The 225,415-nt window shown below is 45.0% G+C and overlaps 9 protein-coding genes and 1 long non-coding RNA gene across 47 annotated transcripts; 5 read left to right on the forward strand and 5 right to left on the reverse strand.

Moving 5' to 3' along the window:
• The first annotated feature begins 3,529 nt into the window (after positions 1-3,529).
• Nsd1 (nuclear receptor binding SET domain protein 1) lies at positions 3,530-115,861 on the forward strand. 15 transcript variants are annotated; one of them, XM_074058735.1, is made up of 24 exons: positions 3,530-3,661; positions 5,672-5,785; positions 6,526-6,615; positions 29,324-29,459; positions 38,580-38,752; positions 42,158-44,723; positions 64,551-64,675; positions 66,755-67,025; positions 68,153-68,262; positions 73,536-73,608; positions 75,471-75,583; positions 76,467-76,610; positions 80,604-80,727; positions 85,746-85,946; positions 86,770-86,949; positions 90,091-90,247; positions 92,677-92,882; positions 94,719-94,831; positions 98,285-98,554; positions 100,296-100,412; positions 102,403-102,544; positions 105,424-105,530; positions 107,742-107,946; positions 109,698-115,861. In XM_074058735.1, exons 2-24 carry the CDS (start codon positions 5,756-5,758, stop codon positions 111,317-111,319), a joined length of 7,275 nt encoding a protein of 2,424 aa, XP_073914836.1. In that variant the 5' UTR covers positions 3,530-3,661; positions 5,672-5,755; the 3' UTR covers positions 111,320-115,861. The 15 variants fall into 15 exon arrangements, with proteins under 15 accessions (XP_073914836.1, XP_073914830.1, XP_073914834.1 ...); XM_074058737.1 differs by lacking the exon at positions 3,530-3,661 and adding an exon at positions 4,019-4,143; XM_074058739.1 differs by lacking the exon at positions 3,530-3,661 and adding an exon at positions 4,326-4,344.
• Positions 115,862-117,293: 1,432 nt separating this feature from the next.
• On the reverse strand, positions 117,294-119,431 carry Rab24 (RAB24, member RAS oncogene family). Of its 3 annotated transcripts, none has more exons than XM_074058743.1 (8): positions 118,985-119,430; positions 118,840-118,908; positions 118,550-118,628; positions 118,374-118,441; positions 118,185-118,284; positions 117,922-117,972; positions 117,770-117,832; positions 117,294-117,673 (listed from the first exon to the last, which is right to left on the reverse strand). In XM_074058743.1, the coding sequence occupies exons 1-8, from the start codon at positions 119,099-119,101 to the stop codon at positions 117,420-117,422; spliced, it is 801 nt and encodes a 266-aa protein (XP_073914844.1). In that variant the 5' UTR covers positions 119,102-119,430; the 3' UTR covers positions 117,294-117,419. The 3 variants fall into 3 exon arrangements, with proteins under 3 accessions (XP_073914844.1, XP_020018365.1, XP_073914845.1); XM_020162776.2 differs by having other exon boundaries at positions 117,442-117,651; positions 118,985-119,429; XM_074058744.1 differs by having other exon boundaries at positions 117,604-117,651; positions 117,926-117,972; positions 118,985-119,431.
• An 80-nt stretch (positions 119,432-119,511) lies between these two features.
• Prelid1 (PRELI domain containing 1) lies at positions 119,512-122,827 on the forward strand. The gene is made up of 5 exons (XM_020162702.2): positions 119,512-119,763; positions 120,340-120,565; positions 121,752-121,865; positions 121,974-122,052; positions 122,274-122,827. The coding sequence occupies exons 1-5, from the start codon at positions 119,672-119,674 to the stop codon at positions 122,417-122,419; spliced, it is 657 nt and encodes a 218-aa protein (XP_020018291.1). The 5' UTR covers positions 119,512-119,671; the 3' UTR covers positions 122,420-122,827.
• Positions 122,828-123,057: 230 nt separating this feature from the next.
• On the reverse strand, positions 123,058-127,303 carry Mxd3 (MAX dimerization protein 3). Its single transcript, XM_020162701.2, has 6 exons — positions 127,135-127,303; positions 126,756-126,861; positions 126,036-126,065; positions 125,794-125,908; positions 123,572-123,752; positions 123,058-123,496 (listed from the first exon to the last, which is right to left on the reverse strand). Exons 1-6 carry the CDS (start codon positions 127,202-127,204, stop codon positions 123,381-123,383), a joined length of 618 nt encoding a protein of 205 aa, XP_020018290.1. The 5' UTR covers positions 127,205-127,303; the 3' UTR covers positions 123,058-123,380.
• A 6,567-nt stretch (positions 127,304-133,870) lies between these two features.
• LOC141418216 (uncharacterized) lies at positions 133,871-138,897 on the forward strand. Its single transcript, XR_012442894.1, has 3 exons — positions 133,871-134,116; positions 136,637-136,785; positions 138,637-138,897. It is a non-coding gene; the product is annotated as an uncharacterized lncRNA (long non-coding RNA).
• On the reverse strand, positions 134,780-160,674 carry Lman2 (lectin, mannose binding 2). 2 transcript variants are annotated; one of them, XM_074058748.1, is made up of 8 exons: positions 160,296-160,674; positions 160,014-160,132; positions 150,081-150,198; positions 148,982-149,061; positions 148,635-148,796; positions 148,408-148,522; positions 145,725-145,844; positions 134,780-135,316 (listed from the first exon to the last, which is right to left on the reverse strand). In XM_074058748.1, the coding sequence occupies exons 1-8, from the start codon at positions 160,489-160,491 to the stop codon at positions 135,267-135,269; spliced, it is 960 nt and encodes a 319-aa protein (XP_073914849.1). In that variant the 5' UTR covers positions 160,492-160,674; the 3' UTR covers positions 134,780-135,266. The 2 variants fall into 2 exon arrangements, with proteins under 2 accessions (XP_073914849.1, XP_020018363.1); XM_020162774.2 differs by lacking the exon at positions 134,780-135,316 and adding an exon at positions 140,192-144,162 and having other exon boundaries at positions 160,296-160,671.
• Positions 160,675-165,724: 5,050 nt separating this feature from the next.
• On the forward strand, positions 165,725-180,115 carry Rgs14 (regulator of G protein signaling 14). Of its 3 annotated transcripts, XM_074058746.1 has the most exons (16): positions 165,725-165,779; positions 165,883-166,106; positions 173,092-173,113; positions 173,305-173,483; positions 173,825-173,917; positions 174,007-174,150; positions 174,522-174,665; positions 174,816-174,927; positions 175,385-175,497; positions 175,941-176,150; positions 178,177-178,253; positions 178,486-178,612; positions 178,730-178,811; positions 178,902-178,948; positions 179,030-179,144; positions 179,415-180,115. In XM_074058746.1, exons 2-16 carry the CDS (start codon positions 166,062-166,064, stop codon positions 179,615-179,617), a joined length of 1,713 nt encoding a protein of 570 aa, XP_073914847.1. In that variant the 5' UTR covers positions 165,725-165,779; positions 165,883-166,061; the 3' UTR covers positions 179,618-180,115. The 3 variants fall into 3 exon arrangements, with proteins under 3 accessions (XP_073914847.1, XP_073914848.1, XP_073914846.1); XM_074058747.1 differs by having other exon boundaries at positions 178,730-178,948; XM_074058745.1 differs by lacking the exon at positions 165,725-165,779 and having other exon boundaries at positions 178,730-178,948.
• A 9,900-nt stretch (positions 180,116-190,015) lies between these two features.
• Slc34a1 (solute carrier family 34 member 1) lies at positions 190,016-206,643 on the forward strand. Of its 19 annotated transcripts, none has more exons than XM_074058750.1 (14): positions 190,016-190,084; positions 191,127-191,256; positions 191,379-191,528; positions 191,615-191,743; positions 191,817-191,960; positions 192,857-192,968; positions 193,092-193,287; positions 193,374-193,469; positions 199,391-199,460; positions 199,717-199,884; positions 201,978-202,094; positions 202,179-202,303; positions 203,209-203,759; positions 206,521-206,643. In XM_074058750.1, exons 2-13 carry the CDS (start codon positions 191,148-191,150, stop codon positions 203,710-203,712), a joined length of 1,920 nt encoding a protein of 639 aa, XP_073914851.1. In that variant the 5' UTR covers positions 190,016-190,084; positions 191,127-191,147; the 3' UTR covers positions 203,713-203,759; positions 206,521-206,643. The 19 variants fall into 19 exon arrangements, 14 of the variants coding, with proteins under 14 accessions (XP_073914851.1, XP_073914850.1, XP_073914852.1 ...); XM_074058749.1 differs by lacking the exon at positions 206,521-206,643 and adding an exon at positions 206,086-206,252; XM_074058751.1 differs by lacking the exon at positions 206,521-206,643 and having other exon boundaries at positions 201,917-202,094; positions 203,209-204,294.
• Pfn3 (profilin 3) lies at positions 206,341-207,964 on the reverse strand. The gene has a single exon (XM_020162812.2). The coding sequence runs from the start codon at positions 206,752-206,754 to the stop codon at positions 206,341-206,343; it is 414 nt and encodes a 137-aa protein (XP_020018401.1). The 5' UTR covers positions 206,755-207,964.
• A 130-nt stretch (positions 207,965-208,094) lies between these two features.
• Positions 208,095-215,753, reverse strand: F12 (coagulation factor XII). The gene is made up of 13 exons (XM_020162698.2): positions 215,629-215,753; positions 215,232-215,295; positions 211,563-211,662; positions 211,337-211,407; positions 210,917-211,027; positions 210,631-210,765; positions 210,413-210,517; positions 210,142-210,307; positions 209,623-210,048; positions 209,279-209,415; positions 209,036-209,185; positions 208,482-208,630; positions 208,095-208,398 (listed from the first exon to the last, which is right to left on the reverse strand). The coding sequence occupies exons 1-13, from the start codon at positions 215,683-215,685 to the stop codon at positions 208,231-208,233; spliced, it is 1,839 nt and encodes a 612-aa protein (XP_020018287.2). The 5' UTR covers positions 215,686-215,753; the 3' UTR covers positions 208,095-208,230.
• Between the last annotated feature and the right edge of the window lie 9,662 nt (positions 215,754-225,415).

Raw genomic sequence — 225,415 nt, forward strand, 5'->3', positions numbered from 1 at the left:
GTCCAGCCATGCTTAACTGTAGCATGTAAGGAGCACTTCTGCTCCTCCTTTCCTGGGTATTCCTTCAAAGCCTTCAGGACTCTATTTGCCAGTCCTTCCTTAAGGACTTCCCCTGGAGCCTGCTGCGGAGTGGGTGTGGGCTGGGGGAGCTCTGTGTTCTTTCAGCATTTTGTTCTCTTTTTACTTGTCTGTGCTTCCCACAAGTCTTCAAGAGGGAGCTCAACAAGTATATGTTGAGTTAATGAATGAAAAAGGAACAGTTCTAAGAAAAAAGAGATCACTGCACACCGGCCAAGTGTGGCTTATCAGGATAGGGATCATGTTCAGGAAGGATGGTTCACAGATGAGGAAACTGAGGCTAAAGCAATTTCACCTTGCCTGGCATTACACATTCCTGAGTACCTGTGTGCCAGGCATGATGCTGGACTTTTCATAGTTTGCAGGCTGTCCAGGTTAAGAGCAAGGGATGGAGCCAGCTACTTGGGAGGCTGAGATCAGGAGGATTGAGGATTGAGGCCAGCCTGGGTAAATAGTTCACAAGACCTCCATCTCCAAAATAACCAGAGCAAAATGGACTGAAAGTGTGGATCAAGTAATAGAATGCCTGCTTTGCAAGCACAAAGCCCTGGGTTCAAACCCCAGTCTCAATTGTGGGGGACGGGGAAGAGCAAGGTTTGGGAGGCTCCTTTCTCCTGGTGAGAGTCAAGGCTCTGAGACCTTCTTATATGAAGGCCTTGACCTCGTAGACCTTAATTCTTCACAGGCTAGTGAAACATTGAAAGAATGAATGTGTATCAAGTGCCTAGCACAATGTCCCATGCACATTACAGACTCAGCAAGCTTTTATTGATCCTTATCTCTGTCTGAAGTGGGAGGTACAGGCTCAGAAAAGGTCCCAGAGTTGAGATGACCAGCCAGAGAAGAGCTGAGTCTACACCTCAGGTCCCACCCTACAGGGACACAGCTCTATCCCTTCGTCCCCCACTGCTTTTCCATGGAGTCAGTGTCCTTGTGAGAATATGTGGCCCTGTGGATGATCTTAACTCAGCTGTAGCACATGTGAGATGTGAGATGTTCGGTGAGGGCCTGGTGAATGGACTCCAGTAGTTGAAGATTTTGTAATGAAGTTCCACTGTAAAAGGCAGGGAGGGCCCTCAGGTGTCACCCGGGACACTGGGGCTCATCCTGTCTCCCAGACCTGTCCGTAACCAGGTCATCTGCAGTTGACAATCCCCCTTTGGCCTCTATTCCTTTTCCAGAAGGTCAGGGAGAAAGGTTCTTGCAGGGCAAGGATGTGCAGAGAACAGCTGACCCTTCTTCACACCTTAGCACCTTTATTTAACTCTTTTCCCAGGCCAGGGCTTCCCTGGCACAAGCGCCTTGTCCTTTTGCTCCTTGGCACCCAGTATACTGCCTAGACTGCAGGAAATGGTTGCTGAAGGAAGCAATGAATTACATTCCAGCATTTGTCAAGTGCTCTGTCTGTAGCATAGTGTAAGTGTGGATTGCTAGTACTGTACTGTGCAGGATGCCCACAGCTATACTGTGCCATGGGCTGGAATGGAACTTGTTCAAAACTATACAGTGGCAGCTCCCAGGCCCTCAGAGTGACCAAGCACTGGGAGGAACCTTGATGAATTGGTGGTGATTGGCAGAGGGAGCAATTGTCAATCAGCAAAGATTGGGGGAAATTATTAGGCATGAAGAAAGAGACAACTTCTACACTGAATTGCCAGATGGGATTTAGCAGGAGGGCTGGTCTCTTGGGACAGGGCCCTGAGGTGTACACCCAGCTTTTCTCTGGCTGCTTCTAGCACAGAGAAAACTGCCGGTCAACTTTGCACCTGGGAAATTTCAGAGAATCCCAGTCTCCAACAGAAGGAGCCCTCCCTGAGGTCGCACCAATCTCATCAGTCGATTCCAGGGAGCATTTTCCCTCCAACTAGGCCTACTGGCAGTCTTGGCACTTATTCAGGGTGCGCTAAAGGCCTGTTTACTTGTGAGCCTCCATTATTGCATTGTGGGTCTAGGACAGCACCAACTGGCCCTGGCATCCAGAATTGCCTGCTTGCTGGGCATCCGTTACCAGGCGAAGGTCGGGAATGATGGGAGTTCAGCTAGCCTAGCACTTGATAGGGTGCAGGGAAACGCCAAAAGTGGCCTTTCTCCCTGGTGGGCTATCGTTAACAGTGGGCCCCCGGTAAGCACTCTACTGGGGCAATAACTATGCACATTTACTAAGCCCCAGGAGGAATGGTAGTCACGTGGCCCTCGAGGGCGGCGCCCTCGGCTTTGAAATGAACTCCAAATCTAATCAGAGAAGGCTTTCTGGAGGAGGCGGAAATTTTATGGCGGTCCATTGTGGCTTGTTCTGAACAGCGAGGATGCGCTTAGCGCTCTAGAGACCAAGTCGCTCCTGAGGTGAGCTTCTTGCTGGGGAGCAAGCCCAGGAGGCAACGAGGCCCGGCCTGGGGATTAGAGCCTGTGGGGTGGCGGGGAGGGGGGGGCGGCGGGGGGCGGAGAGGCTGAAGTCGAGGGATCAGGCCCGGCTTGGGTTCCCCGACCTGCCCTTCCGCTGTCTTTGAGAAACGCACGCGCCACAGCCACACTAGATCGGTGCTGCGGGGCCTCGGTGAGGACTGCAGGCCGCGAGGTCCCGGGTGCCGGGGTGCAGAGCGTCCCTGGCCGGGGTGATGCGCCTGCAGGCTTGGCCCGGCTAGCCAGGCGACCTGCCCTCGGGGTGCAGTTCCGCCGGGGTCCCGGTGCCCGGCCCGCAGGGGCGAGGCGCGCGCTCCCCGGGGAGCTGGGCTGCGGTGGCACGAGAGGGCCATCTGCCTGGGTGCGGGGAACTGCAGCGTCCACCGTACGAGGCGCGGCCCCTCCCGGCCCCGCACCTACCCTACACCCGCCAGCGCCCGCGGCCCGAGCCCCCGTGCCAGGCCCAGACCCACGCTAAGCGCGGGAGGCGGTGCAGGCAGGGATTAGTGGTCCCCTCCCCCAGCGCCCCCCCGCCCCGCCCGAGGCAGCGAGGACCCCTGGGCCCGAGGGTGCGAGGGAGCTTCGTCCCGCCGGTGTCCGGACTGGGGACTCTGGCCTCCTTCGGCGGGGGGCCGCACGGCGGCAGGCCGAGGTGCGGGCGTGCTGTCAGGCTGCAGCCCGGCCCAGGGTGCGGGGGGTGGGCTCAGCGCTGGGGTCGCACGGCCTCATCCCTCCGCCCAGGCCACGGCCGGGCGGGCAGTGCCCGGGCGGGTAACCCGACCCGGCTCCCCGGAGCCGCTCACCCCGCACGGCCGGGCAGGGGGAGGAAGGGGATGGGGGGAGGGGGAAGGGCAGGGGTGGTGGGTGAGGGGCCGTGGGGACCGCAGGGCCGAGTTCCCGGCCCGTCGGCGCTGCCCTGAGGCGGCTGCCCGCCGCGCCCTGCAAGGAGCCAGCCCCCTGCCTCTTGGGCGTCGAGCCTGCGGCAGGAGGGAGCCCTGGGGCTGCACGGGCTTGGCTCGGGGAGGCAGACCCGTGCTGCTGCCTCCATTTTGTTTCCTGTTCAGCTTGGTCTGTGGTGGTGGTGGTGGTGTGGGTTTGGGGTGCGGCCGGGCAGGGGGTTCACCTGCAGCCGCGCTTGTTCGGGGCCTGAGGCCTCGAAGACCCCCATTCCAGGCCCCCCCAGGTGAGCCCTGCAGTAGGAGGGGGGTGGCCTTGGCCTCGGGCCGAAAGGAGCGGGCTGAGGGCAGGTGCCCAGTGGATGGGGAGCCCGGGCTGTAACCTAAGATGGAGGCCGGGACTGACGCGGGCCCGAGCGGGGCCGGCGGCGCGGTCCGACAGGCCTCAGCCGGGCCAGGTGCCGCTGGGGTTGGGGGTTCAAGACGGGTAGGGTGCAGTGGCTGTGTACAGCCCGGGGCTGGCGTGGCGCCCCGAGGTAGGTGAGGGGATCGGAGTGCCACCCACGACGCCCGCACACCCCGACACTCCCCGGAGGCGCGCCAGGCCCCGGGGGAGCCTGCCTTAGGCCCCTCCCGGGCAGCCCAGTCGGCCCGTAGGCCTGGGCCGTGATCGGGCGCGCAGTGGGGGAGGGGGGGGCAGCAGCGGCAGCTTCGCTGATTGGGCAGCGCTTTTGGAGCGCCCGACTTCACCCGCCCTGAACCCCGAAGAGTGAGGCGTGGGAGCGCGAGCGCGCGCGCGCGCGTGCGGGAAGGGTGGGGGGCAGGGGCCGCCGGCGCGCGCACTCCGGGGCTCAAGCCGCACGCGGGCCAGCGCGGGGCGCTCGGTCGCACGCGCCGCCGCGGGGGCGCGCGCCGTGGGGGTGTGAGGAGGTGGAGGAGGCGGCGGCGGCGGAGGAATAGGCCGGGGCAGGTCGTGCTCGCTGCCTTCTCCCCTGAAGAGAGACGCGGGGGGGAGGGGGGTGCGGCGAGTGGCTCCTCTCTCTCCCCACCGCTCCGCTTGCGCCCCAGTGTAATGAGGGTCACCCCCTCCCCCCAGCTGGCCCGGGAGGGGGCGCGGGGCACGGTAACTAGTGCGCTTGGGGTGGGCTCCAGGAGGGAGGGGGAGGAGGTGGCCGGGCCGGGAAGATGGTGGTGGCCGTGAGGTGAGGGACTCGCGGGAGGGCCGGGTGCAACGCGGGGTTGGCGGCGGGCGGCGCCGTAGCTGCGGGCCCCCTCCCCCTCCTCCATCACTACCAGCCGGGCTCAGGCCTAGCTGGCCGGGCTGCCGCGAACTTCCTCCCAGCGCGGCCCGTGTGCCGCCGGCCTGGCCGCTCGTGCGCGCCTGGGCCTCCGCCTCCCTTAGGTAGCCGGCTGGTGGTGGTGGTGGCGGTGGTGTGTGTGGGGTGGAGGGTGTGTGCGGGGGCGGCCACCTTCCCTCCCCACCCCCCGCAAACTTGGCTTGCTAGCTGAAAATTGGTGAGTGCGATCAGCACTGCCGGGAGGAGCTGCGGGAAGGAGCGCGGCCGGGGCAGGCGGCGTCGGCGTCGGCAGCAGCCATGTTTGTCAAGCTGTAAGCAGCAGCTGCTGCTGTCCTGACTCGGCTGCACCGGCCACCCGAGTGGCTCTGGTTGCCGAGTCCCGGTCCCTGGGCATTGCCACCGCGGACCCCGCAGCCCCGCAGTCTGGAGGGCGAGTTCGGGGCAGCCCCAGCCTCGGCCACCTTGCTCGCGGCCTTTGCGCACGGTCGCTGCACGGCCCTGGCCCGGCCGGGCGCAGGGCGCAGCGCTATTGTGACCGCTGCGCCCGGGCGAGCCACCGAGGAGGAGGAGGGGGGCCTTTTTGTGCAACGTCCAAAAGCCCCCCCCCCAGCCCCGCACCCCCCTCTCATTCAGGGGATTTGGCCGCTGGACCCCGGACGAGGAAGAGGACTAGGATTTCTGCTAGATTTGAGAATTTTTTGACTGCCAAAGGGATTTTAATTTTGAGTTGAGCCCAAGTGTCTACCAGCCTGCAGTGCAGGAAAAAAGGGTCGGGGCTGTTTTCCATGTGGGAGGATTTTGCCCAGCTCCGGGAAGATGGAGTTTTCGGAGGCTCACTGAGCCATTTTTCCATCGTCAGCTGGGAGAACTTTTTCCGCCCTTGGAAGTGCAGCAGAAAAGCAAAGAGGCCACTAGGCCTTTGGGAAGTGGCTGCCATTTTGAAGAGAAGAGTCAGATGGTTTGTGAACTCAGATTAATTGCTGTGTTTTTGGATTCCAGGTTGATGCTGGCCCAGGATGGATCAGACCTGTGAACTATCTAGAAGAAATTGTCTGCTGCCCTTTTCCAATCCAGTGAATTTAGATGCCCCTGAAGACAAGGACAGCCCTTTCGGTAATGGTCAATCCAATTTTTCTGAGCCACTTAACGGGTGTACTATGCAGTTATCGACTGCCAGTGGAACATCCCAAAATGCTTATGGACAAGATTCTCCATCTTGTTACATTCCACTGCGGAGACTACAGGATTTGGCCTCCATGATCAATGTAGAGTATTTAAATGGGTCTGCTGATGGATCAGAATCCTTTCAAGACCCTGCAAAAAGTGATTCAAGAGCTCAGTCGCCAATTGTATGCACTTCCTTGAGTCCTGGTGGTCCAACTGCACTTGCTATGAAACAGGAGCCCTCTTGTAATAACTCCCCTGAACTCCAGTTAAAAGTAACAAAGACGATCAAGAATGGCTTTCTGCACTTTGAGAATTTTACTTGTGTGGACGATGCAGATGTAGATTCTGAAATGGACCCAGAACAGCCAGTCACAGAGGATGAGAGTATAGAGGAGATCTTTGAGGAAACTCAGACCAATGCCACCTGCGATTATGAGCCTAAATCACAGAATGGTGTAGAAGTGTCCATGGGAAGTGAACAAGACAGCACACCAGAGAGTAGACATGGTGCAGTCAAATCGCCATTCTTGCCATTAGCTCCTGAAACTGAAACACAGAAAAATAAGCAAAGAAATGAAGTGGACATCACCAATGACAAAGCAGCCCTTCTCCCAGACCCCCTTTCACTAGGAGATACAAACGTTACGGTAGAAGAGCAATTTAACTCAATGAATTTATCTTTTCAGGATGATCCAGACTCCAGTACCAGTACATTAGGAAACATGCTAGAGTTACCTGGAACTTCATCATCATCTACTTCACAGGAATTGCCATTTGTAAGCAGCTTTTGGTACAACTTAAAATACATACGTGAATGTGTATATACAGGCCGCTTACAGGGAAACTTAACACTAACTTTTTGTTGCTCATCAGTTCATAGCTGAAAGCTCATGATAAGTTTTTTGGGGTAAATTTTACTTCAATTTTTAGATTTAGCTCTGTTGTATGAGTTTGGTTCTTTTTACCTTTTCCCAAATAACTGCATTGAGTAAACTTTTAAGGACATTTGATTGAGTTCATATTTAATTTTTTAGGATGTGGGTGTACATTTGATTAGCTTTAAAAAAAAAAAAGCAATCTGACCTGCTGGTGTTATGAGTGCAGAACCAATTTGTTACTTGGAGGCTTGTTCGAATAAAGCATGGGTTTGTTTTTTTTTAGTAGTTGGGTGAATCTTGCTGCTGGTTGAAGTGCCTTTTGGGCACAGATTTAAAGAGGCTAAGATGAGAAAGTGTTCTTGAATCTCAGTCAAAATTCAAGTTAAGTTAATTTTTTTGAACTACTGAAGTTAAGCATCCTGTGCTCCTCCTGATAACTGCCACCATTGTGGTAGGCTCTTAATCCTTTACAGTTTTAAAATTTAAAGTGTGCATGTGTGAGTGTGTATATAAGTCAAAATGGAGAAAATCTCATTTGAGTCTCTTTTAGTACTCTGTAATACTGTTATCGAGTGATAAATGATAGTTGTTTTATTTTAAGAACTCATGCAGAATCTGACTTTCAGGTAGCTAAATGATATCAGTTTGCTTCTTTTAGCCTAGTTTCATCACTTCTGAAATCCAAAACTATTTGATTTCTGAAAAATTCCTTTCAGCTTTAAATACTTCATTCTAATTTTGTTTCTGTCCAAACACCACATTATCATGTGGTAATGTCATTGGTAATGTCAACAAAGAGGATTTTTTGGGGGGTGTGGGGTGTCAGCAGATGCCCAGAAATTGTGTGTGTTTGTGTGTGTGTGTGTGTGTGTGTGTGTGTGTATACATACATATATATATATATATATATCTCACACATATGATTTCTTTTTTTGGTGGGACTAGTGTTTGAATTCAGGGCTTTGTGCTTACAAAAGCAGGCACTTTACCACTTGAGCCACTTCTCCAGTCCACTATGTAGATTTTGTAAGAAAAATTTTTTACAGTATGTGATGATTGTTGTGGATTAAACATTTATTTTGCTATTCATTCTTGTTGATCTTTAAAGTAACGGGGAATGTGGGTGTGTCACTTGTTTCTTTTGATTCATATCTTAAATATGCTTTAATACTCTGGTTTCTTAGCTTGGCAGTTGCAGATTTTTAAAGAATTTTATTGTCCCAGACATCTAAGGATGGAAAGGTTGTTTTGAAAACCTGCTGGCAGTTCAGACAAATCTTTTTTTGGGGTTTGTGTTGAAATTTATCGTACATAGACAGTATTTGTTTTAATACATAAATTTAAATCTGAGGAAGGAGGTAGATGTTTCACTAGAGGCATACAAATAGAAATGTAAACCTGTCTGTTTCTCATCCTGTAGATGTGAACTGAGTATTGGTTGTGTTAAAAGCAATTGAAGACTGGGCGCTGGTGGCTCAGAACTGTAATCCTAGCTACTTGGAAGACTGAGAGGGGAGGATAGCAGTTCAAGGCCAGTCCAGGCAAATAGCTCTTGGGACCCTGTCTCCAAAATAATCAGAGCAAAATGGATTGGAGGTGTGGCTCATTTGGTAGAGTGCCTGATTTGTAAACATGAAGCCGTGAGTTCAAACCCCAGCCCCACTAAAAAAAAAAAAAAAATTGAAAATCTCGGAGCCTATAGATAGTATGTTGTGTGTCTAACATGGTAGTTAGCTAACTTGTATAAATGTAGAATTTTTCTTTTTTTTAGGAAGAAAATTGCTCAGAGTCTTTATGGGCTTGAAGAGGCAAGTTTCTAATTTATTCTTTTAGGTCTTTGATTCAAGTTTGTGGTTGAAATTTATTGCTTTCATTTTGCCCTTGATTTTTTTAAACTGAGAATTTATAAATTAATTCACTTTCAGAGTATGAGTTTAGCTAAACACTATAGCTTGGGAAATGTGTAATTAAAAAAATTCTGTATAGCCATATGGTGTTGATATATTCATATTGTTCACAATTTAAGCTCATTGGTGGAATAGGTATTAAGTACTATGGATCTTATGTTTAGGGCTAGAAATTTTGGAAAATGCTTTTTATTCTGTAATATGATAGATTAAGATTCTCTTGGAAGCAGGTAACAGTGTAGTTGTTAGGATTGTAATCTCCATCTAGAAGTAGAGAAAGATTTGCATAAATCAAGATCATATTTCCTGGGCTGGCAGAGTGGCTCAAGTAGTAGAGCGCCTGCTTTGTAAGTGTGAGCCCTGAGTTCAAACCATAGTACCACCAAAAAAAAATTGAGACAGGTTCTTGCTGGGTAATCAGGCTAGCCTTGAACTACTGCAGCCTCTTAAGTGCTGGGATTTCATTTGTGTCCTACTTTGCCTGAATTAAGGTCATATTTTCTGTTGCTTCGTATATTTGTTTTTATTTTTTCTTTCACTACTGGGGCTTGAAGTCAGAGCTTCATGCTTGCTAGATAAGCAGTCTGCCATTGGAACCACACCTTCAACGCTTTTTGCTTTAGTTATTTTTTAGAGAATATTTTTTGCACTCGTGTGTGTGTGTGATAGGGGCAGTGTCAGACCTTGATTCTCCTACTTATGCCTCTTATGTAGCTGCAATTACAGGTGTACACCACCATGCCTGGCTTATATCTACTTTTTTTTTTTTTTTTTCCAGCATTAGGGTTTCAACTCAAGGGTACGAACGAGCTTGCTACATAGGTATTCTATCACTTGAGCAAGCCACTCTGCTAGCCCTCTAAATCTAGCTTTAAGCACATGGTTTGCCTCCTGTCATGAGGAAGCAGCCTTTTCAATTTATCTTTTTGTGCTGTCCAATAATAATTCAATAATAATAATTATTATTTTAATGCTAGGGATGGTACCCAGGGACTGGTGCATGCTGGGCAAGCACTCTATTACTCATTTATACCCCAGCCCCATTTAGTCTTTTTCTTTTTTTGCGGTACCGGGGTTTGAACTCAGTGCTTAAATCTTGAGCCACTCCACCAGCCTTTTTTTGTGAAGGGTTTTTCTTGGGATGGGGTCTTGAATTATTTGCCCAAGTTGGCTTTGAACCATGATCCTCCTGATCTCTGCCTCCTAAGTAGTTAGGATTACAGGTGTGAGTCACCAGTGCCCAGCTAGTTATTTTCTTTATGTACAGTGATGTCATTAATTTGCAATCCTGATTTTGTGCTTTAATTTTAAGTTGGCTGACACCATCTAATTCCTTCCAGTGTACAAAGCCTTTGTGTTTGTACATCTTAGGTCTTTGATAAAATCTTCTTTTGGAGGTACTTTGAACTCAGGGCCTCATACTTGTTAGGCAGGCTCTCTACCACTTGAGCCACTCAGCCAGCCCTGTTTAATAAAATCCTTTTTTTTCTCTTTTTGATGGCACTGGGGTTTGAACTCAGGGCCTCACGTGCTAGGCAGGCACTCATACTGCTTGAGCCATTCCACCAGCCCTTCTTTGTGATGGGGTTTTTCAAGATAGGGTTTCCAGAAGAACTATTTGGCCAGGTTTGCTTCAAACCTCGGTCCTCCTGAGTAGCTAGGATTACAGGTGTGAGCCACCATTTCCCAGCTGTTTGATAAAATCTTGAAGGGAGATTGGAGCCCAGAGTGGGAATAACTTACTACTTAAGTGCTTTATTTTGTATTTGGTCTTTATAACCTGTAGTCAGAAGGGATGTAATAGAAGTCAAAGGTTAACTTTCATGGCACTGGAGAACATTGGAGACAGGACTGAAACTTTCAAAATCAGAATTAACTGATTACTGTTGCCTTTTTTTCATGCCTTCTGAAGGTCTTTGACATTTTTGCCTACACCCAAAGTAACTGCTAGATTTCTTCCTAGGCTGATTTGCAGCAGTTGTTTTCCTCTCTTCCTCACTTAAATTATTATTATTATTATTTTTTTTTTTTTTTGGAGTACTGGGGTTTGAACTTAAGGCCTCATGATTCCTAGGCAGGAACTCCGCCATTCTGCCAGCCCTTTTTTGTGTTGTTTTTTTTTTTCAAGATAGTGTGTCTTGAACTATTTGCCTGAGGCTGGCTTCAAACTTCAATCCTCCTGATCTCTGGTTCCTGAGTAGCTAGGATTACAAATGTGAGTATTTATACTATGGTGGTATTAGTGAATTTGGGGATCCTTAAAGTTCTTAGGGTATAGCCCTGCTGCAGAGTGGTCTTACATATTTATGATCCTCAAGTTCTGAGCTGTAGATGTTTAGGTTAAGCAGTTGAGTAGAGATGTTGAAACCTAGAACTGTTGAGTCAACAAGGATAAAGGTGATACTTTAATTGGCTTTGGGTGGGTTGGGTTTGTTGGACTTACACTGGTACTTTGGATGTGGAGAGCATAGCAATTTCATAGGACCTTTGTTGGGGGTCACTCGGGCAGGATGGGTGTAATGGGCCCTAGAAATCCAGACTGAGGCATTTGGCATTGATGTGATAGGAGCTGAGAGCCAGTGAGGGACTACAGCTGAGAAGTGAACATGTTGACTGGCATGATTAGAGGCAAGGTTAGAATGTAAGAGTTTCTTGTAATAGTAATTAAGAATTAGGCTTAAGCAGAGTCAGTTCTAGAAAGAAGGGATAAATCTAAAAGATTATTTTTAAGGGTGAAAACTAATAGCTGTTTTGGGGTTGCTTGGACTGGAGACAACGATTGGAGCCTGGATTTGAAGAATGAAACAGGAATGAAGACAGATGATGTTTAGGGCTTATAGTGCTGGTGCTGAGGCTTACACCTGTAATCTTAGCTTTTCAGGAGATTGAGGTCAGGAGGATCATGGTTCAAATCCAGCCCTCTGCCTGCAAATAAGTTTGCGAGACCCTATCTGGAAAATACTCAACACAGAAAAGGGTGGGTGAAGTGGCTCAACTGGTAGAGTGCCTGCCTAGCAAGCATGAGACCCTGAGTTCACACCCCGGTACCACCAAAAAAAAAAAAAAAAATTTTTTTTTCTTTTCCTCTGGGATGCTCTCCTTTACTGTCATCCAGAGATTCTCTACTCCAGTCTTTCTCTTTGAGTAGAAAATTCATTCTTTCTCCATATCTCTGGTTCTGCTCTCTGTTGATCTCTTTATTAGGGTACATTGTTTTATTAATTACCCGTTAAATTTTCTCTGGAATCTTCATTCCCTTTTTTTTTTGGTGGCACTGGGGTTTGAACTCAACGCTTGTTAGGCAGGTGCTCTACCATATGAGCCACTCCATCAGCCCTGGAACCTTCATTCTCAACCTTACTACTACCCCAGTTTTTCTTATCAGTGGCATCAGTTTTTTGCTTGAAACCATGATAGCATCTTGGTGTGTCTGTATTGGTAGAGATTAAACCCAGGACCTTGCACATGCTAGGCTGACAGTCTACCACTGAGCTATATACCCAGCAGCATCTTATTCTAAAGGAATCTTCCTCTATTTTGTTACCCTGAAAGTTAGGTTCTATTTTATGGGTGAATTGCTCAAAAGAGGGATCTGTTTTATTTTCTCTTGCTGAAATTTTTTTTTTTTTTTTGGTGCTGGGGCTTGAACCACTCCACTAGCCCTTTTTTGTGAAGGGTTTTTTTGAGATAGGGTCTTGAGCTATTTGCCTGGGCTAACTTTGAACCACAATCCTCCTGATCTCTGCCTCCTGAATAGCTAGGATTATAGGTGTGCGTGACCAGTGCCCCGCTCCAGAGTGGTTATTTATAATGGGAGCAGATACGTGCCAGTAAGGGAGTAGCAGACAGAAGAGGCAAGAAATTCTTTGATAGATGTCTAGGATGAGTGCAGTTGTTAGGTGATAAAAGTGTAAAGATAAGCCTATAGGTGGGTTGAGTTTTTATGCTTTTATTATTCTTTTGCTAAATTATGCAGTACCCCTCAGTCTTTCTTCATTCTCATTGTACTATTAGGTTGTTATTGCTGGTCTTTTTTTATTTTTATTTTTTTTAATTTACTTTATTCATATGTGCATACAATGATTGATTGCGGGTCTTTATTTAGTCTTTCTTTCCAGTCTACGCTATATAAAGTTACTTCTTTGCTTCAGAATGATAAATATTGGGTCTCTGTTTAAAACTGTACCTTTAATGCCTCACTCCCCTTTCCATTTTCCTAACAAAGACCAAATTCAGTGCTTTCCCCCACCCCTCCTTTTTTGGTTCTGAGGATCAACCCTGGGGCCTCATGTATGCTAGACAGGCATTCTACTCTGAGCTATATTCCCAGTCCCTCAGTTTCATTTTGTTGTTTTTGAGATAGAGTATAATCTTACAGCCCAGTCTGACCTTGAACTCCTGGTTTATTGATCGTCCTGCCCCTTCCTCCCTAGTGCTGGGATCACAGGTCTGCTTTACCACACCTTCAGTGTCTTTATTTTTTAATTTTTTGGCAGTACTTGGATTCCTCCTGCCTCAACCTCCTGAGTGCTAGGATTGCAGATGTGCACCATCACATCACAGGTTATACCTTTTGTTCACCCTTTTTTCATTCAGACTGAAGCGTTAGTGTTCTGGTGCTCCGTGTTCTCCCCTGGCTTGTGCCTTTGTTCTTTTGGTGAGATTCATCCTTATACCCTGACATTGTGTAGCATGGTACCTTCTTTGTAGTGGACATACATTCACTGAATGAATGAATGGTGCTATTCAGAGGTATAAGTTGGGAGGAGGGAGTTTTAGGTAGGAAAGTAATGAAGTAATGAGCAGACTCTTAATCCTTATCTTTTTTTTTTTTTTTTGACAGTACTGGAGTTTGAACTCAGGGCCTAACATTTGCTAGACAGGTACTCTTATCACTTCAGCCACTTAGGCAGCCCATTTTTTGTGTCGGGTATTTTCGACATAGATGGGGTCTGGGCAAAGTTATTTCACCGGGGTGGGACTGAGATCCTTCTGATCTCTGCCTCCTGAGTAGATAATTTATTACAGGCATGAGCCATTGGTGCTCTGACCATTTTTTGATGTATCACATTTCAAAACTTCCCAGTTTTTTTTTTTTTTTTTTTTAACTTCCATTTCCTCATACAATCAAATTTTTTCCCCCCTTAAATATATTCTATTTTTAGTTCTGGCAGTTTTTGCTTTGGGCATTTTGAAACTTTTTTTTTTTTTTTTTTTGATGGGACTAAGGTTTGAACTCAGGGCTTCTCACTTGAGAAGCAGGCACTCATTGCTTTAGCCACACCTCTAGTCCATTTTGCTCTGATTATTTTAGAGATTGGGGTGTCACCAACTTTGTTCGGACTGACCTTGAGCCATGATCCTCCTGATTGATCTTTGTCTCCCAAGTAGGTGTGATTTCAGGCGTGAGTCATTGGGTACCTGGTTTTCTTTCTTTTTTTTTTTTGCTTGTTTGTTTGCTTGGTGGTACTGGGGCTTGAATTTAGGGCCTACACCTTGAAGGTGTACCAGCCTTTTTTTTGTGATGGATTTTTCTTGAGATAGTATCTCACATACTATTTGCCTGGGCTGGCTTTGACCCTCGATCCTACTGATCTCTGCCCCCTGAGTAGGTAGGATTATAGGCACTTTCTCTCTCTTTTTTTGGTAGTTCTGGGGTTTGAATGGAGGACCTCACAATTGCAAGGCAGGTGCTCTCCCACTTGAGTTATTCTGCCAGCTCTTTTTTTGGTTGGGTCTTTTAAGACAGAGTCTCAAACCTTAGTCCTCCTAATCTCTGCCTCCCAAGTAGCTAGCATTGCAGGTATGAGTCATTGGCACATAGCTTCTTTTTTCTTTCCTTTCTCTTCCTTTTTTCACTATTGTAGTCCAGCCTGGCCTTGGCCCGATCATTCTGTGCTTGCTTTCTAAATGCTATTGTACTCTTGAGTCATCAGAATTTTTTTTTTTTTTTAAATATATTCTAGGTGATCTATGTTCTTTTCAATGGCTATATCTAAACCGTAATTTTAAAATTCTGGTTCCATGACCTCTGGGTCATGCTTGTAATCTTAGCTACCGGGAGGCAGAGCTCAGGAGGATCTTCATGGCCAGCCTTGGCAAAAAGTCCCCACCTCAGTAAAAAAGCTGGGCATGGTGGTGTCCCCTCTTTTTCACTTTACATAATGATTTTTTGTAGTTGTATAGCTGGTTTCAGCTACAAGGGAAGCATAAATAGGAGGGTCATGATTCAGGCTGACCTGGGTATATAAAAGCAAGGCACCAAGTTCGTTGAATGGCTCAAGTGCATTGAAGAGTATGAGGCTTTAAGTTCAATCCCCAGTACTGAGGATGGGGTGAGGGGCAATCCTATTTGAAAAATAATTAAAACGTCTTAACAGAGCTGGGGTTATGACTCAAGTGGTAGAGTGCCTACCTAGCAAGTGTGAGGCCCTGAGCTCAAACCCTAGTGTTGAAAAAAAGTTGCTTCCATTTTTATTATTTCTTAGTTTTTGGTGGCACTGGGGTTTGAACTCGGCCTCATGCCTGCTAGACAGGCAATCTACCATTTGAGCCACTTCACCAGCCCTTGTTTCCATTTTAGACAATTTGTTCAGAGAATGAAAAGTCATAAATGCCAACTTGTCTTTAACACATTGGCACAGATTTTGGTGCTTATTGCTGTCATTAGGTGAAACTAACTTTATTAAGGCCTCTAAAGTCCTTTTTATATCTCCAGTGACTTTATGTATAATACCATAATACTCTTAAAGATTGTTGGATGGTTAAAATTTATTTTGGAGGATGAGCAATTATATTTACAAATTAAGTTAAATTAAAAATAATTACTAGTTATGTGATATTCCCTCGTATACCAGGAAGAGTCTGAAGGTAGTTTCTCTTTGCAAATTATGAGGATATATTCCCCATGTTATCTCTAATTTCTCTTGATGCTGTAATTGGAGCTGTTGGGGGTTCCCTGGTGAAAGTAAGTGGTGTGGGTTATATCTGTATTCAGAGAAAATAACAGACTTTAATTCCATACTAATTGTCATTGGAATTTTATATCCAAAAGCTAACTATCTTTTTTTTTTCTTTTTTCTTCTTTTCCTTTTTTCCTTTCTTTTTTTTTCTCCTCTCCCTCCCTTCCCCCCTAATATTTTTATTATCTTGCAGTATTGGGGATTGAATCCAGGGCCTTGTGCTTGCTAGGCAGGTGTTGTACAACTTTAAGGTACACCTTCAATACTGTTTTTCGTGTAAGTTTATTTATCATCATCATCATCATCATTTTTGGTAGTACTGGGATTTGAACTCAGAGCTTTGTGCTTGCTAGGCATGCGTTCTACCTGGAGTGCTTCCAGCACTCTTTTCATTTTAGATAATGATTTTCTGTAATTGGATAGCTGGTTTCATTTTTTATTTAGCCAGATCTGTGTTTTTTAGAGTGATACCTTTTATCAATTTGAAGTTTATTGTACTTCTGTATATTTGATAAACTAACTTTACAGGCTCTTGTAAAATTTGAAGAAAATATCTACTGCAGTGTTACTGCACTATGCTGATGCAGTTTGTTTATTTATTTGGTGGGACTAGATGGGGGTCACATGAACTAACTCTTTGCCCAAGCTGACCTGGAACCTCAATCCTTTCGATCTCAGCCTCCTGAGTAGCTAGGATTATGGGAATGAGTCACCAGTACCTGGTTTATGCTAATGATTTTTGTGACGTCTTTAATATCCTTTTTGTGAATATAATTTCAAATTATCATTGTTTTTTTCCAGTTGTTCTGGGATCAAACCTAGGGCTTTGCCCATGCTTGACAGTCCCTTTGCCACTGAGAAATAAAGTTCTTCGAGATGTGAATAGAATGCTTCCTACTATTTGTTATCTATTCTGCCTAAGAAATTACTCCTATATTTAGCATTTTAACAAGAATACACTTTAGAACTGGGCACTGTTGGCTCATGCCTGGAATCTTGTAATCTTAGCTGCTTGGGAGGCTGAGTTCAGGAGGATCGTGATTGGAGGGCAGCCTGGATAAATAGTTTGAGAGACCCCCATCTTCAAACTAACATGAGCAAACTGGACTGGAGGTGTGACTCCAGTGGTAAAGTGATTGCTTTTCAAAAGCAAAGCCCAAACTCCAGTCCTACCAAAAAAAAAAAAAAGAAAAAGGGAATACACTTAAGTTTCTTGCACAGGTTAGGAATCAAGGAGTGGCTTAGCTGGGTGGTTCTGGCTCAGAATGTCTTACGAGATAATAGTCACGATGTGGACCTGGGTGTAGTCATCTGTATACTATGGGATTCCTGTGTAGAAGCCCTCAATTCTTTCGACTTGAATTTTTCTGTAGAGCTGTTTCTAGTGCATGGTAGCTGTTTCCCCCCAAAGAGAATGACCAACAGAGAGGGAGACACTCGCCTACTGTAGGAGGAAGCAGTACTTTTTATTTTTTTATCAAGCATATAGGGAGAGGAATATGCAGAGGTATAAATAGTATGATGTCAGGATCATTGGGTGGTCATCTAGGGAACTTGTTACCACATCCACCTAAGAAGTAATTAATAGTTTTTTGTTTTTTTTTCTGGCTGGTACTGGGGCTTTAACTCAGGGCTTCACAATTGCTAGGAGGTGCACTACCACTTGAGCCACTCCTCCAGCCATGTTTTATTTTGGGTATTTTTGAGATAGGGTCTTAAGAGCAGTTTGTCCAGCTGGGCTCTGATGGCTCGAACCTGCAGTCCTAGCCACCTAGGAGGCAAAGATGAAGAGTATTGAGGTTCAAAGCCAGCCTTGGCAAGTTATTCTGTGAGACCCTATCTCGAAAAAACCCATCACAAAATAGGACTGGTGAAGGGGCTCAAGGTGTAGGCCCTTTGTTTGCCCAGGCTGGCTAAAGATAAAAAGTATGTACTGTCCATTTCAAAAAGGTAGAAGCCAGTGATGGTTTTAGGATATAGATATATTCAATCTGATTTTAAATATTAAATAATGTATACATGTGTTCAGACATTATGTTATCCTAAAAGGAGCTAGAAGTGTGGCTCAAGTGGTAGAGTTAACAAGTATAGGGTGTTGAGTTGCAACCCCAGTAGAGGCAAAATTAAAAAAGGAGAAACAGGTGGTACTGGAGTTTGAACTCAGGGCTTCATGCTTGCTAGACAGGCTTGCTAGGCAGCCATTAACCAAATTTTCTGAGACAGGTATGTTGGTCTAGATGGCCTTGAACTCAACTGTGTGGTTTAGCTTGGTCTTGAACTGGAGATACTCCAGTCTCCCATGTTCTGGGATTACAGGCATGTACCACCACACCTGGCTTCTTTTTATCTTTCAGAGGTAGCAGGAATTCTGTACTCTGTGTTTGAAACCTACTGTGAATATTGATCTTGCAGAATCATACTAGATTTCCACTCTGAAAAATAACTCATGCTTGAGAGAGATTGAGAAGGGGGCTTTGTGAACGGACTCCTTGCCATTTTAGTTCTTTGATTTGACATTGTATGTGACATTTACATTATCTCTCTCTCTTTTTTTTTGAGTGGTACTGGGTTGTGAACTCAGGGCCTCACCATTGCTAGGCAGGCGCTCAACCACTTGAGCCACTTCACTAGCCCTTTTTTGTGTTGGATACATTTGAGATAGGGTCTCTTGAACTGTTTGCCCAGGGCTGACTTGGAACCACGATTCTCCTGATCTCTGCCTCCTGAGTAGCTAGAACTATAGGCGTGGGCCACTGATGCCCAGTTCCCTTTTCTTTTTTCAATTTCTTTTTTTGTGGTATTGGAGTTTGAACTTAGGGCCTCACCCTTACTAGGCAGGAGCTCTACCCCTTGAGCTACTCTACCAACCCTTTTTTGTGAAGTGTTTTTTCGAGATGGGGTCTCTTGAAATATTATGCCTGGGCTGGCTTTGAACCTCATCTTCCTCATCTCTGCTTCCTGAGTAGCTAGGATTACAGGCAGGTGCGGCTTAACATTTTATCTTTGACGATTAAACATTGGTTATTTGAACTGCAGGTGAATTTCAAAAGCACTCACTTTTTTTTTTTCCCCTACTGGGATTAGGGTTTAAACTCAGCTTCACGTTCGAAAGTTGTGCTCTACTTCTTGGGCCACACCTCTAGCCCATTTTACTCTTGCTCTTTTAGAAACGTGATTTCGTAAACTACTTGCCTGGATTGGCCTCAACTGTAATCCTTCAGATGTCAGCTTCCCAAGTTGGTAGATTGTAGGCTTGAAGGCTTGAGCTACCTTTATATTATTCTAGGGTCACATGGTCAGTGCAGGTGGCTCATGCGCCGGTACATCTGAAATTACTCAGGAGGCAGAAATCAGGAGGATCACAGTTGGAAGCCAGTCTGGGCAATTTTCTCACGAGACCCTACCTGGAAAATACTCAACACAAAAGGCCTTAAGTGGTAGAGTGGCTCCCTTGCAAGCTTGAGGCCCTGAGTTCAAACCCCAGTACTTCCAAAAAAAAAAAAAAAAAAAAGTTGTGTAATATAAGCTGGGTGCTTAGTAGTATTTTCTAGACCTGAAAGTTTCCTTTGCAGTTTTGAGTTGCGATTGGGAAGGGATCAATTCTTGTAGAAAAATTGTAATTACCATTAAAAATAGCTACCATTATGGATGCCCTAGTCTAGGTTATGAATAATCCTAAAGCAGATTTGCCATTTGTTGACTCAACACTAATTTCTACAAAATGGGACACAATATTATCCCACTTTTATAGGTGAAGACAAACTCAGCCAGGTGTGAAACACATCTATAATCTGAGCACTTGGGAGACTGAGGCAGGAGGATCTTGTTTGAGGCCAACCTAGGCTATATAACAAGATGTTTTGTGAGAACAAAACAAAGAAGACATGATCTCAGAAAGATGATATAACTTTCTAAAGTCTCATGGGTGGTTATGTGTGGAATAGGAATTAAACCAATGCATTTCTAGTATCAGGTGGAGATTAGAAAGTGTGTAGAGTTTCTCATTTAATTATAAACAAATGATAAAAAGAGATCAGAACTTTAAAGGATTAGTGATTTTCAAATGCACAGCATAGTTTGTCGTCTTGATACTCTGCTTTTCTCAAATCTTGTTATATTTTTAATGAGTTATTACATAATGTAAATCTTGGTCACTAGGTTTAAGCTGACCTAAAAGAACAGGAGGTGATCTTGAAGTATATTGTGTTTAATCATTTTTATTACGCTGTCTCACTGCATGTTGAAGGAGGTTCATTAATAAAAATAATCTAAGCCAAGTCCTTAGTAGTAGGGGCAATAGATGTATCTCTGATGCAAGAGAGCAAATCAGAAGGGCAAGTTGCTTGCTTGTGGTGAGGTTGAGAAGGGGTTTGTTTAACATGAAGCTAGAAGGAAGGATGGTGAATGTTATACATGGCATAATAAAGACATAGGGCACCTTGAGGCAAGAGGAGTGGAGTATATAGTGTAGGGGATATGTATGGTAAATTTCACTCTGATTAGATTTTATCATGTGGAAAAGAGATGTGGGAAATTAGGTATGGTGGAAAAATGAGGGAGTTGAATATTGCTTGGATAAGTGATACACAACACACTTGCTTCATCAGTTAATAATGTGGAATCAGAGTTTTATGATATGGCAATAACATTGGGATTGTGCTAAATTTAAGATGCTCTTTTTTGCTTTGGTTATTTTTGAGATAGAATCTTCCTTTATTCCTGGGCCCCTGGAGCATGATCCTCCTGTTTATGCTTCTCCACTTAGGTGAGATGATCAGCCATTGGTTGAAATAGCGTCTTCTGAAATTTTTTTGCTCAGCCTGGCTTTGAACCAAGATCCTGTCAATTCCACCTTATAAGTAGCTGTGCCAGTTCTTTAAAGGCTTTTTTTTTTTTTTTTGAAAGTACTGGGGTTTGAACTCAGGGCTTCTCACTTGGGCTTGACTTTGAACCACTATTCTCCTGATCTCTGCCTCCTATATAGCTAGGATTATAGGCATGAGTCACAGGTGCCCAGCAAATACTAGTTTTTTTGGTGGTACAGGGGTTTGAACTCAGGGCCCCACATTTGCTAGGGAGGCGCTTGAGCCACTCCACTTTCCCTTTTTCGTACTGGATATTTTCAAGACAGGTCTCTTGAACTATTTGCGCTGGTGAACTGTTTGCACTGGCTGGCCTCCAACCGAGATCTTCCTGATCTCTGCCTCCCAAGTAGCTAGGATTACAGATCTGAGCCACTGGCACTCGGCTCTGTAAAGGTTTTATATTTAACCACTGAGATCAAATTCCAGTACCTCCACCAAATTCCAGTACACACAGTTTTTTTTTTTTCTTCTTTACAGGCTTTTTGGTGGAACTGGGGTTTGAACTCATGGCCTTAGGCTTCTAGGCAGGCGCTCTACCAACTGAGCCACTCTGCCAGACCCAACAAATTGTTTTTAGCTTTGCTAAACATTTGTACTTTCAATTCGTTGTCTTTAGTTTTGTTGTTAGAGTAAAAAATGAAGATATGAAAAAGTCTGAAAAAAATGCAAGTATTTATTGCCTTTAATCTTTTTGTTTTTTCCTTTTGGATTGTTCTTAGGATGAAATCCCAGGAGAGTATTAAATTCAAAAGTACTGTAGCCAGGCGCTGGTGGTTTATACTATAATCCTGGCTCCTTTAGGGGTTGAGATTGGGAGACCTCATCTCCAAAAATATCCTGATCCTCCTGATCTCTGCTTCCTGAGTGCTTAGGATTACAAGTGTGAGGCACGCACATATGAATATTAATAAAGTGTGAGGCACTGATGCCCAACTAAACATTAACTTTTTTTCCCCCCATTTATGGGGTTTGAACTCAGGGTTCCTAGGTAGGCATGCTCCCACCTTGCATTTTGGGGTACCATTTGCTTTTTAATAGCCATATTTTCACAAAATTAAGGGCAGGGAAACACTCAGCAGAACAACAATGATTTGAATAATGGACCATAACATGGGACTGACTGAGAACTCTCCACGTCAACTGAGGTGCACAATGTGGACGCAAGAATTAAAATTTTTTATTCTTTTTTTGGTATTTTTTTGGTTTGAACTCAGGGTTTTGCAGTTGCAAAGCAAGCACTCTACTGCTTGTGTCACACTTTCTTAACAATTCTTTTTCTGGTATCAGGGTTTGAACTCAGGACCTCATGTTTGCTAGGCAAGCACTCTACTACTTGATTCACTCTGCCAGCCCACCAATATTTTTAAGAAATTATTTTGGCAGTAATGTGGATTGAACTCAAGGCCTCATCCTTGATAGGCAAAACTCTGCCTAAATGTTTTGTTTTTAAAAGTTTTTTTTCTTTAATTTTTGTCCATGCTTGGTCAAAACCTCATACAATAAATCAACTAATAAGGAGGGCTTACTGTGGTCAGATCATGTTTTTTATATATTCTGCTATAATTATCCTTTAAACTTGTAATGTGTAATTCATATACTTTTTTGAACTCAGGGCCTTAAGCTGGCTAGTCATGAGTCATGCCCTCAGCTGTGGTGGTATACAGGGTCTACCTGTGTAGCCCAAACTGCCGTTCTCCTGCCTTAGCCTCCCAAGTGCTGGGATTAGATCTGTGTACCACCATATCTGGTTTAAGTCATGTACATTTTTTAAATTAGTGATGAGGTAGGATTGATGTCTGCCATTTTGCTATGTCTTGTATATATCTTAGGTGTGTGTGGGCATATATTTGGGCCTGGTGTCCTTTATCACTTAGCTACATCCTCAGTTCTTGAATTTACTCTTTGTGCAGGTAGGGGGTTGTGGTATTGGAGTTTGAATGCAGAGCCTTGCACTTATTGCCAGGCAGGTGATCTACCACTTGAGCCACAGCCCTATCCCAGAATTTATTTATTTATTTTTGGTGGTACTGGGGTTTGAACTTCCAGCTTGCTAGGCAGGCACTTTACCACTTAAGCCACTCTGACAGCCCTTTTTTTGTGGTGGGTAGTTTGAGATAGAGTTTTACAGACTATTTTCCCTGGCTGGCATTGAACCATGCCTCCTGAATCTGCCTCCTGAGTAGCCAGAATTACAGGAGTGAGCCACTGGCTCACTTATTCTTAAATCGGTAATTTCAAATGTGGAAATTTGCAACTTTTGAATACATGGTACATTGATTGGTCTGAAGAGATGTGTTTTTGTTTTTACTGTTGTCTTACGAGAATTTAATTTTATGGGATTTCTTGATAATTTAAATAATAACTGAGTCCCTGAAGTTGCAGTAAATTGTGTGGTAATTGTGTGAGGCACTTGTACTTATCCCCACTCTCCATAGACTTCATCTCAAGCCATACATCACTGTGTATACTTAGAAAGTCATTTTAAAAGAGACTTGTGTTGCTGGTGGAGTGGCTGAAGCAGTAGAGCGCCTGCCTAGCAAATGCGAGGCCCTGAGTTCAAGCCCTAATACTGCCAAAAAAACCAACAACAACAAAAAAAATGACTGATGGACTATGTGTGACTGTTTTTAAATATTTACCTGTAATTTTTGGTTATTCTCAGAAGGAAATTATCTGAGTACTATTATTATGTGGTAATAATACAGTTGACTAATTAATATGGGAACCAACTTAGGTGTGTCTACTATTGATACACAGTACTTGGATCACTTGAACTTGTTTTATCTTAGAAGCACAACCTTAAGTCTGTTTTGGACCACTTGATAGAAATTTCATTAGTGTCTGTCATCCTAGCACTGACAAGCTGAGTCAGGAGGATGGAGAGTTTAAGGCCAGCCTTGGGTAACTTAACAACAACAACAAAAAGGTAGTGCTGGGGTGTAGCTCAGTTTTAAGAGTGCTGTAGAATGCTTGAGGCCCAGGGTTCAGTCAGCAGCACTGAACAACTGTTTTGTTGTCAGCAAACAACAAAACAACAAAGAAATTTTAATAGTAAGAAATTTTAATAGTGAAAATACTTCTAAGATTTCATCTGCAACTCCTTTTAACCATAGTTTCTGCCTGATTGTGGTCACAGAAATAGGATGTTCAGTGATAGCAGTGACAAGCTTTTACAGGAGAGTGCAGTATTAAATGATAATGTAATTGTTTGAAAAAGAAAAAGATTTCAATTCTGGTGTTTAGTTTGAATTTAAATACTTTAAAAATAAATTCTGGCCATACTTATTTATAATGCATGGTGTTTAGAATTAATCTGTGGATTTAAATTCTACCCTTTCCAATTGTGACTTACCTTTTTTTTTTTGGTGGGGCTGGGCTTCATGCTTGCAAAGCAGATACCGAGCCATTTGCCTGGACTGGCTTCAAACCTTGATCTTTTTGTGTTCAGTTCCTTTCCTTCACTCTCCCACCCCTCCTGTCTCCTCCAGCTGCTCTGGCACTGGAACCATACCTCTAGTCCGTTACGAAAATCATATGACTTCATCTCTGCTTAATACATCTTGTAGAGTTCCTTTTGTCTGGTGTCTTTGTGCTAGGTGTTTGTTGCTGTATTTTTCTTTTGGTGGTACTTGGGTTTGAACTTGGTCTCATGCTTTCTAGATAGGCACTCTACCACTTGGGTCACGCCTTGAGCCCCATAAATAACTTCTTTAAATATCTTTTTCTATTATTCTTTATCTTTGATTTATCCTTTGTATTAGAATACTAAGAGGAGAATTAATTGTTAGCTTTTTCTACGTGAGGTCGGCACTGGGGTTTGAACTCAGGCTTGTTAGGCAGGCATGAGACCACTTGAGCCATGTCTCCACCCTTAATTTCTCAATTTTATGGCTTAGTAAAATCAAGCTTATTTTCAGTTTATTTAATGTGATACAATTTCTCATGGAATCAGAAGATGGAATTGCTAGTTTGTCTGTTTGTGTGATTCTGGCTACTACCTTGACCTGATAGCACTCATGTTTTTTCTTCTCTATTGAATACATGTATTTTATGGCTGTATATCTGACACTATAATGTAATCCTTTTATAGTATTCATTTGAGAAGAAGACAGACAGTACCAGTACCATGCCCTAGATTGTGGGTAAATTTGTCATGAAGCATGCAGTAATTACAATAACTATGAGATTTTATTTTTATTGGATGATAAAGTAGTGGTGAAGAATTTGGACTCTGTGTCCCAGTAGGAGCACTTGGAACCAGTGAGACTGAACCTGATGGTAAAGAGCCCAGGGCCGTGAACATAGAGCACATGAGTAGGGGTCATTGCAGGGCCTCATTTGGAGCCCCTAAGCCTAAGCCACGAGAAGGATAATCGTGGGTCTCCACAGAGGGTGGACCTGAGTCTAGAAATTGTCCTGTTCTGGGGATAGTGACTGTGGCTTTTCAGGCAGGCTAGGGTCACCTCTGCTTTGAGGAGGGAAAAAAAAGGAATTTGTGCTCTGGAGTTGGCAATGTCTAAATTTGAATCTTGGCTCTGCTACTTAATAGATTCTTATGGTACCATTAGGTATATAATAAATACGTGTAATAATACAACTTAAAGAGTATGAGGAGGAACATTGTGCTTTACACATAACGAATCAAGTGAATATGCTGGAATAAATAAGGAAGTCCCATATTTAACAAAGACTGAGAAATTATTTATTTATTTATTTATTTTTATTTTTCTTTTATTATTCATATGTGCATACAAGGCTTGGTTCATTTCTCCCCCCTGCCCCCACCCCCTCCCTTACCACCCACTCCGCCCCCTCCTTCTCCCCCCACCTCAATACCCAGCAGAAACTATTTTGCCCTTATCTCTAATTTTGTTGTAGAGAGAGTATCAGCAATAATAGGAAGGAACAAGGGTTTTTGCTGGTTGAGATAAGGATAGCTATACAGGGAGTTGACTCACATTGATTTCCTGTGCGTGTGTGTTACCTTCTAGGTTAATTCTTTTTGATCTAACCTTTTCTCTAGTTCCTGGTCCCCTTTTCCTATTGGCCTCAGTTGCTTTAAGGTATCTGCTTTAGTTTCTCTGCATTAAGGGCAACAAATGCTAGCTAGTTTTTTAGGTGTCTTACCTATCCTCACCCCTCCCTTGTGTGCTCTCGCGTTTATCATGTGCTCATAGTCCAATCCCCTTGTTGTGTTTGCCCTTGATCTAATGTCCACATATGAGGGAGAACATACGATTTTTGGTCTTTTGAGCCAGGCTAACCTCACTCAGAATGATGTTCTCCAATTCCATCCATTTACCAGTGAATGATAACATTTCGTTCTTCTTCATGGCTGCATAAAATTCCATTGTGTATAGATACCACATTTTCTTAATCTATTCGTCAGTGGTGGGGCATCTTGGCTGTTTCCATAACTTGGCTATTGTGAATAGTGCCGCAATAAACATGGATGTGCAGGTGCCTCTGGAGTAACAGTCTTTTGGGTATATCCCCAAGAGTGGTATTGCTGGATCAAATGGTAGATCGATGTCCAGCTTTTTAAGTAGCCTCCAAATTTTTTTCCAGAGTGGCTGTACTAGTCTACATTCCCACCAACAGTGTAAGAGGGTTCCTTTTTCCCCGCATCCTCGCCAACACCTGTTGTTGGTGGTGTTGCTGATGATGGCTATTCTAACAGGGGTGAGGTGGAATCTTAGCGTGGTTTTAATTTGCATTTCCTTTATTGCTAGAGATGGTGAGCATTTTTTCATGTGTTTTCTGGCCATTTGAATTTCTTCTTTTGAGAAAGTTCTGTTTAGTTCACATGCCCATTTCTTTATTGGTTCATTAGTTTTGGGAGAATTTAGTTTTTTAAGTTCCCTGTATATTCTGGTTATCAGTCCTTTGTCTGATGTATAATTGGCAAATATTTTCTCCCACTCTGTGGGTGTTCTCTTCAGTTTAGAGACCATTTCTTTTGATGAACAGAAGCTTTTTAGTTTTATGAGGTCCCACTTATCTATGCTATCTCTTAGTTGCTGTGCTGCTGGGGTTTCATTGAGAAAGTTCTTACCTATACCTACTAACTCCAGAGTATTTCGTACTCTTTCTTGTATCAACTTAAGAGTTTGGGGTCTGATATTAAGATCCTTGATCCATTTTGAGTTAATCTTGGTATAGGGTGATATACATGGATCTAGTTTCAGTTTTTTGCAGACTGCTAACCAGTTTTCCCAGCAGTTTTTGTTGAAGAGGCTGCTATTTCTCCATCGTATATTTTTAGCTCCTTTGTCAAAGATAAGTTGCTCATAGTTGTGTGGCTTCATATCTGGATCCTCTATTCTGTTCCACTGGTCTTCATGTCTGTTTTTGTGCCAGTACCATGCTGTTTTTATTGTTATTGCTTTGTAATATAGTTTGAAGTCAGGTATTGTGATACCTCCTGCATTGTTCTTTTGACTGAGTATTGCCTTGGCTATTCGTGGCCTCTTGTGTTTCCATATAAATTTCACAGTAGATTTTTCAATCTCTTTAATGAATGTCATTGGAATTTTGATGGGAATTGCATTAAACATGTAGATTACTTTGGGGAGTATCGACATTTTTACTATGTTGATTCTACCAATCCATGAGCATGGGAGATCTCTCCACTTTCTATAGTCTTCCTCAATCTCTTTCTTCAGAAGTGTATAGTTTTCCTTGTAGAGGTCTTTCACATCTTTTGTTAGGTTTACACCTAGGTATTTGATTTTTTTTGAGGCTATTGTAAATGGAATTGTTTTCATACATTCTTTTTCAGTTTGCTCATTGTTAGTGTATAGAAATGCTAATGATTTTTCTATGTTGATTTTATATCCTGCTACCTTGCTATAGCTATTGATGATGTCTAGAAGCTTCTGAGTAGAGTTTTTTGGGTCTTTAAGGTATAGGATCATGTCGTCTGCAAATAGGGATATTTTGACAGTTTCTTTACCTATTTGTATTCCTTTTATTCCTTCTTCTTGCCTAATTGCTCTGGCTAGGAATTCCAGTACTATGTTGAATAGGAGTGAATCAAAGAATATCAGAAATTTTTAGGAACTTACTCAGATAGTAGTTTTCAATATAGGCACATAAAAGATGTGTTTTCCTATTCAGTCTTGGTTTTTAGGTTTCAGAGTCTGCAGTCACACCCTTTGTCTACTGATGTTAGCCAAAAATGGACCAAGGGTTTTTTTTTGGTTGTTTGTTTTTTGCTGTACTGGGGCTTGAACTCATCGTCTTCACCTTGAACCACTCCACCAGCCCTATTTTTGTGAATGGTTTTTCGAGATAGGGTCTCTTGGAACTATTTGCCCAGGCTGGCTTTGAACCAAAATCCTCCTGATCTCTGCCTCCTGAGTAGCTAGGATTGCAGGTATTTGAACTTAGGGATTTGAACTTGTTAAGTAGATGCTAAGCAGGTGGTCTGCCTCTTGAGTCACACTGCCAGTCTATTTTGCTATGTTTGTTTCGGAGATGGGGGTCTGTTGAACTATTTGCCCTCTCTGGCCTCAAATCCTCCCAATCTCAGCTTCCCAGGGATCAGTCCCATGCGCCTGCTCACCAAACTCTTTTAGGACATTGTATCCTTGGAGTGAATGGAGGAGGTTGCCCTCAGTCCAAAGTATCCTAAATATTTCTGGCCACCCAGAAATATCTAAGCATACTCCTTTGTAGTATACCAGATGGAAAGTGCAGATCTATTAAATGCAAAACTGCCTACCTTTTAAGGCAGATTTGTTCATTTTGTTGGGTGGTTAAGGCATGGACATGAGTGTAGAGCTGGGATGGATATATAACTGCATATAATCTATGCAGTTATAGCATAGATTAGTTAGGCATATTATTTTTGCAGAAAAGATGCAGTCAGGGTGTCTGCATTGGCTAATTCCAAAGAACTTCATTCATAGTGAATTATATTTGAATGGTGTCTCTTGCAGTTGTGTGGTGCAGTGTTGTGAATATCTTCTCTTGCATGTCCTGGGCAAAAACCAAAATCTGTTGCATTGACATAATGAGAGTCTAGTCTGAATGTAGCTTTTAGAAATTTTTCATTAGTTCCATTACTGTTAATTAAATAATAGATATATGTTTGTTTTAGAATGATGTGGAGTGTCACCTATATATCCTAATCTATTAACATTGTTAAAAATTAGTTTAGATCTGGGCATGGTGACTTATATTTGTAATCTCAGCGTTAGCAAGACTGAGGCAGGGGGATTGCAAGTTTATGGCTAGCATGACTATATATGGAGATTCTGTCTCAACTACCCCCACACCCCAATTGTTTTTTGTAAACTTTCTTACCTCCCCTTTGTTGTGATCTGAGGACTGGAGCAGAGATACTGTTTTCTTAGTATGATTTTTTTCTTTAAGGAGAAAACAAAGATTTATTAGGATACCATTTAAGGAGGAAATAATGGCGGGCACTTAGTATGATTTTAGTATTCCAGTGTTTCTTTCATTGAAGATATCTAAAATTTTTTTTTTTTTTTTTGGACAGGACTAGGGTTCGAACTCCAGTCTTCATGCTTGCTAGGCTGGCTCTCTACTACTTGAAATACTCTGCTAGCCCTTAAATTATTTTTTAAGGTGGTAGATAGATTAGTTATGTAAAATGAATATATATATATGTATATATATATATATATATATACATATATATATTGAGAATTACTATATAAAAGACTGTAATGAACAAGTAATGCTAAGTAGTTTTGTTCTTATTTTTTGATTGATGTCTGGCTGGGTGTTTTCATTTTAAATATTTTTGGCATTGCCTTTCAGAAGGCTAACAGGAAGATGATAAAATACTGTTTCAAAAGGTCTTTGATTCTTATTGATCCCCTATGTTTTTGTCTGTCTAAAGTGTCAACCCAAGAAAAAGTCTACACCACTGAAGTACGAAGTTGGAGATCTCATTTGGGCAAAATTCAAGAGGCGCCCATGGTGGCCTTGCAGGATTTGTTCTGATCCATTGGTTAATACCCACTCAAAAATGAAAGGTAATAACTTGCAGTTGATTACATATGATATAATATAGTATGAAATTAAAAACTTGCAGTTACTTCTAGTGCATCACAGTTTTTGTTACCTTTAGCAATAATCCATCTTATACATTGAACAATTTATAAATTAATTGTTAACATATTTTATCTTTTCAGATTTTATTTTCTGGTACTGGGGTTTGATCTCAGTGCCTCACACTTGCTAGGCAGGCCTTCTACCACTTGAACCACTCAGCCAGCTCCTTTTTGTGTTGAGATGGGGTCTTGCCTTTTTTTGGGGGTGGGGTAGGGAGGGGAATTGACATTTGAACTCAGGGCTTTATGCTTGCAAAGCAGGAGCTCTACCACTTAAGCCAAGGTTCTTGCTTTTGCCCAGGCTGGCCTCAACTGTGATTCTCCTAAATTTTTCTGCCTCCCGAGTAGCTAGGATTGCAGTACTGAGCCTGGTGGTTGGCTAGGTTTGGGGTTGGGTGTGAATTGGCGATTTGAACTCAGGTCTCACACTTGCTAGGCAGGCTCTCTACCACTTGAGCCATTCCACTAACCCTGTGTTGTGTTGGATATTTTCAAGATAGAATCTGGAGGAGTATTTAACCAGGGATGGCTTCAAACATTGATCCTCCTGACCTTCGCCTTCTGAGTAGCTAGGATTATAGGCATGAGCTTCTCTAAGTGGGCCTGGTGAAACTTGTTTATAATCCCAGCTCTTGGGAGACTGAGGCAAGTAGATTGTTACTTTGAAGAAAGGCAGGCTAGATTCTGTCTCAAAAAAAATAAAAACAGAAATTCTCAGTTTTTCTATCTAGACATTAGGAAAGTGTTAGATATTTAAGTTTACATTGTCCGGAATCAATTTGAATGAATTTATGTTTCTACTTCAGTTGTCAGGTTTTTGTCATGTTTGATAATTTAAAAGTCATAGCACCTATAAATAATGCTTATGTTATTTTAAATTTAAAATTTTTTACTTGGAGTATTTCTTTTAATTATTGTAGTTTATTTGTTGTATGTTAATGTGTTAATTATGTTATCTTTAAATTGGTGTAAGATGTAGGCTGAAAATTCATCTTTTTTTTTTTTTGGGTAGTACTGGGGGGTTGAACTCAGGGTGTTTTGATTGCTAGGCTGGACTGTACCGCTTGAGCCACATCCCCCAGCCATTTTTTTGCATTAGTTATTTTTCAAGAAGGTGGTTGTGTTTTTTCCAAGAATAGCTTCCTACCTACAACTTCCTCCATAGCTGAGTTTACAGGCTTAAGCCACCATGCCTGGCTTAGTGATTGAAGTGGTGTCTGGCTAATATTTTACCAAGGCTGGCCTGGATTCCTGTTTTTTTTCTTATGTCTGCTTTCCTAGTAGCTGGTTTGATAGTTGTCAGTCACCATGACCTGGCTGAAAATTGATCTTGAGCACTTTTTTCTGTTAACATAATTTGTAATTTTATTGTGATTTCAATATATGTATTTTTTATTTTACTTATTTTTTGGCACTCCTGGGGTTTGAACTCAGGGCTCATGCTTATGAATTAGGTACTCTACCACTTGAGCCATGCCTCCATCCCTCAATAAATATATAAGTGTTGAATAACTGTTATATTAACAACATTCAAAAAATACTCCCTCCTTTGCTGTGACCTGCCCTTCCTTTCAATGGGTAATCAATTTTTTATTAATGTATCTTTGCCCGTTTTCTTTTAAAAGAAATTTCTTCTGTTCCATGGTTTCTTAATGTAAATCCAGACAATGTATCTTTAGCCTCCCCCACATTATTTTTTATTTATTTATTGTGTCTTTTTTTTTTTTTTTCTTTTTTTTGGTGCTGGGATTAAACCCAGGGCCGCCTCGCTCATGCTAGGGAAGCGCTGTACCACCGAGCTACATCCCAGCCCTATATATTTTTTTTAAGACATGAAGTCTCTTATGTAGCCCAGGCTGGCCTCTGATCCTCTTGCCTCCACTTTTTGAGTGCTCAGATTGCAAGTTTATGACACTATGCCTGGCTCCTTTTTCATTTTAGCAAAAGTAGCATATTATGCTACTCAATTCCTGTAATCCTAGCTACTCAGGGGACAGAGATCAGGCCAGCCTGAAGGAATAGTTTTTGAGACACTATCTCAAATACCCAATACACATACAAAAAAAAGGCTGGCGGAGTGGCTTAAGTGGTAGAGTGACTGACTGGCAAGCCTGAGACCCTGAGTTCAAACCCAAGAACCGCCTCCCCCAACAAAGAAGTAGGTTTTCTCAATTCTTGAAGATGTTTTCCGTATTAGCTCATTTTAAGCTTTTTCATTTTTACAGCTGCATAGTTTGCAGCTTTTTGAATATGCTGGTCTTTAAATAACTATTCTCCTCTGATGAATGTCTTAAGTTGTTTTTACACCAAATCTTGTAAAAGATATATATGAGCCTGGTATTGTGAGATCTGGCTGTAATCCCAGCACTTGAGAGGCAGAGGCAGGAGAATTGCAAATTTGAGACCAGCCTGGGCTACTTAGCAAGATCTTATCTCAAAAAAACCAAAACAAATAAAAAACAAAGGCTATGTATGTATGAAAACAAACGCTGTTGTTTGTACTGTAGTACTGTGTGTATTTCATGTATACATGTGTTATCTGCAGGAAAGTTTCTCCAAAGTGAGAGTTCTGGATTTGATTTTATAGTTTGAAAAATTTTGGGAGTATGTGGGGATTGAACTCAAGGCCTCATGCATGCTAAGCATGCACTTCAACACCAAGCTAAATCTTAGCCCTTTCATTGTGAATATTAAATATTGAGGTCCCCAGAGACCTTTAAATAGGTCACTGTTTTAAAAAAACTGATTCAGGAGATGTAGATGTAGCTCAGCAACAGAACTCTTGCCTAGCATGTTGGAGGATCTAGGTTCCATCCCCCAAGTGAGAACAAACAAATAGAAAACTCATCCCTTATCCTTTATGGTCTGTTCAGACATTTAAATTTTACTAATAGAAAATTACTTCAGTCTTGCTCTTCTTCTGTCTGTCCTTATAGGACTTTGGTTTCTTACTCATTTTATTGTTCTTTGTGCTTACTAGTTGGGTCCATGCTGTTTATTTGTCAGATACTATATACTATATATATGGTATAGATATGCTTGCCCTCATGGGAAATTAAGAGCTCAATAAAAGAGACAAGGCCCCAGCTAATAATCAAATAGATAATTACTTGCCTGAAAAGTGTTTCCAATGAAAAATTTTGGTTTGTAATTAGTGATAGAGCCGGGCACCTAACCTTTGTCAAAGTGTTCAAGGACAATTTTGCTTGTTTGTTGTTTTGTTGTTTGTTTGACAGTTACTTTGTTTATTGTTTTGGTGGTGTTGGGCTTTGAACTTGGGGCTTTCCTTGCACATGTTGGGCAAGCATAGTAAAGTTATCTTTGATAACTTTTGATAGGATACATCATTAGCATTAACTTGGGAAAAGAGAAGGTGAATCTAGGAATTGTGGTTTGGTCCTGAGGAATTTGCAGCCCACAGAGTAATAGGAGGGTGTGAGCCTAGGACCAAATCATGCAAATCATGCAGTGGCTGTAGAGTTCTTGAAAATTTTGTATTCTAAGAAGAATCTGATACTTACCATTCCAAGGGCTAGGGATTGATAAGATCTACTCAGTGCTGGGTTTTTGTTTTTTTTTTTTTTTTTGGCAGCACGCTGGTTGGAATTCAGAGGTTCATGCTTGCTAGGTAGGTGTGCTACAATCTGAACCCAGCCCTTTTGCTCAGGTTATATTTTGAACATAGGGTCTTGCTTTTTCCCCTGGGCTGAACTCGACTGCAATCCTCCTATTTACACTTCCCACAGTAGCTGGGATGACAGGCACACTGTGTTTTTCAATAAAAACTCTTTTTGCCCAGTTGGCTTTGAACCTCGATCCTCATGATCTCTGCCTCCCAAGTAATTTGGATTATAGGCTTGAGCCACTGTATCTGGTGTGATCTGCACTTTTTAATTTTATTTATTTATATTTTTTTGCGGTACTGGGACTTGAACTCAGGGCCTTCGCTTTGAGCCACTCCACCAGCCCTATTTTTGTGAAGGGTTTTTCCAAGATAGGGTCTCGTGGAACTATTTGCCTGGGATGTCTTTGAATCTCAATTCTCCTGAACTCTGCCTCCTAAGTAGCAAAGATTACAGGCGTGATCCACTAGCTCGTGGTGCTGATCTGCACTTTTTAAAAATTCTCTCTCAAGCTAAGTGAGGTGGCTTACTTCTACATTCCCAGCACTCAGGAGATCTGAATTCAAGGCCAGTTGGGCTACATAGTAAGACCCTGAGTCAAAACAACAACAGAAAGGAAAAAAGAAAGCGTTCACTCTGGTTTCAAGGTGGAAGATGGATCAGATGGGGTTCTTAACAAATAAGAGGGGACAGTTAAGGAATCAGTTATTGCAGTAGTTATGGTAAAATTCACGTTGTGAGTAGCAAATAAAGATCTATTTTAGAAGACAATTGGATTAGGATAGATTGTATAATGAAGCATGAGGGAGAATGAAGTTCTAAGGTTTCTAAATCTCAATGTTGTATTTATTTTTTTATTTTGGTGTTCAAGTTTCTGTATGTCAGGGTTGACCCCATATATTTAGTTTTGTAAGGTTATTATTGCCATTTACTTGCCACACACTGCAAGGTCTATAACTCAGACATGCCACCTGCTTATTCCTGATAGTTGGAGTCATGGCAAGGCTTGGTTGAGATTGTCTCGGAACAAATAATGCACCAAGAAAAAGATGTAGCTTTGAGACAGACAGCATTTGAGATCTACATGGACGAGATTAGCATGGAAAGGAGTTGAAAAAACCCAGAGATGGAACTGGGAGAATGTGGTACCTTTTCAGAATACTAGAGTATTTTATTAAGAAGGAAGATGTGGTCAGTTTTATTTAAGTATTGACTAGAGATCAGATAAGATTTCCATTAGTTACAAGGTGTTGTAGTGACCATTAGTTCCCAGGATTTTATGGTTTGATTGTGGCAGAAACTGGATTAAACAGGTTTGAGGAAATGGAAACAGAGAAGGGAAGACGCTACAGCTTAGAGAATTATATGGGGCCCAGAGTATTTTTTTTTTTTGGTTGTCCTGGGATTTGAACTCAGGGTCTCAGGTTTGCTAGGCAGGCACTTTACCATTTGCGCCACTCCATCAGCCTCTGTTTAACTTTAAATCAAGTTACTTCATGATATTTTTCCTTTTTTTCTTTTTTTGAGACAGGGTGTTACTGTCCTTCAGGTTGGCCTTGAACTCCATATTATCCTGCCTCCATCTCCTGAGTGCTGGGATTACAGATGTACAGTGTGTGTCACTATGTCAGGCTCCATTTTTCTTTTTTTTTTTTTTTTTAATTACATAATTTGGTTGCATAGGGAGGATTCATTGTGACATTTACATATGTACTTACAGTGCATCTCAATTAGATTCATTCCCTTGCATCATTTTCCCTCATCCTCTCTCTCTCCTTCATTACGTTTCATTGCTCTATTTGCATTTTTCTTTGACCACCACCCGGCCCCCCTCCCCCATCTCCAGTTTTGCCACTGCCCCTGTGAAATGTTAGATGATTACTTTCAATGAGATCTTACCTATCACATTGAAAATATGGCCATAATAATTAATGTTTGATTCATTCCTAGCAGTATAATTTCTTTCCTCCAACTTTTTAAAGTTTCAAGCCTACAGAAAAGTTGCAGTTAGTAGAAAAAATAACTATAATTCACTTAGATTGAGCAGTTACTACTTTGTGTCAATTGTTAATTGATAACTGGCACAAAAAGTTCATAATGTGATTATCTTATATTCATTGTATATATTACATTAGTATATATGTTACATTGGTAATATCAGACATTACAAATGGTTTTAGAAAGCACAAATTTTTATAACATCTTTTTCTTCTGTTATGGTGGTGCTAACGATCAAATCCAGGATGTTGTACATTGTACATGCTAGGAGTGTTGACTGCCACTGTACTCCCAGTTTTACCCCCTTTTTTGTTTCCTTTCTTCTTTTACTCTTTCCCCTATCTGAGCCCCCTCCACCCTCGCCTTTTTTTTTTTATTGTGGTACTTGGGCTTGAACTCAGTGCCTCACGCTTGCTTGGCTTGTTAGGCAGGTACTCTGTCACTTGAGCCACTCTACCAGCTCCACAGAAGAAATTTAGATAGCCAAGTTGTTTGACAGTTTTCAACCAATCTGTGTTTTTATCATCCCAAACTCAAAAGGTGTTTCCATCATCTGGACCTTTTGAGGGTGCCATGGTATATATATATGGTTGTTTTTTGGTTTTGCCCACTGATGACTTAAGATTTGGCATTCTTGAACCATTAAATTCATTGTCATAATAGTTTTCCATCCTGTAAACATGTATGGTATGATGTGCTTTTGTAGTCTCAGCATGCCAGAGGCAAAGGCAGGATGACTGAATTTAAGGCCAGCTTGGGATGCATAGTGAGACCCTGTCCAAAAAGAAAAAAATAAAAAAAAAACAATGTCAACAACAAAAACTTTCCATCTCTTTTCCAGTTTTGAAAATTTTGTAGCATCTCAACATAGCTACTTAATTTTCATTTAGCTGTTTTCCTCTTTTCTCCCTCCCTTATGACCGTGTGTTTTTAAAATATTAAATATTTTGTGGGGGGACAGGTAGTGGAGTTTGAACTCAGGACTTTGCACTTACTAGGCAGCCTGTTTATCACTTGTGCCACTACAACAGTCCCCTTTTTGTGTGTGTGTGCTTGTGTTATTTTTGCGATAAGACTTTTGAGAAAGATTTGGATTTGCTGGGCTGGCTTTGAACTGCAATCCTCCTGATCTCTGCCTCCTGAGTAACTAGAATTACAGGTGTGAGCCACAGATGCCCAGCTGTAGGATTTTAAATCTTTTCCATGTAGCTTTAGTGTCAAGTGGGAAAAGAACTGAATTTAGATGTGTTTATTCAGTTTTCCTTTTACCTGGAAATGGTTTTACTTCAGACTTTCAACCTATCTTGGTTTTAGACTTTTCTATGCTTCTAGAGTACCTGATGTAAAGCAATTTTGGGGTAAGACAAGTTGGCTTCTCAGTTTTTCTTTCAACTCTTTTGTGTAAATTGTATCATTGTGTCTTTTAACTTTCCTTAGTTTTTAGTGTTTCTTTTCCTGTACTTTGTCCTTTGTTTTTGTTATTTTCTAAACTGCTTTTACTGTTTTTTTTTTTAAAGGTGGATTTCAGAAGTGAGTAAACTAAACCTGAAAATTCAGGTTGCATTCTTTTCCTTTAAAGATTTCTATGGAAGCATTGTTTCATCATAGTTTAAAAAAGATTTTTATTTTATATGGGGGAGTACACCCAGCTCCTTGATGAGCAAGTGCTCTTTATCTTGAGCCATGTCCCCCAAAAGATTCTTAACTTGGTTCATCAAATCGAAGAATTAATGCAGCCCTTTATAGGATTGAAGGGCATTAATGTTTGAGTTCACTTACTGTTTTAAAAGCCCCACCCTTGATATTTTTTTTTTTAAATAGCTGTCACTTGTCTTTCTTAACCATCTTTGCAGGAATCATTGACTTGAATCATTTCCATATAGGTACACGTGTATTTTGTAAGTTAAATCCCTCTTTATAGGTGGTTTCTCTTGAAACATTTAATTCACTTAGGTGTGAATTAAGAAGCTTTCCTTTCTCCTTCCTTTCCTTCCTTGTTTTTTTCTTTCTTTTTTAAACTAAAAGGTGGGCTGGAGGTGTGGCTCAAGTGGTAGAATTCCTGCCTAGCAAGCACCAGGCCCTATGTACAAACTTTAGAACCAAAAAAACTCCCTGAAACCAAAATTTAACCAGTTCTTAATTTCATTGTTAAGCTATATTATCTAGAAAAATAATCATTTTGGGTGGCCCAAGCAGTAGAGCACCTGTCTAACAAGCACAGAGCCCTAAGATCAAACCCCCATATTGCCAAAAAAAGAAAAACAACCTTTTGTACACTTTTTTGGTGGTACTGGGGTTTGAACTCACCCTCATACTTGCTAGGCATGTGCTCTACCATTTGAGCCATCCGCCAGCCCTAGTAGTACACTTTTGAAATTTAGCATATTTATAAGAGATGCTGCTGTTGAAATTTCCTTTACAGTTTCTCTGCTCTTCCAATGAGTTACTACACATGTAGAAGTTTTGGAAATAGTCACAAGTGTTTCTACTTGTTCATTAGTTTAGATTTTATTTATTCATGTATTTATTTTTGTGGTACTGGGACTTGAACTTGGTGCCTATACCTTGAGCCACTCCACCAGCCCTTTTTTGTGACGTGTTTTTTTTCCAGATAGGGTCTCTCAAACTGTTTGCCCGGGCTGGCTTCAAACCATGATCCTCCTGATCTCTGCCTCCTGAGTAGCTAGGATTACAGGTGTGAACCACTGCGCCCGACTAGTTTAGGTTTTAAATATCACTCCTTTCTTTTTGTTCGGGCATTCTGAAAGAAGACATTTCCTTTTTTTTTTTTTTTTTTGATAAAGGCTTGTTTGGATTCTTGAGTCTTGAAACAGGAAGTGGTTTGTAGTAAGGGAATTAGATACAAGTTGAAGTGATTCTTTTGAGACACGGTCTTCTCTTGTAGCACGGACTGACCTCTAACTCAGTCTCCTACCATAGCCTTCTCAGTGCTTGGATTATAGGCATGTACCACGGTGAATGGCTACCATGTTAGAGGTTTTTTTGTTATTTGTTCCTTTGGATAATTGTATTTGTGTTGCTGCAAGTTATTTTATGTCTGTCGGTAGTCTGACAATATGGCTATAGCACCTCATAAAGTAGATGATGAAAACAACTTTGTTGACTGCTGTCTTTGCTCTGTGACTAGCTAATCTACCTATAACTGGTTTTGAATATGTATATGTATTCACATCCCTAGACTAAACTGCTGATTTCTTTCAAAAACTCTATCTTGCCATGTAAATTGAATATTTAAACATTTCCTTATATACATGAGTTCAGATTGTCTAGTTCTGTGAGTACTTCATTGGGTTAACTGATTATAATCAGAGACTTTTTTGGTAACAGGGATGAGGTTGTTATCTAGGTGATGAGCAGTCATCTTTTTGACATAATGACACTGGTTTTTATCATTATCTAGTTGCCAATCGGAGGCCCTATCGTGAGTACTACGTGGAGGCTTTTGGAGACCCTTCTGAAAGAGCCTGGGTGGCTGGAAAAGCAATCGTCATGTTTGAAGGCAGGCATCAATTTGAAGAACTCCCTGTCCTTAGGAAAAGAGGGAAGCAGAAAGAAAAAGGATATAGGCATAAGGTAAAAATCAAAAGAGGGTCTCTTTAAAATTCCTACTTGTGGGGCATCAGGGAGGAGAAGTAGTGTTATAGTTTTGAAATATAAGTTATTTCTTTTGTTATTAGGGTATGTGGAGAAAGACCTGGGAAGCAGGGATTTTTGGTAGGAGTTATTTGGGGCTAACTTTCAAAAACTTAAAAACTCAGGCTTGTGGTTTTTTTTTTTTTGAGGTTTGGACTCACCATTTCGAGGCAAACCCTCTAGCACTGAAGCCATGCCTCTAGTACTTTTAGTTTGTTTTATAGATAGAGCTATGTTCTTTTATCTGGGCTAACACTAGAATATGATTACTCTGCCTCTGGAGTAGCTGGGGTTACAGTTGTGAGCTATCCCACAGGTAAGGCTACCTGTGCCTTACCGCTTAGAGAAATGGCAATATAATATGGCATGATTAATCTTTTTTTGTTATCTCTTATGCAAGAGGAATACTACCATTAAAATGAAATGTGCAGTACTCTACTTCTCACCATCTAAATTATAGTTCTTAAAAAAAATGAAAATTGCGAGACCTTTTTTATTGTTTTTATTTTATGATATAGAGTCTCCTAGGCTGACCTCAAACTCAGGATCTTCCTACCTAAACTGCCTGAGTGCTAGTATTACAGGACTGAGTCAAAACATGTGGCTGCAATAAAGTTTTTTTTGTTTTTTTTTTTTAACCAGTTTTATTTTCTATGTTTCGTCGTTGTTAAAGTTTGCAGAAATTCTTTTGATTGGTGTTTTGTGTTAAAGTAGAGTGAGAAAAATTTTCGCTTCTCTTTTCTCCCTTCTCTCCCTTCCCTTCTTTCTTTTCTTTTGATAGCATTTTGCTGCATTGTCCATCCTGACCTGGAGCTTGTGATCCTGCCTCAGGTCTTTTTTTTTTTTTTTTTTTGGTGGGTCTGGAGTTTGAACTCAGGGCTTTATGCTTTCAAAACAGGTAGTCTGCCACATGTGCCACACCTCCGGTCCATTTTGCTGTGGTTATTTTGGAAATGGAGTTTTGTGAACTGTTTGCCTAGGTTGGCCTCGAACTGTGACCCTGCTGATTTCAGCCTTTCAAGTAGATAGGCTTAAAGATGTGAATCACTGGCGCCTGGCCTGCCTCAACCTTTTAAGTGGGATTATAGTCATGTACTACCATATCTGGCTTTTACTCCTCTCCTCTTAAATTTTTTATGTTTTAACACTTATATCATAAAATTGAGTATCTTAACCATTTTAAGTGTACAGATAGATGTTATTAAACACAATTATAATGTGTAACTATCCGTGTTCTTTTGTTTTTATTTTATGGTGTTGGGCATTCAACCCAGGGCCTTGTGCACACTGAGAATGTTTTAAACTACCTAGCTATGTCCTCAACTCATGTAATTCTTTTCATGTGGTAAAACTGAAACTACCTATTAGTACGTCTTTATTTCTATTTTCCCCTTCTCCCTAACTCTTGGCAACCACCATTCTCTGTCCATGATTTTATATTCTTTTATAGTCAATTAGGTTTTTTTGTGTTTGTTGTTGTCAAGACTAGGATCTTGTTAATTTTTTCCTGGCTTACCTTGAGCTTCTGGGATCCAATGATTCTTCTTTGTCAGCCTCCTGAGTGGCTGGGCATATAGGTCTTCATCACCTTGCCCAGTTCTATAAGAGGAAATCATTCCTTCATACCTATTATACCTGTATATAACTTTTTAGATTACTTTAAAAAAAATCATAATTTAGAATAATTTAGAGTTAGTAGGTGAGTACCAGAGTTCTTTGAGACTTGGTGTTTTTACCTCTAAAACTAGTATAATGACATGTACCTTGTAAAACTTCTGAGAATTAGAAATGAGGTTCTAAAAACTAAATAATTAATGCATTCTATTCCACTGTTAGGATGAAGGAGTTTAATTGCACCTTTTTTTGTTGTTGCAATACTGGAGTTTGAACTCAGGGCCTGCATCTTGAGCCACTCCTCCAGCCCTTTTTTGTGTTAGGTTTTTTGAGATAGGCCTGGGCCGCCTTGAACCTCAGTCTTCCTGATTTCTGCCTCCCTGAGTAGCTAGGATTAGAGACGTGAGCTACGAGTGTCTGGCTTATCATTTCTAATATTATATTTTGATTATATTTTGTTTGGTCAGTGAGGGGGGTGCCAGAGGTTTTTTTTGTTTATTTGTTTGTTTTTTTGGTGGAGCTGAGGTTTGAACTCAGGACTTTGAGCTTAAAAAACAGGTGCTCTACCAATTGAGCCACACCTCCAGCACTAGTGTGAGTTTTTGTGTTAAGCTTTTAGCCGAGTTCACTAGGGCTTTCCTGTTTTGGAAAACTGATTTACTCTGGTTGCAGACATGAGCACTGGTGGTTGTGTGCTTGTATGTAAAAGAGACTAGATGGTAAGTTTTGTGCCATATAAGAGGAGGCTACCCTATCTCATGACCTGAAGTTTTATATGCTCTACAGAATATTCTCTTCACAAGTATTAAAGTATTTGTGAATAGTAGTTAATTAGTTAACTAACTAATTAATTAATACTGATCATAACAGAGCCAAGGAAGGATTTTGGAAGAGTAGGTGTATTTCATTTCAGAGCACCTCAAGTATCCTCATGCTATGAGGAATTTAGAAAATGATCACGTGCATTTTGTTACACCAAGTGTGAGTCGATTTTTGGTGATACTGGAGTTTGAACTCAGGGTCTTACGCTTGCTAGGCAAGTGCTCTATCACTTGCCACAACTTTACCCCCAGGTGTCTTTGTATCTCTGGGCTACATAATTACGGCTTGTTGATCACTTGGTTATGATAACTTGGTTATGATCCAGGTTGTATGTAACTTACAGAAAAGCCTTGCTTAGCTAGGTACCCAAGCTAGCTTCAAATTTTAGGTACCCTAGGGATAGATCTGTCCTGTTCATTCCTCCTGTTTTATTTTTCCTTATTTATCTTATTTAAACCTTTTGCTGGGCTGGTGGAGTGGCTCAAGTGGTAGAGCCTGCCTAGCAAGTGTGAGGCCCTGAGGTCAAATCCTCCCTCTCCCCCCGCCCCCCCCCCCATATATATAAATCCTATTTTAAGGTATAGAGGAGCAAGTAGAAAGGGTCTGAGTATTCCTTGATTTTAAATTGTAATGTTACTAATTTCAGTCTAAGTTATATCTAGTCTTTTTTACCTATAAATGCAGGGATGGCAGAGGGTTTATGAGACTAATCCTTCCAGTAATGATAGGTCATACTCCTGGTAGTTAGAGAATCCCTAATAGGTAAGCTCAGGTGCTGGCCAGTCCCATAAGGGCTTTGAATAAGTACAAGCTTTGGAAAAGTTCCTGATTCTAAAGGTGATACTCATTATTTCCCTCTTCCCTTGCATTGTTCTGATGAATGATATTCTCTTTCTCCTTTAAATTAAGGTTCCTCAGAAAATTTTGAGCAAATGGGAAGCCAGTGTTGGTCTTGCTGAACAGTATGATGTTCCTAAAGGGTCAAAGAACCGAAAGTGTGTCACCAGTTCAATTAAGTTGGACAGTGAAGAAGATATGCCATTTGAGGATTATACAAACGATCCTGAATCAGAGCATGAGTTGTTGCTTAATGGCTGCTTGAAGTCTCTGGCTTTTGATTCTGAACATTCTGCAGATGAGAAAGAAAAGCCTTGTGCTAAGTCTCGAGCCAGAAAGAACTCTGATACTCCAAAAAGGACTAGTTTGAAAAAGGGCCTCATGCAATTTGAAGCACATAATAAGGAAGAACGGAGAGGAAAGATTACAGAGAACCTTGCTCTAAACTTCATCTCTGGGGATGTATCTGATAAGCAGGCTTCTAATGAACTTTCCAGGATAGCAAACAGCCTCACCGGGTCTAGTAGTGCCCCAGGAAGTTTCCTTTTTTCTTCATGTGGAAAAACCTCTGCAAAGAAAGAATTTGAGACTTCAAATTGTGATTCTTTATTGGGGTTGTCTGAGGGTGCCTTGCTCTCTAAACGTTCTGGGGAGAAAAAGAAAGTCCAGACTGGTCTGGTTTGCAGTTCAAAAGTGCAGCTCTGCTATATTGGTGCTGGTGATGAGGAAAAGCGAAGTGATTCCATTAGTATCTGTACCACTTCAGATGATGGAAGCAGTGATCTGGATCCCTTAGAACACAGCTCAGAGTCTGATAATAGTGTCCTTGAAATTACAGATGCTTTTGATAGAACAGAGAATATGTTATCCATGCAGAAAAATGAAAAAATAAAGTATTCTAGGTATCCTACAAACACTAGGGTAAAAGAAAAACAGAAATCCCTCATTACTAATTCACATACAGACCACTTAGTGGATTGTACTAAGACAGCAGAGCCAGGAACTGAGTCATCTCAGGTTAATCTCTCTGATTTTAAAGTATCTACTCTTGTCCACAAACCCCAGTCAGAATTTAGAAATGATGGTCTCGCTCCAAAATTCAACACACCGTCAAGCATTTCCAGTGAGAACTCACTAGTGAAGGGTGGGGCTACAAATCAAGCTCTATTACATTTGAAAACCAAACAGCCTAAGTTCCGAAATATAAAGTGCAAACATAAAGAAAACCCAGTTGTGGTAGAATCCCCAGTTACAAATGAAGACCGTAGTTTGAAATGTTGCTCTTTAGATGCCAAAGGCTCTCCTTTGCCTAGCATTTCTAAAAGTGGGAAAGTAGATGGGCTAAAACTACTGAACAACATGCATGAGAAAACCAGGGACTCAAGTGACATAGAAACAGCAGTGGTGAAGCATGTTCTGTCAGAACTGAAGGAACTCTCTTACAGGTCCTTAAGTGAGGATGTCAGCGACTCTGGAACATCAAAGCCATCAAAACCGTTACTTTTTTCTTCTGCTTCCAGTCAGAATCACATACCTATTGAACCAGACTACAAATTTAGTACATTGCTAATGATGTTGAAAGATATGCATGATAGTAAGACCAAGGAGCAAAGGTTGATGACTGCTCAAAACCTGGTTTCTTACCGCAGTCCTGCTCGTGGGGACTGTTCTACCAGTAGTCCTGTAGTAGCATCTAAAGTTCTGGTTTCAGGAAATTCCATTCACAATTCAGAAAAGAATGGAGATGACACTCAGGACTTAGTCCGGCCTAACCCTAGTGAAAGTGACTCTGCATTATCTGGGGTGTCTGCCTCCCTACCTGGCTTAGCTCCTGACAGAAGAGACCTTTCTGCTTGTGGCAAAAGTCGATCAAACTGTGTTACTAGGCGCACCTGTGGCCGAACAAAGCCATCATCCAAATTGCAGGAAGCAATTTCAGCCGAGATGGCAAAGAACACAGCAAACCGGAAAGCCTTAAAGACAGAGCGCAAAAGAAAATTTCACCGGCTTCCAGCTGTGACTCTTGAGGCTACACTGCAGGGAGACAAAGAGAGTGGAGGTTCAGTGAATGGCCCATCAAAGGGTGGGGCAGAAACTTCTGGTAAGGAAGAACCTCTTCAATTAATGGGCCATTTAACAAGTGAACATGCTCATTTATCTGATGTACATTTTGATGACAAGGTTGAACAGTCTGACCCTGATAAAATTCCTGAAAAAGGACCCCCTTCTGAGACTACAAAAGGCCCAGAGCTGGTCTCTGAAACAAACAGTGAGAATGATGAACCCAATGGTGCAAATCAAGTGGTGCCTAAAAAGCGGTGGCAGCGATTAAACCAAAGGCGCACTAAACCTGGAAAGCGCACTAACAGATTGAGGGAGAAAGAAAACTCTGAGGGTGCCTTTGAGGTCTTGCTTCCTGGTAATCCTGTGCAGAAGGGGCGAGGTGATTACACAGACCATAGAACTCCTTCAACAAACATACTAGAGGACTCGCTGACAGAGCCAAATCATGCCAGCCACTTGGATTCAGTTGGGCCACGGTTAAATGTTTGTGATAAATCCAATACCAGCATGGAAGACAAGGAAAAAGAGCCAGGGATTCCCAGTTTGATGCCACAGGCTGAGCTCCCCGAACCAGGTAAGGACTTGTGACTGGTAAAAAGGGATTGGAGAAAGTGCCAGTAATGTTGCTTTCCTGAAATTTGTCTGTTTTAATGGAAACATGAAATATAAACTGGGAGAGAAGGATTATCATTGAATGAAAATAGGGCTTTATGTGGAAGAGTATGAAATTTGAAGATCAGATTTCCATATGTATTTTCAAACATTTTATCAGAAGCTGTTTTTCTTCCTCCTTTTGGTAAGACCCAACAGTACTTTTGCTCCTGTTCTCATTTCCTGTCTTTTAAAATCTACTGACATTTTGGGACTCAGTCTGTTACTGCAGGTAATTGGAGGTTCTGAGCCTAAAATTTAAATTCAGTTGTTAGTGTACAAGTTGCAGACTTTATTGGATAATAGGCTTCCTTTGATCACAATCTGAGGTAGATTGACTTGTTTATGTAGTAGATGCATGTGCTTTTGAAAAAAAAATGTGTTTTATAGCAAATAAATCCCATTCCATAGGTTACCTTTTTACTCAGTTGCTTGTTAGCTTTTTTCACAGAAGTTTTACAGTCTGATGTAGTCCTGTTTATTTTGCTTTTGTTACCTGTGTTTTGGGCAGCATAGCCAAGAAATTACTGTCCTTCCCAGTGTCTTGAAGTTTCCGAATAGCTTCAGGTCTTATTTTATGTCTTTCACCTAGTTTTTGTTAATTTTTGTATATGGTAAAGGGAAAAGAACCTTCACTCTTTGATGTGGCTATGCAGTTTTCCCAACATCATTTGTTCAAGAAATTGTTCTTTCCCTATTGTGTGGTTGGGGCACCCTTGTTGAGGTTCATTTGGCCATATGCATGATGGTTTATTTCAAGTCTCTCTTGTGTTCTGTTGGTCTTTATGTGTTTATGCTGTTTTCATCACCATCGTTTTGTTTTCATCACCATCGTTTTGTGATTTGTTTTGAAGTGAGGAAGTGTAAGAACTCCAACTTTTTTTCTAAACATTATTTTATATATTGAGGATTTCTTTGAGATTGCATATGAATTTTAGGGTTTGGTTTTGTTTGTTTTGAGGCACAGTCTTACTATGTGACCTTCCTGTATCTGCCTCCTGAATGCTTCAATTACAGGTATTGTTCACCATGCCGTAATTAAGATTTTCTTTTTCTGAGGGAACAACAACAAAAAAAGCTATAGGGATTTTGTGTGTGTGTGTGTGTGTGTGTGTGTGTGTTTTACTGGGGTTTGAACTCAGGCCTCATACTACCTAGGCAGGCACTCTACCACTTGAGCTGTTCTGCCAGTTCTGTTTTGTGTTGGGTATTTTTGACATGGTGAACTGTTTGCTGGGGACTGGCTGCCTCCTGATCTCTGCCTCCTGAGTAGCTAGAACTACAGGTGTGAGCCACCGGTGCCTGTCTGTCCTAGGTTTTTCTATCCTTCATGATTCATCTCATTCATGCTTGACAGAGTGTATATTTGTAAGAATTTATCCATTTCATTTGGATTATCCAGTTAGTTTGTATATAATTGTTCACAGTAATTTTGTATGATCCTTTTTATTTTTTTTTTCTTGTTTCTTTATTTTTTGGTGGGATAGGAGTTTGAACTCAGGGCTTCACACTTGCAAAGTAACAGCTCTACCATGTGCCACACTGCCCGTCCGTTTTCCTGTTTATTTTGGAGATGGGTCTCACTAACTTTACCTGGGCTGGCCTCAAATAATGATCCTCCTGATTTCAGCCTCCAGAGTACTTAGAATTGTAGGTGTAGGTGATCGGCTCCTGGCTCTTTATTTTCAGAACTCCAACTTGATTCATTGACTTTTCTCTTTTCTTTTCTTTCTTTCTTTTTTTGGATTGTGCTGGGAATATCCTAGGGCCTCAAACATTCTAGGCAAGCCATCTGTTACTGAGTTACACCCCCAGTGTTTCTCCCCCCCCACACTTTTTTTTTTTTTTTTTTTTTTTGGTATTGTTTTTCTATTCTGTTTTTTTCCTTGGGGGAGGGGTTGGTATTGGGGCTTGAACTCAGTGCCTTATTCCGGCTAGGCAGGTGCTCTATCACTTGAGCCATTCTGCCTGTCCCTTTTTTGTGTTGGATATTTTCATGGTAGGGTGTTGTGAACTATTTGCCCTGGCTGTCCTAGGACCTCAGTCTTCCTGATCTCTACCTCCCAAGTAGCTGGGATTACAGGTGTGAGCCACAAGCACCTGGCTCTTTGTTTAATTCTGTTCTATTCTTTGTTTCTTTTCTTTTGCTAACTTGGAATTTAGTTTTATCTATTTTTAATTCATTGAAGTGTAAATTAAGATTGTTGTCTTGAGGTCTTTTTTTTGTTGTTGAATCTAGGCAGTTACCGATTTAAACATTCCTCTTAGTAGTGTTTTTCCTCAATCCCACAAGTTTTGGTTGCTGTGTTTCATTTGTGTCAAAATGTTTTCTAATTTGCCTTGTGATTTCATCTTTGATCCATTGGTTGTTCAAGAATGATGTTTAAGGGGCTGGTGGAGTGGCTCTAGTGGTAGTGTTAGTGGCATGGTGGAGTCTGACCAGAAGACTTCCACATTCTTTGTGTTCCACTGGGAAGAATCTACGGCAGAACATGAGGGTATAAATGGAGTTTATTAAAAGCTAGGGAAGGGAAATACAAAAGGAAACATGGTGGGGCCCTGGTGGAATCTGGAGGCCAAGAGAGTGTTGTTCTCTTCTCCAGATGCTTTTAAAATTTATGCTTTCCTGCCATTCCTGTAATCCTAGCTACTCAGGAGGCCAAGATCAGAGGTATCGTGGTTTGAGGCCAGCCTGGCCAAACAGTTTGAGAGACCCTATCTCAAAAATACCTACTACAAAAAGGGCTGGTGGAGTGGCTGAAGGTGTAAGCCCTGAGTTCAGGCCCCACTACTACAAAACAAACAAACAAACAAAAACGATGCTGACCTATGGAAGTGAGGAACCAGGTAATTTCCATCCAATAATCAGTGAGTGGAGAGGGGCAAAAGTGGTGCCTGGTCCAGGTGAGGGTGGTCTCTGGGCCAGGCCTGGGCAATCTACAGACACAGCAATATTAAGTCATATATTCTTTTATGAGTTCTTAACTTTTCCTAATTCTAGCCTGCCTCAGGAGGGCTCCTGCCTAGCAAGTGTGAGGTCTTGAGTTCCAACCCCAGTACCACCAAAAAAAAAAAAAAAAAGTTGTTTAATTTCCACATACTTAAGATTTTTCCAGTTTTCATAGTGCGATTGGTTTCTAGTTTCTTTCCATTGTGGCTAGAAGATACTTGGTATGCTTTCATTGTTCATAAATTTCTGAAGGTTTGTCTTGTGATTTAATACGATTTATTTTGGAGAATGTTCTGTGTACACTTGAGCAGAATGTATATTTTGCTTCTTTTGAGTGGGATTTTCTCTATGTGTGTGTTAGGTCCAGTTGGTCTGTAGTGTTGTTCAGATGTGCTGTTTCTTGTGTGGTTGTTTTCTCCATTATTGTTAAGTGGGGTATGGAACTCTGTGTTGCCATCTGTTTTTCCAGTTCTGTCAATGTTTGCTTCATGTATTTGGGTGCTCTGATGCCGTATCTTTCTGGTATATTTATTCTTTTTTTGGTGGGAGTGGGGATCGAACTCAGGGCTTTGAGCTTGAAAAGCAGGTGTTCTGCTTCAACTATACCTTCAGTCTATTTTGCTCTGGTTATTTTGGAGATGGGGGTCTCTCTGTTTGTCCAGGCTGGGTTTGAATTGGAATCCTTCTAAATCTCAGCCTCCCAATTAGCTAGGATTATAGGCGTGAGCCCCAACACCTGGCTTTTCTCTTTCTTTTTTTTTTTTACTTTGGTGGGGGAGGTACTGGTATTTGAACTCAGGATGTCTTGCATTTGGTTTTACTATTTTACCCACACCTGCAGCTCTTTGTGCTTTAGTTATTTTTTGAATAGGGTCTTGTATTTGTGCCCTGGCCTGGTTCCACAATCTTCCTATTTACTCTACCCGTGTAGCTGTTATGACAGGTGTATGCCACCATGTTTAGATTTTATTAATTGAGATAGGGTCTGGATACCTTCTTCAGTCCAACAGCAATCATCCGGACTTCCAACAGCAGTCCTCTCTGCCTCCTGAGTAGCTAGGATTACAGATGTGTACTTTCATACCTGGAAAATGCAGTGTCATTCTTTGGTTTTTGTGCCAATTTTTTTTAATTGGACACTGTATCACTTGAGGCAGTCTACCAGCCCTTTTTTGTGATGGGTTTTTTCGAGATAAGGTCTCATGAACTGTTTGCCCAGGGTTGGCAGTTGTGATCCTCCTGATCTCTGCCTCCTCAGTTACATCCTCCTGAGTATTACGGGTGTATGCAGTTGGTGCAGTTGTTACTGAGGTTTGAACTTACGACCTTTTTTTTTTTCAGAAGATGTTCTAGTGTCTCTCTGATACTGCAGGTTCTTAGATGTTATAACAACAAGCTGCCCTGCTGTGTGCGCTCGGTGATCCCTATACATCAGCTTCCAAAATCAGGCAAGACATATGCTATCCCTGGGGCAGGTCTCTGAAAAATCTGAACACTGGGTTCATGCTCAGTTCTTTAATCTCAAGGGAGAACTCATGAGTCGTGTCTTTTCCTTTTGTGAGGCCTCCTGCATTGCAGGTACTCTGGTTCTATAACAACACATCTTCACTCTACCTTGTTTTCAGTAGCTCTAGGCATCCTAAATCCAGTAGTTGTGTTAGCACTTCATGTCAGGTTAGACAGAAAGTAGTCCATGAGGCAGTCTTCTGAATAGACAAAATGTTGCATACCAGCTGTGGCGTTCCTGCCACAGACTTCCTCCCAATCCTCCAAACCCCATCTCACAATGAGAAACACCATTGAATCTTAGCTATACTGCCTTGCAGGAGGGGTACAATCACTGATAACATGTTTCTGTTCTCGTCTTTGTGCAGTCTCTTATCTGGTTTCTGGAGTTCCCATAAAGGTGTTTTGATCCATATATTGTTGCTAATTCAACATCTCTGTAGGGGAATGAGGAATGGGACTTCCTGTTTTGCCATCTTGTTAATGTTCCTCTTATTTCATGTCTTTTTAAATGCTGAATGGTATTCTATTATATGAATGCACCATATTTTATCCAGTTGGATCAGTTGGTGGACTTTTTGGATTGCTTCTATTTTTTGATTTTTAAGAAAATGGCTATTACAGGCATTATGTATAGTTTTTTTTTTTTTAATGGATATATGTTTTCATTTCTCCACCTAGGAGTGGAATTGCTATGTCATTTGCTAATTCTGTGTTTAGCTCTCTGAAGAACTGCCAGCAAGTTGACAAACAACTGCTTTTATCATTTTACATCCCAATACGGTATATGAGGGTTTCAGGTTTTTTTTTCCTTAGAAAGGCTCCAGAAGAGCCCTCAGCAGTTTTATTAGAGGGTTTCAGTTTTAACATACGCTCACCAGCACGCATTTGATTATAGCCATCTTAGTGGGTGTGGATTAATACCAAGTTGTGATTTTTCTTTTCCTTTCTCTTATGGCTAGATGTTCAATATCTTTTCTTGGGAGAAATGTCTTCTAGATACTATGATTTTAATTAAATACTTTGTCGTAAAATTTAAGTTTTAAGCATTCTTTATATTCTAGTTATAAGTCCCTTAGATGTGTACAAATATTGTGACCTGTTTTTTTTTTTTGGTTGTACTGGGGTTTGAACAGTGAGCTTCATGCTTGCTAGATAGGTGCTCTACCTCTTGAGCCACTCCATCAACCCATCTTTACTTTCTTGATCACATCCTTTGAAGCACAAAAGTTTTTGCAGTACCAGGCTTTGAATTCTGAATTTCATCTTTGCTAGCAGACAGTCAGTCATTTGGAGCCTCCAAATCTTAATTTTGTTTTTTCTTTCTCCTGTTAAAATGGGTTCTTAAATATCTCCTCTGCCCTAACCTTACTTTGACCCTCTAGATCTCAACCTCCTTCCTGTGTACCTTGGGATGAAGGGTGCATGCCGCTATGTCCAGCTCTTTGTTGAGATGGGAACTCCCAAATTTTGCTGTTTAGGCTGGCCTCTAATCCTTATCCTTATCCTTATCCTCATCCTCATCCTCATCCTCATCCTCATCCTCATCCTCACCCTCACCCTCACCCTCACCCTCACCCTCACCCTCACCCTCACCCTCACCCTCACCCTCACCCTCACCCTCACCCTCACCCTCTTCCTTACCCTTACCTTTACCCTTACCCTTATCCTTATCCTTATCCCAGCTGCCCAAATAGCTCAGAGTACAGGATTGAGCCAGCAGTAGTGCCTGGCTCAAAAAATTTTAATTTTGATAAAATTTATTGTTTGTTTCCTTGCTTTGCTTGTGCTTTTGGTGTAATCTTGGAGCGGCTGGGTAACCTTTGGTCATAAAGTTTTACCCCCATATTTTCTTCCAAAGCCTTTGATTTTTTTTTTTTTTTTGAATATAGTATGGGTCAGGTGTTTTACTTTCATTATTTTGCATGTTGGTATTCATTTGTCTAAACATCATTTATTTTTAAAAAAGTCTTATTGAATAGTCTTAGTACTCATGTTGAAAATAAATTGGCTAGAAATAGGTAAGCAATTCTTTCTGGGCTCTCAATTCTTTTCTGTTGATAGGTAGAAAAGGGGCTTACTGTTTAATCGAAATGTTGGATGACTGCTCTGTTCTTCCCTCTCTAACCCATCTCTCCACCCTCAGTCTCCATCTGATAAGGAGAGGCTGCTAATATCACATAAGTCACAATATTTGTATATCACATCTAAGGGACTTATAACTAGAATATAAAGAATGCTTAAAACTTAAACCTTACAATAAACAACTTAATTAAAACCATAAAGTCTCTATAGACAGACTTTTCTCCCAAGAAAAGTTATTGATCATCACTAGCTATAAGAGAAAGGAAAATTTTGAAAATTGTGATGCACGAGTCTACTAAGTTTGTACTTTTTGATGATGATTTTGATTCTTCTGAGTCTTTTGTGTTTCATATACAATTTTAAGACTGTCTTGTCAACTTTTGCAGAACAGCCAGCTGGAATTTTGATAGGGACTATGTTGAATCTGTTGGTCAGTTCAGGTAGTTGTTGTTGCCATCCCAGTAATAGTAAGTGTTCTAACCCAACAACATGGGATGGCTTTCCATCTAAGTGTCTTTTATTTCTTTCAGCATTGGTTTGTAATTTTCTTTATACAGGTCTGAAAGTTTTTTAAATTGTATTTCAAATCTAATTCCGTTTGTTCTTTTATAAGAATATGGAAATAGAGATGATTTTTGTATCTGTAACTAGAGATGGTATTACCTTATTCTTTCTGATCTGGATTTCCGAATTCCCCCCCCCCCTTGCCTGGGTAATTAGTCCTGGCTAGAACCTCCAGTACAGTGTTGAATAGAGGTAGAAACAGCAGTTGTTCTTTTTTTTTTTTTTTTCTCCCGCCTCTCTGCTGGGTTTTTTTGTTTTTTTTTTTAATTCATATGTGCATATAATGCTTGGGTCATTTCTCCCCCCTGCCCCCTCCCCCTTCCTTACCACCCACTCTGCCCCCTCCCTCTCCCTCCCACCCCCTCGATACCCGGCAGAAACTATTTTGCCCTTATCTCTAATTTTGTTGAAGAGAGAGTATAAGCAATAATAGGAAGGAACAAGGGTTTTTGCTAGTTGAGATAAGGATAGCTATACAGGGAGTTGACTCACATTAATTTCCTGTGCATGTTTGTTACCTTCTAGGTTAATTCTTTTTGATCTAACCTTTTCTCTAGTTCCTGTTCCCCTTCTCCTATTGGCCTCAGTTGCTTTTAAGGTATCTGCTTTAGTTTCTTTGTGTTGAGGGCAACAAATGCTAGCTAATTTTTTAGGTGTCTTACCTATCCTCATATCTCCCTTGTGTGCATTCGCTTTTATCTTGTGATCAAAGTTCAATCCCCTTGTTGTGTTTGCCCTTGATCTAATGTCCGCATATGAGGGAGAACATACGATTTTTGGTCTTTTGGGCCAGGCTAACCTCACTCAGAATGATGTTCTCCAATTCCATCCATTTACCAGAGAATGATAACATTTCGTTCTTCTTCATGGCTGCATAAAATTCCATTGTGTATAGATACCACATTTTTTGATCCATTCGTCAGTAGTGGGGCATCTTGGCTGTTTCCATAACTTGGCTGTTGTGAATAGTGCTGCAGTAAACATGGGTGTGCAGGTGCCTCTGGAGTAACCTGTGTCACAGTCTTTTGGGTATATCCCCAAGAGAGGTATTACAGCAGTGGTTCTTAATTTTGCTCCCAATCTTAGGAGGCAAGCATTTAAACTTTTCCATTATGTTGTTAGTTCTAATCTTAGCAGATGATCTTTCATACTGACGACATACCCTCCTGTCTCTATGTGTTTACTTTTTGTCACTTTGACAAATAACTAACATAATCAATCTAAGGCAGGAAATATATTTGACTCAGTTTCAGAGACCTTACTCACATCATGGCAGACAGGGTGTGTGCTATAGTGATTTCCTCCTCTTTCCTCTTTGGTTCCATCTGGGTTCTCAGCCTATTGGGAATGTGCTGCCTACATTCAGGATGTGTCTTAGCCCTTTAGTTAATCCTCTCTAAAAACCCCCTCACAAACACACCCAGAAGTATGCTTTACTAATCTCCTTGGTGCTTCTAAATCCCACCAGGTCCATAGTCAGGATTAACTATCACACCCTATTTTGTCAAAATTGTCAGATGTAATGTTGGATCTATTGAGATCTATCAAAATGAAAAACTCCATTGGTTTATTTTTGCATTTTAAAGCAATCTTGTAGTCTTAGGGTAAATCCTACTTGGTCATGGTATATCTAATGTGCTTTTTTATGTTGCTACATTTCTTTCCTATTTTGGTGAGAACTTTTTTCATCTATACTCATAAAGGTCTATAGTTGTATTTTTCTGTGATATCTTTGTCTAGTTTTAGTATGATGATGTAATGACCTCATACAATGAGTTGTGACATACGAAGTTTTGGAGGTGGTGCTAGAGATTGAACCCAAGAGTTTCACACATGCCAAGTGAGCATTTTACCAATAGATTTTTTTTTTTTTTTTTAAACCTGCTTGGATCTTTTTTCTCCTTTGTCTCTGTCTGGCTAGCCTAATTCCATGCTTCATCTTAGCCTAGATTTTGATTTTTGGCTCTAGAAATGCTTATTTTAATCTTACAATAACAGATTTATCTTCTTGCCTATTCTCACATTCATCTTCAGATACTTAGGTTTTCCTTGATATCCCTTTCTCCTTTCACTACCTTTATAGATAATATCCTTTGGTAGCAAATAGGGTCACATGACTGTTGGAAATAAATCCTTTATGACTTTTCTTTTTCCTCCCTTTGGTACTGGGGTTTGAACTCAGGGCTTTGTGCTTGCTAGGCTGGTCCTTTACTGCTTGAACCAGGTCTTCAGACTCCCCCTCCTCCTTTTTAATGTTGTACTGCAAGCACATTGTGACATTTACAAAAGTTCTTACAGTATATCATAGTTGAATTCACCTGTCCATTACTGTCCTTAATTCCCTCTCTTCCCATTCCTGGAATAGTTTCAGCAGGTCTTATCTTTCCATTTTCATACATAAGTACCTAATATTTCCACTATATTTTCCTACATCCTTTCCTTATACCCTCCCCCTTCCCATTGGTTCCAACCCCTAGACAGGACCTCCTATTTTACCTTCTTGTTCTTCATTTATTTTTGAAAAAACTTTTTTGTTTAAGATAGCTGTACAGGAGTTTCATTGCTACTTTTCCATGTATGTATGTATTGTAACCTGAATTTGTTCCTCTTTCTCTGTTTTTTTTTGTTTTTGTTTTGTTTTGTTAAAAGATAGGGTTTTGCTACATAGCCCTAGCTAGGCTGGCCTCTGCTTCCTGGGTGTTGGGATTATGTGTCTACCATGCCCGGCTCCTTCATGGTTTTTTATTACTAATAAGCATACAAATATAGCATGGAAGCAGATTCTGTCATTTCTCAGAAGTATTTCACAATGTAATATTTCAGTCATTTACGTATAATTTTATTTTTATTTACTTAATTTAGAACTTTTGACTGTGCAGTACAAGTACTTTGTTCAGAAAACTCAAAAGATGTAAAACATTACTTAATAAAAACATTCCTTCCAACCATGTCACTCAGTTGTTCAGTCTTTTCAATATTCAGTGCATGAATGAGCAAAAGATCAATTTATATTTTTTAAATAAACGTAGCAGACATTACATTGCAGATTTTGTTTACCTTGATTAGTTTCACTGTCACATATCAGTACACAAAGAGTTTCTCATATTTTAAATTTGAGAGTATTTTTCTTATAGTGTGCCACAGTTTGTTAAACCTGTCTTCTATTAATAGACAACTATCAGTAAGTAAAACAAATACAAAAGACCAGGTACCTTGAGTACTGGGATTGTCTGTGTGTGCTATCACGCCTGTCTTACACTGCATGTTTTATAATACAGTCTTGTCAGTTGTATAGTGATGGGACAGGGTAAGATTGGATAGCTGAGATTTTTAATGAATAAGTACTGTTGAGTACGATAAAATTATATTGCTGTGTTAAAAAGATAAATAAGGGCACGGGGTTCATGCCTCAAGTGGTAAGAGTCCCTGCCTAGCAAGTGTAAGGCCCTGAGTTCAAACCCCAGCATGGGGAAAGGGGATATATGATGAAACACACAGATGAAATGTTGTGTAGTGTGGCAGACATTTGAAAACTTGGTCACATTTTTGCAGGGTAAGGTGTATGGCCCTGGAGTTTGAACTCAGGGCTTCACGCATGCTTGGCAGGCGCTTGTACTTCTTGAGCTACTGTGCTAGCCCTTGAAAAGTTGGAAACAGGGTGATGGTGTAGATGGAAGGGGATTGGCCATGTAATTGTTCAGTCCAAATTTATGAGCTGTTGGATTTTGTGGTACTGTTTGAATTTTTTTTGGTAGTACCAGAGTTTGAACTCAGGACTTTGTACTTATTAGGCAGATGTTCTACCACTTGAACTTTACCTCTAACCCAAAATTCTTTATAATAAAATGTAAGAGCAAAGAAAATGGTGTTTGAATAAATCCAAATAATTTTGACATTGGAAATAATAATGCCTTAAGGAATTAAGTATGTATATAGTTATAAATAAATACACAACTGTATATATAATTCGGGATCGAAGCAGATGGAATTTAGTTTGCATTGCTGTCTGACAGGATCACAATATTAACATTGGAGTTTGAATTAGGAATTTATGTTTAAATTTTTTTTCAAATCCCAGCACAGTCAATAAATTTAGAGTCATCTAAAACACAAAACAGGTAGGATAAATACAAAGCAAAAAGTTCCCCTGTAATTTTTTTTTTTTTTTTTTGGCAGAACTGTGGTTTGAACTCACGGCCTCACGCTTTGTAGGCATGAGCTCTATCACTTGAGCCACTCTACTAGCCCCTCTTGTAATTTTTGTTGGAGGATTTACCCTGCCCCCCACTTTTTGTTTTGTGTGTGTGTGTGTGTGTGTGTGTGTGTGCATGTAGTACTGGGTTTTTAAACTGGGCCTATACCTTAAGCCACTCCATCAGCCCTTTTTTGTGATGGGTTTTTTTGAGATAGGGTCTTACGAACTACTTGTCCAGACTGGCTTTGCCTCCTCACTAGCTAGGAGTACAGGTGTAAGTCAGCAGCACCCTGCCGAGATTGACCCTTTAGATCTTCCCACATTATGTAGTTGCATTCCTAATGTATAGTTTAGCGTAATTCTCTGTTCACTGTATTTCATGTAGTTTGGTTTGGTTTCTCCCTCATTCCTTCTTGTGCCCTTTTTTTTTTTTTTTTTGGTGTGGTACTGAGGTTTGAACTCTTGCTAGGTAAGCATTGGTAGGTAGGCGTTCCACCGCTTGAACCACACCACCAGCCCTCTTTTTGTGATGGTTGTTTTTCAAGATAGGGTCTTGTGAACTGTTTGCCCAGACTGGCTTTGAACCTCCTCATCTCTGCCTCTTGTGTAGCTAGTATTATAGGCATGAACCACTGGCACCCTGCTTCTTGTGCCCTTTGATCAGGAAATTCGTAATATGTGCTTCCAACTTTCTGACATTAGCAGCCATTGATAGTTAAAGATGTTTACATATGCTGTTCTTAAATTTATTTATTTATTTTGTGGTACAAGGGCTTGAACTCAGGGCCTCATGTTTCTTTTATAGGCCTTCTACCACTTGAGCAATGCTACCAGCCAGCTAAATGCTGTTTTGAGATAGATAATGCTGGAGAGTTCCAGTTTTAAATAGAGTGATTTAGATAGGCCTGACCATGGTGGAACTATTGGAACAAAGATTTGAGTGAGCCATGTGCCTATGAGAAATAGCTGCTTATGGTTTCTTATCTTTTGTACTTGCTTTATTTACTGGTAGTTGTTTTTCAACAATTATAGTGAAGATTCTTTGATACTGTTGTAAGGCCTTAGAATGAAAATTTCTTTCTCTAGCCGTCACCAGTGGCTCATGCTTGTAATCCTAGCTAGTTGGGGGGCTGGGATCTGGAGGATCATGGTTCTAGTCCAACCTGAGCAAAGAGTTTGAGAGGACCTCCCTTCCCCCCAATCTCCAAAATAATCAGAAAAAAATGGTCTGGGGTTGTGGCTCATGGCAGTTGAGGACCTGCTTTGAGAAGCCCTGAATTCAAACCCCAGTCCTACCTTAAAAACAATAAAAGTAGATAAAGAAAGAAAATTTCTTTCTCTAAAGGGGACTTAAGGTTGCTTTTGTTAGATTCCTTAAGGATTGAGGTTTCTTGTAAGGTCACTGGAAGGCCAATTTGTGACGACAGCTTCTGGAGAATTTTATTTCATCCTACTTCTCACTGCAGTTTGAAGATCCTAACTTCTGCCTCCTTTACTTTAACAGGATTACTTTAAAAAAGCCCTCGGAACAAAGTGTTTTAGTGTTCTTATTTCCTTTTGTGTGTGTGTGTGTGTGTGTGTGTGTGTGTGTGTGTGTGTGTGTGTGTGTGTGTGTGTGTACGTACATACATACACGCAGGTTTGAACTGGTTGCTTAGGCAGGCACTACCACTTGAGCCACTCTGCCAGCTCTCCCTTAGTTTTTGGCTTGTGCATAGTTCTTTACAGTCTCGTCAGTGATTTGATTCTTTTAAGATGGTTTCAAAAACACATTACACAGCATTTTTATTTGTTTTCAACAAGAGATTTGAGCTGATTAACTTAGATTGCCATTATTGAAAAGGATTCTTTGGGTTTTCCTGTTTTATTTTTTAAAAATTCATTTGCCTCTGAGGTTCCAGAACTAGGGAAGTAGAGGTATGAATTAAGGCTAATGGGTATGGGAAGACTGGTATGGTAATTACTACTGTGAAGTCCTATGCAGACATTGACCTTTTTTTTTTTTCCCCCTTTGGTATTGGAGCTTGAACCCAGGGCCTTTGTCTTGAGCCACTACACCAGCCCTCTTTTTGTGAAGAGTTTTTTGAGATAGAGTCTCACAAACTTTTTCCCCAGGCTGGTTTCAACCATGGTCCTCCTGATCAGCTAGGATTACAGGCATGAGCCACCAGCGCCCTGCTCAGAAATTGACCATTTTGATGAGTAGGAAAAAAACTAATTCAGCTTTGGTGCAAAGGGTTTTTCTTTTTTCTTTCTTTCTTTCTTTCTTCTTCTTCTTCTTTTTTTTTTTTCTTTTTTGGTTGGTATTGGAATTAGAGGTCAGGGCCTTGAGGCATGTCCCCAGTCTGTGTGTGTGTGTGTGTGTTAAGCAGCACAGGAGAGGTTGTTTTTCCCTTTTGGCAGTACTAGGGTTTAAACTAAGGGCCTCATGCTTGCTAGGCAGGTGCTCTACACCTCTTTTGTTTTGGGTGTTTTCAAGATGGGGTTTCTCGAACTGTTTGCCTGGACTGATTTCCAATAGTGACCTCCTGATCTCTGCCTCCTGAGTAGCCAGAATTACAGATGACTCCTCCAGCCCACAGCATGAACTTTGTTTTTTTTAAATTGTTTTTCAGAATAATTTACATACCGTAAATCTCACATATTTTATGGTAACAATTGAATGGTTTTTAGTAAATGTAGTGAGATTTATAATCACTCACACAAACCCGTTTTAGAACATTTCCTTCATCCCACTAACAGCCTTCTATGTACTCTATTTACATTTAATTCTTGTTTCTGTCCTTAGGCCCAGACAACCACTGATCTGTTCTCTGTTCCTATAGATTTGCTTTTCTGGTCATTTCATATTAATGGAATCAATAATGTGTGGTGGTGTGTTTGGCTCTTTCCATTTGGCATAATGTTTTTGTGATTTACCCATATATGGTAGCATGTGTCATTAATTTGTTTTGTTACTGAGTGGTGGTCAGTCGAGGGATATTATCACTGTTCACTCATTGGTTGATTAACATTTCAGTTTTTTTCAGCCTTTCAACTGTTTCATTATTTTAGCTGATGTTTTTACTGTGAGCACTAAAGCTGTTGCTAGACATGTCCAGTATGAACAATTTATGTCCATTCTTCTCAATACAGTGTTTATCTTCTTGAAACTTTGTAGTTTTTGAGTACATACAGAGTTCTGTTTCTGTGCTAGGAATTAGGGTTTATTTGCTTAAATCCTCAGTGATGAAGAACATTGTCTCCTGCTGGTGTTTTTTTTCTTTTGGTGGGACTGGAGTTTGAACTCAGGGCCTTGCACTTGCTAGGTAGACTCTCTACAGCTTGAGCCACACCTCCAATCCATTTTGCTCTTAATGTTTTGGAAATGGGGTCCTGAGATCTATTTGCCCTGGCTGGCCTCAAACCAAGATCCTCTGTATCTCACCTTGTCAAGTAGCCAGAATTACAGATACGAACCACTGCACCCAGATATATGTTCAATTTTCCAACATTGCAGAGGTACTCCCAAGGGAGTACCTGGCATTATTTACCTAGCAGGTTGATGTGAAGATCAGAGATTCTTGAATGTTAAAATTCTAAACATTGCCTGGACCATTGTAAACCCTCATTGTTTCTTATATCTTTGGTACTTAAATGTTGCTGGTATTTGAAAACTTGTATGGGATGGCTAGTGGGAATTTATTGAAGCACAATCTGCTTGCCTCAGCAAAATGTAATTGTCACTCACTGTGGTAGGTATAAATGGATACATTTATTTCAAGATGTGTTTTGAGTATCTTTTCTACCAAGACAGGTTTTTCAGATACTATTTGTGGTTTTAATTTCTTTAGTAATAATTTTTGGGAAACTGTCCACTTTGTGTAATTTACAGGTTTATTGCTTAACATAGATAATTCCAGTGGTTTTAAGGTTTTAACTAGCTCCATAATTATATTGGGAGCAATGTACACATAGCATTTTCATAACTCAATTTTTAGTATTTAAATAAAGTAAAAGGTATATTACTACTGTGAAATTACCCAAGTTAGGATTAGTGAAAAGACATTGTTTTCTACCCCTGGCCTTAATGAAAAGCATTATATGTGCTGCCTAAGGAACAAGAGCTTTTAGGAAGCATGTGGTGCCTATGAATGACCTTTTCCTTGTTAGCCTCAACTTTCAGTTTGCTTGCTTCACTCACACACTCACACACACACACACACACACACACACACACACGGACTACGTTTCTTAGGGAAATTGTAATAGAATTTTTTTTGGCGGTGGAGGGGTGGTGGGACTGGAGTTTGAACTCAAGTTTGCAAGTTTGAACACTTGCAAAACAGGCATTTTACTTTTTTTTTTTTTAAAAGCATGTACATTTATTGAACTGCTGCATCCACACTTCATCCCATTCCAGGCAGACAGGGAGTCTAAAAGCTTTAGCTTCATACATCTCAAGTTGAGGAAAACAAAGGGAGGGTCCATGAGGACTGACCATTCAAAATAAAGCAAAACCGAAAGTATCAAGGTGAAGATTAAAAACTTCCGAATCGCATAATTTACATAAAAGCAATGCTGTCATCTCTTGAGTGAACTCTGGTGAGGTCTGGGCCATCCTACCTACAGAAGTGGGTAGATTTTAGAAGGGAGGGGGATTCCTGTAGTAATACTTGGAATGATTAAAGTCCTCAGCCACATTGTACGACTCTGGGGATACTCATTCCAATCAACTGCTGTTACCTTTGCCATTCCACATTTCAAATTCTGAGTCAAAAGCAGCAAAAAACAGAAACAAAAAAACCCACAAAGCCATCATGCACAGAATTATTTAAAATACTCTATAAAAGTTATCTCTAGGTTATGTGCATAAGATGTATACAAAACACAAATGAGTTGTTTTTAGACTTAGGTCCTATACTATATGCAAATATTCCAATATTGGAAAATAATCCACTCTGGAAAACCTCTGGTCCCACATATTTTTTTTTTTAGTACTGATTATTTTTAATTTTAATGAATTTCATTTCCAAGTGTGAAATATTTTAGGGGTTATGTGAAGACTATAAAATGATCATGCTTAACATTTTTTTCTTTGGCAAGAAAAAAGGCTCAAATAAATATTTAGGAGGCTCAAGACTAAAAAAAAAAAAAAGAAAGAAAGAAATACACAGTAAGTTTTAGGTTTACTTGACAGAGAAATCAAGATTTTATGCAGTCGTTACTATGCTACCCACCTGCATGTTGTTTAAGAAGAGAAAATATGTCAATATACAAGAATAATGAAAAATTTTTTTTATCTTTTGTTGTTTTTAAAACAATTACTAAAATGTAATCCAGGACTTTTTCCCTAGCCTGGCTTCTCCCTTGCATCATGAAGTCTAAGATCATGGCACAGATACTAACTTTTAAAATATCTTGATCCATAGTTACTATGTGCTTTTTAGATTGGGTATGTACACTATATACTCCTTAGACACCCCCTCCCCGAGGCATGTAGCCTAAATCCAAAAGAAGAAAGCTGGATCACTGCTACTTTTTCACCTATACCATTTCTTGGCATTTCAAAAACAGTAAGAGCTGATCTGCTTTCTCCACTCAGTTCCCATACATAGAACACATGTAATTCCTGTGTTATTTTGGATAACAGATACTCAGGCCACTCTTTTTAGTAAAGAAGGAAAATGGTAACTGGGATGTACAACTCTTCACTCAAAGTTGTGCCACTGTATATAGCTATTTCATCTTCCTCTCTAATCCTACCTTTAGGAAAGTGTAAGGAAACAAAGATACAAAGGAAACCAAAATGGATACAATTATTTTTAAAACCAGCTCTAGTGAGTTTTATTAAAGAAAAAATTTGCCTTGTTACTTCTCCAGTCTGTTCTGGCATGCTTCTAATGTTATCAGAACACCTGGATCAATGATAGCCAGTGTGTATACTCTGTAGTATTTTCCACACGCTGTGCCCAATTCATTCTTATTTCCACTTTAATGATGAACACCAGTTTTGGCCATTGTACCATGGTATTCTATTTCAGATTTTCTCAAGGCTGGGGAGTTGTTGGTGAGGATGACCAATTTTGCTTTGCATTGTCTGATCATCTTTAGAGTCTGCTTGTACCCCTGCATGTACTTCCCGCTTTTCATAACAAGTTGGCGTCTAGAGTTGATCAACTCAAGGGATTTTTTTCGTCTTTACAGCCACCATCTTCCTGCCTTAGATGCAGGATGGCCCCCAACTAATAGCAGCTGGCATTCTGCTTCTTGAGTGACACCTCTAGTCTATTTTGTCTGGTTATTTTGGAGATGGGGGTCTCTTGATCCGTACAGCAATCCTCCCAATCTCAGACCTGTCAACTAGCTAGAATTACAGAGGGATGAGCTCCTGGTGCCAGGCCTATAATAGGTATTTGCTTCCACCAGTAATTCAAAGAAAAATGTTACGTAGTCTGCTTTTTGTATCTTTCGGTTCTGTACAACTATGGACGTAGCCAACCTTGTTTGTGAAATATAAATCACATCTGTACTAAGCATTTTCATACAGATCTTATTTTCTTGTTAATTTCCAAAACAATATAGTGACAGTTTTTTTTTTGAGGTACTTAAGTTTGAACTCAGGGTCTCATGCTTGCAAGGCAGGTACTCTGCCACTTGAGCCACTCCACCAGTCCTTTTTTGTGTTAGATATTTTCAAGATAGGGTCTCTAGGACTATTTGTCTGAGCTAGCTTTGAACCTCTGTTCTCCTGATCTCTCCTGAGTAGCTAGAATTAGAGGTGTAAGCCAATGGCACCTGGCCAGTAACAGTTACTTATATAACATTTACATTGTGTTAAGTATTGTAAGTAATCCGAAGATGATTTAAATTGTAGGGAAGGATATATGTAGGTTATATGGCAAAATATGGCAGTGTTTTATATTAGGGACTTGATCATCCATAGATTTTGATTATCTGTGTTTTGTATAATGCCATTCATTTTTCTTACGTGAAGTTAATTATATACATCAAATTCATTGCATATTAATGTTTTGAACTGAAACATATTAATCAGTTTCTACTGTGAAACCACTATAGTCATGTTTCTCAATTAATGAAATAATTGTAAATGTTTTTGAAATTTACGTGGTACTACTTATTGGGAAAATATTCTATATAAATATCTGTCTAATCTACATAATCCAGAGTGATGTGGTGTTTGTTTATTTATTTATTTTTGTTGGGACTGGGGTTTGAACTCAGGACTTTTTTTTTTTTCATTTTTCTTTTATTATTCATATGTGCATACAAGGCTTGGTTCATTTCTCCCCCCTGCCCCCACCCCCTCCCTTACCACCCACTCCGCCCCCTCCCTCTCCCCCCCCAATACCCAGCAGAGACTATTTTGCCCTTATTTCTAATTTTGTTGTAGAGAGAGTATAAGCAATAACAGGAAGGAACAAGGGTTTTTGCCGGTTGAGATAAGGATAGCTACACAGGGCATTGATTTACATTGATTTCCTGTGCGTGGGTGTTACCTTCTAGGTTAATTCTTTTTGATCTAACCTTTTCTCTAGTACCTGTTCCCCTTTTCCTATTGGCCTCAGTTGCTTTAAGATATCTCCTTTAGTTTCTCTGTGTTAAGGGCAGCAAATGCTAGCTAGTTTTTTAGGTGTCTTACCTATCCTCACCCCTTCTTTGTGTGCTCTCGCTTTTATCATGTGCTCATAGTCCAATCCCCTTGTTGTGTTTGCCCTTGATCTAATGTCCACATATGAGGCAGAACATACGATTTTTGGTCTTTTGGTGAACTCAGGACTTCTTGCTTGCAAAGCAGACATTTGTAAAGCTGGCACTCTATTGCTTGAGCTGAACCTCCAGTCCATTTTGTTCTGGTTATTTTGAAGCCGGGGTCTCTTGAACTGTTTGCCTAGGCTAGCCTCAAAATGCATCCTGATCCTCGAAGTTTCAGCTTCCCAATTACCAGGGATTACAGACGTGAGCCATCAACATCTGGCCAGAGTAATATAAACTGTGCTATATATATTAAAGTCTAAATCAGGTAAACTAGAGCAAATATATGATTCAGTTCTTCTGTATATTCTAGAATTCACTTGCCTGGCTTCCTGAGCATTTCTTCATAGTCAGTTGGATATGATTAGATATTTGCTCCAGTTTGCCTGATTTATACCCTATATTTTTAAGTATATCTTTCCTTGTACTGATGTCAGATACTGCAGGTTACTAGTGTCAGTTTAATGTTTTCCTTAAGATTGGATGGGATGTTTTTATAAGCTTAACAATAGTTCCTCCACCCCCACACACCAACTTTTACATATGGTAAACCATAGCAAGTCAATTTGAGTCTTTTATCACTTAAGCCACGAGTTTTTTCTGTATCAGTAGTTTTGGGTGTGGGGGATGGTTTCATGAAACAGTTAGGTTTCTCAAGGTTTTTTTACTTAATTCTGAACTTATTTCTCCTTCAGCTGTGCGGTCAGAGAAGAAACGCCTTAGGAAGCCAAGCAAGTGGCTTCTGGAGTATACAGAAGAATATGATCAGATATTTGCTCCTAAGAAAAAGCAAAAGAAGGTACAGGAACAGGTACACAAGGTATGTTCCAACATTTCAACAAATTTTCATTGGTCCTCTGAGGAAAGCACAATTTTAATATTTATCTTTATGAGACAATAATTTTCTTCAGTGGGATCTGACCTTTTCAGCTTTTTATTAGTAGCTACCTAGCATATTGTGTGTCTCCTGGGATGACTACCGTATGCTACAGTGCCCAGCTTTTTGTTGACATGAGGTCTCAATAACTTTTGCCCCTGCCACCATTGAACTTTGATCCTCCTGATCTTCACTTCCCATGTAAGTGGGATTACAAGTTTGAGCCATTGCACTCTTCCCCCCCCCCCGCCACACACCTTTGCTTTTGAATATTACTTAACTCAAGTAGTAGAATGCTGGCCCTAAGTTAAATTCCCAATACCCTCTACCTCCCAAAGTGTATTTAGTAACTAAGGAATATCATTATGATGCAACGTTGAGTAAGAAACTTAGAATATGGACTGGTAGAGTGCCTACCTAGCAACCATGAGGCCCTGAGTTCAGACCTCAGGACCGCAAAAAAAACAAAAAAAAAAACTTAGAATATAAGATATGTGTAATTTTATCCTTTTTTTTTTTTTTTGTGGTCCTGGTGTTTGAACTCAGAGCCTCATGGTTGCTAACTGCTGCTCTACCACTTGAACCACACTCCCATCCCTATCTTATTTTGAAAGCATTGCATCATCTTACTTACCCTGTCCTTAAATTCAGTTTCTATTAGTTGAATACTTTTAATTAGAAACATTTTCATTTGTTTGTTTACATTTCCTTTGATCAAATCCACGCCTTACACCTACATACCTATTCCTAGAGGCATTTTAATAATATATCCCTAAGTCACTGAATATGTGGTAGTGGCCCTGTAGTTTGACCTCAGAGCCTCATGCTTGCTAGGCAGGTACTCTACCATGTTAGTCACACCTCCAGCCCACAGTTTGCATGTCTTATAAGACAGTTTAATAATGACTTAGATTCTCTACTTTCTAGGTTTGTAGGATTGTTTTCGTCTAGATGTTACAAAGTGTGTTTTCTGTATCCCTCTTTGTTCGCTATTAAGTGAATGTTAGAACTATGAGCTTTATAGATGGTATGGTGTCTCAGTGTATGGAATTAGAAGGTATATAGCATTCACTTGTCCAGAGTTGTAAAATTTCTCTCTTACATGTTATATTTTATTCCCTTTGATCAAGGAACAGTATGTTTGTGATACTTGGTTCCAAATGAATGTTCTATTCCCATTAGCTATTTCTCTGATAATTTTTAAAAAAACAGTTAAATATCCTAGTTTATGTCTAATTCATTATGGACTACTAAATGAAGACTGCATTTTATCATTCTGTTTTTATCTAATGGTCTCTTTTATTAGTTGAACTGTGAAATACTCAGAGGGCAGAATAAGTGCTTATTTTCTTCACATTAATTGCCAATTTTAATATTAAGGAGGTGGTTAATAGTGTGAGTTTTTTTATTTTTGTTTTGTTTTGTTTTTCGGTGCTGGGGTTTCAACTCAGTGCCTACATCTTGAATCACTCCACCAGCCTTTTTTTTTGTGAAGGATTTTTTCCAAACAGGGTCTCACAAACTTTTTGCCTAGATTGGTTTCAAAGCATGATCCTCCTGATTTCTGCCTCCTAAGTAGCTAGGGTTATAAGCGTGAGCTACTGGCACCTGGCTCAAACGCATTTTTAAAAAAATTGTAGTAAATTATATAACATAAGGTATACCATATTAACTGTTTTAAATGTACAGTTCTGTGACATCAGGTATGCTCACATGATTCGTGCAACCATCACTGTCATCCATCTCTAGAAATGTTTATCTGGACAAACTGTAACTCAGTACCCAGTAACCAATTATTCCCTTTTAAACCCCTGGCAAACACTGTTCTGTTTTTTGTCTATGAAGTTTTTCCTCCTAGATACTTCATGTTAGTGGAATCATGCAGTACTCAGCATAATGGCCTCAAAGTTCATTTGTGTGGTAGCATGTGTCAGAGTCTCATTTCTTTTTTGAGTGGATTTTTTTTTTTTCAACTTAAAACAATTTTGGCCTTTGGATTCTATTTGTACATTTTATTATTAGGTAAGTTCCCGCTGTGAAGAGGAAAATCTTCTATCCCGATGTCGATCTAGTGCTCAAAACAAGCAGGTGGATGAGAATTCTTTGATATCAACCAAAGAAGAGCCTCCGGTTCTTGAAAGGGAGGCTCCATTTTTGGAGGGGCCTTTGGCTCATTCAGAACTTGGAGGTGGACATGCTGAGTTGCCACAGCTGACCTTGTCTGTGCCTGTGGCTCCAGAAGTCTCCCTGCGTCCTGCCCTTGAGTCTGAGGAATTGCTTGTTAAAACACCAGGTAAGGTGGGGATGGGGTCTCATTATGTAGGCAGATATGACTGGATCCAGCAGGATATTTTTATTATGTTTTGATGTAAAGCTAATATTTTGACTTTATAGGACAAACTTCCCATTTTTGTCTTAGGAAATCCCTAAAATGGTGGCTAATTTGATAAGAGTTTCTAACCATGAATTGATTTGTGTTACACTCTGAAAAAGGCATTTTTAATCTAGTCGTGGCATTTTTAATTTGGCCGTGCTATGGTTGCAGTCACCAGGACTCACACACTCTACCAAGTAGTATTACCACTGTGTTACATCTTAAACCCTAAAGGAGTTGCTTGTTTTGGTGAGACTGAGGTTTGAACTCTAGGATTCTAGCTTGTAAAGTGGTGCTCTGTTGATTCAGCCATGCCTTTAGTCCATTTTGCTGTGGTTATATTTTTGGAGCTGGAGTCTGGGAAACTATTTGTTGGGGCTGACCTCCAACTCAGATCTCCCTGGTCTCAGCCTCCCTAGTAACTAAGATTATAGCCCCAAAGGATTTTTAAAAGAAGAGGAAAGATACCCATATTTCATTTCATATCATGTACCAAATCCTATGTGTAGACTCTTAAATGAGTTTGTGGTACCGGGATTTGAATTTGGGCCTCCTGCTTGCTAGACAGGTATGTCAGTACTTGAACCACTCTCCTAGCCAATATTAGCCTCTTATATAATTAAGAATAGTTTTCTCAGTAATTAGATCTTTTTAATTGAATTATGTGTTTAGGGGCAGAACAAAAATTGTAGTCCTGCTCTGTTAATTTCTGTTATGCCTAGAAATTAAGCTCTACTTCACTTCTTTCTTTTGTCCTTACCATCAGTTAGTTGCTATAAATGCAGTTCAACCGTTTTTCATTTCTCTCTTATACTGTGATTTAAAATGAATGCACATAAGAACACCCTCACATTGGTTTGTGTCTTCATTGAGGCCTATTTATTTTTAAGTAATGTTTTAGAACAGATAAATTCCTATTGTATCCTCCCATCAGATGATAAGGAAGACACAGTATTGTGACCCTTTTTTATATTAAACAGATCTTAAAAAAATTACCTGCTGCGAGTCTCTAAAAATCATCTAATGAGAAGTTATGTGCATTTCAGGAAATTATGAAAGTAAGCGTCAAAGAAAACCAACTAAGAAACTTCTTGAATCTAATGATTTAGACCCAGGATTTATGCCTAAGAAGGGGGACATTGGCCTTTCTAGAAAGGTATGTTATTTTTGTCAAATCTAAAACAGTATTAAACCCAGGAAGTAATAGGGTTTAACAATAAATCTTTTAACATTAAAAGATTTAGGATTATTTAACAATAAATCTTAACATTGATGTGCGTGTACAGTAATCCTTGTTAGTTGAGGTTTTGCTTTCTGCAGTTTCAGGCAACTGATTAACTCTGTTTTAAAAATACTAAGTGGAAAATTCCCTAAATAAACAGTACATAGTTTAAATTGCATATATTTCTGAGTATGTGATTAAGATCTCATGCTGTCGGGGGAGGGGGTAAGGGGGGGTGGGGAGAAGAGGGGAGAAATGACCCAAACATTGTGTGCACATATGAATAAAATAAAAATTAAAAAAAAAAAAAGATCTCATGCCGTTTTGACATCCTGTCATCAGCTCTCCCCCCACCGCCCCCCAGGTCTTGTGGATGTGACCCTTCCCCTTGTCTAGCATACCGCACACATGTGTGTGGTACCTACCAGTGTCACTTAGGAGATGAACTCTCAAGGCCTTGCAGGGTTTGTATTTGGGTCATTCTTATTTTACTTAATAATGGCTCCAGTGCAAGAGTGGTGATAGCAATTTAGTGCTTCCTTTTAGTGAAAAGGTGAATGCTTTCAACTTGATAAGGAAAAGGAAAAACACTGTTTTTTGAAGTTCTGGAAAACTGCAGTAAGAACGAACCTTCTATTCATGAAGTTGTAAAGAAGGAAAAAAAAATTTTGCTACTGTTGGCTATTAAATCTCAAGCTGCAGAAACTATGGCCACCAAATGTGGTATTTAGTTAAAGTGGAAAGGGCATTAAATTTATTGATGGAACCAGATCTGGTTCCACCTGTAATCCCAACCACTTGGGAGATGGAGATGAAGATGATCACAGTTTCAAGTCCAGCCTGGGCAAAGAAGTTAGTGAGACCCCATCTCAGCAAACATTTGGAGTGGTGATACATACTTGTAATCCCAGCTGCATAGGAGGAATAGGTAGGATTGAGTTCCTGAGGCTGTCTATGAAAAAAATAGGACACCCTGTCTAAAAATTAGCTAATTGCAAAAAGGCCTTGGGGCATGTCTCAAATGAGATATAGTGCTTGCCTACCGGCAGGAAACCCTTAGTTCAAACCAAGTACTACCTCCATTTCCTGGTTATTCTTTGTAGGTGGAAGGTAGTAACTGAAAATGTGTTCCAATTGCTGGCAAAGCATTGTGCCACCAAGTACTCACCCTACATCCAGACTTTACCAAGGTATCCCCCTGAAACAGGTGACATAAAACCATTTATTGCTAGCAAAAGTATGGTTGTACAAATTTTAGAATAGGTTTGGACTGAAAAATCTAAAAATTTGCAGGGAGGTTGTGTCTGCCAATGAAGAAGCTGCTGCCGTGTTTCCGGCAGAGTTGAAGGTGATTAAGGAGAAAGGATGCCATGCAGAGCAAGTCTCCAGTGGTGATGACATCAGGTCTTTACGAACGTGGCCAGTAGAGCCTACATTCACAAAAGTAAAAAAGGAAGCACTAGGGCATAAAATGTGGAAGGTCAGATTAACTCTGATGAGTAAACAATAATAAAATCTTTGGAAAGAGAGAAAAACCACATTCATAACTTTTATCACAATATCATTTTTATATCATGCTATCAGTTATTATCTCTTACTGTATCTCATTTAATAAACCACGTCCATGTATATGTAGGAGAACATAGTGTGTGTAGAATCCGGTTCTAGCTGAAGGTCTTGTAGTGCATCCCTCTGGATGGGGAGGGAAGAACTGCATAATGAGATTACAGTGTCAGTAAGTATATGGGATCTGAAACCCTATATTAAAAGATGGCTTTGCCATCTTTATGGTCTTTTCAGGACCATGTGTATAAAAAAATGAAAAAGCTTTCAAGATTGAATATAGTGTGTGTTTGTGATAAATTTTTTTCTGGACTCAAAACCTCTTCTCTGGCTTCCATTTTCTGTCTCTTGTGTTATTAATCTTACTACTTTGTGAGGCAGAAGAGAGCTGTCTTTGTTATAATCTGTTAATTTAAAATATTTTGGGTTTGCAGTAGGTGGGAGTAGAAGGTTAAATTTCACCTTGGATAATGACTTGATAATGATTTTTAGAGAACTTCTTGTTCCCCTTATGTGTTAGAAGTAACTTTGGGTGAATGATAGAAATTCAATTGCAAGCTGTATGTGGTGGCACATGCTGACAATCCCAGCTACTGGGAGGTAGAGGTAGGATTGTGAGTTGAGACCAGCCGGGCAAAGTTAGCAAGTGGATGAGGGATTCTGAGGGTGAGGCTCAAGTGGTAGAGAGCTTGGCTAGCATGCTTGAAGACCCTATGTTCTGTCTCCAGTGCCTGCATCCACATGAGAAAAGAACAAAAGAAAGAAGCACACACATTTCTTATTAAGCCTTTTTTTTGGGGTGGGGACTGGGATGGTGGGAGGCAGTACTGGGGTTTGAACTCAGGGCCTTCACATTGAGCCACTCCACCAGCCCTATTTTTGTGAAGGGTTTTCCGAGATAGGGTCTCGCAGAACTACTTGCCTGGTCTGGCTATGAACCTCGATCCTCCTGATTTCTGCCTCCTGAGTTTCTGGAATTACAGGCATGAGCCACCAGTGTCCAACTTTTTTTTTTCTTTTTTTCATTTTTCCTTTTTAAAGGTGGTACTTGGGCTTGAACTTGGGGCCTTGTGCTTGCTCAGTAATTACTTTACCAGTGCTTTATGTATTTGAGGTATGCATTCTTTGTCAAATGTGTAAGGTATTCTTTCCCAGCTGGAGATTTTCGTATTTATTTCTTAGTAGTGTCTTTTTCATAAGAAGGAAAATGTAAATTTTGGCCATTTTTTTCAATTTATGATTAATACTTTTAATGTCTTGTTCAAAAAATCTTTCTCTATCCTATGGCCTCAGAGATACTGTTGTGCTGTCTTTTTTGGAGCATTGTGGTTTGTGCTGGATGTCATAAATAGATCTTTGTTACTTCTTGAATTTTTGAGATTGATTTTTTTTTTTTCTTTCTTTCTTTTTTTTTTTTTTGTGGCACTGGGGTTTGAACACGGGGCCTCCTATTTGCTAGGCAGGTACTCTTACTGCTTGAGCTACTCCGTCAGTCCTTGAGGTAGAATTTTGAAATTAATTTTCCTCTATATAAATGTCAGATTTGCCATTTTAAAAATTGTCTGATTTCCCCAACTCAGACCTATCTCTTTCTCTCTATCCCAGTCTCTCTCTGTCTCTTTCTATCCCTACCTGTCTGTGTCCATCTATATGTTTCTCTCTCCTGATCTACTCACTGTTGAATTTTGAGATGGGAGTGACCATTAAACTTGGCACTAGAGCAATTAAAAACCAGAATTAATGTTTTGGATAGCACCAGAGTTTGGAGAAATAGTAGCCTCTTGGCTGTTCTTGGAGTCGGTCTTGCCATCTGACCTAGTCAATTTCATCATTGAGGTTCTGGTTACTCTGAGGTACATTATGTTGCTGTAACATTGAAGTCTTGATTTATTTTCAATTTGGAACTAGATCATGTTTTACTAGTCTGGCCTTTTTGTCTGCAGATGGGTTAATTAATAGGTTAGAGAGTGAGAAATTGTCTATTGAGGTAGAATCTACCTGTTTAAATACCTGGTTTAATTTGTGTTTACAACAGACTAAATTTTTAAGTTAGTTATTAACATCTTACATCCTCTGAGGTCCTTGTAAAGTCCTGTGCTCCTTTTCTTTTTAAGCAAATCAGATTTATTTTTATTCACTTAATGTGGTATGTTTGTGTGCGTGCGTGCGCGCTTACTCCTATTTTCATAAAATTAATAAGGTTGGAAATGAGAATATTTCTCATTTTTTCTCTGATAGTATTTTTGGAGCATTCTAATTGTTTATTTCTGCAGCTTTTGGATTACTGTTGCACCGTGAACTGTAAATTGGTTATCTAGATAATGGTATTTACCCTTAGATTATGTAATTCTCTTTTGTGAATTTGTCAGGAGTCAAAATTCCAAAATTCACAGTTGCATTTTATCTTGTTTTAGTCTTAAACCTTTGAAATTTTATAGCAAGAATGGGAAGAACTATATTGATTTTTTTTTTTTTACACCCAATAGATTTTTGATTTTTAAAAAAGTTATTACGAATTTTTTTTTTTTTTTCAGTACTGGGGTTTGAACTCAGGGCCTCACGCTTGCCAGGCAGGCGCTCTACCATTCAACACACTCTGTCAACCCAATATTACCATTCTTGGAATGGAACTAATTTATATAAGCATCAGTAGTGGGTGAATAAAGTGTGTAAGTCCTTGCTTCCCCCTGCTTTTCATTTGGAGGCATCATTTGCCTTTGTAGCCCTGACTGGCTTGTCTGGGCCAGACTTGCTATTCCCAGCCTCTTTCTAGTATTGAGATTATAGGCATGAACCACCACACTTAGAGGCTTTAGAGTTTTTTAGGGGAGAGGAAAATGAGGAATATGATTCTAGGGACCAAACTTAGGCCCTGTGGATGCTAGGCAAGCACTTTGCCACTGAGCTGCACCTTCAGCCTAGTTTTGAGTTTCAGTGTTACTTCAGATCAGTCTGAAGCCACTTAAGTTATAAAGATAGCCCACATTTTAGAGTTGTTTGGTATTCAGTGTTCATGAAGTAAATAAGTTTGTGAAAACTAATGGCTATGGAGCGGGGCATGGCTCAAGTGGTAGAGCACTTGCCTAGCAAGCCCTAGACCCTGAGGTCAAACCCCAGTACTGCTACATAAAACAAAACATATTACAAGTAAAAAAAAAAACCTCATGGCTATAAATACAAGTTTAAAATGGTGAATTTTAAACACAGGGTAGAGTGAAATAGGACTGAGGTGGTGGTACCTAACCATTTTCTCTCCATCTGTCTCTTTCTCTCTTTTTGTATCCTAGAATGGCCTCAGTCCTCCTGCCTTAGCCCCCCAAGTGCTGGGATTGTAGTATGTACCACCATGCCCATCCTGAACAGAATTCTTTACCTGTTTTTTTGGTTGCTATTTTTTTATACTGTGTTTGAACCCAGGGTCTCTAGTGCTGTATCATGCCTCCTATATAGTGGAATCTCTGAGTAATCTTTTTCTTTTTTTAATCCTTTTGCCATGACATTTCTGTCCAACTCTGTACTTTCATCATTCTGTTCTATAAGTTGCCCAAATCAGCCAGAATTCAGAGCGTATGTCATAGACAATATAAATTTGGGTGTGCTTTTCCGTTTCTTGGTAAATGATGTTGCTTTCTACTTACCTCTAGTGCTATGAAGCTGGTCACTTGGGAAATGGCATTACTGGCTCATGTGCTGGATCTCATTTGAAAGAGTTTGGAGGTAAGTTTTTTGAGATTGAGAAAATGTTAACGAAGACATAAGTTTGAAGCACTTTGTTGGTTAGAAAAAAATGATTACATATGTAATCAAGACCAGCAAAGTTGAACATTTTGAAAATTGTTCACAATACAATTCCTGAAACTTTAGAAAATTTTAGCTATATTCAGGCTTTATGCTGTTAATAGATAAATGAAATTACAATTTTATTTGAGTAAGGAAATATTTGGAACAATAGAAAATCAGCTGCTTTAATTTTTCTACTAGTCTTAAGTTTCTATACTGCATAAATAATTTCTTAGCTTTCATTCTTTATAGTGAAAATGATAGTAGAATTTATTACAAATGAGTACACTTTCAATAGACTGAAAGTGGGTCATCTTGAGTGTGAATGATCTCAATTTTTATTTCTATAAGGTGGAAAATGTCAAATCTAAGTTGAGAGGAAAATCATAGATCATTTGACCCAGTCTTTCACAAATTCTCCTCATTTCTTTTATCATATCTAAATTGTCTCATTTTCTGTGACCTTTGTTCAGTTTGCATATGCTTGGAAAGGAAAGCATTCATTGGATCTGTTCCATTGTGGGTCTCTTGAGGTTTGGTAATCTTCTACTTGGTGACCTTTGTTCTGTCCCCACTAACTTTTGGAGGACTGTTACTAATAATCCATCTAACAGATTACAAAGAGTTGGGATATTATTTATAGTCTTCTGTTTTACAGAAGAAGCGTGAAGGAGTTGGCAGGATTAGTGAATTAAATCCAGATAAAATTCATTGCTATGCTACTATCTTGTCCTTTGTAGATTTTCTTTGTTTTTTCCTACCATTTTTATCATCTGAATGTCAGTGCCATTTATTTGTCATTCTTGAAATACTTCCCTAGATTTAGCATACAGATGTGATCTACCAGCAAATAGTATATGAGAAGATGATATTTCATATGGTCTTAGATATCCATTCTTATAACATGATTCATGATTATTGCATTTTCTAATAAGTCTAATAATATGTTAGCTTATTTTAATCACCTGAGCAGTTACAATCCCATCATTTGGTTAGTTTGCTTGATTGATTTTAAAATAAACTTCTTTAAAAATGTCAGACCTTTTACATTTCAGTTTTTTGTTAAACCTATAATAGGAACTTTATCCTTTCAAATTTCATCTGAGTATTGCAGTGTATAAGCCAGGAGTGAGGATGTAGCTCAGTGGTAAAGTGCTTGCCTAGCATGCATGAGGCTAGGTTCCACCTCTAGCAACACAACAAAGAAAAAGAAGAAAGAATTTAGAATTTGTGTGTGTGTGTATGTGTGTGTGGCACTGGGGTTTGAACTCAGGGCTTTGAGCTTGCAGTGAAGGTGTGCTGCTGCTTGAACCACACCCCCAGTCCATTTTGCTTTGTTTATTTTGGGGATGAGGTACTCGAATTATTTGCCCAGTCTGGTCTTGAACTGTGATCCTTCTGATCTTAGCCTCCTAATTAGCTAGGATTATAGCTATGAGCCACCAGTGCCCGATTTAACTGAGTTTTACTAGGTTTGTATGTGTGTGTGTGGTGTGGGGGGGTAGGTACTGTGGTTTGAACAGTCAGGGTCTACACCTTGAGCCACTCCACCAGCCCTTTTTATGCTGTTTTTTTGAGAATAGGGTCTTGTGAAGTATTTGTCCGGGCTGGCTTCAAACCTTGAGCCTCCTGATCTCTGCCTCCTGAGTAGTTAGGATTACAGGCATGAGCCACCCGGCCCTGGCTTAAGGTTACTTTTTACTTTAACCTACCATATTTCTGTGAGATGCTTTTATTTAAAGATCAGAGTTCTTGGGTAGTGTGTTAGCCATTAGGTAACACTTGTTTTCCTGTCATAGGCACTACGAAGATATTTGATAAGCCAAGGAAGCGAAAACGGCAAAGGCATGTTACAGCCAAAGTGCATTGCAAAAGGGTGAAAAATGAGGACTCCTCAAAAGAGACTCCAGAGGTATTACTCAGTTCCTAATCTTTTAACCTTTCAAAGAGAAGCTACTTTCCCCATTAGAGGCCATGTCCCTCTCCCTTGAGTTACTTAAGAATAGTACTCTATTGAAATGGGTGTGGGTATAAGGAACCCTCGGGTAGGAGAGCCTGATACTAGTAAAATAAGCTTAGTTTATTGCAACTATGATTATGTCCTATACTTTAGGGTTCAGATGAAATATATAATTATTTCCATACTAAGTAAACTTGATCTAAAACCAGAGAGCACAATATCAAATAACCATAGGATCTAAAATTTAGATAATGCCCTTTAATGGTTCAGATTGCTGCAATTAGTGGGAAAATTCATTTGCTTATTTCTCTCCCATCAGTTGCTTAATTTGGGGATAATATATAGAAACATACAGGTTTCAAGAAACAAAAACTGTGAAGTGTCAGTGCAGTCATTGATGCTAACTCTGGCTTTCCAACTCAAAAGAGAATTAGAAGCATCAGCATCACACATTATGATTCAGAATGTTTATTTCCTGAACGATTTGAATAGAATGCCCAAGCGGGGCATTATTTAGGAAACACGTCTTGGAAGGACAAATAAGTAATCAAATAAACTTAAGAATGTTTTCTCTCCCTTAGTGAAACCTTTAAATGGAACAGCTCAAAAAGTTCCAGTGGAACAGCCTCAGAGCAGTTAGTGGCAGGGCATGAGGCGCCCACTACCCGCCCAATCACAGCAGGGTTAGAACTAACATTGCATGCAGTCCGCCCGCGTGATTGGCTGAACATCTGTAAGTGCTTAATGACTAGACAAATAGCAGCCCAGAGGGCGGGGGTCAGATGGAGGAGACACCAATAATACAGATGTGGGACATTATTTTTTTCTCTGCAAGGGAGAACTCATGACTCACAGGACTGCTGCAAGCCCCAAGGATACTATTGAGGATGGTATGGAACACGACCCTGGGATGTCTGCGTCCAAAAAACTGCAGGGTGAACGAGGTGGAGGAGCTGCACTCAAGGAGAATGTTTGTCAGGTAGACGATGTTTGCCCCTTGTATTTTCATTGTATGTTTATTTTTTAAGAGAAGTTCCACCCCCATGACCTTATTGTGGTTCTGAAAAAATAAAAGTGCTGTGGTTGATTCCAGTGTAATCACTTTAAGGCTATAATTCTTCTCTCCCACAAAAAGAGAAAGAAAGAGCTTGATATTGGTGAACCATCTACCCTGTTGTGCCAGGTGTATTTGTCCTTGTAGCAGGTCTGAGTGAGAGATGTACATCTGTGATTACTTAATTGAACTAATTTTTGTGTCCTGTACTTCATAGTGTGGGAATTTTTGTATTTCTAAGAAATTTTTCAAGGATTACTTTAGTTAGCTTTGAAATTTTTTTCCTCTAAAGTGGTGACTTTAGAAGACCATTCACAGTGAGGTGCCAGTGGCTCATGCCTGTAATCCTAGTTACTGAGGAGGCAGAGATCAGGAGAATTGTGGTCCAAAGAGCCTGGGCAAATAGTTCTGGAGACTTTATTTTGGGCGGAAAAAAAAAGGGCTGGTGGAGAGGCTCAAGGTATAGGCCCAGTACTGCCAAAAAAAAAAAAAGACCTATTACATATATTTATTTTTCCATTTATTCAATAAATATTTGTGCAATGTTTACTATGTGTCAGGTATTATTCTTAGCAATTTGTAAATATTAAATCTTTCAGTTATCATCATAATCTCATAAGATAGATTTCTGTTTTTATCATTTTGAAGATGATGAAACTGAACTACAGAGAAATTAAAGTTCTTGTATATAGTCATACAGTAAAGCCTTAGTTCAAATCTTGCCTTTCTGGGTTTAGAGTCCTAACCATTGTGTTGTCTTTCAGCAACACAATGAAGTAGATTTAACTCTACTTTATTATTTATGAACCTTTAAGGGTTTGGAAGTAGCCAATTCAATGGATGTTTTCTGTGTGTTCTCTTTTGAACATTTTGATTTGCCTACGTAAATTTAAAAGCAGGCTCATAAAAACGTTGGCCTACTATATGTTATTGTGACCAGTATAATTTTATCCTAGCTTCTTTGTCTGTTCTTTTTTTTCTATTATGTAAAGAATGTTTGACCATATTAGGACAAGCTCCAATCACAGTGGGGGTTACCAAAGGCAGTTATTCTTATTGTATATTGAGCGAAACAAGTTAGAGTATAAACACACTTTACAAAGCTGATTAAAATAATAAATAAATAAATTAATAAAAATGAAGTCAGAGGTAGCCAAGCAAGCCTGTAATCCAAGCACTTGAGAGGCAGAGAGGCTAAAGGATCACAAATTTTAGGCCAGTTTGGACTACATATCTTAAAAACAACTGAGCTGAGTTGTTGCTAAAGTGGTAGAGCACCTGTCTGGCTGAACAAAGCCCTGAGTTCAAGCCCTTGTACTGTCAGAAACTAAAGTGGAAACAAACAAAGGCAAAGTGACCTGTGGTCCTGCGTCCTGGCTCGTCTGGCCTTAGTGTTTTGTAAATTATTATTATTATTATTATTATTATTATTATTATTATTATTATTATTTTGTGCAGTGTTGGTGTTTGAACTCACGGCCTTCACCTTGAGCCTCCCCACCAGCCATTATTTTTGTGATGGGTTTTTTTGAGATAGGGTCTCTCGAATGATTTTCCAAGGCTCACCTTGAACCACCATCCTCTTGAGTAGCTAGGATCATAGGCATGAGCCACTGGCACATGGCAAATTTTATAACTTATTAGGAGCATCCCTTTTCACTCTGAACTGTGCCAGTTTGAGAATAAGTTACACGGTCATCTCAACTAAAGAGTTAGTCTGGGCGGTCGGGGTAGGTGGCCCAAAGAATCTGTACACATTTGAATAAATGTAAAAACGATAAAATTAAAAAATAAAAATAGTCTAAAACATTTAAATAGTTTAAAAAATTTACTCTTTAATACTGTAATTGAAATTGTAAATAAAAGCTGATGTCATTGGTATTCTGAATATATAAAATATATATACAAAATATATGCTCAAAAACAGTAACATGGAATTTTTCAGTTGTAGTGTAGGAATAACAGATAATAGGAGAATCAATCATTTGAGAATAGCCCATGCTACAGGTTGGTTATGGCCCTAGCATCCCCTCTTAATCCTAAGCTGCCTTTCTGGCTTCTCTTCCCAAAGCCCTTGTACTTACTTTTTCGTTCAAGCTTTAATGTCTTTAACTGGCCAACATCTGTTCTATTTCCTTGATTTGGGGTTTGGGAAGGGACTGGGATTTGCAATGACAGCTTCGTGGTCACAATGCAGGCACTCTGCTGCTTGAGCCATGCCTCCAGCACCTGGCTTCTTTGATTTCTCAAAGGTAGTAGATCTTGCTTAGTTACCTTCCCACATTCATGCCTTACATATTAAGTATAATCACCCTTGCCATTCACAGGTCCACATTTTTGGGGGTCAACCAATTATGACTGGAAATATTTGTGAAAAAAACATTACAGTGTTCCTGACTTGTGCTATATAGTAAAGCCCGTGATGGCCTTCACTGAACATTACAACTATTTTTATAACATGTACATTGTATATTTTAAGTAATCTAGAGATGGTTTAAAATATGTGGGAAGATGAAGGGCTGGGGATATACCTCAGTGTTTGTGCACTTGCCATACAGGCATGAGGCCTTAGGTTTGTTCAGTTCCCAACTCTGGCAAAAAATTTTTAAAAACACCAAATTTAAGATACTTAGGAGAATGTGTGCAGATTATATGCAATTGTATCATTTTCTATGATGAACTTGAGCAACCACCCTTTTTTTTGTATCTGTGGGGGATCCTCTTTGATTGTATAAAGCTGTTTTAGAATGGTGAAAAGTAACAAATGTTGGAAATTTGCAGTTTTCATAATTCTTACAGTGTTTTCATAGTAACAGATAGAGATCCTTATTTCCTGTGCTCTTGCCTTATGTAACACCATGTCTTAGATGAGATCTTCTGAGAAATGTTCTCCCTCTTGTCTAGCATGCACAAGGCTATGGATTCAATCCCCAGGATGGGGTAGCAGGTTGAAATGTTGGTCTCTGAGCTGATTCTGAATGTAATTGAAGGGGCTGTTCAGACTTTGTCTCTTTTGGAACTATTAATAATGCATGTCCAGCTGTCTGATATCATAGCTCTCTTGCTTGAACCACTGCAGTAGCCTTTGAGTTTGTCTTTTTGTTCTTACTGTTTTTCTCTTGAATTCATTTTCTAATTAGCAGCTATAGGGTTTTTTTTTTAATGAATGAACATACGATTTTACCCCTTAATTGATGAAAATCAGTAGTTCACCATTGCAATTACAAAAAAATCTAAAAGTATATGCCCTTGCCTCTTTCTCACTTCATTTTCCTGCCTGTTAGCAACTTTTCTTCACTTTAGTCTAGTGACAGTGGCGTTTCTTGGGACTCTCTAACATGCCATGTTTTTTTGTTTGTTTGTTTTTTCTTATCTGTGGACTTTTGTACTTGGTGCCTTCATTCAGAATTCTCTACCTAATACTAATCAGTATCTGATGGCTTTTCCATTTTTCTCTTAAAGCATTTGCTTGTATGCTCCATCTCTTGAATATAAGAGCCAGGGACCTTGTGGTGCCTGGCACATGAGAGGTAGTTAATAATATTTCTTAAATGAAGGAAGAAATGTCATGATTTATTCAAAGCTACTTACTTTTAGGGGACGGTACTAGGGTTTGAACTCAGGGTTTCTCACTTGCTAGGTAGGCACTCTACCGCTTGAGTTCCAATCCATAAAGCTACTTCTTCTTTTTTTTTTTTTAAATTAGCATATTTTAGTAATACAAGGAGAGTTCATTGTGGTAATTCCACACATGCATAAAGTGTACCTTGAACACATTCACCCCTCCATTATATTTCCATTCTCCTTTCCTCTTGCCTCCTCCCCCAACAAAGCTACTTCTTAACCTTTGCCTTTATGAGTGCTGTTCATTTGGATTTTTCTTTTTCTATAGATGGATTTGTTTCTTTCCCTTAACAGAACTGTGAGAAACTGGGTGAGCTGCTGTTATGTGAGGCTCAGTGCTGTGGGGCTTTCCACCTGGAGTGCCTTGGCTTAACTGAGATGCCAAGAGGAAAATTTATCTGCAATGAATGTCGCACAGGTAAAGTAGATACACAGAAGTCTTCTGCTGAATAAATTTTGAGTTTTAACCTTTTCAGGGAAAAAAAATGTACTGGACACAGCTATTTTTTTTTTTGCAGCACTGTGTAGTTGGTACACGTACAGACCTAGATGCCATGAGGTTTTAGGCCTCAGAAAAGCATAGCATGTGAATAATAAATGAGTAGCTTAATACAGCAAGAAGATACTGTATTAGAGATACATTTAAAGTACAGTGTCAAGAAACAGGAAGTAATGCCACAAAGGAAGATACCTGAGTGTGGTTTTAAAATCTACTCGAAAGGCTGAGATTGGAAGGATCTTGTTTTGAGGCCAGCTGGGGCAAATAGTTGGAGAGACTCTTATCTCTGAAATAACCAGAGTAAAATGGATCAGAGGTGTGGCTCAAGAGGTAGAGTGCCTGCTTGCCTTGCAAGCACAAAACCCTGAATTCAAACCAGGCACAAGATCCGTTGTTGAAAGTATATGAAATATTTGGTTAGTAGGGAGTATATACCTAAATATATATATTTGGAGGTTAAGATATTTTAGTTCAGAGGCATAGTTAGTAATTGTGACTTGGAAGGTTTCTGGGTTGCTGGTGATACTTTACATTTTTTGATCTGTGTTGATGGTATGAGCTTGTTTTAGTTCATGACTGTTCATGAACTATATACTTAAGATGTGTGCGCTTGTCTCTGTGTATTTCTTATATCAATAAAAATGTTTACCAGTTACAGAAAAGCTTATTTGGGAGAGTTACTATATAAGGATTGGGTGAGAAATGGGAATGATCTGCTAATACAGGCCTGAAAAGCACTTTATAAGCTATGCTAAGAAAAGTGTTGTTGATCCAGCATGATACAGATGTTGCAGCATTTAACCAGTGAAGCCAGGTCTTATGCTCATGTGTAATTGAAGCTGTAAGTATGTTTGATTCTGTCCAATGCAAAAGTGTCTGGAGTGATGAGAGCCAGTCACACTATTTGAGGACACTCACTTACACGGAACTATTGCACCATGAGCAGTTAGTGTCTGCGATGCCACTTAAGTGGGGTATCATCAGCAGGGATTGGTGTGACAAAGGTATCAAGGAGGATTTGGAGTGAAAAGAGGCTTTTTTTTTTTTAGCACATGTCAGAGGCCACAACTCTGACACCAGGGTGAAGGGTGAATGTGTGTTATCCTACACTACATTTTGACGAAGCTTCACTTTAAGGCAGTACCTGAAGACAGGCCATTTGAGGTTCATTCATGCTAAAGCCCATCTTGAGTGTTGGGGTTAAAAACTAGTGTAGGAGAATGAATTTCCATAACAAGGAATATGCTAGAGCTCACTCACAGATAGGAGAGGACAGTTCAGAAGAGAAGAAAGATAACAGCAAAAGGGGAATGAACAGTTCATTTGGGAAGCTGAAGGAGGAGGAAGCTGAGCCTCACAGGAGGAACTTCTTTCTTTGCTTAGGGAGAATTTTGGAAAAGATAGCTGTTTCTAACTCAAAGCATAGAATACAGCTTTAGAGTACCCCACTGGGGAACAGACAATAATCTCATGTGTATAGATTAGGTAGCCATATGTCAGATTGAGGCACCAATCAGTTGGGGTAATGGATTTTTTTTTTTTTGTAGCCACGTTCACTAATGTGGGAACAAAAGCTGTAAGACAAGGTTGTTATTGGTTTACTTGGGCTTTTTTGATTGTTGTGCGAGATAGTACTATTCAGCCCTGTAAATGAAATGCAGAAAAAAATTTTTTGTAAGTCTGTGCATGTTTCCATTATCCTAATTTTAGCAAACTCTTCTTGTCTTTTGTGGCAAAATCCAAATTTTTTTGTCAATGTGTGGTTTATTTCTGGGTTATATTTATTCTATTGGCGTCAGTCTATTTTTATGCCAGTACAATGCTGTTTTTATTGTAACTTTGTTCTATAATTTGAAGTCTATTTAGTGTGGTGTCTCTAGCTTTGATCATTTTACTCAAATTGCTTTAGCTATTCATGATCTTTTGTGCTTTTATACAAACTTTAGATTCCTGAGAAGAATATCTTTTTTTCCCCCTTCTTCTTTTTTTGAAGACAGGTCCTGCTATGTAGTCTAGACCAGTCTGGAATTTTTAATCCTTGTCTGTTAGCCTCTTTAGTGCTATGAGTATAGGCTGGCCCTGCCATGCTAGATTGTCATTGATACTTTAATATAGAATTTATTGAATCTGTAGTTTGCTTTGTGGTAATACGGGTATTTTTGTAATTGCTATAAATAGAGTTTTTGTTTGTTTGTTTTCTCATGGTTTATTGGATTTTGATTTAAGGATATCATACTTGGTAGGCAAGTGTTCCACTGTTTGTATGTTATTTTCTTTTTTTTTTTTTTTTTGGCAGTACTGGGTGTTGAACTTGGGAACTTTTGTGCTACCACTTGAGCCACTCTTCCAGCCCTTCTTTGGTTATTTTACAGATAGGATATTGCTTTTTGCCCAGGCCATTATACACTAGAGTCCTCCCATTTTACACTTCCCACCATTGCTGGAGTGACAGGTGTGTACCACCACACCCACCTTTTTACCACTGAGATGGGGTCTCACTAACTTTTTGCTCAGGCTGACCTCCACCTTCAGTCCTTCCAATCTCAGAGTCCCATATAGCAAGTATAGGAGTGAGCCACAAGTGCTTGGCTTGTTTTCTCTTTCTCCTCCCCCGCTTCTTCCTTGGCTTTTTTTTTTTTTTCTTTTATTCATATGTGCATACAATGTTTGGCTCATTTCTCTCCCCTTCCCCCCGCACCCTCCCTTTCCCCTTTTCCTTGGCTTTTGTAATGGCTCATTTTCTTAATGGTATCTTTAGAAGAGAAGAAGTATTTAATTTTGATAAAGTCTACTTAATTTGTTCTTTTTATGGACAATTCTTTGGTCTTAAATCTTTTTTTGGGGTAGTACTAGAGTGTAAACTCAGGGCCTTATGCTTGCTAGGCGCTCTAACACTTGAACTACTTTACCAGCCCTGTTTTGTGTTGGATATTTTCGAGATAGGGTCTCTTGAACTATTTGCCTGGGCTGGCTTCAAATTGAGATCCTCCTGATCTCTGCCTCCCAAGCAGCTTAAGATTGCTATAAGTGTCCAACCAAGAAATCTTGTTTAACCCAGAAAAAAAGGCTAAATTTTTTTCTTCTATGATATCTTGTGAAAATTTTATAATTTATCATCTATTTTAAATTAATTTTTGTATATGGTATGAAGTACAGATAGGGTGTTTTCTCCTGGCAGTGGAAATTGAACCCCAGGGTCTTGCACATGTTCATCACGTGCACCATCGCTAAGCTGCATCACCAGCCCAAGGGTACCTGTTTCAGTTAAGATGGCAAAATAAGAAGAGGGAGTCTTTTCTTACTGCTTGTGGCCCACTCTGTCTTAATGCAGTAGGGTGAGCACCTCGTTTAGATTAATTTAATAATAACTGTCAGTTGTTAGTATGAGGCAGTGGTTTGCTTCATTATAAACATGTATTTTCAGTTTTTTCCCAAAATTATTTTAGCTGGGTAATCTCTGTAGTTGTAGATGAGATGGGTGACTTGAGTAAGATTCTAATTATAGCAAGTGCCATGGCATGTTTCATAGTTAAGGTGTGCCTATCCCTCAAGATTCGGCTATTTTTTTTTCCTTCCTTCACATTTTATTACAGAAATCCTCAGACACAAACAGTGGCAGAAAGAACAATGTAAAGAATCTGCATGTGTTCATTATTTAGTTTCAGCAGTTAGCAACTTTCTGCCTCCTTGATCCTCCCCCCCAACATGATTCTGTATTTGTTTTCGCTACTGGGATATGAATTCAGAGCTTTGTTCTTGCTAGGCAGGTGTTCTACTGCTTGATCCACACCTGAACACAATAACTCATATTTATCATATCCAGTTCATTTTCAGATTTTCCATTTCTCACAAAGGTGTTTTTTGTTTGTTTGTTTCATTTCGTTTTCTTGGACAGTACTGGCAATTGAACTCAAGTTGTTGCACTTCCTAGGAGGACACTTACCACTTGTCACTCTGCCATTACTTTTTGTATTGGTTATTTTTGAGATAGGGTTTCATTTTATACCCATTTCATTCTGGAGTGTGATCCTCCTATCTAGGCTTCCCCTCGAAGCCAGAATGACAGGCATGTACCACTGCACCCACCCATTGGTTAACAGGGGATCTCTCAGAATTTTTTCCAGGCTGGTCTTAAGCCACAGTCCTCTTGATCTCCACCTCTAAGTAGCAAGGTGTACAGGCTTAAGCTACCATGCCCTCCTTTACAGAAGTCTTTTTGTAGTGTTTTAAATCAAGATCCAAAGAAAGTCCTTCGATTGTACTTTTGTATATCTCTTAAGTTTCCTTTATTGACAGTAGTATTACCCTTCTTGCCCTATTTTTTTTTGGAGGGGGGGGCTTTTATTTTTTTTTTTTCCTGAAGCAATGGTCACTTGCCCCATTGTATTTTCTATACTCTGAAGTTTTTTTTTTTTTTGTTGCATCCTTGAGCTGGCCCTCTAACTTGTTCCTCTGTGTTCTTTACTTACTGGAAATGTATAGGTGGATCTAGAGGGTGGATTACATTTTGGGTTCTGTTATCTCTTTTTACAAGAATGCTTTGTATGACAAGCCCTGTGACACATGTCTGTAATCTTAATACCTGTGAGGGTGAGGCAGTAGGATTACAAGCTTGAGGCCAGCCTGGACTACATATTGAGTCCTGCCTCAGAAAACCAAGGGCTTAATGGCAGAGCTCTTGCCTAGCATGCACAAAGTTCAATACCTAGCACTGGGAAGAAAGAATCAAAAGCTTTGTCAACCATGTGTGCTACCTGTTACATCACAATAATTACCATGTGTTGTAGTGATACTGATTTGTTCATCTGATTCATATGTTGTCAGCCTGATGAATCTGTTAACATTCCTTTTACAAAGTTTTCTACTATTTGTTATTATTATTCGGGAAAATTCTTAATTACTATTAATTTGTTACCTTTTTTTTCCCCTCCTCTCAGGAATCCATACTTGTTTTGTATGTAAGCAGAGTGGGGAAGATGTGAAAAGGTGCCTTCTACCCTTGTGTGGAAAGTTTTACCATGAAGAGTGTGTCCAGAAGTACCCACCAACTGTCATGCAGAACAAGGGCTTCCGGTGCTCCCTCCATATCTGTATAACCTGCCATGCTGCTAATCCAGCCAGCGTTTCTGCATCCAAAGGTATGAGTTTCTTATGTTGACCAGTCTAATTGTAGGGCCTTAGTTTCATTGGTAGTGGTTAATTTCAGATACATTCTGGAACGTATCTTCCACTCCAGCTTGTCAGCTACGTAGAGTAGCAACAGTGTTTTTGGGAGAATAGGGTAATGGACTAGTTCCACAGTCACCACATTGTCACCACATTGTTCTGTGGATACCTGTCATTATATGGTAGTTTAAATATTTGGATTTCATGTGCAGTTTAGTTTGAAAAAGTCTTTACTTCTTTTATGTTAGTTTATTGTATGTAGGTAGTTTGGTAATGGTATGGGTTGGTGAGGTATATTAGGAAGTGTATTTCATTTGGAAGGGGTGGAAAGGTTCATTTACTTGAAAATTGCAAACTATAGAATAGAAGGCAAAAATTGATATCCCATTTCTCTCTTCCCTTCATATATTTATTTATTTATGGTTGTGTTGGGGATTGAACTCAGCCTTGTGTTTGCTAGCAAGTGAGCTACACTTGAATCACTTCACCAGCTTCATACCCGTCATTTAGTCTGAGGCACATTCCAGGTTTTCTAGGAGTAAGGATAGTGTTTAAATAAGGTTTTTCGTGGTAAGACAGATTTGTTTACAGTTACAGGATCTAACTCCTTTTGGAGACTTAGCACGTGGTTCCCTTTTTCGTTTTTATGATGGATTACATGTTTAAAGTCCCTTGTCTTCATTTCTGGCATTTTGTTCATGCTACTTGCAATAGACTTGAATAACTCACATTGTTCTTGTAAGTAATTTCTTTGTTTTTGTTTTGCTCCCCCCTGGTTTTCCTTCTCAAAAACAGGTCGTCTGATGCGCTGTGTCCGTTGCCCTGTGGCATACCATGCCAATGACTTTTGTCTGGCTGCTGGTTCAAAAATCCTTGCATCTAATAGTATCATCTGCCCTAATCACTTTACCCCTAGGCGGGGTTGCCGAAATCATGAGCATGTTAATGTCAGCTGGTGTTTCGTGTGCTCCGAAGGTAAGATACCTTGTTGAATGAGTGGTCTCTAAAGGGATTAATAGACTGTTTTCATTGGAACAAAAATAATTCAAATTGCCAGTGGTGGAAATACTAGGAAGTACTGTTGTAAATCCATGATAACATAGCAGAACTTTTAAAACTTGGTTTTACTGCTCAATAGGGGGAGGTTGTTTTATTGTTTGTTTGAATAATGGTTTGGTTTTTGTTACAATGATAAACAATAAAAGCACTAAAGAAGAAAATAAAAGAAAATTACCACAAATCGTATCCTCAGGTGAGAAAAGATACATAGCTCACAATTGAGTTGTATTGCTTAGACATTTATGGGTATCAGCAGACTGAAGGGTCGAGGTCTGAATAGAAACAATTCTAGCTAATGATATCATTACGTATTTCATTTGTTCTTTGAGATGGAAATCTTAATATGTTGCCCAGACTAGTCTCAAAGTTGTAGACTCAAGTGGTCCTCCTTCCATAGCCTCTCTTGTAGACAATATACTGGTGCTGTCACACCCACCATTAAAAATTTATGTAATTGTATCATTCTCCCCTCCCCCAACCCTTTTTTTTTTTTTTTGACAGTAGTAGTGTTTGAACTCAGGGCCTCATACTTGTTAAGCAGGCAACTTGATCATTTGACCCACTTTGCCAGTCCCAAATTAGGTTTTCCAACAATCAATTTTATAAGGGGGGGATGGTAAAAATGATTTAATTTACAGGTAAATATTTCCTTAATATAAAGGGTATCTGTCCTTAAAAGATTTTGTGCTATTGACTGGGTGCTACACCTACATATAATCCTGGGAAGCACAGATAAGGAAGCTTGAGACCAGCCATGGACAAAAAAAGTGAGACCTTATCTCAAGACATACCCAACACAAAAATGGCTGGTGGATTGGCTCAAGTAGCAGAGTACCTGCATAACAAAGTGTGAGACCCTGAGTTCAATCTCCCCAGTACTACCAAAAAAAAAAAATTTATGAAGGCTCACAATATAATCCTACTACAATCTTAAGATACTCAGGAGGTAGACATTGGGAGGATTGTGGTTTGAGACTAACTTGCGCAAACAAACAGCTCAAAGAGACCCCATCTTTTGGGGGGTATGTGTCAGATAGGGTCTTGTGAACTGTTTCCCCGGGCTACAACCACAGTCCTCCCAGTGTCTACCTCCTGAGTTATTACCTTATTTTAAGACAAGATTCAAATTCCATTTTGTATGTGGAATATTTCTAGTATATCATGAATGCAAATTGAAATAAAAGGAATACTTTTCAACTAAGACCTTGTTAAACTGTACTGTCAACCAAGTTGTTAATTCATGAGATAACCTGCAAAGATAGAGTTTGTATAATATGTATTCTGCATCTGGGTCCACTGAATTTATGTCACTATGTTACTGTATGTTCTATGCTGAAATTATTTGACTCATCTACAAAATGAATGAGATTGTGTGCTTGATCTAAATCTTACTCTGAATCTGAGCTTAAGTATTTTAAAACAGAAAGTGTTCTCCATTTGAAGTAGGGGTCAGGTTGTAGCACATAACCGTAGTTCACTTCCAAGACAAATAAAATTACCATTTTATTTGAAGAGCACGATCTAGATTATTTCAAGAAATGGTAACATTTACATGGGAAGAATTGTGTAAGGGAAGTATAGGAACTTCCAAATATAAGTTCCTAGTAAGTTTTTTGTAGTATTGGGGATTAAACTTAGATTTTTTAAAGAGGTAAAATAGGTATAGTGAGAACAAATAAACTTGGTGTAAACTCTAGCTGCTCCTTCAGAGGTCTCCCAAGTGCTGGGATTAGAGGCATGTATCACCATGCCCAGGTAGTACAAAGTCTTTAAGAAGTAAAAAATTCATCAAGGCCAGTGTAGTCTACATAGTAAATTCCAGGCCAGCCTGGGGTACAAATAGAAGAAGTAAAAATTCTTGTTACTGTTTTATATATAGTTAACCTGGTATCAGCAAATATAGTTTTCACAGGTACCTTGATATTATGCATTATAAAGAAATGTATATGTCTTTTTGTTCTATAATTGGTATCCTTTTTATCTTACATACTAAACTTTATGAATTTAATGATAGTTTCTCTAGCCCATAGGTGTCGCAGGGGTACTTTGGATGGAGAATTACATCCTTAGACAAGTACTTCATCATATGACCAACCCCCCTCCCCCTTTGGCAAAAAAGAAAAATGTATAACCTTCTGAAACTGCACAGTGCTGAAAAGTTAGTATTTTAATAAAGAGGGAAATATGGGCATGGTAGCTTACTCTGCAATCTAAGCTACTCAGATCAGATTCAAGGTCAGCACTGGCAAAAAGTTAGCAAGACCCCATCTTAAGTAATTCTGGTTTTGATGGTACACACCTTTTATCCCAGCTACATAGGAGGCTTTGATAAAAGGATCTCTGGGTGAGCCCTTCCCTAGGCAAAAATTCAGTACTGTACCTGAAAATAAAGTGTGCCTGCCAAGCATGCATTCAGCCCTGTGTTCAAACTCTAGTACTGCCAAGGGGTGGAAAAAAGAGGAAAGAGTTATTCATACGGAGACACCATGTATCATCACAGCTAGATGCTGTATTGGCGATCTAGTTCTTACTGTTCATCATAGCAACACCTCACCACTGGGAAATTGCAGCTCAGCAAGGAAAGACAATTTCCCCAAGTCATCCAACCTTACAGCTTGAGTCCCAGCCCTAGTCTGATAGCAGTTAGAGCTTGTTTGCGATAGGTTTTCTCTTTATTTAGTGTGTTGTCTTCTGGTAAAGGAAAGGAAAATGTTTTTGTGTGTAAACACATACATTACTTCTACAGATTTACTTTTCACCTCAGTGCCTTCATTTTGTCAGTAAGATCTCATGTTTATGTGAGGTTACAAACTTTGGTATGAGGGATGTTCAAATACTAGAAGGAAGTAACTCAGACTTGTTCTGGATGTGCTAGTAAACTGCTAAGCCCTTACCTGTGGGTTGAACAAAAGCTGTTTGCCTGGGTCCCTCCTGCCAGTCCTGTGTCTGAATGCCAGGTTTTTTGTTTGTTTGTTTTGGGCATTATTGGGGTTTGAACTCAGAGTCTCACACTTGCTAGGCAGGGGTTCTGAATGTTAGATTTTTTGATTCCTGCAGGAGGCAGCCTTCTGTGTTGTGATTCTTGTCCTGCTGCGTTCCATCGTGAATGCCTAAACATTGATATCCCTGAAGGAAATTGGTATTGCAATGACTGTAAGGCAGGCAAAAAGCCACACTACAGGGAGATTGTCTGGGTAAAGGTTGGACGATACAGGTGAGTAAGCATGAAAAAGAACAGCACTTCTTTTACTGTCCTCTTTTTCTGTGGATCTCTCAGATATAGTGCTTAACTTTTAAAAAGAAAAATGGTCTTTCTGGTTAGGCACAGTATCTCCACCCAATTAGTTTTTCCTTGTATCAAACAACTAACTATTAACTGCAGTCATGCAAATATGTGTACTCTGTAAAAAATTCATTGATGAAAACAAACCCATAATTTCACAAACAAGAAAGACACATTGCTAATATTTCAGCATATTTACTTGCAGACACACCCAGTATATAGCAGTGCCCCTTCCCACCAAATAATTGTCCTTATATTTATACCCAGTTTTACATCTTGCTTTTTCTTTTTAACATTATTTTTATGAAACATGGAATGTAGAGAAGAATACGATAGGAATAATTTTAAAGTATTAACAAAGGCACCATAGAGTGACTATATAGTTTATGTCAGTTTATTATTTATTTATAAATAACTAGTATAGAAGCTTGGTGTGGTAGTACATGCCTGTATTCCTAGCACTGGAGTAGCTGAAGTAGGAGGCTAGCCTGGTCTATATAGTGAGATCCTGTCTTAGCACAAATAAATAAGCAAACAATCAAAAAAGAACTAGTAGAGAAGAATTTGAAGATTACTAAAACAAATGATCTATACATGAGGACGTAAAAATGCAAATTACCTTGATTAGATAACCTACTGTTGTATGTATGTATTGAATTACTATACTGTGTGCCATAAATATATACATATCTTATATTTCAACAAAATTTATTGATAAAAATGAATAATATAGCCAGTATGAGGCCCTGAATTCAAATGCTAGTACTGAGGCAACCCACTTGGGACCTCTCCCTTCCTGTGGGAGCTTCCATTTTTTTTTCTTAATAAGCCTTCCTACCTCTATGCTCAAAAAACCAAAAATAATAATTAAAAAACAACAAAAGGAACTCCTAATTAAAACAGAGTGTGAGAGAGAGAGGATTACTGTGCATTTAATCCCTTATCTTTGCCCCAAAAGTAAATGCTATCTACTGAATTTTGAGTTTTCCATTCCTTTCTCTTGCTAAAGACTTAATGCTTTGTTTTTCATGTTGTAGACTGTTGTACAGTTGAATACTGTTGGTACAGTGTCCTGCAAGTTGCTTTTTTTCATTCATTTTTATGCCCTGAGATTCACTTTAGTTAGTGTAGTACTCTGTAGAATAAACTAGTTTGGTAGGATTTTCCAGCTTTAATAGCTAATACCAAATAATCTCCCTGAAGTGGTTATAGTTACTCTTGTTGTGCTTTTTGGTTCATTTGTTTTTTGTGGTACTGGGGATTGAATCCAGGGCATCTCAGGTGCTAGGCAAGCCAAACCCCTATCCCTTTTGTTTTCTATTTTGTTTTTGAGATAGGATCTCACTAACTTTGCCTGGGTTAAATGGTATCATTTTTTAGTAATCTTAATAATGATTGGAATTAACCTTCTTAAAAATAAACTTGTATTTCAGTGTCTTCTGTACCATGGCTACTATTGTAATTCCCTTGATGTTGAGCATTCATTTTTTTCCACTTTTCATTTTTACAGATAATTCTTAAATGAACATTGTAGTAATAAATGTTTGTTTTTATCTTTTTCTTTTAATAGATTCAAATAACTAAACTAAGGGCATTTGTATATGTTTATGAGTTTGGCAGTTATTTCAGGTTTCCAATATATACTATTTGTTTGTGCTCTAGTTAGGTTGTAAAAATGCTTCTGAGGGGAAGAAGATTGCCCCAGTGCTATACTTTATTGTTTAGACATACATTGCTAACTTTTTAAAATTTGTGTAGACTTTTATTTTATACACATAGGAGGATGTTTGATCATGGGATGTGCTTCTTCATAACCTACACATGGTCAGCAATTAAAATAGAATTTCTCTAATTTCTAAAATATAAAGTATTCAAGGTAGAAACTTTCCCCAAATCAGTATTTGGTCTGATTGTGCAAATACTGTGCAGGACCAATGAATAGGGAAGATGAAAGAATACCCAGAGCTGATAGACATAAAGAATATAGGGAATGTAATCTATATTAATGATGTTCCAAAGTTTTAAGTAAGATAAAATACTTTCTTACAAGTTCTACTGAACCTAATTAGGAATTATTCTCTAATAAATTCTTTTAAACATTTTCTTAAACAAGTAGCATCTGTGGGAGATATTGGCAGGCACAAGCTCTTACTCTTTATTCTTGAGAACTGCAGTCACTAAGCAGACTGAGCAATCATTTAGGAAATGATGAGTTGTTCATGAGCGTTTTCTTCTAACATACTCTTTTGCTTCCACCATGTTGCCACCTTCATTGCTATTTCTTCCTGCCTTGAGTAAGTTATTTTTCTAGTGCCTTGCAACATTCTAGAAGTTTCTTCCCCTGTTCATACCTTTTACAGGTGGTGGCCAGCTGAGATCTGCCATCCTCGAGCTGTTCCTTCCAACATTGATAAAATGAGACATGATGTTGGCGAGTTCCCTGTCCTCTTCTTTGGATCTAATGATTATCTGTGGACTCATCAGGCCCGAGTGTTCCCTTACATGGAAGGGGATGTGAGCAGCAAGGATAAAATGGGCAAAGGAGTGGATGGGACATATAAAAAAGGTAGCTTTGTCTTCAGAATGAGAGTGATGTCCATAGGGAATACATTTAACAATGATATTGTTTGAACCCCATGTTATTTTACTGGGTCCTTACTTAACTATTTATTATGTGCTTTCTGTGCAGATACATGGACTATTAGGGCTAATATTACAGGCGCTTAGGTCTTGTGTCTTGTAATCTCAGGTGGTCAGTGACCACATGACGAACATCTTGGCTTGCACAGAATCGGACATCACCAAGGCTAGGGGTAGAAAGTATAGAGTGTGGGGAAGGCCATGAGTCTGAGCCTGCTGGGATTTTGTCATTTCTCTGCATAGACCAGGGTCTTTCTAAGTGCCTCTACTTTGTAGGAACACAGATTTTTGTGGGAGACTCTGACATAGATAACAGCAGTCAAAATGCCATTCAGTGACCATTGTGACAGACACATATATGCTATACTGAGCAAGAGCAAGCATGGGTAGGCTGGGGAATGACGTTTGGAGGTCATGGATGGCTTACTTCTTAAGTGATACTTTGAAGAATAAATCATAATAATAATAGTAGTTACCACTTACTGCTCTCTATGCTTTGATTAGTGTTTGTTTTCTGCTTATGTTTATAAACATAAACGTTCTTAGGGCAACTTTTATCAGGTAGATACTAACCTGATCTTATAGATGAAGACTTGGGTACATAAAAATGACATTATTTGCCTAAGGTCCATCTGGTATAGAAGAAGGCTTCTGGATCCAGTGGTTGGAATCCAGAATCCAAATTCGGAATCCCTATAATGACTGAAGAAAGGAAGGTCCTTACATGTTGTATCTAGAAGACAGCACATAAGCAGATGTTGAATTTAGCTTGCTGAGTTAGCAGTCTCCAACTGTGATATGGTACAGTTTAATCACAGGGTTGAGGGAGCACTAGCCTGGTACATTACATGGTAAGAGCAGAGATTTAGAAACCTCATGTGCTACTGAGTGTTGTAACCATTAGAAAGTGAGAAGCTACAGCTGGTGAGGTCAGTGAGCTCTCTGTTCTTAGTAGTTTTGGGAAGAGTAGATGAGACTGTATCTATGACATAGATATGACAAAGGATACTAGGTAGACATTCTGGAGATAGACTGGGCAGAATATGCTGAATAATAGCGTGAGGGAAGGATGAATGTTCAGATTATTGAGCATAGTTCATGTAACACACACACTGCTCAGTGTGACAGGGAATAAGGAGTGGGTTAGAGGGGAGGTGTTCTTTAAAGGGCTGGTGGAATGGCTCAAGCACAAGGCCCAGAGTTCAAATCCCAGTTCTGCCCTCTCACCTCCACCTCCACCCCTAAAAAAGAATTTAGGAAGCATGAAGAAAGCTACAGAAAGGAAAGGCATGTGAATTGGAATTCTCAGAATTTTTAACCTGGGCAAAGAGTCTGCAGTGAGTAATTAAAGAATTAAAAAAACAGTCAGGTACTCTAGGGAATAGACGAGGAAAGGAGAACTTCTGCAAAAAACAAGCAGGTTGTGAAGGGTGTGGTGAAAATGTAGTGGTTCTGGAAGTAGAGTTTGAGGACTGAGTAAGGAGTGGAGTAGATAAAGACTATTTGTTAGCAAAGCAGGTATCTGAGCTTTTTCTTGTGATTTAGCTGTGTTTTTGTTTTTTTTCTCTGATAGATTGTGTTGTTTGAATACTTTTTGGATTGTATAATCCATTGAAAATAGGTGTCAAATGTGTTCTTGATTTTTCTTCAGTGTTTTTTTTTTGTCTAATACTTTAGATTTTCTTTAACCTTAAAAGTGGAAAAACGCAGAACTCCACCTAGAGATTTTTTTTTAACTGACTTGTGCTTTGTGTTTTCTCAGCTCTTCAGGAAGCTGCAGCAAGGTTTGAAGAATTAAAGGCCCAAAAGGAGCTAAGGCAGCTGCAGGAAGATCGTAAGAATGACAAGAAGCCACCCCCTTATAAACATATAAAGGTAAGACCATCTCTTGTAGAACCCTACTAGCTAGTTCTCTTCCCACTTAGCTCATGATGGGAATGGCAAGCACAAGCAAAGTTGCTTTGAACCAGAGGTCAGAGCATAAAAGAAGTAAAGTATCTGAGTACCATTTCTAGCACAGTGCACGCACTTAGAAAAGTGAACCAACCGTGCATTGAAACAGTAATTTTTGCCTTGGAATGTTACCTCAGGTAAGTGGTTAGATGCCATTCACTGCAAAAAGTAACCAAAGAACCATGATGAAAAATGGTAAATGACCCTGAGATAGAGAGCTTAAAACCATGTTAATTGTTTTTGGTAATGGCAAATGCTGAGCTAAAATAGGTGGCTGGTATGGGTCGGATTTCCAAGGTCAGAAAAATATGGTTTTTTGTGGGGAGGTGATTCATGGCTGGTGCTTGAGCTCGGGCTACATCTTGAGCCACTCCACCAGCCCTTTTTTGTGATAGGGTTTTTTTAGTATAGGGTCTCATGAACTATTTGCCAGGGCTGTCTTAACTGCCATCCTTCTGATCTCTGTCTTCCTGAGTAGCTAGGATTACAGGCATGAGCCACTGGCACCCAGCTCAGAAGAATTATTGTGGGGTGTATGTAACCTTCACTTTGCCTGGTAACATAGCCAGGCATCATCTATCTTGGTACAGAGGACCCTTTGTATTTTTCATTGTTTTCAATTAATTTATATGAATGATTAAAAGTAAAAATAAAACAATAGTGAAGAAGGCCTGCCTAGCAAGAGACCTTGAGTTCAAACTCCGTAAAGTGAGGAAATTTTATTAGAAATTTGGGTATTCACTAAAACCTGTACAAACTTCTTTAACAGTAAGTTAACTTCAGTGCTCAGACATACAATATTTTGAGAAACCACCACATAGTTCTCTGAAGTAGTTGTACCCATTTATAAACCACTGGCAGGCTATCAAAGTTTGAGTTGTTCCATCTTTTTACTAGCATTTGATTTGTTGGTGTTTGTTTATTATTTATTTATTATTCATTTATGGTGGTGGGGTTTGAACTTTCAGGGTCTTACGCTTGCTTCTCAGGTGCTCTTTCTCTTTGGCCACACCTGTAGCCCAAAGTGTAATTTTCTATGCCGATTTCATTCTTTAGTCTTATTATTTTATTGGTTTTCAGTAGAATTGGTGGGCAACAGTGTGGTAATGATGAAATAATAAAATTTTATAAACTACTGGAAAAATAATAAACTAAACTAAATTAAAAAATAAAATTTCATATGTCTTAAATTTATTAAAGGGTCTAACTTAGCTGGATGTGGTGGGGCATGCCTTTAATTCCATTTACTGCAGGAGGATTACCAGTTGGAGGCCAGTCTGGGCAAAGTTTAGCCAGACCCTATCCCACAAACAAAAGGGTTGGACAGTATCACTTAAGTGATAGTGAGCTTGCCTTGCAAGTGTGAGACCCTTGTTTAATCCCCATTACCACCAGAAGGACAAACACCAATTTATGAACCTACATGGTGGTTACAAGATGGAATGAGTTCTGTTCTCTTTAAATAATTAAGGTTCTTTTACTTTCTTTCAGTAAAATGGCTGAATTTTCTTTGGATGGCTTCTCAGAAGGAATAAATGTCACAAAACATAAGTCCTTACAAGTAAAATTGCTTAAAGGAAAATTCTCAAATGGAGTCTGAGTGGTGCTGGTGTTTATTCTGCATCTTGACATACACATGTGTATATTTTATTCTCACAATTCTTAAAATTGAAGTAATTACTACACAGTTCCTGAATAGTCTAATTTATTAAATCTTTGAAGACCCAATTTGACTGTTCCCACTGAAATATCTGTTTTCTTTAAAATTATTCATAGTATCTATAAAAGCTTATATGACCTTTCTCAAAAAAAAAAAAGAGGCCAGGCATTGGTGATGTACACGTCATCCCAGCTATTCTGGAGGCAGAGGAAGGAAGATCAAGGCAAACCCTGGCAAAGTTAGCTTGACACCCTGTGTGAAAATCAAACTAAAAGCAAAAGATATGCAGCTGTGGCTCAAGTGGTAAGAGGCGCTGAGTTGGATCCCCAGTATTGAAAATCAAAAAAAAAGCCCTCACATGAATGGCTTTGGTGTCACATCTGCTCTCTGACCTTCAGGTTTTACCACTACTACATAAATGTATGAGTGACATTGCTATCGTGTTTTAAAAAGATTTGGAACTAAGATAGTAGGTTTTAAAATACATCTTGACATACATGAATTCACATTACCCAAAGATGACAAACAGGTCCCTCTTAAGATTTTTTCATTTATTAGCTGAAGTGGTACCATTATGTGGCAATAGCAGAAAGCCGGTTTGCAATTCTCTTGGCTTACCAGCTTTGAAATTGGTCTTTGTTTTGTTTTGTTGGTGGGACTGGGGTTTGAACTGAAGGCTTTGCAGTTATAAAAGCAGGTCCTCTCTTGCTTGAGCCACTCCTCCAGTCCACTGTGCTGTCCTTATTTTGGAAATTGGGTGAGGGTGGTTTGGTGACGGGAGGAGTCCTCCTGAACTATTTGTCCGGGCTGGCCTCAAGCCACTATCTTCCCGATCTCAGCCTCCCAAGTAGCTAAGATTATAGACAAGAGCCAAGAATTTTTTTTTTTTTTTTTTTTTTTTTTTTTTTAGCATTGTGAGATTCACATTTTCTGTGCTAAGTGAGACTGTATTTATATCTGACTTCCTAAATCTTTTTCTTTGGTGCTAAAGCTCAAACTTAAGGGCCTCATGACTTACATTTGAGCTACGTCCCACTTCTTTGTTTTTTTGTGTGTGATGGTACTGGGATTTGATCTTGGGGCTTTGAGCTTCCTAGGCAGGTGCTCTACTACTTGAGCTATATCTCCAGCCCTTCTTATTCTGATTATTTTGGAGATAGGGTCTCGCTTTTGCCCTAGCTGTCCTATCAAGGTTCTCCTATTTTAGTCTTCCTGCCATAGCTGGGATGACAGGGCACTGGTGCCCAGCTTCTTTGTAAAGGGGGTGTGGGGGTGTGTGTGTGTGTGTGTGTGTGTGTGTGTGTGTGTGTGTGTGTGTGTGTGTGTGTGTGTGTGTGTGTTAGTTACACAGGCCAAACTGTCTACATTGTAATTGATTAAAATCATCTAACATGTGGCATAAACTTTACAGAAATTTGCCTGTTGGGCACCAGTGACTCACACCTGTAATCCTAGCTACATGGGAGGCAGAGATCAAGTGGGCCACAGTTCAAGACCAGCCCAGGCAAATAATTCAAAAGGCCCTATCGTGAAGATAAGCAACACGAAAAACAGGGTTCTGACAGAGTTGCTCAAATGGTAACGCACCTGCCTAGCAAACGTGAAGTCCAGAGTTCAAACTCCAGTACCACAAAAGAAAAACAAAAAGCCCATTAAAAGTCCTACATTGCCTTACAAATTGTCTGATTTATACTACTTGTGTGCTTCTTCTCCAGGTGAACCGTCCTATTGGGAGGGTACAGATTTTTACTGCAGACTTGTCAGAAATTCCCCGATGCAATTGTAAAGCTACTGATGAGAACCCCTGCGGAATAGACTCCGAGTGCATCAACCGTATGCTGCTCTATGAGTGCCACCCTACAGTGTGTCCTGCTGGAGGACGCTGTCAGAACCAGTGCTTCAGCAAGCGCCAGTATCCAGAGGTTGAAATTTTCCGCACTTTACAGAGAGGCTGGGGTCTACGGACAAAAACAGATATTAAAAAGGTGAAGAGAACTCTTCTTAATTACCAGGTTTTTCTTATTCTCTTCTATTTCACTTTTTAGATTGCTTGATGGATGTCAGAAAATTCATCATAGAGGACAGCAACACAGTTTAGGGATGAACCTTACTTACATTGTTTCTTGTCATCTCCTTCCAGGGTTTAGAGGCTTGAAGATGACAATGTCCTTACTCTCAAAAGTCCTTCTATTGATCAAGTTCACTATGGATAATGGAAAGGAAAATTTTTATAAATCCTGTGACATTATATGTTCTTTTTGAGAAAATACTAGAATCAGTTAAAGTAAGAAAGATACTGAACACATGAAACAAATGTTTATTCCCTTTTTTTCTGATAATACTGGGGAAATCAGGGCCTCACACTTCCTAGGCAAGCACTTTACCACTTCAGCCAGTCCACCAGCCCTCTTTTGTGTTGAATATTTTCAAGATAGGATCTGGATTTCTAGGCTGGCCTTGAACTGTAATCCTCTCAATCTCTGCCTCCCAGGTAGCTAGAATTGCAGGCATGAATCACCTGCACCCAGCTGTTTATTACCTTTTAATAAAATAGTTTAGTGACGAAAAACAGGATTTCTAGAACATGAAGGAAAATAATAGTGTTACACCTTTTCTAATGAAATTACAGTGACAGCTTCAACTTGAAATTTGGCAAGATCTTTAGGTTTCTCATAAACACAATATTGTAATTCTTACTGTAAAGTAAAACGTTTAACATTTTAATAAAATAAGCATTCTCTATTTATAATTTATGGAGAACTTTATTGAATTTTCTAAGAAAATATCATTATGAGCTGGACTATTTAGATAAAGATGGGTGTTTTTTGTTGTTGTTGTTGTTTGTTTGCATATGCTAGACATGTGCTATACCACTTGAGCCATACTTGCAGTCCTTTTGTAGTTTGTTGTTGAGATTTACCTAGATTGCCCTCAAACTCAGTATCCTCCTGCCTCTGCCTCTCAAGCATCTGGGCCTTCAGATGTGCCTCAGTTAGTTATTTATATCTGTTTGCCAGGCACAGGGTGGGAGATAGTAATCAAAAAGAGAGAGATGGTCCATGCTTAATAGTTTACAGTATTCTAGAGGGTGGACAGACACAGAAAAAAAAATAAGCACCCAGCGTTAAGCACATGGCTCTGGAGGCATGTGGCAAAGGACCTCAGATTAGCTTGTGTCTGAGGATATTTTCAGTAGGGTCTTAGAAAAGGAGTAGTTTTTGGCTAAGGCATGATTAGCATTAAAGCCTTGCAGATAAGAGACATTGTGTGTAAAAGCAAGTATGACTGTACTGTAGTGAGTAGAGTTTACATTCCAATGTAATGTGAATGGACAGCAGGCAGGCAAGTTCTAAGAAACATGAAATGGTTTCACAAGACTGGCTTTTATGTCCTTGGGCAGGTAAAGATATTGGTAATCTATCTCCCCATTATAAAGAAACTTGAGTTTACTTATCAGTCTTCCTTTCATTCTGGTGGAACTTTAGTGTTCAGGATATCCTTTTTTTTTTAAACTGATGATGGTGGTAGGAGTGTGGAGATAGTTTTCTTTATGCAATAGTTGAGGCCTCATAAAAATAATTACATGCACATAAAATGACATGGACACTATCTACTTTGGACAATGTGTTTTCATTAGGATTTTTTCTAATTAATTTTTAAAATAAAAAGTGTATATATGCACCACTGTGCTTTTGCTATTGAGTCAGGAGCTCTTTCTTGTTCTAGGGTGAATTTGTGAATGAGTATGTGGGTGAGCTGATAGACGAAGAGGAGTGCAGAGCTCGAATCCGTTATGCCCAAGAACATGATATCACTAATTTCTATATGCTCACTCTAGATAAAGTAAGTAATGCAATGTGTTCTCTCCATTCTTGTGAGATGGTGACATTTCTGTCGTCTCTGCCATGTTTGCAGGCATGACATCTAGATTTGACCCATGCCCAAAGCTGGGTCTTACTCCATATTCATGGATACTGGAATAGTGAGAATGCTTATTTCTGGTTGTATGTCCACGGCCAAAGGAAACAAAGCTGCTTTTGCCATTCTTTGTGAATGATACAATGTAGGCTGGGAATTTTATCTTTTACAGTGTTATTCTTGTAGGATTAAATTTTCAAGATAGAAAAGTAATCATTTTTTACCCTTTATTTTACTTACTGTGAAACTAGTTTTAATATTTAAAAATCGTGCATTGCGAAAGTCATGTAAATTGATTATAGTACTCAAAAACTTGTCATTTTCCCAAATATAGAAATTTTTTTCTGGTGGTACTGGGATTTGAACTCAGGGCTTCACGATTACTAGACAAGCTCTGTACTTGTCTAACTCCACCAGCTTGAACTCAGGGCCTTCACCTTGAGCCACTCCACCAGCCCTTTTTTTGTGAAGGGTTTTTCGAGATAGGGTATCATGAACTATTTGCCCTGGGTTGACTTTCAATCATGATTGTTGTGAGTAGCTAGGATTACAGGCATGAGCCAAATGTACCCAGCCTACCAGCCCGTTTTGTGTTAGGTACTTTCAAGATAGGGTACTGCAACCTATTTGCCCAGGCTGTCTACAAACCACAATCCTTCTGATTTCTGCATCCCCGCAATTAGATTTTGGTTTTTGGGGGTTTTTTTCTTGTTGTACGGAAGTTGGAACTCAAGTCCTCCCACTTGTTAGGCAGACACTGTACCAATTGAGGCACATCACAAGTGCCTAGACATTTTTTTGTGTGCTTACTTTCATTATTGCTTGGAGTTGCATTTTGGAATTAATTTCTAATTTCAGTATTCTTGTGTGTTTATTTTTCTGTGTCTGCAATTTCTCCTTGAACTTGAATATTAGGTTCCACTAATGTGTTTTGAGTTGTGGTATTTCTGTTATTCTACCTACTGGTCCTCCATACACACACACACACTCTCACCACACACTTTTCCCATATGCAGATTTAACCCAGGGCCTCACACTTACCAGGCACTCTACCACTGAACTATGTACCTAGCCTGTTTTTATTTTATTTTGAAAATGGATTCACTAAGTTTCCCAGGCTTGCCTGGAAATTGCCGTCCTCCTGCCTCAGCCTCTCTAGTAGTTGGGATTACAGGTGGACCCTATCCACTAGCTTTTGTTTTGGTGTTGGGGCAGCAGGGGTGGTGGTGGTACTGGGGCTTGACTCAGGGCCTCATCCTTGCTAGGCAAGCACTCTACCACTTGAGTTCTGCCTTTTGTTTTGTTTTGGGTATTTTTGAGATAGGGTCCTGCTTTTTTTTTTTTTTGCCCAGGCTGGCCTCAAACCTCAATCCTCCTGATCTCTGCTTCTTGAGTAGCTAGGATTACAGGTGGAAGCCCACCAGTACCCAGATCTTCATTGGCTTTTATAATAATCCTCTTCCTGGTATTTGGTTTTGTAAATATTTCTTTTTATATTAAAAGTTTATTAGGGAAGGAGTACACTTTCTCTATTTTTTTTTCCCTTATTTTTTGGGGGAAGAGCAGTACTGGGATTTGAACTCAGGACCTTGCCCTTGGTACACAGGTGCTCCACCACCTGAGCCATGCCCCCAGCTTAGGAATATTACTTTCAGTAGACTGAAAGCAGGTCTTCTCTAGAGTGAGAACAAGAACAACATGTAGACATTTCTTAAGTTACAGTCTTTATTCATTTGTTTGGTAATAGTTGGGTTTGAATTCAGGGCCTTTGTACCAGTGAAGCCACATACCCAGCCCTTTTTTGCTTTTATTTATGTTTCAGATGGGGTTTTACTTTTGCCTGTTCTGACCTTGGACCATTACCAATAACAGAGGTCTCAGCAAGTCTGACAAGCAGGTTTTCTTGTAATTCTAGGATCGAATCATTGATGCTGGTCCCAAAGGAAACTTTGCTCGGTTCATGAATCATTGCTGCCAGCCCAATTGTGAAACACAGAAGTGGTCTGTTAATGGAGATACTCGTGTTGGCCTTTTTGCCTTGAGTGACATTAAAGCAGGTAAGAGTCATTTAAGAATTTTGAAGCTAAGGTCTGAATCTTAGCTTTTATTTTTTAAAACTCTTACATGTCTTATACTTCAAAATGAAGTCAAATTCCTGAGGATACATAAAGCTTTACAGGTAGTACTTTAGGCATGGCTTTTTTTTTCCTGGTAAAATTCAACTGTTCTAATCATTTAGTTTTAATGTGTTACTCACATTGCTGTACAATCATCACCATCATCCATCCCCAGTACTTTTTTTTGGAGGGGGGAGATACTGGGGATTGAACCTCAGGGCCTATACCTTGAGCCACTCCACCAGCCCTGTTTTTGTGTTGGGGTATTTTGAGATAGGGATTCACAAAGTATTTGCCCAGGCTGGCTTTGAACTGCCGTTCTCCTGGTATCTGCCTCCTGAGTAGCTAGGATTACAGGGGTGAGCCACCCATGCCAGGCTGCCCAGTACTCTTTATCATCTTCTGAAACTTTTTCCTAATCTCACTCTCCTCATTACCACCTCACAACCCCTGGTAACCTCCATTTTACTTTCTGTCCCTGAATGACTTCATGTAAATTGAATCATAAAATACTTGTCCTTTTGTGTCTGGCTCATTTAAGGTTAGCATTGATGGTTTTAAGAGAATAAATTTCCAGGGCTTTAACTTTGATGTGAACCGGGCTGGTGGAGTGGCTCAAGCGGTAAGAGCACCTGCCTAGCAAGTGTGAGGCCCTGAGTTCAAACCCCAGTGCCACCAAAAAAAAAAAAAGGAAAACTTTGATGTGAACCATCTCAGAAATTTACCTGCCTTAGAAGATTCAAGCTCTCTCCAGATGATCATTGAGAAGCAAATTAAAAAAAAAAATAGTTCCAAGTACCACAACTGTAACAGAACTTTGCTGTTTTCTGTGGTTTTGTTTTTACTTTATTTAATGGAATGTGCTGGATGTTTCTGCAATTTTGTTCAAATGACTGCAGAACCTGGAAAAGCTATTGCTGCTATTGATGCATAACATACTGCTATTATTGGTCTTTTTATGTAAGTATATAATATATGCATGTGTATACATACATATGTGTGTGTGTGTGTGTATATATATATATATATGTAAAATTTGAATTTTTGGAAACATTAGCTGTGCTGTCAGCTTTGGAGAAACTATCCCAGTTTATATCATATTGAGTTGGCACTGTACAGAAATTAATAGCCTTTTCTACGAATGTTAAACTTAATTTTTTTTCATTTGTACAGGTTAACACACTGTATTAAATATGTACAGTCTTACCTACATGGGTTTGATTACAGAAACTAATAAATTAGTCTCTAATTAATGAGAAAAAAAATGACTACCAGCTCTCCCAATCTCCTTTTTTACCTTCTCTTCCACATTTGTCCTTTCTTACTATATAAACCAGAGGTTCCACCTCCAAATCTTGGGAGTTTTAGAGGTTGTGTGTCCCCCCAACCTCTTTTTTGTGTGTGTGTATATGTGTATTGTTGGGGATCAAATGTGGGGCCTTATGCATGCTGAGCAGGTGCTTTATCACTGAGATACACCTACAGCCCTCAAGGTTATATTCAAAATCAATCCCTTACCTTTGAGACACCAAAGAACTGGAGCTTGAGAGACTACATAGCTCTCTCCTGGTCTGTCTGGCACCAGTTCTCTGTGAGTTAGAATGCTTCAGTGAGATCACTGTAACCAGTACAAATACTGAGATAGACAACCTTAGGAGGAAGGATTTATTTTGGCTTGTGGTTTCAAAGGTTTTACTCCATGGTCTCTTGTGTAAAGTTTATAAATTGTTAAATGTACAGAAAGCACCTGCTTTTTCAAAATAAATTGTGCCAGGCACATGAGTAAAACAGGTGAAGATCATTCTACTGAACTAAGATGAGATTGGACTAGGTAATTTATAATTGACGATAGTATGGTCCAATTATTAAAGCAAAAATCCCATGAGCATTCAGGAAGAATTCTCAAGTTCTCCTTTGCTCAGTCAGGGTTGTTGACCTCCAGGAGCATTAATTAAAGAATTACAAAGCAATTTGTGTCAGGTTTGGTACCAAACACTGTAATCTCTGCACTTAAAGAGGTTAAGGTGGCATTCAGGAGGCTAAGGCCAAGGTGAACTGAGGGCCCCATGCTTGCTAAGCAGGCATGACACCATTGAATTATGGCCCTCGCCCCTGAATAAGGTTTTTTTGTGTGTACTTTTTTTTTTGAATTAAGCTAATATAATTTGAATCTAAATGATTGGCGGGGTAGAGGGGAGGTCTGTATAGTGGCTGGGCACCAGTGGCTCATGTCTATAATCCTAGCTACTTGGGAAGCTGATATCAGGAGGATCATGGTTTGAGGCCATCCCAGGCTAGTAGTTCCCAATACTCCATCTCCAAAATAACTAGAGCAAAATGGGCTGGAGGCGTGGCTCAAGTGGTAAAATACATGCTTTGCAAGTATGAAGCCCTGAGTTCAAATCTCATTCCCATAAAAAAAAAAATCTCACCAGGCACTGATGGCTCATGCTTCTAATCCTAGCTACTCAGGAGGCAGAGATCAGGAGGGTCATGGTTCAAAGCCAGTCTTAGCAAATAGTTCTGTGACCCAATTTTGAAAAAAACCCTTCACAAAGTAAAAGGGTTCGTGGAGTGGCTCAAGGTGTAGGCCCTGAGTTTAAACCCCAGTACTGCCCCCCACCCGCCAAAAAAAACCTCTATAGTAAAGATTATTTTAGATATAACTTGTTAAACCTTTACATTTTTCTGTTAATAAATTGTATTAACTTCCTAATAATGTTGTAGGATTAGAAATCTGTTGAATTGGAACTTAAAATTCTTTGTAATTAATAAAACTAAAACCATAGCTATTAATATTTTCATGGTCTCTTACGCAGGCACTGAACTTACCTTCAATTATAACCTAGAATGTCTTGGGAATGGAAAGACTGTTTGCAAGTGTGGAGCACCAAACTGCAGTGGCTTCTTGGGTGTGAGGCCAAAGGTACCACCTTCCAGATTTTTGCATTTGGAGTAATGGTGTGTTACTCCCTTCCTTACACTATTAATACTGAGTTTACATTTTAAGTAGGTACTTCTCTGAAGTAATAACATTGAATAGGTGTCAGTAGTGTTAGTGGCAACTTATTGAGCATTTCTGATGATCCTTTTGGTTACACAGATGATCTTTGGGTATTGCTGAAGTGTTTTGAGCACTCACTTCAGTTGATGATAACTTTTCTAGTCAAAAGAACTGTAAAATAGGGCAGGGCCTATGCCTGTAATCTCAGCTACCCAGGAGTCAAAGATATTAGGGACTTCGTTCCATGCCAGCCCACGCAAAATGTTAGACTATCCACATCTCAACAAATACACTGGGCTTGGTGGCCCACACCTGTGGTCTCAGCTACATGGGAGTCCATAGGTAGGTGGATTGTGGTACAGGCCAGTCTGGGCAAAAATGTGAAATCCTATCTAAAAACAAAAGCTATAGGACTGGAGGTGTGTCTTAACATGTTAGAAAGCCCTGAGTTCAAACCCCAGTCCCACAAAAAAAAAAAAAAAAAGTCAACCCTGAAACATGTTAATTGGTATAAGAATGAATAAGAAGAAAGTCATTTTGAGCAGCAGTATGTGAAAATGAAGAACAAAATTTTCTCACTGGGTTTTGTTTAGTTCGTTGCTTAAATGATCTTGTATGTTAAGATCTCAGCTGACTTAACTGTTAAGTTAAAATAGAAATCTGAGGCATTTCACGGATGAACCAGTGAGAGAGATAGATTCCAAACCACGAGTTTAAAAATGAGAGATAATTGGCCAGGTGCTGGTGGCTTACTCCTCTTTTCCTAGCCACTCACAAAGCAAGATCAGGAGGATCGTGGTTCAAAGCCAGCCCAGTCAAATAGTTTGAGAGACCCTATCAAAGAAAACCCATCACAAAAAATAGGGCTGGAGGAGTGTCTCCAGGTGTAGGCCCTGAGTTCAAGCCCAGTACTGAAAAACAAAACTAAAAAAAAGAATGAGACATCACTAGTGAAGGTCAGCCATGATAGTAAGGACCTTAATTAAGCCTTATTGATAGGTTGTTGTTATTTGTAGTCTGTAATGAACAATGTAATGAAAACATGGGCTTGGTGAGCACATACAGACTGGAGAGAAAACTTCTGGCTACACCAGAGTCTATCTTGGAAGTTGTAAACATTGACCTAATGTGACCTAAACATACTTAGCCTTCTTGAGGAATTAATTGTCTTTCTAACACAGTACTGCTCAGTGAAGGTTTGTAGAATCAATTAAGAAATGTACATAGAGTAGTTTTAAAGTAGACAAACATGCAATTAAAAGTTAGTGCTCACTTCAACACATATACTAAAATTGAAATGATAGAACAGTTGCATGGGTGCTTTCGTAAGGATGGATATGCAAATTCAGGAAAAATTCCTTTTTTTTAAGTTAATGATCTTTTAGCCAGGTACCAGTGGCTCATGCCTGTAATCCTGGTTACTCAGGAGGCAGAGATCAGAAGGATTGCAGTTCAAAGCCAGCCCAGGCAAATTGTTTCTGAGACCCTATCTCCCAACATAAAAATGGCTGGTGGAGTGGCTCAAGTGATATAGCGTGCCTGCCTAGCAAGCATGAGGCCCTGTTTAAACACCAGTACCACTAAAAAAAGAAAAAAAAGTTAATTAGCTTTTGCTGCTGCTGCTTCTGGGAAAAACATTTTAAAAAGTTAGGCAATTAGTGACCATTAACCCTAGCCTTATGTGTTAATAACAAAAAGCATATTTTTACTATTACTTCATTCAGGGGGAAAGAGGAGTTGATACAAAAGTGGTAATTAGCTAGGGTTTGTTGGCACACACCTATAATTCCAGTACTGGAAAGTTAGGCAGGAAGATCACAAGTTCTAAGATGAGGGAAGAGGGGGTCTCAAAGAAGTGTTACATACATGCAGTGGTGGGGCCTATGGCACAAGAATAGAGGCAACTAAAAGACTGATTAAAGCCCAAAACTGGAATAATTTGATGAAGAAAATAAAGTAGTACAATATTTAGTAAAGCAGGCAGGCCATCTGGGGGTTTATCTTTGCAACAGTCTATGAGAGTATACTGTTTTCCCAAAGGAAAAATTAAGACTCTGAGAGGATAATCTGGTCAAGATTATACAGTAACAATGGTGTTGACAGAATATTGACTGTTCAATATCTGACCTTTAGAATCAACCCATTGCCACAGAAGAAAAGTCAAAGAAATTCAAGAAGAAACAACAGGGGAAACGCAGGAGCCAGGGCGAAATCACAAAGGAACGAGAAGACGAGTGTTTCAGCTGTGGGGATGCTGGTCAGCTCGTCTCCTGCAAGAAACCAGGCTGCCCTAAAGTTTACCATGCAGACTGTCTCAATCTGACCAAGCGACCAGCAGGTTGGTTCCAGAGTCCATTCAGAGTGCTCCTTGTTTTCTGCCAGAATTCTCAGGGTCTGATGCCACTTGCTTCATTTTGGAGGTGTGGTTCGTGTTCCATTTCTGGAAATAAATGACAAAGGTTTAGAATCCTAGATTATAGAGAACAGAAACTTATTTGTGTCAAGTACTTTACTTCCATTTGCATTATTTCATCTTCCCACAGAAGGTTGGTTTTCTTCCCATGGTATATATAAGGAAACTGAAAATCAAGATTGGTGAGTTGAGTGGTCACAGATACACTGGATCAAAAGCCAGATTTTCTGACTCCAAGTTTACTAAATTGTGGAGCCTTTGGATTGTTCTAGTCAGTGATGCAGCCTTTTAGCCATGCCTTACCCTACTTACCTCTTGGGGTCTCCTTCCTTGCAAAGTATGCTTTTTTCTTTGAAGAAGATACAACTATATCAGTTTACCCAGAAAGCTGCTCAAATGTGTTACTCAGGAATTTGTGTTTGGAGAAGTAGATAACCTTTATGCAGGTGATTTAGGGGTTTGAGGATTTGAGACATTTGGACATACTGTTTTAAAGAGAATCAGTAGGGAGCCATTCCAGTGCGAGGTGATTATAACTCACAGTGGCCTGCTTCCAAGAAGTATAGAAATCAGAGAACTTTCCTGGATTGGCTTTCCTTTAGTATGTATTTGCCAGGGTGATGAAATAATAAACTGTAGGGCAAGGCCATACATTAACATGTCAGTGCCAGGAAGTGGAAGTGGGGATTGTTTGAGAATAAGTTATTTAAGACTTGTCATAGGCACAGGCTGTGATAGAACCGACTTACCTCGCCTGTGTGCCAACAGTGAGATCTCCTATAGTTTACTTGGGGATGGAAACACTGCCTATAGTTGAGACTCTCAGATCTCATGAAATGGGTGTTACTAGATACATACTCACCTTAGCTTTGTTTTTTTCCACTGACTTTGTCTGAGTAACACAGCTTATGTTTTTTTGCTAGTTTCAGAACATTAATAGAAGCAAATATGAGCGTGTTCTCTTTTTTTTTACAATAATATATCTTTTTCCTACTCCTGTTAATAACAAAACAGGAGTGCAAATAGCTGAGTGTTCCTCTTTGAGTATTCAAAAGCTCTAGAGCTGGGTATGTTGGGGCAAGCTGGTAGTGCCAGCACTTGGCCGGTTGAGGCAGGAGAATCACTACTTCAAGCCCACCCTGGGCTACATAGTGAGACACTGTAAAAACACAAAAACAAACCAGTAAATAAATAGTATCTGGGACATTTAATTAGTCAAACTATGAAAGTGGTATTGAAACACTTCATCTAGGACTGGCTGAATGGCTCAAGTGGTAGAGTGCCTTCCTAGTAAGTGAGGAGGCCCTGAGTTCAAACCCCAGTACCACCACACAAAAAAAAAAAACTTCATCTAAAAGAAGCTTTGCGTGTGTTTGGGGATTTTTTGGTTTGTTTTTACCTTTTTGAAAAGTCACAGAGATGTAGATTTACTTTCACTTGTGTTTAGATGATAGTTGCTCAACCTTGATACTTTGCTGTTATTTTATGTATTGTTCTGTGCAGAAGAAGCACCTGAAATTCTGGGAAAGGAGTGATGTCCTTAACACTCCGAAGAAGGTGATAGTTTGAAGGGACTTTGCAGCCAGCCACTCACTCCTATAGACCAGTCCCAGAGCCATGGCCCATTTCACATACATCTATTTTCCCTAAGTTTTTGTTCACTCTTGTGTTTTCAGGGAAGTGGGAGTGTCCTTGGCATCAGTGTGATGTCTGTGGGAAGGAAGCAGCCTCCTTCTGTGAGATGTGCCCAAGTTCCTTTTGTAAACAACACCGGGAAGGGATGCTCTTCATTTCCAAGCTTGATGGGCGGCTGTCTTGTACTGAGCATGACCCCTGTGGGCCCAACCCTCTGGAACCTGGGGAGATTCGTGAGTATGTACCTCCCCCAGTGCCACTGCCTGCAAGCCCCAATACTCACCTGGCAGAGCAGTCATCAGGAACAGCTGCTCAGGGGCCCAAGATGTCAGATAAGTCACCTGCTGATGCCAACCAGACGCTGCCACTTTCCAAAAAAGCTCTGTCAGGGACTTGTCAGAGGTCATTGCTACCAGAGAGACCTCTGGAGCGAACTGGCTCTAGCTCTCAGCTTTTAGATAGAGTCAGAGACCTTGCTGTGTCAGGGACCAAATCTCAAACTAGCCAGAGGCCACTGGACAGGCCACCTGCAGTGGAAGGACCAAGACCTCAGCTATCTGATAAAACCTCTCCAGTGACTAGCCCAAGCTCCTCACCCTCAGTCAGGTCCCCACCACTGGAAAGACCTCTGGGCACGACTGACCCAAGGCTGGATAAATCCATAGGTGCTGCCAGCTCAAGGCCTCCATCACTGGAGAAAACTCAAACCCCAACTGGCCTGAGACTTCCACCACCAGATAGACTGCTAGTCACCAGCAGTCCCAAACCTCAGACTTCTGACAGACTCCAAGACAAATCCCATGCTTCTTTGTCCCAGAGACTTCCACCTCCTGAGAAAGTACTATCAGCTGTGGTCCAGACCCTGGTAGCTAAGGAAAAAGCGCTGAGGCCTGTGGACCAGAATACTCAGTCAAAAAGCAGAGCTGCTTTGGTGATGGATCTCATAGACTTAACTCCTCGCCAGAAGGAGCGGACCACTTCTCCTCATGAGGTTATACCACAGTCTGATGAGAAGATGCCAGTCCTGGAATCCAGCTCATGGTCTGCTGGCAAAGGTCTGGGGCACCTGCCACGAGCTGTGGAGAAAGGCAGTGTGTCAGATCCTCTTCTCCAGCCACCTGGGAAAGCAGCAGCCCCTTCAGAGCACCCTTGGCAAGCTGTTAAATCACTCACCCATGCCAGACTTCTTTCTCAGCCTCCTGCCAAGGCTTTTTTATATGAGCCAGCAACTCCGGCCTCAGGAAGAGCTCTTGCAGGGGCTGAGCAGACGCCTGGGCCTCCCAGCCAAGCACCAGGCCTGGTGAAGCAGGTGAAGCAGATGGCCAGAGGCCAGCAACTATCTGGACTTACCGCCAAGAGTGGGCAGTCCTTCCGGTCTCTTGGCAAGGCCCCAGCCCACCTCCCCACTGAAGAGAAGAAGCTGGTAACCACAGAACAGAGTCCCTGGGGCCTGGGAAAAGCTTCAACGGGGGCAGGGCTCTGGCCCATAGTGGCTGGACAGACTCTGGCACAATCTTGCTGGTCTGCTGGGGGTACACAGACATTGGCACAGACTTGTTGGTCTCTTGGAAGAGGGCAAGACCCCAAACCAGAGCAAAATACAGTTCAAGCTCTTAACCAGGCTCCTTCCAGTCACAAGTGTGCAGAATCAGAGCAGAAATAATACTAGTAAATGTTACATGACCAGACAAGCCGCCCCCAGGGTACCATTTGGGGAAGGGAATCTTTCTTTCTTTTTCCCCTTTGAAAAACAGATCTACCCCAACACCTTTCCACTGTTACTCTTTCCTTATACTCTTAACACTCAGAATTCTTGTGACATTAGCCAGTGTGGGCTTGTGGTTGTATGGAAATCCAGTGGGTTCCAGTCAAGGAGACAGACAGACTTGAGTCTCTTTGCCCCAACTTTTACACATGGTCAATTTAAAATAAAAAGTCCACTCTGGAGTCAAGCATGGAATTCAATTCCGCTGGTCAAGTTGGAAAGTATAGGGGCTATCAAAGCTATTTCCTCAGCCCAGCCAAACCCCATTGAGGGCACCCAATGATGAACCCTTGGGATCAAATCAGTGGCAATTTCCTGAGCATTCATGTGTACTAACTAGGCCAGGGACTAGTCACTGATGGGAAATACAGTGATCCATAAGGCCTAATCCCTGTGAGCCTGACTTGCCTGCCTCTGGGTTCCCAGGCTGTTTTCAGGACCTCTGAACAGGAATCAACAGGAAGTACTGAGGGGCCCATTTTGAAATGTTTTTGTGGTACCAGAAGTGGTTGTATTGAGCAAGTGTCTCCTGGTTGGGACGTGCGTATGTGTATGTACCTGCAAAGCTCTCCTCTGTAAATGAAAGCATGCTGCCTCAAGGCCAAGGAGGGCTGTTGGCTGGGGCAGCCACTGCTGCTTCCGTGTGTGTTACACAGTCTGAAGAGTTGTCCTTGGAGCAGCTGGTTAAGAGGAGCTGGGCTCTGAGAATGTAACTTTCCAGCAGTGGACAAGAGCAATTGGCAAGCTTACCTTTCTTTTCTACCAGTTTTACTCCTTTTATGTGAACTTACCACACCCCCATTTCTTCAAAAACTCAGGTGCTTTCAGATTTCAGTCTCGGGCAGTGGACATAGGGAAATTCTGGCAAGCTAGACACACCAGCTTCAGGAAGAGTGCCAGACCCTGATAGAAAATTCTTTCTCCTGGTCTTTTAATGGAGTCTTCTTCACCTCCCTGGAAATTGCTGTGCCTACTAATTTAGCTCAAAGGCAAGCCAGAACCCTTCCCTAAGACTGGAGAAACGTGGTTGGAGCAATGTCCAGTCTAAGAGATGACTCCTCATAACTGCTGATTATCTGTTACTGCTGCCCTGAGCTGGGGCCCAAGGGCTGGGAAATCTGTTGGTGCTACCCTGCCCTACCATTTCCCCAGCTCACTGACTGCCAGCAGGAAGTGCTGTTTGGCTAGTTACCTCCCATGCACCCACCCACCCATCCACCTCTCCTTTGTCCCTAGACCAAATGTGTTTACCTCTCTGCTTTGCCAACTTAGCCAGCAGCTTTAGCCAACAGGCCATCTCTTGGCTCAAACATCTCCTGGCCTTTCTGTCTCAGTTACGGCTCCTACATCCTCAACAGGATTCTGTATTTTTGTCCCAGTTTCCTCCTCCTCAATTCCTATTGAGGTTACTCCCATCACTTCCAAGGGGGAGGAACAATAGTTGTTATAGAAGCATTTGCGCTTTATATAAAAATTGAAAATAGAATCTGCTTTTATTTCCCAAAGTCTGTCTGTGGATTTGAGACACTTGAACTCAGGCAGAGGACCGAGGCTGGTCAGGGCTGTCCCAAGTTCAGGGGCCCATCCCTGTAGTCATTAAGACTTTGGAATCTTCTGTGAATTCCACCTGCCTCGTTCTCCCTCTTCATCCTCTCTCCACATCATCGGAGAGGAACAGATTTTGTTCAAAAAAAGAAGAGCAAACACAAAGCATCTTATTTTCTTTGAAAAGAATTTTAAACCATGAGAAAGATATTTTTAAAGAAATCTACCCAGAACATTAAAGTTCACTATATTAAGTATTTATCATGTGTGAGAATAATAAGTATATAACTGCAGCTAGTAGCCCCCTTTCCTAATTTCTTAGGTTGTGTGAGTAGGTTTGCTTGGTGCCAGTCCTGTGCCCTTTGCGCTCCTGTCATCTGTAGTTGTGATCAGAAAAAGATATCTGCACTGCACTGTCAGAATCTCCTTTCACTATGTTGTGTGTTCAATTACCGTAGCTCTTTGTTTCATGAAATAAACTGTGAACTGGGGGGCGGGTGGGTTGCAGGCTATATAAAATTTTTAAGTGGAGAAGTTTGATCCTGAACTAGCTTCTCTGAAGTAAGCTTTGGTAGGTAATTGGCTTTGACAGCTGTCTGGGACAGGAGGGAGTGATGGATAGGGGGCTGTGATTGGCCACTTTGTGGTTTTTTATTCTTTACATTCTCTAAAATTCATGAAAGACTTCATTCCAGACCTGCCTGTGAAAACAACTTCTGAGATGTGTACTCTAGGGGATGGGGGGGGGAGGGGGCAGTTCTAATGGACAGCCAAGCCTCTGTCCAGGGCCACTTAAAGACCCTCAGGTTATTGGATGGAAACTAAAAATTTGAGGTATTGGACCCCCTGACAGCAGTATCTGATAGTTGAAATCATGGCAGCAATCACAGTCTGATTAGAAGCAGAGTCAGCATAACTGCTGGGATGCAACTCTGGCTCCTGTGTGACGGTGGAGAGAGGATGATCTTGAAGCCTAAACCCTCTGGGACTTTTAAAACCTATAATGACACCCTTTCTTCAAAGAGGTAAAGGAAATCTTTTATCTTAGAACTTATGATCACTGTGTGAGATGGTGTTTTAGTGTTTAGTACTTGGCTAAGTTCTTGGAAATGAGGCTCTCAAGAGAGTCTGCCCATGAGCCCAGCCCCAGGAAGCCTTTTCAAGTGGCAAGCTAAAGGTGAAAATGCGCCTAGGTAACTAGAAGACTCATACCTCTGCAGCCCTGATAAGTCAGAAAAAAGAATTATGAAAACTGTTCAAATTTGTATTTAAAGCTTCATTTGCTCCTCCTGCTGGAGCCAACCCATTTCTAATAGGAAAAAGCTGCACTGCTATAACAGCATCCCTATTTCTAGACACTTGCTTTCCTCTGATGTTACAGTTTAAGGTGACTTAACACTGTTAATCCTCTCCTGAACCAAATCCCCATCTTTAGTATTGATAAAAAGTTATTCTTTGCATCCTCCACCCCACACTGTGGTCAGAACATGAAGTGTACTAGCAGTCATTCCCAACTTGGCACAGTCTACTCACTGGAGATGGACTCCCAGTTTGTATTGTAATATTGTCTCATGAGAACCGAGAATCAGGAAGGTTTGGTTCTGGCCCCTTCCCCATAGAGAGCAATCAGGAGAGCACTAAACTTGATGGGCTTTACTCCTTGCTCCAGTAAAATGAGCTTTCTCGTAAGACTTTTTTCTTGGGATATTGCTATCCTCCTGGGGTTTGTCATCGCGTCAGAGGGCCTAGTGTCCTAACTTTACATCACAGCAGGGAAGGAGCTGCCTGCAGCCTTTTGAGACATTTCAGGTCATTTAGAGCTAGGTAGCTGCTGTGGGAGTTCAGCTGACCTTCCTAAGCCAGTGGAGCAGGGTCAAAGGTTGCTGTGGTATAAGTTGAAATGAATAGATAATTGCTGTGTACACACAAAAAAAATGTAATGATGGTGCTAATTTCTTGGTGTAAATAAGCACTGCCAAGGGTAGAGGGACTGGTAACTTGAGAAACCCGGGTTCCTGTTTGGGAGGAAGAGATTTTATGTGGAAAGGTTTGAGACTCTGAGAGGCAGCGAGAAGGTAGAGCCTCAGTGAAACCTGTACCCAGTCCTGGAGTGTCCTAGTGCAGTCCAGATGTGGGAGACACACCATATCCAAAGGTGGCCATTGAGTTTCTCAGGGCTGGGTTCACTTTTTCCATAGCCTCCGTGTCCACAGCGCCTGGAACAGGCTGGTGGTAGCTCTGTGTGTGGCGTCTACCTCCGTCACTCTCACAAGAGCACCTCTATTGCTTATAAACATTGAGGGTGATATTTAAGGAAGTGGGGAATACATTTTAATTCAAGTCCACCTCAGATGAAATGTTTCTTTACCAACATATAAGCAGAACAGTATGTAAACTCTGGTCTTCTCCCTGGAGCTGCCTTGGTGACTTTCAGAACATGCTACTGAGAGACTCCAGGGGTAGCACCTGGGAGGCAGCACGGCTTTGTGGACAGAAGCAAACACAGGGAGCAGAGTAGAAACCAGTAGAGCTGGTGCAGGCAGAGCAGATGGTTTCCGGTCTGAGGTGATGCTGCCTTGTGTGTGTGTGTGTGTGTGTGGTGAGTGTGGAAGGTGAGTGAATGCAGCGTGCAGGAGCTCGTGGAAGAGCAGCTTTCTAGGTCTTGGCAAAGAAGCTGACAAAATAGATCTATATATTTTTAGAAAAGTGGGGTTAGGGGGTTCAGCCAAGGTCCATCATTGTTTTCCCCACTGGCCCCACATACTGTCAGCTGGAAGTGAAACTTAAGTGAAAAAGAGGGGAGCCCTGTGCTAGGAGTCCCCATAAACATGTACTGTAATTCTTTTGTATATAGAAAAAAAAAATACTGTAAAGTAAAGTTTAACTTTACTCTTATGGCCCTTGCCCTGTGTTTTATTTTATTGTCTGTGGGGAGATGTAGCCTAACACAATAGAGGATTGGTCTGGAGTGAGAGTAGGAGCCAATCAAGATAGTTCCTTGAGGAGGGTGGGCGGTGAGTGGAGCTGAGCCCTTCCTCTGAGTACTTCATGGGAGTGGCCTGGGTTTCTTCCCAGGTGCCACAGGCTGCCTGAGCATCTTCTTTCCTTGCTGTTGGAAATGGCTGTTACCAGTTTCGGTCCCTTTCACAGGAAGCATCCATCTCTCAAGGAGAAGGGTATTTTGAGGAATTGGTTTTAAAAAGAGAAGTAAAACCGAAGATTTTTTTTTTTTTGGCGGGGGGGGGGGTTGGGGAGGGGGTTTGAGCTCAGGCAGGGACTCTTGCTCTACTTAAATCACTCTCCCAACCTGTTTTTGTTTCAGAAAAAATCTTAACATTTGCTTCAAGCTTCCCGAGTGCTGAGAGTGCTGCGGTTATGAGCCTGTGCTACTACACATGGCAGCAAAGTACTTTCTGAATGTGAGTGTGACCATTTTGGTCGTTCTGAACTCTTCAAAGGCCGGTGCTGGCCCTGAATTTCCTTGGCTCGGGCCAGTAGACTGCAGACAGAAAGCAGGGGGCTAAGGAGGAGCCAGAAAGGGCTGTAATATACTTCTGGTTGGACAGGAATTGCCAGCCTTGTTTACTGTAACACAGAAGTATTTGGACCTTCAAAGCCCTAGTTGTAAACTCTGTGCCCTTTCAGCAAAAAGCCTTCAGAGGAAGAGTGTGGGAATAGCATTTAGAACTGGAGTCACTTTTCACTTACATATTCATTATCCTGAACAAGTAGCAGTCACCTCATTTTATAGATGAGAAACTCAGGCTAAGGATTAAATCCATTTTCTAAATTAGAAGCTGAACTGGATCTGAATTGGGACCCATAAAACCCTTTTGTATTGGAAAACCCATGGCTTTCCTATCATTAAAGTACACAGCAGGCTGTCACTGGAAAGCTCAGGACCTGAGTCATAGGTCTAAGCCATGGGCCCAGACCTGACAGCAGATCAACCTGTCTTGGGTGGTAGTGGCTGACTCATCTCTGAACACAACTGAAGTGCTCCCCTTCCTCTTCTCAGCACCAAGAAGAATTACAAGCTTCGTACTGCCCCACCTCCATCTCCTCACCCTATCCTTGCCCCCCACAAAAGAGGAACTACCTGGAGATGTAGCTCAGGAGAGCAGTTGCCTGCTAGCATGCATAAGGTCACAGCACAGGAAAAGAAAAAAGAAGAAAAATAGCCACTTCTCAGTGTAACCCTGTGGAAAAGTTACTTGATTCCAAAAGAAACTAAGTTAGTCTTAATACAGAAAGAGGCCAGCCAGGTGGCCCCAGAAAGAACTAGGTGTCTTGACACCCAGTCCACACAGCAGGGAAAGGGGCTGAATGTGAGTCACAGTGCATTGATTTTATTTACAGATCAGAAGCCACTTAAATAATCTGTAGACACAAGTGCTGTCCAGGACAGAAGCCTAGGGTCCAAATCAGCCTTTAGCCCTCCTCATGCCCACAGTCAGCCCAATGCTGCCTCCATTCCATGGGCCAGCACAGGCATGTGCCACCTCTGCTGCCATGGGGACCTAGGGTAGCTCAGACATTTGACCACCCAAGCCCAGACAAGAGCTGGGTTCAGACCCTCTGGGAATTCCTTTAATTCCCCCAGGCCAGATGAGTGGTGCCTCAGTGATGACAACAGCTGTAGAAGTAAGGGTTTGCCTTCTGGCTCAGATCCACACCCTTGTCCTCTGTCAAAGAGAGAGGTGGCAGCTCAGGACCATTCTCGTGGTATCAGGTAAGTCACGAAGGGAGCGAAAGGCCATGAGCTTATAGGAAGTCTCCATAAAGGCTTGGGGAAGTACACACCTGTCATCACCTGGAAAGCCGCCACACTGACGTAATCCTCTGCAACTTTCTGGAAGAGCTCATCTGGCAAGAAAAGAATCAGGGTGTGATGCCAGCAGTCCTGGGCTCTCCCAGTGACCCAACCTCCTGTCAGGCCCCAGGACAGCACTCACCCACACTCTGGCCTGTCTTGCTGGATGTTTCAAAGAGCTGAGCTTTGATATCTACAAAGAGAAGTGACTAAGACTTCATACCTGAGAGTCAGGTCAATATAGACAAAGGCAGAGGCTAGCAGTTCAGGGAGACCCCACAAATTCAAGGAGTCCACAAAGCCCTCCTAGTGCACCTTGCCGTGGCAACCAAGTCAGCCCCTGTTGCCTGTAATCCACCCAATCAGCCAGCCATCCCACCCTCCCAGGGGCTGAGGAAGAGCTACTGTCTGCATAGTCCTGGACGTCATGGAAGTCCACACGTCGACGCCGCCGGTCTTCCTCCAGCAGATCACTCTTGGTACCACACAGGTAGATTTGACAGCCCTGGGGTGGGGGGAAGACAAGGCTGGGGGTACCTCCTTAAAACAACACAGCCACAGTTCCTGGTCTTTCAGTAGGGTAGGACCACCTACCTCCTCTAGGCTACGCAGCTCCTTCACCCAGAACTTGGCTCTCTCAAAGCTGCTGCTGTCAGTGAGGTCTTGGTAGTGGACATGCAGGAGACACAACCAAGGATCGGGGAACGTTCTCTGAGGCTGGTCTGACAGCCCTTGTTTGAAAAACACACCCGAGCCCCCTCTCCCCTTACCATAGCAGACGATGGCAGCCTTGGCTCCCCGATAGTAGATTCTGCTCATGGCCTCATAGCGCTCAGAGCCTGCTGTGTCCTGAAGGGCAGGGGGAGGCTCAACCCTGCCCTGAGTTACTGGGCTACTTCCCAAGACTACAACCTAGGTCCACGTCCTCCAGACTCCCATTTTCCAAGTGAGGAAACGGGTCTGGAGGAATGAAACGTTCTCTATGAAGCCACCTAGTAAGAGGTGGGACGTAAAGCCTCAGGAACGGGTTTTCCCAAGATCATATTCCCAAAGGACTCACCCAAATACCCAAAGTCACTGTCCGGTCTCCGACGGACATCACTTTGGCCACGAAGGCAGCCCCGATGGTCTGCAACCAGGAGGAAGAGATCAGGCCGTGGGTGCAGGCTGCCCCCTCCCACCGTGCCGGGCCCGGATGCACTTACGTTCTGGTAGGGCCCCACCAAGAAGCGGTCGTGCACGTATCGTTCCACCAAGCTGGTCTTGCCCACGTACTCCTTGCCCAGCATCACCACCTTGACGTCCACGCGCTGCCCGCTCATGCTCCTGGGGCCGCCTCACCCACGTCCGGGTCCGCTCGGCCCAGGCAGCGCCAAAGCCCCAGACCCTGACCTCGAGCGCCTCGCACCCCGGCCGCGCCCCCGTCGGCCCAGCTCCTCCGTCCGCGGCGCCTGATGTCTGGTGAGGGCCGAGGGCCCGGGAGCGCGCGGGCAGCGCCCTCCCGCGCCGCACGCCGCGGCGTAGCTCGGGTCTCGGCTCTCGCTCGTTCGCCCGGCGGGCTTACGCTCCGCTCCGGTCCGGACTCCCAATCCAACCTGGGGTTTCCCCCGCCCTACCCAAACCTGCTTCAGCCCGCAGCGCCGGGGCTCCCGCGGAAGAGAGCCAGAGGGCGAGGGGGCGGGACCGGAAGTGGGGTGTTCTCGCGGCCGCACCGGAAGTGGCGCGCGGCAGTACGATCCCTCATGGCGGCAGCAGCGGCTCGGGCGCGGCGCCGTAGTGACTGAGCTGCGAGGCTGGCGGGCGTGCGCCGAGCCACGGCCCGGCCTCCGCGTGCCCCCCGGGCTCCGCACCCCTGATGCTTCGTGGGTGCTGAGCCCGTCCAAGCCGGGACGATGGTGAAGTACTTCCTGGGCCAGAGCGTGCTCCGAAGTTCCTGGGACCAAGTGTTCACTGCCTTCTGGCAGCGCTACCCGAATCCCTATAGGTACGTGGCTGCGGGAAGACCAAACCCCTCCCCACCTTGCGATTGGGAGATCGATGTGTGGGCAGTCCCTGAGTAATGGGACCCGGAGAGACTCGACATCGAGTCCGACGTGGGGAATACCCGGAACTGGGGCCGTCTTTAGGGCACGAAGATCTCATCGGAAAAGTGGTCAGCCAGGCCTGCAAGGTTCTGGAAGGAGGCTGAGCCTGGGTGATGATTTGCTTGGGCCCTATTCTAACGTTCTGCCTTCTCGGGGTGGTGAGACAGGACGAGGGAGGGATTGGGGTCGGAGATCCGGGTGTTTGCCTGCTCGCCTGCCCGTGGCGCTCTCTAGTGGAGCAGCAAAATCATGAAGCCCAGCCGGGCTGGAAGTCCCAGGAATCCAGGTCAGGGAGTAAGCGGGAGATGGAATTTGCCCTGGGATAGGTTCAAGGTACTCTTAGACCTGAACCACAGCGCAGATCACTCTGCAAGATACTGCAGGAAGTATGCCCTGGAGGCCCCAAAGGGGAACCCCAATAGGCTATCTTTGTCAACCGCAGGCTTCTGAGGCTCACCCTTATTCCGCACCTACAGCAAACATGTCTTGACTGAAGACATAGTACACCGGGAGGTCACACCTGACCAGAAGCTTCTGTCCCGGAGACTCCTGACCAAGACTAACAGGATGCCCCGCTGGGCGGAGCGACTGTTTCCTGCCAATGTTGCCCACTCGGTGTACATCCTGGAGGACTCTATCGTGGACCCACAGAACCAGACCATGACCACCTTCACCTGGAACATCAACCATGCTCGGCTGATGGTGAGGAGTCCTTTGGTCACCCCAAAAGTAGACTGCTCCTCGGGTATATGGCTAGGAGCTGTGAGGGAGCTTCTGTGGGCTGAGGCAGGTCTGGGTTACTGAGGAGCCATGACTGTAGTGCAGGATCTCAGATGATCTTTGCAGCTGAGCAGCCTCTGAGAAGGGATACCCATTTTACAGTGGTTGGAAGAGCTAACCACAAAGCACTCTTGTCGTGTATGTCACACATGCAGGTGAGGAAGGGAGGCAGTGGCTTTCAGCTGGGTGTTCATCGAGCCACAGGTGCCTTGGATGTGCCTCAGGGTGAAGTTCTGGGCCCTTGCTGCACTTTAGTTCCAAGAATTCCACATTCCTAATCGGATGTCTGCCTGACATTTGCAGGAGAGGTGTTACACATGTCCTTGATCTCCTGCCTTTTAAAAAGCTTGGAAACTTGTGGTTTAAGAAATATTCCACAGTATCTTATGTGAATCCCCTGCAAGGTTTCTGACAGTTTCCTTTCAGTTTATCTTGAGTAACCTTGAGAGGTGGGTAATACTCATGGATGAGGTTCAGAGGTGAACATGTCTACAAGGTCACAGAGTGAGTAAGCACCTTCCTCTGCCTGGTGCTATCTGAAGTCATGTCAGATGGCTGTGTGAGGGCACTACCTCTGCTTGGTAAATTATGAAGACTGTGATCTGTTTGTGAGAAGTGTCTTAAGTGGCTGTCCACTTTCTCCTCTGAGAATGAGAGCTGTGATGATTAGCGGACATACATTTTTATTTGGACTCAGAAAGCTCAATGGCAGACGTGGGTGAAAGGTGCCTGTCGAGACACAAAAGCCTAAAACAGAAAGCCCAGAGCAGGGTTGCATCAAAGCCTTCTGTTGATCCCAGAAAACCACCTCCTAGTTTTAAGGGTCAGCAGAGGTGTCAGAGAGGGCAAAGTGGCTTTTCTATGGCCTTTCTTAAATGCCACTTGTGGGTACAGTAACAAAAAGGAATGGGTTTTCCTTTCATGGCTTCATCTTGTGAAAAGAGACAAGGGACTAGGCAGGTACATTCCAGCTACTCAGGAGGCTGAGGTGGGAGGATGAATTGCGCACAGAAGTTTGGTGCTGGGCTGGACAACATACAAAGAGACAAGTTGAGTCTTCGTGCAAGTTGGCAAAACAAAAGACACCCCTGTGATGCTCCCTGCACAGATGGTGGAGGAACGATGTGTTTACTGTGTGAACTCTGACAACAGCGGCTGGACCGAAATCCGAAGGGAAGCCTGGGTCTCCTCTAGCCTATTTGGTGTCTCCAGAGCCGTCCAGGTGAGCAGTGTTGTGGCTGTTGGGCCCAAGACTTTGGAGCTTAAGGCCTGGCCTGGAGTGGGCCAGTGGGCAGCTCCCATTCCTTCACCTTCTCAATCTTTCTGCCAGGAATTTGGTCTCGCTCGGTTCAAAAGCAATGTGACCAAGACCATGAAGGGTTTCGAATACATCTTGGCCAAGCTGCAAGGTGAAAGCTCTGGGCACTGGAATCTCATCGGAGAGGCTGGGTCTTCCGTAGCTCACCCTGACCTGTGTGGACCCTGGGACTCACTGGGGGAGGGGGGGTAGGAGACAGGGAGGGGCCTTACCAGAGGGGCGTGGCCAGCCCATGTAAAATGACTCATCCAGGAGGGATTAGGTGAATCTTCTAGGCCTCACCTGAAGGTAGTGTCCCGCCCTTTACTGCAGGTGAGACCCCTTCCAAAACACTTGCTGAGACAGCCAAGGAGGCCAAGGAGAAGGCGAAGGAGACAGCACTGGCAGCTACTGAGAAGGCAAAGGACCTTGCCAATAAGGCCGCCACCAAGCAGCAGCAGCAGCAGCAGTTCGTATAGCTGGCCTGGGCCCCACCTCCGCCACAGCCCACCAGCCAGCGTGGCTCAGCCCCCTCCACCCTTTCCCATTGTACTTTATTATTAAAGGTCAACTTCCAGCCCTCTCTGCTGTCTGGGTGGTGGGTTGGGGCAGGTGTCCTGTTCTGCCTCTGTGGTACCAGGTGTGGTGTCTATGCCTGAGCACGATCTGTTTGTTCCCCCATTGGGCAGCTGATGACAGGCACAGGAAGTGCAGTAACTTGCCCAAGGTCACAGGCAGTTTGCAGGTGAAGTGTAATAAACAACAGACTGTAAGCTCCAGGAGGGCAGGGCTCCTTGTGTTCCCTGTGGTGTGTCCCAAGTACCTGGAACACTATCTAGCACATGACAGACACTCAATAAATACTTGCTGAAATCAGTTGGCCCCCAGCTCTGGAGTCAGAAAGCTTTGATTTGGATCTTCACTCCACTGTTTCCTGGCTTTGCAACTCAGGCAAGTCATCACTCAGTCTCAGCACCACCACCTGAGAGGGGCAGGCAGAAGCCTCCAGGTTGTGTGTGAGTACTGCCTGGCAGGCTCAGTGTGTTGGTGGCAGCTGGTGACTGCTCGTCTCATTTCCTCTTTAAACAGTGAGACTGGGACTTCCTCCCTTGTCATCAGAAAGACCATGGACAGGGAAGTTATGAAGCAGGCTTTTAATGAAGAAAATACTGTACAGTATACATGGGGCAGGGGCCTCATCCAGGAAGGATATGAGGGTCCAACAGGCATCTTGTCCCTATGGGACAGTAGAGCCAAGTGCTACAGAGAACACCTGAGAGGGTGGGCCAGGCCCGAGCTGCACAGCAGGGCTCAGGGAGCACCTGTTCCCACAAAAGGGTCCATTTTAGTCCATTCCAACAGGTGGTTCAGCAGCTTTGGGAGGCCCGTGCTTGGCAGACTCAGCCCAGCATGAGCAGAGGGCACTGGAGGCAGCGAGCGTCAGAGCCAGGTGCCCACGCTGTGTGAGTAGCTGTGCTCCTGGCCGGCGCTGAAACCCCGCAGCAACTCAGCCTCACCCCCAAACACCAGGCTCTCCACGTCCACCTCCAGGTCCTCTGCGCAGGGCAGGATCCAGTCAGAAGCCCTGGCCACCCTCAGGGTCCCCAACCCCTCAGGTTCAAGGCACTCACCTTGGTCTGAGTCTGAACGCTCGGAGGAGAGGCCGGAGGAATCCAGGCTGTCTGCCCGCAGCCGCTCCCGCTCACCTGTGTCCTGTCCCCGGAGCCGCTCCAGCTGGTGCTGCAGGTTCTGCTGCCTGCTTCGCAGCTTCTCCTTGAGCCGCCGCGCCCGCTGCTCCTGTTCCTCCAGCTTCTGCAGACCCCAGAGGGCAAGGGAGGGGTCAGCTGCCAGAGACTGGCGCTTAGTACTGGGGGCTGGTAGAGTGGCTCAAGTGGTAGAGCCTAGCAAACTGAAGACCCTGAGTTCAATCCCCAGTACCACCAGAAAAAAACAAAAACAAAAACTCAGCACTGGTCCATGGTCACCACAAAGATCAGGGCTTCAGGGTTGGCCCCACCTGTCCTTCCACACCCATCGATGATCTGACTAGGGGGGTAAGCCATGGGGGGATCCCCAATCTCTGATGCCCTCAGGCCCTAGCCAGCTGATACAGCAGAGTGGAATATAAATGGGGATGGGGTGGAGCTAGGGAGGGCTGTGGCATCCTGACAAGACTATACCAAGCTCAAGGAAGCGGCTATCTCCAGGTTCCAGCCAATTGCTGCCACATGGCCACAGGCCCAGCACTGCTCATCTCCCCATTTCTTTAAGAGAAACTAGAAAGCCAGATTTTTCATGTCAAGTGGTCTTTGAAGTGATGCCAACTAATTTGTTAGTAAATTAGATACAGTAAATTAAATACAGATTAAACAGGCTGCCCTCCTGGTCAGGACCCTCCCAGAACCCTACTGTTTCAACACTAAGCTCCCCCACGCCCTACCAGAGCTCTGCCAGTCCTAAAGTTCAGATTCTTGGAAAGTCAGGGGCTCTGCATGCACAACCCTCAGGCAGAAGCCTACATTCAGTCATTCAAGAAGGGCAGAGGGCACTTGGACAGGTGAAGAAGGAAGAGGAGAAGCTACCTAGACAAAAGTGGGAGGGGGTGGGTACCAAGGGGGGCTTCCTGGGAAGCATGGAGAATCCAGCCTTTTCTGTTGTGAATGGGGAGAAATGAGCCCAAATCAGGGCGGTGGCAAGGCCTAGGTTGGGGAAGGCCTTGAGTTTCACTGGAAGGAATTGAGGCTGTGATCTGTCAAGGGTTTTCAGCTGAGATGGGCCCGGGGCCAATCTGTGCAGCAAAGATCTTTCTAGAACAAAGTGGAAGTCAGCCTAGTGGAGGCCAAACAAGAAATGGGAGACCAAGGAGGAGGCTCTGATGTGTATTAGATCAAGAGGGATGATGGGGCTTCAAGGAAGGAGTGATCCCCAAGTCCTACCAGCACCTGAGGGGCAATGCTTTGACCTGAGAATTGGGCCAGGCAGGCTCCATGTGAGAAATAAGGCCCATTTGCTGACCCAGCATATTTCAGACACAGTGAGGGTGACAACAGGCACCTATGGGACAGTGTGAATACTTCCCATGGTCGTGATTTATTTGCTGGGTGGCACATGGATCTGTCTCTGTGACAATGCCTACAACAGAGCCTGGCAGTACAGGTGGTGCTCAATAGATGTGTGTAGAGGAAAGAATTTAGGTCAGGGAGCCTGGTCCCGAATCTGCCTCTCATCAGCTGGGCGACCTGGCTCTTAGTCCAGATACGCCTCCCTCCTTCCTGTCCAAATGGCTGAGGAGGACAGAAAAGAATTCTTATTTCTAAAGTGGATTCAAATGCCCACAAACTGGGGCCTCCTGGGCCTCTCTGTCTGCACACCCTCTCCTGTCCACCAGGGGGCAGCAGCAAGGCCCAGGAGGTCCAGTGACTGGCTCTTTTGCTCTTCTTAGTCCTTTATACCTCTTGATCTCTGCAGCTGCCACTCAGAGCCCAGAGCCCAGAACAGCCCTTGAAGGATGGGGACTGGGAAGTGAGGGCACCCAGCCCTCTAAAATCCAAGCGACCCTTACATACAACTCCTTGCAAAATGTTTTTAACAGCCATCCCCTCCCCAATAGAGGAGGAAAGGGAAGTCCAAGCAGGCTAAGTGACTTGCCCAGGGTCTCACAGCTGGGAATCTAAGTGACACTGGCTATGAAAACAATGACTGTTTCCAAGGTGAACTAGCTAAAGCCTCAGTGCCCTGCTACTGTCTGCTTTTCTTCCTTTTAATGGATTTGGAAACTGAAAGCACACAGAACTGTCCCAAGACACACGGATGGGCTGGGCCAGCTGCGGGGGAGCAGGAGTGGCCCCCTTACCTGGATGTGCATCCTGGCACGGCGCAGAAGGCTCAGCGTGGTGTATCGGGCACAGTCAGCCCCCAGGGGCATCTGCTGCTTTAGCTGCTCCAGGCATCGCTTCAGCTGGGCCCTCCTGTGGGGGAAGGGGTCTGGAGGGCAGTGCCAATCCCACCTCACCAGCCAGAGGGTTGGCAGGGGAGGAAAGGCCAGAGAGAGGTAGTTCCTGGGTCTGGTGCTGTCAGGGCCAGGCTGGGACTCACCTGCGTTTTTCCAGCTCATTGTGCACGGACCTGCCAAGGTCAGGGAGGATGAGGTGAGGGGCTGTCTGAATTTGACCCACACCCTCAGTCCCAGAAGTCCCTCAGATGTCTTCCTCCATCAAGCCCCCTGGGGGATCTTGTGAGGGCCTTGGAAACTACAGCCACCAGGTAGGGGCAAGAAGAATCAGAGACACACACAAGCAGAACAAGCAGAGTCAAATGTGGAGAAAGCCAAATACTGCAAGACACCTGCCCAGGCGTTGTGGGGGTCCAAAGGAAGTTCCCCTGCCAGCCAGGGAAGACAGGCTTCTCGGAGAGATGGCAGTTGAGCTGAGCACAAAATATGTTTCCCACAGAGAGCTGTGGAGGGAAAGGCATTCAAACTGGAGGGAAGAGCATATGCAAAAGGTTCAGGCACAGAGAAAAGCAAGAAGCCCATGGAGGAGGGGGAAGGTTTAGTGGATAGAGAGTGGATGGAGGGACCCAGAACTGTCTTGTTCACACTTCCTGGCGCGGCAAAGGCGCTCAGGAAGTAGTCCTTTAATGAACAGAAAGGTGTATATTTAGGAAGTGAGATGGTGGAAGGGGTCTCAATGTCCCCAAGAGCAGGGTACCTGGCCCAGAAGATGCAAACGATAAGGAGGACGTGAGCAGAGGAGGGGCCGATGAAGTAGAGCGCCCATCCCCCTCGACACCCCCCCTGCCCCCGGCTCTCCTCACCGCCCGCTGTCCAGCGCGCCGGGAACATGCAGGGGTCGCTTCCTCCTCCTATGGATGGGGCCAGGACTGCGGTGTGGGCACAGGGACGCATAACCATGCTCTGCCTCTACCAGAGAACCCCCGCCCGCGTCAGGCTGGGGCCGGAGCCAGTGCCCAATGCCAGCGGGGACCCCTGGCATGGTCAGGAAGGGTTTTTGGCTCCAGGACTATTACCCGAACTCCTCCCTGCCCAACTGCCCGCGCACTCCGCTTGGGTTGAGGGCGGCGGCGCCCTGCAACTACTGCCCTGGAGCCATGCATCGTTCAAGTTGAGGGCCAAGTCCAGTCCAGGCCGGTGTCAGCGACGCCACCGCCCGGAGTCCGACCCAGGGTTATTCACCTCTCTCGCGGCGCTCCAGGAACTCGGCCGCCTGCAGTAGAACTTGGATGTTGCTGGCCAGCGGGTCCATGTCTGCGACAGCTGGTGGCGGGCGGGCCTGGGTTGCTGGCCTGCGGCTGCACCACTTTTGTTACAATGTAACTGACACGGTGCAACAAACACAGGGGTCTGGCCCCGCCCCCGTTGTGCCCCGCCCGCGGACCGCCCCGCCCTTGGCTCCGCCCCCTGGAAAACACGCCTGGGAACCGCAGCCCACCCTCCGCGAGCCCGCCCGCTCCCTGAATGGCCTCCGACTCCAGCGGGACTGCACGGGCGCCGGCTCCAGGCCCGGCCCGGGGGTGGCTCCCCCCCTTCGAGGAGGTCGTGTTTTGCCCGTTTCACTCAGCGACCCCGCCGGTTCCTTGGCGTCTTGGGGCCTCCGTTCCCAGCCTCATACAGGTGGGGAGCGCCCCGCACCAAGGACGGCGTTACAGTGGCCAGGCGGTCCTGGCGCTGCACGTGCGCGCCGCGGGGGCGGGGCAGCTGGATGCCGCTCACCCATTCGCTGTCGTCATCTTTGGGGCGGGGCCGAGGAGCCTCTGAGGTTGGATTGGCTGGCGCGCGACCCCGCCCTCTCCCGCTGCTGGTCCACCCGTTCGGGCGGGAAAAGAAGCAGGTTTCAAATTTGAAAACCCGGGCGATGGGGGCGGGGTTGAGCGGAGAAGCGGACCGCAATGCGCAGGCGCCGACGGAGGGGGCGCGTACTCTGCTCCAGTGCCCGGGGGTCGGTCCTTACGCTTGCCTGCATCTTCCCCCACTGCAGGCCCCGCTGTGCCTCCTGGTTCTCCCTCCTCCTTGTGCAGGGGAGTTGCTGTTACCTTGAAAACGTCATAGGATAACAGCTTCCCAAGCCAGGCCACACCTGGAAGCACACCATCTGGCTCTGCAGAGAGCCCCGGGTTCTGAAGTCACGGAGTTGGGCTCCCCTTCTGTCACTGCTGACTCAGCCGTGTGTGAGTTGGGGGTCCTGCGACAGCGTGGTGGAAGGGTCAGAGCCAGCGTCTATTCAGTGCCCGATATGAAGCAACGGTCTCTAAGGCCCTGTAACCGCTTCCTCCCAGACAGCCTGTGGTTGCCTCTCTCCGGAGTCCCTGAGCCCTCCTTGAACGTGACTTTCATAGCCAGAGAAGTAGCTGCCTTCCCTCCTGGCGCAGCCCCAGCAAGTGTAGCCACACCTATGGCTCAGGAAGGTGACAGCAACTGTAACAGGGTGGGGCATTCCTGCCAGAACTTGGGAGGAGAGCGCCGGAAGGAGAGGAAGGAGGGTGGGTTCCTTAGGAAGAGACTGCTCTGGATGAACATGCACCTGTCAGCCGGGCCACCGCTCCCAGGAGGGTCTAAGTCACTGCCAGAGGAGTCTTCAGCTCACCCCAGAGCTGCTGCCTGGGCCATCCACTACTGCCCACCTGTCCAGGCACTCAGAAAATCTTGTTGAGCAATTACTGCACACTAGGCACTGCGGGGGGGTGGCAGGACTGCGGCATACAAGGATGGACAAAAACAGGGAATGCAGGGATCCATTGCAGAGCTCACAGGCTTGAGGGGGAGAGAGCTGATTTAGAGCCAAAGTAGAGTTTCAGCTCTGGCAGGTCCTCCCAAGGAAGACACTGCTGAGGGCACATCCTAAGGAACATTTTGACTTAATTAGGAAGGTGAGAGGTTTTTCTGAAGATAGATGTTATCTATGTACAAGAGGGAGGAAGAGAGTTCCAGACGAAGGAACTGCAAAGGCCAGGTACACAGAGAGCAAAGATACTACAGCTCTAGCACCCTGAATGCCAATCTCGGCTGAAGCAGGGTGCAGCCTGGTTAGTATTTAGATGGAAGCGAGGGCAAAGACATCATGTACATGACACTGGAGCACTGTCTGGGCACAGAGCAGGTGGATGGGTTCCTCATACCCCCATCTGCCATCAGCTTTGTCTGAAGAAGCAGTCACAAGGCTTGTGAACCAGTTTCCAATTTTACTTCACTAAAGATAGCACCCACACAGTGCAGGCACAGACCTTCTAACCAAACATCTGGGACCCAGGTGGCCTCAGGGACAAGGAGGTTTTCCAAGGAAAGTCCCCAACCAAGAGAAGGAATCAGATGAGGAAGGTGAGGCAGGGGCTGCCCAGGGGGCTGTGACCACACCAGGGAGTCATGGGAATGATCTGCCCATGGGTCAGAGCCACTGGCTAGGGACAGACAGGAGCACCTCCCAGAGAAAGGGGCAGGTGTGGGGTGGGATTTAGAGCAACAGGACCGACAGCATTACCACCCTGAGCACTCGGAGGTCCTCTCTGAGAGGATGCTGGTGTGCGTGCCTTCTGGGCCCAGGCTGACAAGAGCTACAGTGCTGCCTGCTCAGCCTTAGAGCCCCTGTACCTCAGGGGCTCCCCAGTGCAACCCCTGCCCTAGGACTCCCCCAACCTTGGCCCCACTGCTGTTCACAGTAGCTGGTGGGCTGCAGGCACCTCAGTGAAGCTTGTTGGAGACTAGCATCCTCTGGAGACTTAGGGACACAGCCTGCATCTGTGCACCACTCTCCCTTGTTCCTCTCACACTCACCATCCTCTCCCAGTCTACAGACAGGATGCAGGAAGCGCTCCTACTGTCCCTCAGAAATTCCCACCTTCTCTCCTACTGATTAGAGTACTGGAGGGCCCAGCTGAGACCCTAGACCCCTGCCCAGCTTCTCCCTGGGCTCCCTGCCTTAGTCTCCCCCATGTCACTCATCCTCCCCCAGTCCCACAGAGTGGCATTTCTTTTTCATGGAGCTCCCCAAGTGATGCTCTCAGGACAAAGCTGAAACTGGGCTGTGCCCCTCCTCTGCCAGGTCAGGGGACAGGCTATGCCCTTGCCATTCCCTGCCTCTGCCAGCTGGTCTCAAATGTCTCTTCCTCTAGGAAGTCCCAGCTTCCACCTGGTGTACCTTTCAAAACACCAGTCATCCCGTGTCCCTCAGGGACAGCCTATCCAGCTGGACTATGACCCAGCGATAGAGGTAAGCTGTACCGAGAAAGGTTGTGGGCTGGGGAGGAAAGTGTCTTGGTGGGCCAGGGTCTCCATGTCCATAGTACGCTGATGGAATAGCAGTCAGCAGACTCCAGTTTAGAGGCCACCACCAGAATGTCACCCCTGGGTTTTCAGGCAGCCCAGCACAAAGCAGACTTTCCTAGTTCTCACATTCACAATTACAGCATTCTTCCTTCCTTCCCATTGTGGGGGTTTCACCTGCCTTCATTTCCCTTCAGCCTGAGGCCCTACCCTCAGCACCTTTTTTTTTTGGTGGGTGGGATTGGGGTTTGAACTCAGGGTTTCACACTTGCAAAGCAGGCACTCTACTACTTGAGCCACAGTCCATTCAGCTCTGGTTATTTTGGAGATGGGGTCTCATGAATTTTTCACCCAGGCTGGCCTCAATCTATGATCCTCCCAATCTCAGCCTCCCAAGTAGTTAGGATCACAGGTGTAAGCCACCAGTACCCAGCTATCATTAAACTTTGACTATTGGCTATGTATGATATACCTGGTTTTCTTTGTGTTTGTCTTGATTTCGGGTGTTTTGAGCTTCTGGGAAAAAGTTTTTTTGAGACAAGGTCCCACTATCTACCCCAGTCTCCCATTGAACTCACCATCCTCTACCTCTGCCTCCTGAGTGTTGGGATCACAGGTGCGTGCCACTACATCAGGCTCTCTGCAAAATTTTCAAGTTCTTATTTTTCCATCCCTACTCTCTTCCTTCTCTCCTATTCTGACCCTAATTTAATGTATGTGACCCCACTCAGTAATATCTCAAGAGTAATTGATGTCAATTTTTTCAGGGTTTTCAAGACTTAAAAAACTTTCTTTGCCAGTTTGGATAATTTCTATTTATCTGTCTTCAAAGCTCAATTATTCATTCTTCTGTAATGTCTAATTTGGCATTCAGACTGTCCATCATACTTTTTTGTGTGGTACTGTGGTTTGAACTCAGGACCTTTACCTTGAGCCACTCCTCCAACCCTATTTTGTGAAGGGTTTTTTTCAAGATAGGGTCTCATGAACTATTTCCCCAGGCTGGCTTCAAACTGCAATCCCCCTCCTGATCTCTGCCTCCTGAGTATCTAGGATTACAGGCGTGAGCTCCATCGTACTTTTTATTTCAGCTGTTGCACTGTTCATTTTCAAAAGTTTTCTATCCCTGCCCTGAAATTCTCCATTATATTATATATTGGTTTCCCATGGCTTCCGTTTAATAAAATAAATGTCTTAAAACAGCAGAAACTTATTCTCACAGAATTTCTGTTGTCATCTCCCTGGGCAGTCAGAACACACTCCCCAGTATCAGTGTGTGACAGTACACACTGCCATGGTTGTGATGTGGTTTGTCTCACAAGGGTTCCTATATGGAAAGTGTGGTCACCAAGTGTGGCACTGTGAGAGATGGTGAGACTTTTAAGAGGTGGGGCCCAGTGGGAGGAGTTTAGGTCATTGAGAGAGCTGCCCTTAGAAGGGATTAAGTTAGTTCTCATGGGACTCTGTTATGTTCCGTAAGAGTGAGTTGTTATAAAAAAGCAAACACAATCCCTGGATCTTGCTCTGGCTTCCTGTCTCACCACGTGATCTCCTACCTCATGTGCACTGCCGTGAAAGGTGTTTAAAAGCTGCTTTTGCTAAAGAGTGCTGACTCCTTACCTGGGCTCATGAATTAACTAAAAGCAAGGAGTAAAGCTTGGCATCCCTGCCTCCATTTGTACCTGGTGTACTTTGCTCTGAGCCATTCTCTTCTTCAGCCACCTTGGAATCAAAGGGCAAACTTATCCATAGCGTGTTTATATAAGGAAGGACAGAGGAAACTGTAATCAGGGAAAGAAACAGCAGAGACCTGCAGGATGGACACCCCAGGCAACAATGACTTGTTTATCCTGACCAGTGATGACCTTGTTAACATCTCCTGAACCCCTCCCAAAACAAGGACTGAGATAATAATCCACAGGACACGCCTGAAACCAGGACTGTTTAATACTTGTGCATAGGGGCTGGAGATGTGCATCCAAGTGGTAGAGTGACTGCCTAGCAAGCACAAAGTCCAGAGTTCTAAGACAGTACCACCAATCATAATAATAATTCTTACACCTTTATCTTCTTGCCCCCAACTCTTTGTCTACTTAAACCTAAACTCAGTGTCTGTGCCCTGAAGATGGGGTGAGTGCTTACTTTGCCTCTTCCCTCGGCAGGTCCTGGGCCTGTAGTAAATGTCCTTTCTCTGCCCTTCACCACGTCTCCTTATGTGACATATGTAACAAGTGGCCAGACCTGGCATATGGAAGTCGTGATGTCTGGACCTTGGTTCCAAAACTCCAGTTTCACTTCCATCATGACATGCCAGAACCAAGGGGGCTCTCCCTGGAGGGCAGTTCACTAGGGCTGCCTGATCTTGGACTTTCAGTCTTGGAACACAGAGTACCATGTGCACAGGAAGTAGACCAGTGCCACATGCCCAGACACAAGCAGTATCGCCAACCATGAAGGATAACCCGTCTCAGCAGTTGGTTTTGGGGCTCCATCATGTAGGCATGACTGATTGGTTGCCTATCTGGTTGACATCTCTCTCCAAGTCATCTGAGAGCACATGACAAAAGCACCACATAAATTACACTGTTTGTCTTTCTGGCATGGTCAGGCTTTACTTGAAATCATATTGTTACTTCCTGGCTAGCCCAAGGCACCAGGGACACAAACCGCCTCCCAAGAGCTGAGAGCACAGACAGCTCCTTCCTGGCAAGGTTAAAACATGGGACCCATCTTTGACCTAGACTGTCTTGCAGCAAAACGATGTTCAGCCTGGCACCAGTGGCTCACACCTGTAATCCTAGCTGCTCAGGAGACAGAGATCAGGAGGATCGCAGTTCAAAGCCAGCCTGGGCAAACAGTTTATGAGCTCCTATCTAAAACACCCAACACAAAAAAGGGCTGGTGGAGTGGCTCAAGAGGTAGAGCACCTGCTTAGAGAACCTGAGGCTCTGAGTTTAAACTAGTACAGCCAAAAATATATATATCATATCCCAGTGTGGGAGTAGAAATAGATTTAAAGAAACAATGTATCCATTCTATAAAGCCATCACGTTTTCATATTTTTGTACTAATTAATAATTTAATTAATTTTGATATACTGCTACTTGTACATCATGATAAACTTGTGTAGAATACTTGAACACAGAAATGAGCTGATGACTTTGTTTTTGGTGATATCTGGATTTGAATTCAGGGCATTGTGTTTGCTAGGCAGGTGCTCTACCACTTGAGCTTTGCCCTAGTGCTTTTTGGTTTATTTATTTATTTATTTATTTTGGATAGGGTCTCACATTTGGGCCAGCCTTGCCGGGCCTAGCTCCTCCACCTATGCCTCTCTGTAGCTGAGACCACAAGAATACATCACCACATCACCACACCCGGTTTGTTGGTTAAAATGGGAGGGGGGGTCACTAACTTTACACCCAGCCTGGCCTCAAACCACAGTCCTCCCAATCTCCACCTCTTGAGAATCTGGGGTTACAAGCATGAGCCACCACACCTGGATGTTTTTCACTTTTATTTTTTGTAGTGTGGATTTTGAACACAGGGCCTTGTGTATGCTAGGCAAGTGCTCTACTACTGAGCTACACCCCCAGCCAGGATGATGGTAATCTTTTTTTTTTTTGTTTTGTTTTTCTTTATTTGAGACATTACAAGTACTTTAAGTTTCACGGGTATCATGTTTTTAATAGTAGCAATCTCAAAATTGCTGTTTCTCAAATGGCAATGCTCTGGTCTACCACTAGGTGGCACCCACCGATTTCTGCCATAAGCTCCTGTCTGTACCCCACACAGACGGCAAATGAACGGTCCCTGGGCTTGTGCAATCTCACTGGCTCGCATCCAGCGTGGCCAGTCACTGTTGGAGGATGGGCAGAGCTGTGCGCCTCTGCTTGAGCAGGTAAGGGACGCTTTCCCCGGGCGGATCCAGTATCCATCCCCGTAACGGGTGCAGGTAGCCGGTGGGACCCACTGTCACCTACTGCGCCCCTGTACTCTCCACTCTAACTCTCGCTCACGGCAGGATTTCCTAAGTCGTTATGGCATCACAGTATGTGGGGCCCATAGGGAGGCGTTCCAGAAGAGTGTCTTCTGAAGCCTCTTTTTTTTTTTTTCGGTTCCGGGGTTTGAACTCAGGGCCTACACCTTGAGCCACTCCACCAGCGTTTATGCGTTAGGTATTTTCGAGATAGGGACTCGCAAACTATTAGCCTGGGCTGGCTTTGAACCGCTATTCTCCCAATCTCTGCCTCCTGAGTATTTAGGATTACAGGTGTGAGCCACCAGCACCAGCTTCCCTTGACCATTTTAATCCATTTATGTCCGTGTGCCCCTGGTTCCCAGAGGGGAGTGGTTATTATCTTAATGAGCTTGGGAGGGCTGGCAGAGTGGCTCAAGTGGCAGAGCACCTGCATAACAAGTATGAAGCCCTGAGTTCAAACCGCAGTACCACCAAAAGCTATTAATGAGCTTGGGAAACTGCTGCCCCGAACTGCAGAGAAACTTTCTCCTCCCACCCTTGCTTTTAAACTTTTTAAATTCCTGCAAACTAAGAGGCATAGAGTCGACTTCTCCAGGGCCCTTTAATATCAAGACACCAAAGAGTGGCTTCCATCAGTCCCCCAACTTCCAAGAGTGTTGGGTTAGGACCTTCGTTCTGAGCCATCAATGTCTGCTCTGTTCACACCTTTTCTTTTCTTTCTATGAAGCACTGGGGTTTGAACTCAGGGCTTCACATTTGCTAGGCAGGCGCCCTACCACTTGAGCCACTCTGCCAGCCCTCAGCTCGTTTCTTAATAATCATTTAAAGGAATGGAGGTGTGGCTCAACTGGCTGAGTGCTTAGCTAGCAAGCATGAGGCCCTGAGTTCAAAGCCCATACCACAAAAAAAAAAAAAAAAAAAAAGAAAAGAAAAAGTCATTCAAAGATGTCCGTGCTGGTGGGACAGGTCCTTTGAGTGTCTCCCATGCTCCCGGGGGTCGTTCTGTATACTCTGTTGTCCCGGCGTCATTTTCTCTTTGGCAGTGGCTGCAGTTCATACCAGGCATAATTTAATCTCGGCCCAAACTCAGGGTCTTCTCTTCTGCTTTCCTTTCAGCATCTATAGACAACAGGATGGTGCAGTTAGCCTTTTTCTTGTCACTTTGCACCTCCTATGCATCCAGTCAGGTAATTCCTTGGGTGTTAGCTCCATCATTTCTAAAATCCACACTAACCTTTGCCTCCAGTAGCACAGCTGCAGTCCCACACCATGGTGAACCCGTGGCCCTCCAGGAGTCAAAGTTTCATCATCCAATTGCTGATGACAGATAACTCACTTGCAAGCCTGCCTTTCATATTCAAACCAACCAATCCAGAACCCGTACCTCTAACTATCTACATTGGACCACTATATCCCTGCATTAATCATCCAGGGCCAGACACCAGCCTACTAGGGACCTCCCTACATCAAGAGCCTACTGAGACTATTCAATGCAGGCCTGCCTGCTCTGCCTCACCAGTTCCTTCCGGAGGAAACCACAGTAAAGGCTCTTGCCCATATTTCCCTTTCCTCCTCCTGCCCTCTGACCAACCCTGATGCAGCCTATGGGGTCCAGGGTTGCCGTGCCCTGCCTCCTCTTTTGTGTGTGTGTGCAGTGCTGGGGTTTGAACTCAAGGCCTACACCCTGAACCACTCCACCAGCCCTTTTTGGTGTTAGTGTTTTTTCTAGAGAGGGTCTCTCGAACTATTTTGCCCAGGCTGGCTTGGAACCTTGATCCTCCTGATCTCAGCCTCCCGAGTAGCTAGGATTACAGGTGTGAGCTAGCAGCCTGCCTCCTCTTTATAGTGAACTGTGAGCAGAAATGTTGCCCTCCATGGCTGTCATTTTTGTGTCTGTGTTTCTTAGCATACGTGATAAAAACAAATCCCAGGGACCCTTACAACAATCGGCACAGTGAGCATGGTTTGATGGCTGATGGCATGATACAGCCTTAAATTGCTCTTGGCTTATTGAGTTAAATCAGTTATGGGTCCAACAGTGCCCAGTAGCTGGGAAGGCCATACTGCTGTGCTGCTGCTCTGCTGCTCTGTGTGTGGATCCTCATCAGGCGTTGCTATGGATTCCCAGCTTAGAGTGCCGCTTGAAAATCTCAGTAGTGAGCTGGGCACCCGTGGCTCACGCCTATAATCCTAGCTGCTTGGGAGGCTGAGAACAGGAGGATTGGGGTTCAAAGCCAGCAGGGGCAAATAGTTCCTGAAAACCCATCACAAAAAAGGCTGGTGCAGTGGCTTAAGGTGTAGGGCCAGTACCACAAAAAAAAAAAAAAGTGAAACTATTTGGAAAAGACACTGCATCTGGACTGAACATGTATAGATGTTTTTCTTGTGATTATTCCTTCAGTGATACAGTATAACAACTATTTTCATTGCATTTATCAGGTATAAGTTACCTAAAGATGATGTACCAAAGTTTTATGTAAGGGGAGCATCTCATCCCGACTGTTCCCAAACCCTGAGAGGAGAGTGTCAAGAAGTTCCGAGTCACACACTGGGGAATTGAACTCCCAAGACGGACACACTGCATCCAGGTAATTACAATGTATTGAGCTAAAAATACAGATATGATCACACTGGGAGTTTGGCTCCCCCAGGGACCCCATGAAGAATTAAGTTCCCAATGTGGTGAAGTTTCTACTTTGATAGTCGTAACATTTATGGGGCAGAATTCTCTCCATCTGTCAGGGGAGAAGAACCCCTTCCTGCAATGACAGCTCCATGGCTGGCCATCTGCTGAGCAGTAGGAAGTTTGTCTTTGAGGATGTGAAGGTGTGAAGAGAAACCTGAACAATTCAACCGCAGACCGACTATTCCTTACCCAAATGCCAGGGACCACCAGTACCTGGCTCTCAGGTCTTTCCAAATTTTGGAATATTTTCATATGCATGAGGCCTCTCATGGACAGTAACCAAGTCTAAACACAGAATTCATTCATTTGAGGTTCGTGTATACCTTATACACATATCCTTAATAAAAATTTACACATTTTAACAATTGTGTTCATAAAGTTTCATGTGTGCATTTTCCACTGGTGGCATCAGGCTGCCATTCAATACATTCCACTTGTTTTTTTGGCAGCACTGGGGTTTGGACTCAGGGCCTCATGCTTGCTAGGCAGGGGCTCTACCACTTGAGCCACACCTCTAGTCCATTTTGCTCTGGTCACAAACCATTTGCCCTGGCTGCCCTCCAACCCTGATCCTTCTGATTTCAGCCTCCCAAGAAGCTAGGATGACAGGCTTGAGCCACTAGTGCCTGGTTCAGTTTTCCAACTTTATGAGGGTATGAAAGCAGTACATTCTGTAGAAATCACACTTGGGATTTCGAGTTTGGATCTTTTCAGGGCTCCTAGGCAGCAGCAGCAACAAGTCACCAGGGGCAACAATCCCTCCTCTAAGCTGTGATGGTTGGTAAGCTAGGTGTACTCAATGCATTTTTTTAATTTATTTTGGTGGTACTGGGGTAAACTCAGGACCTCATTCCTGCTGGGTAGCATCCACCAATTGAGCCACTCTACAGCCACTTTGTGTTTAGCATTTTCCTTCTTTTAAACTTTTTTATTCTTTTTTTGTTTTATCATTTTTACATTTACTTACATGTATATGCATTGCTTGGGCCACCTCCCCTCACCTTCCCCTTATGTTGAGTATTTCTTTTTTTTAATTATTCATTTATTCATATGTGCATACATTGTTTGGGTCATTTCTCCCCTCCCCCACCCTCCCCCACGCTCTCTCGCCTCCCCCCTCACTTCCAGGTTATGTTGAGTATTTTCGATAAGGTTTCTCAAACCATTTTCATGGACTGGCTTTGAATTGTGATCCTCTTGATCTCTGCCCAAGTAGCTAGGATTACAAGTGTGAGCCACCAGCACCAGCTTGCATTCTCAACATACAGTATTTCCAACCTACAGTGAATTAGGACATAACCTGTCCTAAGTTGGGGAACATCTGTATACCACAAAACACAAAAATGGAAGTCACGGGATACAAAATCCAGAGCAAAGACAGCAGGAAAAGGCAGGGCCTGGTAGTATATGCCTATAATCCCAGCTGTTCCAGAAGCAGAGTTAGGATGATTGCAGTCTGAAGCTGCTCCCTGCAAAAGCACAAAACCCTATCTGAAAAAATAAACTAAAAAGCAACGGGCCTGGGTATGGCTCAAGTGGTAGAGCATTTGCCCTGGGGAAAACAAACAAACAAAAACCCAGGAAAACATGTGACTGCATTTTTTATTTTTTTGTGGTGCTGGGGACCACCACTGAGCCTCACCCTCAGTCCCTGTAACTGCCTATTTTAAAAAATTAATAGAACTTTTGAACCAGAATCCAAAATAACCTCTGTGATTTCCCATTCTATCCTTCCGGGATGGTGTTGAGGCAGGACTGTCCCTGCCCGATGCCAGCAGGATCCTGATCCGAGTCCACAATTCCTGGAGTTTTCCACCAAGCAGTGCTGCCTGAGATCACCAGAGACCATGAGGATGTCAGGCCACAGACAGGCAACCCAAAGTCACCAGGTTTATTGTCACCACCTGCTGACCACACAAGTCATTGCACGCTTTCCCCCTTCCCTGCTTAGCACTTGCTCTCTCCACAAAATCCTGCTCCCTCCTAAATTCCAGGCAGGCACTCTACCGCTTGAGCTGCATTTTTTTCGGGGGGTGGGGGTGGGGTGACAGTACTGGGATTTGAACTCAGGGCCTTGTGCTTGAAATGCAGGCCTCTACCTCACCTCTGGCTCCTCCCTCCTGACTTGTGAACAATTATCCTCTACTAACTCCGTGATTAAAGGTTTGAAACAATAGCTTCTCTCTCTGGTTGAGATTTTCCACGTGTTAGGATCAGCTGTGAGTAAACCAATCCTCAAAGCTATATATCCGCATACACGCCATGGCTGATTTCTCCCCCAGGTCAACACCTGTGCGCAGCAGGCCAGCATGCCCAGGGCCTTGGTGCGCTCCCACCCAGGAACGTGCTTCCTGCCCTGTATTACTGGCTACTACAGCGGCCTCCTTTGCCTCTTTCATACTTCCCAAACTCCCATGGCATCCCTGTATTAAAACCCCTATAAAGGAGATACCTGGAGTGGTATGTGTTTTCCAATTGATCCTACATCAGTCTTTCTCTGCCAGACCCCACCCTCCATGGAGACAGGAAATGCACCTCAGTATCCCCCGCCTAATGGCTGCCTCGCTCATACAAGGAGATTAATAAAGATGTGTTGGATTAATTAGCCTTTGGTCCACAATGGAATGAAAACTGAAGTGTGATAAAATCATGGGAAAGATAAAAGTGCACGTAAACATCACTATTGACAGAAACCAGAAAATGCTGATCATGACTGTTGAAGTTGTCTGTGCTAAGTGTACACACACACACACACACACACACTTTTGTGATACTGGGGTTTGAACTCAGAGCCTCACACTTGCTAGGCAAGCACTCTACCACTTAAGCCACTCCACCAGCCCTGGGACTGGGGCTTGAACTCAGGGCTTCGAGCTTGCAAAGCACGTACTCTTTAACATTTGAGCCACACCTCCAGTCCATTTTGCTCCTGTTATTTTGGAAATAGGGTCTCATGAACTATTTCCCCAGTCTGGCCTCAAACCTCAATCATCCCAAGTAGCCAGGATAACAGACTTGAGCCACTGGTGCCTGCCTATGCAGTTTTTGGTTGAGATGGGGTCTCATGGCCTTGAACCATGATCCTCCAAAGTAGCTAAGATTACAGGCAGGAGCCACTGTGCCCAGCTAAGATTTTTGTCCTTTTTGTTCCCTGTTGTATCCCAGTGATTACAACTGTGAGGCACAGACATGCACAACAGTGTGTGTTTCATATGAGCTGACCCACGTGTCAGAAAAATAACATATGCAGGGGGACAGAGGCAGGGCTGTTTTTAGCTGCAAATAACAGAAAACATGACTCACAGTAGTTTGAACAAATAGGAATTTATTTTTTTTTTTCACAAAAAAACCCCAGTGGTCAGCAGTCTAGGGCTGAGGTGCTGGCTGCCTGTCATTGAGGACTCGCCCTCTGTCAGCTCCATGTGCTCAGTTCCACCCTTGTAGTCACAGGTGGCTTTTGCCACATTCCAGGCAGAGAAATGGGTGGGCAAATGGCCACACTAGCTTTCACTGGGAAACCAAAGCGATCTGAGGCCCTCCCTGCAGACATCCTCTAGCATCCTGCTAGCCATGGGTGCACATGGCCACGGAGCAGAGGGAAGCTGGGAGCCCAGGTGAACGTCCACCTCCAGCCACCAAGGAGGAGGAGAGGTAAGGACATTACTAGGAGTGGTGCTCCAGGGGCCAGGTGAGCAGGTGATAGGGAAGGACATAAATGCTGCTGGGGCAACTGGTTGAACACAGTGGGGAAAGAGAGTCCCTAATGTGCACGCTATATAAAAATTAGTTCCAAGTGAAGTGCCCAATGTCAAAAGCAAAATGTAAACACTTTTAAGAACAATCTTTAGGAAAGACTAGTAAATGACATTCAAATGTAGAATGTGAATCAAATGAGATCACTAGAAAAAAAGCAGTCGGACATGGTAGTGCACACCTGTAATCCCAGCTACTTGTAGGTGGAAGCAGGAAGATGAGGAGTTTGAGACCAGCTCAAGTGGTAGAGCACTCGCCTAGCATGTGTGAGGCTCTGGATTCAATCTCTAGTACTTCAAAAAAGAAAAACAAACCCAAAAATAGCAAGCACACTGGAAGGAATTTCTTTCTACATACAAATAGAGGATTTTTTTTTTTTTTCGAAGTACTGTTGTTTCAGCTTAGGGCCTACACTTTGAGCCACTACACCAGCCCCCCTCTTTTTTTTTTTTTGTGAAGGTTTTTTTGTTTTCAAGATAGGGTCTGGTGAACCATTTGCCCAGGCTGGCTTTGATCCTTCTGATCTGGATTACAGGTGTGCCAGGCAGAGTCAGAGGATTAACATACAAAAAGTATACATCAGTAAGAAAAAGAGGGTCAAAACTGAAGGACCACAAAGGAAGGACAGATGATCAACAAACAAAGATCCTGTGCCTCACTGGTGGAGAAATGTGAGCTAAAGTTTTATGTCCACAAATTGTCAAAAGTTGAACTGTGTCAACATCAAGTGCTAAGGGAGTGGGCAGAGGGGATCCCACCACAGTGGGAAGAGAAAGGACAGCTCACTTTGGAAAGCAATGTGACTCCACCTAGTAAAACTGAAAATGCACACAAGTTACAACCCAGCAATTCTTGTACTTTTTCTTTTTTGGCAGTACAGGGGCTTGAACTCAGGGCTTTGCACTTGCTGGGCAGGTGTCTATGCTTGAGCCACACCTCCAGCCCAATTCTCTTACATCTGTGCATGAAAATACACTCCATGAAGCAGCATTGTGTCTAAGAGCAAAACCTGGAAACCACCTACACGTCCAGGGAAAGCAGAATGGAGAGGCTGGAGTCTCTACCCGACACAGGGTGACAGTGAGGAAGATGCATCTTGAGCTACACGTGACCCAAAGGCTCAGCAGCAATGCTCAGTGGGAAAAGCTGAACACATCCAAGTAGTACTTTACAATATGAAATGTAAAACAATACAATTGTATAATACATTTTAACAAAAAGGCAGATTTAGCAACAGTCACCCCAGCGGGGAGGGAACAAAAGGACCCGAGTGTGTCAGCCATCTTTATTTCCTGAACATGTGCATTTATGTTTACCTTTCCTATGATGAACTGTGTGCAAATGCAGACAACACATATTTAACCTTAACCTTCCAGGAAAGACCTCAGGTGTGAACTCTGCAGCAACTGGCTTCATAGACATAAGCAAGGCTAGGCTGGAACAGAAAGGCACCCACCCAACAGTGAAACAGATCAGCACGATCACTGTCATTCAAATCTGCTATCAAGTCATAAGCCAAACACTTGCTGGCCCAAGCCTGGCCATTCACTAGAACCATCCCAGGGGCCTTAAAGCTACCCCTGCTCCATTCTTACCAAGCCCCAACTTACTAAGCCAGATCTGGAAAATGCAGCAGATGGCTCAAACACTCAGCCAAGGTCAAACACCACACAGTACCAATTTGCCTAATAATTCAGGAATACACAGAAGGCCAAGTTGGAGCCAAAAATTTAAGGTCAAGTAACGGTAAGTGTGGGCCTAGTGATCATGACTGGAGCAGTCATGAAGCTGCAGACTCCAGGCCTCAGCTCTGCAGGTCACAATGGACATGTCCACTTGGACACAGCATAGACACCTCCCCCACGTGACCTAATGCATTTATTTCCAGGCTATCCACATGGGCAAGTACCATGGAGCAAAATGAGTTAATCCACATCACCTGCTCACAAGAATGGCATATAAAAGAGTTCTGAAAAAGAACATGACAACAGGAAGGAGCGCGACTACTGTTAAGGCTTTGTGAACAGGCTCTCAAGCCTGGGAGGGAAACAGGTGAACCCTGCAGTCACATGAGCAACCTCTGGACACCTAACCTGTGGAAAGGGGAGTTGCCAAGCATGCAAAGGAAACAGGGAGGACACAGAGCCGGCTAACAGATCAGAGAAGGGCTTTGGAGAGTGACAGTGAAGGATCAAGGGGAAAATATCTTTAGCCTCGTGGACTTCTGCACTACATGTATTTTTGTAATGAGAACTTATTTAACAGTGTCAACTATAAAAAGCCAGGTTGCAACAGGAAGACAGGTTTACTTTTGCTTGTGAGATGAAAGACCCAGATGTTACTGAACTGTGAGTGGGAAGGAGATGATAAGGAAAAGAGACTAACTTGGCATGGTCCCCAAGGACTGGGGTGAGAGGACCATGGCAGCTGCTGGCTGGTAGTGCTCTGCCTTCAGTGGTTGGCTTTCCTCCAATTCCTGTTACCATCTTTGTCCCCTCAGGCACCCAAGGGGAATACCTCTGCTGACCCCACCAGCCCCTTCCAGATCATCCCAGAGCCTTCCAGAGTTTCTTGTCATTGCAATATGGCCTAGATTTGAGCTGAGGGCTGAGGTCATACCCTCTGCTAGTGCCCCATCCCCCAAACACTACTCGCTGGGTGACACTGGGCAAGTTTTGCTTGACCTCTGAGAACCAAGCTTCCTCACCTAGGAAACAGGACAACCATTACCCCATGCCCGCCCCGACCAGAGCTCTGTTGTAGGTCAGAGAAATGAGGCTGGAACTGTAAAGCAGTGGCCATCTAGTTATGAGAAAGGAAAATCAAGTCCCTTAGGACAAGTCACACGACTGGGGTTACCCATAGTACTTTATTTAGCCCCACCAAACTGCTCCTCCAGCCTCAATCGTGGTTTGCCTTGGGAAGAAGCTGGAGGTACAAAAGACTCAGGTTCCCCAACCCTGTCTGCCACCACACACACCACACACCTCGTAACAAAACCACTGCTCTGGATCCTCAGAAGCCACCCCAGCATGGCCTGGGGGGCCCTCCAGTGTTCAACAGCCACCTGCAGAGCCTCAGCCCAGCCCCAGGCATGGCCCTCCTGCCCCCTCCACACACACTCCTGAGCTGTCACCCCGGGATGGGGACGAGAGCCTCCCGCTGTCTCAAGCTTTAGGATGCTAAGCCTTGGCCCCTGGCCCTGCTGCCTGTTCCTGCTGGGCAAGAAGCAAAATGTATGAAAATACTTTAATCATTTCTTTGAAACGGTTAAGAAATAAGGTTGCCTTGTGTTTTTTACAATCCTGGTTAAAAAAAAAAAAAAAAAGTTCACATTAGCATCTGGGCCCAGCCAAGGCAGCCACTCAGTAGAAACGCTTGTTCCGCTCCTGGCGCTTCTGAAACACCACAGCACCCACCACCGCACAGACGATGATGCCCAGAAGAGCACACAGCAGGAGCAGGAACACCCTCCACCCCGTCAGGGGCCCGCTGCGGAAGTTCCCTGTGGGGTCATCCACGTTGTCTGAGGGAGAAGAAAGAGGTAGGTGACAGGCTTTTGTGCCTCCTGGGCTGTCTTACAGGGTGGGCTGTCTTACAGGGTGGTCTCTCAGGTCCTGACCTCCCACCCTACACTGAACCCCACCCCTTACATGCCAGCCACCCCACTCCTCTGCCTGCCAATGGGTCATGGACCCTGCTACATGCAGGCCATGTCATTCGTGGTATCGCAAAGATCCTGGCCACCCTGAGATCTCCCTTCCAAGGCTGAGGAGAAATGACAGGAAATCACCAGTCACACCAGGCATGAGTAGCTGTACTCAGCCTCTTTCCAAATGGGCCCTCCACTCCACATCATGGAGTCTTCTCAGGTCTCTTTCCACCATGCCTCAGGCCAATCTTGCCTCTCAGCTGTGTGTGTACTGCCATTTGACAGAATGCTGGCCACAAATCAACCTCGGGCACGCCTTTGCTCTGCCCTACACAGAGATGGCAATGGCCACTGGCTGAACCAAGAATCCCTGTTTGCTGGTGCTTTCCCAGCAAGCTGCTCAGTCTCCTGTTCTCACAGTCCCTTCTGACCTGTTCTCTGCCTGTCACTAGACACAGGGCCTGCCTGACCCTTAAGTTTCCAGTGCCCCAGCCATAGCCAGGTACAAAGTAGAAGTTTTGGGAACACCTGCTCAATGGATGAGTAGGTTGATGAGTCTGAAAATGAGTTAATCCCTGCCTCGATGGCCACATGGGGATGCCAGGTGGGGCAAAGAAGATGGTGTTTCTGAAAGCACTGAGCAGCCAGAACGCCTCTGACCAAATGGTGGTCCACAGCAGGATTTGTTTGGACCCAAAACATTTCAAAGCAGTTTGAATCTTAAAACTGAGAAGTCACACTGGATTCTGGCTTTCCTAAAAAGCCAGAAAAACACTGGGCATTGGAACCCAGACTGAGTCCCGCAATGCCCCAGCCCACAGAGCCCCGACTCGGGTCTGCTACACTCATGTCCACTGGCCCACAGGCACAAGTCTATGGTTCTTGGGGTGGAATGAGGTGGAGGTGCCTCACTCCTCCAACCAGAATGTCCACTCTGTGAGGCAGAGTGACAGGTAACTAGTGCTGGGGGAAGAACCTAGCCCTTGGGGTGCTCTAGAAACTAACTTAAATCCTTCCTCTCATTCTTTGCAGCTGAGGAAACCTGAAGGATCAGCCCCTCAGCCAGCATCAGGACTGACCTCCAGGTTGTTCACAGAAGCAGCACGTGTGTGGCAGAGTACCAGGTGTGCTGCTGACAGACTGGCCCTGATGGCTTTTCTGGACATTGCTCCCATGTGTGCTAATTAGCTCAACAGAACTCACACAGCAAGGAGGAAGTCCTCATAAGCAGACTCTTTTCTGCCTCATCCTTTCACTCAACAACTCACAAGAGCTGACCTGACCCAAGCTCCTGGTCTCCATGAGCTTGGGCAGGGCCAGCCAGTACCACTTACTGACCCAAGAGCCCAGACCACAGCCACAACCAGACCAGGAAGGGTAGACGGCCCACATCACTGACCTGAAGCCCAGATGGGGAGGGCCATGTGCACACGTACCTTTGGGTGACTTGAGGAAATTGACACCAGGTTCGATCTTGGTCCAATCGATGTTTTCCTCGTCAGGAGTATGCTCTACCATGAGCTGGAACAGCTTAATGGAGATGATGTCGTGATTGTCTGTAGGACCAAGAACGAGCTTTTACTAGCCCGAGTCAGTCTCAGGGTGCGGCTAAAGTCCTCCCGAAAGAGAAGTTGCTCCCTTGGCCACGAGAGTGGCCAGGTTCCCCACAAGAGGGCGGGCCTGTTTTCTTCCTAGCTACCTCCAGCCCTTACGAAGACAGTATTCCCGGGGCTAGAATGCCTCCAGAACTCAGCAATACAAGACCTGGCTGGTGGGGGGGGCGGTGTTGGGGGGCGGTAGAACGTGTGCTTTGTATGTACAAGGCCCCCCTGGGTTCAATCCCCAGCACTAAAAAAGAAAGAAGAAAGAAGAGCATGAACTTTATGTTCAAAATCATCTGGGGGAAACCTCAGGTCTGCTGCCCTCTTTGATGTGTAGTTTTCTTGTGTAAAATGAGAGTGATGATCTCCAGCCTGAATGGTCACCAGGGCAAGCAGAATGTGGAAGACACACTGCCTGGCAGAGGGTGTGCACTTAGAACAGAACCATGTAAGTGGCAGCAGGACCACTTGAGGGCTCCTCCCAAGGGCAAGCAGCAGCCAGATGGTCCTGTCCTAGAGACCCATGTGCAGGGTAGATAGCAAGTTAGCATCCAGATTAGGGCCGTACCCCAATAGTGAGCGCACCTGAGGAGACTTGGGAAAGGCACTGGCAGGAAAGAACCTCTACCTGGCACTAATGATCCCCATTTTAGAGACTAGGAGCTTAAGGCACAGAAACATACCAACCTGACTCCAGACACAAGCACAGCGAAATGAATGGAATCTAAGGAAAGGCCTTGCTTAAAAGAGGGGGACTCTCTGTAGCCAAGAGAAGTGTGTTTAGAGCAAGGATCTGGCAGTCAAGTTAGGCAGAGAAGCGGCATCTAACAACCACGCAGAAGAGACCACTCCCTACCCAAGAGTTCATCAGTGACGGCCTGGAGGATGTCTGGCATGGTGCCTGGCACACAGAGCCCTCGGACTAACGGCTCTTGTAACCATCTCCACTGCTCTTCACAGGGCACCAAAGAGTCTTGGAGAGCATTTACCTACCACGGTTTGGGATCTGTTTCTATTAAGAACCTTCTGCAGGCTGGTGGAGTGGCTCAAGTGGCAGAGCGCCCGCCTAGTGAGCATGAGGCCCTGAGTTCAAACCCTAGTACCATTACCAAAAAAACAAAAAAACAAAAACCCTGTAGCTGAGTGGTTCACACCTGTAATCCCAGCACTCCAAGGCTGAAGTAGGGGGATCAAGTTTGAACCAAGCCTGGGTGACACAGCAATACCTGATCTCAAAAAGAATCTTCTGGGCTAACAGAAAGGCTCAAGTGGTACATATAGTGCCTGCCTAGCAAGTGTGAGGCCCTGAGTTCAAACCCTGGTACCACATACACATACACATGAAGAACCTTCTGCAAACATATGTGGACATACTGTCAGGTGAAATTCCAGATAACCCAAGGGTACAAGAAAGAAGAAGGGATATGATACATCATGGATGATGTAAGACTGGCCATGAGTTGGTAATTACTGAAGCTGAGTGATGGGAGCTGGGAGCTTATTAGACCATTTTCTCCACTTCAGGATATATAATTGAAACTTCTGCATTAAAAACTTTAAAGCAAAACCCCTAACAGCTGGGCACCAGTGGCTCGCACCTATAATCCTAGCTACTCAGGAGGCAGTGATCAGGAGGATCGCAGTTCAAAGCCAGTAGGCAAATAGATCTGCAAGACCCTATCTTGAAAAAACCCTTCACAAAAAAAGGCTCAAGATGCAGGCCCTGAGTTCAAGCCCCAATAATGCCAAAAAACACCCCAAACAATGAACATTCTGGGACTAAGTAGACCCACACATTTCTCTGGTGGGCAGCAGGTTATAGGCCCTGGAAAAGTTGATCCTGAGGATAAACAAGCTCTGTCAGGTAATCCCCATCATGTCTCAGTTCCAGTCCTGGTGCCTTCTATGGCACCAGCAAGGCCCACACAGGCCAGAAGCCCCCCAGTGCTTAGTGTGCACCCACCTTGGGCCAAACAAGACAGAGTGCTGACTCAATGCAGCTTATAATTTTCTGTGTATATGGGGGGTGGTGGGGACAACACAGGTAATAAAGTGAATTGTATGGCTGACTCAAAGACAGTAAGTGCTATGAAAAAAAATAAAGCTAGGAAAGGTGAGGGAGTGTGCTGGGGACTGGAGGAGGGGAGCAATTTTAAATGAGGGAACCAGGGAAACCTCTCCCCGCACACTGAGAAGGTGACACTTGGACAAGGCTCTAAGGAGATGAGGGCCAGACAAGTAGAAAAGTCAGCAGCAGGAAGACACTGGTGTGTCTGAAGAAGAGCTGGAAGCCATCATAAGTGCTTCCACTACATTTTGTGTCTTTTCAGAGGCACAAGAATCAAGGACTTTGGTAACAGATTGAGCCTTAGGCACACCAACATTTACAGATGATGGGGAAAAAAAACGAAGACAGTAAGTGTGCAAACCATAAGGCTGGGCTATGTTGAAAGCTCCCAACAGACCAGGGAAGACTCAGGCTAACAAACTGGCCAACTCGCTCAGCCCCCATACTCACCAGACAGGTCACCAGTGCCCGCAGAGGCTCCAAAGTAGTAGCCAGTGGGGAGGCGCACTCCTGTGATGTCAATGCAATTCTTCCACTCATTCTTGTCCTCCAAGTCAGTCATCACCTGTGGCAGGCCAGCACATCAAGCACAACCTCAGATTCTAGTCAGCTGCTTCTCTAGGCCTCTGCAGAACCAGCACAGGCTCAATTGGCCTCCCCACAGCATGCCTACTCACCGTCAGGCGGCCCCGTGAGTATCGCACAGCCAGGAAGGTGTCGTGGTCCCGGTTGCGGAAGTCAGCCGTGCAGCCTGCCAGCTCCGTCCAGCGCCCATCCTTGCTATGGTCGTAGGACAGGGAGCCATTGTTCACCATCACGGAGATGTACGGGAACACGCGCTGGGACCAAGACACTGGTTACTCCATGACCAGCCCAGCCTGTGGGAGGAAGTGGGGGCACCCACCCCCCCCCAGTCCCTGGAGGGTGCTTTTATGCCAGGACCAGGGAGAAGTCCCAGTGCCCGCCCTCTAGCCAACTGCTCAGACCTTGCTCTCCTGCTGCACAGGAGAGAGCAGGGCCCTACCTCAGTAGTCTCATCGTTGGGGTACGTGTCCAGGAAGATGGCTAAGCCATGGAAATTGTCTTTGCTTCCAAACACAGGCCCTGGAATTGTAAGAAGATGCTCTCACAATGGCTAAACTGGAGCTGTCCTTTGGTAATGTGCCATTCACCCAGGAGAGAGGGGAATCCTGAAGAATGAAGCTGAGGTGGGGAGCTATGAGGGCCTCAGGGGTGCAACAGAGGGGACTCAAGTTTGAAGCCTGAATTGTGGGGGGCCAGCTACCAGCTCATGTGCTGTGAGGCCAGTGTCAGGTGTCAAAGGGGACACCCAGTCTAGGAAAAGTGGATGGAGCAACAGGAAGGACTTCTTTAAACCAGAAGCAATAAATTTTCTGTAAAGGGCCACAGGTGAGACTGGGCATGGTGGCTCATGCCTGTAATCTCAACTGCTTAGAAAGCAGCAACTGGGAGGACTGCAGTTTAAGGCCAGACTGGGCAAAAAGTTAGTGAGACTATATCTCAACAAACAAGCCAGGCATGGAGGTCCATGCCCATTAATCCCAAGTAGGTACAAGGATTGCTGTCCCCGGCTGGTCCCAGGCAAAAGCCTGAAAAATAAGCTAAAGCAAAAAAGGGCTGGGGCATGTCTCAAGTGGTAGAGCGCTTGCCTAGCAAGCGTAAGCCCTGAGTTCAAACCCTCAGAGGGGCCACAGATGAAACTTTTTTTTTTTGGTGGTACTGAGGTTTGAACTCAGGACTTCACACTTGCAAAGCTGACATTCTACAACTTGAGGCACAGATTGTCTTCATGCTTTAGCATGAAATAACCCTTCAGAATGGCAGAATGGTCAAAACCAGGCCACGTATTGAGTGCAAGAGCCAGCTGCTCCTCTTCCCCTACTTGGCCTCCTCTAGAACCTGGCTCGTTCCCGAGTGCAGGGCTCGGTCTACAACAGCAGCAGCCTCCTACCAGGACAGCACAGGGGGAAGATCTCTGCCCACAGAAGCTGAGAACAAACCCTTTGTCCTTCCTACCCACCTTTGTGGTTGACCAGCAGCCATGCTGGTGCCTACCTCACCCTCTGGGGCAGTAGGGCCCACCTGAGCAAGCCCCTCCCCACCTGGCATAAGGCGGTCCCGGGTGTACCACAAGGCGATGCCATCTCCATGGAGATTCTTCTTCCCTGTGCCGTGGACTTTGAAGTGGACGTGCATCTCCCAGTCCTTGAGAAAGCAAGGCTGGAGGGGGAACAGAAAAGGCTGCTCAGAACTTCCCAGGGCCTCTAGGCAAGCTGAGGTGACCCTGCCACAGACCCCATCCCACTAAGACTGGGCACTCACTTCTTGACACAGGGCCAGGCAGCAAGTTTGTAAGTGCCACTGATCTTAGACTCCCAGGTGAGGAGGGGGAGGCCACACAGAGTCTCAAGGCTGCCTAAGGTCTAGCCTCTGTCCCCCCCCAGGCCTGTTCTCACACGCTCCTCGATAGCAGGCAAACCCTTGAACCTGTTTTATCTCCATCCACCCGGCTCCTTCCTTGGAATCTTGTGGAAGAGTTATTATCCCTACTTCAGTCACGTATTTTAAATAAAAGAAAACAAATTAAAAGGCAAAACAGTCCACAGCAGATAAAAGGATTTTTTTGGGGGGGGCAATACTATGATTTGAACTCAGGACCTATACCTTGAGCAACTCCACCAGTCCTTTTTTGTGATGGTTTTTTTTTTTTTTTTTTGAGATAGGGTTTGAAGCCAGGGCTGGCTTCAAACTGCGATCCTCCTGATCTGCCTCCTGAGTAGCTAGGATTATAGGCATAAGCCACCAGTGCCCAGCAAAGGATGGTCTTTATTCACACCAAAACTTCTGCTCCATCTCCCATACTTCTCATGGCCTTCAGGCCTTTAACGTAAATTGCACCAACTCCTTTCTGCTCTGCCACTGGCATGAGGCACTGGCACCCAGCCTGCCTCCTCTTCTGAACAACCATCCAAAGTGAGGAAAATCAGGCCAAGCTAGCACTAGCCAGAACTCATACCCAGGCCTGGCTGACTGCAAAACCCAACTCCTGGTCAGAACACCTCAGGCAAACTCAGCCCAGCATCTTGTCTGGGGGTTGTCAGAGAGGTGCTGCAGGCTACCCTGAGAGAAGCAGATTCTCCAGACAGCCATGGACAGCAGGTGCAGACCTAGCACTGCCTATGGCAAGAGGAAAGGCCCAGCTTTACCAACCATGAAAGCTTCCCCTTACTGACCAGGAAGCTGCTCTGAACACTAAGGTACCAACACACACTTCAATAAGAATCACTTTGTGGAAGTGACAGATGGGTGTGTGAGCAAGTGATTAAAGACCCATCAGAAGCCAGTGTGTGTTAACATGAAAAAAAAAAAAGCCAGTGTGGTGGTGCACTTCTATAATCCCAGCACTCAGGAGGCTGATACAGGAGGAGCATGAGTTTGAGGCCATTCTGGGCTACACAGCAAAACACTGTCTCAAAAAACAAAAAGGACTCATCAGAAAGGCAAACAGATATTAAGAGAAGAAAAACTGCAAATAGTATCAATGCTACGGTCCCTTTTGAGGGGAAAGAAAATGTAATGAAGCAAAAAAGCAAAGGAAACTGAACCAGTAGGGTTGACAGATAACTGAGAGGGAACTGTGAGGAGTGTGTACTTTCTGGGTTTGGATCTGTACAGTTGCTACCCTGACTGCTACCTAGTTGACCTAATCTTGTTTTTCTTTGAGGGACAGGACGCCTGCAGGCCAGCTCCTCTTCAGGTGGGCTGGCCAGAACTGGATGGATCTAAGATGGCAGCCAAAGTGCCCACAGACTTTATTATGATCTCCCCACCATGCTGAACGACACACCTCAGTGCCATGACAGTCAGAAACTGCCAGGGCTGCAACTGAAAGAGACCATGTAAGGAGTGGAAAGAGGGAGAGTCTGAATGGGAAAACCTCTGCCCAATTCCAGGACAGTCGTCACTATCCCTCCCCTTCATTAGCCTACCCCTCTCCCTCAGTTCTTTTACTGTATCTAGAACCTCCCAGCCCTCCAGGGTTGAAAAGTTGACTCACCAGTTACTGGTTTCACAATTCTAAGATGGAAGAAAGATTAAATTTCAGATCCTTTTGAACATATTATCTTTGTAACTAAGAAAAACTCAAAAAATTTCAAAAAAACACTATACTCCTCAAGTGGTAGAGGTCCTGCCTAGCAAGCATGGGGCCCTGAGTTCAAACCCCATACAGCCTGGCCCCTAAGAACACAAGCTTGCTAGCTAGCAAGGACCTGCAGTGCAGGACAGTTCACAAGAAGTGAAAAGTCCCTGGAGCTTTCCCAGTTCTGGACAGTTCACTGATATGGCACATTTACAAATTCTGAAGGCGCAATGAAGAGGTGATGAGAAGCAGCTCTCGAGCACAGCAAGACAAGGAATCCAAGCCCACAGCCTGCTGACAGCAACAGAGGCCTTGCTGTGAATTAGGTTCCCAGCTACTCATGAGGCAGAGGCAGGAGGACTGCAAGTCTGAGGCCAGCCCTGGCAAAGTTATCGAGACCCTATCTCAAAAACAGTAAAAACAAAAGGACTAGGGCGGGGGTAGGGGGGTGGCTCAAGTGGTAGAACGCTTGTCTAGAATTCGGAAGGCCCTGAGTTCAATCTTCAGGACTGAAAAAAAAAGCAAGTGTGCACTAAGAAGACCCTCCCAGGAACTCAGCACAGTTCTGAGTCCTCTCCATCTCTGAAAATAGACAAATGACTTGGTCAGGCCTCTTTGTTTTTCCTACAAACTATATAAACACAGTGATATCTGGCACACATCACAGAAAGCCAGGTACACAGGGAGACAAGATATGAATTAAAAGGGAAAGAAAAAGAAGTTGACAGGAACTCCAGGTGCTCCCTTTTTCTTTTCTTTCTATTTTTTTCCTTTTTTGGATACTGGACTTTGTTTTCTTGGTGGGACTAGAGTTTGAATTCAGCACTTCACTTTTTCAGGCTCTACCACTTGAGCCATGCCTCTAGTATGTATTTTGGAGATGGGGGTGTCTCACGAACTATTTGCCCTGGCTGGCCTCAAACCATGATCTTCCCAATCTTAGCTTTCCAAGTAGTTAGGATTACAGGTGTGACCCACCAGTAGCCTGGCTTTGGACTTTGGATATTCTTTTTTTTTTTTTGGGTGGTACTGGACTTTGAACTCAGGGCTTCACACCTGCAGGTGCTCTACTACTTGAACCACTCTGCCAGTCCTGGATATTGGACTTTTAAATAATTAGTTTACTACATCCAAAGACATGAAAGACAATATTGGAAATTTTGGCAGGTAACTGAAATTTTTTTAGCTTACACTAAAAACATTCCAGAGCTAAACATTATTATGATAATACAATGTTTAAAACCCCACTCCCACCAAAACAAACAAACAAAAAAAAAGAAATGAAGTAAATGAGTTAAAGTGTCTAGGATCCTGGCACTGTCCAGGAAGAGAGTAAAGTCACACATTGTTCTTAAGACTTTTGTGAAACATTGATGCACTGTGTCCCTCCAGTGCTGGGCCTCTGGCTTGCTAGGCAGGCACTCTGCTCCTATGCTACATGGAGTTTGTTTTGCTTCTAGTACTGAGGTTTGAGGGGCTTGTGCTTGCTAGGCAGGGACCTGAGACACACCTCCAGTCCATTTTTCCTCTGGTTATTTTAGAGACAGGGTCTACTTTTTTGCCCAGGCTGGCCTAGACAGGATCTCCTATTTTATGCTTCCAGCTATAGCTGTGATGATAGGTGCCCAGTTTTTAATGGTCGAGATGGGGTTTTGCAAACTTTTTTGCCTGGACTGGCCTCAAATTGTGGTCCTCCCAATCTCAGCCTCTCAAGTAGTTAGGATTATAGGTGTGAGCCCAGCTCCTTGGATTTTTAAGACAGGGACTCTCTATGTAGCCCAAGCTGGCCTGAAGCTCACCATCTGTCTCCCATTCCCCTGAGATTATAGGCACGTATCGCTGTGCACAGCTGCCTACTTACTAATTTATTTGTTTGGGGTTTTTTTTGAGTCAGGTTCTCACTATATAGCCCAGGCTGGCCTTGAACTCATGATTCTCTTTCTTCAGTCTCCAAAGTGGTAGGATTACAGGTGTATACCAACACACCTGGCTGGATGCATTATTTTAAACTCTAGAGTAGGCCAGGCGCCAGTAGCTCATGCCTGTAATCCTAGCTACTCAGCAGGCAGAGATCAGGAGGATCAAGGTTCAAAGCCAGGCCAAGCAAATAGTTCAGCAAGATCCTATCTTGAAAACCCATCACAAAAATAGGGCTGGTGGAGTGGCTCAAGGTGAAGGCCCTGAGTTCAAGCCCCAGTACCACACAAAAAAAAAAAAAAAAAGAAAAGAAAATCTCTAGAGTAGTCATAAAAGAGCATACAACTTTCAGGTTAATAGAAGAGAATTCTATTTTGGGCTCTTTCAGGCTATTCTATTTCAGACTAATAGAGTAAGAACCCCAAAGAAGTGAAGATCAGAGGGAAAAATGAACTGAGAACAGGTAACATAAATAGAAAGTAAACAGTAAGAAAGTAGATTAAACCCAAAAGTATCAGTGATTTTATTAAATATAAATAAATGTTAAGAAAAAACTTTAGGACACCTAGGATCTTTGTATTATCTCTTATACCTGCATGTGAATCTACAATTATGTCAAAATAAAAAGTTAAAACTAAAAAGTAAGTAAAGGATCAAAGACCTAAACTTAAAAGCTAAACTATAAAACTCTTACAAAATAACATAAGAAAAATCATTATGACCTTAGATTTAAGCAAGTTTCTTGACTATGACACCAAAAACAGACACAAATCCACACAAAAAGGCAAACAGGACTTCGTCAAAATTAAAATCTTTTGTACATCAAAGAACAACATATTAAGAGAGGGAAAAGACAGCCCAGAAGGGAAGAAAATATTTGCAAGTCATATATCTGATAAAGGATTCATATCAAGAATATATAAGCACTCCTAAAACTCAACAAAATAACAATTCAAAAATAGGTAAAGGACTTGAATAGAGAGTTCTCTAAAGAAAATATCCAAATGGTCAGTGAGCATATGAAAAGAACCATCACTGGGGAACTGCAAACCAAACACTATGACACAGTGCTTCACATTATAAAGATGGCTGTTACTAAAACAAACCAGAAAACAACAAATGCTGGTAAGAAGAAAGGAGAACCCTTGTACATTGCTGGTGGGAATGTGAAAAATGCTTTGGCAGTCTTCAAAAGTTAAACATAGAATTACCATATATCCTACTAATTCTACTTCCTATGTGTAAACCCCAAAAAAACTGAAGAACTGAATAGAAGAACTCAAATACTTAAACACCAATGTTTATAGCAGCACTATTCACAATAGCCAAAAGGAGGAAACAACCCAAGTGTCCATCAACAGATGAATGGATTCGCAAAATATGGTGCACCACCCCCACAGAAATAGTCAGCAGGCCAGGCAGGTGGCTCACACCTGTAATCCTATCTACTCAGCAGGCAGAGATCAGGAGGATCACAGTTTGAGGCCAGCTGGGGCAAATAGTTGGTGAAACCCTATCCTGAAAATACCCAACACAAAAAAGAGCTGATGGAGTGGCTCAAGTGGTAGAGCACCTGCTTAGCTAAGTGCAAGACCCTACGTTCAAAGTCCAGTACTGAAAAAAAAAAAAAAAGTACTGATAGTGCTAAAATATGGAGGAACCTTGAAGATATTATGCTGCATGAAATAAACCAGACACAAGAGGATAAATACTGTATGGCTCTGCTTATAAAAATACCTAAATAGACAAACTTAGATAGACAGGAAGTAAAGCAGTGATTAATAGGTGCTATAGGGACAGGAAGATGGGCAGTTAGTGTTTAAAGGTTACAAGTTATAGTTGGAGGTGGACAGTGGTGCTGGCTGTCCATCAGTGCAAATGTACTTAATATGCCACTGAAAAGTGGACTTCAAAAAGGCTGGACTGGCCAGGTGCTGATGGCTCACACCTGTAATCCCAGCTACTCAGGAAGCAGGTATCAGGAGGATCACAGTTCAAATCCAGTCTGGGCAAATAGTTCAACAGACTCTGTCTTGAAAAAACCCTTCCCAGAAAAGGGCTGGTGGAGTGGCTCAAGATGAAGGCCCTAAGTTCAAGCCTCAGTGCTGCAAAAAAATAAATAAATAAAAAGAAATGGGAAAACAAAGCAAAAGGACAGAAAAAGTTTATTATATAAATGGTAACCAAAAGCAACCCTGCATATATAAATAAATGAATAAAAAAATATGGAAAAAAAAAGCCTGTATAACTATAGTAATAACAAACTTTAAAAAAAGAACTCTTAATGACAAAAGATCCCATTTATCTGAAGATTCAAACCTAAGCTTTTGTATGTACCTAATTTAGTCTCAAAATATAAAAACAGAAACTGACAGAACTCCAAAGATGCAGACAAATGCACACACAGCAATGCTAGCATACCTCCCTTAGTAAATGATAAAAACAAACAGAAAAAAACATCAAGGATGCAGATCTGACCTCAGTCAGCAAATCTGACTTAAAGGACTGTAAAAGCACACTATAGTCCACAAGGAGAAAACCCCCATTCTTTGCAAGCACACCCAGAATACTGCCCCCAAATTGGACCACTTGCGGGACCATCCCAGATCTTAAAGAGACTGTCCAGTGACTGAAATCTTTGAACATGATACAATTAAACTGAAGATTAATAATAAAAAATTTAACAGATTACCAGAATAGCTCCATATATTTGAAATTTTAAAAATGTGTCTCTCACATAATGTAAAAATCAGCCCAGTAAGGTGGAGTGCTTGCCTAGCAAGCATGAGGACCTGAGTTCAAACCCCAAAAGCGCAAAAAAAAAAAAAAAAAAAAAGCCCAGAATCCAGATTTCAAATGGTCTCTGTGATATTCAGGAGTTTTCTCACTTGGGGATGATGCACCAGGAGAGACCCCAGGTTGGTGCAAGATGTGCCTTGAAGCAAAAGGACAACCAAGAAAGGGAGCAGAGAAGGAAAACCTATGCTTCCATCCCAATTTGGAAGGAGGTTGGTTTCAGGAAAGAGCACAAAAGGAAATGAAGGACCTAGAAACCAAATCCTACAAGACTACCTAGGCCTTAGGAAAGCTTCATGTACACAGAATAAAGACTGCACATTAGCATATAGGAATATGATACAAACAACATAAAGCCTCTGAAAGATCTGAAATAGGCACCGGTGGCTCACAACTGTAATCCTAACTACTCAGGAGGCAGAGATCAGGAGGATCGAGGTTCAAAACTACCCAGGGAAATAGTTTGCAAGACCCTATCTTGACAAATATCCAAACCAAAAAGGGCTGGAGGACTGACTCAGGCAGTAGAGCACCTGCCTAGCAAGCGTGAGGCCCTTAGTTCAACCCTAGTACCACCAAAAAAAATAAAATAAAAAAGTTTTGAAGCAGATGAAGTATGGGTTGGAGCTCATTTGGGGGGCAAAGTTCTCAACCCTGGTTGTACAGCAGTCCAGGTACAGCTGCACCTGGAGAGCTCAGAAATCTTGATTCCTTGGCCCTATTCTGAGACAACAAAACCAGATTCACCTGGCAGGACAGATAATTTTCACTGTTAGGTGATTTCCATGTCTTTTTTTTTCATGTAACAAAATGGAAGGCAGATGAAATCAATCAGCCAATTAACCACCAATGATTCTGACAGCCTGGCACAGTGGCATGTGCCTGTAGCCCCTGGATAGCTTCTTCAGCCTTTTCCTGTGTCCTTTGCTCCAGTCATCAGTCATCAGGCACTTGAAGTCCCCTCTTAGCCACATCACAGTTCACAGGCATTAGGTGCTCAGGGAGTGTTTGCTAATTCAGTGCTTCTAGCAGATGGAGTGAGTGAAGGAGACAAAGAGAAAAGTGCAGAAAGCATTTCAGCTCCATGAAGGGAGAGGTGGTTTTTGACAAATACTGAACAGAAAAATCTAAGAGTTTCAACCAATTTCTTTCAAGAAGCATAGGAAACACTCCAAACATTTACAGAATATCACAGGCCTAATAGGAAGATTTTGAAGCTAAAAAGAGATGTGGGGAAAGGAAGACACTCTGAAAATTTGATAGAGGCAAGTACAAAATGCTCTCAGTCTTGTGTTATCACCAAGCTACTGACAATGCCAGTTGGCCAGTTGCCAACCACCTACAAACTTTTTTTTTTTTTTTTTTTGGTAGGACTGGGGTTGAACTCAGGGCATTTTTGCTGACAAAGCAGGAATAATTTGAATGTGTCTATTCCTTGTGGCTAAACCCAATTTCTAACAGTTCTAGCAATATTTGTAACTTGAAAAAAAAATTATTTCAACTTAATACTATGGTGAACTTATTTCTATGAAAAGCATAAGGTCACACTATCATCTAAAAAATATCCAAACTGGGCATGCACCTCAGGATACTTTCCTGAATGCATGAGCCTCTGGGTTCAATCCCCAACACAGAAAGAAAATGAAGGGGAGGAAGGGAGGAAGGTGGAAGGGAAGGGAAGGAAGCAGGGAGGGAGGAAGAAAGGAAGGAAGGGAGGGAAGGAAGGAGGAAGGAAGGAAGGCTGCATCTGAATGCTCCAAGACAAAATAATGGGACAGACTGTGATTTGGGGGGAGATATGGTGGTTAACGAAGTACTCTCTGAGTGGGTGGCACTTGAACTGAGACTTAACAGATGAAAAGGAACCAAGCAGGCATGAAAAACCAGGAGGTAGTGTCCCAGACAGAGGGAACAACAAGTGCAAAGGTCCTGAGGCAAGAAGGCAGCCACAGAGGCTTAAAGAAAACTAACAGACAGAAAGACTAGAGATGCCAGGGGCCAGACTGTGAAGACATAATACACAATTATACCTTCACAGGAGACTGTAGGCTCTGAGGATCAGAGCGAAAGCTAAAAAAAGTAAGTAACCTCAGATGCCCCTAACAGCAGTGTGGAGGCACAGGACAGGAAGAGAAGAGGTATTGAGGGCACAGGCAGATGAGGCAACACAAGGACAGGGTGGGCTCCCAGAACTAAGTGAGAAAGTCAACCAGAAGGGCCAAGAAAGCAGAATGATAGAGAAAACAAGGACACTGGCCAACTGCGTAGGCTGTGGGAAGGGTGGAGTCAGGCAGGCTAGGGCATAAGCAGGTTCCTTTCCAAGCTGTGACCTAGCCCAAAATCATTCCCTTTCACTGCTTTCAGAGCCTCATACTTGCTAGGCAGAAACTCCTACCACTTGAGCCACTCCGCCAGCTAAGACTGAGCAACAGTTAAGCTTGACCATTGCTCACATATGACATACCAATGACATGCTGACCTCTAGGGCAAATGTCATAGAAACAAAAACTGCCGCTAAGTCCAGACCCTCCATACCACTGACGACAAGACCTTCAGCCAAGCACTGGGGAAGGGGACTAAGCCTGCAAGTATGTCAAAGGGGTTCTTCCACTGTCTAAAGGAAGGGGGTCAAGTGCATCAAGTGAATTTCTAGGAGTGAAGAACAGACAGATCAGTTTAACTACTGCTTATTACCTCCACATAAAGTCATGAAAGCATCTATTTCAAAGAGCCTGTTTGAGAATTAAATCCATTAAGGCAAGGCAAAATCACTATCTAACACAGAAAATACCCAATAAAGATCTAATTCCTTTCATTCTTCCCACTATTAAGGGGGTTCATGCCAGACAGTCTGAGAACTCTACTATCTCTTTCTGTCTATGTGACTCTGGGTAAGGCACTTTCAACTTTGAGCCTTAGTTTCTTCATTAGTAAAACTGAAACATCACTTACCTCTCATGGCTTTTTAAGAAATTAAATGAGAAAAGTGCAAAGTGTCAAGCACAGCTGCTGACACATAGTAACTAGTCAATATCCATGACCTCTTATTAGGGGTTAGTGTGACCACGATGGAAAAGGAGCAGGACAGGGAGGAGCAAGTCTATAATGCAAGCTCAGGTCCTGGCCGCTGGAGAGGGCGGGAGTACTGAACGAAATGCCCAGCCTCTTGGGAACCACTTACCTGGTGGTTCCAAATAGAGCCTTCTTTGCTGCGCTCGTCAGGGGTCAGACGCACATACTGGCTGGTGAGCATGGTGCTGCCCTGGAAGTCCCAGAGAGGCATGGAGCTGGAACCGACTCCTGTGGGCAGAGTGACGGGCATCGACAGGTGCCTTAACAGGTCATGCCAAGTGGCCTTGCCAGAGGCTGGAAACCCACAGCGTTGCTATGCTCAAGAGAAAGGCATGACCTCCCCCAACCTAGCCCAGCCTCACCCTTCATCCTTTCCCGCCCCAGGCCTCACCTTGGTAGGGTTTGATGAGCGAATGCTCTCGTTTCAGGTGTTCACTGTTGCCGTCAGTTATATCCGCAGCCACCAGCCCCAGCAACAGAATTAGATGGAGAAGTGTAGCGGGGCCAGGGCCGGGGCCAGGAAGCCCAGGCCTCCCTGGGCACCGCTGGCCCCAGCCCCAACGCCAAAACCAGCCCTCCGCCGCCATTCTCCCCTTCTCTTGGCCACTTCCGCCCTTGGACTTCCGCCTTCCGGGTGTCCTAGCTAATGGCCTCCGGCAGGAAGCCCTCTAATTCTAGTGTCACCGGGGAGTTAAAAAGCAAAACCTCACAGCCAGGGTGGGCGCCAGGTTTACTGGCTGGACAGCCCCTTATCCTAGTCGAGTGCTTTTCCATCACCTTGGAGGTCACTAGGTACCTGCGACAGGTTTCAGCAATGAGTTGTTACTGGGGCGACAAGAACTGCAGCCAATCACGGAGCAGCACGTTAGGCTTGTGAGCCAATGAGGAGCCCAGGAAGGATTTGGGCGCCGGCGGGCTGAGAAAACGTCGTCTTCGAAGCAGGGCATGCTGGAACTTGAAGTTTTGGGGGGCTTGTTGTGTTTTCTTTTTTCTTTTTCATTTTTTCTTTTTGTGGTACAGGGGCTTGAACTCAGGCCCTACACCTTGAGCCACTCCACCAGCCCTTTTTGTGTTAGGTGTTTTCGATATATGGTCTCGCGAACTATTTGCCCAGGCTGGCTTCGAACCGCGATCCCCCTGGTCTCTGCTTCCTGAGTAGCTAGGATTACAGGTACGAGCACCAGCACCCGTCTGGAACTTGAAGTTTTTATGTGCTACTTGCATGGAATTAACCCGCAAAGACTACAGCCCCTGATCGCTCTCTGGAATGTTATTTCCCAGTTCCGAGACGGGGAGGGAACAGGGAAAGCAGCTCTAAAGCGAAATAGTTCCCCGCACCACCTTGGACTCACTGGGTGGTCGGAGACCAGCCTATAAGCTATCCCTAGCTTTATCTACCCCAGCTATCTCCACTCGTTCAGAGACTTAACATATTTGAAGGCCTTAAGTTATTTGAGGGCCTCCACTATCCCTAATTTCACAGGCCCTGTCTGGCTGAAGCAAGAGGAGCAGAACCAGATCCTGGCCTGGGCCCCTAGTGATGGTTGAAACCCATCTAAATCCAAAGGATGACAGGGCCTTTTGCAACCCAAAGCATCCATGAGAGGTCCAGGAAAGCTGGCTGTGGATTAGAGCTTGAAAGCTAATGGCCTGCAGCCAGAGTTGCATTTTTACTACTTCAAGAAATCATTTAACTACATTTTTAAATGGAGGTGTTTACATTCACACCAGTTTCCACTTTTTCACGAAAAATTGGAAAATCTAGGCCCATGTTCCCACAAGAGGACAAAGTGCTGGAGCTGCCTTCTTCAATGAATGAACTTATTTAGGACTGAGTGCTGAGATGCCTTTTCTGGGTCATATATTTTTAATTAACATTATTATTAAAGTAATACATTCTTGTGGTGTGTTTGGACAGTTTGTGCCTTGGTATATGTAGAGGATTGGTTCCAGGACCTCCTCCTCCTGTCATGGTAACAAAATTCACAGGACTTGGGTTTGAACTCAGGACTTTGAGCTTGCAAAGCATGTGCTTTACAGCTTGAGCCACTCCTCCAGTCCATTTTGCACTGGATATTTTGGAGATGGGGTCTCACAAACTATTTGCCCAGGCTGGACTCAAACCTCAATCTTTCCAATCTCAGCCTCCCAATTAGCTAGGATTGTAGGCATGAGCCACTGGTGCCTTGCTAGGGCTGGCTTTTTGTCAGTTACAGTCACTACTAAATCCCCAAGCATCTAGAATAGTGCACATAGGCGATGATTAACTAGTGAAAGAATAAATATTTGTTCTAGAACCTAGAATTGGGTCATGAGGAATTAGTAGGAGTTTATTAGGGAGGGGAAAGTCATTCTCTGGAGAAGGGAACAGAAGATACAAAGCTAAGGAGGATACCAGAACACAATGGTTTGGAACAGGTAAGAAGTACATGGTGTCGGGCATGGCGTTCCATGCCTGTAATTCCAGCACTCAGAAGCTGAGGCAGGAGGATTACAAGTTAAAGCCAGCTTGAGCTACATAGTGGAGTGGAGAAAAATAGCCAGCCAGGGCTACTTATGGAGTGGAGAAAACTAGATGAAGGCTAAGAGGTGGAAATCCAAGGGTTAGCTGGGATCCCCGCGGGGAAGATGTGGAACTGGTGTCCCTGTGGAGAGATGAGGAGAGGCAGCTCTGCAGGAGCAGGGGAGGAAGAACTCAAGAGGGAGTCCTAGGCAGAGCTGGTGTCTGGGCCTTAGCGGGGGAAAGATGAGCTGTTGGTACCTGGGCCGATGGTGGCTCAGGCCCAGGTCCCAGCACCCAGAGCACATTCACAGCTTAGCTAAGTAGAGCACCTGTTAGGCTAACGTGACGTATAGCCCCAGACAACTCGCTGAGCCTCAGTTTGTTGTTTTGTAAAATGAGAATAATGAGTACCACTCACACAATGGTTGTGAGGATCAAATGAAGCCCTGCCAGGAAGAGACACTATTAACTAAAAAGCACGCTAGATCCATGAGCACATCCATGAAGCCTAGATCCATGGCTCAGCAGACAGGCAGACTTCACTCATGTCACATACCGTAAGCGCCCTCATAGATACTTTATGAGTTTTTTGGGGGTGGCAGTATGGGGTTTGAACTCAGGGCCTCACTCTTGCTCAAGGTGCTCTACCACTTGAGCCACTCCACTGGCTCTTATAGACACTGTAATGGGGTCATCTTTGGCAATGCCCCAGGCCCCAAACCCACCTCGACCCCACCCCTTGGTGTGTGTGACACCAAGTCTGACTACATTCCTCTGTCTGGATGACCTGAAACAAGGTGTCCAGAAAGAGGTATGTTAACCAGGTCCATGCCAGCTGCTATAACCAATAGACCCTAATATGTATAATGACTCAGAGAGGTTTATTTCTGGAGAGCTCTCATAACTTTCCAAAGCTGATATTGCAATTTGATGGATGCTGCGCCCCCAGGCACTGATAACAGACCCTGTTCCTGTTTTTTTGTGGCCCCACAGTCTCCAAGAGCCTCATCATAGTCTATATTCAGCCAACTAAAGCAGAAAGAGTGTGGAAGGCACACACCTATTTCTTCAAAGCCTTGTCCCAGAAACAGCACACATCATTCCACTCATATTCAATTGGTGAGAACTAGACATAGTCACACCTAACTGCAGGGGAGGGTGGGAATTTAAGCTTAGCTATGTACCCAAGAAAAAGAGGACAAGGATTTGTGCTGAGTAGCTCCTTAATTACTGACACTGAAGGGCCACAGCCCTACAGGCATCAGTAGGGCAGAGAGTGGATGACAGAGAAGAGGGCACTCCTTAAAGAAGGAGTACCCCAAATCTAAGTGGTAGGTGACCTCAAGTCTTAAGTAAGCCTACACTTAGAGTGAAATGTAAGTCTTTCTAGTGGAGACATGAATGTTGAAATTGAGGACCTCTGGTTAAAGACACGTAAGTTCATCAAGACTGAGAGTAGAGGTCACCCTTCAACCAGGAGTACTAGCTACAAACTGAATATTTATGTACTCCCTATGTTAGTCATCTTTCCATTACTGTGACAAAATAGCCAAGATAATCAGCTTATAAGGAACAAACACTTGTTTGAGCACATGGTTTCAGAGGTTTAAGTCTATGGTCACTTGGCCCCGTTGCTTTGGGCCAGTGGCAAGGCAGTGCATTATGGTGGGAGCACATGACTGAAGAGGTCTATTCACTTCATGGTGGCCGAGAAGCAAAGTGAGGAAGGGGCTTGGGCCCCAATATCATCTTTAAGAGGATGCCTCATAACCCAACTTCCTCCCAATAGGCTCTATCTCTCAGAGGTTCCACCACAGGCTGGTGACCAAGCTTTCAACACATGGACCTTTGTGGGATATTCAAAATTCAAACACCCGCCCAGTTCAAATGCTGGAACACTAGGGCTGGGGGTGTAGCTCAATGGTAGAACACTTTCCTAGCATACACAAGGCCCTGGGTTCAATTGTCTGTGAAAAAGAAGAGGAGGAGAAGGAAGAGAAAGAGGAGGAGGAGGAGGAGAAAGGAAAAAGAAATCTACTCATGATGCTGAAACAGGAGGATCCTGTGAGCCCAGAAATTAGGGGACAGTCTAGGCAACATAGCAAGACACTGAAAAAAAAATGTTCTTTCCTCCTCAAAATGTTGAATCGCTAACCCCGAATGTGATAGCATTTGGAGAAGGGACCTTTGGGAGGTAATTAGGTCACAAGGAGGATTCCCTTAGGATTGGATTAGTGCTCTTATAAGGAGAGAGCATGCTTCCTTTCTCTCTGCTCTCTGCCACCTGAAGACATAGCAAAATGATGGCCATTTGAAAACCAGGAAGCGGTTTCACCAAACACTGGATCTGCCTGTATCCAGTGGATATCCCACTATCCAGAATTGTCAGAGAAATAAGGGCTTGTTATTTGAACCACCCAGTTTATGGTATTTTTCCCTTCCTTCCTTCTTTTCTTCCTTCCTTCCTTCCTTTTTGGTGGGACTGGAGTTTGAACTCAGGGCTTCGCACTTGCAAAGCAGGCTTTCTACCACTTGAGCCACACCTCTAGTCCAGTTTTGCTCTGGTTCTTTTGGAGATGGGGTCTCTCAAACTATTTGTCCCGGCTGGCCTCAAACTGTGATCCTCTTGGTCTCAGCCTCCGAAGTAGCTAGGATTACAGGTGTGAGCCACTGGTGCTTGGCTTATGGTATTTTTTTTTTTATAGCAGCCTGAGATAAGATAGACATATACAGAGGCAGGATTTTTATGTCAGTGAACATGAATGCACATGTGTCTTTGGCACAGAGATGCCTGATCCGTTCCCTTATTCAAAGGTGAGCATGTGTGTACCTAGTTACACACCTAGTCCCTGGGATGTCTGCATACACATGGACCTCTGTGCAGGTGTGCCTGTCATATATATGTACCTGTCCTTGGGACTATGCATATATATACATATATGTCTGAAGACTCAGGTGCATTTATGAGAGAAAGCCTATATTCAAAACATGTCCACCTGAATGGTCTTTGTGCATGGCCATGCATATGAAAGGTGTATACCCACCTGCACACTTGGACACATGCATGGGATGACAGCCTGGATAGGAGTAGAAACTCCACACATGCACACTGCCTGGGGCAGAGGTGCTGGGGCACATACTTGGGATGTAGTAGGCACGACATAAGTACGTACTGAGTACAGGACCTCTGTGGATACAAGGCATGTGTAGGCCTATCCACAGGAACTCCTGCCAAAGGGCCAGGTACAAAGGTGCCTAGTTGTGTGACCACGAACTTCTGAGTTCTCAGACATGACCTTGGAGCTCCCTTGTTGAGCCAGACTACTCTGGGCTCCTCAGTGGGCACATGGAGGCCTCCACCGTGTGCATGGGGTGCGTTGGAGGCATGTGTGTGCATGCGTGAACGTGGTGTGTGTGTAGGAAGAGGCGTTCGCTCTCTTAGACCTTGCTTCTTTCTGTGGTTTGGTTTCTATAGAGACACTTCCTGTGGCAGAGAAAAGAGGTAGTGAGCTGGTGTTTCAGGATGTGAGGGCCTGCAGGAGCAGAGCCGGGATCTCTCCACCGCCTGCCCGCCACCCTGCAAGCTCTGGCCAGTCTGCCTACAGTCCCAATGGTGGGCGGCCCCCGTGGCGGGGACCCGTGAGCAGCAGCGGCATGCCAGGGAAGCCCAAGCACCTGGGTGTCCCCAACGGGCGCATGGTGAGTGTGGGCTCTGGGCCAGGGCCACAAGGAGGGGGTGGGCACACCCAGGGTGGAGCTCAGGAGGCACACCCAGCAGAGCTGAGCAGGAGCCCATGGGCTGCCAGCAGGTAGGAGAAGTTAGGTACAGAAAACAGCGGGCAGTGGGACCTGGTGCCCTCACCCCAGGACCTTCCCAGATGCCCTGCTAGGAGCCCAGGGCATCCCTGGGGCTGAAACCAGGGCAGAGCAGCCACAAGGTATAGACAGACTTACTGCTCCCTCAGCTGATACTGGGGCTAACCCCATCAGGAGCTGCCTGTATCCCAGAGTTGCAGGGAGACCTGATGAGCCCCTTGCCTTCTGCCCACTCCCACAGTGGCCCAACCCCCTGCTCCTCACTCAGCCTCAGTCCTCCCCTCCTCATCACATGCTCTAGGTGGCTAAGGTCAGGTTAGGGGTAGCCCTTCGCTGGGTCACTGCTCTCTAGCTCCACCTGCTCCAGAGGTGTCCTGCCAGAACTAGTGTTCTTTGGGCAGCCTGGGATGGGTCAGCAAGGACATGCCAGGTTGCACAGCCTCTGCCTGTCCCATCCCTGAGCTTCCAGGAAGTGGTGGTGTAGACCCTGGCTGCAGCTGCCCCACCCTCTATACCCTCTCTGTGGCTGCTGATCCCTGGCTGCAGCTGCCCTGGGAGGCTCTGGCTCTCCTCATTCATTCAGCAGGTAGGGCAGGCTCTGTCAGGCTCCCCTTTTCTCCCTAGGGACCTGGCTCATTTGGAAGAACAACCTAACAACCCCAGGAAGGCCAGGAACCCCCCACCCACTAGACCCCAGCATTCATTGGAGAAAGCCAATGGATCCAGAGTGACCTGCGTTCCAGTCCTGGCTCAGTGGTTCCTTACTGAAAGGGGTCCTCTCTGACCCTCAGTTTTCTCATCTGTAAAATGGGGAGATAAGAATGAATCACAGTCTTGTTGAGATGACTAAGTGGCTTGATGAAATACGAGACCCTTGATCCATTGTGAGGGCTGTGTTAATGTCAGCTCAATGTCTCCTACATTCTCAGCCCTTCTTTAAGGATTTTCTGCCTTACCAAGAAGCAGAGCCACCTCTTTTCCCATTCCTGCCTCCTAGTTCCCAATACCCATCTCCATCTCTCCTCCTTCCAACATCCCTTTACTGCCCAGCTCCCGGGTTAGCTGGTAGGAGAGAGACAAATTCCCCAAGGCTGGCTCTGCTCCCATCTCACTGTCTCTACCACCAACCCAACTTTGAAAGCTCAGGAGCCCATCTGCCTTGCACTCCTGTCCTGAAGGCATGATGATTACCCAGTCCTTTTTCAAGTGACCAGGTCACAAAGCCAAGGGGAGAAACCCCAGCTCTACCTTGGGAGGGCAGCTGGATTGATACTTCTGAAGCAGTGCCCAAAATGCAGGGGAGGTGACAGGGCCAGAGACAGCCCCAGCCTCTGTAGCCCCTGTATTAGCCCAAAAGTCATCGAGAGGAGGGAGGGTACCCCAGTCTCTGCCTGTGGTCCTGTGAAGCCCACTGAAACCCTGGCTCCTCTCACAACTGTCATACACAGATTTATCTTTGCTCTCCTTGGGCCCATTCTGAACTCTCTGTGCTACATCTTGGGAATCCAAGGGTCACAGATTAACTGTTTGCTGCCCACTGAGAAACTGTATGGGGCCGTGCATGGCTGGAGCAGGGAAGAGTAGACAGTCATGGGGACTGTGGCATGAATGTGAATGGAGAGATCCTGTGGGCCAGGTGCCTTGTTCCTTCTGGACTTATCTCCCAAGGGATATTCAGGGGAATAAATGATGTGCCAAGGTCAGCTATCAAATAGAAGGGTCAACATTTGAGCAACACTCCCTCCCTCAGCACGGCTTAGCTCTGGTTCGCCCCCACCTCTCCCTACCACCCTCCCCCCACTGTCATTCCTTGCTGAGGCAGCTTCAGTCACCAGCATTTTTCTGTCACTTTGCTTGTCAGGCAGTTGCAATGAAACCTGTCACTTAGAGACGGTTCCCTGCCCCCTCCCAAAGATGTCTTCACTAAGCCCCAACTGCCACTTCATTTGCGCACTCACTCATTCACTCAACAATCTCTCCTTAGTTAGGGTCTGCTCTGTGCTGCTTCATCCTAGACACCCAGGCCATCAGCACAGCCCCTGCCCTTGTGTGGTCCCAGTCTGGCAGGGCACAAGGGACATGGGTGAAAGTACTGGAAAAAAAGTCAAGGATGGAGAAACCCTGAAGGAGAAAAAAATTCTCCACTAACTTCAACCACCATGGAAGATGGTCCTTAAAGGGCATGCAAGCTACAGGGGGCAATGGCCCAGGGAGAGACTTGTGGACAGGATAACATCGAGTGACTGTGGGGGACACAGTCCAAGGAGAGGGTACAAGTTTAGCTTGGAATTAAATCACATTCTATCACAACCAGAGGTTGTTACTGTTCCCTTCCTGGCAAAGAGACCTACAAGTCCATGCATCTTTCTCTATGTACTCGGTGTCCATCTCAGGGCTGGGTGCTCCAGTGCAGGGTGACTTTACAAAATGGTCATGGCTGGGATCAGCTTCAGAGGGCTAGTTCAATCTGAAGGGACCAGCTACCCACGGTTGTGTGAACATTCCAAGAGAGTGTCTTAGAGCCTCAAGGATGAGATGATGGTACAGGTGTCCAGGACAAAAGATGCTCAATAAATCACCTTCCCTTTGATGTCTGAGCCCTCCAGGAGGCACAGTTCAAAAGGAGTCCCTGGGCCCTTCACTTCTGGTTGGCCTTGCCCACCTGTGCCCCAAGGGCTGAGGTTCTGGGCCTCCCACCTCCTCTGTCCACAAAAGGAAGTAGTGTGAGGAGGTGGGGAGGAGACCTCAGGTTCCAGAGACAGGAAAGCTTGGTTCTAAACTCAGCTGTGCCTTCCCAGCTCTACGATGTCTTTGGACCTCGGTTTCCTCATCTGTAAATGGGGCAATGATACCTGTTGCAGAAGATAAGGATGTAATGATGGAGTGAGGACATGGGTTCCACCTGCACAGTTGGAGCTCAGGATATTTGGATCTTGTCTTCTCTTAGTATCGTCAGGTCCCAGCGGCTCACTCAGAGCCAATTTCTGAGCTCAAGGGATGGCAAACAAGTCTTACCGTGGGTTAGGGATTTCACTGGTCACCACACCCTTCCTCACAGTTTCTTCCCCTTTTGTCCATTCACTCACCACTTCTCCTCAAACAGGCAGAGTGTGGAGGCAAGGCCAGCCCCGCTCAACACAACTTCCCCAGGCCAGGTGCCTGTGCAGGTTGGAGCCCCAGCCGGCAGGCATCTGCACCCCACTTTGCCAAGGAATACTGCTCTGAGTAAAGCATTCACATGCAGGGGACTTGTTCAGCCTTCACAGAGGCCAGGAATTCAGGAATGCTGAGCCCTAGGCTAACCAGGGGGAAACTGAGGATCAGGGGTGGCAGAGCTGGAGTTAGACTCCATCGCTACTCCTTCCCAGCTCTAGATTTCTGCCCCTACACCAGCTCACTCCCAACTAGGCTGACAAAAGAGAGGCTGGAATGAATAAATAAGGTGGCAGTGACAGGTAATGGAGGGGTGGATCAGCAGCTGAGCCTCCAGAATGGGGAGGGTGCCTGGGCCTCCACCCTGAGGGGTGCTTCAGAGCACCAGACAGGAGGAAGGGGGTTCTTTCCCCCAACAAGGCCTGCCCTCCAGGAGCCACCAGGCTGGCAGGGGAAGAGAGGCCCAGACAGCTGTGGGCATGGGTGCAATGGGAGGGGAAATTAAAGGGAGACTGATTATTTGGGGATGACTGATGCCTAAGGGCAGGGGTCTGGGAGCAGCTCTGATGGGGTTCAGGGGTGCAGAAACATGTACTCAGGCAGAGGACAGCAAGGCAGAATTCAGGAGTGTGCAGGGGTGTGGGAAAAACAGAAAAGTTTGATGAAGTGTGGGGTGGAGGTGAGGGGGAGGGAAGTGGGTGATGCTGGAGGAGTTCCTTAGTCAGGCCCAAGTAGGATTTAAACAGTAACCTGGCAACTGCAACCTCCTGAGAGGGGTGGGGAGAGAAGAAGGTCCAGAGTGGGGCAGTGGGGACCTAGGAGACAGTCCTACTTGAGGACACAGATGTTCCACTAAACAATGTATACATAAAACCTCTGAGAGTCAAAATCCAAGTGTAGGCTGACTTCAGTGCCACTGCCTTTGACCATGTCTGGAATTCCTGGCTATGGAGGGATTCCCACAAAGTTCAGGGTGATTTAGGGATGGAAGACAGGACGGAGACTGGGGATTCAGAAGGAAGGCAAGGCCAGGCCAGGCAGCCCCAGCAAGGGGAAGGACGATGTTCCCTGAGAAGGAGGGGGGTGGGAATGGCAGTGTCTCTGAAGCTGGGAACACAGCTGCAGCTGCAGAGCAGCCGGGGGAGGCAGATCACAGCAGGTGCGGGCCTGCGAAGGAAAAGGGCTGGCTGATAGGGACATCGCAGCCCAGCAGCTGGGTTCACTGGACTGCCACTCGCGCTGGCCTCTCGTCCCCAGGAGTTAGGACTCCTGCAGCAGTGGGAAGCGCTTATGTTCAAGGCGGAGATGACTTTGATGACACAGGTCACCTGGGGGAGTGCGAGGTAGGGCAAGGGAGGGCGGGGTCGTGGGAGGGGGGTGGCTGAGGGGAGAGGACAAGCTAGGCATGGTGTACAAGCGAGCGGGTCCCACGCCCAGAGAGCGCTGAGCAAACTCTCTGGGCTCAGCTAGTTCTCATCACCTCCTGCTCTGGATGGGAGATGAGGCTCAGGGAAGAGCCATGGTTGTAAAACTAGAAAAAAGGCAAGGCTGGTCTTGAAATGCCCCCTTCCCTCCCCCAAACACACACAACCCCTGTGCTCACACTTCTGTCTGTGGCAGAATCCCAAACTCAAATACCTAACAGCAGGGTCAGTCATGCTGTATGCCAGGTAGTGTTTCGAGTTATGTCCATTTAATTCATTTAATTGAAGCAGTCCTTTGAAGTCAGGACCATTACTTGTTCCATTTTTAGGGAGGAAGGAACTGAGGCTCAGAGAGGGTAAGTATCTTTTCCAAGGTCACACAGTACAAATTTTGAACTCAAGTAGTCTGGGGTAACTGCCTCCCTGCCACCTCCAAAAGAAACATAGATGCATCAAACTTGCCCCAAAGTCCTCTAACAAGAGGGCCAGCCCCTTCTAGGGAAGGCCACTATCTGCTAAGTGCCAGCCATGGTGTACATGCTGGTACAGTCTTAAAGAAGAGGCAGAAATCTAGGGTTTGATGTAAAATCTCTCCATTTTCATTTATATGTGTGTATATATATATTTGCAGTATTGGGGTTTAAACTCAGGGCCTCACACTTGCTAGGCAGGTGCTCTTACCACTTGAGCCACTCCACCAGCCCTTCATTTTCAAAATGAGAAGCCCCCTTAAACTTAAAAAAAACTGTTCTGGGGGCTCAAGATAATAATAATACTCTACATATCTAGAGGCCAGATCTGGCTTATGGATGACTGCTGTGTGACCTGGGTGATCCCAGGGTGGGAGTGGGAAGCAGAGAAGCAGGGAAGAGAGGCTTTCTAGGGGGAGCTGTCCCCAGGCCTGTTGCAAGTGGGGATGGATAGAAGGGACAGGTGATGGAAGTTCCTGTGATCTGACAAGTCCTCATGAAAATGTAGGAGGGAAAAGGGAGAAATTGGAGATGACTCAGGCCCTGATGCTGGGAGCCCAGGTGACGGGAAGAAAGGATGCAAGAAGCTAGTTCAGTACTGTTTTGGTGGGGACAGAAGGGACTTCCATTTGGGGCTGGCTGAGTTTCAATGTTTTGTGGGACATTTTGGGGAGATGCAAGCAGGAAGTTGGCTATGTGTGGTTGGAGCTGGAGATTTGGGACAAAGGACCCAGGACAGAGCCAGGGAGGAGTAGAAGCCACCCACACAGGTAGGAGATCAGAAGGGGGCTTGGGGAGTTGCTAGGAAGGTAGGAAGGGAACAAGAGAAAGCACTACACGTCATTTCTAGAAGAGTGTTTTTCTGTTTCGGTAATGATTGGGATTCCCAGAGTAGTCAGAGTCAGTGGCATTGTGGGGGAGGATGATGTCGGCCTGTATGACAGTGTTACTCAGAGCACAGTCCCTCAACCAGCATCAGCGTTGCCTCAGAGCTCCCTAGAAATGGAGAGCCTGGGGCCCCATCCTAGGATCTACCTGAACTTGAACAGGATTAATGGATGTAGATCCTTCTGGTCACTGTGTGCTAAAGTTTGAGAACTATTGCTCGATACCATAAAAATAGCACCCTTACCCTGGCCAAGGTGGGGTGGGACCTGTGGAAGAACATGAGCCCCAATAGGAAACTTGCAAGGAGATCATTGGCTACACCAATGCAGCCAATGAAGGAGACATCTCTCCTTCCTCAAAGACAACAGCAACCATTGATATAGCCTTTACCTCGTGCTGGCCACTGTTCTATATGCTATAAATATATTATATACTGATTGGATCCTCACAACAGCCTCAGGAAGGAAGTCACTATTTTTAGCATCATCCCTATTTACAGATGGAAGCCAATAAGTGAATCAACTTGCCCAGTCACCTAGCTAATAAGTAGCAGAGACAGGATTAATGCACACTTAGCAAAGGCTGAGGAAGGGAGGAACCAGGGGCCACTCAAAGGGTACCTTGCATAAATCCCAGTATACAGTGGTTGGCACATGGTGGAAAAGGAGCAAAGCAACATTTAAATAATAAAAGATGCTTCTAATAGGCTTAAAAATAATAAACTATAAAATACAATGTAAAAAGAAAAAACCAAAAGGAACCAGGACAGCCTGAGAAAAACCTTGACCAACCAGTGACTGACTAGGGATAACCAACATGACCCTTCAGATATAGGAGAACACAGTTGCAGCTCCTTGGGGGCTGGGGCCACAACTGTCCCTTGCAATTCCTCACTGGGCTCTACTCTGACTTTCTACCTTGGGTCTCTCCTAGGTTCTGGCTGTTTCAGATGGAGGTAAGTGACAATATGTGGAGGCATGACTTCGGGGGAGGGTAGAGGGAGGTAGAAGTGAGTGGGGACATTCCTGCCACTTGCTATTTTTCCAGGGAATATACCTGCAGAGTGGATGCTTACCTGGAGGTGGGGTTGGGCCAGGAGCTGGGAAAGGAAGGAGGGTTCACCCCCATTTGTCCATCCCCCTACAGAGCTGAGCAGCACAGCAGCGTCCCAGGACCGGTGCGAGGGCCGAGGAAGCAACCTCAGTATCCACAGTCTCCCCAGTGGTTCCAACAGCCCCTTCCCCACGGAGGAGCAGCCTGTGGCCAGCTGGGCTTTATCCTTTGAGCGTCTGTTGCAAGACCCACTGGGCCTGGCTTATTTCACAGTAAGCCCTGGGGTGGGATGGAGGGGGGAAGAGCAGACAGTAGATGCCACCGCAGGGAGAGGGGGAAGAGGCACAGGAGAGGGCTTGGGTAGAACTTGGCCAGAGTGGGCCCCCTCTCCTCACTCTCTCATCTAGCCTTTCTTTGGCACTTTTTCCCTCTTCTCCCATCTGGCAACTCTTCTTCCTTTTCTCTGTCCTTGTCTCTGCTTCTTATTTTCTCGCTGTGCCTCCGGATCTGGCTCCATCTGTCTGTCTGGTCTCTTGGCCCTGTGTCTGTCCTAATGTTTGAACACGTCCCTGATACAGTCTCTGTCTAACCAGCCTCTCCCTGCTCCTCTCAGGAATTCCTGAAGAAGGAGTTCAGCGCAGAGAATGTGACTTTCTGGAAGGCTTGCGAACGCTTCCAACAGATCCCAGCCAGCGACACCCAGCAGGTGGGGGAGGGGGAGGAGAGTGGGGCAAAAGGGTGCGGACCAAGGCCTGGAGTATGCTCCCTAACCTCTGCCTGTCCCTCCTCCCCCAGCTAGCTCAGGAGGCCCGCAACATCTACCAGGAGTTCCTGTCCAGCCAGGCGCTGAGCCCAGTGAACATCGACCGGCAGGCCTGGCTGGGCGAGGAGGTGCTGGCCCAGCCCCGTCCGGATATGTTTCGGGCACAGCAGCTTCAAGTGAGTGGTGCCAAGAGGGTGGCCTGGGCCGAGGGGGCGTGGTCTTAGAAGGAAGAGAAACGTAGCAGGGGGTGGGGTCACATTCAGGGGCGGAGCCTGAGCGGCGAGAGGTAAAAGGCAAATTTGGGTGCAAAACCAGCGTCAGGGGCAGGGCCAGGATGAAGACCGAAGACCATGGTAGCAGAAGCTGCGGTAAACAAAAGGCTGGGGGCGGGGCCTGGGCACTAGGTAGGTAACAGGAACCGAGATCGAGAGGGGCAGGAGGCTCCCTCCCTAAGGTTGGTGGCCTGTCCTATGACCCGACCTGGGATGCAGGTGGCGCGCCTTGCGTCCCCCTGCCCTCTTGCCACCCACGCCTGCTTGCCCCGCAGATCTTCAACTTGATGAAGTTCGACAGCTATGCCCGCTTTGTCAAATCCCCGCTGTACCGCGAGTGCCTCCTGGCCGAGGCCGAGGGTCGCCCCCTGCGGGAACCTGGCTCCTCGCGCCTGGGCAGCCCCGACACCACCAGAAAGGTGCGGACGAGAGGCCGGGGGAGGAGGGGATGGGAGCCGGCGGACAGTCCGCAAGAGGAGGCACCCGGAGGCAGATGTGCGGGTGTGAGCCCAGGATCTGCGGGCGGGCTGGTGCCCACCTTGGCACCAACGCCTTCCCTGTGCCCGCAGAAGCCAAAGCTGAAGCCTGGGAAGTCGCTGCCGCTGGGCGTGGAGGAGTTGGGGCAGCTGCCCCTTGCTGAGGGCCCTGGTGGCCGTCCACTCCTCAAATCCTTCCGTAGAGGTGAGGGCAGGTGCGGGCCGCGGAGATGAGGGGGCGCGGGAGTTTGGGCAAGTTTCAGAAACACCCCCTCCTTCTACTTGGCCCACACTGTGTAATTCTGATTTTAAAAAAAAGAAAAAGTGGGGGGGCTGGGGGCGTGGTTCAAGTGGTAGAGCGCTTGCCTAATAAGTGCAAAGCCCTGAGTTCAAAGTCCAGCACCTCAAAAAGGAGAAGGAGAAGAAAATAATGAAAAAGAAAGAAGAAATACAGGTCCCTGAGACCACCTCGTTTCCCAGGGTGGTTCTGTTCCCAGGCTAAACCCCAGAAGTTTGGGGGGCCTTCAAAGTAGCAACGCATCCATACCACAGTGGTCCCCTGCAGGATGGCTCCAAACAGGGTCCATCAGGTGGGGGCAAGTCCTCACCAGAGGGATAGGTGAGAGGAAGAGGGCTGTTCCCTTCATTGCTCTCTTCCATAGAGATGACTGGAGGAACCACGAACTTAACCTTGCGCAGAGAGTCTCAGGGCTCCCTCAATTCATCTGCCAGTCTGGACCTGGGTTTCCTTGCCTTTGTTAGCAGCAAATCTGAGGTGAGCTGACTGCTGACAGGTATATTTCTGGTTAGGGCCCGGGCTCAGGTCCCTTTATGTGGATCACTTCCATTCCTGGGTTACTCTACTTGGCCCACCCTTTGGCCTCCTTCCTCTCTTCCTGTTCTCACTCCATCAGGACCCATGTATTTCATGGATGCACATCCCCATCTGGAGGATATGTGTGCATGTACAGCTTGCACACAGGTATATAAGTACGTGTGTGTGTGTGTGTGTGTGTGTGTGTGTGTATGTGGTCAGTGGATGGACCTGTCTGTTGACATGCTCAGGTGTGCATACCTGTGTTCCTGGAGAAGGATGCATCTTAGCCTGCCTCCAGGTGTGCCCTTACATGTGTGCACCCCAGGAAGCTCATCTGCCTCGGTGTATGTGTCTGCATGCCCTTGCATGTTTATGCTTAACTTCCACCCACTCCTGCCCAGAGCCAGAGCCACCGGAAGAGCCTAGGGAGCACCGAGGGTGAGAGTGAAAGCCGCCCAGGGAAGTACTGCTGTGTGTACCTGCCCGATGGCACAGCCTCCTTGGCCCTGGCCCGACCTGGCCTCGCTATCCGCGACATGCTGGCAGGCATCTGTGAGAAACGAGGCCTCTCTCTACCTGACATCAAGGTCTACCTGGTGGGCAATGAGCAGGTGTGAACCTGGCCTGGTCCCAATTCTTCTAACCTTCTTCCTCATCCTGACCCCAAGTTCCATTTTTAATCCCCTGAGCCAGGCTGGCAGAATAGCTCAAGTGGTAGAGCAGCTGCCTAGCAAGTGTGAGACCCTGAGTTCAAATCCCAGTACCATAAAAAAAAAAGACAAAGATAATCCCCTGAGCCAACCCTAATTGTAATCCTACTCCCTATCATCAGCACCTCTCTGACCCCAGCCTCCACCACAACCCTACCCCTACCCCATGCCCAACTCCAAATGGACCCTAACATCAACTCCTCATTCAAAGTCATCCCACAAAAATCTTATCTCCCTCCCCCATACTCATCCTGGTTTCCAGCTTTATCCAGCATCCTACTTTGATGGTCTCAGTGAGATAAAGCTGGAGAGAGGTCACTGCTGGAACTGGGATTTCCCCTCTTTGCTCCCACAGTTCACACTGTGTCACCCCAAAGGCCCTCACCTCCTGCTACCAGGATCATCCAATTGCACCTAACTCCTGAACAACTTTCCTTTAGATGCAGACTAATACTGAGTTTTCAAGAAGAGTCTAGGAGCCAGGCACCGGTGGTTCACACCTGTAATCCTAGATACTCAGGAGGCAGAGATCAGGAGAATTATAGTTCAAAACTAGCCTGGGCAAATACTCAACACTAAGAAAGGGCTGGTGAAGTGGCTCAAGTGGTAGAGCTCCTGCCTAGGAAGCATGAGGCCCTGAGTTCAAACCCCAGTACTTCCCTCTTCCCCCCAAAAAAGAGGAGTCTAGGGGGAAACCCACTTTCACCCATCCAGTTAGGGGATGTAAAGGAACAAGCTGCATTCCAGGGCACTGTCAGGACTTCACTCACCTAAGTCCTAAGGCCTGGCCAAAGTGGGTGAGCTGAGGCGTCTGGACCCAGGCTCTGTCCTCCAGGCCCACAGGCTGGAAGTGAGTCAGGTGATTAGGAGGAGGATCAAACCTCCAGAAGGAGTCTCTTGGGGAAAGGTAGACATTTCTGGGTCTGGAAGGCTTCATGGAAGAGGCAGCAATTGACCTGGATGGAGAGCTGTGGGGGAAGACATTCCAGGGCAAGGGAACAGCTTAGGCAAAGGCCTGGAGGTGAGTATTTGCAGGACATCTCCAGGGACCTGAAGTGCGGGGCCGTGGGGGAGGCAGGTGTGCGGGCAGCAGGAGATGCTCTGCCCACTCTCTCAGGCCACCAGAGCAGCTGCCAACAGCCCAGATGGGCTTTCGTGCCCGCTAAATATAACTTCACCACCCACACTCCACCTGTCCCTGCTGCACAGCACAGGCCTACTGTCTGGGAGATGCTCCCCCTCCCTCCCACCTCCCCACCTCCCCACCCCAGAGCTGGCACAGGCAGTATGGCATTGGGGGTGGTAATCAGTAGGGTTACTGTTTATGTACCTACTGGGTGCCAGGCACTGTGATGGATGCTTTACATCTTTCTGGCCTCATAGTAGTCTTGGGGCCTATATCCTTAGTGAGGAGGGAATGGAGAAAAGTGGACAAGCCTGGGTGGCTGACTGCAGGTGTGTTGTAAGGGAGGAAATGTATCCAGCTGGTCTGGCTGGAATTCCCGTGCCTGAGGCAGGGCAGACCATGGTCCAGGACCTAGGCCTGCCTCTAACTGCGACCCCCATCACACTTCATGCCCAACACAGCTCTCTGTTTCCCATAACAGGGTCTTTCCCAAGCTTCCTCCAGCATTCTTGCCACTCTTTTTTTTTTCTCGTACTGGAGCTTGAACTCAGGGCATCATGCTTGTTAGGTAGGCTCTTTACTACTTGAGCCATTTCACCAGTCTTGCCTCATGAGGCTCCAACTCCAGCCCGGCCTCTTGTCCCATCTGCCCCTCTACCCATCTACTACCCATGACCCTTCTTTCTGATCTTTTGGGAGCCCCACTGGAGGCCATAGGAGGAAATGAAGGTGGTTTTCAAAGGCCCCCAGGGATGACTTGGGGGGTGGGGAGGGACTCTTAGACCCTGCCTGGCTCTGCAGAAGGCCCTGATCCTGGATCAGGATTGCACTGTGCTGGCGGACCAGGAAGTGCGGCTGGAGAACAGGATCACCTTCGAGTGAGTGTCCTGCCCCAAGGCCAGGTCTTGCCTCTGGCTCGGTTTTGTCTTCTGGTCTCCAGGTTTCCCCTTGAGTCCTGTCCCTAATGCTAAAAGTCCTGCCCCCTGGACTAAAGCCTCGCCTTAAGCCAGACTCACCCTCCATGTTCAAGCTCTGCCCCCTCTCCAGGGTGGGTTGTGGGAGATGGGGGGCTGGCTCTCCGGCCCTCTGCAGCCCCAGGGTCCTATGCAGGCTGGAGTTGGCAGCACTGGAGCGCGTGGTGAAAATCTCAGCCAAGCCCACCAAGCGCCTGCAGGAGGCGCTGCAGCCCATCCTGGCAAAGCACGGCCTGAGCCTGGAACAGGTGGCACTGCATCGGGTAAGCTGGGACTGCTGGCCAGGCATGAGGGCAGGAGGTGGCGGGGGTGGGGGGGAAGGTAGTCAGGCAGCAGGAAGAGGGCTGTCTGTCCTATGGGCTGCTAACCTCTCCCTGCAGCCAGGTGAGAAACAGCTGCTGGATCTGGAAGAGCTGGTGAGCACAGTGGCCGCCCAGAGACTGGTTTTGGATAGTGTTCCAGGTAGAGGATATTGGTCTAAGGACTTGATTGGATATGGCTCTGGCCCAGGAGAAAGGGGTTCCAAATGGGAGGCAAACTCTCTTTTCACAGGTGCAAAGATACGGGAAGCCAGCTGCACAGCCCCCTGTGGCAGTCAGGTGAGCAAGGGCCCTAGGGTGCCTTCTGCCACCTGCGACTTCTCACCTCCTGGTTGTGGCTCTAACCCCACATTCTTGCAGGGTTTCCCTCCTAGAACCCAAGACAAGGTCAGTCATCCCTTTCCACTGCCACCCAGTTTGATGGTGGAGGTGCCCAGTGGTTCCACTGCAAAACGGCAGACCTGTGACATTGAAGGTACAGGGGAGGAATGGTGGGAACTGGGGACTAGAGGGACAAGAAAAGTGGGACTGGGGACCATTGAGAGAGTCATCAGAAAGGCCTGAGTTAAGGGAGAAGGTTGAGTTCCATTAGGGCTGGAACAGGAGGGCTGGGGGACCAGAGTCCGAGACAAGGGCAGGCAGTGGGTGGGGAGGGGCTGTGGCCACAGTAAGGCAGCAGGACAGTGGTGGGCTAGCATAGGCAACTTGGTGAAGGTGGGCCTTCTGACCCTGTGACCACCCCCAGGTCTGGTGGAGCTGCTGAACCGGGTGCAGAGCAGTGGGGCCCATGACCAAAGGGGCCTTCTTCGAAAAGAGGACCTGGTGCTTCCAGAATTTCTGCAGCTGCCTGCCCAAAGGCCCAGTCCCCAGGAGGCCTCACCACAGACTGAATCAGATGCCCAGTCCAGGGGGGGACCCTCGGACTCCACTACCAAGCCAGCCCTCTGACATCTATGTGACAGTCCAGGCTGGCTGCATGGCACCTGGCGGGCCAAGCATGCCATGGGTCCGCTCTGCATGCCCTGTCTGTGCCATGAGTGTCCCTGGCCCCTTCCTGCCATGGGCAGGCCCACAGGAGGAGCCGGGAGGGGTTGAGAAGGGACTAAGAGGAGCCACAGCCCACAGCTGTGGGTACCTGGTCTCTCACAGGTTCACCTGCCTAACTCTTGCAACCAGGCCATTGGGGGGGCGGTGGGTCTGGACACAGAGGGGTGGCGTTGGCTGTGCCAGCCTCCCCAGCCTGTGCCAAGCTTCAGCAGGAGGCAGGAGGAGGGGCCGGCCCCTCCTTAGGGAGCTGATATGAGTAAGCCCTGGGGGTGCAGATGGCAGCCCCTCCCCGCAGCCACATAGACTCTACTGTACATATGGATTTTGCAGTTGGCTTGGGGCAGCTGGGTTTGTCCTGGATGTATGATATTGTTATAATTATAATTATTATTATTCTGCCTTGTGGTGTGTTCCTTGTGTGTCACTCTGCCCTGTCCATCCTCCCAACATTACTGCCTCTGTCATCAAAGTCAGTGCCAGGTTCTTGCAGACCTCAGGATGTACCTCCTAACTTCCTGTTTTCAGACTCTCTCTTCCTGTCTGCACAGAATATTGGAGAGGATGAGAAAGGGAATTCCTCCGTCTCCTGCAGCTGGCCTCAGCCATCATCCAGCTGTTCCACAGCTCATCGTTCTGTTGCTGTCTCTGCTTCTATCAGAGACCCAGTGGATTTCTACACATAATTGGGGCTCCTTTGGATGCACCAAAGGCCTAGTATGGGCCACTGTTTTTTGTCAGGGACAGATTCTCACCTTTGTCTGCTTTGGCTGGGTGGTCTTCCCTGTCTCTAAGCAGCCAGGGAAGCCAGGGTCCCACACAGGGAGGGGAAGCAGGCAGGACTTCCCAGAAAGAGGGTCCCCAGCTTGTGGGGAAAGAAGCCAGACTCTGCCCTCTGGAGGTAAGTGCTGCAACAGAGGAAGCAAGGGACTCCCTGGAGCCTCACCTGAGGGGGTGAGGCAGGTCCTGTCTGCTTCAAACAGGTCAGGCTGGGCTTACTAACCCTCTCCCTTCTCATCTAACCCGTTCTTTTTCATTCTTGAAATTCTGGGACAGATCAGTGGGGTTTTTGGTCCACCCTGCCTTCCTCTGGGAGCTTTAGCTTCTGTCCTCTCAGATAACACATAACATTAGACCCCCAAGCTGCTGGTACATTGCTATGGCTTCTCTGGAGGCAGTTCAAGAGTTTCTACTAAAAATTAAAACCAGTATGTGAACTCAGAGATGCCACCAGAAAATCACTCACTCCAGGCATGAGGAGGCCCCTCTCTGCAGGGTTATCTGTGATGGGAAAACTGGCCAACACTCAAATGTGGATGGGATGCGGGAATAATAAAACATGCATGTCCACAGCAGGCAAAGAATTGGGCACAGTATGTCCTAATGTGGAAAAATTTCCAACATTTATTGTTGTTTAGTGAAATAAAACAGAGCCATGCATATGGCATGATCCCCGTGTTAATCTATTTTCTGTTGCTACAACTGAAAATTGTACTACAGGCTGGGTAATTTATTCAGAATAAAGGTTTATTGAGCTCAGTGGTAGAGCTCTGAATTGAATCCCCAACACCAAAAAATAGATAAATTAAATTAAATTAAAATAGAGGTCCATTAAATTCATAGTTTGGGAGGCTGGGAAGCCCAAGAGCATGGTGTCAGCATCTAGATCTTGGTCATTATTTTGTGGTGAAGAACAGCACAGGTTGGGACAGAGCAAGCTAGCCAGAGAGCTGCTTTAATAACAAAGCCACTCCTAAAACACCTCAACCCCTAGTGGATTAATCCAGTCATGATTCCGAGCCAGTCACTTCCCAAAGATGCCATTTCTCAATACTGCTGCACTGGGGACCACGTTTCCAACACATGAACTTTTGGGGAGCACAGTCAAACCACAGTGATACCCCTGTAGGGACGTAAACACACGGGCACTTAAAGTGTACAGAAAGGAAATGTTTTAGAAGTAGATACACCAAACTGATAAGGACACTCACAGGGGACCAGATTGGGGAGAGTGGTAAAGGAGGTTTTAGCCTTGATTTGAATTTTTTTTTTTTTTTGTGGTCGTACTAGGGTTTGAACTTAGGGCTTTATGCTTGCTAGGTAGGCATTCTACCACTTGATCCACAATGCCAGCCCCCAATTTCTTGTTTTTAAGATGTAACTTTAAGCTGAGATCAGTTCGAAGCCAGCCTGGGCAAATAACTTGAGAGGCCCTATCTCAAAAAAACCCAACACAAAAAAGGGCTGGTAGAGTGGTTCAAGGTGTAGGCCCTGAGTTCAAACCCCAGTACCACCCAAAAAAAAATGTATCTTTACATAATTTTAATAATATAAAGAACTCCCCAGGGGTCCTTCTTTATCACTGCTGGCCAACTATCCTTGATAAAATACAATTCTTTCTATTTTTGGTGGTACTGGGGTTTGAACTCAGGGCCTCACTCTTGCTAGGCAGGTGTTCTACCACTTGAACTACACTCTTAGCCTTCAATTCTTCCTCTGGGGACTTGAGACCATCACTACCCTTGGCCCATTTGGTTAGTGGGTATGTTCCTCTACCATAATTCCCTCTGTTTTTCCCTTCCTAACAAAAGCCCTTCCTGGTGTCGGGAAGACCCCATTTCCTCCTCTGAGCTGCTGTGCCCCCAGGATCCCTCAAGGTCCTAGGCCATCAGCAGCCAGGGAAGACAGGCCTCATAGAATCCTAGACTCTGCAGCCTCTTCCCCCCAGACTGGGTCAGCGACCAGTATGCATCCTCCCAACATCCTATTTTATTTTATGTTATTTTTTTGGTGGCATGGAGTTTGATCTCAGGTCATCACACTCACTGGGCAGGGCCTCATAACACTTTAGCCACTCCACCAGTCCTTTCTTTGTGATGGGTTTTTTCAAGACAGGGTCTCACAAACTATTTGCCCAGGGCTGGCTTTGAACTGGGATCCTCCTGATCTGAAAAGCTAGGATTACAGGTGTGAACCACCAGCGCCTCACCTAACATACCATTTTAAAGAAGACTCAGGCCAAAGGAACAGGTGTGGCTTCCTTGAGGACACACAGGGGAACCAAGCCCATGTGGCTCTTAGCCTCTCAGAGACAATCTTGCTACCTGTCTCTTGCCACTCCCCCTACAACAGTCTTAGGGGTTGGGGGAGGGTATGGCATGAGATGGGCACAGGGCACACAGTGACCTGTTTTGGGCCAGGGTGGGGGCAGGTTGGAGGCTCTGGTTGTTCCTCTCGAGCCCCTGCTCAAAGTGCAGAGGGCCAGTGCTCCCTGGGGCAGCCACCCCTATCACACCAAGTGAGCACAAGGTGCAACCTCCAGGGGATCTGGCCTGGTAGTCAGGTGACTCTGACTTCTGAGGGTTGTAGAAGCTAGGATTCATTTTCTCAGGGAAACAAAGGGTCTGATAGGGAGGAACACACATGGTTGGTTCCATCGGCTCAGATGCAGTCCAGGATGGGCACAGGGCTACGAGCTACACAACTCCAGGAGCAGAAGCTGTGTCATTCACATCTTTATTTTTTGTTTCTTTGGTGGTATTGGGGTTTGAACACTGGACCTTGTGCTTGCTAGGCAGGCGCTCTACCACTTGAGTCATGCTCCTGGCCCTTTTATGCTTTCGTTATTTGGATAGGGTCTTACGTTTTGTCTGGCCAACCTCTGATTAGATCCTCCTACCTATGCCTCCCAGGTTGCTGGAATCCCAGGCATGGGCCACCATACCTGACTTATTTGTTGAAGGCGGCCGGGCGGGCGGGGGGAGGTCTTGCTAACTTTTTGCCTGGGCTGGCCTTGATCCTTGATCCTCTTGATCCCCCTCTCCCGAGTAGCTGGGATTATAGGAGTGAATCACCTTGCCTGTTCCTGAAGGGGCCAGGAAGAGTTGGAAGCATGAGCATGTAGAATTGGCCTGTGAAAACTGTAGGGTCAGGGTAAGAAGTGTTCTGTGGTCATTGTAGCACCTATATTCAGATATAGATATAGATCTATTCAGATATAGAGAAAGAAGGTGAAGGGAGAACTGCTATAGAACCAGTGTCTACCTTCAGGCCAGCAAAGGTGCTGGTTGTTAGAATGAAGCCACCAGAATAAGTGGGTAGTGGGGATAACCCCACTAGCCAGCAAGCCACCATGTTCCTTCCCCATCACTGACAGCCTGAAGGAACCCAGAACCCAGTCTAAGACCAGAAGTCTGAATTTAGAAGTGGAGATTGGAACTCAAAGCCTAGAACTGGACCTTGGAATCCAGAACCCAGAATCCCAAAGCTTGACACCAATCCTGAAACTATAGCCAGTAGATGAGAACTCAGAGCCAGAACCCAGAACCCAGAGCTACGACCCAAGAATTCAGAAGTCAGGGCCTGGAGCTCCAGCTGGAAGTAGAATTAGTGTGTGGGTTCCAGAATACAGAACTCAGGACTTGAATTCAAACTCTAGATCCCAGAGTGTCGGGTCTGGAACCTAGATGCTAGAGCCTGGGATTGCCCTCCGGTAGCATGCCACAGCCTCACTCTCTGGACCCTGAAGCCAACACGAAGGACATTGGGCACACGAAGTAGGACGCTGCAGGGTGAGATGATTTCTGAGAAAAGCCCAAAGCAGTTTCAGCTCTTTTGGCCACAGACTTTGGTCTTGTCCATAAATGAGTGACCAGCAAGTGGACTTGCAGGATTAATAATTACCCAGGGTGCTTAACCCCCAAACAGGGATGGGGCATCCTCAGGTCAGCCACCCCTGCGTGGACCTACAGGAGGAAACTTGAGCTACCCATCTGGAAAATGGGACTTGGATGAGACAATGCCTCAGGGCCCTGCCAGCTCTGGGCTGGGGCTGGCAGGTCATATTGAAATCCAGGCTTTCCAAGGAAGAATAAAGCCAGGGAAGGGATTACTCTGTCCCCAGAAGGAGGTGGCAGTGGCCCCCTTACTATATCAGCTAGCCCACTGGTAAGAACCGCTGCTTTTGCTACAGATATGGAAGGAATGCACTGTGGTGTGAGCCATGCTCATGACTGCTTGTGTGTGTGGTCTTGGAGGTCTGAATGCTGGAATGGTTCACTGCCATCACCCAATGGATGACACATAGTGGGCTCAGAGGTTTACTGAATTAATACCGTGTTTGTGAGAAGAGGCAGAAGCTCTCAACTACACTGATGGTTGACCCTGATGGGGAATTGCACAGGTCATTAGCCAGTTCCCCTGCACTTAAAAAAAAAATCCAATTCGAGCCAGGCATGGTAGTGTATGCCTGTAATCCCAGCATTCAGGAAACTGTGAGGATTGTGAATTCAAGGCCAACTTGGGCCATATAGCAAGATCCTATCTCAAAAAAAAAAAAGCAAAACAAAAACAGATCATGGACAAAATAGTCTTTGGCGGTACTGGAGTTTGAACTCAGAGCTTCATGCTTGCTGGGCAGGTGCTCTACCACTTAAGCCACGCCTCCAGCCCCTTTTTGTATTGGTTATTTTTGAGATAGGGTCTTGAGAACTATGTGCTCAGGCTGGCTAATTGTGATCTTCCTGATCCCTGCCTCCTGAGTAGCTAGGATTACAGGCATGAGCACTGGCACCTGACCACAATAGTCTCAAATGTTGGTTTTTCTTCCCTCGATTGTCCTCAAATTTTATGTTCTGCAGAAAAACTCACATGGAACAAACTGTGTATATTTAAGAGCAAACGGATCTTAATCAAGAATTGCAAAATCTTAGTTTGTGCCAACTTCCCCAGCCGGCTCCATTTCTGGACCGCACACTTGTTCTTGGGACTGTTCTCCCCCACTCCCCACCCCCATTCAGCCGTCATGCTGCTCCTGGAGAAATCATTCTGGTTGGCGTGACGAAATTCAATGTATGTCAGCCTCTCACGTTCACACAGACCATACTGTCGACACTTCCTCACCACCTGTTTCTTCCCAACCAGTGACAACTGGCTTCTCTCCCAACACGTCTCTCATTCTTGGGTCACTAAGGCCGCGGCTGCTAAGTCTGCTCTGTTCTCAGATTACTCGATGTCTCAGCCGCATTCGACCCAGTGAACCAGTGTGTCAACCCGACATCCTCGTCATATGTCTTTCTGCTCTTCCTCCTGATCCTGGGCACTCCTCTTGCTCTTTGCTGGTTTCTCTGCCTCTGCCCTGCCTTAAATGTAGGTGCCTCCCTGGGCTGAGCCCTGGGTCCCTGCTCTCCTCACTACTTACTCACCCTAGGTATGAATTCCCAGCAGCAGCCTGAGGTCAGCAGGTGGGCTGGAAGCCAAGTCACCCTGGTCCTCCCCGAGCTGTGACAGGATGCTGGTCTATGTGCAAAGCAGTTAGCAGAAGCAGGTTTTTAAGGCAGGAATGGGGTTGGGGGAAGGTAGCATGATAAACCTGGATTTTGAAAGATTTCTGATTGCTTTCTTTGGAGAACGGGTTGGGGGCAGCCAGGCAGAGCACTTAGGAGACCTTTGCAGTCCTCCAGAGAGGTGAGGGTGGCTCAGCCCAGGGATGGGGCCACAGAGATGTTGGACAGGATCAGGGAGTCCCTGGAGAGGTAAAATTGAGAGAATCAGAGGGAGGCTTGGAGGTGAGGACGAAGAGGAGAAACAAGAGTCAATCATGACCTGCTCAGAGTCTGGCTCAGACTGAGAGTCTGGGTGCTTCGTGCAAAACTGAGCATCTTCCCCCCAAATGGCTCCTCCTCCTGGTGCCTTTTCTCAGTGTGAGACACCCCTAATCAGCTGGGTGCTGGGCCCAGAGAAGGTCTGGGGGACGCCATGGCCAGAGCTTTGGTGTGCAGGCCAGGCAGGAGTCACCATTTAGGGGACACACAGACCCTATCAGCAATCAGAGAGGGAGCAAGTTGGTTGGGTATTAGATGAGCAGGGGGATAGAGATGAGACAGAAAGGTTTTGAAAGTGGTGGATGTGTAAGTCCACAGCATTTTGGAATTATGTCTCTTAAGATGTTTTTCATCAATAACTAACTGCCTCCCACACTCACCCCCAAGCTCATGAACCAGAAATGCCAAAAAATCATAACCTTATTAAAAGGAGGAGCACCCCGAGTTCATCAGGAGCACTTGGATGTGACTGACCCAAGCAGGGAGGGGAAAGGAACAGGTCACGTACACCAGGGTCTCTGTGCCTGCTATGGGAGATTAAGGTGCTTATGTGTGGGGTCTCAGGTCCAGAAAGCCTCTGAGTCCATCCCTAAGGTGACTTTAACAGGGCCTCTGAATCCCAGGATGGAGATTTTCTGACCCAAGAACTCAATTACAAGCATATTCCCCTGCCTCAGCAACACCCCCTGGCTATGCATGAACCCCAACCCTACCTAACCCACTCCCTCCAGGCCGAAGAGGTTCTGAGACATTGAAGCCTCACTAAGTATATTAGGGTCCATGATGGAATGTAATGCATCCATTATTTAAACACAACACCTGGTCTTGTGTAGTGGTATACACCTGTAGACCCAGGTATTCAGAAGGCTGAGGCAAGAGGACTGCTGGAGCCCCGGAGTTTGGGGCAGCCTACATAACATGGCAAGACACCATCTCAAAAAAAAAAAAAAAGGAAAATAAAATAGGGTCTGGAGCTGTGCAGCTCAGAGGTAGAGCATTTGCTTAGCATGGGCGAGGCCTGGGTTCAATCTTCAGCACAGCCAAAAAGAAAAAAAAAAGCCCGTGCTGAGTTAAAGACTCAGGAAAAAAAAAAGAATGAAAAGTTCCAAAATGTTATGGTGGTGTTCCTGAGAGGTGGGATTATTTTTGTTTCCTATTTTACTGGGCTGTGCGTTGGAGCCTTTCTAGCAGACCCTCTGAGATAGTCAACTCTACTTCCATTCTCCAGAATTACATAAAATTGACTGACTAGACAGCTTCTTGCCCAAACCAGGACACTTTTCAGGGTGAAACAGGTTTCTGGCAGACAGTCATAAACCATGGCTTGGTCAATCCTAGCACAGCAGGCTGGGGTGCAGCACAGTGGTGGAGCACTTTCCTAGCATTGTGTGAGGCTATGGATTCAATCCCCAGCACTATCAAATAATAATAATTCAGTCTCTGCAGCCCCTCCACCTCCTCCTCCCCTCTCCCTTGCTCATTCTGTGGCCTAAGCTGTCATCTTGTGGCAAAGCTGGGACCCAAACTCAGGCTAGGCTTGTTGTCTGCTCCTAGCCACTTCTACAGAACATCAGCAGACCACTGCTATGCCTAGACTGTGAATTAAGTATTGATCAGTTAATCACTGTTAAATTAAAGGGGCAACTGTGCAGAAATGCCTATCTTCCTTGATGGAAAAGGCCTGGAGCTAGGTCACCCTTGAAGGTATTAAGTGGGACTGACTGCAGCTCAGAGAATGACTCTGAGCAATCAAAGGACAGCTGTAGGGTACAAAGAGCTGTTAACCTGAAATAGGGCTCATCTAGAGAAGCTGGGGCCATCTCTGTGGCTGGAGCACTTGAGCATCCCAAAGGCTCAGTGAAAAGAACAAAAGCAGGAAGGGAACAACAGACTGAGGGGACCATTCTAGGCACTGAGTCAGGTCATTTAGCTCATTAATTGCCTTTTTTTGTGTGTGTGTGGTACTGGAACTTAAACTCAGAACCTTCACCTTGAGCCACTCCACCAGCTCTTTTTTGTGATGGATATTTTCAAGATAGGGTCTCACAAAGTCTTTGACTGGGCTGGCTTGGAACTGCAGTCCTCCTGATCTCTGCCTCCTGAGTAGGTAGGATTACAGGTGTAAGCCACCAGTGCCCAGATCTTTAATTGCCTTTTTATAAGTGAAGTGACTTACGTGAAAATCGCAGTGACTTAAGGATTGCTTGGACCTTTGTGTATACCAGAAGAGTGGCTAGACTTTGCCTGTCTTGGCCCAGAGTAGGGACTCAGCTGATGTGCTTAGGAGTGGATAGGCAGGGGCAAGACCTAGCAAGCCCAAGGCCCTGAGTTCAAGCTCCAGTACTGTTAAAGAAAAGAAAAAGAATGGAAGAATGGATAGGCAGACACATGACTGACCAACTGGCAAAATGGATGGATGGATGGATGGATGGTTGGCTGCATGGATAGATGGATGGCTGGATGGATGGTTGAATGGATGGTTGGATGGGTGGATGGATGGATAGATGATGGGTAGATGGACATATCAGATGGATGGACTTGAAGGAGGATGAACTATTAATGTTAAGAAAGTTACTCAAAAAGTTCTCTAAGCTAGATCTAGAATTGAACCCACTGTTGCTAGATTATATCTTGATTTTTAATTTTTAAAAATTTTTTCATAATACTAGGGATTGAACTCCAGGCTTTGTGCATGCTAGGCAAGCATTCTGCCAATCGAGCTGTGCTCCGGCCTGATCATATCTTTAATCCTACCAAAAACTATCTTCTCACTACTCTGTAAATTTGGGCCCCCACTCAGGATCCACAGTCCCATGGCAGGGAAGCCAGCTTCTCCAAACCTCCCTAAGACTCCTCTCTGTGTTTTGGAATTCTGCATAGACTTCATGCTGTCATCATCTCCTGCCCCAACTAGTGTGTTTCGTCTTCTTCCCTCCCTCCTTCTCTCTCTCCTTCTCCACCATCAGTTCTACTGACCAAGTATCCCTGGGGTCTTCTCCTCTCTACCCCTTCCGTTCCCACCTTAGCTCAGCCTCGTCATCTTTCCCCTGAACCATCTTACCAGCCTCCTAGCTGGTGTTGCCACTTCCCTCCCTTTTGGCATATCCCAACCCCACCCTGAAGGGGCCATTTTAAAATTCAGACCAAAATAAAATGCAGACCAAGCTCTTCCCAGGATGGCCATTGTTTCCAACTTTTCTCAGTGTCATATTCTGGATCCTTGGTACTGGAGACCCTCCACAATTCAACACACTAAGCCTCTCTGAGTCTATCTCCTGGTACTGTCTTCATCCCACACTCCCTCTCCTCTCAAATCACCCCCCCCAAGATGCACAGACAGACCACAGACAGATCCATAGACACTCAGATGCATGGTAAAGCCACAGGGTGTTTGGTTCACTCTCTGGGGCTCCTGGTGGGCTAGGAATGAGGAGTAGAGGCAGGTGTCACAGAATCTCTTTGGAGACCCTGGGAACAAGACACCTGAGAGCATCAGGATCTGTGCCAGGGGGAGGATGATTCATCTGTGTCCTGGCAGGGTCAGGTTCAGGCTGTCTATATGGGGAATGGGAGCCTGTCTGTATGGGGGATGGGAGCCTAGCCACAGACTCACCCTGCAGAGCTGACGATTAGCAATTAACTGTAAGGAATCTCAGGGGAGAGCAGTAGGGTTCTAGGGACTTTGCCCTTGACCTGAAGGTATAAAGAGAAGGGTCTCAGCTCCTCCTTAGGTTTCCCTGAGTTGCTGAGCTGGAGCTGAAACCTCAAGGTGAGTCCAGGGCTCCCATGTTCCAACCAGAACCCAACTCTAAATAGGAAACAGCCCAACATCCCAGCCTGTCTCTCTCCTATCTGTGCTCCACCTTTCTGCTCAGTCCCTGCCCAGCCTGGTTCACTCAGCAAGAACAGGAGTCCTTGGAATTCAGCTCTGCATACTCCCCCACAAGCCAAAGACCCTTGGGACAACAGGGGAGAGATGCTGAGGCAGGCTGGGGTGTCCCGTCCCAGTAGTCAACAGAACTCCTGGTGCATGCAGGGGGTGCCTAAGCAAGGTCACTCTTGGTATGAGCCTCATTCATGGAGAAGACTGTCAGTGTTTGTTGCCCCTCCAGAGGGTGAGTGAGGAGTGAGGGCTAATTGTTAGGGAACTCATCACCTTAGATCCAAGCCAGGGGACCCTCCCTTAAGTGTGTGCTCAGCTGAGTCCATGAGCAAGGATGTGTTCTTAGCTCTTCTCTGCTCTCAGGATGGACAGAGCTCTTGCATAGTCTAGCCCTGGCCCACACCTGCAGCCTCTGCTAACGCCACTTATTCTCTGGCTCCCTCCAACTGCATGCACGGCTAGTCCCAGTTTCTGTGCAGTTGGGCTCCTATCACAGGGCCTTTGCACAGGTGCCCTTCTCTGTCACTCCCCAGTTACCTCCTCCTAACTGTTCATCTCAGCTTGATTGTCTCTTCCTTCTTTGCCATGGGTCACTATAGCTATACCTATATCTGTCATAACACCTATTGCCATTCTCCATCCATTGAGAGACTATTTCATTTACATCTGTCTCCTCAGTAGACTTTGAGCTTTCTGAGGGCAACAAACAAACAAGAACAACAACAAAAACCTTGCTGAATAAATGCATGAACCAGGGAATGAATGCCCAAACCTGTGATGAGCACCTGAGTGTGCATCTCTGGGTGTATTGGGGTGGAGGATGGAATCCCACACACAATGGATGTTTGTGTAGGTGCATGTGTGTGGCTGTGGGTGTCCAGGGCACAGAAATTGTCATTCAACATTACCACAATCCCCTGACACACAGGCCTCACTGTGGGTACCCAGAATGATACCCTATGGAGAGAGACTGGGAAGCCCAGCTGTCTCCCCACTCCCAGTTCGTGGGAGACATGTGATGCATGGGGCAGCCTTTGCTTACGTGCCCAGCCCACAGGGTGAGTACTGCTCCCACAACTTGCTTTGTTCACGGTCACCTCCTTCTGGAGTGAGGCCTCTGCCTTTCCTCTCCCTGGACCCCTGAGGCCTCTAGGAACTCCTAACCAGCCTCCCTCCACAGTCCTGCACAGGATCCCAGGGACATCTGCCTATACCTTCTCTAGCCTGAGCCCAGTGGCTCTCACAGAGCACAACTGTCCCTATGGAGAGGTCCTGGAGTGCCATGACCCATTCCCTGTCAAGCTGGCCATGGAAGAGGAGCAAAAACCAGGTGGGACAGGCCAGGGGATAGCAGGGACATGGTTAGTTGCTGCTCTGGGCCCCTGCCCACTGTGCTCATGCCTGACCCACCTCCAGCGCCTGGGTTGGCCCAGAAGCTGCGCCAGGTTGGCACAACACTCCTCAGAGTACCACTGATGCTGGCCTTCCTCTACCTCTTTGTCTGTTCCCTGGATGTTCTCAGCTCAGCCTTCCAACTGGCTGGAGGTAGGGCCTTGGGTAGAGGAGGCTGGGGAGGGTTTCAGAAGGACCCCTGACAACACTGGCTTGTACTCCCCAGGAAAGGTGGCTGGTGACATCTTTAAGGACAACGCCATCCTGTCCAACCCGGTGGCAGGACTGGTGGTGGGGATCCTGGTGACCGTGTTGGTGCAGAGCTCTAGCACCTCCACGTCCATCATTGTCAGCATGGTGTCCTCCGGCTGTGAGTTGGCCAAGCAGGGCCAGGGAGAGAGCCTTGGCCCCAGGGAGCTGGGCATTATGGGACAGGGGACTAGGGATGGGGGCAGGAGTTGGGACCAGGGGCTGAGGGCAAAGATCAGGGCTCTAGCATCTCCTACTCTGTCCTCTAAAGCAGGGTCAATAGTCTAAGCCAGGACGGGGAGCCCTAGTTGCTGTGGAAGGTGACAAGTGGGAAGCATAGCCCCCAGGAAAGCCCATCAAGTCACTCACTGCATCAGCCAGAGAAAACAGAAAAATTAAACTGTAGGACATACATGTATGTGATTTATTGTAAAGCACTGGCTCACACGGCTGTAGCACCAGCTGGTCAAGTCTGAAATCCACAGGCAGGTGCAGGCTTGAACTCTTAAGCAGAAGCCAATGCTGCTGTTCACAGGTGGAATTTCTTCTTTCTCAAGGAAACCTTGGTTTTGCTCGTAAGGTCCATCCCATTGCACAAGGCCTACCTAGATTGTCAAGAATAATCTCCCTTAATTAAAGTCAGCCAATTGTAGCTGAAAATCACATCTATGAAAAACCTTTACAGAAACACCCAGATTAGTGCTGGATCAAATAACTGGGTACTCAGGCTAGCCAGCTTGACACCTAAAACAAGCCATGACACTGTGTGTATGTGTGCACACACGAGGACACAAATGTATTTTCATAGTGCACTCATACCCATGCACACATTCACCCGTGCAGGGCGTGTACATCTAGTCACACGAGTGCCTGCTCACGTGGACCTGTAGCTGAGTCTACAATATGAAAGAAAGGCCAGCTGGGGCTGGGATGTGAGTCTTGGGACACATAGGAGCCGTTAATGGGGGCAAAGTCAGGAGGCCACCATCCATTTAGTTAGGAGATCTCTTCCACCAGTGCTGGAAGTGAGCTCTGCCATACCCATCATCATGGGCTCCAACATCGGAACCTCTGTCACCAACACCATTGTGGCCCTGATGCAGGCAGGGGACAGGACTGACTTCCGGCGGTGAGCTGGGGTAGGAGGGTGGGGGCTTGTTTGCTGGGGGGAAGGCAGCTCCATATACCAGGAATCCCCAGTGTGAGCACACCCTGGCCCTGGGCCACCCTGCAATGTGGCCTCCCTGCCCAGGGCTTTCGCAGGGGCCACAGTGCACGACTGCTTTAACTGGCTGTCCGTTCTGGTTCTGCTGCCCCTGGAGGCTGCCACCGGCTACCTGCACCACATTACTGGACTCGTGGTTGCCTCCTTCAACATCCGTGGTGGCCGCGATGCTCCTGATCTTCTCAAGATCATCACGGAGCCCTTCACGAAGCTCATTATCCAGGTGGGGGCAGGGCACCTGGCTTGGGGTGGGGGTGGGGGTAGTAAGGGCACTTACCCTTACTCTTCCTGCCCTCATCTTGCCTGTAGCTGGACAAGTCTGTGATCACCAGCATTGCCACAGGGGATGAATCTCTGAGGAACCACAGTCTGATCCGGATCTGGTGCCACACAGACCCCATGGAGGTGAGTGCCAGGCTGGGCCCCAGGTAAGAAGACTCCCTTTTTAGACAACTGCCGGCCGTTTTCATCCTTCATGTGCTCTAGCCTGACCTTGAGATCATCTCATCTAGCCAGGAAGAGCAAATGTGTATCTCTTTTCCTATGAAATTTTGCTGGTGGTGGATATTACTATCCCTCTTAGACACACATACATACAGAGCACAGCTGTAGGTAGACATCACCAATCAATTAGCAATCATTTGGCATGTACTTATTCTAGCCCAGTGGTTTTCAAAGAGTGGTTTTCTGATCAACACATCAATACCACTTGGGGACCTATTACAGATGCAAAAAATAGAAGTAAATCAGATGCAAATCAAATGTGTATTAAATAGACATTCTTCCCTAGACCTTCTGAAGCAGGACCTCCTATGGCCCAGCAGCCCATGCTCTAAGAAGTCCTCTAGGTCTGCCCCAAGTTCAAGTTTAAGAACCATCGATGTGGCTCAATCCTCTGGTTTACAGGGAGAGACACAGGTTCAAAGAGGCTAAGAAACTTGCCCAAGTTTTCCAGAGTCCAAGTGCAGCATGGAGTGCAGGAAATGTGAGGAGGAGTGCAGGAGAGTGCTATAAGAATATGCAGGAAATTTAAGAGGAGATTGAATCTGCTCAGGAGCCAGACAGCTGGGTGGCTGCATGGAGGCATAGCAGCCACTGTGCTGGGATTGGGATTCCTTCTCTTGGAGTCCCTTGTCCTTCTGCACTGTTACTGCTGCTTCTACTGCCTAGAATGAAGAACTGTTCCAACTGGTTGGACACTCATGGACAGGCCATTGTGCCTGTGATACAAGGCATAAGTCTTAGGTAACTGAGAACCAGCAGGCAATTACCACACTTCCATACTCAGCCATGAAAAGGAAAATGCTTCATTAAAAGCATAATTTAAGGCTGGGCCTGGTGGCTCACACCTGTAATTCCAGCTATGGGGTAGCATAGGTAGGAGGATGGCAGTCAAAGGCTAGCCAGGGCAAAAACATGAGACCTTACCTGAAAAATAACTAAAGCAAAAAAAAAAAAAAAAAAAAAAAGGACTGGGGGCATGGCTCAAGTGGTAGAGTACTATAAGCCTGGGGCCCTGAGTTCAAACCCCAGTGCCACCAAAAAAACAAAAAACCCATAAGCTGTCAAATTTGCTTACATATAAGAAGTAACTTCATTTAGAACAAGCTATGAGGAAATCCCAAGCCCACAGTGTAGGCACAAGTCTCTCCACTGCTGCTTGATGTTACTGGCTTTTTATGAACAGAAAACATGCAATGAACTCACCCCCCAGTGTTCCTTTGCATCTGAAGAGGCACACATCTCCAGCTCGGCCCTTCTGAGAGTTCAAGGCAGTTTGACAACAAAAAGCCCACGTGGACAGCTTTGAGGCTAGATATGTGACCTCTCTGACACGTCAGCCACCTGCTCTCTGGGCATCCTGACTCACCAGTCTCCCTACTTGAGAGCAAAATCTGGAAGAGACAGAAATTGCATGCTTTGATCTTCACAAAACACAAGCTATGGAAGAGAGTTCTGTACCTCACTCCCTCTGAGATGCCTGCTGTCCTCCTGCTGCAGCTTTGAGCAGGTATGGACTTGCAGCCTGTACTGGCTCACCTAACCAAGTCCCGAGCAATGCCAGCAAGCGCTGTGGACACAAGGGCCCCATTTACACAAGCCAAAACTGAAGTACTGCCCAAGTTCACTCGTCTGGGCTGCCTCGGGTTTCTCTCTAGTGCTGAAGCACTGGTTCATGCCCCACTCCATCGGAAAACCTTTTCCTTACTAAGGATGGCTTTTTTTGGCTTGAAGAGCAACTGGGGTGTTGGATCTGAGCCCCCTGCTCTCAGCTCCTCTGGGGCTATTCCCTTCCAGAATGTGACACAGGTAATAATGTGTGTGCTTTGTGATGTGCATTGGTGGCTCTTGTACCAAAGACTGCATCAAGGTTTTTCCAACCTCTTCTCACGGCCTCCAGTTTTCACCATGTAGATCCTGACCTTGCCCAAACCAGTCTCCAGGAAACCTATGTCACCGAGGAGAGGATGAGAGCCTGAGGCTTCCCAGATGGGGAAAGAAGAATCAGAGGTGGTCTTGATTTTTTCGAACATTTCTGGGTGATCCGAGGGCCTGGCACCGATCTAGGAATTACCTTTTTGTGGGGTCACATTGTGGATTGCCAACCACAACTGCCTGGTTTAAACAAGCATGTTGTGAGGATTTACAACCTGGGGAACAGGGATCATCGCACGGCACTTTACAGATGAGGAAACAGCTTCTGAGAGGCGCAATAGGCTTGCCTTAGTTCATGTAACTGAAGCAGTGTGCACATCCTGCTGGAATCCTGACTCTTCAACTCTCTGCCTCTCCCAGATACCAATCTGGTGCCCCACCAAACGTGCCCACTTCCCATTCTGCCCATTGTGCTTGAATGCTTCTGGGTGATCACAGCCACCCTGAGTCTTCTTCCCCGAGATGGGCGGTGTACTTCGAGGTGAAGTTCTACTCTTCGCCAGCAGATGGCGCTAAGAGCACAGAGCTCCTCCAGCTTCCAGAAGAACAAAGGCCCCAGAGCTCCCCTTCCTCCAGAGGGAAAGGATTACATAGGCCCACACCCGGTGTTTGTCCCTCTGGGGAAGGACTCTTGAAGCCTGACAGTCCTTTGTGAGCTTAATCACCTCCTTCAGTTCCCAGAAGCCTCTCCCTAATTTGGGGTGTCCCTGTAGGCACTTAACTCCCTTACTCCCTCTTCCAGGATGCTCCCAGCTAGCCCCTGGAGAAAGGCAGACGGAAAGAATTATGCTTCAAGTCGTGAAGGAAGCAACTAAGGCCCAGAGAGGTTAAGTGTGTGATTCTGTATCACACAGCTGGAAATGATTCAGCTGGGGGCAGGAGGAGGCTTATTCATTCTGTTCTCCCCTCAACACTCCTACCCACACTCCACTCCCACGCCAGGATGGGAATATGCCTCACATTCCTATCAGCCCTATTAGCTAAGCTGGCGTCTCCTTTTTCTGTCCTGCAAGAAAGCCTCAGGTGTGCTTGCTACCTTGGCTCTTCCCCCAGCCTGGCTTCGCAGTGGACCCCTCTCTTCACCTCCTTCTACCTGTATATTTCCTTCTTGCACTTTAGGGTCCCTGATTCTCCCTAACTCCCTCAGCCAGGGCCATAGAACCCCAGCTAGGAAGGTTGAGGTTCCAGGATCAGGAGATGTAGCTTAGCATGTACAGCATGTGCTTAGCATGTATGAGGCCCTGGGTTCAATCTCAAAACAAAACAAAACAAAATACAGAGGTCTTAGCCTTTGGCCTTGCTCTTCCCAAGTCTGCCAACCCCAAGGCACAAAATCAGCAAATTCCTCATCCTCCTCTGGCTTCCCAGTGTCCGCAAGACCCTCTCCCAGGAGACCCCTGGGCCCAGTTCAGGGAAGGCCAGTGGAGCACAGGTTGGCCAGGTCCCTACTCATTTCAGGGAGGCATCTGCTTCCTAGGGCTCCAGACCCCAAGGAAGGTCTAAGCTCCTTCCCAACAGGGCTGGTATCCTTGGCATGTCTGCAGGAGCCACTGGTCCTGCCCTAGGAAGTCAATCACACACCATGTGATCCTGGATAGGCCCAGGGAATAAAATCATCTATTCCTTATTTGGAGTCACCATTTAGTAAAGGCTTGTCATGAGCTAGGCCCAGAAGTGAGGGCTTTACATATATTTTCTCCTTTAATCTTTCCAACATTCTTTTATTATCCTGCTTCAAAGAAAACAGGCTCAAAGAACTGTCATGACTGATTGACCCAAAGTAATGGGTGTGAGAAGCAGGATTTGAGTTCAGATTTGTCTGAGAGCAAATCCCTAGCTCTCTCTCTCCCTTACCTGCACAGCAGTTACCATCACTCTCTCAACTTCATCTTCTAATCTAGCCCATCAGAGATGATTTTCTCCTGGTTTCATGGCCTGCAATTCAGGCCCCCAGTTTTGATGGCACCCCAAGACCATCAAAATGAGCTAACTGGCCCACTTGGGGGAGTACATTCCACTGAAATGAACCTCATGAAAAACCAGATGCCATGAACAGTTCTTATCTCCACAAAACTAGGAATTCTTTTTTTAACTTTTTTGAGTACTGGGAATGGAATGCCTGTTAGGTAGATGCTCTCCCTCTGAGATATACCCTCCACCCCATCATATACTTTGTTTTTATTTATTTATCTGTTTGTTTATTTATTTATTTTTGTGTGGTTCTGAGGTTTGAGCTCAGAGCCTCATGCTTGCTAGGCAAGACTCTACCACTCAAGCCACTCTTCCAGCCTTATTTTGTATTGAGTATTTTTCAAAATAGGATCTCATGAACAATTGGCTTGAGCTGGCTTCAAACTTCTATCCTCTGATCTCTGCTTCCTGAGTAGCTAGGATTACAGGTGTGAGCCACCGGCGCCTGGCCCCCATCATGTATTTTTAAATGGCACACAGTGTGGAACAAAAACTAAAGAAGTTGTTAACATCGACATGCTGACACCCCATCCAAGCCCCTGCCCTCCATGCTAGGGAGGTTGGAGGGTCCCCAGGTAGAGCCAGGGGAATGGGCCCATATCAGCTCCCAGGACAGGAAGAATGGGGTGAACAAGAAGTCCTAGTGCTTGCATTTTGCCTGGGGGACTGGTGACCCTTGGTGATGTGTGGCCCTGGGGAATCATTGCTCTTTTCTGAGGCTTAGTACCCACTTTGGGAGGTGGACTTCTCCCCAACCAAGCCAACCCTACTTTCTCCTGTCACTCCTGGGTGGTTGCTGGGCTCTGGGGGAAGTAAGGATCCCTGGGTTGCATTATAAAATAATAAGTCCTTAATCCAATGAGGCTCCAGATCAGCTGTCTACAGTCTAGATGGGGCTGCTTCTGCTGGCCTAGAATTACTTCTACTGCCTAGAATCCCAAAGTATGGTTCAAAGTGGTTCCAACGTTTCTAGAAACTGGGAGATTTTATTTAAAACTCAAGAATTGTGGTTTCTCTTATAGAATTGGGCAATTAGAGTTGCTGGGATATACCCCTGGGTTGTGACAATGGCCTACAGCTAAATAGCTGCTACACTCCCTATCAACTCCCCATACAACCTGGGCTCCTCGTTTAGGTCACCTGCCTAGGCCTGTGGCACTCTGAATCTAGGGTCTCCCTCCTGCTACACTTATAGTAGGTGGGAGGAGGGTGATTTGGGGATTGGACCCTTTGTCCCACCAACTGGACCCTTCCCACCAGATCCCGTCAGGGATTGAGCTGGAGGAGACCGGCACATGGTTAGCCATGACTTAGTGGAGAGGATGGGGGCCAGGCCACTGGAGAAGAGGGAGGAGCATCAAGAAAAGGGTTGGTGACAACATGTGGGGAAGGGAGAGTTTTCAGGAAAAGAGGATCATGCCACTAATGTGAAGGAGACAAAGAGAAGAAGCCACTAGATTTGGTAATCAGGAAGCCCCTGCTGGGCCCAGTGACAATCAGGTTAGTGAAGTGCTGGGGTGAAATATGCAGAGAGCTTACCATGGCCACATGGCACTGGGTCATGAACTCAGCACCTCACACTTGTTAGGCAGACACTCTGCCACTTGAGCCACTCCACCAGTCCTGTTTTGTATTGGATATTTTCAAACTATTTGCCCAGAGTTGTCCTGGAATAGTGATCCTTCTGAGTTCTGCCTCTTTAGTAGCTAGAATTACAGGTGTGAGCATGGTCACATTCTATATGGCAAGTATTTCATCCATAGGCTTTCAGAGAAGAGATGGACCCAGAGAGGACAAGTGACCAGTCCATGGTCGCAGAGCCAGGAGACCCAACTCCCCTATCTCTCCTTAACCCATCTTAGTCCCAACCCCAGATTGCATTTTCCTAGATTCTCTAAATCAAATGTCTGTTAATCTAGGCTTCCACCTCCATGTCCAGGGCAGAGGCCAACTCCAGCCTGACCCTTAGAAATGCCACTATGGAGAAATGTAAGTACCTACATACAGGAGGGGTCCCACATGACAAAGGCAGAAACAGGACCATCCCCTGCCCGGCCACTGCTGTGTCCAACCCAGGAAGCACAGCTGCAGTCTGGCCAATTTCTGGGCTTGGGTTGGGCGATGGTGCAGAGGCTAGAAGAGCCTGAGGTGTGGCCTTAAGCTCACAATCCAAGGGTTGGCAAAGAGTGGAAGTACAGGTACAGGTACAGGGTGAGCTCTCAGCAGCCTGATGCCACCCCTGCAGGTAACCACCTCTTTGTGGACACCAGGCTCCCTGATCTGGCAGTGGGACTCATCCTGCTGGCTAGCTCCCTGGTACTCCTGTGCACCTGCCTCATCCTCCTTGTCAAGATGCTCAACTCCCTGCTCAAGGGCCAGGTGGCCAAGGTCATCCAGAAGGTCATCAACACCGGTGAGCTGTGAATGGTGGATAGGAAGGCTACAGGATTGGCCAGGGCCCCAGGGTGGGTCCTTCAGACACTGCCTAGGTCTGAGTAAACCCTTATAATTTGTGAGCCTCAGTTTACCCATGTGAACAAAGAAGGGGTCAGATAAGGTAATTTTGGAGGCTCCTGAGGTGCTGAGAGCTGAGGAACTGGGGCTGCCTTGGCTGTGGTTCCATTCTAGCGGGGGGGGGGTAGGGGAGTGCAGGGGGGATAGGGGACATTCTCAAGAAGCCATTGTTTACTTTAATTGACAAGTAGACAATAAATCTCTGCTGGGTGTCAGGCTGCTAAGAGCTCACCCCTCCCCCCCAACCCCGCACCTGGCTCCCATCTTTGCTACCCTCTTGGGGTATTTAGAGATGGATCCTGATCTCAGGGGAGTCACAGGTCATTGGGAGAGACTCCCAATGAAAAAGAAAATTAGTAAGGGGGCTGGATTTGAAGGAAGAGCAAGGTGATTGCCAAGAGACAGAAAACTGGCAACACAATAGACTATGGAATGTGGAATACGTTTTGATGGGTGGTCAGTGGCCTGAGGAGACACGAACAGAGACCTAAACGATGAGTCAAGGGCTGGCAGCATGACTCAAGCAGTAAGAGCGCCTACTTAGCAAGCACAAGGCTGTGAGTTCAAACCCCAGAATCTGAAAAAAAAAAAATTAGTAATAATAAGATTTAAGTGAAGAGTCAAGATGTGGATGAAGGGGCCAGGATGGCAATGTACACCTGTAGTCCCAGCACACAGGAGGCTGAGGCAAGAGGATTGTGAGTTTGAGGCCAGCCTGGCCTGTAGCAAGACCCTGTCTCAATAAACAAACAGACAGACAAACCTTAAAAAAAAGAAGCAGATGAAGGCTAGCTGTGTAGCTCAGTGGTAAAACATTTGCCTAGCATGTCTGAGACCCTGGTTCCATCCCAAGCACTGAAAAAAAATTTTAATTTAAAAAGATGTAGACTAAGACCATTCCAGGTGGAGGGAACAGCAAGTGCAAAGGCTCAGCGGCAGGAAGCAGCATGGCAGGTTGTGTTACAGGAGGGTAGCCAGCAGCATGGTGGGAGCAGACTAAGCAAAGGGAGAGTGGCAGAGTCTGAGGTGACACAGATGGAGCCAGATCGCAGGGCCTCTAGACTCTGCTCAGAGCCTGTGCTCTCAAATGCAGCCCTAGGGGCATCCATGGTGCTGCAAGAGCTCAGAGCAGGAGGAGAAAAGAGAGCAGGGATGGGGATGAGGGTTCAGGGAGGTGAAATCTGAGTTGAGCCTCTCTATCTGTGGGATTCAAGTCTCTAAAGTCAACCAACCATGGATCAAAAATATGTGGAGGAAAAACCCACATCGACCTTGAACATATGCAGACTTTTTTCTTGTTGTTATTCTTTAAACAGTACAGTATAACAGCTATTTTTACACATATTGTGTTAGGTGTTATAAGTAATCCAGAGATGATTTCAAGCATATGGGAGAATGTGCTGGTTCTGTGCAAATACTTCACCATTTATTTTTATTTACTTATTTATTGTTTTTTTGGCAGCACTGGGGTTTGAACTCAGGGTCTCACACTTCCTAGGCAGTCGCTCTTACCATTTGAGCCACTCCACCAGCCCTTTTTTGTGAAGCAATTTTTTGAGATAGGGTCTCTCAAACTATTTGCCCAGGGCTGGCTTCGAACTGCAATCCTCCTGATCTCTGCCTCCTGAGTAGCTAGGATTACAGGCGTGAGCTACCAGTGCCTGGCTCTACACCATTTTATAGAAGGAACTTGAGTGCCCAGATTTTGGTATCCGTGGGCATCCTTGACCCAGTCTCACGTGGATACTAAGGTATGACTGTATTTAAATACCGAGTAGGATATTCTGGGCAGAGAGGACAGCCAGGGCAAAGGCATGGTAGCAAGATGGTGCAAGCAAGAACGGTTCTTAATCCAAGGTCAAAGCAAGGAAAGGGGAAGCCGCAGGGGCGTGGCTAGGTCCTAGGAGTAAAAAGTATCCTTTCCAAGGAAGGTGCCTGCTCTTCCAACACCCTCCTACTGACCCAGCCTGCTGGCACTGGGGTTCCTTGCAGACTTCCCTGCTCCCTTCACCTGGGTCACAGGCTACTTTGCCATGGTGGTGGGTGCCGGCATGACCTTCATTGTCCAGAGCAGTTCTGTGTTCACCTCGGCCATGACCCCACTCATCGGTGAGTGGCCATGCTGGGCAGTGGTGGGGGAGGGGATGAGGAAGGGAGCTGGAGAGGACTTGCATCCTCTTCCCTGCCCACCAGGCCTGGGTGTGATCAGCATCGAGCGAGCTTACCCACTCACACTGGGCTCCAACATCGGCACAACCACCACTGCCATCCTGGCAGCCCTGGCCAGCCCCAGGGAGAAGCTGTCCAGCTCCTTCCAGGTACGTTGGTGCCTGAAGCAGGATGGGGCTGGAGTTGGGGTCAGGGCCATATGAGGGTATGACACATGTCAAATACTGCCTACTAAGGCTACCTATGTATGCTCTGTGGAAACCACTTTGAGCAAAGTAGACTTGATTTTACTCTCAAGACTTCAACTTCTTTGGCGGTACTGGGGTTTGAACCTAGGGCCCCATGCTTGCTAGGCAGGTGTTCTTATTGCTTGAATGACTCCGCCAACCCTTTTGTGTTGGGTATTTTAGAAATAGAGTCTCATGAATTATTTTCCTGGGCTGGTTTTGAACCTCCATCCTTCTGATCTCTGCATCCTGAGTAGCTAGGATTACAAGCATGAGCCACCAGTCCTGGCAAGACCTTAACTTCTAATAGGGAGACACTGCTTATTAATTACACCAATAAAAACAGCAAGTCAGATTTGGAGTATGAAGAAGTGCTGTAAAAGGGGCCTAACCCAGTCTGGGTGATCGAGGATGAGTAGAGTTAGGGATGAGAGACAGATGGCAGAGGGAGGTTTGTTCTAGAAGCAAAGGAGTCACTGATGAGATACTGACCAATTTAGAGCCCAGAGCAAGTGAGCAGAAAGCTACTATTAATCTTTTAGCTGCTAGAATTTGGCAGTGTTTGCTGGGGAATTCCTGACAGAGGAGTCAGTAGGAGGAATGTGGCGCGTTCAGGAAGTGGTTATTTACCAGAAGTACCATTAGTTCAGAAGTACCTCAATATTTTAATAGCTAGCTCAGCCACCCAAGTGTGAGTTGGAGGCATGTCAGCCCAAAGTGAGGACTATCCTGCTGTCCTGATGAGGTCGGGCCCTCTATGATCTATTTCTGCTGGGCTGACATGGGAACCCCTGCCCACCTCAGCCCCTCCGGCTCCTCCCATACAGATTGCCCTCTGTCACTTCTTCTTCAACATCTCGGGCATCCTGCTGTGGTACCCACTGCCCTGCACGCGCCTGCCCATCTGCATGGCCAAAGCGCTGGGAAAACTCACCGCCAAGTACCGCTGGTTTGCTGTCCTCTACCTTCTGATGTGCTTCCTGCTATTGCCTTCGCTAGTGTTTGGTATTTCCATGGCAGGCTGGCAGGCCATGATAGGTGTGGGTGCGCCCTTCGGGGCTCTGCTGGTCTTTGTGGTGCTGGTCAATGTCCTTCAGAGTCGAAGTCCTGGACGCCTACCCAAGTGGCTGCAGACATGGGATTTTCTGCCTCACTGGATGCACTCCCTGCAGCCCTTGGACCACCTCATCACTCGTGCCACCTTGTGCTATGCCAGGCCTGAGCCCCGCTCACCCCAACTGCCTGCCAGGGTCTTCCTGGAGGAGCTGCCTCCTGCCACACCCTCCCCTCGCTGTGCCCTGCCTGCTCACCACAGTGCCACCCGCCTCTAGCCTGTGGGCCAGATGACCACCTGGAGCAGGAAAGGGCCTGTGCAGAGGTATGTGTGTGTGTGTGTGTGAGTAGGTGCATGCTACCCTGGGTATGTGCTCCTGTGCCACCCTTGGGTGCCTATCCTTATGCAGGCCCATAGACATCTGGTTTTTGTGAGAGGCAGAGTGCATGCATGCATACGATATGGGTGAGTCTGTGTGTTGTGTACAGACATGAAAGTCTACTGTGTACAGCCCGCATGTATGTGCAGACACAGATGTGGGAGACTGTGTGCAGGCTGCACAGTATTTGTGTATGATTTTGGGTCCTCTGTACGTGTTATGAGGCATACACTTGTGTCCTTGTGTACAGAAGACTATGATTGCCAGGAGTAAGGGTGGCTCTGAATAGGACTGGGTAGCTGTTTGCTTGTGCTCAGATGTGGGTGTCTTGAGTCACTGACTGAATTCCACCCCCTCCTTGCCACCTTCCTTCCTTCATGGTGCCTTTCTCCTCATCCTCACTCAGGCCTTCTGCAGCAACACTACAACCCCTTCCCAGTCCTACCTGATAGACAAAAGGAATTAAACTCTCAGTATGTATTTGGAAGTCTTTTTGCTCTCATCTGTGGTGGGGAAAGCAAGACCAAGGCTTGGAGTTCAGCAGCACTACCTCCACTCTAACACTCACTACAATAGCAGCTCCAACACTCTGCTGGTCCTCCTGCCTTCATGGTCCCAATCCATTGCCCCAAAAGCCCCTCCTAGGGCCTGGGGCCACCCCAAAGGCAAGTGTAAGTGGGACTGTGCACCTCCATGCTCTGACCCCTACCAGGCAGGGTCTCCTCTGGTCTCCCCTGTCCTCTGAACCCACCTTCCTCAGTCACATCCTCTCCCCCCTTGGCTGGGCTAAATTCAGTGCTCCAGAGTGAGTGATGTTGGGGATTGGCAAGACTGGCCTTTCCTGGGGCCCCAGCACATAGAAGATGGAGACCAAACCCTCCCTCTCACCTTTGTTTTTGCAGTACTGGGATTTGAACTCAGAGCCTCGTGCTTGCTAGGCAGGTGCTCTACCACTTGAGCCACACCTCCAGCCCCCTCCCTCTCATTTTTGTCCTCTATCTTTGGGCAAGTAAGTTAGGCCTCATTTAAACCTCCTCAAGGTTTGCAGCTCCTCCTCTTCCACAAGGTACCCTGGAGCTGAGGCTTGGGACAAGGGGAAGGGAATGGAAGTTCTTTGTTATAGTCCAGGAGCCTTTAGGCCCTAAAGGGAAAAAAGGCTGTAGGCTCAGACCTCAGACTCAGTTATGATGCTCTTGGACAAGTGCCTTCAGTGAGCTCTCCTTGAAGGCATGTAGGGGGAGATGCAGGTAACTGGAAGCCCCAGAACTGCACTCTGAACAACCATTCCCATTCTGTCACCCACTCACAATCCTCGTTAGTGTTCCACCAAATAGAGGGGCAGAAATATAGCTGTTTGTGCATCTGCTGATTCTACAACTATGGATAAGTTTTTTTTTTTTTTTTTCGGTAGTACTGGGGTTTGAACTCAGAGCCACACACTTGCTAGGCAGGCACTCTACCACTTGGGAGCCATTCTGCCAGCCCTTTTTGGTGTTACTTTGGAGATAGAGTCTCATGAACTATTTGCCTTGACTGGCTTGGAACTGTGGTCCTCCTGATCTCTGCCTCCTAAGTAGCTAGGATTACAGGTGTGACACACTGGTGCCAGGTAGGATTTTTTTTTGATGGTACTGGGGATTGAATTCAGGACCTTATGCTTGCTAAGACAGTGCTCTACAACTTGAGCCACTCCATCCAGCCCTGTTTTGTGTTAGGTATTTTTGAGACAGGGTGTCTCAAACTATTTGTCCCAGCTGGCCTCAAACTGAGATCCTTCTGATCTCTAACCTCATGAGTAGCTAGGATTACAGGTTTGAGCCACTAGTGCCCTGCAGGATTTTTTTTTAATTGCATCTGAAATGATGTACAGACTTTTTTGGTCATTATTCCTTAAACAATACAACATAGCAACTATTTATACTGCCTTCACACTGTATTATAAGCACAGCAGAAAATATAGCTAGGTTCCGTGCAAATACTCCATAATTTTATACAAAGGACTTGAGTGTCTGGAGACTTTGGTGTCCATAGAGGTCCTGGAACCAATCTCCAAAGATACTAAAGGAAGACTGCACACTGACCTCTACCCTGAAATCCTAGCCTCACAGGTCCTCAGTGTGCGCCTGGGGAGAGGTGTTCCTAGGATGAGAAGGGGATTCTGATTCCTTTCACTGTTGATCCTCTTAGATGTACGAAATTTTCTGTAAGAAAGAATGCTAAGCCCTGAGGTAGAGGGTTTGAGAAGGCCTTCACCCTTGAATTCTTTTTCAGCTGTGGAGTCCCAGGACCTTGGAAAGGTGGAGGCCTCTGCAAGATATTCCCTGATGGAAAGTGGAAGTGGGGCTAGGAGCTGGGGCAGCCTCTAGATTTACAATCCCAGCCCCAAAGGACTCTTCAGCAAAAATCCTCCCAAAATCCGGCTTCCTTATTTGCAACTCTCAATGCGCAATCGAAATATGAACCCATGACGCCCAATTCAGTTTATTCCGGTTTAGCCTCTGTGGGTGGCCTGGCTGTCCCGCTACACTACGCGCTCTGCATGCGCAACCCATGGATCAGGTCGTGCACAGTTTTGTTGAGGGTGCCTCCGTGCACGCCGCGTCTGCCCATGAGCACTAGGAGAGCGCGTGGCGTGTGGCCCACGCAGATCGCACGTCCGTCTAGGCCCTTGGTGCGTGCGTCCAGCACGCCGTCTCCCTCTGCTAGCAGGTGGTCGCGGATGACACAGCAGCGGCGGCCCGCCAAGCTCAGGCCCGTCTGCAGGAAGGTATGCCGGTCGGGGCCCGTGAGCACACCTACTTCCTGCGGGGAGATGGCCGCCAGCAGGCCCCCGGGCCGCGATGCCCACACGCAGCGATTTTCCGAGTGGCCTACGATGGCCACGTCATCGATACGTTGGTCCCGCAGCACCGCACAGATGTAGCCTTTCCAGTCACCCATCCCTTTCAGAGTGCACCCCTCCTCCTTGCGCTTGGAAGAGTGTCCTGCTGCGCTGCGAGCTAGGAACACCTGCGGGGCTGTGACGTATGCGGGGGCGGGACTGTGACAGGACACATGGAGACGTCACAGAGGGGCTACCTAAGGTGGGAGAATGTGGGGGCGTTCGCGTTTTAACCGTGGGGAAGTTCTAAAGTTAGCTTGTAGGAAGGAATGGAGGAGGACTCCAAATGACCCCTGAAAACCCAATTTAAATAGCCCATTGAAAGATGAGTTTAAGGGGCGGGAGGCGTGGTAGAGCTCCAGCCTAACAAGCTCAAAGCCCTAAGTTCAAATATTAGTACTGCCAAAAATAAAAAGATGGATTTAAGAACAAAAAGGAGGGCTCAAAGTGGCTCAAGTGGTAGAGCGCCTGCCTAGAAAACACTAGGCCTTGAGTTTAAACTCCAGCACCGTCAAAAATAAAGGAAAGCTATGTCTGGACAGCTGGACCTGAGCCTGAAAGGGAACCATTCAGCCACCAGATGGTGGTTCTTAAGCCTTAGCATCAGAATGCCTGGAAGGCTGTTGGATTGCTGGGTCCACCCAGAGTTTCTGCTTCAGTAGTGTGGAATGCAGCCTAAGAATCTGCGTGTCTAACAAGCTCCTTGTCTATGCTGCTGGTGGTCAAGGGGCTCAGAGAAGCACTACACTAATGCGAGTTTGGGTGTGTGGGGAGGGTCAGTCGCCAGGCTTAAGGTCTACACCACCATTTTAATGTGAACTATTTCTAATCATGGCTCTCAATCTGAGCTCCATGTGGAATCACTTGGGGAATTTTAAACATACCACAACTCACACCCCATCCCCAGATGCTAGTTTAATTGATCTCAGGTGGATCTTGACCCCTAGATAGGCTCAAGAAGCCCCCCAGGTGACCCCAGCCAAGGCTGAGAATGGCCACTCTGTAAACTCAAAATGATGCATTCCCATGAGGAAAATCTGTGCTCACCTTGGCCAGGGCTTGGTGCATAGTAAGGCTGAGTAAGCTTTTGCCAGGGAAGAATGTAACTCTCTTAGATTAAGGTCTCACAGACCCTGTTTTGTGAGGACAGTGGAGCAGCTGTGCCACAAGTTTTCCCTCTTTGCACTTCCCATCAGCCCCCTGAAGAGCTTTTTTTTTGTGGGATGGGACTTGAACTCAGGGCCTTCATCTTGAGCCACTCTGCCAGCCCTTTTTGTGATGGGTATTTTTGAGATAGGATCTCATGAACTATTTGCCCAAGCTGGCTTCAAATAGGGATCCTCCTGATCTCTGCCTCTTGAGTAGCTAGGATTACAGGATTGAGCCACAGGTGCCCAGCTTTGAAGAGCATTTTCAAAGCACTTTATTGAGTTCCTGCACCGCTGGCAGGTGGTGCTCAGAATAATGTGACACAATCCTTATTTTCCATGGTCATGCCCCAGCTACTCCAGAAACAACCAGAAGGGAATAACCAGTCAGGAAGTCATGTGCTCCTGGATCCAAGTCAAGTAGTAGGCCACATCGGTGTAGACACCAGGCTTGTTGCGGTCGCCACAGCCTGAACCCCAGCTGATGATGCCTCTCAGGGTAAGCCCGTGTTCTGTGGCCTTGTCCTCACACACCAGAGGGCCCCCAGAGTCACCCTGGGTGGGGGACACACAACTCAGCACCCTGGACCTGTGCTTGACCGGCTAGGGGAAGGTGCAAACCAGGCCTCAGGGCTTACCTGGCAAGCATCTGTGCCTCCCTCAAGGAAGCCAGCACAGAGCATTCCAGAGAGGATGGCTTCTCCATGCACGTGGGAGGCAGAACAGCTCTCCAAGGAGATGAAGGGTACTTGTGCCTCCTGCAGGAAGGTGGAATATTCCTCTGCTCCTGTGAACCCAGAGTACCTTCCCTCACAACAGCCCGATGGCACTCACCACTTGAACGAGGATGCATGCACCCATGACCTTCCTACCCTCACACCAAGCCCAAGAGCAAGAAACTGAGGTCCAGAGACGAGCCGGAATTTGAACGAATGGAGCTGAAGCAGGAACCCCAACTCCACCACCCATTCAGTGTCTCAGAACCTAGCTCCCAATGTCGTCCTCCCGCTGCTCCAGCGCGGGGACAGTGTCCTAATTAACACTTGGAGCTTGGTGCCCAAAGACAGCCAGGAGCAAGTGCAATTCGTTGTATCCCCAAAAGATTTGGGGACCTCGATACCAAAGTTGTGGGCTTCTCTGTCCTGCCCCAGTGTCCAAAGGTCTCCCACCCACCCCCATTTGTCGTGCCTACCCTCGTACTGGTGGCCCCAGCCGGCCACCTCGCAGAGCGCGGTCTCAGCTTCTGAGGGTGGGGCAGCACTGCTAGGCAGGCACACCGGCTGAACGTGAAGCGACGGAAGCGCGCAGTTGCCGTTCGCGTCCTCCTGCAGGCGAAGCAGGGCTAACCCGGGCGGGGAGGAGCATTAGGCTGCGACCCTGGGGCCGCAAGCCGTCCCACCCTTTCTCCCCATCCCTGCAGGGGCGCCCCACGCACCCAGATCGTGCTGGTAGGTGATGGCCGAGAAGCCCTCGTGGACGCGGTAGGAGTGCACTGCCAGCGTCTGGCAGTGCTCACAGCTCTGGTTATGGCGATCCTGGCCGAGCACCACTGTCAGCTCCTCCGGAGCCGGCCTGCGGGCGGGGTAGGGGAGAGGCAGCGTGTTCAGGTCAACCACAGAGATTCTGGCGGAAGCCCTCTGCGCCCCCAAGCCCTTTCCTGGGGATCAGTTCTGCAGGGGCAGGGGAAAGCTGGATCCAGGTTTAGGTGTGGCGCAGAAGCTGGGCTCCGAGGACAGAGGAGCTGGGTCCCGGAGGGGTGCTGGGCGGGCAAGTACTCGCCGGTTCTGCAGGCAGTGAGCTGCGGTCAGCACCCAGCAGGAGGCGATGAGGCTACCGGCGCAGAAACTGTGGCCCCAGTATAGTGCGGCGATGTAGGGGTGCGCCCCGGGCAGTGCCACCAGTCCGCCAACAACGCGGCTCAGCGAGGACAACCGCTTCAAAAACCTCTGTCCGCAGCCCACAGGGCTGGTCCTGGGCAGGGGTGTCCTCTGCGTGACGGACTCTATGGCAAGAGTCCAGGCTGAGGACGGGGAGACCCACGTGGACGAATGTGTCTGCGATGCTGTAGGATGGGGCACAGGCAGGGCCGGACGCTCAACGGGGACCCGGATTGGGTCCTGGCACTGTGCCAGGTCGCAATACTCCCAGTTCAGCCGGTCGCCGCTCCAGACGAAACACCACGGGCGGGTGTCATTATCTGGGTTCCTGAAACCACAAAAGGTTTCCTGTCAGAGCGTAGGGATCCCCTGAGAGCCCTGGGGTACAGAGGCTTGCCCTGCCCCGCCCCACTCCGTTTACCGGCAGAAGGTGTGGTGGCCCAGTCCCCAGCTCAGTGCTTGCTCCACAGTCACGTTCCGGTAGGTGGCCTCCGAGGCCCACCTCTGACACGGTGCACCGGATAGCGTGGTCCGGGCCATACCCCGGTAGCTGAGCCCACGGCCTTCATAGCACTTGGCCTTAGTGTCTAGGTAGACAGTCAGGGATGGTTGTGTCCGCCCTCTTATCCGAGTTCCCACTCTCCCTTACCCCCTAGGCAAGCCCCCAGCCACGTGGGGGCTGGCTTACTCACCTAAGTTGCAGAAGGGTCCCGTGTAGCCCTCCCGGCAATGGCACAGGCGGTGTCCCTCCACCTCTAGGCAGTGGCCACCGTTGAGGCACAGGTTGGTTCTGCAGGCTGCCAGGAAAGAGCAAATTGAGCCACCCCTGGGCAACCAGCCTCCTGCCATCTTCTCCTTACCTTCATTCAGCCTTACTCCCCCAACCCCAATTCCCAACCCATCCACTTACCCCGGCTGGGCTGCGGCTTACAGTGAGAGCCAGGACCCTTGCATTGACATTTGACAACTCCACCTGCTGATTCAGTTCTAAACCATACTTCATGCTCATGAAAGAGCCGCAGAAGCTGAGGCTCAAAGCACTTCTCTGGTGACAAAGGGGAGGAAGGAGTGGAAGGGGGACAGCAATGTTCTTTCCGGTCTGGGACCATACAAAATCCCAAGGATCCAGAGACTTCTTCAGTAAGCCCAGGCTGCCCTTTTTCCATGTCACCTTCCCCTACCCACAACACCCTTACCTCTCTGGCAATGCTTCCCAGTGAGGTGTTCTGGACAGAGGCATTGGGGGCCTTGAGGCAGGTTCACACACGTCCCTTCTTTGTGGCAAGGGTTGTGTTTGCTGCAGTGGTCTGAGAGATGGACACCCCAAGGAAGTGTGAGGAGCCTGAGTCACACAGGTGGGGACCAAGTCCCTCCCTGAATCTACTTGTCATGGGAATCTTGGGACTCCAAGTTTCCAGGCCTTATTTTACTTGTCTGCAAAATGGATCTTACCACTTTTCAGAACTCTCCTTCTGAAGGGTATTGTGGAGGAAGGGAGGGAGGAAAGGTAGGGAGGGAGGGACTGGGCTCAGAATCCCAGTGTGTGTAATTTGAGAATACCCAGGAGAGGTGGAGGGGAGAGGGCCCTGGGCCACTCCAGAGGCTGTGTGCAGTACCTTCCACCTTCTTGTGTTCCAGGCAGTATGCCCACTGTTGGTCCTGATCAAAGTTGGGGGTAGTAGCACACCTGCAGAAGAAGTAGATGAGGCTTCCCTGCTCTGCCCAGGGCTGGCCCACCCACCCTACCTTACCCTGCTCTCTCCAAGCAGGGTCCTTGGACAGTGGAGAGGCAGAATTCATCTATCCCAGGCCCCTCGGTTATCATTTGCTGGGGAGTCTTACCAAGGCCGGGGCCCTTGCCAGCCTTTATGGGTACATCTGTGGTGCAGCTGCCGGTGATACTGGAAGGGGAAGTGGCAGGGCTTGCCGGTGATAGTGAGAGCTGCAAGAATAACACACGGCCTGAGGATTGCCCCTGTGCACAGTCGCCCAGGCTTCACCTCACGGGGTCTGATTGACCTTGAGAAAGGATAGACCCTTGAAAAGATTTTTGTGTGCTCAAGACAGCATCCTGCTTGAGAAGTTGGGTCTTGGGAGAAATGACCCAAACATTGTATGCACATATGAATAAAAGAAAAAAAAAAAAAGAAGTTGGGTCTAGCTAGAACAGATTTCTGACTCCACCTCTTGCTGGCTGTGGGACCCTGGGCAAGTCTGTAGCCCCAAAGACTAGTCAAGTGCTTGACACAAAGTTGGAAATTAACAAATATTTGTTGAGGGGTGGGGGGGTGAACCTAATTCAGACATATTATGGGCTGGTGGAGTGGGGCAAGTGATAGAGTGCCTGCCTAGCAAGCCAAGGCCCCAAGTTCAAGCCCCAATGCTGCAAAAATAAATTAATTACTCGTTAAAAAAAGATACATTGTAAAAAAAGATACATTGTAAGCACATACATAAATGTCACAATGAATTCCCCCTGTACAACAATTATATACTAATAAATAAAAAAAATTTGTAGAATGTTGAAGTCACTTATTTTGATCTTCAGTTTCCTCATCTGTAAAATGGTAATAATAATACTGTCAGCCAGACCAGGTGCTGGTGGCTCACACCTGTAATCCTAGCTACTCAGGAGGCAGAGATCAGGAGGATCATGGTTCAAAGCCAGCCCAGGCAAATAATTTGGGAGACCCTATCTTGAAAATACCCAACACAATAAAAGAGCTGAAGGAATGGCTCAAGTGGTAGCCTAGCAAGTATGAGGCTTGAGTTCAAACCCCAGTAAGACCAAAAATAACAATAATAGTAATAATAATAATACTGTCAATCTCCATTATTCACAATTCCATATTTGCAAATCAGCCTACTTGCTAACATTTATTTGTAACACTTAAATCATTTTAATTCAGTTGAGGGTGTAGCTCAGGGCAGAGTGCTTGCCTAGCATGTGAGAAGCCCTGGGTTCCATCCCAGCACAACAAAAACAAAGCAAAGCAAAACAAAACAAAACAAAAAAACACTTAGGATGCGTTCATGGTCATTTGTGGGCATGTGCAGAGTGGTGAAAATTTTGCAGTTTCCCACCAAGATGTAATAGGATGACACTCTGCCTTCTTCATTCAGCTCTCATACTGTAAACAAGTACCCTCTCACAGTCTGTTTGTGCAGGGCTTTTCAGATTTTTTGCTTTTCGTGGGTGATCCTGACATTGGAAATGGTCCCACGCCTATGCTGAGGGACTGCAGTACACCTTGTGGATAGTGGGAGTTAGAGAAGCTTCGTTCAGGACATCACTGCATTGGCAGTGAGGGCAATGCTAATGAATGACCATATACAATGAATAAAATGTCTTTAAGTCTCACACGAAACAAGGGTATGTGTTGGTGGCTGCATAAGCAGAGGCTCACAGGGATCTAACAATATTGGTGAAGTTGACATTCATGATGACTTTATAGACCAGAATTAGTATGGATGGCAACTGTATCCACTTCAGAGAAATATTATCACGCTTAACGAGATAATGTCTGTAAAACTCTATGTGCGTGGCACATACAATGCACTCAATAAATACTTGCTGCTATTTTGGTGCTAAAGGCATAGGTGGCGCCAGGTGCCAGTGGCTCATGTCTGTAATCCTAACAACTCAGGAGGCAGAGATCAGGAGGATCATAGTTCGAAGCCAGCACAGACAAATAGTTCATGATACCCTATCTCAAAAAACCCTTCACAAACAATTGGGCTGGTGGAGTGGCTCAAGATGAAGGTCCTGAGTTCAAGCCCCAGTACCACAAAAAAACCAAAAAAGCATAGGTGGCACTTGTTGGAGGCCAAAGCAGGGCCAGGATGACAAAAGGAGAGAGTGGTATCTGGGCTGGACCTTTAAGATGGAAATGGGATGGCAGACAGGAGGACCCTAGGTAGGTGATTGGAAAGGCAGGACACTTTGGTTGGCCAGGCAAAAGGGAGGAAAGCAAGCAGTTTGGCTTAGTGTGGAGCAAGGAGAGGCTGCAGAGGTCCAGGGTTGCATTGTACTGGTGGAATCAAGTGAATCAAGGGGTAAGAGTGCCTGCCTTAACAAGTGTGAGGCCCTGAGTTCAAACCCCAGTGCCACCAAAAAAATAAAAAAGTAAAGGCCAGCCCAGGATATTTAGTAAGATCCTGCCCAAAAAGCAAAAAAGCATAATATCTTTAAGAGCTGGTGGAGTGGTTCAAGTGAGAGAGTGCCTGCCTAGCAAGCATAAGGCCCTGAGTTCAAATCTCACACCACCAAAAAACAAAACAAAACCCAGGTGCTGGTAACTCACCCCTATTACCCCTGTAATCCTAGCTATTTAGGATTACAATGGTAATAATAATAATACTGTCAGCCAGACCAGGTGCTGGTGGCTCACACCTACAATAATCCTAGCTATTTAGGGAGGCAGAGATCAGGAGAACTGCAGCTCTAAACCAGCTGGGCAAACAGTTTGAGAGAACCTATCTTGAAAAAAATCATCACAAAAAGTAGGCTCAAGATGTATGTAGGCCCCTACCAGGCCAGGCTCATTGCAACAGGGTCCCCTGTTCACAAACTCATTACATTGCATGCTCTAGGTAAATATTTAGTGCCTAGAAGGGTGAAGCTATGGAGGGCTTGAGGAAGAGGGAGATGGTGGGAACCCCTCCTCTAAGTGGAGCTTAATAAATAAGAGTAGGATTTTTGTTCTGTAGTGCTGAGGATTGAACTCAGGGCTTCGTGCATACTAGGCAGCACTCTACCACTAAGCTACACTCCCCACTCAAAGAGCTAAGATTTTTAAAGCATTTGTCAAGTACCAGGCTATGGGGCTGCATGCCTTACAACAACCAACAATTCATTTCTCTGTCTCTACAATTTAAAGTATTCACTTTTCTTTTTTTGGTGGCACTGGGCCTCATGTTTGCTAGGCAGGTACTCTTACCACTTGAACCACTCTGCCAGCCCTGGAGTTCACTATTACTGATTTTATGAATGGGAATACTGAAGCACAGAGAAATCAAGCCACTCACTCAGGGTCACCCAGCTCATAGGTAATGAAGCCAGGATTAAGATGTATCTGGGGCCTACAGCCCTGGTCTGGATCCCTCTTTGCCCATTCAGGGATTTGGCCTCTATATATGGTATGACTAATGCCCTTGAGATGTGTCAAGGAAAGGAAAAAGAAGGGAGGAAGATGGGGAAACTGAGGAAATCTTGTAGGAGCCCAGGTGTGATGGCATCAACAGCACATTCCAAAGCACCGGTCAGGCTTAAGTCGGTCATCAGGTCCAGCCCAAGCCCTTCCCTCAGGAACACACAACTTGTTATCACTCTGAGTCCCTGGCACTAAAGACCAAAGGCCTACACAGAGTAGGCACTCAGGTCTGAATGTCAGTAGAGCTCTGCTCAGGATCCAGCCCCTCCCTCAATACAAGAGCTTGATTCCGCTCTGAGATTACACACCCACCATACTCAGCCCCATCCAAGGTTAAGGCAGGAGCCAGGCCACCTACCTGCTATAGGTTCCCTGGGTCCAGCACCATGCTTAAACCCCCTGGGGGCTTTCCAAGGTGGAGCCTTCAAGAGAGAGAAGAAGGCAGGAAGTTTGCCTGGAAAGTCAGCCTCCCTAACTCTCTGCTAGTCCCCACTTCCTCTCTCAGTCCAGAAATGTAGCAATTTCCTCACAAAACTGGAGCTTTCTTTCCTCCTGTGTGTTCTCCAGAAATGCAGATTGTGCCCTTACAGTCACCAGTGCTAGCTGGTCATCTCTCTGCTTGGGCCTTCTGGGCCGGCTTCATCTTCCCAAATAGGCCTCCCAGTCGCCTGGGCCAGCAGGTCATGGGCAGAGGTCAAGGATGGGATAGGGTCCCCAGAACCATCCTGCCCCAATCCTGGTTCCCACAGCCTCACCAGAAGTGCCAAATCCAGGCTCGCCAGCAGGGACCCCAGAAGCAGCAGAGCCTTCATGGCGTCTGTCAGTTGGTCCCACTGCCTGCCCAGCAGTCTAGATCAATAGGGCTGGCCAAAGGTCTCTGAGGCCTGGGAAGTAGAGATTGGTCAAGCTCTCTCCTGGGTCTGATGAGGCACAGGCTCTTTGGAAAGCCAGGCAAAGCAGCTTCCTTGGTATGCCCCTGAGGGACGGGTGGGAGGGGATAGAAGAGCTGGGTTTGCCCCTCTCTCCTGGATGGTGAGACTGGAGGCAGGAGTACATGCTTGTGTTTCGGGTCCTATTTGAGTCCCTACTTTAGGAATCAAGTCCACTGGGAGGTAAGTTTATTTTCTACTGCTGTGTAGCAAATTACAGACTTAGCAGTCTAAAAAAAATACCTATGCACTGGTTCACAAATCTGTAGGGAAAAATCTGCTCAGAATATCACAAAGCTAAGATCAAGGCTGAGTTTTTTGGAGGATCCAGAAGGAATGCTGAACAGGAAAAGATACCTTGCTTTTTCCTTAAGAAACCATCATCCTGCCAGGTGCTCATGCCTGTAGTCCTAGCTACTCAGGAGGCAGAGATCAGGAGGATTGTGGTTCAAAGCCAGCCCAGGCAAAGAGCTCATGAGAACCTATCTTGAAAAAACCCTTCACAAAAAAGGGCTGGTGGAGTGGCTCAAGGTGTAGTCCCTAATTTCAAACTATCATCCCAACTCCTCTTATGGGCCTCTAGTGCTATCAACCCTACCCTGTATCTATGGCTGGGAGGTGTGACCTATGGCTGACCAATCAGTACATGACATGGGACTGTCTCTAGCCAATCACAGCATGGCATCTCTAAACAACAATGATTGGTTCAGAGATGAGCATGTATACAATTTAGGCCAATCAGATCTGCCTTGGGACTTTTTCCAGAACTTTGGGGTAAACATACTTTCTTTCCATTGGGGTCACTGAGCAGGTAGACCATGGGCCTGGAAATGTTGCCTGCCTGTCCCTGTCACTGCTCAAGGGCCTGAGAATGAGCCTACTTAAAAGGAAAAGCAAAGCAAACAGGGAAGGAAAGGCAAAGAAATGCCATGGCAGGCAGCCTCTAACATAGTTCCCATTGGTCCTCACCTCCTGGGACTGTCCTTGTGCAGTCTATTCCACCCTGAGTCAGAGCTGGGCTGCGTCCAGTGGAATATGGCAGGATTGATAGTGTTAGAATTCCCAGCCCAAGTCATATCAGGCATTGCAGTTTCTGTCTTGATCTTTGGATCACTCACTCTGGGGGAAGCCAGTGACCACTCTATGAGGACTAAAGTCAAGCCATCCTGTAGAGAGGCCCATATAGGGAGAAAGTAAAGTTTCTGTCAGCAACTAGCACCAAATGGACACCTGTGTGAATGAGCCACCTCAGAAATTAATACTGCAGCCTTGACTGACATCTGACTTGCAATCTCATGACAGACCTTTTATTAGCTTTCCATTACTATAATGAAATACCCAAGACAGACTAGCTTATGAAGTAAGTGGGTTTATTTAGCTCACTGTGAGCTAAAAAGCTCACAGTCCAAGCAAAAGGCTGAAAGTCCAAGCAACATGGCACAGGCTGTCCCAAGAGCACTCCTTGGCCACAGTTCCTTAAGGCAGATTGCAGTGGCCACAACACACGTGGGAGGAAGTGATTACATCTTTTATTTTATTTATTTATTTATTTATTTTTGTTGGGACTGGGGTTTGAACTCAGGGCTTTGGGATTGCAAAACAGGCCCTCTGCCACTTGACCTACACCTCCAGTCCATTTTGCCCTGGTTATTTTGGAGATGGGGGTCTCTTGATCTATTTGCCTGGGCTGGCCTTGAATGTTGATCCTTCCAATCTCAGCCTCCCAAGTAGCTAGGATTATAGGTGTGAACCACTGTGCCCAGGTAACTGATTACATTTTTTTTTTTTTGTAGTACTGGGGTTTGAACTTAGAGTCTACACCTTGAGCCATTCCATCAGCTCTTTTTTGTGATAGGCTTTTAGAGGGGTGTCAAGAGCTATTTGCCCAAGCTGACTTTGAACCAAGATCCTCTTGACCTCTGCCTCCTGAGTAGCTAGGATTCCAGGCAACTGATTACATCTTGATACAGGAAGTCAGAGGAAGAGGCCAGGTCAGGGCTTACCTCTAAGAACTGTTTGGTGAGAACTAACCAGGATCCCAGGAGATGGTTCTTCAATCCCTCTCAAGGTCAATGCCTTCAGTGACCAGAGGCTGCACCCCTCAAACGTTCACACCACATTCTTACATCATGACTACCTTGGGACCTTGAGACACACAGCTGTACCCAAACCATGGCTAACTTCTGGCTAGACTCATTCAGCTGCTCCCGGATACCTGGTCAGCAGAAAGGGTGAGAGAGGTCACTATTGTTTTCTCTTAATCCCCAAGTTTTTGGGTATTTGTATACAACCCTTGATAACTAATACCGATGGAGCTGATTCCTGATGACTTTGACAGCCTAAATCCTACAACTGGAAGTAGTCTTAAGATGTCTCAATCATATGAGGTAATAAAACTAAGTCCCTCCACCCCATACTAGCAAGCTTTGAACTTGCCAGGCAGGTGCTCTACCACCTGAACTATGCCCACAGCCCTTTTGTTATCTGTATTTTGTTTTTGAGACAGGGTCTTGCTAAATTTGCCCAGGCTGGCCTGGAACTCCACATCCTCTTGCCTCCGCCTCCCAAGGTGTGTGCCACCACACCCAGCTGATAAAGCCAATTTGAATAGACTTCTGACCCTCAATCAAAGGAGACCTCCCTGGGAAATGAAGAGAGACAATAGCACTTTACTACTTCTGCTGGCAGTGGAAGACTTCTTGGAACAGAAGCACAGTACAAGGAGGGCAGTGGAGTAGAGACAACTATTCAACCACTGGTTTCAAAGGGAACATGTAGAGCAGACAGTTGTTAAGTCTCTGGTGAAAGCAAAGCTGTGAGACACAGAGTAATGCTCACCAGGGTGAAAGCCCCTTGTCAGTTCTTCGAGGCATCTGGGTCCTATGTCAGATCCGCATTGGTGCCTTCTGCCTGGGGGAAGTCAGCTCTTCCCAGGATGGAAGGGGCCTTTTGAACAGAAAGGGTTTGCAGGAAAAAGGGAAGGAGGGGCTTCCAGGTAGAGTGAGTAACACAACTTCACAGAGACCTGAATGCAGCACGTTAAATGAGGAATGTGAACACAGGGTGCCTGGTAGGTAGCGTAAGCTTTGGAACCAAAGGTGGATATTCATGGGCTTTTGGAAAATCAAAATCAGCTGGGTGCTGGTGGCTCATACCTGTAATCCTAGCTACTCAGGAGGCAGAAATCAGAAGTTTGTGAGATCCTATCTTGAAAAAAACCCATCACTAAAAAGAGCTGGTGGTGTGGGTCAAGGTGTAAGTCCTGAGTTCAAGCCCTAGTACCACAAAAAAAAGAAAGAATGAAAGAAAATTCAAAACGATCCTTTCACATCACAAGAGGGGAGGGACTCCAGGAAAAGTTCTTTTAGTAGTTTGACAATGTCATCAAGAATCTTTCTCTTTTCTCTGTTCCTCAGTGTGCAAAAACCTTCAGGCTGACTCCCCTCATGGTCAAGATGGCTGTCACAGCTCCAGGAGTCACATCCAAACTCAGTAATGTTCAGATGAACATTATTCCCTTATACTAGCTATTTCTTTTTGTGTGTGTGTATGTGTTCTTTTTATCTTTTTTTTCTTTTATCATTTTTACATTTACATGTGTATACAGTGTTTGGGCCACCTTCCCCCTCCCCCTACCCCCTCCTCCTCATTAACTACTTCTTAGTAATGAGGACACTTGCTCAAAAAGAAATCTCAACAGCTGGGCACCAGTGGCTCACACCTCTAATCCTAGCTACTCAGGAGACAGAGATCAGGAGGACTGCGGTTTGAAGCCAGCCTTGAGCAAATAGTTCTAGAGACCTATCTTGAAAAAAACCTGTCACAGAAAAAGGCTGGGTAAGAGGGCCTGCCTAGTAAGGGTGAGGTCCTGAGTTCAAACCCCACTCCCACTAAAAAAATAAACTGGACATGGTGGCACGTGCTTGTACTCTCAGCACTTGGAAGAAGCAGGGGGATCACTAGTTCGAGGTCATCCTGGGCTACATAGCAAGATCCTCTCTCTGGGGGGGAAATCCCTAGAAACCTCCCCTCATGGCTCATTGGCCAAAATTGAGTCACATGACATGTTAAACCAGCTCTAACAAGGCTAAGGGGATCCCCATAACTGGTTTAGAACAATTAACCCTGGAGTTAGGTCAAAGGGACAGGAAGTAAGGTGGCTACTGGAACAGAACCTGGACTCTGCAAACAAGGCAAAGAGGTATGGCTGTCAGATGGACAGCAGTGTCTGCTCTGGGAATCATGCTGTACTTCCTGCTTCCTGGTCCTCAGTGGTCTTAATTCATTCCCCTGTAGTCCTTCTTCTTGACGTGGGGAACCCCAACGGCCTTCTGAAGAAGTCAATTCCCTTCTGTTTAAGTAACTAGAGTCCCTTCTGTTGCTTGCCGCCAAGAGCTCTCCCTCCCTTCCCAATGCTTCAAGCCTGACCTGGCTCTGTTTACTCCACTGTCTAAATATAGTCCTGTGTCACTTACCAGGGATGCACTCTGAGAACACATCATTACGTCACTTAGTCATTTTGTGATCACTGCAGTGTCTTACCCAAGCTAAGCCAGCCATAGTCCCTAGCTGTTACAGTCTTAAGGGACCGTCCCAGGCATTGCTGACTAAAATGCTAGGCAGTGCATGACTGCCTTTACCAAACCTCCTCTTCTCCATGTCTTCGATTCTCAGAAAATTCAAGGTGGCTGGCTGTGGAGCATACTTTGAAAGTTCTGTGGAGGACATCTGTCATTTCCCATCTAGCATTCATTCCTCCTTCTTCTAGCAATTGCCCTGGGTGTTCCCCCATCCTGTCCCTTTATTTTATATTACCCCATTTTTGGCTAACTATGGAGAAGTCATGTGATCCAGACCCGGGCAATCAGGATACCACTCTCACTGTCCTCAGTGACTGGCTCAAAACGAACACCTTACCCAAGTCAAGCCAGTGAGAGGCAGCTTAAGGATATTTGTTAGAACTATGAAACTAGAAGCTTTGTCTTTCCACGGAGGCTGGTACATTTGTAGCAAGTTACCTTGGAGATGCTGGCAGCCATCTTTAACATCTCAGATGGAGAATCAGCGTGAGAATAAAGATAACAGATTAAGCTGGGCACGGTGGTTTACACCTATAGTCTTGGCTAGTAAGGAGGCAGAGATCAGGGGGACCCAGGTTCGAGGCCAGCTTAGGCAAAAAGTTCCTGAAACCCTACCTCAACTAACAAAAAGCTGGGCGTGGAGGTGCACACCTATCATCTCAGCTATGTGGGAAGCATAAATAGGAGGATCGAGATTCAGGTTGGTCAGGGCGTAAGTAGGACACCAGATTCGAAAAAATAACTAAAGTAAATAGGGCTGGGGGGTGGCTTGGGTAGTGGAGTGCCTGCAAGGTCCTGAGTTCAAACTCCAGTACAGCAAAAAACTAAAAATAAATAAAAGATTAAAAGCAGAGAGCCAGAGGGCCGTGGGTGTAGCTCAGTGTAGAACACTTCCTTGAGACCCTGGGCTCATCCCCGGAGCTACAGAAGCAAAACACCCTAAAAGCAGAGCTGGAATACAGGAAAGAAAAATTTTGAGTAACAGCATTTGAAACCCAGGGTCCTAAGTCCCTTGAAATCAGAACCACTTTTCAATGACTTCCGTAGATAAATTCCCTTTTTTGCCTAAGCCAATTTTAGTTAAAACCAAAAGTTCTAACTGATGCAACAGTTCAAACGTTGTTACCAGGAAGTTTCTGAAACAAAAACAAAGCAAAACAAACCCCCTCATGATCGGTTGTGCAAGTCAGTAGCTTAAAGGAAAAGAAAAAAATGACCTTGGGAGCAGGGTAAGGGCACATATGACTTGAATTTGGAGGCCTTCAAATCCATCTTGGTCACAGGCCCTGGGCCCCAGGCCCCAGGCCACTGGCTAAGGAGCTCATCCTGTCTGACCCCCATGTACTGCCTCTTCCCGGCTGGACAGACTGAGGCCTTGCTGAGATGCTGCACCCCAGTGCACAGGAAAAGGCAGACACTGCTGGCAATTCAACCTATAGACATGTACAAAGAAATGTTCTCGTGCACACACTTGTTCTCTTTCTGCAAATCTGCCTCCACTTCTCCCTGCCCACCCATGCCTCTTCCATCAACTGCTTTGAGCCAGAGCAGAAAGGCACCCTGTCCTTGCCCTGGCTTCTCTTCTGTCTTTCTACCGCTGGGCTGTGTATACTTGGCATGGGAAACCACCAAGGTCTTGTTTGTGAGCATGTGATACACACAGACTCCATTTTTTTTTTTTTTTTTATCTTGAGACAGTTTATGTAGCCCAGGCTGGCCTCAAACTCAAGATTCTCCTGCCTCCATCTCCTGAGTGCTGGGATTATGACCATACACTACCACACCCAGCTCACCTTTCTTTTATATGTATATTTACTTATTTATTTTGTGACATTGGAGTTTAAACTCAGGGCCTCACACTTGCTAGGCAGGTACTTTACCACTTGAGCCACTTCACCAGCCCTGTTTTGTGTTGGGTATATTTTGAGAGACAGTCTTGAGAGCTATTTGCCTGGGGTTGGCTTCGAACCGCTGATCCTTCTTATATCTGCCTCCTGAGCAGCTAGGATTACAGGCCACTGCACCTTGCTCTATTTTTTGTAATTTTTTTCTTTTTTTTTTTTGAGATCAGGTCTTGCAACACAGCTCAGGTAGCTCGGAATTCTCAATCTTTCTCAATCTTCCTGCTTCAGTCTCCAAAGAAGCCAGAATTACAGACATGCACCTCCACACCTGACTTTTATTTTAAAGCATATTTTTTTTATTCCTGCATAATAATTTATTCCCAAATTTAGCAGTTTAAAATTACACATATGTGTTCCAGTTTGTATGGATCAGGAGCCAGGGTATGCTTAGCTTCCAAATTCACTCTCAAGGTTGTTGTAGGCCTCAGGTCCTTCTTTACTTTTTTATTTTTTGCAGTACTGGGCTTGAATTCAGGGCCTATACCTTGAGCCACTCCACCAACCCGCTTTGTACTAGGTATTTTTGAGAAAGAGTCTCAAGAACTATTTGCCTGGACTGGCTTTGAATCACAATCCTCCTGATCTCTGCCTCCTGAGTAGCTAGGATCACAGGCGTGAGCCACCAGTGCCTGTCCTTTCTTCACTTTGGTCAGACATCAGTGCCCTGCCATATAGGCCTCTCCATTGGACAGCTCACAACAGGTCAGCAGGCTTCCTTCGGATTGAGACCCAAGGGAGGATGCAGAAAATTAAAATGGTAGCAGCTTTATATTTCATTTATTTAATTTATTGATTTATTTACTAGGGATTGGACCTAGGGCCTCACCCTTGCTAGGCAAGTGCTCTACCACTTAAGCTACAACCCCAGCCCTTTTGTTTATATTTTGTTTCTGAAATAGAGTCTCAGAACTTTGAGGCCAGGCTGGCCTCAACCCCATGAGACTCTTGCCCATGCAACCCACCTGGCCATTCTTTTCTTCTTTTATTTATTTATTTTTGGCAGCAATGGGCCTTGAACTCAGGACCTCATGTTTACTAGGAAGGTGCTCTTACTGTTTGAGCCAGTCCCCAGCCAGCCCTCTTTTTCCTTTTATCTTTTTTTTTTTTGGCTCCTCTACCTGTTATTTATTAAGTTCCTTAATCTTCTAAAAGAATTACACAAAAGAATTCTTCATCTATGTGTGATACTGTCGTTAGGGACATATTGTGGTTGGAAAATGAAATTAAAGGTCATGAGTGAGGAGAGAGTAGGGACAAAGTCTGACCCCATGGCCCAGGAGGTATGGAGGCAAAAGGAATAGCAGACAGTCATCCTTTTTCATTAGAGGTGAGTTGGTAGATCTAGCCCAAGCTCAAAGGAAGTGGACATTAGGGTATGAATGGCAGGAAACAGAGATGGTCGGGGTGTTTGGGGGCTGGGGACACCTTAGAGGCTGCCTACCACAGGAAGCCACTGGCGTTCTAGCGAGAGAGAGACAGGATCAGGATTTATTTATTTATTTATTTATTTATTTATTTTTGTGGTACTGGGGTTTGAACTCAGGGCCTCAAGCTTGCTAGACAGGTGCTGTACCACCTGAGCTACACCCTTAGCCCTGGTTATTTTAAAAATAGGCAATTTAGCCAGGCACCAATGGCTCAAGTCTGTGGCTCATGCCTGTAATCCTAGTTACTCAGGAGGCAGAGGTCAGGAGGACTGTGGTTCAAAGCCAGCCCCCGGAAAGAGTTCTTGAGACCCTATTTCAAAAATACCCAACACAAAAAAGGGCTGGCAGAGAGGCTCAAGTGGCAGAGTGCCTAGCAAGCATGAGGCCGTGAATTCAAACCCCAGTACCACCAAAAGACAAACAAACCAAAAAAACAAAGGCAATCAAGCTGGGCACTGTGAGACATGCTTGTAGTCCTACCCACTCTAGAGGATTCTTCAGGCAGAAGAATTGCTTGAGCCCAGTTCAAGACCAGCCTAGGAGATAGAGTGAGATCCTGTCTCACTCACATAAAGAAAAGGTTTGGGGTGTAGCTCAATCCCCAGTACTATCACATTCTCCACTCCCCAAAAAAATCCAACCCCAGAAAATGAAAGGTTTAGAGGGTGCAGGACGAAAATCTTCCTTCTACCCTTTCCCTGCCATCTAACTCCTCCTTCCCGGAGACAGCCAGTGTTCCTGCCACTCATTTGTAGTACTCACTGGTGTTAAACACCAAATATTTCCAATTCTGTTTTCATTCCACATCTATAGGAATTATCCAGGTATCTATTTCTGTGTCACAAACCTCTCTAACTCCATGGTTGAGTGGCTCAAGTGGTAAGAGCACCTGCCTAAACAAGTGGCCTGAGTTCAACCCCCTCCTAAAAAAAAAAAAAAAAAAAAAAATTAGCTGGGCACCATGGTGGAGTGGCTCAAGGTATAGACCCTGAGTTCAAAGCCTAGTACGGACCAAAAAAAAAAAAAAAAAAAAAACCTGACACATTGCTGCTGTGGCCATGTGGCTTGCTTTGACCGATAAAACATGAACAGAAGTGACTTGTGTCACTTTGAGGTGCAGGTTTTAAGGGCTAGTGTGTAATTTACCTCATTTTCTTTTACTGTCATTGTAGAAGCACAAGTTGAGATGAAGCCCCTCTCACCATGGCCCTTAAGTAGAGCTGTCCAAGTCCTCAATAGTTTGTAGAGTACATGAGAAACAGACTTTTGTTTTTCTAAGTCACTGGAATTTGGGGATTTGTAGAGCACATGAGAAACAGACTTTTGTTTTTCTAAGTCACTGGAATTTGGGGATTGTTTGTGCTGTCTAACCTATCCTATCTGCACCCTCTTACACAAATGGTAGCCAACTTTACATGCTGTTCACCACCTTGATGTTTTTCACTTAGTGATATACCTTGGAGATTGTTTATCCCTACACTTTTTTTTTTTTTAAGTGCTGGCAATTGAACTTAGGACCTCTGGCATGTTAGGCAAGCACTTAACACTGAGCTACATCCCCAGCCCATCCATTTTTCTTTGTAAAGGTCTCATGGCATATTCTTATATAGGAAAGGGCCAGAAATGGCCAGATTTTCCTTAACCAGTGTCCATTAAGGACAATTAGTGTGATTTATCTTTTTGAACACCACCACAAAATAAT

The sequence above is a fragment of the Castor canadensis genome, chromosome 16 (assembly GCF_047511655.1).
Source record: "Castor canadensis chromosome 16, mCasCan1.hap1v2, whole genome shotgun sequence".
NCBI lineage: Eukaryota > Metazoa > Chordata > Mammalia > Rodentia > Castoridae > Castor > Castor canadensis.

Excerpts from the sequence above, each read along its gene's own strand:
- Rgs14 (XM_074058747.1), top strand. The coding sequence starts at position 166,062 with ATGCCAGGGAAGCCCAAGCACCTGGGTGTCCCCAACGGGCGCATG. Across the intron at positions 174,928-175,384 it reads CCTCAAATCCTTCCGTAGAG|AGATGACTGGAGGAACCACG; the intron begins GTGAGGGCAGGT and ends TCTCTTCCATAG. Across the intron at positions 179,145-179,414 it reads GCAGACCTGTGACATTGAAG|GTCTGGTGGAGCTGCTGAAC; the intron begins GTACAGGGGAGG and ends GACCACCCCCAG.
- Pfn3 (XM_020162812.2), bottom strand. The coding sequence starts at position 206,754 with ATGGGTGACTGGAAAGGCTACATCTGTGCGGTGCTGCGGGACCAACGT.
- Slc34a1 (XM_074058750.1), top strand. The coding sequence starts at position 191,148 with ATGATACCCTATGGAGAGAGACTGGGAAGCCCAGCTGTCTCCCCACTC. Across the intron at positions 192,969-193,091 it reads GACAGGACTGACTTCCGGCG|GGCTTTCGCAGGGGCCACAG; the intron begins GTGAGCTGGGGT and ends CTCCCTGCCCAG. Across the intron at positions 202,095-202,178 it reads GGCCATGACCCCACTCATCG|GCCTGGGTGTGATCAGCATC; the intron begins GTGAGTGGCCAT and ends CCTGCCCACCAG.
- F12 (XM_020162698.2), bottom strand. The coding sequence starts at position 215,685 with ATGAAGGCTCTGCTGCTTCTGGGGTCCCTGCTGGCGAGCCTGGATTTG. Across the intron at positions 211,663-215,231 it reads ACCCAGGGAACCTATAGCAG|CTCTCACTATCACCGGCAAG; the intron begins GTAGGTGGCCTG and ends TTATTCTTGCAG. Across the intron at positions 208,631-209,035 it reads CTGGGGCCACCAGTACGAGG|GAGCAGAGGAATATTCCACC; the intron begins GTAGGCACGACA and ends CTGGGTTCACAG.
- Prelid1 (XM_020162702.2), top strand. The coding sequence starts at position 119,672 with ATGGTGAAGTACTTCCTGGGCCAGAGCGTGCTCCGAAGTTCCTGGGAC. Across the intron at positions 119,764-120,339 it reads CGCTACCCGAATCCCTATAG|CAAACATGTCTTGACTGAAG; the intron begins GTACGTGGCTGC and ends CCGCACCTACAG. Across the intron at positions 121,866-121,973 it reads GTGTCTCCAGAGCCGTCCAG|GAATTTGGTCTCGCTCGGTT; the intron begins GTGAGCAGTGTT and ends TCTTTCTGCCAG.
- Rab24 (XM_074058743.1), bottom strand. The coding sequence starts at position 119,101 with ATGAGCGGGCAGCGCGTGGACGTCAAGGTGGTGATGCTGGGCAAGGAG. Across the intron at positions 118,442-118,549 it reads GGCTGCCATCGTCTGCTATG|ACCTCACTGACAGCAGCAGC; the intron begins GTAAGGGGAGAG and ends TCCACTACCAAG. Across the intron at positions 117,833-117,921 it reads CAAGACAGGCCAGAGTGTGG|ATGAGCTCTTCCAGAAAGTT; the intron begins GTGAGTGCTGTC and ends TTTTCTTGCCAG.
- Nsd1 (XM_074058729.1), top strand. The coding sequence starts at position 5,689 with ATGGATCAGACCTGTGAACTATCTAGAAGAAATTGTCTGCTGCCCTTT. Across the intron at positions 29,460-38,579 it reads TACCCACTCAAAAATGAAAG|TTGCCAATCGGAGGCCCTAT; the intron begins GTAATAACTTGC and ends ATCATTATCTAG. Across the intron at positions 86,950-90,090 it reads GTGTTTCGTGTGCTCCGAAG|GAGGCAGCCTTCTGTGTTGT; the intron begins GTAAGATACCTT and ends TGATTCCTGCAG.
- Lman2 (XM_020162774.2), bottom strand. The coding sequence starts at position 160,491 with ATGGCGGCGGAGGGCTGGTTTTGGCGTTGGGGCTGGGGCCAGCGGTGC. Across the intron at positions 145,845-148,407 it reads GGGCACTGGTGACCTGTCTG|ACAATCACGACATCATCTCC; the intron begins GTGAGTATGGGG and ends TTGGTCCTACAG. Across the intron at positions 144,163-145,724 it reads TTTCCTCAAGTCACCCAAAG|ACAACGTGGATGACCCCACA; the intron begins GTACGTGTGCAC and ends CTTCTCCCTCAG.
- Mxd3 (XM_020162701.2), bottom strand. The coding sequence starts at position 127,204 with ATGGACCCGCTGGCCAGCAACATCCAAGTTCTACTGCAGGCGGCCGAG. Across the intron at positions 126,066-126,755 it reads GGCGCGCTGGACAGCGGGCG|GTCCGTGCACAATGAGCTGG; the intron begins GTGAGGAGAGCC and ends TGACCTTGGCAG. Across the intron at positions 123,753-125,793 it reads GTGCCAGGATGCACATCCAG|AAGCTGGAGGAACAGGAGCA; the intron begins GTAAGGGGGCCA and ends TGGGGTCTGCAG.